The sequence below is a fragment of the Sabethes cyaneus genome, chromosome 1 (assembly GCF_943734655.1).
Source record: "Sabethes cyaneus chromosome 1, idSabCyanKW18_F2, whole genome shotgun sequence".
Classification (NCBI taxonomy): Eukaryota; Metazoa; Arthropoda; class Insecta; order Diptera; family Culicidae; genus Sabethes; species Sabethes cyaneus.
The window spans coordinates 15,680,799-15,969,156 of record NC_071353.1 but is presented as its reverse complement, the minus strand read 5'-3'; the positions used below and the strand labels follow the sequence as shown (position 1 = coordinate 15,969,156).

At 41.9% G+C, this 288,358-nt stretch overlaps 6 protein-coding genes across 9 annotated transcripts; 3 read left to right on the top strand and 3 right to left on the bottom strand.

Annotated features, from left to right (window-relative positions):
• Positions 1–28,319: 28,319 nt before the first annotated feature.
• LOC128745278 (E3 ubiquitin-protein ligase RNFT1) lies at positions 28,320–54,580 on the bottom strand. The gene is made up of 5 exons (XM_053842311.1): positions 54,355–54,580; positions 52,129–53,862; positions 51,848–52,063; positions 28,882–29,191; positions 28,320–28,825 (listed from the first exon to the last, which is right to left on the bottom strand). Exons 2-4 carry the CDS (start codon positions 53,740–53,742, stop codon positions 28,958–28,960), a joined length of 2,064 nt encoding a protein of 687 aa, XP_053698286.1. The 5' UTR covers positions 53,743–53,862; positions 54,355–54,580; the 3' UTR covers positions 28,320–28,825; positions 28,882–28,957.
• On the bottom strand, positions 33,158–34,018 carry LOC128745280 (uncharacterized). Its single transcript, XM_053842313.1, has 2 exons — positions 33,984–34,018; positions 33,158–33,907 (listed from the first exon to the last, which is right to left on the bottom strand). The coding sequence occupies exons 1-2, from the start codon at positions 33,995–33,997 to the stop codon at positions 33,349–33,351; spliced, it is 573 nt and encodes a 190-aa protein (XP_053698288.1). The 5' UTR covers positions 33,998–34,018; the 3' UTR covers positions 33,158–33,348.
• Positions 54,581–62,470: 7,890 nt separating the features above from the next.
• Positions 62,471–63,803, top strand: LOC128732417 (serine protease 7-like). Its single transcript, XM_053825664.1, has 2 exons — positions 62,471–62,739; positions 62,793–63,803. Exons 1-2 carry the CDS (start codon positions 62,471–62,473, stop codon positions 63,445–63,447), a joined length of 924 nt encoding a protein of 307 aa, XP_053681639.1. The 3' UTR covers positions 63,448–63,803.
• Positions 63,804–64,519: 716 nt separating this feature from the next.
• LOC128732482 (serine protease grass-like) lies at positions 64,520–74,111 on the top strand. Its single transcript, XM_053825739.1, has 4 exons — positions 64,520–64,622; positions 64,680–64,914; positions 64,987–65,168; positions 73,559–74,111. Exons 1-4 carry the CDS (start codon positions 64,544–64,546, stop codon positions 73,948–73,950), a joined length of 888 nt encoding a protein of 295 aa, XP_053681714.1. The 5' UTR covers positions 64,520–64,543; the 3' UTR covers positions 73,951–74,111.
• A 29,949-nt stretch (positions 74,112–104,060) lies between these two features.
• LOC128745431 (transcriptional activator cubitus interruptus) lies at positions 104,061–256,641 on the top strand. The gene is made up of 7 exons (XM_053842507.1): positions 104,061–104,368; positions 235,985–236,373; positions 247,160–247,635; positions 247,703–248,290; positions 253,724–253,888; positions 253,956–254,396; positions 254,452–256,641. The coding sequence occupies exons 1-7, from the start codon at positions 104,061–104,063 to the stop codon at positions 256,639–256,641; spliced, it is 4,557 nt and encodes a 1,518-aa protein (XP_053698482.1).
• A 7,394-nt stretch (positions 256,642–264,035) lies between these two features.
• Positions 264,036–287,146, bottom strand: LOC128734211 (sodium-independent sulfate anion transporter-like). 4 transcript variants are annotated; one of them, XM_053828276.1, is made up of 6 exons: positions 287,109–287,146; positions 286,284–286,876; positions 266,295–266,437; positions 265,675–266,109; positions 265,255–265,614; positions 264,036–265,194 (listed from the first exon to the last, which is right to left on the bottom strand). In XM_053828276.1, the coding sequence occupies exons 3-6, from the start codon at positions 266,386–266,388 to the stop codon at positions 264,227–264,229; spliced, it is 1,857 nt and encodes a 618-aa protein (XP_053684251.1). In that variant the 5' UTR covers positions 266,389–266,437; positions 286,284–286,876; positions 287,109–287,146; the 3' UTR covers positions 264,036–264,226. The 4 variants fall into 4 exon arrangements, with proteins under 4 accessions (XP_053684251.1, XP_053684275.1, XP_053684266.1 ...); XM_053828300.1 differs by lacking the exon at positions 266,295–266,437 and having other exon boundaries at positions 287,109–287,144; XM_053828291.1 differs by lacking the exons at positions 286,284–286,876; positions 287,109–287,146 and adding an exon at positions 285,930–285,944.
• Between the last annotated feature and the right edge of the window lie 1,212 nt (positions 287,147–288,358).

Below are 288,358 nucleotides of genomic sequence, written 5' to 3'. Positions count from 1 at the left end.
ATTATGCGTGGAATTATGTATTTAGAAACTATTTTTATATTATTCGTAGCGTCGATAACAACTGTACGTAAGCATTAGAATTCAAATAGGAATCAACCAAGATTCATGGGTTTTCCCACGAAATTTTGGCAACTTTTCTCACCTGCAAAATGTGTGACTGAACAAGTGTGTTCAAAATCCAACTTTCAATGCAAAGAGCAATATCCACGATCAGATTTCACCGAAAAATGTGTACAGCGGGTCTTCGAGAGACGCAGTCTGGCAAGCAGGATGCATTTCAAAAAGCAAATGATTGCGCATCGTTTTACCAGTGGCACTTTGCAGGAACATTTTCTGAAATTTGACAGACTCGTTCGCGAATATCGAGCTACCGGTGCCGTTTTCGAGGAGCTTGATGTAATTTGTCACTTGTTGCTAACGGTTGAATCGGTATATTCGACTGTTGTTACGACAATAGAGACGCTGCCTGAAGAGAAGCTGCTGGACGAAGAAACAAAAAGGAAAGGTACAACGTCGTGTACGCCAAACAGTGAGGCCGCGTTTTCTGGTTCGAAGCAAATACAGAAGAAAAAGAAGAAGATTAAATGTTTCAAGTGTAAACAAAACGGTCATAAATTTGCTGATTGTCCGGTAAAAGCAAACGGTTTTGATAAGCGGAGTGATAATTTGAAAGCGCCCATTGCCGAACCGAATAGTGTAAGTTTTGTCGGAGTGAGCAAAACTGCGTCACGCAGACGGTCGCAGGAACTTCGTTGGTACATTGATTCCGGTTGCTCTGACCCTTTAGTGAATGATAAGGCATTATTCGAAGAACTGACCCCACTGAAGAATCCCGTAGATATTGCCATTGCGAAGGATAATGTGACGATTCGAGCGGAGTATTCTGGTACCGGCAAAGCGATTAGTATTGTTAACGGCAGACAAATCGAGTGCACGATAAACGAAGTACTATACGTACCAGATTTGCGGTGCAATCTTTTCTCGGTTATGCGTGTTGATGATGCTGGGATGACGGTAGTGTACGAAAACGGACATGTCGAAATTCGTCGCGGGACAGAGGTCGTCGCGTGTGGTTCGCGTGTCGGGAAGCTATATCAGCTAGATTTGTATTCCCAGAAAAATGCTGTGAAATCGATGTTGACAAGTGGTCGTGTGTCAAAAGACTTGAAATTGTGGCATAGACGCTTTGGTCACTTAAACGTGCGCAGTATTGACAAGTTGATTCTGAACGAGATGGTGACAGGTCTGAAACTGTCATGTACCGATGAAGGCAGTAGGGTAACCAACGTATTTTGGACCCCCTCAACAGCTGTACATAATTTGGACACTTACAGCAAAATCAAATGGAAGTGTCCAAATTATGTACAGCTGCTGAAGGGGTCCAAAATAGGTGGTTACCCTACCGTACGCGAGCCTTGCTTACTTGGAAAACAAACGCGTAACCCGTTTCCGATTCGAACACAAAAGCGGTCGTCGCGAGTGTTAGAACTGATTCATACAGACGTATGCGGTCCAGTTTCGCCCATTGGTGTTGGCGGTGCGAAATATTTCATTACTTTCGTGGATGATTGGAGCCACTTTGTGATGGTGTTCCTAATAAATACGAAAGATGAAGTGTTTGACTGTTTTCGAAATTACGAAGCGGTCGTTTCGGCAAAGTTCGGTCAGCGTATCAGTCGTTTACGGTGTGACAACGGTGGCGAATATCGAAGCGGGCAATTTCAGCAGTTCTTGAAGAAGAAAGGAATTGTGGTGGAGTGGACGGTTCCGTATACACCCGAGCAGAACGGGGTAAGCGAGCGGATGAACCGCACTCTCGTCGATAAAGCCAGAGCGATGCTGGAGGATTCCGGAATAAAGAAGTGTTTCTGGGGTTATGCTATTCAGCGCGCTGCATTCTTAGTAAACCGTACTCCAACGAGTGCTGTCGACAATTGTGAAACGCCGTATGAGAGATGGGAAGGACACAAGCCTGACTTGACTAAACTTCGAGTTTTTGGCTGCAACGTGTACGTTCACATTCCTAAGGAAAAACGAGGTAAGCTTAATTCTAAATCATAGAAAGGAATTTTTGTTGGATACGCCATCAATGGCTATCGGGTATGGAGCCCTAGCAAACAAAGAGAATTTCATGTTCGTGATGTCGTTTTTGTGGAAACCTCGTCTTCCGTCGATCAACAAGAGCATTTATCAACCGATGATTTTATCTCAATAGATGCTGTTGATAATGACGGTGCTGAAGTTGAGCAGGAGCATGAAAAGATGCACCATGGGCTGGTGACATCGGAGGATGAAGATTTCTCCAGTGTCTGTGGCAGTGACAACTCTCTCGAGGATGCTGGTACTGAGGCGAACGATGGCTCTGGGAATGTGAGAAGAGAACGCAGGGCACCTGCCTGGCATGGAGACTACGTGATGGACCATGCGGCCTATGCGTTGAATGTCACAAGCTTTGTGGAGAATCTTCCCAACACACTAGCTGAAGCTCGGAAGCGTCCGGTCTGGGATAAATGGCCAATAGCTATGGATGAAGATATGCAGTCGCTGATGAAAAATCAAACACGGGAGCTGACAAAGTTACCACAAGGACGGTCACCTGTTACGTGCAAGTGGGTGTTAAAGGTAAAGAGGGGAATGGACGGACAACCTGATCGTTATAAAGCTCGTTTGGTGGCCAGAGGCTTCAGCCAACGTTTCGGATTTGATTACGATGAAACTTATTCCCCGGTTACCAGATTGGACACTTTGCGTACAGTTTTAGCTTTGGCGAATGAAAAGAAGATGATTGTCCATCAGATGGACGTTCGAACAGCCTTCTTGAACGGTTCACTCACTGAAGAGATTTTCATGACGCAACCTGAAGGCTTCGAAAGCGGTAATAATCTTGTGTGTCGTTTAAAGAAATCCATATACGGATTGAAGCAGGCATCCAAAGCCTGGAACAACCGGTTTGACCACTTTGTTCAGAAGCGTTTGCACTTTCGACAAAGTTTGAACGATCAATGTCTTTATACACAGAGGACGAACGATGGAATTATTTTTATCGTTTTATACGTAGACGACATTATGATTGCGGGTTCAACATTGAAGATCGTTGAACGCTTGAAGAGTTTACTTTCACGTGAATTCGAGATGACGGATATCGGGGAAATTGGGTATTTTAATTTTTCCAAAAAAGTGGATTTTTTCACCTTATTTGATAGCTCGTCGTTTTCTGCATCTAACAGTTCTTTTTTTATTTCAACTAGGTCAATATTTAATGAAAAAATTAATAAAAATCAAAAATAGAATGATTTGCTGTTTGACAGATATCAACCAAGCTGATTGATTGAAATGATGTCAGAAATTCTCTCCCTCCCTTCTATCTTTCTGATAGAGCTTTTCATTTTGACCGAGCTTTTGACAGCTCCCGTATGAAACCTGTATCATCCGATGACCATAGTTTATCTATTCACTGTGTTGTCTGAGGTGAGCTGAGAAGAAAAGTGGGTTACTTTTCAGCTATCGTCTTATCCCAAAAAAAAATTTTAAATTAAAAAAATGCTATTTTTATTACATTCACTCGTCAAATTTGAAAAAGTCTTCATGTGACGATACAGTGACATCATATGTTACCATAATATGTGAAAATTTATATACCGCTAAAATACCCAATTAAGTGCATTCTCGGGATATCGATCGATTACGAAAGTGAGAAAGGAGTCCTGCGAATGGATCAGCGTAATTATCTTCAAGATGTTTTGAGACGGTTTAATATGCAAGATTGCAAGCCCTGTTCGACGCCAATGGAGAACAGGTTGAAGCTCATGAAGGGCGGGGAAGAGAAGCGCACTAAACAACCCTATCGCGAATTGATAGGTTGTCTGATGTACGCGTCCTTGATAACACGGCCAGATCTGGCGGCCAGTGTGAACTTCTTCAGTCAGTATCAAAGTTGTCCGACAGACGATCACTGGACACACTTGAAACGGATGCTGCGTTACATAAAAGGTTCTTTAGATCTGAGTCTTGCGTACCAACGAAATGCAGGGAAAGTTTTAAAGGTGTACACGGATGCCGACTGTTAGTGGCAGCGTGTTTAAAGTGTACGGATCAACGGTGTCGTGGATTACACTAAAAAAAAGGGTAGACAACCCCTCGCTACTTGATGTGCCAGCATTTGCGAATGCTACCTATATGCGTAGTTACGATCTCATACCTTTGCATACATTACATTGTATCACTTTGTTTACTCTGAAAGTTATTCTCGAACAATAAACCACGTCTCTTAAATTCGCTGTTTATTTTCCGTACGAGTGCATTTCACGATCCTAGACCCGTTTTAAAATTCTTACTATTAAATTCAATCACTCACTTCCAAATTTTTTTTTGAGTGAGCTGAGAAAATATAAAAAATACACAATAATTGTATGTGTGTATGTATGAAAGAGAGAGAGAGAGAGAAAAAAAAGAGACAAAGCGAGAGAGAGAGAGAGAGAGAGAGAGAGAGAGACAGAAAGAGGGGTATTTGTTGCATGTGGATAAGTAAGAGTGTTTGCAAGAGCATGATATTCAAATGCGCAAACATTACTGTTTTAGTAAAATGGTCATAACTTCTACAATTTTCAACCGATTGTTATCATTAACCCTCTGATTTCTTTGTTTTTGCTTGGTCTTTAAGATTCACTTGAAAATAAAAATTTTAAAATGCTTTAATCTTGTCTAGAATCTTTGATAAAGTTTAAATTATTCCAAAAAAATGCGTTCTATTTTGTTTTGTTATGAACAAACTCTCCAATATCTACAGTACTATTATTCTTACAGAAAAGTGAAGTTCAACTAATCGATAGTCCATTTTCTCCTCTTTAATATGAAGAAAAGAGATTTAAAATTGGTGCATTGTAGCCGAATAAATTTGTATTTATGTACAAGTACTTTCTTTATTTAAGCAAAATTTCAACTTTAGTGCATATCTCAAAAACTATTCTGCTTTAAATTTTTCTGACCTCATTTTCGGATTCAGCGGCCAATTTTACATGAAAAACTACCTTCAGCTCACTGAGTTCATAGGTTTAGGTTTAATCAGCTCCAGGCCGTGGTTTCCTCTGCTGTACGAAGAAGTCGTCTCCATTCTACTCGGTCCATGGCCGCAATTCGCCAGCCACGTAGTCTACGTAGGGTCCGCAGGTCGCCTTCCACTTGATCGATCCATCTTGCTCGCTGCGCGCCCCGCCGTCTCGTTCCAGTCGGATCGTTATTGAGAACTTTTTTAACCGGGCAGTCGTCCGACATCCTCACGACATGCCCAGCCCATCGCAGGCGACCGATTTTTGCAGTGGCAGCGATGGGTGGTTCCCTAAGCAGCTGATGCAATTCATGGTTCATTCGCCTCCTCCACGTTCCGTCTTCCATCTGCACTCCGCCGTAGATGGTGCGCAACACCTTCCGTTCGAAAACACTAAGGGCGCGTTGGTCCTCCACGAGCATAGTCCATGTCTCATGGCCGTAAAGGACTACCGGTCTAATCAGCGTCTTGTAGATTGTTAACTTCGTGCGGTGGCGAATTTTGTTCGATCGCAGCGTCCTACGGAGTCCAAAGTAGGCACGATTTCCTGCCATAATGCGTCTTTGTATTTCTCTGCTGGTGTCGTTGTCTGCGGTAACCAGTGAGCCCAGATACACGAACTCTTCTACCACCTCGATTTCATCACCGTCTAAATGAATTCGGGGAGGGAGGTCAGCATTCACTTCTTTAGAACCTCTTCCTTTCATGTATTTTGTTTTCGATACATTAATGACAAGTCCTATCCGTTTGGCTTCAGCTTTCAGTCCGATGTACGTTTCCGCCATCCTCTCAAAGGTACGTGTAATGATGTCAACGTCGTCAGCGAAACCAAGAAGCTGGACGGACTTCGTGAATATCGTGCCACTCGTGTCTATACCCGCTCTTCTTATCACACCCTCCAAAGCGATGTTAAACAGCAAACATGAAAGCCCATCTCCTTGCCGTAACCCTCTTCGAGATCCAAAGGGACTCGAGACTGCCCCTGATACTCGAACAACACACATTACTCGATCCATCGTCGCCTTGACCAATCGCGTTAGTTTATCCGGAAATCCGTAGTAGTGCATAATCTGCCATAGCTGATCTCGATCGATCGTGTCGTACGCCGATTTGAAGTCGATGAATAAATGATGCGTGGGCACGTTGTATTCGCGACATTTCTGCAACACTTGCCGAAGCGCGAAAATCTGGTCCGTGGTGGCACGGGCACCCATGAATCCCGCTTGATATTGCCCCACGAACTCCTTTGCAAATGGTGATAGTCGACGACATAAAAGTTGGGAGAGTACCTTGTAGGCGGCGTTCAACAGTGTGATTGCGCGGTAATTGCAACAATCCAACTTGTCGCCCTTTTTGTAGATCGGACACACGATGCCTTCCGTCCACTCCTCCGGTAGTAGCTCATCCTCCCAAATCTTGACAATGACCCAGTGCAGCGCTCTAGCCAGTGCGTCACCACCGTATTTCAGCAGCTCGCCGGGTAGCTGATCAGCCCCAGCCGCTTTATTGTTCTTCAGCCGACCGATCTCTTCTGCTACCTCCTGGAGGTCGGGGGCTGGTATTCTGTCGTCTTCTGCACGTGCTCCAAGATCTATTGCCATATCGTCACCTCCATGTTCAGCTACATCGCTGTTAAGGTGCTCGTCATAATACTGCTTCCACCTCTCGATCACCTCACGTTCGTTCGTGAGAAGATTACCGTCTGAGTCTCGACACATATCGGCCTGCGGCACATGGCCTTTGCGCGAGCGGTTTAACTTCTCGTAGAACCTCCGTTTATCGTTAGCACGGTACAGTTCTTCCATCGCCTCGCGATCCCGATCTTCCTGTTGGCGCTTTTTCCTCCGGAAGACTGAGTTTTGCCTGTTCCGTGCTTGTTTATATCGATCCACATTCGCCCTCGTACGGTATTGCAGCATCCTCGCACGTGCTGCATTCTTCTCCTGCACTAATTGCTCGCATTCGCCGTCGAACCAATCGTTTCTTCGGTTCGGATTCATTGTACCTAGTGCCGCTAGTGCAGTGCTACCGATGGCGGTCTTAATGCCTTTCCAACCATCTTCAAGAGTTGCTGCGCCAAGTTGCTCTTCCGTTGGTAGCGCTGCTTCCAGCTGCCGCGCGTATTCCTGGGCAACTCCGGTGACTCGTAGCTGCTCGATGTTGGGTCGCGGCGTACGACTTCGACGCGTGTTATGCACCGTCGAGAGTTTTGAGCGCATGCAAACTGCAACTAGGAAATGATCCGAATCTATATTCGCACTGCGGTAGGTGCGAACGTTTATAACATCAGAGAAGAATTTACCGTCGATTAGAATATGGTCAATTTGGTTTTCTATTCGTTGGTCTGGTGATCTCCAGGTGGCCTTGTGGATATCTTTGCGGGGGAAGAAGGTACTTCGGACTACCATTCCGCGGGAAGCTGCAAAATTTACGCATCGTTGGCCGTTGTCGTTCGTTGCGGCATGCAGGCTGTTTGGCCCGATTACCGGTCTATATATAGCTTCCCTTCCTACCTGCGCGTTCATGTCACCGATGACGATTTTCACGTCCCGTCGCGGACAGCCATCATACACCTGCTCCAGCTGCGCGTAGAACGCCTCCTTCTCGTCATCGGGTCTCCCTTCGTGTGGGCAATGCACATTGATGATACTGTAATTGAAGAAACGGCCCTTAATCCTCAACTTGCACATCCTTGCGTTGATCGGTTGCCAACCAATCACACGCTGGCGCATCTTTCCCAGTACTATAAAGCCGGTTCCCAGCTCGTTGGTGGTGCCACAGCTCTGGTAGAAAGTAGCCGCTCGATGCCCGCTTTTCCATACCTTCTGTCCTGTCCAGCAAAGTTCCTGCAGTGCTACGACTTCGAAGTTTCGGGGATGTAATTCATCATATATTATCCTATCGCAACCCGGGAAGCCGAGCGATTTGCAATTCCATGTCCCGAGTTTCCAATCGTAGTCCTTATTTCGTCGCGTGGGTCGACGCCGATTGTTCCGATCCCTATTTTCTTCTTCGTTGTTGGTAACTTTTAGTTTTCCAGGGCGGCTTGTTGGGCCTGCCCCTAACCCCCTGTCTCGCCGGAGGACCATCGTGCACAGCACTGTTTAGAGTCCCTGCTGGCATAAGGACGAGTATAATAATCAGCCGCCCCTAACATGGAGAACAGACGCTGTTTGAGCCGCACCTCCTTGGTGAACAGACGCTCGTGTTTGACGAAGCATTTCCTCTACCGCCATGCTATGGTTACCGCGCCAGTATTCGCGTCGCACCTCCTCACTTCGCTATTGTCAGATTGACAACATTGCCCAGGCTACGCCGCATTTGGTATCATATGACTCGTGGAGGCGTGAGGCGGGAGCTTGTGAGGACCAGAGCTGTGTTTGACGCTCCTTCCAGGTTGTCAACTCACCATTTGAAGCTCATAAATGCTGTTAACTAGTGTAATCACTAGTTTGCTCGTTCTCTGATCATAAAGCAATAACTGCGAGAATCTGTCTTCCCCACGTGCCACCGGTTGAGGATTTTGGTCAATACGCCCACAGCTCTTCACTCCAGAGAACATTGCTGACTTTCAATATCGCTGGCAATTCTGGACGCGCCAATGTCGAAACTACGCATCATGGATGACTTGGTGGTTAGAATGAAGTAATTTGCGGTTTCGTCACCAACGAGAATGACATTTGCTGAGGATCGCTTATGTAGGAGTGAGAGGGGAGCAAAGAGTGGAGGAGAGGGTCCGGGAGTTTGGAATTTGATGTTGTTGATATTACTCCTACTGCAAACAGCCTCAACGAGGGCCTCAGCGAATGTCAAAAAATCTTTATATGTGTGCGTGGTGGAATACTTCATATGCGAAGCCACAAATAAAAAAATTCTTCCGGTGGAAATCGAGCGAAACGCACAAGCGATTCCACAATCAGCAACAGCAGCTCTACAGTCAGCTGCGTGCAGCGTACGACGAATACTACCGTAACCCCGCAATACTTCCTACTATTAACCGTATTAAAGGAGAAATGCTTAAAGAAACTGACTAAAGAAGTGACAGGTAACTCATTTTCGTTTCGTCGAAACCAAGTGCGCATGAATCTCGATGAAACCTTCTGAATCTTTTGCTCGAAAACTTGCGAAGTATCAGTCGATCAACGCGGGAGAAATTAATGACTGCTAATGACCGGCAACAAATATCATCGTATCATCACGAAATCGAGCCGTGCTGCCTAACGAAAACACTAGGCAATCAAATTTGGATCGTACAGTTCATAAAATCGCCTAAATGTTGAACTCGAAAAAATATTGTTCGAACTTTTCCTAGCAACTTTGAACAGAGTCACGCACAACAATCATCGTTGAGCAAATCAGGTTTAATGATGACAGGAGGCCGCGAGTGACTGAGCTCCAGTGTCTTTTCTTTAGTCAGTTTCTTTAAAACAGGCTAGAGCGTGTTTGTGGGGATCTACTCGTCGCTTACGCAGATGACATCAGTGTTGTGTGCACTTCTATTCGAACAGCTGATGCGATGCGACAACTTTTTATGAATTTCAAAGGGGTGTCCGGTGCGAAATTAAACATGCGGAAAACAGTTGCCATTGATGTTGGACACATCGAAGGCATGCCATTGCTTATACCTTGGTTGAGGACAGAAAACCAAATAAAAATTCTTGGCGTTTTATATACCAATTCCATTCGGCTTATGACAACGCTAAATTGGGATTCGTTAGTGAGCAAGTTTGCACAACAAGTTTTTCTCCACTCTATGCGCACATTGACGCTGCATCAGAAAGTGATCCTGCTAAACACGTTCATCACTTCAAAAATCTGGTATGTGTCTGCAATATTATCTCCTTACACTGTACATGTAGGTAAACTGACAGCAACAATGGGCACCTTCCTCTGGCGGGGTTTACCAGCCCGTGTACCGATGCAGCAATTGGCGCGCAACTGGGAGAAGGGTGGATTAAAGCTCCAGCTTCCAGCACTCAAATGCAAATCCCTGCTGATTAATAGACACCTCCAAGAAATTGATAGTACTCCGTTTTACCAATCTTTATATGAGGACAGCAGATTAAATCCACCTGGTGACTGCCCATGCCTGAAAGTAGTTATCCAGAACTACAGTCGCTTGCCTGTTGAAATCCAGCAAAACCCAACAGCTGATCAAATCCACCGCTTCTTTGTGAATCAAACAGAGATCCCCAAAGTAGAGCGAAATGATCCCACAGCAAACTGGCCAAAAATATGGAGAAATATCTCGTCGAAAAAAATCAATTCTGTCGCCCGTAGCGGCCTGTTTCTGCTAATCAACAGAAAAACTGAACACAGACAACTAATGCACATCATCGGTAGAGCAGATAACAACAACTGTCTGCACTGTGGGTCGATAGTCGAGACTATTGAACATAAATATGCTGAATGTCCGCGCGTTGCAGCAGCCTGGGCATACTTCCGGCAAAGGAGTGCTCCAATCTTCAACGGATGGCGAACAATCGAATTCGCAGAGATTATGCAGCCAACCTTTCAGCACATAAGGACAAACAGCCGCAATATACTACTAATGATGATTATCAGTTACATAAGTTTCATAAATTTAAATCAGGGAACAATAAATATAAATGAACTAGATTTTCATATTACAATTGAAACTAATGGCACCATGTAAATAATTTTAACACAGACAAATAAAATGACATAAAAAAAAAATGATGCGATACAAAAAAAAAATCACTGGTTCATATCCAGTATAATATGAGTCGAAATAAGCAGTTTTAAATACTCACTACAATGAGGATGAGCACTAGCCCCGCTATATCGTCCTGTACTTTGCTGCGAAGTACAGGATACGACGACGAAAAAAAACAGAAGGTCAGGTTTCGATAACGGAATGTAGCACCTATGCTTTGTCTTTATAAAGAAGGTATTCATGTTTCAGTTCTTCGATGAACACCTCAATGGCGAAGTCGCAGAAGGAGGCGGAACGGAAATTAACCTAGGAGCGCCCATGGAAGATAGTGATGTCCTAGCACCTGATCTCCAAGAAGTCAAACGAGAAATCAGGCTGCTGAAGACCAATAAAGCCGCTGGGAAAGACCGCCTACCGGCAGAGCTTTATAAACATGGCGGAGAAACGCTAGCAAAGGCTCTACACTGGGTTATTTCGAGGATTTGGGAGGAGGAAAAGCTACCGGAGGAATGGATGGAAGGAGTGGTTTGTCCCATCTACAAAAAGGGTGATCGGCTAGACTGCTGCAACTATCGTGGTATAAGGCTGGTAAACGCTGCCTACAAGGTACTCTCCCAGATCCTGTTACGCCGGCTGTCACCGATAGCACAAGGTTTCGTAGGGAATTATCAGGCGGGTTTCATGGGGCTCGCGCAACTACGGACCAAATTTTTACTATCCGACAGATCTTGCAGAAATGTCGGGAGTACAACGTGCCCACGCATCACATCTTTATTGATTTCAAAGCAGCATACGATACAGTCGATCGAGACAAGCTATGGCAGATAATGCACGAATACGGTTTTCCGGACAAACTGACGCGACTGATCAGAGCTACATTGGATCGAGTGATGTGTTTCGTACGCATCTCTGGGACACTCTCGAGTCCCTTCGAGACGCGACGAGGGTTGAGACAAGGTGACGGTCTATCCTGCATGCTGTTCAACATTGCTCTTGAGGGGGTGATCCGACGAGCGGGCATCGAAACGAGAGGCACGATTTTTACCAAGAGTAGCCAACTTCTAGGCTTTGCGGATGACTTCGATATCATTGCCAGGAACTTTGCGACGGCGGAGGCAATCTACGCCAGACTGAAAGTGGAGTCTAGGAGAATTGGGCTAAAAATGAATGCGTCGAAGACCAAATACATGAAAGGAAGAGGCTCAAAGGAAACAAATGCGTGCCTCCCACGGACGGTAACCGTTGACGGCGACGAACTAGAAGTGATAGAGGAGTTCGTGTATTTGGGATCCGCGGGTGACCGCGGACAACAACACTAGTAAGGAGATCCAGCGGCGCATCCAAGCGGGAAATCGGGCCTACTTTGCCCTTCGTAAAACGCTACGATCAGGAAGTATACGCCGCCGCACGAAGCTAACAATGTACAAACCCATTATTAGACCGGTAGTTCTTTATGGACTTGAAGCCGTGACGCTGCTTACGGAGGACATATGCGCCCTTGCCGTGTTTGAGCGGAAAGTGCTGCGGACGATATTTGGCGGAGTACAAACTGAAAGCGGAGAGTGGCGGAGGCGTATGAATCACGAGCTACAGGCACTGCTTGGGGAGACTCCCATCGTACATCTAGCGAAAGTTAGCAGGCTACGGTGGGCCGGACACGTCGTAAGGATGCCGGACGACTGTGCGACGAAAATAGTCCTCTTCAACAACCCCACCGGCACCAGGAACAGGGGGGCCCTACGTGCACGATGGCTCGAGCAGGTCGAGAGCGATTTGCGACTTCTGAGACGACTAGGAAATTGGCGACGAGTGGCCCAAGACCGAGTTGAATGGAGACGAGTGCTTGAAACAGCACGAGCCACCCCGGCTCTATGCTGCTGAAGAAGAAGAAGAATTCATGTTTCAAATCTTTCATTCTAACGTTACAGTTTCAAGTATTTCTAATATAGTAAACAAAGCTTCATCTGCCACTGTTTTCTAGAGTAAGACAATCAAGCCATGTTTCGATTACAGAGCATATTTTTCCTTTTCAGGTTGGCTTTTTCGGTGACCCTGTTCTGCACGGAAGCCTTCATAGCGATCTTTGTGCTGGTGCTGCGTCGAAACCCGAAGATCGGTGGCGAGTTGGGCGGTCCGAAGAAGCCCAAATATATAACGGCCACGTTCTTCTTCTCGCTGTGGGTTATTTATCTGGTGATGAGCAGTTTAGAGGCGTACGGAGTCATCAAAGGATTCTAAGGAGACAAAGCGTCCTGCAGGACGAGCGGATAGAGGAGTGGAGAGCTACGCACGCGCGGGCAGCACATTGTCAACACCAAAAACAAAGTTGAACACACTAACATACACACATACACACACACACCTACTCAGTCGCAGCACCAACAATAGTATATTGATTCCATATATTTTCCTGTTTGCCGACGATTTTTTTTTTATTAACCTTGAGCTAGCCGTGCGAGAAGCCTATCGTAGATAGAAAAGCTAATGTGCCAGAGCTCCACAGACGACGGTTAACCAGAGTCCAAAAGTCAATCATTTCTTTAGATTAATTATATTTTAAAGAAGAAGAAAAAAAGAACAAACCGGTAGCCCTAAGGACGGATCACTTGTTATTTCCTAGAAGCGAGCGGCAACAAACTAGTTACTTAAATTCTGCAGGTTTTATCGAATGAAAAAAAAACCCCAAATAAAACATTAACTATATTGTACCATTTACTGCAAGTCGCTAGTAAATCACAAGACATTTTAGTTTACTCTGATAACTGTATTGTTGATAATTTGTAAGCGAACGTTATATTGAGAAAAGAAGAAAAAGAAAGCGGAAGCCGTCTTCCCGCCGAGGCGTGAATAACACAATAGAAAACGAAAAAAAAAACCAAACAAAATGAGAATGCCAAATTGTTAAGGATTATAACTATTTAAAGATGCATCTATTTAGAGTGTACAGTTAAGGTATTACTGTTTAACTAGGATATTAAAAAGAAGCGTACAGCAACAGTTCGACGAGCATGACATTATCTCTCTCACACTCACACTCACACACCATCAATCATCTAACATAACGGAACGAACGGAAAACGCGTGAAGAAGCGCGTTCCGCCGCCATTCGGTCCAGCAAACTGCTTTGGTATTAGGCTTTATAGGCATATGTGAAATCTAGTCAAATCTTGAATTGAAACAAACCCCAGTTTGATGTCCACATCCTTCCTTCTCGCTATCGACCTTCCTAGACTGTAAATAGCTTATCAAATAATGGTATCATAAATGTAAACTCTTTTTTTTTTGTTTCCTATTATCCAACGAGCAGTGTTGCCAAATTTGCACAATGCCATTCCGTTCCGCTCTGGTTGTTATGATTTTGGGGTGCCGCCGAATTCGGAAGCGTTTTCTTTGTTTTGCGGATAAAGACATATCCTACCTGTCAGGGGTGGACGCGTTATTGATAAACAATTATTGAAGATGACACCACTCAATCACACACTCGTAACATGTCAGAGACGGGGATCCAAATTTTCTAAACAAAACAGTCGAGATGTTCTCAGTAAAGTAGGCGTAGATATCGAAATCCGCAAAGGTGGCACATATCGGTTCTGCAAAAAAGCGTCCAAGTTCGAAACGATCCTTGCGGGAGTCTGTAGGGCGAGGACATTAATGCATTTTTGTCCATTTGTTTTACGAACGTCAACTGTTAAATATTGTAACCACAGCAAGACAAGTCGCTATTTTACAGTTTATTACAGGCCTTAGGGATGTTAGAGAAGAAGACGAACCTTCAAGGAGTTGAGTTGATTTGCTATACTTATTACTTCCATTTCGTACGCAAATCGAACTAGCACGTAAGAATCTTTCGTTTTAACAATTTTTGGGCATATCACATGAGTGTTGCAGGGAACTGACGAATGATATGAGGATTGATAAAATAGACAGAATAAAACGTCCACATCGCATGTTAACAAGAAATACATTTTACTTTTGTAGTTGAGTACAGCTAAAATGCAAAACCTCGAAATGTTTAACAGCTCCCAAAATGCTGCGTTTTGCTCTAAACTTCCCAGTAACCAATCCGTGTAATATTGAATTATTTTTTTAAAGAAATGCCATTGGTAGCTCTTGTCCTACCATCAACGAAACCAAAGTAAGTGTCAATAACATTGCCGTTTCTTATTCGAAACGTTGACTTTGATAAAATAAAAAAAGGAAATTCAATACCATAAGAAAGATAAACATTTGTTACACGGTGTTATATTGTAGTTGTTGACAGATGAAATGAAATGTAAAACCTGAATGAAAGAAGAAAAAAACACAATAATACAAGCTAGAAAAGGTGTTCTTAAACCAGTCATATTTACATAAACGATGAATAGAGATGGCAGATATCTATATTTTTACGAGAAACACACAAAACCAAATGCAGTCAAAACAGTAATAGAGCAACCACCTGGATGTAATGAAAAACCAAACAACAAATACATACTATTATCGCATAGTTTTCACCTAAAAGAGAAAGGTCTTAATGTTTCCTACCCTCGAATAGCTACATAATAATAAACATCGAAACCAAGTTTCGCAAAACTACCGACTAAATGGCCGCGTTCGTAAATTAATAGCTGTCATCTATGTAAGCCCCAGAAAATTCCTTCGTATCCTTGAAACTTTATATGGCCCTAGGCAAACAACTAACAAAAGCAACAAAAAAAAATGAAGAAACGCTGAACAAATTGCTGTTTCACCCAGTAACAATTTATTCAACCAATGTAGTAATCGTATAGAAATCGAATCGTCAGGTGTAAGACAAAACAAGTATGTAACAATCTTCCAGCTAGTAATTGAATGTAAAACGAAAATAAAGCAAAACCCAACTAAAAAAGCCGAGTGTGAATTCTGCATGCAGCGCCGGGCGAAAAGCAAACTACTGATCTAACCTTCCTCGATGTGTAGCAACTAACTTTTCTCCTAAACTATATCGAAAATAATACAAAAGCAAACCACTTTATCAAGATCAAGACGCAAAATTTTTCAGGCACTTTCGGTTAGCCTTTCCATTTTGGTTTCACTACTATTATGATGGTAAATTTACCACTTCTCTTTAATCGAAATTACCTAGGGACCTATAAATATATAATCCAACAAAAAAAAACAACCAAAACAAAGCGAAATTCTAAGCCTGCGCCTCTAATATTCGGCTAAACTACATATTCGAGCAAAGCAAAGACAGAAAATTATATCATCCTAACTAAGAAAAACAAAACAAAATAAAAACGCGGTAGCTTTTAAGTCACGCTCGTAGTTATTCTCTTTCTATTTCAAGACCACAATCGGCTATCGGTCACACCGAATTCCTTCCCGATTCCTATCAATCTATACCAATTTCTTGCTCAAAAAAAAACTAATGTTTGAAAAAACCTATTTAGAAAAAACAAAAGAACGTTGAAAGAGCTCAACCATTTACCCAACAACACCCGTAACAACAGCCCTATTATCTACATAACACATTAGTAAGAATGTTTCAGCTGTACCGGCCACTAACCGAACCAAAAAAACGCAATTGTACCAAGTGAAAAACGAACAAACAAACAAACAAACAAACAAACAAAACCAAAATAACGAAACTGCAACTGCACCCACTTGCCAACACAGACACACACACACTCAAACATAAACACACACACCCACACAGTTAGCAAACCATCTGCAGTGAATCGGCAGTAGACGATGGTTGAAAGGAAAATATTATAAATCTTCCCCGCGCAGAGAATGTGGAAAGGAAAACGGGAACATATGGTAGAAAAAAAAAAGTAAATAAACGATACTTAAAACACAAGCGACCGGATCGTTTGCCGTAATTCAATGTGTGATGATTCTCCAGCCTTGCAACCTAGTCGAGCCATCTAGCACGTTGGGCCCCTCTATTCCTGGTGCCGGTGGGATTCTTGAAGAGAACGAATTTCACTGCACAGTCGTCCGGCATCATTGCGACGTGGCCAGCCCACCGTAGTTTCCCAACTTTCGCTAGATGTACGATGGAAATCTCTCCAAGCAGTGCCTGTAGCTCGTGATTCATACGCCTCCGCCATCACTCTCCGCTCCGCCGTTTGTACTCCACCAAAAATAGTCCGCAACACCTTTCGTTCAAATACAGCTAGTGCGCGTTTGTCCTCCGTAAGCAAAGTTACTATCTCAAGTCCGTAGAGGATCCGGTAAAGTCCGATCCGTTGAGGTTGTTCCACGCTGCACTGATATGCTTATGCGCTCGATCGTTTTTCGGCCACTTCCCGTGGTCGGATCATTCCAAAATTAGTATTAAAATAAGCGGAAAAAACTGCAAATCAAAATCTGAAATAAAAAATTTATGACTGTTTCAAAAAATTTAGTCGTTTATGTCCGTTTAATGAGAAGTGTATCAAAAATGGAAGATTTGCTTTATTGCTGTTAATAAAAAGTAGCATTTTTCGCTTTGACGGCATATATTTATAGTATGTGAGGGTATTTTCAGCAGGCTTCTAAATTCAGCCTATTTGCCTCTTCTTTCGCCAATAAAAATACTCTGCCGATATACAATTTTAATATGTTATAACTATTTTCTCAATACAGTAAGTAATCTACTATTTTTAATTCAAAGCACATCAAAACCACCTGTTCTTCCACTAGAACATAGACCATAGGCCGAAAAAATAGATGCCATCGCTGAAAATACCCTCCCGCGCCCTAATATGCTTTTTTTAACGAGTAAAAACTCTTGGACCTTCAGAAAGCGATGAAAAGATGACTAAAATAAATAGAAAGAACAACGAAAAGACAAGAATAAAAAAAACACAACAATTTTGTTGTCTTGGCAACAAACAGGCGAGAGATGGTCAAAAGATAACAACGGCGGCAAAATGTCAAAACGAAAATATGCATCAGCTGCTTAGGGAACCACCCATCGCTTACACCGCAAAAATCGGTCGCCTGCAATGGGCTGGGCACGTCGTGAGGACGTCGGACGACAGCCCGGTTAAAAATCAGAGGGGTTGTGTACAAGACACGACCGCATATATAGGTGACGCAGGACTACGTAAGTCTCTTTGTAGTGATAGTGGCATGTATTCATGCTTGTAATCATTCGATTCTTCATGTATACATGCTATATGCAACATATATACATGCTACATGCGTTGTATGTAACATTTATCAAAGTAGTAACATTGCATACGTTAAATTCTCACAAGATTGTGCATTTGAAAACAATTTAACAAAATCAAGAACATAAACTATTACTTTCCTGCTATTAAAGATTGTTTTTATTATCCATGGTTTCACACGTTGAAGGGATTTTACCAATTCAATCCTATTTTATCAACAGCACATCTTTTCACTACACCTATAATGAAACGGCAAGCATGCGTATTCATACAGAGCCGTATTATAACCGAACACTACAGCTGTAGCACATTTTTCCAACACAGTTATCAAATTCGCCGAGGTTTAATCGTCACGCAGTAAAGAATTTGCGATCTGTTGGGACAACGAACTTGTGTCATTTTTTCTGGCACACTTCCCTAACACAGACATCAGATTGGACTATGTTTAATCGCGTTCGTAAGAAATCTGTTGGCACGAGGGGACTTTGTCACTCTCTCTGGCGTACTTCCCAAGCAAGGACATCAAATTGGTCTAGGTTTAATCGCGGTGTTAAGAAATCTTGTTGAAATGAGGAAACTTGGTCACTTGTTTTGGCTTACTTCCCAAGCACAGATATCAAATTGGTATAGGTTTAAATCATCGTAAAGAACCTTCCAACCAATCACGAAGCGAGAATTCTGGTAAAACATAGGTTCATTATTTTCAATTTTTCAATAGTTCAACATCAAGAATCCATACTTTTCTTCATTTGGGTCAATTTTAAAAAGATTTTCCGATCGATTGATGTAAGAATATTGAAAATGGATCGGAAAACCGCTGAGCTATTAGCGCTCAAAACCTTTCATTTTTCGTGACGCTCGCATTTTTCGAATGACACCCTATCTCAAAACTTGCCGTAAGACGTAGTCCTACGTCAAAAGTTCTCAATAACGATCCGACTGGAACGAGACGGCGGGGCGCGCAGCGAGCAAGATGGATCGATCAAGTAGAAGGCGACTTGCGGCCTTGGACCGATAAGAATGGAGACGACTTTTTCGGACAGCAAAGGAACCCACGGTCTGGAGCTGATTAACAAACGAAGCTTAGAGTGATCAGTTCCTCGAATGTAAACTTCTCAACAATTGGTCGGAGTAAGCACTTGGCACTTTTTACCACCGCTTCCCAAATAGCGCCCTGGTGGGGACTGGACGGCGAAATAAATTTCCATTATATACCAAGGTTACTGAAAAAGTGCTCAGCATCTTTGCCGTGTGACATCAAGGCTCAAGGCATTCTCTTAGCTGTCGATCAGCTCCAACCCGGTTGTTACCGTTACCAGACCAGATCTCGTTGCAGCATCCGCGTCGTGCAATCGTCCGTTTCAACGAACCCAAGAACGTAGCTGTTGTAAGGTCTCCTGCTGCTTCTAAGTGCACCAAGTGCTTACAAGGAAACATCACTATCGGTCACAGGCTTAGAGCTTAACCATTTACACCATAGTGTAGTCCTGTCGATCTAAAACTCCCCTGCACTGCTCGTATAGGTGTAGCCTATGGAACTTTTTTGAGAAAACTTAACTTGAAATTTGTATGGGCATCTGACTTAATGGAGGCGCATGGTACATTGTGAATATCCTGAACGTTTATGTAATAGATCAAAAAGAAAATGATATTGTTTGGAAAAGGATTATTTGATTACGCAACAAGCATTTCCAAAATGCTTTTTTTATCCACCTGGAAGTGATATTAAACTTTTCTCATACTGATAATACGTTAATTGCGGCACAAGTTATTCGTCTACGATACAGGACGGAATTCTTTCTCTATTTAACTAAATACGGTGGCATAATTTAGGCAAACTTTCAGAGATATTTACGATAATTTTGCTGCTAGATAACTGCAAAAAGCATTCTTCTTAACCTTTTCTTTGTTACGTATCATGTTGAATAGAACAACTGGAAATTATCCTAATTTGCTAATATACTCCAGCAAACCTGAATTGATGGGCAGCGGGATTGCCAAGCAATGGATAAGAAGCTGACTAGGCTTTGGGAACAATATTTTGATGTATTGTTGAATGGTCAACAAGGTAGAGCGATCCACATAAATAGGATAACGATTGAAGATGATGGAAAAGCTGTGGATCCACCAACTTTGGGCGAGGTTAGAAAAGCAGCGAGAGAGCTGAAAAACGGCAAAGCAGCTGTTTCGCAGACTGATGCCGTTGTAGGAAACCTTTGTTGGCGAATACCTGTGCGGAATTCGAGAGGGACGCTCCACGACGGACCAGATGTTCACCTTGTGATAAATCCTCTATAAATTCCGAGAATTCAACTTGCAGACTCACCATTTGTTTATAAACTTCAAGGCAGCGTACGGTTTAGTTGAACGCAATGAGCTGTGGCAAATTATGCTCGAACATGGTTTTCCAACAAAACTGATTAGGCTGAAACATTCTATTGTTGATGGTTCCAATCAAGCATCAGGATAGCGGGTGAAACATCGGACTCGTATGTGACGTAAGATGGTTTGAAGCTGATGATGGACTATAGAATTTGCTGTTCAACATTGTATAGGAAGGTGCTATTCGAAAGGTAGGCGTGTAGAAAAGCGGTACCATCATCACGAAATCTCATATGCTCCTAGCGTTTACGGACGACATCGGTATCATCGGTGTTAACCGAGGAACTTTGAAAACAGTGAACATGCGTCTTAAAGAGGAAGTTGCGCGGATAGGGCCTTTTATAAATTCTCCAAAACAAAGTATATGGTGGTCCGTGGGTGTTGTAACTGCGGTGGTTTTGAAGTGGTCGACGAATTGGCTTACCTTGGTACGTTAGTGACATCAATGTGAGTCGTTAAGTAAAAAGGCTGCCAACAGGCCTTCTACGGGTTACGTAGCCAGCTGAGGTCCCGTAGTCTGTAACTCTGTACAAAACTCGCGCCCTTTAAGACGCTAGTTCTCCCAGTGGTACCCTACGGCCACGAAGCGTGGAAATTTAAAAAAGCGACCGACGAGCTCTTGGCGTTTTTGAGTGTGAGATCCTGCGAACACTTCTTCCATATGAATTTGATAAACCAGCGCACAATTTGTCTTTATTTTTCAGGATACGCAACATGCAAAAACAATCTTGCACGAATTTTTGCTTTTTAAAATATTCTCATTGTGAGCTACACTATTGCTTCATTGAGGCGCTCCAACATCGGGATACAAAGGTGTTCTCAAATGTGAACTCCCTAGTATAAATTGTGCAAACAGCAGTATAACACAAACTGATTTATTACAAATACAACTCATGCTTTAAGTCAGAGATTATTTAAATTAATAAAATAACATGAAATTGCATAAAATAATAAATAAACCAATTGATTTCCCCCTGTTTAGCATAGCAGTTTCATTCAGAACACCAAACAAGCCTACCGCAATTAATGAGTAGAAAAGTTTAATAACACTTCCAGGTGAACGAAAAAGGGATTTTAGAAAAGCTTGTTGCATAATCTAATCATCCTTTTTCAAACAATAGCATTTTCATTTTGATCTGTTACATAAACGTTTCGGATATTCACCATGTACCATGCGCCTCCATTAAGTCAGATGCCCATACAAATTTCAAGTTAAGTTTTCTCAAAAAAGTTCCATAGGCTACACCTATACGAGCAGTGCAGTGGAGTTCTGGATCGACAAGACTACACTATGGTGTATATGGTTAAGCTCTAAGCCTGTGACCGATAGTGATGTTTCCTTGTTAGTTGATAAGCAGACAAAGCCAACGATATAACCCTTCATCGATCGCTCTCCTCGAGTGTTGCTGCCGCGTATCAGGATGGAACCGGCATAGTCCACTTCAACGTATGCGAACGGACGATATGCACGTAACACGTGCCGGTGAAAGACTTCCCATTAACTGCCGAGCAGTTTATGCTCTCACGCCACAACATTTGACACCGTTACGCCTTCTTCTTCTTTTAATTGGCCTAACGTCTAGCGACGAGGCATGCGCAGTATAATTTCTCCATCTATTTCGGTCCACAGCGACTGGTCTCCAGTTCCGCGAGTACTCCACCTGGTCCAACCATCTGGCTCGCTAAGCTCCTGCTAGTCTAGTTAGTGCCGGATTTGAGGCGAACACTATCTTTGCAGGGCAGTTGTCCGGCATTCTTGCAACATGCCCTGCGCATTGTATCAGTCCAGCTTCAACCACCTTCTGGATACTGGGTTTACCATAGAGCTGTGCGAGTTCATGGTTCATTTTCTGCCTCCATACTCCGTTCTCTTGTACACCGGCGAAGACCGTTCTTAGCACGCGTCGTTCGAAAACTCCGAGCACTCGCAGGTCCTCCTCGAGCATGGTCCATGTTTCAAGCCCGTAGAGAACAACCGGTCTAATAAGCGTCTTGTACAGGGTGCACTTTGTACGAGGACTTAGTCTGCACGACCGCAATTGCTTGTGAAGTACGGCTGCCGCTGATAATACTCCTCCGAATCACACGGCTGGTACCGTTGGCGCCGTTACCAAGAGTTATCGTTACCTCAAACTCATCGGCGTCGAACGTTACGCTACTGACCTCGATTCCGCTGGCCAGCATGTACTTTGTTTTAGACGTATTTACTTTTAACCCAATCTTTTCTGCTTCACGCTTTAGTCTGGTGTACTGTACAGCCACCGCCACAGATGTTCTGCCGATAACATCCATGTCATCGGCAAAGCAGACGAAGCGACTAGATTTGTTGAATATCATGCCCCACGTGTTGATATCCGCTCGGTTCATAACACCTTGAACAGCAGGCATGAAAGACCATCACCTTGACGAAGCCCTCTGTGTGATTCGAATGAACTTGACAATCCACCTGAAATCCGAACACAGCACTGTGTACCATCCATCGTAGATTTAATCAGTTTGATGAGCTTACTGGGGAAGCCCTTCTCGTCTATGATTTTCCATAGCTCTTTTCGGTTGATGGTATCATATGCGGCTTTGAAGTCAACGAACAAATCGTGCGTGGAAACTCTGTATTCACGGCCCTTTTAGAGGATTTACCGCAGTGTAACTATTTGATCCGTTGTAGATTGACCTTCGACGAAGCCGGCTTGATAAGTACCCACAAATCTGTTCGCAATTGGTGATAGTCGGCGGAAAATGATTTGGGACAGCACTTTATTGACGGCATTGAGAACGGTGATCGCTCGATAGTTCTCACAGTCCAACTTGTCGCCCTTTTTATAGATCGGGCAGATGACCCCATCTTTCCACTCCTCCGGCAGCTGTTCCGTATCCCAAATTCTAACAATTAGCCGGTGTATACAAACGGCCAGTTTTTCTGATCGCATTTTAATAAGCTCCGTTCCGATGTTATCTTTCCCAGCAGACTTGTTGTTCTTTAGCTGCATGATGGCCTCCTTAACTTCGCCTATCGTTGGGGCTGGCACTTCCTCCCCGTTTGTTGCACCGTCGAAATCGCTTTCCCCGCCGCCGTGGTTCTCCGCCTGGGCACCATTCAGGTGTTCGTCGAAGTGCTGCTTCCACCTATCGGTCCCCTCACGATCGTCCGTCAAAATACTGTCAGTCTTCTCCCGACACATTTCGGCTCGCGGCACAAAGCCTTTACGGGATCCGTTCAGTTTCTGGTAGAACTTTCGCGTTTCCTGAGAACGATGCAGCCGTTCCAACTCTGCATATTCCTGCTCTTACAGGTAGCGCTCTTTCTCCCGAAAGATTTGGTTTCGCTGCATCTTCTGCTGTTTGTGTCTTTCCATATCCTGACGTGTGGCACTGCGCATCTTGGCCGCCCGCACAGCGTTCTCCTCATCCATCACCCTCCTACATTCATCGTAAAACCACTCGTGCCGCTGATTCCGTGCCACATATACCCGATGATGGAGCTCTCCGCTACACTGCTGATGGCTGTTTTAATGGTGTTTCAACAGTCCTCGAAAGGGGCTTCTTCCAGCTCGTCCTCTTCCGGCAGCGCTGCTTCGAGTGAATGCGCGCAGTTTGTGGCGACATCTGGCTGCTTCAGCGGCGCGAGATCTAACCGTGGTTGATCTGTGATTCTGTCTGATTTGGAGACCTCCAACTGTACTTGTGTAGGACACCGTGCTGAAAGAAGGTACTACGTACGGCCATATGCTTGGTGCCGGGAAAGTCAATAGATGATCGTCAAAGTGGCAGCACTTGTGGTGAAAACATCTGACGCAAGGCGTGTTCAAATTCGTCGTCTTCTGCTTTCCCCCAACTCCACGTAACCGATTCCGATATCAGTTTACGAAGATTAGTCAAGTTAGCGCTCAGGTGTGGAATGTCCCTGCTCAGGTAATTTATCATACCGACGAAACGATGTACCTCTTTGCGATTCAGTGAAACGGGAAAATGTTGGATAGTGAAAATTTTTGATTCATCTGGCTGTAGACCATTGTCTGTTAGTACGTGACCGTAGAACTTTACCGACGATTGGCAAAGCTTCAGTTTCAATCTGTGTAGGTTAACGTTTTGTTCCGCGAGACGTTGGAACAGTTCCTGTAAGCACTTATTGTGATCTTCAAGAGCTTCCTTGAGAGTATCACAACTTCCAAATTCCAGCAGGTCATCTGCTAGGCATTCGACACCACTTAGACCTTGAATTACTTCTTGAAGCTTTATCTGAAAAATCTCCGAATGGCAAGCGCGTCCAACGAACGGTATTGTCCAAACGATGTCCAAAATGTGGTGAGTTTTCTACTGTTTTCGTCTAGTTCGACATGCCAAAAACCTTTTTTGGCATCCACGATGGAGAATACTTTTGCTTTACCTAGTTCAGGGAGTATTTCATCTAGCGTATTAAACTGAATGTTCGGTCACTTTAACGCTTTGTTGAGAGGGATTGGGTCAAGATAGATTCTGATGTTTTCTGATTCAGGGCCACCCTGCTGAACGATAACTATCTTGCTTACCCATTCGGTGTGCATTGTTTCTTTGACAATTATCCCATCATTCTCCAATGACTCTAGCTCTTTTTGGAGCTTATTCTGCATGGCGATTGGCGCACGGCGTGGAGACTGGATTGATGGAACAACATTAGAGTCTACTTCAAATGGCACTGTTCCAGCAAATTTACCATAACCGCGGAAAAGTTCGCTATACTTCTCAGATACTTTCCGTGCTTCGATTCTGTAAATTTTAAATAATTCTTCTGATGACAGGTTTGCATTAGCACTACCGAATACAACCGATTTGCAAAATTTTACGAAGCCTAACATTCGTAACGCTTTCGCTGAAAGCAGTGGGCGATGTTTTACATCTACGACTTGCAGAACTAATCGAAATCGTCGACCCTTTCTGCGACAAGGGATTTTTACCTGACCCAGCACGTTAATTGGAGAACCTCCGAAACTTTGAAGACGAAGTGTAGTGGGCTGTATTTCCACATTTTCAGATTCACTAAGTTTCTTCAACCAGTCCACACCGATCAAACTAGTGTTCGCACCAGTATGTCCCTCACATTGAACCTTTTTCTATTTCGGGGAAAATTTAAATCCGGTTCTACTAAAACACTTCCTCCTTTGTTAGAATTGTCACATATCTTCCCCATTTCGCATTCGGTGTCACTCTCATTGGAAGAAGTATCATTTTCAGTACCAGCACTTTGCTAAAATTTATCTTTTACTTCTTTCACCCTCTTCGCTCTGTGGTTTCTCGAGTTGTTACTAGCCCTGCACACTCGCTCAAAGTAATTTTTACCCGCATCGCTTTCCTAATGCAGGGCACGAACCTTTCGTAAAATCGTGATTGTCACCACAAAACGTGCGTATCGCTGAGCTTTCTTCCGTAGACGATTTTCTTTTTTTCGATTTTATTCACCTCCACATCTAATATTTCGGTAGAGTTCTGGTTCTGGTAGTGTGACATCCTCAATGCCCAACAACTTTGCTCGCAATTTTTTCCATTTATTCGCAATGTGCGCGAAACGGTGCTGCCATCTTCCCAAGTTTGTTCTATTTGTGAAGTCTGTGCACAGGTTTGTTAAAGAGTGAAAAAGATAGACAAAACTTTGCACCAAATCTTCACAAACTTTCCATATGGTAGTTCCATGAGAGTACAAGAGATCGATTTGTGCTTACATAGCAAATTGAGAGTAATGACATTGTAGGTAATCAAATCAGTCTCCAGTTGTCCGAGCTGTGCTATTTTAGCAAGATTCTCGAGTCGATACACTCGTTAGAGTTCTGAACGGCAGAGAAAAAGTCAATCCGGTCCACTATAATATTCCGTTTAGTAACCACTTTTCCGTCAATTCGAAATTAAAGTACTTACGCGCAGCTTCTCCAATCACTGATAATAAAAAACTGACCTTTTGCGAATTTTCCTCGATTGGCCACCAGTCCGTTCCGATAGCTTTCGCGTAATCTTTCCAGCTTTTTTGAAAGAATTCAAAATGCTCACGCGTGTCACCTTCTACAACTAGCGGCGATGGCTGCGGTACCTGGACAGTGGATGCGCTCGGTCTTTGCACTGCCGATTGAGCCTGAGTCTGCACTTGTGCGGCAGTCTGCTTGCTCGAAGCTTGCATGCCTTGGAGCAGCTGCGAAAACAAATTTGTCTGGTGCTCCAGAAATATTTCATACTGGTTTGGATCCATTTTAATGAGGCACTCCAAACTACTTTTTCACTTCGCGTCGAAAAACAAAATGGCGTCTAAAATTGCGCACTTAATGTTTTTTCAAAAATCACTACCGAAATTCCGTGTTTTCACAAGTTTGTTTTGCGATTCTTCAAATGACGCCGAATCAACTTCTTGAAGCACACGTGAACTTCTGATACCATGTTTTAGATTTTATAAAATGCGTTCTAACGATTAATACATAGCTATGTTTAAACGATCTAACGAACGATATCTATATAAGGTTGGTATAAAAATGGCTGACTTGAACGAGGGGCAAGCAAATATCATAACACGTTCGACGTTTATCAAGTAGTTCCGGAAGCAGGAGTGTCTCAATCGTTTGTAACGCGTGTTGATCGACAGATAGGGGTTAAGGGAGTGACAACGTTCTGTTTTGAGAATTTCTTGAGAACAGCCTTCAACAACAACAACAGCCAGATTTCAGACGTCGTAACGTAGCGTTTACCCAGGATATCTGATTCTGAACGGGCGTTGTTCTTTTTGGAACATGTCGATGGATAGTGTAGTTTAGAATATTAGAGAATATTGTAGCAATGCTGTTGTAGCAGTCGAGCAACTCCTTAGTAGGTAATTTAAGATAGAGATGACGAGTTTGTCACCGTACATGAAACCATTGCCTCGTCTGCCCAGGCAGACTTTGTCCCAAGTAAGTTGAAACCGCCCATAACGATTATCTCATCCACTGCAGACGCCATCGAAGCTGTTGTGTTATCTGAGTTCATCACCCTTAATCTGCGAGTCACGTGACTCAATACGACAATTGTCAAACGTCGTGACTCGCCATGGCGAGTCGAGTCACCTAGGTGACGACCGAGTCACCTAGGTAAGAAGCCCCTGTTACCTAAGTGACAAAGCGGGTCACCTGATTCGCGGCGACTCCAAATAGTCACGTCACTCGCCTCGCAGAATAAGGGTGCATATGAACATAACATCAAAATAATGGTCGCAGTGGTCAAATCTTCCGACAAAAAAAAACATAACATTGAAGACGACGGGATCGCGGGTTCGATCAGGAGGCTAATACAGTGCACACAAGAACAGCCTCCGATCTGAAAGCTTCACGGGTTCGACGGGCAACCAATTGTCATTTTAGATGATAGAGGCATTGATAGAGGTCACCTCCTGCAGTTTGTACGATTATCTCGTACAGGCTGTCGGCGCATGCGACCAGATAGTCGACATTTTTGATAAATTTAGAGCTGTCTGTGTTTAATTTCCCTTAAATCGTGGGAAATCGTTCAAAAAAATCTATCACTGCCATCACTGTCATTAATATTGAACCAAATGTAGCTTCATGAATTATGGCGCAACCCGTCATTCTCGTTCGCCCGTAGAACTATGATTTAAAACGTAATTTGAGAGTATACAATAGTTCCTGCAGAAATCTATTGAAACAGTATGCTACGTTCATGGTAGTCATAAGCAGTCTAAAGCCGGGTTCGTACCACTGTTTCGTCTCGAAACTTCCAAGTAGTCATCTCTCATCTGCTTCAAAACCATATTGGACCGCGAGTCGCCAATTTCAGGAACGTATCAGAAGTCGCAAGTCACTTTCGACCTGATTTAGTTGTCTCACACACTGGACTCCTCTTTCTCTGGGTTGTTGAAGAGAACCGTTTTCGGCGCATTTTCGTTCTGTATATAATCCTCCATGTCGCTACAATGTAACACCACGGCAAAATAAGCATTCACTGATAAAAGGTATGCGTAAGAATTCTCAATAACCGCTGGACACGTTCGAGAAAAATAGTCGCGTGTACGCTCTACAAACAAGTGACACAATCGATAGGGATTATCTTGAAAACAGGTCGGAACTGACTATCGCCTCGTTTTGCTAACAATGCTAAAACTATTAATATTCTTCCTTTAAATTGAAAAATAATATATCTGCTGTTGCTTAGTAATGCACTACTGCGTGCACTTATTCATTCGTCTGTTACTGACGAATGGCAAACCTAGTGTTAGTTTACTGATGACTTTCTGCATGTTAACACCGCATTTTCAAAGCACATATTAGACACCCATTCATCATTATTTTGTTTTGGTTTGCAAGATGGCTTCATATCAAATTCACTTCCGTAAGCACACACTCACTTTGCGTCCGACTGCTAAGAAAGGATATTGTAACATTTTATTATCATTAGACACAATGGGTGATGTTTCCACTTGATAGTTTAGGTGTTGGAATAGACTGCGGATAAACTGAGATGAATAAAAATAACTCTACGTACGTCAACTAAATATCTACTAAACGGTTTAGCTTAGGAAGTGAACCACTTTTATCAATATTTAAACACAGTAGAAGCAGCTTTGTGCTTCACCATTTTCACATCGTGTCCCGTGTTCTAAAATAATCGGTAATTATTATGCCGTCATCGAAGGAAATCAACAGAGCACTTGCCTTAGTTGTAACGGATCCCATCATTTTGCAAAATTTGGATTTCCTCAATAACTTAAAACAAGAATGCAAACTTCTTTTAGTACAGCTGTAGGAAAAACGTGGTTGCCCCGTCACGGTAGGACGGGTCGTCGACGATCTTGGCTCGACACAGCGGACACGTCTGCTCTCGATCGAACCACGTACCAACGCACAACTCGCAGAAAATGTGATTACACTCAAGCAGAACCGGTGAGTTGAAGCTGTCGTGACAGATTGGGCACTGGCCACCGCAGGCCTGAAGCTGTTCCTTCGATGGAATGGTGCCGTAACTCTGAAAAAGAAAACAAAATGCAATGAAAATGTGTGTGTTGTTGATTTACACTAACACTAAGCTAATTAACCATGAAAAGTCGCCCAATTTGACCGGACCACTCGAATGGCAGTGAAATCCAGACTAACTTCCCGGGTTGTTTCTGGTGCTCGTCATCTGAACTGAGCGCCGATGCCACTAGCGACGGCGGAGGAGACGATCGTTCGCCCGCGAACGATTCGTTGGAACCAGTCGCCATTCTGTGAGACTAAAGGAGCTGAGGATCGCTGACCAGCAGCTACCACTGCACTGAACTTCAACAGCGAAGTACCGTAGTGGCTCACGTTGAAAAGCAGCGCAGAATGTGACGGCATAGAGCCACACAGCCCTCGGATACGCCAATCTTTTTGCCTTTCTACTATATAAATATATAGTATAAAGGTATAGAAATCACTTGGAAAACCGGAAATGGAAAGAAGGTCCTGCGGGCTGAATGTTATATACCATTCGACTCAGTTTCGAAAACTGATCATTTTCTGTGTGTGTGTATGTATGTGTGTGTGTGTGTGTGTGTGTGTGTGTGTGTGTATGTAACGCTTTTAATCTCACTCACTTTTCTCGGAGATGGCTGGACCGATTTTATTGTTCTTAGTGTCAAATGAAAGGTCTAGGTGTCCCATTGGTCGCTATTGAATTTCATTTTGATCGGACTTTTAGTTCAAAAGTTATGTATAAAAGTACGAAAAATATGGGACTTCATTATCTCATAGATCCCTTAACCGATTTGAACAAAATTGATTGCATATGAAAGAGGAGCCTTACAAACCCTTAACTTCCAAATTTCATGATGATTGGACTTGTAGTTTGAAAGTTACATAAAGAAATGTGAAAAAATAGTGTTTAAAACATATTTTTGTAACATTTAAGAATTAATTCAATGAAAAACATCACACATTTTATTATTATTTGAAAATTACTGCTGAGATCTATCAAACGAAACCGAGTTATTTAAAATCGGACGGTTCATTCAAAAGTTATTCAAACTTTAACACTTAAGCACCGTATATTAAACCGTTAAAACGTCTGAAATCAAAACGTATCAATCAAATGTTGATTGTATTCAATGTGTGCGATGTATGTATGTATGTATGTATGTATGTGTGTATGTATGTATGTATGTATGTATGTATGTATGTATGTATGTATGTATGTATGTATGTATGTATGTATGTATGTATGTATGTATGTATGTATGTATGTATGTATGTATGTATGTATGTATGTATGTATGTATGTATGTATGTATGTATGTATGTATGTATGTATGTATGTATGTATGTATGTATGTATGTATGTATGTATGTATGTATGTATGTATGTATGTATGTATGTATGTATGTATGTATGTATGTATGTATGTATGTATGTATGTATGTATGTATGTATGTATGTATGTATGTATGTATGTATGTATGTATGTATGTATGTATGTATGTATGTATGTATGTATGTATGTATGTATGTATGTATGTATGTATGTATGTATGTATGTATGTATGTATGTATGTATGTATGTGTATGTGATGACAATTTGCAATGAAATTCAAGAAAAGTGAGAAACATGTCAAAAGTCAGAAATTTTTGAAGCCTCTTAGTAGAAAACGAACTCTGAAATAAAAGAAAAGAAAAAAACTTTTACTGACTAAATTCCACTATTTAATATTTATTCGCGACAGATACGTATATGCTTTGAAAAAAGACATTGATGAAGCCTGCATGTTGTAGGCGAACTACGTATCTGTCTCAAATAAATATTAAATAGCGGGATTCAATTGCAAAGTTTTTTCTTTTCTTTGATTTTAGATTTCAATTGTCATTTTCTTCACTTGCTGTTACTCACAATTGCACGCAAAGCAAAAAGCGGAGAAAAGCAGTTAATTTAAGTATATAAGTATAGTGTTGTATAGGATCAAAATACTAGTGAGTTGATTTTTCCAAATAAATTTATACAAATTTCATACAAATTTTGCGCATCAATATATGCTCTTTTCAATCCATAGATACTAGAGCTTAGAAATGTTATATGAAAAATAGAAAGTAAACGTTGCACGGTAGTAACTTTGTACGATTTGTTTTCGTTAGTGACATTTTAAAGGACAGATGTCTTATGTCATGTATCATGTTTTAATTAATAAATCAAAAATGACCAGCACTGGAAATCATATCGATCATATTTCTCATTCTCAAGCATGTTTATGGTGCAGTTTTTGCACTATTTTTCGACCTCATCTTGTTTTCCTAACCCTCTAACATTGTAAAACCGATGCGATCAGGCTAATGACTATCTTTTCATGAAAGTACATTCAAAAGAAGCTCAAGTTTTGATTTTCATGCAAAAATAATTATCTGAAGGAGCGCCAGCTAAGAAAAAGTCCAATTTCTCTTTTTATATCTAATGCTCTATTCAGTTATTTTTTCTAATTCAGATATATTGCAAAATTGAAGCCAAGCAAACTAATAGTAAAATTTTGAGATTAATCATTTTGTTGTAGATATCCTTTTTCTTCAAAAACGAAGTAAAATAATAATTTTTCTGAACTCTTGTTTTTCAAAGATGCTAACTTTTGAACGCATGGTATTAATATCAAAATATAAAAAAAAAATCTACCCTTTGGGCTAAAACCACTCTAAAAAAAATATCAAAAAATATGCTATGAACGCATATTTCATATTGTCAGTTCAAAACAAGTTTCGTATGTGGCTCTGAAACCCAAAAGTTAAGGCCGACCGATTATAAAACTAAATAAGGTGTTCATCAAATAACATAAATGACGCTTACAAGTATTTACGCACCCAAGGAAAGAAAATATAATTATTCTACGCAATACGTTGTGAATTTTACTGGCAAATAAGGATTTTGAGGAATACGGAACAGATATTTAAAAATATAGTCAAGTTAATTATAGATGTTCCTGAGAAATTAAATAATGATTATTGTGGCAGTAGAAAGGCTAGGTCACGCCGTTAGGTGGATTAATTCGGGTTTTTTTGTGTGCTTGCACTATGCGGCCGATGCGATCATCTGTTGCTATTGCAACAACGGTTTACCTATTAATGTTAAATATTTACTGCCAACATCACGCTGTGCGAACCGTCCACACTCCACATGCGGGGAATGCAGTTGCGAGCGAAGAAGGCAGCCCATTATTTTCACTTTCATTGTTTGCGTTTTTGGTAGCCAGCCACATGGGCATGAAAAATACGTGCAATTAGCGGGGATGATCAGATTTAAATTTTTAAACTAATTTTTAATTTTAGAGCTGCACTTGTTGTAGGTATTAGAGATAAATTCCGGTTTTGAGACTATTTTTAATTACAAATATATATATATATTTTTAATTTTATCAAAATTGATTAACAGCTTTTTGAGCAATCCACCATCCGATGTAATCTGAATTAGATATACGAAACCATGAGAATGTGATATTAGGCTTGGAGTGAAGCGATTGATCGTCATTGGTTTCCATTAACCGCGCTTGTTTGGTCGTCTATTTTGGGGTACGAAAGGATAACCTTGTTGTGTGAATGTGAAACAGTACGAATTAGCTGCACTTACAGCATATATTTCGGCGATCGTGATCAACATCAAGTTACAGTTGAGAAGCTTGTGATGTGTGGTGGAGCCAGCTTTGGATTGACGTTGTGGTACCATCGTGTAGTGCAATAGTGGACTTTCGAAACGGACGGACGGACGGACGGACGGACGGACGCATCCAACGCTAAAACCGGTGATGACGGAGTTGCATCAATCGTGTGCAAAGCTTTTGCACATCTTAGCAAAATTCATCACAATATGAAAACCGCTGACCTTGAGTTAATATACATGAAACGTAGATTGCTAAATGTTTAATGCAAATAGTAAATACAAAAGAACGATTCACCAAGGATTGGAAACTTCAACAAATTTCAAATAAGTTTTCGCAAGTTTACGAATTTATGTGATGATGGCAGTTAATATTGTAATGATGTTCATATCACTCGTAAGTTGCGACGAAGCCCTTCACTTTTACCTGACTTGTATCGAGTTACTTCTATGAGGTATGGAATAATAAAATATGTAACAAAAAAGAATATCACACATATTTTCATAGGTATACTGCTAAAAACTAATTTCCGAATTATTCTTCCTCGTAGAAATCTAACCATTCTTCGACCAGTGGTTCATCTTCTTCATTCGGATCATAATCTACCAGGATATCCTCGATTTCATTGTCATCCCAGCCAGCATCGTCTAAAACGGCTTCCTCTTCTAGCCGGACATCTTCAGATTCATTGTCATCTTCCCAGTTAACATCCCAGTTAGCATCGTCTAGCAGATCATCTGCTTCGGGTTCACTGATATCCCAGTTAGCATCGTCTGGAACGCCCCCGCTATCTGACCCTTCGTAACTTCCTGTATCACCTTCTTCCAAACAGTCTGAGTCATATTCCATATAATCTTCATCTTCAACACTTGAAGCAGTAAACGAATCGTCGAACTGATTTTCTTCATCCGAATAGTCCACTTCCGCTCTCGTGGCATTCAGCGGCATCCCTTCCGTCGTGACGATTCTGCAAATGGGGCAACGATTTCTTACAGATAACCATCGGTTGATGCAGTCGGCATGGAAACGGTGTGCGCATTGCTGCAAACGCAGCGCACTAGGTGGCATCGCTTCCAAACAGATAGCGCATTCGCTATAGGAACGCAAAAGGAAACATTTTGTCGATCACTTGTGGATAAGCAATTCAGGAAACAATTATTAAAAATTACCCAGTCGATTCCATGTTTTATATTCACGAAAATAAATTTAAAAAATCCGAACAAAAACAACAAACACAACACATATGTTGACGCTGCTGAAATACCCAATAAAAATTTTGACAGATGTTGTTAAACGGACATACACTGATAAAAATAGACACGGCGTTGCCAAGGAAACTGATACGTGAATTTAAAGAATTTAATGTGTAAATCTCGACCAACATGTCAAAAGGTCCATCAATGTGCAAGTGAGAGATTCTCTTTGCGTCTCCTCTCTTGTGCTTATTACGGCGGCATAAATGCATTTCAACACGATTTTTCTCAAGCATTAGCTGACCAATAACGCCAGCAACCGTTTCATGCCCAATAGACGCATTCAAGTGCATTTATGCCGCCGTAATAAGTGCACGAGAGTAGACTAGAGTGACTATATACAGAGTGGCGACAAGTCATCCCAAATGTATGCAATGCGGTTTTTTTCAAGGCTTTTCTTTCTCTTTCCTGCATACGCGTTGGATAGGTCGTCTGCTCGATTGGAATGACACTGACAGATAATTATCATTCCAATTTTGACATTGTCGCCACTCTGTATATAGTCACTCTAGAGTAGACTAGTGTCCAGATTTTTGACGTAGGACTACGTCTTTCAGGAAGGTAGCTGGTATAGGGGGTAATTCCAAAATATCTTTCTCGAAAAGTGGTCAGGTTTTGAACGCTAATAGCTTAGTGGTTTACCGATCGATTTCCAATATTCTTACACCAATCGAGTAAAAAATCTTCTAAGAATTGGCCCAAATGAAAAAAAGTAATCCATCTCGATGTTGAACTATTGAAAAATTGAAAATAATGAACCTATGTTTTACCAGAACTCTAGCTTCGTGATTGGTTGTTGGAAATGACGTCATCAAAGTGGAAATGCGTTTTCACGCTTCAGCTTATAATAGACCAAATCATCATACCGTCAATTGACAGATACTGGCGCCCTTGTTTACATTTTGGAAAACTTTCCTTTCCGCTTATAGCGAATGTAGCGTGTTTTTGAACATTTTACAGGCATAATGGCTTTTTGTAATCAAGTAGGCAATCGTATGCTTGGTTACGCAGTTATAGCAACATAAGCTTGTTAATTTTTCATAACAGTTAGTTACACATTTGCTCTTGTTCAATACAGACTAGTTTCATTAGTTCTCTTGTTTTATTCCTGAAACGTCCATTTACAATAGGTTATGGGCACGATCAAGGATTCGGCGCTTGGAATTGCTCAGTTCAGCGGAGGTCCAGGTTTCCATAACTGGAGTTTCCGAGTCCGGATGTTCCTGGATGCAGCAGGAGTTATGAATACGCTTACTGAAGATCCCCCGTTGGTGGCCGAAGAAAGGCAGAAATTCGGTGAAGCGGACAGGAAAGCCAAATCGTTATTGATTAGTTTCCTTGGAGACGACTGTCTGGAGATTATAGATCATTACACGGGAGCTCCTAACCACACTTTTTCGACAGCACTTGGTGGTTTGTTTACATGGTGTTAAAGTTTGAATTGAATTTTCTATCTTTGTCCGGCAGATAATGATCAAGAATTATAGTTTTTATTTATGAGAAAGCACCTTACATGCATTTTAAAGCAACTGATGCAGTAATCCTTCACGAAATTTTAAATCGAAACTGCTGGATGTAACAAAAAACATGTAAACAAACCACCAAGTGGTGTCATTTGACGGCAAAATGACGTCATCGCAAAATGATCTATTCGTGAAAAATCTACTGCAAAGCAAATGTGGCAAGCTCTGGAAAATTGCTTTGCGAAGAAGTCCCTTGTAACTCAAAACTTGGTCCGGAAGCAGCTTGGAAGGCTGAAGATGAACGAAGGTGAATCGATGCGGAACCATCTAGTAATCTTTGAAGGTTTGATTCGACAACTAGCAGTGGCAGGTGCTCAACTAGCGGAAGCTGACCTGATTGTGATGTTGTTCGGAACCCTTCCGGAATGTTATGATCCATTAATTACGGCGCTGGAAAATCGCAGCGATGACGAGTTAACGGTGGACCTGGTCAAACAAAAGCTCTTGGCAGAGGAGGTAAAGCTGCTTGACAGACAGAAAGATTCGTCGGAAAAATCAACAGCATTCGTTGGTGAAAAAGGTAGAGGTAAACCTAAATTTTTCAACGGCAAGTGCCACAAATGCGGCCGAAAAGGGCACATGAAAAAGGATTGTCGGCAAAAAGGTATCATGGAAGCTAACGTCGCTACAGGCAGCAAAGCAGTTAGTTTCATGATCAAACGCAAAGAAGCAACAGGGCCGCGTAGTGAAAAAATTGATTTTCAAGCTGGATTCTGGATCAAGTGACCATTTAGTCAATGATGCCAGTGTGTTCTCGTCGTCGTCAACCTTGTGCAAACCAATTGTTATCCAAGTTGCAAAGGATGGTGAAACTCTAATAGCGAAAACGAAGGGTGTAATTGATGGCTGTAGTAATGAGCAAGTTCCAGTAAATATCAACGAAGTGCTTTATATTCCCGAGTTACGAGATAACTTGATGTCAGTCAAACGGTTGACTAAGGCAGGGATTTCCGTGCTGTTTGCTGGGAAGCAGGCTTTTCTTCGTAAAAATGATCAGATTATTGCGACGGCAGAGCTGAGAAACAGTTTGTACGAGTTGGAAATTAGCATTGATTCGCCAACTGTATATTTATGCGAAGCGGAAACAAGTGAATTGTGGCATCGACGAATGGGACATCCCAGTGATCAAGCAATGTCACTATTAGTACAACATGATATGGTTACTGGTATCAATGTAAAGCCGAAACCAATTGGTTTCTGTGATCCTTGTGTGCAAGGCAAACAATGCCGTGAACCCTTCAACGGAACTAGACAGCGTGCAACTAGACCGTTGGAAAGGATTCACTCGGATGTACGTGGTCCCATTGATCCCGCGGCGTGGGACGGTTCGAGATACGTTCTATCGTTCATAGATGATTACACCCATTTTTCGGTAATCTATCTCTTGCGTAAGAAGTCTCAAGTGTTCGAGAAACTTCGTGAATTCGAAGCTATGGCGAAGGCGGCTACATGTAGTACCATTTCAAAACTGACGGTGGACCAAGGTAGAGAATACGGTTCAAACGAACAGAAGCAGTGGTTCAAGTCAAAAGGAATCCAAGTCGAGTCAACGGTTGCATACACACCTCAACAAAACGGTGTTGCTGAGCGTTTTAATAGGACGCTTATAGAAAAAGTTCGGGCAATGTTGTTGGACTCTCAGGTTCCAAAGCATATGTGGACAGAAGCTGCTCTTACTGGTGTTTATTTGCTGAACCGAAGCCCGACGACCAGTCTGTCGTGTAAGATGACTCCTGCGGAACTCTGGTTTGGTGTTAAACCGAATTTGAAAAGGCTACGTATTTTCGGTTGCAAAGCTTTTACGTGGGTTCCAAACCAAATGAGGAAGAAATTAGATGCAAAGAGTGTAGAAGTTGTCATGATGGGTTACGCACCAAACGGTTACCGACTGTGGGACAGGACGCGCAAAAAGGTCATCGTAGCTCGTGATGTGAAATTCAACGAAAGCTGTTTTCCGTATGCCATTGAATCAGATGTCCGGCAAACTCCCTTAGTTGTACCGTACCAGTTTGAACAAGAGGGGGAAAAAGAAGCTGATGTTCAACGTGCTACAGAAGCAGACGAAGACGATGAAAACTTCCATAATGCAAGCGAGAATCTTGATGTCAACGTTGATGAAGAACGCGATAGTCCAGGATCATCAGCGCTCCCTTCACAATCAGAACATCACGAGTCTCAAGGACAAACGTTGATGAGGCGCAGTGAACGGGAGCGCACTCTTCCTGGTAAGTTTTTGGATTACTTCGTTGGTTACGGAGCAACTTCTGGCAGTGACTTTCCCACAGATATCCCACAAAGCTTCAACGACATTTCTGGACGTGATGATTGTGAAGACTGGCTACAGGCAGTGCAGAGCGAACTCGAATCTCTTAAGGCGAATGACGTGTGGCAGCTAACGACGTGTCCGGCTGGAGTGAAACCACTTAAATCGAAATGGGTATTTCGTTTAAAGGAGGACGAGAATGGTCGAGCAGTGCGGTACAAAGCACGGTTAGTAGCAAAGGGCTACCTACAGAAGGCAGGAACAGATTTCCAGGAGACCTACGCGCCGGTTGCTAGATTGGCCACTATCCGGGTTGTACTAGCGGTTGGAGTTCACCACCAATTTCATTTTCATCAAATGGATGTGCGCACAGCTTTCTTGCACGGTCAGCTCAAGGAAACAATCTACATGGAGATCCCGGACGGTGTGTCTAAGAAGCCTGGACAAACTTGGAAATTGAACAAGTCGCTATACGGATTAAAACAATCTCCACGTTGTTGGAATGAGCGATTCAACGAAGAACTTTTAAAGTTGGGTTTCTCAAGATCTAAGAATGATTATTATCTGTACACAAAATTAGACGATAACGATGAACTCTTCCTGATAATTTATGTCGATGATCTGTTGATTGCGGGTCGTAACTTGATCTCCATCAAGAGTTTGAAGAGTAAGTTGACCGAGGTTTTCGAAATGTCTGACTGTGGCGAACTGCGTCATTTCTTAGGAATCAAAGTCGATTACAATTATGAGACCGGTATTATGAAGCTATCGCAAAAGGCAAGCATTGATCGACTGATGAGAAATTTCCAGATGAGTGACTGCAATTCTGTTAAAACCCCGATGGAGAAAGGTTTGTCACTGGATCAGTCAGGACCGAATACAGCGGAACCATACCGTGAACTGCTGGGATCTTTGATATATCTCATGCTGTGCGTAAGACCTGATATTTGTTTTCCAGTTGGATATCTTGGACGATTCCAGCAGAATAGAGATGGTCGGGTAGCGGAAAATTTACCCGAAACCCGCACCCGTACCCGTACCCGCCGGGTACGGGTCGGGTTCGGGTATTGAAAAAAAATAATTTGCGGGTTCGGGTCGGGTACGGGTTTGGTTTTGAAACCGGGTACGGGTCGGGTCGGGTCTATTGACCTCGTTTAACACTAAAGATTGTCGGGTATCCGGACCCGTACCCGTGCCCGACGGGTTGCGGTCGGGTTCGGGTATCAAAAAAAATAAACTTGCGGGTTCGGGTCGGGCACGGGTTTTTATTTTTTTTCCTAATCGGGTACGGGTCGGGTTCGGGTATTCAAATTTTCATACCCGACCATCTCTACAGCAGAACCCTACAGTACAACATTGGAAGGCGCTGAAACGTGTTGTTAGGTATCTTCAAGGTACTAGGGATCTAGTTTTGCAATATACAAGGAGAGACATTAGTAAGCCATTAGTCGGATATGCAGATGCAGATTGGGCATCCGATGTAAGCGATCGAAAATCGATTAGCGGATATCTGTTTAAGGTCTTCGAATGTACCGTGGATTGGAGCAGTAAGAAGCAATCAACTGTAGCCACATCATCAAGTGAGGCTGAGTATGTGGCACTTAGCATGGCATCATCAGAATCAATCTGGCTTCAAGGCATCCTGAAGGATTTGAATATTACAAGCTCACCGGTTACTATTTATGAGGATAACAGAGGCTCCATACATATGGCAAAGAACATGGAATCTAAGCGAACACGACATATCGATATAAAACATCATTTCATTCGTGATAACGTTGCTTCAGGACTATTGAAAATAGAGCCAATAAACACCGAGGACCAAATCGCAGACATCTTTACGAAGGCACTGGATTACAATCGTTTCAAGATTCTTCGTACCAGTCTAGGATTAACCGATTGAGAGGGGGTGTAATCAAGTAGGCAATCGTATGCTTGGTTACGCAGTTATAGCAACATAAGCTTGTTAATTTTTCATAACAGTTAGTTACACATTTGCTCTTGTTCAATACAGACTAGTTTCATTAGTTCTCTTGTTTTATTCCTGAAACGTCCATTTACAATACTTTTAAATTTAGTCCTAATGCCCTTTAAACTCGGCTTAAACAACAAATTTGCCGTTTAAACAGCTGAAACTTTTTTGAACTCTGCGATCTGTTTGTAAACAAGGGCGCCAGTATCTGCCAGATGACGTCACCTTGATTTGGTCTATTGGGTATTTTAGCGGTATTTAAATTCTCGCATATTATGATAAGATATGATGTCACTGTAAAGTCACATGAAGATTTTTCCAAAATTTGACGAGTAAAAGTAATAAAAAAAGCATTTTTCTCATTTAAAAATTTTTTTTGGGATTAGACGATAGCTTATATTGCTCTTTGCATTGAAAGTTGGATTTTGAACACACTTGTTCAGTCACACATTTTGTAGGTGAGAAATGTTGCCAAAATTTCGTGGAAAAAAACATGAATCTTGGTTGATTCCTATTTGAATTCTAATGCTTACGTAGAGTTGTTATCGACGCTAAGAATAATATAAAAATAGTTTCTAAATACGTAATTCCACGCATAATTCATAACTTGAACAAATATGCAGCATATATGAAATAAATGAAAAATTAAATACTATTTGCTTCTCCTACAACTGGTACTGGCGCCACTGCTAAATCAAATGTCAGCTCAGATGGGAGAGTTGTAATGATGGGAAATGCCGATCAAAATCTATAACGATTATTCGCAATGACGGCACCGCACGACCTCTTTTCTACTTACAGAACTGCCCGTAGCTGAATGCGTGAAAATTATTTCCGACATATTTCTGTCTTTTGGACTCTTTAAAAAATCGCTATTCTGCTACACGCATACTCGAAACTAATGTAGGTGTCTCCACTGCGGCGCCGTCATAGCGAATTGATCAGGGGGCTGATATGACGTCACATTTTCGTTGCTCACATGAAAAAGGCGGCAAACGCAAAGCGATTTCGCAAAACGAATTTAACTAACCATTTTCACAGTTTCATGTATTTCGCATTAATTGCCTGCCTGGCATTGGCTATGTGATGCTAAAACCTTGGCTAAAATCAAACTATAACTAACAAAATTTAACAATTTACACATCCGACTCGGCTGTCAGCTTGAGCCCATCTATGAAGCTGTCAGCTTGGGCCCGCTCTATGTTGGCTACGTTTTTTTTGTACAGGTTGGTATTGGAAGCGTCATTCCCGTGGAATTGATAAAGTTTTGACGTAGGACTACGTCTTACGGCAAGTTTTGAGATAGGGTGTCATTCCAAAAAATCGAAAAATGCGAGCGTCACGAAAAATGAAAGGTTTTGAGCGCTAATAGCTCAGCGGTTTTCCGATCGATTTTCAATATCCTTACACCAATCGATCGGAAAATCTTCTAAGAATTGACTCAAATGAAGAAAAGTATGGATTCTTAATGTTGAACTATTGAAAAATTGAAAATAATGAGCCTATGTTTTACCAGAATTCTCGCTTCGTGATTGGTTGGAAGATTCTTTACGATGATCTAAACCTATACCAATTTGATATCTGTGCTTGGGAAGTAAGCCAAAACAAGTGACCAAGTTTCCTTATTTCAACAAGAATTCTTAACACCGCGGTTAAACCTAGACCATTTTGACGTCCTTGCTTGGGAAGTATGCCAGATAGAGTGACAAAGCCCCCTCGTGCCAACAAATTTCTTACGAACGCGATTAAACCTAGTCCAATTTGATGTCTGTGTTAGGAAAGTGTGCCAGAAAAAGTGACACAAGTTCATTGTCCCAACAGATCGCAAATTCTTTACTGCGAGACGATTAAACCTTGGCGAATTTGATATCTGTGTTGGAAAAATGTGCTACAGCTGTAATGTTCGGTTATAATACGACTCTGTATGAAGGTGAAATTAGTCGTCATCAATTCTGCCAATTTCAAAAGCAGTTTTTTTTTGTTTGAAACAAAATTTCGGTTTATGAAAATATATTCGCTATGTTCAGATTGGCAAGAAGAATGCGGTATATACATTTTTATAAACACAATCCCGCTTTTGGGCCGAAAAACTGCTTCCGAAATTGGGCTTTCCGACGAAAAGTCAATGACTGCTAGTTTCCCGTGAATACGCATGCTTACCGTTTCATTAGAAATGTATTGAAAAGATGTGCTGTTGATAAAATAGGATTGAATTGGTGAAATCCCATCAACGTGGGGAACCATGGGTAATAAAAACAATCTTTAATGTCAGTAAGGTAGCAGGAAAGCAATAAATTGTGTTCTTGATTTTGTTAAATTGTTTTCAAATGCACAATTTTTTGAGAATTGAACGTATGCAATGTTACTACTTTGATAAATGTTACATACAACGCATGTAGCATGTATATATGTTGCATATAGCATGTATACATGAAGAATCGAATGATTACAAGCATGAATACATGCTACTATCATTATAAAGAGACTTACGTAGTCCTGCGTCACCTATATATGCGGTCGTGTCTTGTACACAACCCCTCTGATTTTTTCTTATCGCTAATAATTAATAACGATAATATGAAAGCAAAAATACGTAAGAAATAGAACAAAAATGTTAAAATAATAACAAGCCAAGAAGATTTCACTTTAAACCTAGAGTGACTATATACAGAGTGGCGACATGTCATCCCAAAAGTATGCAATGCTCTAGCAATGCTTATTTTCTTTCTCTTTCCTGCATGCGCGTTGGATTGGTCTTCTGCTCGATTGGAATGACACTGACAGATAATTATTAGAGTGACTATATACAGAGTGGCGACAATGTCAAAATTGGAATGATAATTATCTGTCAGTGTCATTCCAATCGAGCAGACGACCTATCCAACGCGTATGCAAGAAAGAGAAAGAAAAACCTTGGAAAAACCGCATTGCATACATTTGGGATGACTTGTCGCCACTCTGTATATAGTCACTCTAATAATTATCATTCCAATTTTGACATTGTCGCCACTCTATATATAGTCACTCTATTTAAACCCTCCAATTTTCGATATTCTTCCGTGACGATAAAATTTGATGGTATTCTCGATATAAGATTACTAGCGATATTATCAGTAGCACACTTTTCATCACAGTTTTGAAGGTTGCACTTTATAACTGTGCAGTCCAATTGAGTGTGAAGAGCGCAATAATTTCAGCGGGGTGGTGTGGCTGTCAAACTGCATACATTGTACATTACCCACTGATTGGTTTTGGTACTTTTGGTTCTGGTGCCTACTTAGGCTGTGAACCATTTCGCGAAATTTTCAACTTTTTGGTTAAAATTTGACAGTTCGATGGTTTTCCGAAAATAACCCTGCTCGGGAGCATGGTTAGTTTTAACCAGGGGTGTGAAATTGTCAAAATTTTGCGGACTCGACATCCATGGACGGCGACAACTTGGAACCAGCCAGTATACCGAAAATAACAGCTAATATTAGTTAAATTATAGCTAAAAGGCTGTGCTTAACTGCTTTCTAATTAGTTTCAGTAGTGTTAAAATGAATAAACCTTTAAGTAGGCACCAGAACCAAAAGTACCAAAACCAATGAGTGGGACATGGACAATGTATGTAGTTTGACAGCCACACCACCCCGCTGTCCTTTCTACGTGAAAAATCCAGCGGGGACACAGAATTATATGTGGCATCCCTGATGCAGAGTTTTCAAAAAGATTGTTCGCATATTACGAACACAATTTATAGCGGCCATCATTATAGCGCGTAAAAAGCTGGATAGAGCATATATTTCGGTCAAATTTTTCATCCTTTTCAAAATACAAGCACGCATTTTGAAAATATTCTAGCATTTAAGCCAGCGAAATGTATTTCGTACTTTAGTGACAAAGGAATGTAATTTTATGTTTAAAGGTCTTTTGTCGCTCTCATTTTCAGCACTAACACACACATCAGTGAAAAATTTTAGAAAATCTATGTGGTTTCCACTTTGATTGAGCTTGAGCGTGTATATTTAGTATCGTCGTAAAAATCGGAAGAGAGGAGACACGAAGAGAATCTTTCATTGTCACATAGGTCTATTTGAAAAATTACCCGAGAAATAGTTTCTTATACTTATCAGTATTTTAATTATCTAATCAGCTATATAGCTATAAAGAAGGATTTCTGTCTGTCTGTCCGTATGTTCCTTATAGAATCAAAAACTACTGAACCAATCAGCGTGAAAATTTGCATGTAGAGGTTTTTGGGGCCAGGAAAGGTTTTAGTGATGGTTAGAGACCCCTCCCCCCACAAATGAAACACAAATTTCCGCATAACTCGAGAACTAATCAAACAAATAGAACAAAATTTGGCATGTGGGTGTTTTTGGTGACAAGAATTTATTCTATGGTAAATTGGGACCCCTCCCCACTTTAGAAAGGGAATTATTACTCCTCTCCCCATTAAGCGGGGGGGCTTCCATACAAATGAAATACAAATTTCCTCATAACTCGAGAACTAATCAAGCAAATGGAACCAAATTTGGCATGTGAAGGTTTTCGAGGGCAAGAATATTTTCTATGGTGAATTAGGACCCCTCCCAACTTTAAGAGGGGGGGCTCCTATACAAACGATATTCGAATTTCCTCATAACTCGAGAACTAATTAAACAAATGGAACCCAATTTGGCACGTGGGTGTTTTTGGAGACAAACAATTTTTCTATGATGAATTGGGACCCCTCCCTACTTTGGGAGGGTGGGCTCCCATACAAATGAAATACAAATTTCCTCATAACTCGAGAACTAATCAACCAAATGGAACCATATTTGGCATGTGGGTGTTTTTGGAGGCAACCATTTTTCCTATGATGAATTAGGACCCCTTACCTTTTTAGGAGGGGGGGCTCCCATACAAACGGAATACAAATTTCCTCATAACTCGAGAACTAATCAAGCAAATAGAACCAAATTTGGCATGTTGAGGTTTTTGGAGGCAAAAATATTTTCTATGGTGAATTAGGACCCCTCCCCACTTTAAGAGGGGGGCTTCTACACAAATGAAATACAAATTTCCTCATAATTCGAGAACTGATCAAGCAAATGGAACATAATTTGGCATGTGGGTGTTTTTGGAGGCAACCATTTTTCCTATGATGAATTGGGACCCCTTACCTTTTTAAGAGGGGGAGCTCCCATACAAAGGTAATACAAATTTCCTAATAATTTGAGTACTAATCAAGCAAATGAAACCAAATATGGCATGTGGGAGATTTTTGAGTCTTGAATTTATTTTATGATAGAGACCTCTCATCCCTGTGGTAGGGGGATATGGACTCTCATACAAAAACAGAAATTTTTGCGAAACTCAAAAACTAATCGAACGAATCGAGAAGTTTGAGACTCTTCCATAAAACATTAGTCAATAACAAGACCACAAAAACTATCTATAGTAACACTAGATCATTCAGGACGAGACGACCACGAGTGTTGCAGGTGACCCGCCGTCGGAAGCGCCGCCCACTTTGGGGAGGCAACTCCCAGCAGAAATCACTACTGTCTAGGTTTATCTGTTTTCCTAGGTATACCTGGGTTTCCTGGAACGAGCGACAGCGAGTAAGGAGAGGATCGCGAAATGGTACTTTCCACAAAAAAGTTTTCCGTGAAATGGTACATTCCGCTTAAGGTTTTTCGCAGTGATATTCAGCGAAATGTTGTACAATCATGGCGAATATTACTATCCGCTTTCTGGCTATGCAGGAAAAATTGCAACTTTGCATATTAAACTACCCATTCCAGGTAACTAATAAGCATTAACATAAGCAGCAAATCAGCGTATCTGGCATATTATACTGCACGTTGTTGTATATTAGCTTTTTGACTGCATAACTGTTGTAAATTGGCATCCAAAATTGTATTCAAATTCTTCGTGTCGATAATTAGCTGTAAATTAGCATTGTCAGCACTATAAGAAGGTTATCAGTAAAGTAGCTGTATACAGGCATACCTCGATATAAGACAGCCTCGTTATAAAACAACCTCGATATAAGACAATTCGATATAAGACAATTTTGTCTTATATCGAAACAAATCCCTTTGACATAGCTGGTAACGATACCAGAGCTGATTTTCCATTCTGAAATCGGTGCCATGAAGATGTTCATTATTTCAAAATAACCCCAAAAGTAGTTAAAAACTAATAGTTCAAACAATAATAAATAGTTCAAAAACCGTAAACACATAACACAGAGCAAATCTGGCGACCGCTAATGCATTTTTTTTTTGGAAAAAAAAACATGTTTCGATATAAGACAATTTCGATATAAGACAACTTTTAGAAATTATAAGTTGTCTTATATCGAGGTATACCTGTATTTTGCCAAAATAGCATTTAAGGCGACTTAAATGCTTATTGGCCTACATTTGAATAGCATTGGTGATGCTTATTGGTTACCTGGGATGCTTTCATAGTAACGTAACTGCCAAAATGAATCATCTAAAGTTGAACTTCTCAGAAACTTGCAAAACTCGAGATTGTGACAAAGATCATCCGAGATTCATGATTTATGTACAACACAAGTTAATATGTGGCAATACGAAATTTGTCGGGTCAGCTAGTAAATCTATAAAAACTAATGGCTATAGCAGAAAGCATTATTTTCGAAGATTTATTTCCATATTAATCGTATGGGTAACATATACGTATTAATGACAACGCTTGTAACAAAAAGAAATGGAACAAAACTGATATACTCCTTAAAGTTAATCTGAATCGTAATCGTAATAGTAATCCCAATCATAACCTCCCGAAAATACTGACCATTGGTCTTCCAGTGTGTCGTATTCGTATCCGAGAAAAAGTTCATCTTCGATTTCACCAACATCCCAGTTATCATTTAGAATGTCCTCAGTCTCGCAATGTTCGCAGTAGGCTTCTCCGTCAATCGCAGCATCGCCAACTTCGTCATATTCATAGTCATTAACTTCATCTCCATGATCTTCATCTTCAAAAAAATCTTCGTTTACAATACTAAACAGTTCTGTGAACTGATTTTCAATTTCTTCATCATCAATCACTTCTGCTTCCACGATATCTTCCATATCTTCCAACCAGATAGCAACCAAGTCGCTGTTAGGACAGGAGACGCAAAAGAAAATATTTTGTCAATTTCGATAAACTGTGTCAGTAAACAATGGTTAAGGTTTACCTAGTTGATGCCATATTTTAAAACAGGAACAGGACTCGGAAAAATCGAAAAAATAATAAATTTGAAAAGCACAACAAAAAATGATTAAACGATGTACGTACTGCAAACAGCGCAAACAAAAATTAGAGCACTCCACTAGCCAGCCACTACAATCTCTATGCTCAGACAGATTCAGCGATAGCTTAAAGCTCAGATATTTTACTTTTACTAGAACATTCGGAACATTGCAAGGCTGCCATCTTTTATAATATTTGGTGTGTAATTTAAAGCCTTACAAAGGTCAAGTTTGGACTACACTCTTAAACGAGTTTTACCTGTAAATAGGTTGAATTTAACTAAAACTTATAATAAAAATACTCAAATTTACAGACTGTGGTGAAACATACAGACACAAACCGGCGAATGCAGAGTCGAAAATGTAGAGCCAAAAAGAATACAGCCGGAATTGAGTAATAGAAATAGAGGTTTCCTTCGCCGAAAATACCATCCAATGACCTACTATATCGACTTTACTCAAAATTCCGCTAGTGTTCCAACTTAAATTCTAAGTAGTCAAACCAAAAAGTGGTTAGGAGAAACACAAGTGTGTTATTTGACCCAGCGAATAATGATTCAATAATCGGTAGCAAGTAGCCTAATTTGGTTACATTGTCGACACAAAACTTGAATTTGTACAGTTTACGGGCATTCAGCATAGTCCGTCAGCACCAACGGCAACATATCAGGTATCAACATCTTTGGCTCGAGCAGCACGTTCCTCACAATCATGTGGAAGATTTGTGCCTTGTCCATCTTGCCCGTGTCATCATTTACCTGATGAGGACGGGAAGGAAAACAGGAGGAATAGGAAGGGGTGGATGAGGAATTTGGACAAACACATACATACCGAGATTTTTGTACCCCCGAGGGGATACTGCAATCCTTGGTAGTTAACTTATCAATAGTACACCCCCTGGGGGGTACACTCATGATAAATAAGAGCTTATAGCTCAAAACCGCTTTCGGTAAGAAACATCAAAATGTCTCGTAATTTTAGTTTCCTAAAATCCGATTCATTTAAGACGTAGGATCCAAAGATCCTATGACGCAATTGTGCTTCTGCAGGACAGTTGCAAATTACGTGATATGGTGTACCGTAGTCGGATTTACATAAATTACAACGAAACGATTCAGCTCGCTGAATCGTAGCCATGTGATAATTTAGTCTGCAGTGACCAGTCAGTGATCTGACAAGAATACTGCAATTTACCTTTGAGTGTTGCAAAAGAAATTTCGCAACCTTCTCACAAGGCTTAACAATGAAACTTTTCGTTTGACGACAAGTTTCAAGATTTTCCCAATAACGTTCATGTTCAGATGAAAACCAAGATCGAATCTTCTATTTTATCCAACATGCCGCAATTGGTAAAGCAGGTTGCGGTCCGAAACCCGACTTTTCTGCTCCAGATCTTGCTAGTTCATCAGCCCGTTCATTTCCGGTTATACCAGAATGGCCAGGAACCCAAACCAGATGAACGGTATTTAGAATGCTTAGTTCTTCTAATTAGGTGTGGCAGGTGATGACTGTTTTAGATTTAGAATTAGCCGTACAAAGGGCTTTTATAGCGGCTTGACTGTCAGAACAGAAGTAGATCATCTTGCCTATCAGTTCTTTCTGAAGTGCAAACTGAGCTCCGCACATAATTGCAAAGATTTCAGCTTGAAAAACGGTGCAGTAACTACCCAACGAATAGGATTCCTCCAATTCCAGCTCCTCACGGCAGTAAACACCAGCACCCGCGGTTCTTCGTACAAGGAACCATCGGTATAACAGACCACATAGTCGGAAATTTTCCTTTCCATGTAGTCTGACATCCACTCCTCTCTAGGAGGAAAGTCACTTGAGAAAGTCCTATACGGGAAAGTACGCATGAGCGTTACATCGCTAAGAGCAAGGGCAAACTTGTCCTCAGCAACAATTTGCGACCACAATCGAGTATGACCAGTGGAACCGTCCACAGACTCCCAAAGGCCAATCACGTGTAGTCGATAAGCACATCCTCTTGCTTCAGGTAGAAGTGTAGAGGTTTAATATTGAAAATAGCTTCTAGGGCGGCGGTAGGAGTTGTAATAAATTCACCAGACATTGCCATTAAACACATCCTTTGAAAATGATTTAGCTTTGTCTGGACAGTCACAACTTCTCTCTGCCACCATACAAGACAATCATACGCCAGTATTGGTCTGACAACGACCGTGTACAACCAGTTTATGTATTTGGGTTTAAGCCCCCAAGAGTTGCCAATTGCTCCTCTACATTTCCCAAAGGCCATGCACGCTTTTTTAATTCGGAAATCAATATTTGTGGACCAGTCAAGGTTGGAGTTGAGAATCAACCCCACGTACTTCACCTCGTTCACAACATCAACATTCGAATCGTAAAAGCGCGGAGCGCTAGCTCCATTGGTATTTCTACGCCTTGAAAATAAGACGATAGATGTTTTGATCGGATTTACCGAAAGTGCAGTTTCTCGGCACCACGTTTCCACGACGCGTAGTGTTTGCTGCATCAAGTCAAATAATGTGCTTATGCACTTTCCAACTATTAGGATGAGATAGTCATCCGCAAAACCATATGACGGATAGCCTAGACCATTGAGTTTCCTCAGTAGGTCATCCGCCACAAGGTTCCATAAAAGAGGCGAGAGAACGTCACCTTGTGGACATCCACAAACACTTTGCTTCCAAATGCTTGCTTGTCGTAAGGACGAAAAAAGTAATCGGTTATTAAGCATTTGTTCTATCCACTTTATGATTATTGAAGGCACATTATGATAACGAGCAGCCTCCAAAATGGAAGCGAAAGATACGTTATCAAACGCGCCTTCAATATCCAAAAAAGTTCCTAAGCAAGATTACTTTTGTGAAAAAGCAACCTCAATTTTATCCACCACATCATGTAATAAAGTGGTTGTAACTTGCCACTTTGATAAGCATGTTGGGCTGAATGAACAGGAACTTCCACTAAGCTTGTTTCGCGGATGTGGTGATCAACAATCCGCTCAAGTGATTTAAGCAAGAAAGACGTTAGACTGATTGGTCTAAAACTTTTTGCTTGCTCGTATGTCGCGCGTCCACCTTTAGGAATAAACTTAATGGTTATTTCACGCCATTGAGTTGGGATGTACCCAATAGCAATACTACACAAACATCCTTCTCAGAATGTGTTTGAGGTACTTGAATCCTTTATGCAGTAGAATAGGGTATATTCCATCTGTTCCAGGAGATTTGTATGGAGAGAAGCTGTTCACGGCCCACTCAATCGCTTCAGTTGTGACAAGTCTCCGAGCAAAAGCCCATGAGTCTAAGCCAACTAAAACGATTGCTGGATCGTTTCGAACTTCAGCTTCCACACAGCCTGGAAAGTAACTATTAAAGAGACATTCCAGGATTTCATTGTCATTCGAACAGTATTCGCCCTTCGAACTTCGAATGTTATTAACCTGATAATCTTTCGATTTTGACAGTATTTTATTAAGTCGACTTGCCTCGCCGAAACTGGAAACGTTGCTGCAGAACCTGTACCAGCTCGTGCGTGCTGAAGATCATAGAGCCTTTGCATAGGCTTTCCGGGTCTGCTTGAAAGGCTCCACGCCATCCCTACGACGTCTATTCCAGGCTCTCCTGCATCGTTTCTTTAGTTCCGCGAGATGAGAGTTCCACCATGGTGTTCCTCTAGTCGTTTTAAAAGTTTTTAGTGTTCAGGCTACTTAAAAAGCTTCCGCAATAAAAGATGTTGTAACATCTACAGCCACATCCAAGTCGATCGATGACTCAATCGTCGGTTCGAATCCTTGAAATTTCGTCGCCAGTTCCTCCTCAAAGAGTTCCCAGTCGGAAAATCTCGGATTGCGAAATGTTGCAGCGTTCAAGGAGACACCCAAATGATCAAAATATATAAAGCAATGATCAGATATAGGTGTCTCATTTGAAACATGCCATTGTGCCAACTCATGACTGATCCTGTTAGAGCAGAGTGTTACATCTAACACTTCCTCTCTACCAGCTCGTATGAAACTTGGACAATTGCCAATGTTGAGTATTCCAAGGTTGGTACTACTCAAATATTCCATGAAATCAGAGCCTCTCAGATTGATATCCGAGCTGCCCCAAATGATGTGATGGGCATTGGCATCACTGCCTACAATGAGCGGAAGCCCATTAGATTGGCAGTATCTCACCACATTTCTGAAATCGTCGCTGGGAGACGGCTCATCATGTGGTCAGTATGCAGAACAGTAGACATAGCGCCTATGGACATCATCCACGACGAGTTCTACTGTGACTGCACAAATATCTCGAGTAGTCAACTCAAAGATAAGGCATGCACTTATTGACCTATGCAACAATATGCATGCCCTGGGCATCAAACGAATTTTCTCTGTCTGCGTACGACAACCAACGGAACGGAACGTCAGTAATGGTCGCTGATGTGTCATATCAGCACGGGTTCACGGTAATACCAATTTCTTGCGAATCGGTTGAGAAATAATGTGAACTTCTTTTGTTACATTTTCTTTTTCTATTCTTCTAAAGTGCACCCCAATGTAGGGAATCATTTATCAAAAATTAAATTTGTATGAGACGTTCAGACACGTGTCATTGATTTCTGGAATTTCGAAAGCAAAGTACTCAAAATAATAAATATGTTTATGAAACAGTTATCACTTCATTCCTTCCGTTCATCAAAACACAATCAACATGTTTTCATGAACATAAACACTGCATTTGAAGTCCCAGGAATCAATAAGGCGTCAATAACACAACTTTTCAAAAATAAAATAAAAACTAGTGCAAACTCACCGTCTTTTGGAGCAACTTGATGACAGACCACTTGCAGAACTTGATCCGATCGAGCAGATCCGAAGATTTGGCGACCATGTAAACAGCCGACAGGATAACACCGACGATCTTCTCCGAACCCGAATAGGACTCGAACAGAAAGATTAGCCACGGTTGAATCGGTGCCGCAGAACGGTACAGTTGAGAGAGCGCCTCGGTCATCAGGTAGATTTTACCCTGTTCAATGGCAAAACAAACGGTCACTATGAAATTAAACAATTCGAACAGATTGCCCAACATACCCGGCTCTTGTACTCAATCACGCTGGGTGGCATCAGGGTAACTACAATCTTTACGATGATGGTTAACAGTTTCAGTACCAAATCGGACATGCACACGGAGAAAAGTAGCGACTTGAGACTCAGCGGTTCGGACAGATCCGGCATAAACATGATGCTGAGGAAAATATTCTTGCGCTCGAGCAGGAAGCCGACCACAACGAGCGCCAGTACTATAAAGATCAGCTCACGGAGCAGAACCATTATCCGCTTCTGAGCCTGTTTGGAGATTTCCTGCCGCACCACCCAGTTGGCGTGGGAAAAGGTCATTAGCAAGGCTAGGAAATGAATGATTCCGTCAAGATGATCGTAGCACAATTTGGTAATCAGAATAAACATCAACGGAATGTAGCGAGCAAATGTGTCAATCATGACGCGCGCTTCTGGAATTTGATTCAGGGCTTCATGAACAGTCGTTTCGTCTGATGGTTGATTATTGGAACTGATACTGTTGCTGCGCGTCCCATTGTTAGGATTCGGATTGGTGGGTGTCGTTGGTTGCTGAAGTGGTTCAGTTAGTGGAATACCGCTGCCACTAGCAATAGCTCCAAGAGAAGATGGTTGGTTTTGTTGTTGGCCAGATTGAACTGGCTGTTGTGTGAGAAGCTGATGATGCACAGTGGACAGAGGCTGGTGATTGTGAAAGTGATGGTGATGATGGTGATAGTTAAAATTTGGCATCATCGTCGGTCGTCCCACGTTGTTGGCATCTTCATCGCCAGAGTTCGGCTGGATCCAAGAGTTCGGTCTAATGCTGCTCGCAACCGATGAAGACGTTGAGATAGGATATATCTCATTGTTGGAAGACCGAAGAGACGGTCCTGTCATATTGTCCACATCTATAACGACATCGCTGGGGTTTCCTACGCCGTGATTCACCGGCGGAGTACTGCTGCCTGGCATATGGGAAACAGAGCGACCCGATTGGGCAAAAAGGTTGCGGCGTTCAGCCGAGAATAAATTGTTTGGATTGCGCGCTTGCTGCATAAAGGCAAAAATATCAGTTAGCAGGTTATTGCTTAAGTTTACTGCGACTCGCCCGCCTGTATTATCGTTGCTTACTCGCCGATCAGTTCCACTGCCAGCCGAAAGCATTCTGGCGAACGGAACTCGACCATTGAATGTGTTCCGAAAGCCAACATTATTGTTATTAGCATTTGCCATATTGCCTTCGTTGGAATTGACGGAAGTTTGTCTTTCGACAACAATCGAAAACTGAGGCTGGTGCACTGTGGCTAGTACCGTTTGTCCCTCTGGACCGTGGCTGCCAAGGCAAACGTTGCTACTACTAGCTGCTGTTGTCGGAGCTGTAAGATTATCAATAATAGTGACCGTAATTGCTGGAATGTTACTGATTGTGCTGCTGGTATCTTCTTCTGATGCTAAAGGAGGTCTACCACCCTCGTCGATGGTCAACGTACTGGAAGTGGTCTCTATAATTGCAGGAGAGTCTACGCTTGTGGGCGAGGATACTTCCGGTTTTACTGGAGATGCTGAAGGTATCTGCTGTTCTACTGATGGTTCTGCGGTCCTCGAGCTCAATTGCTGCTGTTCCGTTTCGGGTTTGGTATCGGACATCTTACGTTAATATTTCCCCAGGAATTTTTAACGTTCAAACAGCACTGCTACTAAGCATTGTTAACAAGCGTTGATGGTTTATGGATGCAGTCTCGACAGTATTACCATTCCGTGAAAATTCTAATGGAAATGACAGCGGAAACGACAATATGTTAGTATTTCTTTTCTATGCAGGTATGAAGCACTTTCCCTCCCACCACAAAACCTATTCCTGTTTCTCAACAATAAATATTAAAATATATCTGTTTGAATGCTATAGTGAGAGTGGCAAAACAAATGACATCATGACGAAAGCAGTCAAAACATGATCAATTTCAAACAATCAAAAAGATCGAAAAGCAAAATACAAGTCGAATACCTATAGATCGAGAATCTAGGTAAACAAATAAACACCAGATAAGCCAGACAAACATTGTTTTTAATATTCTCTCAGGCCTAAACGAAACTGGCTGACAATGAGCATTAAATTTCCGTGTTGATTAACATATCTGCAGCACAGCTAGCTCCGTAGCTAGTCGAGATCTGCTTTCCGAAGGCTGCGTCATACCTCTTCGTCATCAACATTATCCCCGCACTTGCAGTCTTGCACCCCTCATAATCAGACAAACTTACCTTATGTATTAGTGATTAACCTTCCTGTCTAGATTATTCGTTAGCGAAAGTTTCCACGAAAATAAAAGCAGCAAACAAAACCACACTACCTGAATGTAGTACCAGTACGAAACAAAAATCGAAACTAATTTTCAGCTAACACTGCTAAAATTCACCAAAATTCAAGTTTTTTCCAAAAAATTTGTCACCATTGTCGAACTTCGTCTTTTTTCCACTACTTTGACACTTCTGCTATGATGACTGGACCAACCAGTGCTGTAAAAATTACAGTTTTGTTTAAATGAACAAAGTGAACAGATTGTTACACATGTTAAAATTTTTAGAACGAAAAATATTGCGGTTTGAATACAAAAGAAAAATAAAATTATAAAATAACCTCGTATAGTTGTCTAATTTAAGATAGCGCGGATATGGTATATAAATGATTATTATGAGCAGTATTTTAACGAAAACAACTACCATTACGAAAATGCTGGCATCGCTGATTGCAGAAAGTGCAAGTCAATGAGGTTTAAAAAGGTGTGGCAGATGAAGACATTTGATGGTATTAGTAGCGAAAAAACAGAAAACGACGTCAAACTACAAAAACAAACCGCGTCGGACAATGGGGTTTGTTTTTGGAGTTTGACGTCACGCTTCATCGTGATTGGTCGATTTACGATTTCACCCACACCATGATGAAATTTCTTCACTGCACTAACACCACTTAACCAACTTTGCCACACCTGTATATATTACATTGAGTGCAAGTGACAACTGCCAATGTGAGAATGCAATGGTGCGTAGGAAAATCGAGTAAAACTCTACACAAAAAGTATGGCACTTTTCTACACTGGGTTTGTATAACAATTCCCAGAAAAAATTTTCAAGACTTTTTCGTTCAGATAAGATTTCGTATTTCTGGCTTTAGTTTTCAAAAGGTCGCATAATCAACCCTTTTGCATGCATTATGCGACCTTCTGAAAACTAAAGCCAGATTTCTCAGTTGCAATCGAGATATACAAACCAAATTGTTTGTTGGGGTGTGTCTGGTCACCTAAATTTCTTTTCCCAGTTCCGTGAACGCAGGTTGGTAATTCCGATCAGCCCTCAATTCCGGTAACTAAAGTAACCGAATTTTCGAAGATTGAATCAAAAACCATAGTTAATGAGAACCCTCATGATCAAAGCTTGCCCTTGAATTTTGAGTTTTAATTCAATCTTTTGAAAATCGTTACTTTGGTTAAGTGATCGGAATTAGGAACAAATGTAAGATCATATGCACGATCATATGACTTTCTGCCAAAACCCGCTTTCACGAAAATAGTTTCCCCGAATGAAGTTTTTTTTCTGAAAACTGTTTTTACAAATGGGTCATTCCACGTCAAGTGTCCGAGTCAATTGTCACTTCTCGGATTTTCACCAAACTCGGCCACATAGTTCTTTTTGGGTCAAGAAGCAAAAATCTCAAGTTTGGTGCCGATTGGTCTTTCCCTCGATTTTTGGAAACCCTCCCTTTCATTAGAAAAAGCATCATTTTCGTGAAATTCGTTTATTTTCTTTTGCTTATATCTTTGTAAATATTCAATTTAGAAAAAAAAACTCTTTTCTACATTTTCATGGTAAATCATCTGAGGAATCCGAAAAAGATATTAGTTTTTTGCGGTAGTGCTGCCAAATACTTTTATTTTTGATCTGAAAACTAAATTTGTATTTTTCTCTCAATGAGTACAATTTAATGTCAAAAATTTCAACACCATCGTGTTTCTCAGACTTTTTTACATAAAAATCACTCAAACCCACGAGCGTTTTGAAACAAACAATACCCAATTTCTCATTTAAACTGTAAACAAAATGAAACTTCCTAGCAATAAGCAAATAACAAAATAAGCAAAATTAATCTGGTATTGCCCGTTTCTTTGGTAACAAAACGCGCTGCTCACTTTTTTGATAGCTTGAAATCGTCGCAGAAAGAATCTGCTTGGCTGTATGTAAGTTATAAGTATATATTATGCTTGTCTAGCACGTAAGCTATTGATTTACTTGACAAAATAAACGATGTTTGCCCCCGCGACGATTCTAGCGACGGTTTCGCCCGCGACGGTTATAATTCATCGCGTACGAAAGGGTGGGAAATTGATAATATAATCACAGAGAACAGACTACCAGGTAATTGACAAAAAGTGTGTAAAGGGTTTTTATGTAATCTACAAGTAATCCTTCAATAGAGCACCCCTCGAGCAGTAAGTGGCAAACTAAATCTTGATGTCGCTGCCGTCGCTGCTATGTAACTCCAGCACAAAGAAATATTGATAAAGGTTCATGGATATTTTTTGATGCGTTTGGCAAACTATTTCTGGAGGGCGCTACCGACAGATTTTACACACAAAAAATCGATTACTACCTTCGAGCCTGTTAATCTGTTCTCTGTGCTGATTCTATGTTGAAAATGCATCTTTTTCATTAAAATACATTATTTAGCCTTGAAAATGTCCGGAAGTTTCAGATAGACGAGTTTAAACATACTTTCTCTAACAATTCAGTTAAAATTACGCATGCCTCAGATATTCAAAACGCCATATCTCCCAAACTACCAATATTATTTTTTATAGTTAAGTGATTCTTATGTAGAATTTTCTGGCGAACATTTTGAGCATATTTGAAGACAGAATTAACAAAAGGGCGATTTTCCTATGATGGTCCAGCAAAAAATAACTCTCACTCGTTTTGTTTACATTTGCGACATTCGCCCTTTTGTCAATTACCTGGTAGTCTGTTCTCTGTGGAATCAGCATATCCAGCTTTTTACGCGCTATAATGGTGGCCGCTATAAATTGTGTTCGTAATATGCGAACAATCTTTTTGACAACTCTGCATACATCAAATCTGACACTCTTCTCTTGCAACACTACCGTGCTCTTTCTTTCGTTTACGTCAAAGAAGGAAAGCAAAACTGTGCGAAATGTAAACAAAACTATTGCCTTCCTTCTTTTGCGTAAACGAAAGAAAGAGCAACACTGCCGTACATGAGAAGAGTGCCCAGTTTTGATGTATGCAGAGTTGTCAAAAAGATTGTTCACATATTACGAACGCAATTTATAGCGTCCGCCATTATAGCGCGTAAAAAGCTGGATAATTTTTGTTGTTATGGATACTTTTGTATATATTTAAATAAAAGTAACAAATTCGTACAAATTTGTATAGTTTTATTATTTAAGTGTGCTAGTTATTTGAGCAATATAATAATGCATTGTTATGTCGACTAATGTTGTATTTCACTCCCGTGATTATTCGAAAGTTCGAAGAAATTTCGAAACTTGAAAATGGCTTTATTAACACTTCATTGCACTGTGGGGAAAACTGGTTTAAAAACGTACGAAATTCAGAAATGATCTGCCAACTGATGAAATATAATAAGTAATCTTATGTAAAATTTTCTGGCGAAACGCATGGTGCCAACCCCTTTCTTAATTTTCATCGTAAAGTACCAATTTTTGCTGATTTTCGCCTATTCTTAACAATATTTTAATTTAATGTACTTTATCAGACAAGACTTAAAAAAACAGAATCTAAAAACCAAATTATATTACGCAAAGAAGTTCGTAGAATCGAGGAGGATCATTCCAAGTTTTATTTTCTCAAAATCTTGTCTGGTGTAGTCCAATAAGTTTAAATATTGCTAAAAATAGACGAAAATTAGCAAAACTCGATACTTTCCCGTAGCAATTAGGAAAGAGGCGGGCACCATGAGATTCGCCGGAAAATTTTACATAAGATCACTTATATTTCAGCAGTTGGCAGATCATTTCTGAATTTCGTTCGTTTTTAAACCAGTTTTCCCCACAGTGCAATGAAGTGTTAATAAAGCCATTTTTAAGTTTCGAAATTACTTCGAACTTTCGAATAATCTCAGCAGTGAAATACCACATTAGTCGACATAGCAATGGAATATTGCTCAAATAACTAGCACACTTAAATAACTATCAAAATTTGTATGAATGTGTTACTTTTATTTAAATACTAGCAGACCCGACAAACTTCGTATTGCTACAAATTAACCTGTATTGTACATAAATCATGAATCTCGGATGATCTTTGTCACAATCTCGAGTTTTGCAAGTTTCTGAGGAGTTCAACCTTAGATGATTCATTGTGGCAGTTACGTAACTATGAAAGCATCCCAGGTAACCAATAAGCATCACCAATGCTATTCAAATGTAGGCCAATAAGCATTTAAGTCGCCTTAAATGCTATTTTGGCAAAATATACAGCTACTTTACTGATAACCTTCTTATAGTGCTAACAATGCTAATTCACAGCTAATTACCGACACGAAGAATTTGAATACAATTTTGGATGTCAATTTACAACACCTATGCAGTCAAAAAGCTTTGTATATTAGTGCAGTATAAAAAGCCAGATACACTGATTTGCTGCTTATGTTAATGCTTATTAGTTACCAGGAATGGGTAGTTTATTATACAAATTTGCAATTTTTCCTCACAGTAAAGAAAACACAGTAGAAAACACTTCCCTGTCCCCTCATTGCATAGCCAGAAAGCGGAAGTAATATTCGCCATGATTGTACAACATTTCGCCGAATATCATTTTGCGAAAAACCTTAAGCGGAATGTACCATTTCACGGAAAACTTTTTTGTGGAAAGTACCATTTCGCGATCCTCTCCTTACTCGCTATCGCTCATTCCAGGAAACCCAGGTAGACCTAGGAAAACAAATAAACCTAGACAGTTGTGATTTCTGCGGGGAATTGCCTCCCCCCAGTGGGCGGTGCTTCCGACGGCGGGTCGCCGGCAACACTCGCGGCCGTCTCGTTTTGAATGATCTAGTGTTAGTATAGATAGTTTTTGTGGTCTGGTTATTGACTAATGTTTTATGGAAGAGTCTCGAATTTCTCGAGTTCGATTAGTTTTTGAGTTTCGCAAAAATTTCTGTTTTATTTGTATGAGAGTCCATATCCCCCTACCACAGGGGTGAGAGGTCTCTAACTATCATAAAATAAATTCAAGACTCCAAAATCTCCCACATGCCAAATTTGGTTTCATTTGCTTGATTAGTTCTCAAGTTATAAGGAAATTTGAATATCATTTGTATGGGAGCCCCCCCTTCCTAAACAGGGGAGGGGTCTTAATTCATCATGGAAAAAAATTCTGCCCCCTAAAAGCCCCACATGCCAAATTTGGTTCCATTTGTTTGATTAGTTCTAGAGTTATGAGGAAATTTGTATTTCATTTGTATAGGAACCCCCCTCTTAAAGTGGGGAGGGGTCCTAATTCACCATAGAAAATATTCTTGTCCTCGAAAACTTTCACATGCCAAATTTTGTTCCATTTGCTTGCTTAGTTCTCGAGTTTTGAGGAAATTTGTATTTCATTTGTATAGGATCCCCCCCTCCTAAAGTGGGGAGGGACCCCAATTCATCATAGAAAAAAATTTTGTCTCCAAAAACACCCACATGCTAAATTTAGTTCGATTTGCTTGATTAGTTCTCAAGTTATGAGGAATTTGTATTTCGTTTGTGTAGGACCCCCGCCCTCCTAAAGTGGGGAGGGGTCCCAATTCATCATAGAAAAACATTTTATCTCCAAAAACACCCACATGCCAAATTTGGTTCCGTTTGCTTGAGTAGTTCTCGAGTTATGCCGAAATTTGTGTTTCATTTATATGGGAGCCCCCCCTCTTAGTGGGGGGAGGGGTCTCTAACCATCATAAGAACCTTTCTTGGCCCCAAAAACCTCTACATGCAAATATTCACGCCGATTGGTTCAGTAGTTTTCGATTCTATAAGGAACATCCCGACAGAAATCTATTTTTATATATAAGATTCATTCGTCTGTTAGTCAAAAATTTCACTGCAGCAATTTTACTTTTCTACAGGAGTTTTCCACCACCGTGGAAAATTTTGAGCAAAACTTTTTCCAACTGGTATTTTTGCTAAGTGGCTGAGAATTTTTTTTGCCATTTCATAAAACAAATTGTTGAAAAGTTATAAACTTTTGAAACAAGTGATGTCCGAGAAAACTGGAAAATTTGATTTGAAGTTTCCTGGGAAAATAAAAAATCGCAAATTTAAAATGATTTTCGTTAAAAAGAACATAAACTGTGCTCGCATGCAAAATTTCAGGAAATTCTGAGAACCTTTGTATGATAATTTTGAAAAATGCTCATAATTGCTAATCAAAGTAGAATTGAATGGAAAACATTTTATTGCTACTTCTAAAGTTACAGCTGTTTGTATCGAACGTGTCCTGAGTGCATAAAAACTTAAATGTGTTTTTATCGAAATCATATTTTTAACTTTGGAACGCTATTATTTCACAAACAACTCGCTAGTATTTTCTATAAAGCGAATTTTTGAATTTTAGAGGCGGTGAAAGACAATTTTTCAATTAAAAACTGCCTTTTATGTCTGAAAGTGCACCATCTTGGAATGCGTTTAAATTTTCGAAGTCAATGGTGCCGCATTTTTAATTTTTTTGAAATGATCCGTTTCAAGGAGCCGGATAGCGTTTAGAAGTTATAGAAGGTTCCACACATTCAAAGTTTTGCCTCTGACATTTATCTCTTTTTTTAAATTTGGTAAATTTTGCATCCGGATTATTTCGGACTTCCGGACCGGAATCGGAGCGGAACCGGAACAGAGCTAAATCGGACCGGAACGAAATCGGACCTAAAAAATTCGTTCCGACTTTTTACCGGGCCGGAACCCGAACTTCAATTTTCGTTCCGATGTCGAACAATAAGTAGACTGTAAACGGGCAGATCTACCTCAAGGAGTGTCCAAAGAAGCATCGGCTTCCTCTGTCGAAACAACTCGAGGGCCCTACGATCTTCTGGCCGGATATACCTTCCTGCCAATATTCAAAGGATGTATTGGAGTGGTACGAAGCCACTTTCGTACCAAAGGACATGAACGCCTCCAACGCACCGGAACTAAGGCCCATCGAAAAATATTAGGCTATTATGAAGCAGGCACTACGGAAGCATCCCAAGAAGGTCAAGTCTGTGGAAGACATGTAGAAAAATTGGATTTCCGTACAGATGAAGCTAGGCTAGGTTGTACAAAACTTTTTGGGTGGAGCTAAGCGTAAGGTGCGAGCAATACGGTGATGGTATTGAAGTTGAATAAAACAAATTTGCAAAAGCTTACTAATGGGTTATATTTTGTTGTCTGAAAGTATGAAAAGAATCGGTCAATTAGGTAGTTTTCTACAGCGATTCTTTCGTGGTGCAATTTGATGTGGAACTCCCTTTATTTTCCTGCTGTTTTGGATTCTTGTTAAATCACTAAATCGTATGCGAAGGCCCACAATAGGGAAAGTATTTATTATTTGATAAACAGATCTCAAATGATGCAGTGTACTTGTACTTCCGATAGTTGTCGTTTCCTAATATTCGCTTTTTAGGATGAAATTATGGTGCAATAAATATTGTTGCCTGGGAGAATACCCAACTATTGAAACTGTGACAATTTCAGGAAGGAAATAACTCTTTCTAAGGTGCAAATAGCTGTCATTGACTTATTTTGGGGTAGTTTTTATACTCAAAACAATAATTCTGTTCATGAAAATGTGTTCATTCTGTACACATTCTCTTGAAATTATTATTTTGAGCATAAAGCCTGCTATTGAATTTCAAATACAAAACCTTAACTTATTGTAAAAGTTTCATAGTTTAACAGAAATAAAAATGTTACCTAATAAGTAACTGATATGAGAATACAAACAAACCTCATGCGTATAAACTAAATGCCAATATATTTTTGATCGCCATTTTTCATTTCATATAGGCTCCGCCCTTTTTACCTCCCCATGCGCATTCAAAGAGAACATCGCTGCTGATTGAAGATTCCACGCATGTTTCTTCGTCCATCATCCATTGTTCTCTTTCCCCTCTCAATTGAAATTTATGCATAAATGCCTAATGCGCCTGTAAGGCTGCTTTATCAATAACGTAGATGCTGCTCTACATTTTGCATACAAGCGTTCAAATTGAACACAAGTACAGAGCCTGTTTAAGGTAATCGCTTCTTATCAAACGACTCAGTACGCGCAATGCAAAATTCAAAATTAATCAGTAGAAGATGCGCCTTTTGAGCATCTAGTTGGAATCTTCACAATGAAGCTAGCGTACGTGTTTGCAACAGTTTTCTCCGTTACGCTGGGTGCCGCAGCTAGTCGCGTATTTAATGCAGACAATTGTGGGCCCAATTCTTACGGTGACATCGTCCGAAGGCCTTCGATTGGGCGGCTACGCGAATTCCCTTGGTTGGTACGGTTGGGCTATCGCAGAGATGATGTAACTGAATTCCATTTCCAAGGGACGCTAATTCATCCCTATTATGTGGTGACCACCGTGTTTGCAGCGAACTATAATCGGCATTCTCTGTAAGTTTGTTTTCTTATTCTAGTTACTGTTGTTATAAGACAATCCCTCACAGGGAGCTGGTACGTCTCGGAGAGTATCACACGGGTACGGATGAGGACTGCCAGGAGATTGACGACGACGACGTTTGTGCTCCGACGGTACAAGACATCGCTATTGAACAAATTATCAAACATCCGAATAACAATGATCCTGGACTGGCCAACGACATAGCACTGATTAAATTGCGAAAACCAGCCAATGTGAGCTCGGAATTCGTACGACCCATTTGCGTTCCCGTCGAAAAGGATTTCCCACTTTCAGAAAATGCTCTGCTCTATATCAGCGCATGGTGTGGTAGTAAAGCAGTCGGAATATCGGCTGTACCTTTGCAGTATCGGATGCAAATGTTGGACTCATCGAATTGTGCATCAAAACTTTCACCTCTGTTGAACATCAAACTTCATGAATCTCAGTTTTGTGCCGTCCTGGATTTGGACCAGAAGACCAAGGACAAACACAAACAGATAAGCCTGCGGGGAAGTACGGGAGCACCACTGCAAATGCTAGGCAAAGATGGACGCTTCTATCAGATAGGAATGTCATCGATTGGTGTGAGAAACGCTGCCCTGGACACACCGTATGTGTTCGTGAATTTTCTGCATTTGGCCGACTGGCTCGAGCAAACGGTATCGGCCGAAGAGCAAAATCGGCTCAACATAAGAGTTTAGCTTGAACGAAATGCCCGTTGAAGATCGATGTGGACTGGACGGGGACATGGAGCAGGTGATAATGAAGGAAGGACAAACGTCATCGAACGCACGGACAGACAACCGAGTAGCAGAAAACAAATCATCGAAACAGGTTTCGTGGAAATAACTTGATACCTGAACTGGCAAATAATGACGTCAAAATATATTTGTGGATGAAGCGAAATATAATGGAAATAATTGGATCGATCTAGGGGTGTATCGCCGATGACACGATTGTGACTTGGGTCTGCCTTAATGAAGTACGAACGTTATTGAAACGGGCTTTAAGAATAGTTGTGCTTACGTGATGCCATGCAATTGAGAACATGCTTTCGAACAAGTCTTACACTGAGAAAAATTTTCGTATAGTTTCTATGTGTTTCAAACGTAGATTTTTTCCAAGTGTCAAGTAAATGAACTTTATGTGCCAAACAGTTACCATTTATGTGGTTTTAAAATTTATCTTTAAATTTTGCACATACTATTCATATGCATATAATTTTCATGTGTACTTCTAGGCGGATTGTGTTTATATATGGCACATAATAATGGCGATTTTCATTACCAATTTTGGTCCTAAACGCCAACATAAGATTGTAATAAAACCCAAATTGTTATTTGGTTTGGTCGGCGTCTAAATTTTTGGTTCCTCGACTACCAATTATATAAGCTATACATTCATTTTATTGTGTATTAAACAGTACTACATATAATACGCCATTAAACAAAAATAATTAAGCAGATGATGCCCAAACTAAAGACACAACTGCTGGGCAAATCTCTAGCAAACTTTTTACCCCGCAATGGCCATGGGAAATTCCTGTTTACTTCGAAATCCGCGATCCCTTCCCGCCGCGAATAATGGCATGTGCTAAATGAGGGAAAAAATAGGCCGGCCGCACTATGCAATCAAATGGCCCAAACGGTTTACGAATCGCGGCTGAAAATGGGAAATACCAATTGACACAGCGGACCAAGAGGCCAGCTAGCTGATAAGACCGAGAATAATCAATTGTAGCTCTCGTTGCTCTCAGTTCTGAGCAGTCGATCGAAACGAGTGGAAGTTGACGAAAGGATGGCTAGTGCAAAAATAAACATTTTAAGCTTTCTGCTACTGCTGTTGTGTGTGATGGTATCCTTTAGCTGGGCACAAAGTAAGTTTGTCGACCTCCGGTCAGAGACAGGTATTTTACTTCTAGTCTTTGTTGCAGTGTTTCATTTTCCGGACAAAGCACAGCTAGAGCTAAGTGACGTATTGAACAAGGAATGCGGTTGTACCGACTACAGTGACCGCGATCGTCCCCCGGAAGGACGGCTGCAGGAATCGCCTTGGCTGGCGTTGTTCTACTATCCGGATGAAACCGTTCACTTCTGCCACGGAACGCTGATCACTCCGGCTCACATTCTTACAACAGCCGTCTGTGCTAGCAATGTCGTAGTGAATAGGTAAATGTATCAGATTTCCCGGTTGAAGGTCGCGTATTGATAACGCTTCGGGGGTTTGTTTTGCATCAACAGCACGGACGTTATACTGGGGGAATATGATTTTAGCGTCGAGCAGGATTGCGAAGGTGTTAAATGTGCAGATCCTGTGCAAAAACGGCTGGCACAGAAGATACTCATTCACGAAGGCTTTGACCAGGAGACGTTCGAAAACGATATTGCTGTTGTCGTAATTCGAGAGGTGATGATCAGTGAATGTAAGTAGAGGAAAATTCTAAAATGTTACGAACATGCATTTTTGCTGCAGTGTGCAGTCCCCCTTTGTCCATCGTATTGTATTGTTCCAGTATGCAACCCTAAATTTGATTCAATTTTAATACTTTTTACATTTATTTATACTTCTATTCTGATGCAGATCAGTGTATTTTATTCAAGTTTACCTCAATTCGACAGTCTAGATTTCATTTGAACTCATTTTTCCTTGTTTTTTTTCTAAATGGGCTATTTTATATCAGTTTTTTATTATCTCCATACCACGAAATTGTATTTCCCTTTATTTTTGGCCAAATTGACCACTAGCATGCCTAGACTTAAACAAAAGACGGGGCACCCGAACTTTCCGAAGAATGTTTTGGCCTGAAAAAATCAAGTAATCGTAGGATGGCAAACCTATTATTGTCTATCACAAAAATACCAGCCGATTAGATTGAAAACTTTGCACTTTCGAATGCAGTGGGATTTAAAATCAAAGTTGAAATTGAACTGCAAACTAGTTTTGAAAGTGGATTTAAAATTATACTGCAATTTGGAATAACTCTGGAACTGGAAGTTTTACTCGGAATTAAAGATGAAAGATTAGACTTAATACGGAATTTAAAATGTTTAGTTATTGGAAATTAGACTTGACAATTTATTAGAAATTTGAAATGAATAAGACTTGACGTTGGACTTAACATTAGATTTTAAATTAAAGTTAAAATTTGACAAGAAATTGGATTTGAAATTAAGCTCGAAATATAACTTGAAATTCGACATAAAATGGGTTTAACTTGGACTTAAAATTGAACTTGACGTTAGACTAATTTGAAGCACTTTGAAGTTGAAGTTTGGTTCCAAACTATACATGAAACTTGACACGAAGTTTTACTTAAAATCAGTATTTACCTCTTTTCTGTTTGTTTTTTTTTCTATTTTCTAGTCCCGTTTTTCCACTTTTGTCTATTTTTCTCCTTTCCTGTACTATTATCTCGGTTTTCGCTCTCACTTTTGTTCTTTTTCCTTCCGCTTTTATATCGTTTTTCTTAGTTTTTCTGTCTCGTGTTTCCTATTTCTGTGTTCTCTTTTTCTTCCTGTTTTCCTCTCACTTGTCGCTCCTTTTTTGTTATTTACGTTTCCGTCCTTTCTTTTCTTTTCTTTTTTACTTTACTTTCGTTTCTAGTTTCCTTCTTCTTTTTCGTCAGACAGACTAACTGTTCCGTTTTTCTTCTTTTTGAAACCTTGTTTTTCCTTCTTTTCTGCCTCGTTTTATTATTAGTTCCCTTTTTCCTTTTGCTTGCCAAGTAAGTATAACATCTGCTTTTTTTATCTCCTCCTCATCTGTACCTTTTTTCGTTTTTTGACCAAACTTTTTTCTCCTTTTTCCTCATTTGCCCCCTCATTTTTTTCCTTTTTCTGACCACCACCCCTTCCTTTTTACTCCTTCTCTGTTCCGTTTCATTTCTTTCCCTGTCCCATTGTTCACTTTTTTCAGTCTTAATTTTCTTGTTTTTACTATTTTCAATCCCATTTTTCGTTTTCGTGGTTCGTTCTTCTTATTATGAATATGAATATGAATATGAATATGAATATGAATATGAATATGAATATGAATATGAATATGAATATGAATATGAATATGAATATGAATATGAATATGAATATGAATATGAATATGAATATGAATATGAATATGAATATGAATATGAATATGAATATGAATATGAATATGAATATGAATATGAATATGAATATGAATATGAATATGAATATGAATATGAATATGAATATGAATATGAATATGAATATGAATATGAATATGAATATGAATATGAATATGAATATGAATATGAATATGAATATGAATATGAATATGAATATGAATATGAATATGAATATGAATATGAATATGAATATGAATATGAATATGAATATGAATATGAATATGAATATGAATATGAATATGAATATGAATATGAATATGAATATGAATATGAATATGAATATGAATATGAATATGAATATGAATATGAATATGAATATGAATATGAATATGAATATGAATATGAATATGAATATGAATATGAATATGAATATGAATATGAATATGAATATGAATATGAATATGAATATGAATATGAATATGAATATGAATATGAATATGAATATGAATATGAATATGAATATATGGTACTACCACCTGCCTTAGCAGAACATCCGTTCATAACAATGAGCCTATCATGTCAAAAAGAGTTGAACATATTCAACGATTGGTCATGCTTCCCAGCTCTTGTATGAAGGGCCAAAAGGGAGTTGGTCGATAAGCAACATCACTTACACGTACCAGGGGGTTAGAGAATCTCCTTCCAAGGGCTAAGTCGCCTGAGTCAATCGTTGAATAAACCGTCTTAATGCAGAATGACTTCAGCAGGTGGGGAGAAGAGCCCCCTCATTATCCACGATGTGTTCTTAATCGGGCCAAGATTAACCCTAGAACGTTGACTGTTTCACTCTCCCTAGGCCCACCACTTCAAACAAGTGCTCTGATAGTCCCTCCCTCTTTCCGATTCTAGTTTTTTTATGAAATGTGGTATATATGAGTAAAAATAGAACAATCTCACCAGCAGTCCCTGGAATGGAATAGAGTTGCGTCCTTTTGGTTTCCATAAGTGCTTCTAATAATTTATTTAATTTTTTCTTCTGGTATCCAATATCCATGTGCAGTATTAACACTCGTATTGGCCAAAGTTTTCACTATGTAGCAGGAGCTGCTTCATAAGCTAAAACGAAAAAAATAATTGAAATAACTTATTTTTTGCTTACCTATTAACAAGGTCGTGTGGCTCCGCCGTCTGCCCAAAACCTCGATTTTCAGATCAGGCAGCCGGGAACCACCCAGTATCGCACCTCCTAGCTTGGCTACTCAATAGAGCATTACCAGGTATGGCCACGAGGAGACGCTAGGTAGGGGCTTGGGAAAGCTAGAGCTATATTGGACGCTCCTCATTTGCCTTCCCCATTTCATACCCCGTTCTTCTTCTTATTATGTTCTACTTTAACTCATTTTCTATCTTCCTTTTCCTGTTCCTTAACCCGTTTGGCTTCCGCTTTCATTTCCATTTCTACATTTTTCTGCTCCGGTATTTTCTCCTTCCATGTTCCTGCTTTTCTCTGTTGCTTGTTTCTTCTATCGTATGTTTTTTACTCCCCCGATATTCTTTTTTTTTGGGTTGCTATATTTTACTATCTGTTCTGTCTCCACTTTCTTGCGTCGTTTACCCTTCTTTTGTTTTTTTTCTTTTTCTGTTGCATCTTCCCACTAGTTGTTTATTTTCCCATCATTTCTCTCTCGATTTTCATTTTTTCTACCCGCTTTCTCTGTTCTGTTCTACTTTTCCTGACCCCTTTTCTCTTCTTTTTCTCATTTCTGTTCCGTTTTTTGTATTTTGTTCTTCATTTTCGGGCGATTTCACTCGTTTTTTGTTATTTACCGTTTTCCGTCTTTTCTCTTCCGGTTTAACGTTTTTCGTTTCTAATATTTCATTTATTCTTTTTCGGTCCCATTTTCCGTTTCTTGACCCAACTTTAACATCCCGTTTCTTTTTCGTTTTCCTAGTTCCCTCTATCGGGTTTCTCTTTCGCTATTCTTCTTTCCCAGTTGTTTTCTCAAATTCCGTCATTCCGTCCGTCTTGTTTCGTTTTCATTTATTTTCTCTCCCGATTTCCTAGCTTGTTTGTCACGTTTTCTTTCTTTGTTTTCTCCCTCGTTTTTTCTTTTCTGTCCCATGTTTCCTCTTTCCCTGTTCCGGTTTTTGCTGTTCCATTTTTCGCCATTTCAGTCATGATTTTCTTCTCGTTTTTTATTTTCTTGTTCAGTTCTACTTATTATGAGCTACTTTTCTGTTTTTCTTTTTCTGTTTAACCCGTTTGGCTTCCGTTTTCATTTTTTCCTCCTTTTTCTTTTCTTTCTGTTTTATTTCTCCATATTCCTCCGTATACCACCTATACAGCTTTTTCTCTGTCCTCATGTTCGTTTTTGTTTTCTTGGTTTTCTTTGTTTTTTCTTTCTTTTCTTTTATTTTTCTGTTCAGTCATCCCTTTTTGTCTTGTTTTGTTCTCGTTTGTTCTGTTCTCCCGGTTTCTTCTGGTATTTCCTGTTTCTTTGTTCCCTTTTTTGTCCCGTCTTCCCTCCCATTCTGTCACGTTTCTTTCGGTTTTCATACCAGTTTTTTTCTCTTTGATGTTTCGTTTATCATTTTCTTATTCCCTCCCTATTTTTCCCTTTGGTTTGCTATATTTTCCTATCTACCGCGCCTTCACTTTCTTGCCACGTTTTCCCGTTGTTTTCTTTCTAGTTTTCCTATCTTCGCTGTCATGTTTTCTTTTCCAGCCCCGTCTTCCCACTATTTGTCTCATTTTCCTTTCTCCCAATTTTTGCTTTTTTTACCCGCTTCTCTTTCTCTGTTCCGTTTTTTTTTGTCCCATTGTCCTCTTTTCTGTTCTCTTTCTCGTATTTTTTATTCATTTTCAGGCCCGTATTTCCTTTTTCCCTCTTTTTTGTATCATTTTTAGTCATGTCATTTTATCCCTTTTTACATTTTCGTCTGCTCCGTTGTTCCACTTATGTTATGCTTCTCTGCTTTTTCCATCATTTCTGTTTATTTATCTTCTGTTTATCTCTTTTTTCTTCCGTTTCCATTCTTTCTGTCTAGTTAATCTTTATTTTTTCTCGTTTTTTTATTATTTTTCCTTCTTTTCTATCGTTTTTCTTCCTTTTTCTTCGGCCTCCTTTTTATTACCTCGTATTCTCTGTTTTTTTGCTTTGATTATAGTCACTTTAACCAGCTTGGGTCATTCGTGACTTCTGCGGGGTTGGGATTCGAACCCGGGTCTTCGGCGTGAGAGGCGTGAATACTAACCATTACGTCGGGACTGACCCCACGTGTTCTCTGTTTTTCTTTTCTCTGCTCTTCCCTTTTGCTTCTTTTCCTCCTTTTTTCTATTTTTATGTCAAGTTTTCTCTCAATTTTGCTTTCGGTTTTCTTTTCGGTCACGTTTTTTCTTTCGGTTTTCTTTTATACATGTCTATTTTTTTTCTTTTTCTCTCTCGCATGTTTTCTATCCCGTTTGTTTTCCCCTGTGCTCCTCTTTTCCGTTGTATATTATATATAGCATTTGTATCATCGATAATTACCACATTGCTTGGCGATTTTTTCCGCAGAGTATTAATGGACAAGACGTCTCACGACCAGGGCTTGAAAAGGGATCGCAAGTTGAATGTGACTGCCGTGAATGCAAACTTTCCGCATTCAAACTCCGCTTTTTGAACGATCATTTGACTGTTTTTTGAATCCAGTCAATCTGCCGCTTGCGCTGCTACCGTCTTACAATTCCTGCGGCATCTCAGCAAAAGCAAACAGTCGATCTCCGGTTTTGCTTTGCGCTTTGAGAATATAAACTGCAAACTGACTGGAAGCACGGTGACGTATTTTTTCGTTTCTCTTTTTGTCTCCAAATCGTCTGCTCACAGTAATAGTTTGTCACCCGGACGTCGGTCCGACGCAAGCAAAATGTTCGTTTGTATTGCACGGAGTCCGACCGACTTCCTCCATGCACATGTAGTGGTTATTTTTTTTTTGTAGTATTGTATATACGATAGCGCGGTTGCTTTTCGTTAGCGTGGTGACTACCAGTCATTTGACTGTTTTGCAGTCATTCGCTGCTCCAAACGGTAAAGGCAACTTGATCGAAACGAAAATGTTAAAAAGGTATAGAACGCATTCGTTCTACTGCGTGCAATCGGCGGTTGACTGAGCAAACTGCCAGTTGTGTTATGCATAGCGTTCGTATTCCACCACTAAACGGACGGTGTGAACTTGAATGCGCGTTAGTGTGACTGCGGTAGAAAAAAAGGATCGGTCGAAGCCCTGCTCACGACAACGCCTGCATTTAATTCTTCCATTTAATTCGATGCGCTAGTCTACAGTTACACGGAAAACCCTTTTTAATCATAGTTCAAAGCTATTTCGAATTACACTATCATGTGTGAATTTGAAGTCAATAAACAATTGATGCGAGGGGGCTGGGAATTCGCGCTGCTCCTAGAGGATCTGCTATAAAATAAAGATTTGGTCCGTTGTAGACCGACCAAAAGCTGGCTTCTTAACTTCCCTCGAAACTATCGGTTAGTGACAATAGTCGTTGGAAGACGACCTGGGAGAGCACTTTGTAGGCGGTATTCTCACAATGCAACTTGCAGATACCGCAGATAACTACATCTTTCAATTCCTCCGGTAGATGTTGGATTTCATACTTTTGATGGTTGCTTCAATTTCATCCAGTGATGGCGCATCAAGTTGACGTGATTAATGCGACGAACTATAAGCGTTATGCGTTGCTGGTCTTGCTGACATTCAAAACTCGAAAGAGTTGTTCAAAATGTTCAGTCCATCGCTTAAATAAGCTGTTCCGTACGATCAGTCAGTATAACTGACCCGCTCTGTCCTTTAGTGCCATCTTAGTATCCATCCAGGCACCACTAAGGCGGCAAGGAATATCGTACAACATATCGCCGGTTTCTCCTTCGTTGGATAGAGAGTTAATCCAGGCTCTATTGTCCTGCCTATAAACCCCTTTAACAGCCCTTTCCGGTTCGGCATATTGTTGACGGACAGCTGTATTCCCTTACTAACACAGCAGGATTCCTGTTTTTAGAATCTAGCGGGTTCCTATTTCATAGTGCAGCCGACTCGCTTACCGAGTTATAGGTATCCCGAGGAATCAACTCTTGGATTTTCATATGAGAATCCTCGCTCTATAAACAAGGCATTCTGTGCGAATGCTCTGCAGAATTCCTCCACACGATTCCAATGCGAGGAATCCCAGAGACTCTGTGCGCTCCTTATTGGCTCGTCCGAGTTAACCACTCTGATTCGCGCTCGCTCAATGCTGGCTTTCACCTCTCTCCGCTCATCGAGTATCCACCAAGTTTCATCCGAAATTCACTCCATCCTGCCGCTGCGCACTTTGCCGAGGGTTTCGTCGCTAGACTTGATTCTGGTCCATTGCTCGTCGATGGCTCCACCCTTTTATCCTCGGGACTCTCCAATTAGCGGACATTGTAACGACACCCAGCTTTTTGTTCCCGTCGCTAGACACGTGGCACACAACGCGCATGCGTGTCTCAACGATAACAAGGTGATGGTCGTTTTCATCAAGAAGGCTCCTTCTCCACTTTCGGCTGATGCAGTTTTGGTCAATTAGGTTTACTGTTCGGCCATCGTAGGAAACTCACGTGACTTTATGTGCTGGTCCATCGGGGAAGAGCAATGCACCAATGACATGACCATGAATGTGGACTATAATGTTTAAATTCCCGAGCACTACAAGGACTTGGGCAAAGCTTTCAAACTCCCTTACGAAAAAGGAAGTCCGCTTTCCCTGTTAGCACGCGACCAACCGAGGGTGGTTACCCGATCATCCCGTTGCGTTGGTTACTCACCTCACAGGAGGTTTCCGAACGAGGGTCACTCGATTTGTTTACATGTTGGACTTCGGCCCTATTGAATTGTTGGTCCTCAAATCTCTATGCAACTTACTTGACTTTTTATGTTTTATATCAATTGCAGGCTAATAAACTCAATTAGGTTGCAATTAATATCGATTTATTCAACAACTTTTTCGCGATTAGCATTTTGTGACCGAACGTGAGAATGACATTTACAGTGTTGCTAGAATAGCGGCAACAAAAGATAAACGGATTGCTTGCCAGTTAGAAACTATTATTCATTACATTTTATTGATGAGAACTGTTGAACGCATGGTCGGAGTGTTATTATATTGGTACCAACAAGACAAATAACCTGTTTCTGAGCATATTTGTTAAATCCGCGATTTAAATAAATATCATTTGTGGCTGTGAAATTCGAAAAACTAAAACCGTCTGGCGGCGATCTACCCGTTACAAGGATAAAAACATAAGAAACAAACAATTAATAATATTTTTAGAGCGCCATAGAGGCGCTGGTTCAAAGGTACAAGTACCAGCGAACCACATGCCCTGGCGGGTGTTGTGGGTTCGAATCCGGTTATAATCTCAGATTACAGCTTGGTTCGACTCATGCACCTTCCAGCATTGGACAAAAGGTGGGAGTCAAAATGACTACTTGTCAAGCATAGCTTTCAATACCCCCCTTCCTTTACGCTCTTCCCCTCCTTCACCAAAAAAAATTTTCATTTCTTTCCCCTTCCGTCCCTTTATCAATTGTAGAACCATCGTTTCAAAAAATAAAAAATAAAATATTAATATATATGTGTGACCACATTTCAAGGTCAAGACTAAAAAAAACTTGAGATTAGTCTAAACAATTAATATTTATTGGTACCATTTCAGCCATCAAGCCCATCTGTTTGCCGCTGATCAAGTTCGAAATCGGATCAGTCAATCAACCGAACGTTTACAACACCCTCTGGACGACATTGCCGCGTCCACAGCAGCACTGGATGCACTATGTCGAACTGAACGAGTGTCGGCAGCTGATCGGTGACAAAATTAACCTGAACGATGGCCAAATCTGCGCTAGAAGCTTCAACAATCGCTCCATCGAACTAGCCGGAGGTGCTGGTTCGGCACTTGAGGTCGAGTATCATCACCGAATGTACCAGGTGGCGATGCTATCGATCGGTATTGTCGACTCCAAACCGGGTACACCCTATATCTATGTTGACATACCGAAGTACGTTAAGTGGATCCACGACACGGTGAAGAACAACCTTCGAGAATAGTTCGCATCAGAAACACAAAAATATCATTGAACGAAATATATGTGTGGTAGGAAATCTTCCAATAAAACATATCTGAAGCTTAAATATAGGTTTTTCAAAAACAAAGTTAAAAGTATAACTGAAAATATAGTCAATAAAAATATCGAATTTAAATAAAAATAACAAAGGTAAAAACGCTTTACCTGACTTTGCAAAGTGATTATCAAGCATTTGTAGACGGGAACCAATCCATCCTGTTTTTGCTCCTTCCGGCAATTCATATGGCGCGACGATGATTAACAAAAGCACCGCCACAAGCCGATTTATTAAAACACACATTAGCAGTAGGTATGATTCTACGTTTCATCCTTCGGGTGGGTGTGCGGTGGTCAAATAAAGACCCAAAAAAAGCATTTCTTTTTTTTCTTCTGTAAGCATGTTTCTCATTTAATTCCAACGACGACGACGACGTCGTCGTCCTAGCACAGTATCACTACGCTGCTGCTGCTGCCATTTTTGCCTATTTTGATTGAGCGATGATGAGCGTTATAATAGTAACAAAGTTCAAAATAATAACAGTTATTATCGATCGTCGGCTCAGCTCAACCGGTCGGCCGGTTTTTTTTTTCTTCTCAACTTCGTATATCATCGCCTTTCCGAATCATCCGAAAAGTTGAAACGGCGAGGTCGTGCGGGAAACTTTAATCACAGTATCAATTAATAACAGAACTCGACCCATTGAGCCAATCGAACTCGGTGCTCGCCTCGCCGGCCGCGGCGAAGCACCCGAATGCTGAGGTCTTTCATTTTCTAGACCCTAATTTCGGGTTGGAGTCCCCGGGAAAGCGCGCGTGCTTCCTTATTGCCACACGGGGATTCTTTGCCTTTCGTTATGCGATGATAACAATAATTTAAGATCAAAGGCTTTTGTTGTCGGCAAGTGTTGCCATACCTGCCGATTGTGTTGATATCTGTCCCGGTTGGCAGCGCTGAACGCTAGTCAATTTCGCTCCGGGCCAGATTCGGGAGGCAACTATGAGTACCGACAATAAACCCGCTAGTTATTGATAGCTTAATCTTCCTATGCTTTCTGCCTCCTCCGGTTCGCTGCTTGCTTCACCACAGTCCCAATCACGTCCGCTTGCCGGCAGCTTCAGAAGAGGTCGGCCAACTACAACTACGGTTCATGATTTGTAGCTGCTACGGCAGAGAATAGCCAGGTTGATTGGTTAATTAGAAGGCTCTGTTTTTCTCCACTTTCTGGTGAGCGTGAATCGCACAGCATGATCGAGCATAGTTAAGGGTCCATCACTGCAGCACTACTGACTGAAGCTGCCAGCAGCCCGTCGTGATGGCCCGTAGATGGTGGCATAACATTGATGATCATCATGATGATGATGATGATGATGATATGCTCTAGCTAATAAATGCATAGCGCTGAACCATTTCTGAAGGCATGTTGCCTTCGTTATCCAAGTGCCGAATTTAGCGAGAAATATGGTTTGTGGCAGTGTGGAGCACGATTGGCGGTTCGATTTCGCATGATCAGTGGGTTGCACGGATCGAGATGATTACAGACGGCCATATCACCGGTGTAAACTGTAGTTTGCGTTTCATTTTCAGGTCGACCGGGCAGCCTTATCGGAAAAAGGCGGGCGCAGTTTCCGTACGTTATGCTTCCGCTTGTGAGGCACAATTCGCGCTACATCTTTGAATCGTTTTATTTATCAGTCCGAGTTCATCCGGAACGAGTTTTTACTATATCCATTTGAAATAGGATGTTATTTGTAAAAGGGCGCATGCAAACAGAGCTGTGAAATTTTCAAATACACGCAGCCCAGCAAGCATTTTATCTATCTATAGGTCTGTTGCTGCTTCGTCGTAATTGTCTAATCCCGTCCTATCCAACACAAATTATGACAAATATCAGCATTTTTACGACACACAATGCAAAACTAGTTATTCCCTAATATTTTAGTTTGTTGTCTATCGTACGCGATCAATAAAAGTGGGCTGAGATCTATTTAAATGCTTTTTAACATTAAAGAAGTCCTACCAGCCAAATTTCCTACGTTTTTTCGTGCGATGAAAGAGGAAATGTCAACTAATAGTTTTAATTTTCGTCATTCATAAATGAAAATAACTCACGCAAGGCATTGTCGTTATTCTACAGCCAGCAAAACTTGCCTGACCTGCAGAAATTTTGCAGAATAACATTTGTCATGCCGTCCTACACAAATACATGCGTGTTAGCTTCGTAAACATTGTTGTGATTTTTAGTTCGGACGATGGAAAATTTTGATGGACGAATCGCTTTTCAGTGATTTCAAAATTCACGGATCGGAAGGTAAGTGTGTTTTTGTCAAATCAGCACAAGAACTTTTGGAGTATTCATTAAATCCATCCAACAAATGATGAAAATTAGAATAGCTTTACTTACTACGACGGTAATTAGAAATAAACCCTATATAAAAGTGAGCGTATGTTTGTATGTTTGTATGTATGTTCCACCATAACTCCAGAACGCCTTGACCAATCTCCACCCTTGGCACACATGTTCCTTGAAATGATGGACAAGAAAAGGAGGGGGCGTTAGTTCATAACAGGGCGGGGGGGAAGATCATAACTCCGAAACACCTGGACGGTTCGTCACCAAACTTGGCACACGTGTTCCTTGGCATAAGGGAATCGGCTCTGGGTAGTTGCCAAACGGGAGGATCCCAAATAAGGGGGAGGGAGAGATCTACATAGATAAAAGGGGTTGCGTTTCTCTTGCATTTAAACCTATTGCAGTTGTGCAACTGACTTTGAAAAAAGATGGGGGTTCCACCGAGGAGGAATATATGGTACTAAATAAACCTTTGTTTTGTTTCCATTATAGCGATTTTCATTGAGCAAACCGATGCATAATTAGCTACGTGACAGAGGGAGGAGCTGACTGGGAAGGAACCGACATATAGGGGGACGAGGAACGTAAGCATGAATGTATGTTCCGCCATCGCTCCGGAACTCCTGGACTGTTCTTCATCAAACGTGGTTTGTCAAACACATGTTTTTTGGCATAAAGGAATCAGCAACAGGGGGTTGACATTTTGACAAAGAAGGGTGACGGTCTCTTACAAGGGGAGAGAAAGGTTCAAATGGGTAAAGGGGTGATCTTGCATTTGGAACGATAGCAGCTGTAAAAATTGTTTTATTTCTGAAAGGGGGAGCAGGGTGGCCATTAAAAAGAAGAAAGTTTAAAAATCAGAGGGGTTGTGCACAAGACACGACCGCATATATAGGTGACGCAGGACTACGTAAGTCTCTTTGTAGTGATAGTAGCATTCATGCTTGTAATCATTCGATTCTTCATGTATACATGCTATATGCAACATATATACATGCTACATGCGTTGTATGTAACATTTATCAGAGTAGTAACATTGCATACGTTCAATTCTAAAAGATTGTGCATTTGAAAACAATTTAACAAAATCAAGAACACAAACTATTGCTTTCCTGCTACCTTACTGAAATTAAAGATTGTTTTTATTACCTATGGTTCCCTACGTTGAAAGGATTTTACCAATTCAATCCTATTTTATCAACAGCACATCTTTTCACTACACTTCTAATGAAACGGCAAGCATGCGTATTCGTACAGAGTCGTATTATAACCGTACACTACAGCTGTAGTTCATTTTTCCAACACAGATATAAAATTCGGCTAGGTAATCGTCTCGCAGTAAAGAATTTGCGATCTGTTGGGACAACGAACTTGTTTCATTTTTTCTGGCGCACTTCCCTAACACAGACATCAAATTGGACTAGGTTTAATCGCGTTCGTAAGAAATCTGTTGGCACGAGAGGGCTTTGTCACTCTCTCTGGCGTACTTCCCAAGCAAGGACATCAAAATGGTCTAGGTTTAACCGCGGTGGTAAGAAATCTTATTGAAATGAGGGAACTTTGTCACTTGTTTTGGCTTACTTCCCAAGCACAGATATCAAATTGGTATAGGTTTGGATCATCGTAAAGGATCTTACAACCAATCACGAAGCGAGAATTCTGGTAAAACATAGGTTCATTATTTTCAATTTTACAATAGTTCAGCATCAAGAATCCATAATTTTCTTCATTTGGGTCAATTCTTGAAAGATTTTCCGATCGATTGCTGTAAGAATATTGAAAATCGATCGGAAAACCGCTGAGCTATTAGCGCTCAAAACCTTTCATTTTTCGTGACGCTCGCATTTTTCGATTTTTTGGAATGACACCCTATCTCAAAACTTGCCGTAAGACGTAGTCCTACGTCAAAACGTAAAAAGGGCTTTGTGTCGATTTATAGGAATTACCGAAAAGAAGACAGATTTACAAGTGGTTGGTAGACTACGTGAGAGCTTCGATGTACAAGTGCAGTGTCTTGTTATTCAGCAAGAAAGTTCTACTGTTCTTGGTGAAGAAGAATGGTAGACTGGATGACATTACGAAACTTCAATGTGCGACCAATAATATATTGTTTAGTTCAATCATTGAGTGGGACTCTAACCCACACTCTCTCGGTTTGCGTCCAAGTGTTTTGACAATTAAACTATCAGTACACGACACCCTATCTATTTATATAAGAGGCTTATGTCTGTACCGAAAACCAGGACTCTGACAGGACGTCATAAGAGGTTTATCGGAAACTAAAACAGGCCCCTGACAGGAAGACATGTTTTATAGCAATGGGTTGTATTCTCAGTCACCTCAGTCACTGGTTGACTGCTGGACTGCTCCATTGCATAACTGGCTGACTAGACTGCTCAATTTCATTGGTCGACTGAACTGCTCAAATGAACTGCTCGAGTTAACTACTCGACTCGACTACTTGACACATGACCCGATTGCTCGACTTACTACTCGATACTACTACTACTCGACTGCTCGACTCAACTGCTTGACTTAACTGTTCGATTCGACGCTCGACTCAACTGCTCGATTCAACTGGTTGATTGCCCTGCTTGACTGGACTTCTCGACGCAGCTGCTCAACCCAATTGCTCGATTTAACTGCTCGACCTGACAGCTTGACTCAACTGACGACTGGACAGCTTGATTCAACAGCTCGACTAGACTGCTCTACTTAGCCACTTGACCCGACTGCTCGACTCGACTGCTTGACCTAACTGTTTGATTCGACAGCTCGACTTGATTACTCAACTCAACTGCTAGATTAAACTGTTCGACTGGACGCCCGATTTAACTACTCGGCTTTACTGCTCGACTGAACTGCTGAACTCAGCTGTTCGACTTAACTGCTCGACTGAACCGTTTGATCCGACTGCTTGACTAAACTGTTCGATTCGAATGCCCGACTGGGCTACTTCATTCAACTGCTCGGCTCAACTGGTCGACTAGACTGCTTGACTGAACAGCTTGATTCAAATGCTCGACTCAGTAGCTCGATTAAATTGTTCGACTGGTGACCGGTCGATGCAACTGCTCTATTCACATGCTCGACTCGACTGCTCGACTGAACTGCTCGAGTCAACTGTTCGACTTAACTGCTCGACTGAACCGCTAGAGCCGACCGCTCGACTAGACTGCTTGACTAAATTGTTCGATTCGAGTGCTCGACTCAACTGCTCGACTCAACTGCTCGACTCAACTGCTCGACTCAACTGCTCGACTGGACTACTCGACTCAACTCCTCGACTGGACTGCTCGATTCAACTGCTCGACTCTACTGCTCGATTCAACTGCTCGACCCAACTGATTGACTCGATTGCTTGACTCGATTGCTTGATTCGACTACTCGACTCGCCTGCTCTACTCGATTGCTTGTCGCGATATCATATGGTCGGTGTTAAATCAGACCTGAGGCTGTGAACCATTTCACGAAATTTTTAACTTTTTGGTTAAAATTTGACAGTACGATGGTTTTTCGAAAATAACCCTGCTCGGGAGCATGGTTAGTTTTAACCAAGTTCTGAGAGCCAACGAGATATGCCACAGGTGAGGAAAGAGCTTCGATGTGTTTCACTGATTTTTCCTTGAATTTTTTTCACCAATGTATGGATGTTTAACATATAACAAATTTGTTTGTTCAACCCGAAATGAAATGAGATAAATCTATCAAATAGGAGCAAATGAACACCAAAAATTCATCCAATTCCAACCTGGACTGAACAACTAAATTCGCTGAAACATATCTTCATCCTCACCTTATATATGCTCTCATTGAGTAAAACAACTGTCAATCTGTCAAATATGAAATGGTTCACATTCTGAACTGATTTTACTCACTCGAGGAGAAATAACCATCGAATTGTCAAATTTTAACTAAAAAGTTAAAAATTTCGCGAAATGGTTCACAGCCTAAGCAACATTTCACTCTAATCAGACTACATAAATGTTGCAAACAGCCATGTTCGCGGCAGACAATGGACGGTTCAGAGCCACTCACACAAAAGAGCCATTTTGCCCACATATAGAATCAGCACAGTGGAGATAATATTTTTATTCATATGAGGCCATTACTTTATTTTATAAAGTTTTTGCCCTTCCGGTGCTGGACCACTGAAGGGGGGGACGATAAAAAAACAAAGAGATTTTTTTATTCGAGCAAAAAAATGTGTTTTAAAAATTTTTGCTTAAACCTTAATCGTGCCAATCAAATCAATTCTTTCCTTTCACATACACGTTATTATTTTCCATGCAAAATCCTACAAAAAAGAAGACAAAAATGATGGAAAAAATGTTCTGCCAATTTTCAAAAATTCCATTGTTCGAAATTCAACTTCTGTTTCGTGTTAAAAGCGTTAACTCCACTCGTACACTCATATTTCGAGTGCAATTGATTTTATAAAAAAAATGACGAATATCATGCACATTATTTTTTTGCCCTCCGATTTTTCAAGCCAATTTCCAAGGGGCATAATATAAGCAGTAAATCAATCGTTTATTAGCATTTCTGGCGTTTTATACTGCAGGTTGCTGTTTATCAGCCTTTCGACTGCATAACTGTTGTAAATTTGCATCCACAATTCTATTTAAATTCTTCTTGTCGGTAACTAGCTGCAAATAAGCATTGTCGGCACTATAAGAGCGCTAGCAGTAATGTAGCCGCATATTTTGCCAAAATAGCATTTAAGTAGCATTGAAGGCAACTCAAATGCTTATTGGCTTGCATTTAAATTGCAATACAAAGATTAAACATCGTCGCAAATACTGGCCAATGGAATTTATCCACAGTTTTCTGAATTCTGAACAGACTTATATTTTTTATATTTTCCCAATTTTAAGATTCGGGCTCGACTAGTATTGGATAATCTCACATCTAGTTTCGATCATTCCAGTTTAACCATTCGTACGCAGTCTATCTTCTCAGTGTTAGAAGCAAAAGAAGCAATCATAAAAAATAATTACCGTCGGCGGGTGGAGTGTATGGTGTGTGCGTACGAATGACCAGACTGGAATGATCGAAACTAGATGTGAAATTATCTAATATAGGGACGAGGATGAAAACCTGGTCACAAATGGGCGCGAGATGTTCGACAGATGGAAGCAGTTCTTCGATGAGCATCTCAGTGATGAGATAACAGAAGGAGAGGCAACGGAAGTTAACCTAGGACTGCCTACAAACGACAATAGCATACCGGCTCCAGATCTCGAAGAGATCCGACGAGAATCGGTCAGCTGAAGAATAATAGAGCCGCCGGAAAGGACCGACTTCAGGGCAGAACTTTACAAAATGGTCAAGAACCGCAAGCAACGGTACTTCACTGGATAATTTCAAGGATTTGGGATGAAGAGAAACCACCGGAGGAGTGGATGGAAAGTGTAGTTTGTTCCATCTACCAAAAGGGGGAGCGACTAGATTGTTGCAATTACCGCAGCATTACGCTGGTCAACGCTGCCTATCAAGGTGCTCTACCAGATTTTGTAACATCGTCTTTTCCCAATAGCAAGACAATTCGTAGGGCAGTTTAACGTGCCCACGCATCATATTTTCGCACATTTCCGGGCAACATGCGATACTGTCGAACACGAACGCCTCCCACGCACAGTGACCATTGACGGCGATGAAGGGGAAGTGGTTGATAAGTTCGTAGATATGTGATCTCTGGTCTAACTTACTTATTCAGCCGAGAGCCGGGGTAGCTCTTGCCGTATCAAGAATTCCTCTCCATTGTACTCGGTCCTGGGCTACTCGTAGCCAATTCGTTGCGCGTCTCGACACACGCAAATCGGCTTCAACCTGGTCGAGCCATCTAGCACGTTGAGCCCCTCTATTCCTGGTGCCGGTGGGGTTCTTGAAGAGAACGGATTTCACTACACAGTCGTCCGGCATCCTTGCTACGTGGCCGGCCCACCGTAGTCTCCCAACTTTCGCCAGGTGTACGATGGGAATCTCTCCAAGCAGTGCATGTAGCTTGTGATTCATATGTCTTCGCCACTCTCCGCTTTCCGTCTGTATTCCTCCAAAAAACGTCCGCAACACGTTTCGTTCGAAAACGGCAAGTGCACGTATGTCTTCCGTAAAAAAAGTTACTGTCTCAAGTCCGTAGAGGACTACCGGTCTAATTAGCGTTTTGTACATCGTCAGCTTTGTGCGGCGGCGTAGGCTCCTTGATCGAAACGTCTTGCGAAGGGAGAAGTAGGCTCGATTTCCAGCTTGAATGCGTCGTTGGATCTCCTTACTCGTATTATTGTCGGCGGTGACCAGAGATCCCAAATATACGAACTCATCAACCACTTCCAGTTCATCGCCGTCAATAGTCACTGTCCGTGGGAGGCAAACTTTACTTTCTCGGGAGCCTCATCCTACCATATATTAGGTTTTCAACGCATTAATTTGTAACCCTATCCTCCTAGCCTCCGTTTTTAGTCTGGCGTAGATTACCTCCGCCGTCCCACGGTTTCTAGTAATGATGTCGAGGTCGTCTGCAAAGGCTAGGAGTTGGCTACTCTTACTGAAGATCGTTCCCCTCGTTTCGATGCCCGCTCGCCGGATCACACCTTCAATAGCGATATTGAATAACATACAGGACAGTCCATGCCCTTGCCGTAACCCTCTGCGCGATTCGAAAGGGCTTCAGAGTGTCCCCGAAACGCGCACGTAGCACATCCTGATCTCTGGCCACCGCCGACAATATTACGAGTAAGGATATTCAAGCTGGAATTTGTGCCTACTTTTCCGTTCCTAGGACGCTGTCGATATACAAAACACTAGAGACAGTAACTTGGCTTACAGTAACTTAGGTAGGCCACGTCGCAAGAATGCCGGACGACTGTGTAGTGAAATTCGTTCTCTTCAAGAACCCCTCAGGCAGCAGGAATAGAAGGGCCCAACGTGCTAGATGACTCGACGCGGTTGAAACCGACCTACGTTACGTGTATCAAGACGCTTAACGAATTGGCGACGAGTACTCCAGGACCGAGTACAGTGAAAAGCAATTCTTGATACGGCAAAAGTCACCCCGGCTCTCTGCTGGTAGAAGAAGGAGAACGTAATAGATCTCAGAAAAATTGTATAATATACTATACATAATTTACGTTAGACAGCTGTGTTATCCCAGTGCTACAGTTATTTCGTCATTACTTTACTGAATAAGATCGTTCATTGATGATAATCAACTCGCATATATTATGCTAATATAACCAATCTCGACCGACAATCTCTTACACTTCAACGGTCAAGCTACACACGATTGAATTAACAATTGTAGAAAAAACCTAGGAAGCAAAATCACCGAAACATCTCACATGTCAGTGGATGCTAAAATTGACGCAAAAACTGCCTCTTACTGTGAGCTGTTACGTTATAATGCATAATGAGCACCGGAAATCAGAAAAAAAGAACTTCATTTCTGGTTCCATCTAAGGTTTTGTATATTACTTGTCTATTTTAGCACGTACCTACCTCTTGAATGGCAAGAGAGCCACAAGATTTGTTTAGCAAATTCGGTCGAATTCGGTCAAATAGGATTTAGCGCGTCAGCTACCATCATTGCGGGTACTAATTACGTTCGTAATGCGCATTTAGCGCATGAAGCCGCAAGCTTCTCCCCCCCCCCCCCCCCCCCCCCCCGCAGAACGGGAAGCAAGACACGTGCCTTTTGCTGCCGAAATTGCCGTTTCACTGGTTCGTTTTCTTGTCTGTCCGCCACCCGGGGCCCGGGGATTGGTGGCGATTCCTCCCCGTTCGGAAGAGGTAAGGCAACTACGTTTTCGACTGAGGCTTTTATTATGAATTCCAGTCACGGTGCAGCAATGGATCATTTCGACCATAAAATTTCGACCATTATCTGGTCCACAAAACGCAATCAATAGCCCTTTGATTGTTTTGATTTGCAAAATAACAGCAAATTCTCAGAAAGGGGCAGAAAAGCTCTAAATAAAATTGATGCCCTGAAAGCGCAGTGTCGTGAAACTTACAATTATCGGAATAGTGATTTGATCATCCAAAAGCATTCTGTTTTGATTTAAGCTACTTTGACAAAAATGCTGTTTTTTGAGTGCGTAACACGAGTATGATTTACATTTACTTTAGGTTGTCAAGGTAACATATTGAGGTTTTATACAATCCAAAAATCTTCCTTAGCAACGAAAGGGGACTCTTCAGAGAGCTTCGAAAACTAATAAGAAACTGTAACGGACTCACGGATTCGTTAAAAAAAATACCTGGCACGACAGCGCTGCCCTTTAGGTCCGGCAGTATCCCGGCAGTCATTATATCAATCAATTGCTGAGTCGTTTTTAAATTAAACTGCTTGCGTGAAAGCAACTCTTTAAATTTCCGTCGAATTTGGTCCCATAAAAATTACTCTCGTATTTTGGTGTATCGCTTTAAGTGCTATGAATAAAAATCGAAAATAACTGTTTCGTGAACGGAGAACTCGTGCTTTCCAGACCACCTGCAGTATGGCAGCAGTCGAAACATGTGAGTAAAAAAAACGACAGTCGCTTAATAAACTGCAGAGTAATTAACAATAAATGTATTATGTTTATACGCATAATCAATAACGGAATTCGGTTGATGGGTCAAGCAGATAACAAGTAATAAGAATATTTCGTGCTACTCATTTCCCAAATGATGAAATAATGAGTGGAAAGAACAAAAACGTTATTCACTTCTCAGCTGCTGCAATCACAATCGAACCACACTTGCATTAGCAACTAGAATCGCAAAAATTCGCTGTGATAATTTATCTTTCACTCAACCCAACCGGTAATTACCGCCCGAACCGAACTTAAGCTTTCCCGCGCAAGAAAAGCTTAAACCTACCCAGCGAATTTATTCAAATTAGCTGCCTCCCGTTCGACAGGGCCATCGATTTCCGCAGCCAAAAAATACAGTTTCGCGAACGATCACAATTTATCGTCCGGCGAGAGGATTGCAGATGAAAACAAGTTTATTTTCGACTGCCGTTAATATTGCTCCGAAAGCTGGGCTGTTATCTTGCACCGACCGCAGCGCTGTTCCGTTTTTGGCCCCTACCCTGCACAAATCGCGAACAGCTCGGGCTATTAACCCGAGGCCGCACGTCCGTCTGCCCGTGTACCCTTCGGGAAGAGCGATCCATTCGGCGTTCATGCTAATTAACACTCATTAAATCGAGAATAAAATCGCGTATGAGCAAGAAAGGCAGAGAATGCGATTTTGGAATAAAGGCAGAATTTGCGGTTGTTAAATTAATTAGTCAATTTACCGGGTGCCGAAAAAGGGAAATAATTGCGAGAAGAGCGATCGAGTTTGCATTGATTTTGGGTGCCACTCGCATGGGCTAGGTTAGGCTAGGTGGGCGATCAAGTAAGTCGGTAAAGTAGATCCGTCGAACGTTTCGATCGTCCGCTGGGGAACGTAAGTAACACGTTGACAAATGCTTTGGCACTGGTTATTTCTCGCATTAGCCTGCGCAAATAGAGCTATTAAAATACCAGACGCAGACCGTAACGACGACGTTTCGTCCTGTGCTTCGGCGCTTTGGTCGACCAAGTTTTACCGTACGGATAGAGTTGTTTCCGCGCTGCAGAGTATGCTGACATATATCCGTACCCCCACATGTGGTTCTCTAGATGATTGTTCTGTATCGACATACTTAACAGGGAAACACTCCGTGACACATTACTGCTATTGTAATGTTCAAGCTTTGTGTGGATATACGTGAGGTTTTGTCAATAAATTTATGACACATTACAATTCGTTACGCGCAACAACTCTTCTCGCAATTTGAACCACAGAAGACGTTCGTACGTACATACGTCGTTCGCGGCAAGCGATACTGGTTTCATCTGGGCAGACACTATTGGCTGCAAATTGAGTCGGAATAAAGCACACTTGAATGGTACAACAAATTGTGTAATAAATATATGCGACGTTCATAATATATTTCCATACTAGAGACTGAAAGGGAATTGTAAATTGCATATTTCAATCCGTAAAAACCCTCGCACGAGAGTGTAAAATTCGATTCGTCCCAAACTAAATCGGTTCCATCACTTGTTGGCATTATCGTTCACCCAGGCCTGAGATACATTGCTATACTAGACAGAAAACATCTCAAAAATTAAATCTCAAGAAACATTTAAGCGCTGATTAAACATTTTAGTAGCCATTATTATCCAGCCATAGCTGAATATGCATCGAATAAAATTTATGTAAACAATTGAACAATACTTATACAGCCGAAATTGAAGAACTCTGTGCGCCTTGTTTCCAAACGCCTTATTTGATAGTTGTAGACGATTGGACTGGCGATGCGGTGGAAAGGCTTCTTGACTTGACATTTCGGGATCAGTTTTCATCCAACTCCAAGCAGCGGGGCGATATCGTTAAAAAACAGCACAAACGGTAGAGGTCCCATGTTGCTGCCTTGAGGCACACCCGACAAATGAGTAAACCGGGAAGAGAAACAGGAGTTAAGCTGTACACGCACAAGGCACAACTCTGCCGCATAAATAGAAGCTGAGCCATTCTGTGAAATTCTGAGATGCGCCAAGTCGCGAGATTTTGTGCAGTAATATTTTATGGTCAATACGAACGAACGCTGCTTTTAGATCAGTGTAGATTACGTCGATTTGCGCTTTTTGCTCCATGTGGGAAATACAGGTAGACGTAAAATTCATAAGGTTCGTGCTTACGGATCGATCAGGCGTAAATCCGTGTTGTTCGGTGGATATATAGCATTTTGTTCTAGCAACGATAAAATTACTCACTACTATTTCAAATAATTTCGATCCAGCAGAAAGATTCGTAATGCCCCGATAATTGCAAACATTCCGGCGGTCCCTACTTTTAAAAACAGGAAACATGTTAACGTTAAATAAAATTATACGTGAAAAAGAAAATAATACATATTTCTCAAGTTGATGTCAGAAATACGCCAATTCACATTGAACAGAGTACATATTCGCCCCGCCCCTTCCACTATTACGTGGGAGTCATTTGCTATAAATAAGCGTGCGCACCGCAAGAGAGCTCATTCGAATGTCTGATGCCTGGGCACCACTGTAATGATTAGATAATCCGTTCGCAATAGGCGGTATCCAGAGAGCACCGCCGATTGATACGAGTAGAAGCGCAAGCGGCACACCTGTCGCTCCAACTGCATCTACGCTGGACGCACCGATGAACGGCCCGTCGCCAATAAAAGCAGAGGAAGGAAAGGGAGACATGCTACCAAGAGTGGTAACGGCGTTTCATCAGCTCGATGCCATTATCGAGTTCGTGGCAGCTCGCAGCACCCTAGCGAAGGACCTGAAACAAAGTCGGCTCATGCTTCGGGGCACCATGCGTGCTGCAACGAAGGAGCACAGTGTACTCGAAGCGCGAGTAAAAGCGGCAGAGAAAAAGACCGAGAAGGCGTTTGAATCTGGGTCTGCACAACGGGTGCCTTCCCGTCAATGACTGACCACATTGTGACCCTCGCGACTACGGAGCAGTTCAACGACAACAAGGTAGCCACCAAACGTGCACGGCAGTCCCCAGGGGAAGAAACCCCCATGGGTCCGAAAAAGCGCCTGATCGCAAGCCAACCAAAGAACCCACTGAGGGTAACGAGACGCGGTTAGCGTCCGACAATCAGTGGGAATTAGTCAAAAGAAGAAGGCAAGGAAGACCGAGCTCCACCGAAAGTGGTCAGAAAAAAGAGGAGCAAAGGCGATGCCCTTATCCTCAAAACTGAGGGGCCGAAATATTCGGAAGTTTTAAAGGCCTTGAGAAAGGACGATCAGAAGAAGAGTCATGACGCGGATGTGCGGAGTATCCGCTGCTCTCGCACAGGCGACATGATCCTTGAGCTTAAAAAGAATGCCACTGAGAAGGGTTCTGCCTGCAAAGTGCTGGCTTAAAAGGTCCTCGGTGATAGCGTGCAGATCCGCACACTAGCGCCCGAGATGACTCTCTAGTTTAAAAACCTGGACGAGATCACTGAAGCGGGCGAACTATCGCGGTTCCGCGGCTCTAGGTACAGAACATTCCTTTGACGTAACTGCCTAACAGGAGCATATATGTTCAACTGCTCCAGCAGCGAAGGACAGTCCACGCGATTGGATAGAAGCTTCGCAGCGAAGACAGCTTGGGCAATTCGTCGCCTCAACTCCAAAGGTTGAATACCACGAAGTCGGCAGCGATCTTCGTATGATGGCAGGTTCAGCGGGTCACTCCAAGGCAAATGGCAAAGCGTATAGCGGATAAATTTCTTCTGTACCGTTTCTATTCTGTTGCACCAGTTGGCGTGAAATGGGCACCAAACAACGGAATTAGTTTCTAGGATTGATTTCACAAGAGAGCAATAGAGCGATTTAAGGCAGAGAGGATCACGAAACTCATCGATAATTTTGAAAATAAATCCTAGTTGGCGGTTAGTTCTTGAGATGATACTTCCATAGTGGTTCCTGAATGTTAGCTCGTTGTCTAGCAGCACTCCCTGGTCTTTGACACATTGCACACGGAGGAGGCAGTGTCCCGAAATAGTGTAGTTATGTTCGATTGGCGAACGCTTTCGGTGAAACGATATTATGTTGCACTTGTCTATGCTTAATGTTAGACAATTTGTTGCACACCAGTTCACAAAAGCATTCAGGTATGCCTGTAGTTCCACGCAGTCGCTTTGGCACGTGATAACTCTAAAGACTCTAAGACCGGTGGTTGTGGCGGGTGACTTCAACGCTTGAACGGTAGAGTGAGAAAGCCGTCGTACGAACCATAGGGGTCGGATTCAGCTTGAGGCTCTGGAAAAACCCAGCATAGACCTGGCCAACATCGGCACCATAAGTACCTTCAGTAGGAATGGTGCAGAGTCTATCATCGGCGTTCGGCAGTCCTGATCTGATAGGAGACTGGAGAGTAGATAATGGCTACACTCACAGTGACCATCAGGCGGTCCGCTATGGGGTCGGTTAGATAACGAGGCGGTACGCGGCGGGTAGTGCCAACAAACCAACCGCTCGTGGATGAAAGATATCATACTTCGATTCCGAAGTATTTGTGGAAGCGATCCGAAGAAAGTGCGGTGATCACGATATGCTCGATCCGAACGCTGATCATTTGGTTGGGGTACCGTCGCGAGCATGTGACACCACCATGCCTAGGAAAAACCGACCTAGGTATGGTAAGCCACCGGTTTACTAGTGGACAGAAGAAATTGCGGAACTCCGCGGAGCGTGCTTTCGTGCGAGAACAATTATGCAAAGAGCTCATTCGGACGAAGGCAGGACAGATTGTCCTGTGAACCCGTGGGGTGATATCTACAGGGTCGTAATGGCAAAGACCAATGGCGTGATGGCGCCCGCAGAGCGACCATCAGACATGCTGGAGCGGATCATCGAGGGCCTCTTTCCGCGCCAAGACCCAAGGTCATGGACTCAGGCCGCTAAGTCGTCCCACGGCCGACGTTCCAGTATCTTAGACCATAGCGTAGGATGGTCGTCCTCCATGCCGAACATCCAAATTAACTAGCTAGTTTTAGAGTGACTACTAGCAAGTAGTAGGCGCTAGTGAACAATTTAATATATATTGCCGCCTGAAGCAAGGTATTGTCATTGAAAAACTGGCTATCTTCAATGATCCACTGCTCAGGATTTCTAATAAATTTATCAGAAAATTTAACAAAACAGGCAAAAAGTACAAATCCAGCTTCATTTCCCGGAAAACCGGCTTTTTTGCAGGATCGATCGGCCACCGGCTTTGCAAGTGGAAAACCGGCCAATTGGCAACCCTATAAATGAAACAAGTCGTGTGTGAAGCGAAGGCCAGAGAGAATCAGTTTCGATTATTTGTTTCGACGGTGTTATACCTTATTACGAACTTCTAAAATCAAAATAAATTGATGTGTGAAGAATGACTGAAAAACTAAAGTTATTGTAGTCTTTTTCTAAAACATTTTTCGATGGATGTCACATTTGCCTAAACCCCATCCCGCCCCCCCCATCTGTCTCAGTGTGTCACAAAATTGACATCCCACTCCCCCCCATAAACTGTGGACGTCATTATTGAACGGTCCCTAAACAGAGTGGATCACGTTAATGACCTTGGCGTTATTCTTGACAGAAGGCTGACATTCGACAGGCACCGCACGACGATCGTTCTAAAGCGAGTAGACAATTAGGGTTCATCGCTAGAATAGGACGGGACTTCAAGGATCCTCATTGCCTGAAAGCCTTGTACTGCTCTCTTGTACGCCCGATACTGGAAAAGGTATGTGTGATTTGGACCCCGCACTAGCTCGATTGGAACTTGCGGATTGAGCGTGTGTAGGGAAGATTCGTTCGTTGGGCTTTGAGGGATCTACCCTGGCGAGATTATGCCAACGTTCCTTCTTATCCGGATCGTTGCCGCTTAATTGGTTTAGACACCGCCGCAAATTACAACAGGCCTTACTCGTGGCGAATGACGAATTTCGGTAATATCGAACCAACAGCATTTTGTGTGAGAATTTTTTATAGTGTTGAACATCTCTTCGAATTTGACGAGCATATGAGATATTAAAAAATCATTTTATAAAATAAATCTAATGTCATTTTAAAGCTATAATAAGATATGATACCACAATCAGTTATTAAACTTATTTCACTACCAATGTTCTACAGGGTGGTCAATAAGTTCGAATACACTTAAGAAATGTGTTTAAAAAATGAAAATACAAGGTTTTCTTTTCTGAGTCAATTTTTATTGAAGCAGTATTCACGGGCTTGGGTATAATAATTGATTCGCAAAATACTAATTCGAAAGTCAAAAGCAATCTATAGTAGAGAAAGCAGCAAAGTTTACAAGAATAATGACACAAACTTTCAACAAAACAATGGAAAATAAAAAGGATAATTTTTTTGTCGTACATAAAGCGAATGAATAACATAACATAAAGGAGATTCGGAAATTCCATAATATTCGAACAATTTCAAATTCCTTCTAACCTCTACTGATATAACAACGAATAAAATCTCGTCATGTTAAACACCTAAACCATTGGAGAAAATCGTATCCAATTAAAGTTATAATCAATTCCAGCTATTCCATTTCGACTCCCACTAATTAAGTTCTTGTTCAACTCAGTTGGGTACTTCATGGCAGGTATTCAAAAACGAGTTCTGATACATCGCCTGTTGTCAAACTTCCCGTGAACTGGACTGTGGTCCCACAGGGCGTATGCGTGAATTCTTCCGGGACGGAAATGGGTCTCACAATTTTCAACTCTCAAAAGGCCCTGTTGTGTGGAGCAATCTGCCGTAGTCCGTGGCAAAAGTGCAGGTTAGAAAAACAGACAACAAACCCGGGATTATCCGCATCATCATACAGTGGTGATCTTCATTGGAAGCCGCACCATGAACCTATTAATTCCCACGAATAGGTGAAGTGCGATCGCGATCATCATCTCGTCGGTCGAGCGAAGGGGTTCGGAACGACCGGACTAATTAAAGGAAGCCACGGCATCGCAGAACGGTGATAGTGTTCGTGTGCATGGGAGATGCGGTAGCAAAGGCGGCAGGCAAGACCAGAACCGAGCGAGCGCAAAACCAAGGAGAAAACAACGGACCGAAGAAATCCCAAAACAAGAGCTTAAATAAGTGATTAAATGATCGCGATGCACACACGACGATGCTGAAAGAAACCAACAACTTCGTCGTTGAGGACCTAATAGTTTGGTTCGGGTGTCCGTGGGAGGGAGGCTCGAGGCCGGACGGAACGACCGAAACCAGCTTGGGGTAGATGCTAAGAAGACACCACCACCACGATGATGATCATCACCATCGCCAGCAATAGCAGGCATCGGAATCCGAAAACGGATTGCGTGTAGTGAGTCATTAAAAAGATACCTCTTAATTTTCTTCTCTCGCGCAGCAGAGTTAACATATTAGGACCTGACTCTTGTGACTCCGACTTCCCCGCCGGTCGGTGAGCTCTCCTGCTGATCAAAGCAAACCCCCGACAGACGGGCAAAACTAGCTCAACTAGTTTGATCGAATTGCGACGCATCTTCTGCAGGAACGTTCAACATTCTACTCACACACGCGTCTCAACCCACACCAATTTCCCGTCAACGAACCAAAAACTGTGCATGTGTCGCGTCGTGAGGAACCGGATTTCTTGTTGATTATCATGTTTATGTTTTTATTTGTTAATTTAGCGAATAATTTCTGTGGAAAAAGAGAGCCAAGAACGTTCTACGCGAACCTTTCAAACGAAAGTGATCCTCGAAATCGGAGCGATCGTCGCAACAAACAGAGAAAGAGCGCTTCGCGCTTCGCATGTGTGCGTCTCGTCTCCGCTAGTTTGAGCTCATCAGACTTAAGGGAGATGGAGAGATAGAGAGAGCGAGTTCGCTCTTTCTCTCATTGTACGATTCGTGTAGAAAGTCTCTTTTGGATCTTTGCATTAAGTTGTAAGACTGGCTGAAGCAGAGGCTGTCAATTCGATTACACGCTACCAAACTTCGGTTAAGCGGGATGCGATGCTTCTGTCAGTATTTGTATGTTTATTTATTTATTGTTCCCTTTTTTCATTTAAGAAACGTACGAAACAAGTAAGGCAAAGGAGAGCTCGTAACACAGAAACCGATGAAGAAATAAAGACAAAAAGAGATAATGTTGTTGCGCATAGGATGACAGGACTTCAATTGGACTGTAATACTGGAGTGCAATTGATGTAAAAGTTACTGTGGCGTAATTACTGCGCCGGTACCTAACAAGGATGGGCGAATTTTCAAGGTAATCGTACTTCTATGAAAATAAACGAGATTTACTCTGCGGTCAATAGTAAATTTGTCTGGTTTTCCATATAAATCCGTGAAAATTTTCGTTCAGTTTAAGCAAAATGAGAATTTCACACAACGTTAGTTCTTAACGATTTCATAAAAAACTTGTCAAGTTATTTCCAGGCTTTTCAGGCATTATTTGTGGATTTTTTTTAACTTAAACCCAAAAATGTATTGAAAAGAATAAATTAAGAAAATAACCCTTTACTAAGCGTAGGAATCCTCTATCTCTATCGTAAAAAATTATATTGAAAATCGTACGTAGCTAATTTGCAGTAAAATTGATGGTTCCTGCGTAGGTCCTCCTGCGGTTCAATGATTACAAATTCGAAGCAATTTTTAAAAGCAAATTACGGGAGCCCCTGTGGGAACCCTTCTTTCCACCCGTGGAAATTTGACTTGAAACTAAATTAGAATTCGGACTTTAATTTGAATTCGAACTTGAAGTTGCATTAAGATTGGACTCACGGCATAGCTTAGAATCGCGGCTAACACTTTATCCCATGCGAACAACGTCACGAGATGCAGTGTCTGGCTTGCAAGTAGCAAGCACCTGTACTGTTTCGTCGTCCCGGTCAGAAAACTAGTTAGATTTAACTTCTTTGTTGGTAGTTAACTGCGATAAACGGGGAGCGGTACAAAAGGTACTGACTCGTAAAGGTTACACACCGAAAACTGACAAGTATAGGGACGAGGGAGGAAATCTAATCACAAACGAGCGCGAGGTGGTCGACAGGTGGAAGCAGTTCTTCAATAACCAGTTCAATAACGAAGTTGCAGACGGAGGCGGAACGGAAGTTAATCTAGGAGTGTCCATAAAAGATTGTAATGTCCCAGCATCTGATCGTGTTTCTGAAGACCAACAAAACCACTGGACAACCAGCAGAGCTTGATAAACTTGGCCGAGAAACGCTGACAACGGCTTTACACTGGGTTATTTCCAATATTTTGGAGGAGGAACCGAAAGGGTAGGCTGGTTGGGTCGACGGCTGAAACCATCACGGTGTTTCGCTGGTAAACGTCGCCTACAAAGTATTCTGCCAGATCCTGTTACGCCCGCTGTCACCGATAGCACAAGGTTTCGTAGGGAATTAATCTCGGAAGTGCAACGTGCCCACGCATCACATCTTTGTTGATTTCAAAGCAGCATATGATAGAGTCGACCGAGGCCAGCTATGACAGATAATGCACTAACTCGGTTTTCCGGTTAAACTGACGCGACTGATAATGTGAAGACGAAAAGAAAGAGCGTGAAATCGGGCCTACGAAGCTGGCAATGTACAAAATCCTCAAAAGACCGATAGTTGTTTATGGACTTGAAGCCGTGAATCTGCTCACAGAGGAAATACGCCCCCTTCGTTCGAGCGAAAGGGCCTGTGGATGATATTTGGCGGACCAGAAACTGAAAGCAGAGAGTGGCGGCTCGCCGGTACCTGGAGCAGGAGGCTCAACGTGCAAGATGCCTCGACCAGGTTGAAAGTGATTTGCGACGTCGGAGACGACGACTAGGAAATTGGCGACGGGTGGCCTAAGGTTGAATAGAATGGAGACTGTTTTAAACAGCACCAGCCATGGTTAACTTCAGTTTCAGCAGTTTTCAATTCAATTAACATCTATTTATATAAATGTTTGTGGTAGATGTTGAAGAACTTTTTGAACCGTATAGATCAGGTACACACCCAAGTAACAATGGGGGTTTTATTGTACTCTTATGATAGTTTTAATGACCAATTTTGGTCTTAAATACCATTATAAGAGTGTAATAAAACCCAAATTGTTACTTGGACAGTTAGGTATACAGTTAAGTTCAGAAGCCTAGAATATTTGCTTCTCCTCTTCATTCTAATGCAGCACTAAATTTAAAAAAATTTAGATCGATATTTTTAGTAATGTTTAAGCTGAGCGTAATATTGCCTCATAAACAGATGATAGTATGCTTATAGAGATAGACCAACGGATAAAATGGTAACATCTGAACTGCGTGTAAGTTTGATTCTACAATTCAGCTTCAAAGAATTCTACGAAACTGTAAAATTTAAAACTGAACTGTCGAAAGAAACAAAACATAAAAATGAAAAATTAAAATAAATTAAAAACAACGTGAAAATGTACTACCAAAATGTATATGTTTCAGTTTTAGAGCTGTACAATTTTTTTTAAGAAATAAAGTTGCAAAAATGCAATGGAGACACATGGTGTTTTATTGTTACCTGCCAATGAAACAAAGATTTCTGGCAAAGACGAGGCTAAGAAATATTCGCTTCTTTATGATCTTCTTAAACAGCAGTGCCCCGAATAAGGTGGTTTCGATTAAAAACGTTTCCAATAATGACGGTCTCGAGTGATTCCATTAAAAGGCGGTCGAACGTCCTTATTGGATTCTACGCAGCACATGGGAATTGGAATAACTCGTGATCCTGACCGTATAGAAGGTTAGTAGCTTCAAAAAAGTTGTTCACTAGATCAACGGATTTTCATTGGATTATACTATTTCGGGATTGCCTCACAACGTAGATGTAATATTCTCAAATAGGCTGTATCTTGCGCTGCTGACAATCAAGAAAGTTGCGATCCTCGGGAAGATTACTCAAATGACTGCCACCTTCAAGATGGTATGTAAAATAGTGCAGAATTGACTCAACTGACGGCGCTAGAGTACCTTAACTCATGATCTTGGTAATACAAGAAGTCGCTCTCTTGAAAAGGTTGTTTAAGTGACAGTGGTGATTTAGTTAGTTGGAAAATTAGTTAATATTTTGCTCGTTATTCAACACAATACTGGACGCTTGCAAAAATTCTCTGCAAACTGCAACGCTAGCGGTCGATGAAATTCTCTAGAATTTTTTTCACTACTCGCATTAAACTTGCAACAGACATGAAAAATTTACTGCAACATGAGAATTCTGAATTACTAAAAGTAACATTACGTATACCGTTAACTTCGCATTATTAATGCTGTGTGACATATTAATGCCTATGTTGTTGCCAGTTTCGATTTAAAAAAAAATGATACGATAAAAATGCATCAATTTCCTATGATTATATAATTTTTTGTGAATCGTTTAGAATATTTAGAAAGTAACTGGAAATGTGTTCACGTGACTAAGACCAACTGAATAAATGAGTTGGTAGGATTTCTCTGGCCATTTAGTAAGTAGCATTAATAGATGGTAGATTAGCACGATGGATTTTTTTGCAGGCAGTGAATGTTACTAGAGAGAAAAATTGAGCGTTGAGCGTTCAGTAGCGCAAGAAACAGCTTGCATAAAAATATTACATATACACTAGCGCCACGTAGTGAGACAATTCCGAAATACTACAAGCCAAGGAAAAGCTCTTGATCTGCTGAACAACTTTGTCGAAGACACCAACGTTCTATACGATCAAGTTCACGAGCTATTCCATATTGGAACCAATAAATTCAATTCCCATATGCCATGTAGACTCCATTAAGAACGTTTCCATTAAGGTGGTCTCTATTAGCGTTCTTATTGGCGGAATCGCTGTATTATATTGCTGCTAAAAACAACATTCTCGCAACGCAAAGGAGGAACTGTAGCCATTTCTATATCAGACCTATCTATTTCATTGCAGCTAAACACAAAATATAATGCGTCAGCATTGCATTCTCGAAACGTTAGTATTTTGGAAACGATTGTACAACATTTCGATTTTAGTAACAAAGCAAAGTCATGGGTATAACCGTCTTTAGATATTATGTTTCTTTATCGAAAAACTTCGCAGCTGGTTATTAGAGTACAATCGGTTATTAGGGTAACAAAAGTATTCGTTTTTGGCAACAAAAAATATTTCACCTCGATTCTTTTCGACTTAAACATCAATCAGTTTTCGCATACGAGTTCAAAATGACGCCAAAATGGTTCACATTTTTTGCTAAAAAGCTCTTCAAAATGTTTTTAATTAAAATTGAATAAGTGGTACAATGTAAGTAATTTTTAACGATAGAAAGGTTGGCAAACATTACTGATTTTGGAACCACCGTAACTCAGAAAGGGCCCTCCCAAACACCAAACAAAAATTCGTGTCTTAAATTTTCCGAAAAGAAACATATACACAAAATTTGAACAAAATCCGCGCATCTTTAACGAAAAACACTCCATCAAGAAGACTGGCAACTCTGCCAAAAGTCCAGAGACAGTAACAGCAATGCTATCTGCCGAGTTAAAGATAAACTAGCACATACTAGTGTGTGTGTATATTAAAAAATGGATGCACACAAACACGTACGCAATACATTGCCACGCTCGGACACATCTTTTCTCACCAACCGCTTCACCTTTTGTCGGGACGGGTGCGAAAAACTATGCGATCCCGATCAAGTCAATGATTATTTTTTCATGAAAGTAAACTCAAATGACACGTCAAAGCCGCCCTCCTCGGCAGAACATCAGGCAGCTAGATAACCCACAAGCTGCCGAGAACTACGCGCGAGTACTGAATGAGGCACTGCCTTCTTCCGAGGAGTTAGGTGCTTCAAACCTCGAAGACGGTTGGGGCAGAATACGCTCGGCCATCGGAGAGGCCGCTACCGCGGCACTAGGTATTGAGCCTCGGAGTACACAAAATGATTGGTTTGATGGGGAATGCCAACAAGCGGTGGAGGAGAAAAAAAACGCTTGGAAAAATTATCTAAGTATTGCCACTAGAGAGAACCTGGCCAAGTACCGACGAGCTAGGAACCAGTTGACCACGATCCTGAGGAGAAAAAAGCGCCAAAAGAAGGACAGAGATCGTGAAGAATTAGAACAACTATTCCGAGCTAATGACACGCGCAAGTTTTATGAGAAGGTGAACCAAACTCGGAAGGGCTACACACCGAAACCTGACATGTGTAGGGACGAGGGAGGGAATCTAATTACAAACGAGCGCGAGGTGGTCGACAGGTGGAAGCAGTTCTTCGATGAATACCTCAATGGCGAAGTCGCAGAAGGAGGCGGAACGGAAATTAACCTAGGAGCGCCCATGGAAGATAGTGATGTCCTAGCACCTGATCTCCAAGAAGTCAAACGAGAAATCAGGTTGCTGAAGACCAATAAAGCCGCTGGGAAGGACCGCCTACCGGCAGAGCTTTATAAACATGGCGGGGAAACGCTAGCAAAGGCTCTACACTGGGTTATTTCGAGGATTTGGGAGGAGGAAAAGCTACCGGAGGAATGGATGGAAGGAGTGGTTTGTCCCATCTACAAAAAGGGTGCTCGGCTAGACTGCTGCAACTATCGTGGTATTACGCTGGTAAACGCCGCCTACAAGGTACTCTCCCAGATCCTGTTACGCCGGCTGTCACCGATAGCACAAGGTTTCGTAGGGAATTATCAGGCGGGTTTCATGGGGGCTCGCGCAACTGCGGACCAAATGTTTACTATCCGACAGATCTTGCAGAAATGTCGGGAGTACAACGTGCCCACGCATCACATCTTTATCGATTTCAAAGCAGCATACGATACAGTCGATCGAGACAAGCTATGGCAGATAATGCCCGAATACGGTTTTCCGGACAAACTGACGCGACTGATCAGAGCTACATTGGATCGAGTGATGTGTTTCGTACGCATCTCTGGGACACTCTCGAGTCCCTTCGAGACGCGACGAGGGTTGAGACAAGGTGACGGTCTATCCTGCATGCTGTTCAACATCGCTCTTGAGGGGGTGATCCGACGAACGGGCATTGAAACGAGAGGCACGATTTTTACCAAGAGTAGCCAACTTCTAGGCTTTGCAGATGACTTCGATATCATAGCCAGGAACTTTGCGACGGCGGAGGCAATCTACGCCAGACTGAAAGCGGAGTCTAGGAGAATTGGGCTAAAAATAAATGCGTCGAAGACCAAATACATGAAAGGAAGAGGCTCAAAGGAAACAAATGCGCGCCTCCCACGGACGGTAACCGTTGACGGCGACGAACTAGAAGTGGTAGAAGAGTTCGTGTATTTGGGATCGCTGGTGACCGCGGACAACAACACTAGTAAGGAGATCCAGCGGCGCATGCAAGCGGGAAATCGGGCCTACTTTGCCCTTCGTAAAACGCTACGATCAGGAAGCATACGCCGCCGCACGAAGCTAACAATGTACAAAACCATTATTAGACCGGTAGTTCTTTATGGACTTGAAGCCGTGACGCTGCTTACGGAGGACATACGCGCCCTTGCCGTGTTTGAGCGGAAAGTGCTGCGGACGATATTTGGCGGAGTACAAAACTGAAAGCGGAGAGTGGCGGAGGCGTATGAATCACGAGCTACAGGCACTGCTTGGGGAGACTCCCATCGTACATCTAGCGAAAGTTAGCAGGCTACGGTGGGCCGGACACGTCGTAAGGATGCCGGACGACAATGCGACGAAAACGGTCCTCTTCAACAACCCCACCGGCACCAGGAACAGGGGGGCCCAACGTGCACGATGGCTCGACCAGGTCGAAAGCGATTTGCGACTTCTGAGACGACTAGGAAATTGGCGACGAGTGGCCCAAGACCGAGTTGAATGGAGACGAGTGCTTGAAACAGCACGAGCCACCCCGGCTCTATGCTGCTGAAGAAGAAGAAGAAACTCAAATGAAGCTAAAGTTTTAATTTTCATGCGAAAATAATTATCTGGAAGAGCACTAGGTAAGAAATAGTCCAATTTCCCTTCTTCGTTTTTCATGCCTAACGCTCTACCCAAATATTTTCTCAATTCCGATTACAAAATTGAAATGTGTGAGTAATTTGAAGTCAATCATTGTGTTCTAGATGTCCTTTTTCTCCCGGAGTTCGAAAGATAATATTCACGCAATATATTTTTTCGAGCTGTGTTTGAATGATGATAACTCTTGAATGCATGGTCAGAATGTTCTGATATTAATATCAAGATGTCAAGAAATCTGTTCTGAATAAATTTTTCGTAATGTATATTCAAAACTAATTTTGTATACAAAATTCCAATTTCTAACCAAAAGGTTATCTACAGACGATATTGGCATAGCCCGATTTTGGCGACAAAAGCATTGGTTTTTGCAACACGAAGTATTTCGCTTCCAAAAATATGTTAAAACAACAATCACTTTCTGCATACATGTTCAAACCCAATAAGTAGGGGAATGTCCCCGGTTATGAAACAGGTTTTGTTTTTTGGTCGTAGCTTTTGAATGAATTATTTAAGTTCGGATCTTTTTAAAGTATTAGAAAGATTGAAGACTTACGAATGTTTTTGCTAGAGACAGCATATATTTTTTGCTTGAAACAAAAAAGCTTTAGCGAAATTGGGAGACCTAGAATTTTTTGACCAGAAAAAGTACTTCGAAAAATCCATAAAAGAAAATAAAAATAAAGAAATATAAAATGAAAATAAAATATTACATTCATTTATTAACGGAAAACACCTTAAATGCAAAGTAATTTATCAGTCTCTTAATTTGATCATCCAAATCTAAGTTGTAATCAATGCATGTAAAAACAGGAAGTTCGAGATCTCAAATATGCAGAATTTCTCTATCATGTGCCTGAAAAGTATGTTGAAAATGTTTGTTATCATTAAAGTATTGAATACTCGTTTTTCTGAACCTTTCATAACCGAAGAACTTCATTGTTTCAGAAACGGGGCGAACGCGAGTTTGTAAAAATTTATATGGTATTTTGATTGTTGTTTGCTCAAAAGGTAGAGTACAATGAGACTAGACGTTGGTAGTAATTTGGTAGTGCTAGTTTGATAAACACATCAAAAATCTCTTCTAAAGGAGGGAGGGGTCTGAAGAACCTTTCCCGGCCCCAAAAAACCCCACATACAAATTTCAATACGGTTCAGGATTTTCCGAGTCTGTAAGCCACATACTGACATACAGACAGAAATTTATTTTTATATACATAGATTTTCCGTTTTCCTAACGTTCCTCTACTTTTCTTACTGTAGAACCTCAAATTAGAGAAACCAAAAGAATTAAGAAATAGAGGTTAACGGGCAACTTCTCGTCATTTCCGCGCGTGGAGACCATTACCAATAGCAGTGTTGGGCACCGCTAATTCGCTAATTCGCTAACCGACCAATCGAGAAACGCTAGTTGTACTTTATAATTTATACTCAGACTAGCCGAATTGTTGCTGGGCCATGATTCCAAATGAAGTGCCGCTGTTTATTTTAAAATTAATAAACTGTAAAGCATTTTATCCATTATAATAGGTTTTGATCTTAGGTAAATTAAGAAAAGCCATGTAATAAATGTAAATTACAAATAATTTGTACAGCGATAGATTAAAATGCAAGTTATTGCGATATGTTTAAAAATAAACAGTAACTGTTAATTTGCAGTTTGCGATTAGTGATTAGCGAAATTTCCACGATTATCGAGCAAATTGTATCGGTTAGCGAATTAGCGAATTAGCGGTGCCCAACACTGACCAATAGATTTCTCGAGCTTTTTAACATAAGAAGTAATTTTTTATGACTTAAAAACAGCGCCAACAAAAAACTTCGATTTTTTGTGCAGTCCTTAATATTTCTGGAGATACATGCCACAATTTAAAAAAATACAGTAATGTTCCGATTTTGTCAACCCCCGATTTTATCAGCTTTTCATCCCGATTTTGTCAGCCTATAAATTTTGTTTAATTTTTGTGCTTTTAAACATAATTTATAAAACTTTTCAGCCTGCTTGAAACTATCTAATTCTCTGGGGAGAGTTTTTGAATAAAATGATACCTTCTTGCGAGTAATTCGGGGTCAAAATTAGGGTATTTTTACAGTAAAAGTTCTATAGTTCCTAAACAAGCACAGATAGAGGTATACTATATTCAGCAATGTTGAGTATTTTTACTATTTGTACAACTTTGTAAAAGAGGAAAAAGTCATACAACAACTACAAAAACAGCTAAAATAGAAAAACTGATATTAGTGATTTTACATTTATGAGAAGTAGGATTTTTCCATCTTTTCTGTAGAGATAGAAGGTTACTGTCTTCAGCAAAAATTCTTGTAATAATATGCTGTAAAACTTTGCAGAACACATCAATGTGTTATATTGAAAATGAAGAAAGATAAATTTTTTATTGCACTCTTAGGGTGATTAATCAAAATTTGAATTCCGTTGGGCGATAGAACGTTCAATTTTAGGAAACTCTTCCAAAGGTTCCATAATCATAAAACCAAGTTTTCCCGCTCAAAGCGAATGCGCACCAAAAAAGGTTCTTTACCAGTGTGCTGTGTCCGGTTCATTGAGCTTTCGATTGACCAATTGAGGGTTAAAATTTAAATTTTAGTAGAAGTCTTCGATATTGCAAGGTCTTAAGTCTTGAATTTTGAAAAAAAATTCGAAAATAAAATTTCCCGATTTTTTCAGCCCAAAATTCAACATGGGGCTGACAAAATCGGAACATTACTATATATTGAAATTTTTAATACTAAACTATCATGAAAACGAAAAAATCTTCCTTTCCATATGCAAATCAAATTCCCTGCCATTCCATTGTTCCACCAAAACCAAATTCGTTTCCCGTGATTTTATTCAATTTAAAAACATATGATCAATAGGGTGACAACTGAATCTACTAAACCTCATGACATTATTTTCTGAAGTCAAACAATAATCGATGCTTTGCTTTTCGCTGTGAAATTGTACAACGAAAATTGAAGCTTCAAAGCACGACCCAGCAAACGAGTGAGACCGCAAGCACAAGAAAACAGGCATCTTTCATTCTGCTCCTACTGCACCTTCCATCATACGTAAGTTCCATGCATTTTCTCTCTACTCTTTCCTTCCTTCATTCCAGTTTCCTTTTTACACGCAACTTCGTTTGCCATCATGATTCTCTTTCTCGGCCATGATCGGCCTGGTCGGTCGTCTATAGCACACGATCGCCTTCGCTCTCTACCGCCGTTCACCCACACCACCGCGCGGATTTTCGAGCGACGATTCTCTCTTTCCTTTCCTCGCGCGCCAACCAACCAGCCGTCGTGTGCAGCGCTCCTTGTCAGTCTTTCCCTACGGAGACGGACCCGTAACCAAAGCAAAGCGGCGATCGCGATCGTGCACGCATATGCTTTTGACACGCGAGAGAAGATCACTTCATTATTTCGCTCGCTAGCTCCTGCTCAGCGCTCTCGTGTGCGCCTTATGCTCATTGGGATCGGTTTGTGTGTTTAACCGGTCCAAATTGCCGTGGAATCCCGTCTGACATAGGGCAGTCCGATACGCTAACCGCAGTCTGTGCGGAGAAGCCTCGAACGAGAGCACGTAGAAGAATTTTTCCGACGCCTCCCTCTTTGTTTTCAACTCGCTGAAGGACTTGGCTATCAATATACATGGTATCAATGAAATCGGCAGTCAATGGACCGAAATAGTTCAATTAGCAATAGGGCGCCGTCGTTGCAGTCGTTGTTCGTAATTGGCAGTAATTGATTTGATTGGTCTACTGACTAGAGGAATTCAGTGAATGTCTGTTGTGGCGATCGCAGTTAATACAGAACATCGTGAGCGTATTTTACCGACGGCAAATTGTGTCTGTTAAAGTAGAAGATTACTCTAGAGTTGAGGTGCATTTTTCGGATAGGAAGCACGAAAGTGAAGTTGCACGGTGTTAGAATATCGACAGTGTTTAGAATTGTGTAAGTGGCAATGAGGATCATTGCGTACAAAACGGAGTGTTTGTGACCATTGCTTCCGTCCGATCGAAAGAAAGAAATATCGGAAAGAGAGGAGAACGAAGAGGATTCTTTTTTCCTAGAAATGAATGGATATACTACCTGACCCACGGGTTGTACATTCCCTCGAGAAAATATACGACAGCACCCCGGTGGGTGAGCTCTGCTGTTAAACCCAAGAAAAAAAAAGACTGAAATCGACAGGAAGATGGATAAGTGACATGCAAGTTTAGAATTCAGTGCATTATCGGTGTGTGTGTTTGAATTATTCAGAGTGAAATTCGGAAAGCTATGCCGGAGAAAGAGACTTTCCACGAGCACATGCAGGTGCATCCGTTTCACCATTCGGGCCATCCGTTGGCCGCGGCCGCTCACCATCATCCCGGGTTGGCCGCGTCGCATGGACTGGCTGCCGCGGCGGCTGCGGCTGCCAACGGGGCCAATCCGGCCAGTGGCTACAGCCCGTTGCAGATCCCGTCGGCGTTCGTAGCATTCCACTCGCAGCTTCCCTCGATGGAACAACGGTCGGTTCACGACGGTCGTTACGGACTATGGGATCCAGCCGCACCGCCTGCCTACCATCATACAGCACCGCACGGGTAAGTTCGAACATGTGTTTAGCACATTTTTTATGAACTTCATAAAAGCGAATTTTACGAGGGCGCGAAACGGACACTTGAATGACTCGTAAGTAACAACTATCTGTCCGGCTGGATGAAAGCGTATTTCTTCGTCGTTCAGTTTACGAGCCAATGGGAGTGATTGCCGAACGGCGCAGAAGCTCTGTAAGGTACCTATAACTACTAGTCAGACGCAGTGATGTAGAAATAGAACACCAGCCATATTCACTTGTTTCTCATGGCCAGAAGGAATTTCTAGTGTCGATAGAATCGAAGTTGGTAGCCAGCGCACAATTTATAAAACAAAAGATCGAGTCCATTATGTCATAAAACGAACGGCGTATTTCGAAAGAAACGCATTTTCTGCCGTTTGTGTCGATGTTTTATATCGCAACGAGATTTATTTCAGCACACTAAACGTTCCCAGCTCGAAGCCGCAGAGGTAATCACTCCTTAATTACTTCTCGACCTATGCTATGCTCGAATTGAACCACATTAATGAACAAAATAAACTAATATAATCAAATATTTACTTCTTCTCTCTATGGCTGGCTGTGGGAATCTTGCAAAATTGTTTCCCGCACTGCACTATTGATGTTCTGAAGAAACCGAACCGATTTTGCTTTTCACTGCCTCGCTGCAATCACTAATGATTGCCAATGTTTGCAATGAAAAAGTACAATTCTGATTGATTGATACCATCCTGAGAATAACGACGACGAGACAAAAAAAACATCTACACAATAATCAGTTTCCGGCCTGTGCCTGTCAATTCTTTCCTAACTAAATCCACTCTGATTATGACTTAATTTGGCTGATTTAATTTAATTTAGTGCTCAAGGCGATAAACGATAGATATTGGCAGGCGCTAATAAAAATATTTTTTTCTGCATTTAAATGATTCCAAACTAGCTCGGAATATAAAAAAAAACACTGACACACCGGATTACACTCATGCGCTGCAAAGTCGCCATGCAGGGGTAACGTTATTCAATCGCACTCGCGATCGTTATCCGTCAAAATTGAGATACAAATTGCGAAATCTTTTTTTAACGGGTCATTAAAGACCGATTCACAACATTACTACGTTCGTAGGTAGCATTTGAAGGCCCCATTTAGAGGTGCAATTAGCAAATACCATCCGCTAATCGGAATGTAAACATAGTGAAATTATTCTATTTTGTACAACACATAACACGATATTTGCATAAGGAATCAAAGTTTCGCAAAAAAAGGCTGCAATAGTCCGCCGCAGCAATGAGAAACACTTCAAAATAGTGCAAAAAAGCTAATCATTTCAATGCACTAAGTTCGTATCAAATAGGATCATAAACCATTTATGCTATCGCGCAATGCCGACGGATTGCTCGCCCGAGAAGAAAGCTGCAACAAACAGAGAGAAAAAAAACAACTTACCAACATCGTAGCTATACTCTACTATGCTCCTATGATACTTTTATGTTGATATTAGATTGCACTATGAAATAATGGATTGGTATGAAAACAAAACGAAAGCAATATCCATCTGTTGTTGGTACCCCTTCTAATGACTTCTGAGCCATATTTTGAGCTATAATTTTTCTTTTGTTACTTGAACGGTTCGACTTTTGCGGTACGCAAGAAATTGTTATTTTTTAAGCTAAACAAAGTTAAAAAGTATTGATGGCAATTACAATCTACCTTAACGTTAGTATATCTATTCCAACGATCGAATAATTTTTTTCCAAATGCCTGTGATAATTTTTCGGATGCAAAATCATGTTTAGTATTCTAGTTTTGTTGCACTGTTGTTGTATATGTTCATTGCCAAAACCAACTTCAAATTACTTGTTAACCAAAGAATTAATTTGGCAGATCAATAAATTCATATAGCGTACAATCAACGATCATATAGCGTACAAATTTTACTTCGTACGCTGGTAAATTAATGATTTTAACCAGCCTGTACCATTGAAACGTATTTTTAAACTAAATAAACCTCAAAAGAACAAAGTTGACTTCTTATTCGAACCGAATATCAGGCAATCGGTGCAAAATTAATTTTAAATTTAAAAGGAATATTATTTTGCCCCTTTTTAAACTTTCGCATTTTGAGGATTCTGATTAATCAACATGTTTTAACTTGTCATTCTTGATGTTGGTGTTTCCCATTGGATTAATGTTTTTTTGCTTCTTGTTTTCTGATCGAACTAATTTTGGCTGCAAATTGTCAACGCAACAATTTGAAAGGGTCTAGAGATGCTTCGTCGTAATTGCCTAATCCTGTTCTATCCAACAGAAGCTTTTACAAATATATACGAGTTTTATGACACACACACTTAAAAAAAGTGCCGAAGTCAGCAAAATTTTGCCGAGATTTGGACAGCCGAGTGTTCGGTAAAATTTTTTATGATGCCAAACGTTAGTAAAGATCCGTAAACGTCGAATTGCAAAACTGAAATTTTTACCGAACGCTCGGCTGTCCAAATCTCGGCAAATTTTGCTGAGTTTTTTAAGTGTGCACAATATAAAATTAGTTATTCCCTAATAATTAGTTAGTTGGCTATTAAGCGCGATGTTCAAAAGTGAGCTGAGACCTGTTTAATCCTTCATCTGTACACTGGGGTCATTTTGACCCCAAGCTACTTTGAGAAGCTATAACTTTTTTATTTTTAAATGAATTAGTCTACTTCTTTCGCGCTTAGGTGTGTCTATCGGAGATCTTTTATTATAGAAGTTAGGCTTATGCAAATTTGAAAAAAAGTTTATGTCCTGGTCTCAAAATATTGCTAAAGGGGGGGGGGCAAGAAAAAAATAATAACATCAAACCTTCAATACCTAAACAAAAGAGAAGAAACCAGCGTATATTTTTCCATATTATTAAAAATTTAATAAAGATATTTTGTACAGTACTTAAATTTTAGTTCAAACCGAACCATACTTCGATATTTTTCGACCAAGCACATAAAGTAAGGATCCTGGTAGAGATGAACCAGTTTGATCAAAGTGTGAAAATGGCAGTTTAGGTCCCAACCACCAGACATGTTTCAAGCAAACAAATCTCTGAAACTACTCACGTTTGAAACCGCTTATTTCTTGATCAAACTTTTAGTCATGAATATCAGGCCATTCATTTCTCTGTTGATGCTTGTTCTCCAACAATAACGTGTTCACCTTTCATATTAAGGATGCAAACTGTTTCGTAAATTTCAAATTGCGAACAGTTCAGTCACATCCTTCCTGCATGCATCCAATTCATGGTAAAGAATTGTATCTCTGTGTTTTACGTTCCCAACATCCAAAATTAGGGTACGTACTTGGATACTTTACCGAATAAAACGACCAATTTGGAGCTCCTCAAGCACCAATAGCTGATATTCCGGAGAGTCTAATTTGTCGTGTTTCTATCTTATCTAGTATCTATGACGCCAACTGCAATTGGGAATTTCTCCGTCAACAGCGGTACAGAATTTCACTCATATATAGTTTGATTGATTTTTACCTCAATCTAATTCGGTTCTTTTAAAACAAGTTGAATTAAAATGGAACGATCGAACGAACGAACGCAAAATAGTCGCCTGTGACTTGCAATAGGAACCATAAAGGTTAGTTGGTGAAAGAAAGTTGATCAATACTAACGGGATAATTGCTTTAACTTTGCACATATTGGATAATTTATAGATGTAAACTCGTTGAACTGTAAAAAATTTGCTTTTCACTAAAGAATGCAACATAATAATATAACACTTTATTTTTTTGCCCCTTCACATTTCGGAAATTTTTGAAGGGGGGGGGCGACATAAACTTTTTTTCAAATTTGTATAAGCCTTATTCGATCAAAAAGTTTCGAAAACTTACGTTGTCTGAACATTGGGGTCAATTTGACCCCAAAATTAAAACTGCTATATCTCAGCGAAAACTTGACGGATTTTCGAATTTTTAGATGTTTCAGAAAGGTAATTTTATGGACTAAATGATAAAATTATGAATGGCGACTGGGCAGGGAAGACCTTTTACAAGGAGAGGTTTTAGTAAAGAAAAGTTGGAAAAATCGGATTTTTTCAGATCTGTCACGTTTATATCACGAAATCCTTACCACCTAGAGCGATGGTTCCTTCTACAAAAATATACGCAAACACGAGATCTTCAAAGTTACATGTGGCATTTAACAGGATTACAGGTGGTAAGAATTTCGTGATATAAACGTGACAAATATGAAAAAATCCAATTTTCCGACTTTTCTTTACTAAAGCCCCTCCTTGTTAGAGGTCTCCTACCCTAAGTCGCAATTCACAATTTTATCATTTAGTCCATTAAATTACATTTCTAAAACATCTTAAAATTTGGAAATCCGTCAAGTTTTGGCTGAAATATAGCAGTTTGAATTTTGGGGTCAAATTGACCCCAATGTACAGACAATGTAAGTATTTTTTTAGTATTTTTTATTTTAAGGTTAAATGTTTTTTCAACTAAAGAATTCTTAGCAGCCAAATTTCCTACCTTTTTTCGTACGACAAAAAAAAGTCAATTGTCCATACAGCAGAGGCAGAATTTTCACTTGAACAACATAACAAAAAAAACCCTGAAATTACCATTTGGTATCAGTGCTTCAAGTGTTATGCTTTTTGGTTCGGACGAAGGAAAATTTTGATGGACGGAATTAAAAACGGAACGACGAATTTAAGAAAGAAAGTTAGTTGCGTAATTTCTATGAGGCCATTGCAAATCATTTTTAAAGTTTTTGTCTCCCCGACACGGTTGTCACCTAGATGACTCGACTCGCCGTGGCGAGTTCCAGTAGAACCTTCTGATGACTGCTATAAAATGCTACCTTCTGACCAAGTGACGCAATCTTCAGTAGTTTTTTATAACCTTTTGAAGAGTCAGGCCATAAGCTCAAGGTTTCACTCTGTTGAAAGCAGTAATAAAACGGATTATGCTTTTCGCTGCTTGACAGAATAAATTTTTAACAGTTTCCGTAGTTGTGCAGCATATGCGCATCAAATTTCATCGTGTATATTGAAATAAGTGGCTCAAATTAATGCACTATCATAATCTTGCAATTTTTAAAAACTAGTTTAAATAAAATAAATATATTTGATTGGATAGCCAATCTTATTTTCTAACAAAATCATTCTAGTTGTATTTTATGGCATAAAAACCGACTAATAATAACTTTCTTTGTGCAGCTCACAGTTTGCTTTGATGAATTCTTGTTTAACAACTTGTTTGGTTCTTGTTTGGTTCGAAAACAGACACTGAGCAAGCCTGCAAGTCGTAGGCGAAATACGTATCTGTGAATCGAATGAATATACATAGTAGAATTAAATTGGATTAGTTTTCTTGTTATTTAATTCCAGCGGCCGCATGGCTGCGAATACAAAAATGGTTTCGGTGTTGAACACCTATATACTTCATAACAGCAGCAATAAATCTGTTTGGTGTGGGCAGTCCCATATTAGTGGCCATTATAAAACTAACAGATTTGTTGCGGTTTGACAAGTAACCGCAATAAGATCAACTTTACAGATGCAAACTTACATGGTAAGGTAGATGCTCCAGTAATGGAGGGATTATGTCGGGGGATAGTGTGCAAAGACAATTTGAACGCTCAATTTATCAGTTTCTAGTTGAACTACATGATAATATGGTGCACCATAATGTTGGCTTTAAATACATAGCAAAATTATACTATTCTGCTGGTTGATATATCTAAAATATTGCTTTTCCTGACATTAGAAAGTGCTCCTAAAGTAGTGGTACTGTTCCTTTAATAGTGGAAAATTTGCCTACAATAGTGGAATGCTGTTTACCGCCTTAGTAACGCTTGCAGTGAGCATGGCAGCAGGTGGATAATAGCGTAGGCTTGTTAAAATGCTATGGATTGTTACGAAATTCTTAAGGAAATGTACTTTATTGGTCTGCTGAAAAGGAATTTGTAATTTTAGCTTCAACATCTTAAATTTTAACTGTGTATCTTAGATAAAACTTTTAACAAATATATATTTAATAATAGAAAACTGAAATTATCTCGAAATCCGCCAAAATTATGATATATTTCGCGTATCCACCACTATTGGTACTACCACAACTACCGGAGCATCTACCCTACATACCGTCTACTGCGAAATTTATTTATTTTACAAGTGCTATAAATCGCGTCATATTGGAAGTCACAACACAAATTCATCATTTCTTCTCCAAGTCCAAAACATGAACTATGCTCAAAGTTGCTATTTGTTAGCTTATATGATGCCCTAATTGTGTACAAAAACTAAATGAAAAAAATGATTTCATGTTAATGAACTGCACAGAACTAAGCACATCGCTTTTTCCTACTCTTAAAGTGAAATGTCTTTCCGGTCGTATAAAAACAAGCAAAACAATTATATAATTGATTAAACTTCACTAAACAATAGGTAAACGGCTCTTCTTTAAAATGGCATTGACTAAAAATTTTTATGTAAACAAACAAATACGTTAGAGCTGTCAAAAGTGTTATGCACAAAAGTGTTGCAAGTAACCATCGCGTTGCAAGTACTGTCGTTGTAAGTAGTCTTGATATTACGCAACGCCATGATAAAACCAGAGGTGATGATTAATACAGCAATAAAATCTTTATAAAATTTAAATAAAACCAAGCAGCTTTAGAATTGTTTCTTGGAAAGCATAGCGTCCCATGCTTCCTTCTCTGTTGGATGTATTCAGGTCAGACGAATGTGCCAGCCATAGCATAATATCAATTTTGTTATCTTCAAATCATTTGTTGGTCGATCGAACAGTATGTTTAGGGTCATCAACGTGCATAAATTTCCATTTAAACAGCATTTCCCATTCCGCGTGTACCAGCATTGCAGTTTCTAAGAGCTCAGCGTAGAGTTATTGGTCCATTATTGATTTTATCCAGAAAATTGGACCAACCCCGTAACAGGAAAAACATCCACCGACCATGGCATTTCCTCCTCCGTGCTTAAATGTTATTATTGTGTACTGAGGTTTGAAAGCAGAGCTCATAGGACGACGAACCCAGCATATTCCATCGGATCCAACCAAATTCAGTTCGCCTCGCGGATGCCGTTACTGCTGTAGTGATAGATGGTGATACTTTCGAAGTGGTCGACGAATTTGTATACACTTTTTACCCTCTCGACTGTCAGTTTGGTAATTTTTACTATACTTTCTCTGGTCTCTCTGTTACGGAAATTGGAAATGGCTTTTTTCATTCGCTCCAACGTTTCGAATATTTATTTTAGTCTTTTTCAAGGATAGCTACAACTTCTTTTGTTTAGATTGTATCCACATAATTAGTATAATGAGTTCAAACAGAACCGGCTGGAGCATTTTTCTGGCGGATGAAACTTCAAATACCTCAAGTGATATCTGCAACCTATACGCTCCTCGGGTATATTCTCAACAGAGACTGCTAATTTAACTCTAATCGAGCATACCATCCGCGACGTTCCCGCCGTGTGTGTTGAACGTTGGAGAATCAGTTTTTCGAACGAAGTCATTCTTGCTCCATTGAAGAAGTTGAAGTCAGTCAGCAAGAGCAGATGGAATCCTGTCGATTGTACTGAAATAGTGTGCAAATGCCTTGTGTGGTCCAATAAACTTAATTTTCAACCAGCCATCATCTCAGACGATATTCAATTGCGCGTCGGAAAAAAAATCTTTAAAAAGGCGATAAGCGAAACATAGCACACTATCATGGAATCACGTCCCTCTGCGCAGGCTACAAGCTGTTCGAAATCTTAGTTGGTGGCATCCTATTACGGGAGGCCAAAACATATATTTCATCGGATCAACAAACTTAACACAGTTTACTTTGCATTGCGTTAGAGGTATGGAAGGAGTAGCCCATGCTGATATTACCTATATCGATTTAAAGGCAGCATTCGATCGCGTTGATCACTCTATTTTATTTTATTTGAAATTAAAGCACCTTGGGGCCTCGTTCAATATGGTAGAATTGTGGGCCGAACTCTATCTTTAAAAACAGGAAGTCATGAATCGCAATGTTTCACAAACTACTCAAGCGTCCCTCATGGGAGTAACCTGGGGCCATTATTTTTTAACGACGGCTGCAGTGTTATATTCTGTTATACAACCAGGCCCATTTCTTACCCTTGCCGACCTATCCTATTTCTAACAATGCAATGGAGCCTCATGGTGTTTAAGTTATAATGGGTATTTCTGGCCAAGAAAGCGATATTCAAACAATCTCACTTTTCGTTAAACGTTGTTTTTATAGTAAAAATGAGTTGGTAATAGCAACAGAGCGATCATTGCGAGCTTCCACGTGGGACGACCCGCGCAGAGCCTGTGTGTTAGAGTCCTAATCTTTTCGGGGGTCGCGTGCAAAACTCATCAGCAGCCGCACGGACGGAAGGCACACCGCGCGAGAGCTGTGAAATTTTACACCCTGAATTTTTTTTTTTCTTTCTTTTAACTCTTCACTCATGGACAATTTCGTCACCGGTTGCGGTGCGCAGCTATTAATATTTTGTTGGCTTTGGCCAACGTATGTGTCTCATTGCTGCTGCTGCTGCTGCTGCTACTTTTTGACAGGAGCAATTTTCAGGTCGATGGTGTTAAATTTAGCTGGCCGTGATTGAATGGAGATGACAGTTTCGGTTATTTTATTTTTTCCCTTTCTTTGTCACAGCCTGGTCTGGCCCGCTGCGGCGCGGTGAGTGACGCCATAGTGAAGAATGAAATTTATACCGCCGCCGCCAGGACGGTTTCCTTCGATGGAAAGCCGGTGATTGTGTTCTCGTTTTGTGGTTTTTTGTTAATGGATCCAGTTTGCCACGCTGCGAACAAATTACCTTTGTTAATGCACAAACAATTGCACAAACAGCTAATGCGATGCTGTTTTCAAAGATTTTAATTCTACTTTCCTGTCAAAACAATCTAAATCAGACGAACTATTATTCTCACCTCGATGTCACCAGTTAACCTCCCTCGATGGCAAAGGCAGATTTCCCATCGGGAAGCACTGTATGGTTCCCAAAGAATTCCACCACTCTCCGACGACGGTAGCCTTCCCGACTACTGGTACTAGTTCGCCGTCACCTCTAACAACGTTTATGTTGAAAAGGTTTATGAGCCCTGATCCCTATATAAATTCACCGTCTAGGTAAGCGATGTGTGAATTTTCCTCTCCTGGCTATAAATTACCTTCCATATGCGCACATGCAAGACCGGCCTGTCCCTCAAAAGACAAAGCAAAAAGCCCTGGAGAGGACAGTCTGTAGTAGCAGTCGCAAACCAAACCGAAAATAGAGGGAGCTATCGGTATGACATTAGCATAAAACAACAACGTCTTCGCCATCGTCAAACCCCTTGGCCTAGCTCCAGACTCCAGCCAGACTACCGTTCTGAAGTCTGAACCGTGCCCACCGCGACCGGAGACGACACGATGGTTCACAAGTCTTTTTCAGAGTATGTGCTGCTTTTCTCGGAATTATGAAATTAAACCTTTGCCAGTTTCTACCGATGAGAGCGCTCATGCATAACTCGTCCTGGCTTGTTGATTTCGAGACCCTTCGGCACAGCCGAAGATTCTTCCTCCGCACCGTGCAACCAGTGCCGTTTCCCAGTGTTTTATATTATCATAAATCAACATGTTCTTTTAAATCTTAATTAACAGAATAAGAACATTACACAGCATAATTTCTTCCCGTTTTCTCCAAAGGCGGGTGGTGGAAACTCGGTAGTTTTTCCCTTTGCGTTCGTTTCGGCAACTGTTGCGAGCGGACGTATTTTAATGACTGTTTTTACAGGCAGCGACTCATCGTTTCGAAACGTCAGTCTCGTTAAACTGCCAATTCGGGCAACTAAAACAAAACTCGTCAAATGTCAATTGCTAATTTGTCAATATCCCGATTCTCGCGTGTTTTGCTTCGGCTTTCACTAGTGTAAACAGTGCATAATTGATCTGACTGACTGACTCTGACTGGTGCAACGTGTTTTCCCTGTGATCTCTGCGTCACACATCAAGTGTGAACATACGCACATCTGCTTAGCAGAGTAGGCCTTTTGTTATTGCTTCTGAATTTCCTTCAATATCCCAAAGCAAACAGCGAGTTTTGCATTCTTTCTTTTCGTTGTGACATACTTCCGGCCTGCCTGTCACTGCCGGTCATAATATGCCTTTACTCAAACACAGAATCCCAGTGAGTTTTGACAGTTGTTTGTTTGTTTATGTTGATCTCAATAGAAGAAATAGGAACTGCAAAAGATCGTATAAGTCAGTCGATATATTAGCAGGCATTTTTCTGGCCGACGACCAGAGCAATTTTCACGGACAATTAACCATGGTCAGCTCGGCGGTTCGCATTAAAAAGTTCCCCGCTCTTTCCGAGTGCGCAAACCATCCTGAGCAGCTGAATAAAATTCATAAATTAATTAATTACTCGCCTTTGTGGTTTTACACACTTCTGGCGAACGAACCGCGCACGGTTTAGCCTCATCAGCACCGTTTTGTCGGCACTAAGTGACCGCACTGTTCCGAGGTTATGCTCGGGTTGACTTCTCTCTTCCACCACCGTTGCGTTGTTACCGCCGCCCGTCGTTCGACGAAGTTGTCCGGTTGTCGTTATGTTATGTCCATCGGGTTTTTCGGGTGCCAGATTTTCCATCTCCGAAATCTGATATTTTCACCGAGTGAGTGGGCAACGGTTGAAGACCGTTTTTGCGGTGCGGTTCTGCGGCGGAAAATCGAACACGCTGCAGTCAGACCCATTGACCGGAACGGAAGGCACAGAGGGGCCGGTGCCTGCGGTATAGAAGAAGTTGGGCGAAGGGAGCGGAAAAGTGATGATTGCTTTTTTTGGGTCTTTGGTCTTGTTTTTTTTTTGTTCGCTTTAAGGGGTTGGACGGATCCAATTTTGAAACATTAAACCGTTCAAAATGTTCTTCGCAGTTAACTCGGTAGCTCAAATTCAACATTGGAATGATACGGGCGAAAATTATTGATAAAATCTCATGAGGGGCGTTGATAATTCCAATTTTCTAGACAGAAGATCTTCATTTCGCCGGTGCTTCTGTTTGGCATTGCAACACTATGCCGAAGCTCCATAATTATGACGTTCTTCGTAATAACCCTTCGCATATAATAACCCTTACGTCGGTTGTTCTTATAACCAACCGCAAAATGACACCAGCTCATCCGCAGCCAGTTTCAATTTCCCCAAAGTGCCATGTGAACGAAACTAATAAATTCATAATTGAATATCATTAAACGCATTTCAACACAAGAACTGTGCGTTTTTATGGTTCCTCTTGCCGGACAGCCTGACTGTATAGGCTGCATTCAGGTTGCAACCTGCCTGCGCTTTTTGCACACACAAAACACGCTCACACACTGCATCCTTTATCCACGAACAATCATCAGCCAGGTTTTTTTACGACAGTCGTTTCTCGGTTTAATCATCATTTGCGGATTATTATCCCCGATTCTACTCGCCCTCTTCGCACTGCCGCGAGCCATTCAAATAAAAATTATGCCGAATTTTCTGCGCCACCCTTCCGCCAGTTCCCACGCGCGTCTCGCGAAGCATATTGCGAAACCTGCACCCAAAGAAGGTACGTGCGCAAATTGCAGCGGTAATATGCACAACAAGCTCACTTTTATGTGTCTCGGAAAAAATGATATCCATACTCGCTCTCTGCCTCGTTGCCCCCAGATGCCTTTTCTTACGACGCGGAGGAGTCATTGAAATCATAAAAACTGTCTATTTATTTATATACATATGAACATCTCGTGCACGCCAAGAGGAGCCTGTTCTGCTCTCCTTTCTTCGGCTGCTGCACGCTACAACGCAACCAATAGAATGCGGCACCTCACCAAGTTCGAGCTATTCACGGTAAGCGTGCATATATAATAAAACGCACATTCACATATTTAATTAGATTTTATTAATGTTGCCGTTCGAGTCCAACTGTTTGCTCCCGATTTGCGTCTAATAACCGTTTCTCGGGATGCAAGTTCAAGCTTCTCCTCTCCTGCCGGCTCCATTGTTTGTTTGGTTCCGAGACCAAGCAACGAGTTTGCATTTCGCACGCATGCATTTCTGTTTAAAGGGTATTACGATCAAAATTTGGTCGACTTAAACCGTACCTAACAGCTTGAACACCTCTCGTTTGATTGGTGTGTGGTACAGGTGGTACAATGATGCCTCGTTACCCGATCTTGGGCCTCTCGTTGCCAATTTCCCAGTCGTCTCAGCAGTCGCAAATCACTTTCGACCTGGTCGAGCAATCTTGCACGTTGAGCCCCCGAGTTCCTGGTGCTGGCGGGATTGTTTGAAGAATCCTGTTTTCGTCGTACTGTCGTCCGGCATTATTACGACGTGTCCGGCCGACCGTAGTCTACGGAAATTCACCAGATGTACGATGGAAATCTCTCTAAGCAGGGCCTGTAGGCCGCTTTCAGTTTGTTCTTCGACAAATAACGTCCGTACCCGTACTTTCCGCTCGAACACGACAATGGCGCGGTTGTCCTCCGTGAGCAGCGATACGGCTTCAAATCCATAACCAACTACCGGTCTAATAATAGTTTTACACATTAACAGCTTTGTACAGCGGCGTTTGCTTCCTGATCGATTTTCCGCTTGAATGTGCTGGTGGATCTCCTTACTAGTGTTGTTGTCTGCGATCATCAACGACCACATCTACCACTTCTAGTTCGTCGCCGTCAACGGTTACCGTCCGTGGGAAGGCCGCGTTTGTTTTCTTTGATCCTCTGTCTCTCATGTATTTGGTCTTTGACGCATTTATTTTAGGCCCAATCATCCTAGACTCTGCTTTCAGTCTGGTGTAGATTACATCCGCCGTCGCAAAGCTCTTGGTGCTATGATATCAAAGTCATCTGCAAAGCCTAGGAGTTGGCTACCCTTGGTTTTGATGCCCGTACGTCGGATCACCCCCTCAAGAGCGATGTTGAAGGATAAGCCATCACCTTGTCTCGAGAGTGGCCCCGAGACGCACAAGAAACACATCACTCGATCCGATGTAGATCTGATCGGATCAGTAGCGTCTGTTTATCCAAAAAACCGTGTTCGTGCATTATCTGCCATGGCTGATCTATAATGCCTATATTTTGATTTAAACCTTTGCTCTTCAATTATCAAAATGGCATCCAAGCAAGAACAGCAATGTATCAAAGTTTCACTCGTGCATCGCGAAAATCCGAACTACTCGAACGTTTAGTTAGTGAAATCGTTAAAAGTGACGAAAACAACTGTCCCCAACGTAATAAAAGTATTTGGGAAACGTTTGTCGACAACCAAAAAAGCGAAGCGTGGGGTATGAACATCTTTATGAATTGACTCTTTTTTATCAACAGACATCGCAGCCGGTTGTTAAAGGTTGCAGGACCAATATGTGGCTGGTGCAACGATTCTACTGACTCTAGCAGCAGCACCCAGTCGACATTCGAACATACAACGACTGGCTTGCTAGACCAGCATCAAATTTCGAAGCTAACTGGGCAATTAGTCGACAACCAGGAAGCCTGAATTAGGGAAAATCAACAACCAGAAGTTGGAACGACAACTAAAAGATCAGCACTCTCAAACGCACTCCTAACCTTTCCGTCCGAGATGTTGCAAACAAGCTGAGATTGGCCGGATTGTAAAAATGTAAGAAGATAGTGGCTATCACAGAGCAACCATCACAAAAAAGACAGCTAAATATGAGCGGAAACACGGCGATACTGACAAAGTTCGTTGGCGTCGTGATGGACGGTGAAATCTACGTCAATAATGACTTTAAACAGCTTCCTGGGTAAGCGTTTTGTACGGCAGCCGCCAGGGAAAAGGTGACAGACATTTTCAAGCATATGTATAATTGTCACAATTCACTAAAAATGTCCAGTTTGGCCGACTATCTATACCTGAGGCTTGAAAAACTGCTTTTTCACTGCAACCGCGACCATCAACTAAGAAATTTAGCTATATGAGTGTCTGGAACAACGTCTGCTTCGTTTCTGAAGCAACAGTATTCTTCCGTGTTGTTTTGGTCGGATTTAACATCTTGCCATAATGGAACCAAAGGCCATGGAGTGGGATGCCACCAACAATGTACCCAGCGACGCCGACTTAAGGAATATTGGGACATCGCTAAACGGAACCTGAAGAAGACTCAAAAAGTAGAAGGGTTTTTGCCATAGGACACAAATGTAGGCTTGGCGTAGGACTACGAATGTATACAATTACAAGGACAGTCCCTCCCCTTAATGTGATACTATATTAGAGACCTTTCTATAGATTTCGCATAAAATTTTTTAATATTATCAGGTCGAAATGTATGCTATAATTCGATACATCTACAACAATCTATGAATTCCAGGCTTTAAATATTTTTAATGATGGAACAAAATTCACCCTGCGTCAAATCTGGGTTCATGGCTCAAGACATATGGTTTCCCAAGTATTACCTAATTTTGCTAGATATTATGCATGCTCTGTGTTGGCATATTGTCCGGCAAGTTTTAAATCAAGCTGCAGTCGCCACGCATTTCCATTGACTAGTTTTGAAATAGCGATACAGATCTGCATAGCTCCAACGCTTTGCACAGTCAACATTCAAGAAATTAACACAGAGCTACATGTTAATTAACGAATAAGATTCGCACTACTGGTTGAAAAAGTTAACACGAAAAATATGCCCAACTGAATCTGATCTTAAATCTAAAAAAATCCAAATTAATTTGTGGGTATTAAAAACACATCAACGAACTAACTTCTCCTTCTGCCTTTCAACAAAGGAAAAAATAAACGTTTTATCGTTTAACCCAACGGAGGAGAAAAGATATCAAACTCGCTGTTTACAGCCCAGTAGTAGCAAGGAAATAGCCTTCAGTTGATGTTTTTCGTTGCATTGGTCAAAACGATCGTGGCGAAAGTGTGCATAAGGAAAGAATTTAATAAAAATCAAGAATAAAACTGCTTTATTACCAACCCTTCCCCCACGTTAAAGACATTTTACCAATTCGATCCTTTTTATCAGCAGCACATCTTTGCCGCAACACAATACATTCTCTGTTCGCTCCTCTTCCAATGAGATGGCAAACATGAGCATCTTGCCAGAGCAAGTTATAAGAGTGGTACTTGCTTGAGGTGCAAATGAAGCCTCTCTCTACCGCTTGCCCATACTATTCCAGCTAGCACTGTAAGCAAAAAGCGGCGAATGCCTGTCATTTCTATACTGTGACATTTTCTGCGACTGGTCACAGTGCAAATAGTGATGTTTGCTTATTATCACGTACGTATTCGAGCTAGTTTCGACGCATCAAGAGATAGGCTCTCTCGATACAGAAACAATACGAAGCGACGGTATTCTGACGGAGATTCTGACATGGCACTGCATACTGACAAATGTATAGAAAAAATGTAACCGTTTCGGTCCCTACTTGAAACTTGTTGTTAACTAGAATCCAAATTACAGAATAACATCCTACGGTAAGACGTAGCCTTGTGTCAAAAACTGTTGGCAGCGAAAAACAGTTAAAGGTAAATTGCCATTTTGCGGCCAACAAAGTGCACGAGGTGGCAAATACAGAACGTAATAGCTGGAAATAAACGAAAGGCCCGTAGCTCGAATTTGGTTAAGCTGCTCAGTATTTTTTTTTTCTGTGTTTTTTACTAAGTAAATTTCAAAAAGAAAAATAAGTGTTAAATAGTTAACTATCAAATTTGATTGACTTACACGCATTCTTGTTTGATCAAATTTTGATCGTAACATCCTTTAGTACCAAACTCTAGCAATGTAACTCTATGGATGACATCATTCGAACAGTGAGTTAAGTTAACTCCCGGGCACAATTTTTGCTGAAGTTCAAAGCAATCCCCATCGCAGCTTTAGATCTAAAATTGGACATTTTACTGTGAAATCTTCAGTCATTTTTTGCTGGATTTCTCAACTTACCAAGCACGGATGATAAAACTGTATACAGATTGATTACTTTATTATTTCCACTAATGCTTTATTTTCTTAAGGTGAATTTTCTTCCAATCTTTTGGTAGAGATCATTAATGCAATGGAAAAGAGCAAACGGATCGAAAGTGAGATTTCCAATTTGGCATTTCTCTACTTTCGATAACGATAGTCCGCGGCAACCCTAAATATGCTGAAACGTGCTTGAACTGGCCGCCCAGGTCTGTTGTATTGTTTCGATGTTTTGATTTAGTTCGCAGTTGCAAGCAGCGAAACTTTCCTTCTCCGATCGAATTTCTATCAGAATTGAAATCAGTTGTAGGAACACGGAATGTGAAACAGGTTAAACACGGTAGACCAGTACAAATTAGCGCGGTTCATATCAAAAAGTGTTCAGATTAAAAACGGTCAAACGAACGGGAGTCCATGGTAATCGTTTTTGACAATAGATCATTTCATGATGCTGTCACGACACCACAGGGTGGTTTGTTTATATAAATTTTGTTAAGTTCAGCGGTTTCGATTAGAACTTTCGTTAAAGATGACTGTGTCCATTGTTTTACAATGCATGTAAAGCGCTTTTCCTTCAATCAAAACTAAACAATTTGATCATTATCTGTCGGCTAAAAATAGAAATTTCAATTCAATCCTCTCTGACACCATGTAAACAAACCATCAAGTACTGTCAAAAGAGTGAGGCTAGCAACTCCCGTGTAATGGTCTATATAAAATATCTCGCCTAGCACAAATATGGTAAAAACTCGGATAGAATTACTTAAATTAGACTTGGATTTCCCAAGCACAACAGCCGTAAACAATAAAAATATGTCGAAAGTTCTATATCGTCCATTCCCTCCAATAAGTTATCGTATAAAAATGCTATCAAAACTTTGACGTTATTCTCAAAACTACTTACTAGGTAAATTATGGATAAAAATTTTCTTCTGTAGCAACCACCGCATGTTCTAACGTTTTTGAGGTTATGAAAAATTTTCGTTGTAACAGGAATAGCAACAACCAACGTTGCAACGATTTGGACGGATAAACTTACTGGTACCTTTTAAATGAAGCGAAACTAAAAGCAGTATCACCGCAAAGGCATATCGTATGTCAAACGGACCGGTTAGGTTTCGGGTATGAACCTTCGAAAAAAAAATTATTAATCGATGTCAACACGTAGAATTAATTACTTTACGCTGCAGGATGACAGTTTTGAGGGAGCGGCCTTGCTGCAGACAACCGGCTAGCGTGCTAGTGATTAGTTGATTTCACAGCTATGATGTGAGTAGAACCTGTAACCGTAGTTCAGAGGACTGCCGTACTTCAGAAGGACGACCGAGGCGAACAGAGGGTGGAAAAGAAAACAAACATATCCTGGGGTGAGAGTTCTTCGTAAAAACTGCTGGAGGCTTCTAGGACAAGCATCCCAAAGCAAGAAAAAAAGATAAATGCATAGAACTATCACTTTTGACTGCTTTCACTAGGTTCTTTTCGGTTAATGGCTGACCAAAAGAGAAACTCAAAAATAAGGATACCAACAGCGGGAGGCTGCCACTTCCTAACGTTCAATTCGAGAAACAAAATAAAATCTCATGTGGCGAACAAGTGCGTGCGTCTGGCAGTGCTGCCCGGGATTAATCTCGGGGCAGTGTCGAATTTCCAAACAGTTCTTGTTTTGCTCAATAGGCTTGAATCCAGAAAATTATCACGTTTTTCTTCGCCCTGATAAAAGAATAGTCCCTCATGTGAATTCGATCAAATATCCGCTATCAAATTCAGTAGCGCTTTCTCTACCTGTGAGCTGTGACTGCAAATGAAGACTGATGGAAGCGCGTTCGAGCGCTCTCGGGTTTCATCGATTTACGTTTTTGTTTTCCTTCTACAAATCACTTGCGCTGACAGGTTCACATGTCAATAAATCCTCGGCCGGGCCAGGGCCTACGCAATCCGGCGGCACTCATTCATTGCGTTTTTTTTTTCATTCGTGCACATGTTTTACTTGCGCGGGTCTCGGTCGTCTCATTTTCCACTAATGTCTGGTTAATGAGGGTGTCATTTTCATGCTCGCTCTATTCGGGGGTAATTGGAAGAGCTTTAGAACTACCGGTTCGTAATGCCGTCGGTGGTTTTCCATTTCGATTAGGATAACGACAGCAAATTAAGTTGTTGACATGGCTACATGAGATGCGTTGACCTGTAAATAGGTTAGGTTTAGTTAAAAATACTCACAATGCACTTGCTTAAAGTATACTTACCTTCACATGTCACAGACAATGATTCAATTATTGATAGCAAGTACCAATTGGGAGCTGCAATTGGTTAAATTTTCTGCTCCAAATCTGAGTTTGTACTCTTTAAAGGCATTCTGAGCGGTTATAACCAACTAATTTATAGGTTAACACATTTAAGAGTGTACCCAATTGAACATGTGTCAACCAACAACCATGCGTCCTCACTGATGAGTATCTCAATGCGTCGGAACGGAACATCGAATATTGGATTTTCCAGTTAGAAGAGCCTGCAATCAATGGAAGAACGTCAAAGTTTCTTCTAATAAAATCTAAAAATATTCACGAAAAAATAACTAACCTTTCATTGCTTCAAATTTGGTCCCCAGGGCGAAACTCTTGTTGTTGGTCAGTGCAATCAAAAACTAATTCCATTTCAGCATTTTTCGTTTCGTACACGCACACACTGAAACGAAAAAAAAACGTTTGCCGATTCCATCAATTACTGTCAAATTCTTTTGGCCCAGTATTCTGTACGTCGGAAGAAGTCGGTTCGATACGGGAAGCTCAGGGAACAGCGAGGGATGCCAATAAAACCGTCCGAAAGGGAAACAACTTTATTGCACACGCCGACCGGGGGGACCGCACAGGATCCAATAAAACGTAACCACCGCGAACAAAACGTAGCTTCCAATAAAATAATTACCATCACTTTGTACATTTCACCAGCCTGGTTTGGCATGGCTGATGGTCGGACTCGCTGGCTGGCTGAATGGCTGGCGATTCGGGTGCGAGAATTGGCACGGTCCCGGACCCGGATAACCGCCATATTTTCCTTCGGCTGGTCAAAAAGCACTTGTAAACACAAAAGCAGCGGACTGCCGTGGTCTGGCCGGGTGCACGCACGTAAACGCGTGTAAGTACAAAGCAGACTACGGGCAGAAATCAACCTGGATGGTTATAATGTCGTTAACCTTTCCATCAATCTTTAGTGCCGAGGCATTCCATCACTCTCAACCGAGTTTCAGTTTTTTTCCTTCCAGTTTTCTCTCTCTCGCTCTCGCTCTATCTCTCTCGCTTTCAGCAATTGCATCCACTTTTCTTCAACGGGGTTGATTTAAATTCAAAATCCCAATTAAAATAATTGAGCCATCATTTCGCGCCATAATGATTACACGCGAAGGATGATAAAAAAAATCGCACAGTCCGCTTGTGCTTGACAACGGTACTCGAACCCATTAATCGGAGTCCCTCTCTGCTCGAACCAGCATCAGAAAACGGCAGTCGATAAAGTAGTCTGCCCGGGGAGAAGTGCCGAATTACGAGACGCGACATACGCGTTCGCGAACACGAAAAATTATAATTAAGTCATTAAGTTCAGCTTTATGCTGTCTCTCGAGATTGTTATTCTTTCCTCTTTTTCTTCTCTTTCTGCTTCTTTTTTTTTTGCAAGGCAAATCAAGAGTCTACTAAACTGGAAGGACTCGCAGCAAACAAGGGGAAAACCCTTCAGGGCGTACAAGAGCAAAAATCATATCTTGTGAGATCTCGCCAAATGCTTGGCACTTTTTTGCGACGCATTGCTTTTGCGCTTTTTGCCCGTTCGTTCCCGTTTTCACCGTTTGTGCTGGCTGCTGCTCGGCGGCCATCATTGTTTTGTTTGTCGAGGGCCGATTGCCTGCTGATTCCTCTCCTTTTTTGCACCCATCGCGGGGAGCCTGAGTGGAGCAACCCAACAGCCTCTTATTCTTCTTGTGTTTCCTCACACACTGACTCCTCTGACTAAGAGCTGTGTGTGTCTTTCTCGCAGGAAATCAAACTCGCTGGCTGGCTGTGAAGATGGTAATGATGAAGAGCTGCTGCCCCATGATTGAGATTGGGCCCACTCTTGAGCCTTTTATATCGATTTTATAATTTAATTGAAATGTTCAATCTTGTAGGAAGATAATTAACGTTTTTATCGTGTGCAGCTGGCCGGTGTGTGGACTGCTTCAAACAGGGTGACTTGGTGGTTTTCTGCTGCTGATCGGCTGCCCTGCGACCGGTAGTTGTCAAGATGGTGTGAAAGATTTACGCTGTCGTCGGAGTGGTTTCGGTTAATTGAGGTTATGTTTTCCCTCGAGCGTGTGTTTACTCGGTCACACTAGATACAACGTTTTTTACTTTAACGCACAAGCTGCTTGGATTGAAAAATCAAAGTGTTAAAAACAATAGCTAATATGCAGGCTTAAATTGAATTATCTCAGCGCAGTCAGCGCAGATTTAGCGGGTTGCTTAGCATGAATCGATTTGTCGGGGGGAAATACACTTTTTCCCAGTGGCAGCAGCTAAGTAGTGGTGAAAAACGCGAGGGGTCCGATTTCGACAGGGACAGGAAGTCGACCTAGCCGAACCTGACTTCGGAAGAGGAGACATAAAAAGTAATGGGATGACAAATAGATTAAATTAGATTAGATTTATGTGTTTTTCTTTTTCACATCTACTGATTTGGACGAACGAACTTCCTTTGGAGTCGGGGAAGATTTATTTCGGCACCGCTTTCCGGTCGTCGATTATTTGTGGTGAGAAGCAGGAACGTTTGAATAACATTAGGTATGAAATTATACAGAAAATACACCTCTGCAGCGTTTTAAAATACGGAGTCTGTCAGATTTTACGGATGCAGCAGACACCATTGAGCAATTTATCGGCTCAAATTAGCATGATGCAATGATGCTAAATTTACAACCTGTTAACGCGAATCGAAAAGGTATGTAAACCATATCCACTAGGGACTAGCGCGGCGGAACAGCTGCAGCAGAGTGTACACATACACGAACACAACGCCACAAAAAGTGTACTCAAACAATCCATTAAAGTAAATGAGAAGTCCAACACTCGTCACTGAATTAGCTGTCCAAATGCGTGTCCATAGGGGCCAATTGAGTGTGACCATTATTCGCAGCCGCAAATTAAGCTGACACTAACCTCGTTTCGAGCGTGTAGGGTATATCGATGGAATAATTATCTGCTTCGCATAAACAAAGCAGCACCAGCAGAAGCACAGGAAGGGACGAGGGAGGTGAAACGAGCACAGCCATGTATGCAAATGAAGCCTTAAGCATCACGAACCGAGCAGAGCCTGCTATTATCTGCGTGATGTGACATTTGCACAGTCCATATTTTTGAGTATGTATCTTCAACTTTTGTGCACATTCTGCTCTTGAGGCTGTTGTTTTTTTTTGGAATGGTCAGTCGTGACTTGAAGAAAAAAACAGGACCAGCTAGTTTGCGTTCAAGAAAACAACATAATTTCAGCCTTCCAAGAACAATTAAATCAATGAGTCTTCCACTTTCCACCGGTTCGGTTGCTGGCTGGAATAGAAAACATGATTGAGCACACACAGCATACTTGGACACAAAAGGACAAATATCTTGATGGATTGCCTACTGCAGAAAGCTCCAACCAACCAAGCTTGCTGTCGGTTTTTTTTCTACCTCCGCATCGTGACTTTTCGACTTTTGGCTTGCTTCGTCGCTTACGCCCTTTGCAGCGAAACAGGAGCGCATGTTCTTCTATAGTCTTATCGCATTTAAAAGTTACCGAAGTCTATCGGCAATCTGTTTCCTTTTTTGCCTTTTTTGGGTTTTACTCAAAAGAAAAAAAAATGTAAACGTGTTAATTTTCGAACTATCAAATGTTTTTTTGTTTGTGTGTTTCCACCGGTCCATTCTCCAGCAGCGGAATGTAGCCATTCATGGGAAGAGAACAAAATAGCCTCAGTCCGGGTCCAATAGGTGACGAGATTTTGGCCCGAATAACCGAATAGGTGCAATAAAAGGTCGTTTCTATGTTTCCCCCTTCTGTGTGCGAGTCATAAATTCTATCCCCTTCGGGTCTCCGATTTCGGCGAAGTCAAGCCAACAATAATGGTGACCTTTCCGTAAACCAAACTGACGGACGGCCGGGCGGCAAAATGTAACTGAAAGTAAAGTTAAATGTACAATATTATCATTCGAAAGGGAACAAAAGATATGACAGAACCCTCACGGCAATTACGGATCGGATTACCGCTGATTCGGATACATATCTAATGGTGATAAATTTCATTATAGTAATCACTGTCAGTGCTTTTTGGACGTGTTTAATTAAAAATGGGATAATCACAGATGTGTCTGCATATTTTTCGTTTAGAGTGTATTCAAATGTCAACACACCTTGCAAGTTTGTTTTATGATAAGCCGGTTTTTGAAAATTTTTCGATCGTGTGATGCTTTAAAGTAGCTGAAGTCTCCCGAAATATACGAAAGATTCATCTTTTGTACCTTCAAACGATACAAGGAAACCGGTTCTTGAAAAATACTCTCTAAGGTTGGTCGTAACTCCCTAAGTTTGGTCGAATTCGCCGGAAACCGTACCAGTCTGGACGTTAGTTGACCAAGGAACTGGGAATTTTGCAGTCATGTCATGAAGAATACAAAAACAACGGGTGTACGGTTTGACTGACATGCAGAAGGTTGCAAGAGTCGAAAGATTGTGAACTTCTGTGTTTTCCCGACGAAAAAATGTTTCCAGAGTGCTAGCATGGGAATGTTTCTCTAAAAATTTGAAGGTTCCGTTGCCGTTAATTGAACCTGGTGTTAAAAAGGACACTAAATATTACATTGATAATATTTTGAAGAACCATTTGCTTCCCATCGTCAAAAACTCAGCAAAAATGCACCATACTGCTTCCAACAATATTCTGCGCCGTCTCACCAGGCGAAAAGCTACACAAGCCTCTTCGCCTGATGTTAATTCCCTCGATTTCTGTTCATGTGGTTACATTCTAGGCAATCTAGTCAGTATCAAAGGATTGACTGTGTAAAAAAGAATCGGTAAACAGTTCGGAATATGTAGAAAATTACCTAATTGGCCGATCCGTTTCAAACTCTCAGACAATAAAATGTGTTAGTAAGCTTTTGGCATATTTATTGAATTCAACTTCAATGCCATAACCGTATGCTCGCACCTTACGCTTAACTCCACTCATAAGGTTATGTACAACATCTGGTTGCAGCTTCTTCTTTACGGAAACCCACTTTTTCTTCATGTGTTCCTCAGATTTGACCTCCTAGGGATGCTTCCGTAGTGCCTGCTTCATAATAGCCCAGTGTTTTTCGATGGGCGGTGAAGAACAGTAGCCTCGGAAGCTGCCAGAAGTCCGCCTTGACGTAGGTCTCATCATCCATGATAAGACATTGAGGCTTCGTCAGCATTTGGGTGTACAGTTTCCGGGCACGTAACTTTCCCACCATTTTTTGCCGTATGACACGATTTGGAGTCTTCTGCACTTTGTCGCGTACGCAGTCCCTCCCGTTCCTTGGCTCTCTCTGAACGAAAGACTTGGACAAATTCCACTTTTTGACCACATCCCTCACCGAAGCATTGGGATTCTCCTGAAACGCTTCCACAGCACGCTTGTGATCCTGATCACTAATAGAACATTCATTCTGATCGCATTTCTCCTTCCGTTCGATGCTCAGAGTTTCGTAGTAACGTTTAACCACACGACTCACAGTAGAGTGCACGATTCCGAGATGTTTTCCGATTGTCCGATGTTCCGATAAGATAGTTGAGGATTTTCCAGCTGCTCGCGCAAAATCAATTCACAATGTTCCCTTTCGCCTAATGCCATTTTTCCAATTTTCCTCAAACTGGTACCGATAAAAATACTTGTAAATAATCAAATTTTCAAGAGAAAATACCCAATGGGTAGTTTTCTACAGCGTTTCTTCCGTGGTGCCTATTTGATGTGGCCTTTAGTTTTTAGGGAAATCATAACACTTCCTACATTTGACTACAGCGCCTTAACAAAACAGAATTCAAACAACTAATGTAAGGGACAATTGCTGAGTTTATTATTATCAATAATATTGTAGAAGAAAATCGTTTGTCATTTGTATTTATGGTGCTAAGGGGGTCGCAATCCCGTTGATAGCCAAATGAGCGCTCTTTTTGCTACCAACGGGGTAGCCGCTCCATAGTTTCTTCAACAATATTGTAGATAATAATTAACTCTACAATTGCCCTTTACACTTCCTTTTTCGAATTCTGTTTCGCTAAGGCGCTGTATTTAAATGAGGCATTTACTGAGCAAAAACCGAAAATGAAGCCTGCTCCTAACTTGTTTGACGTTCATAAATGTGAAAGTAAGCTAAATAGCGATAATTTAAAACGTAAATTTTGTTAAACATATATCCAAAGCATGTTATTGATCGGTCGGAACATCATGCTAATTTGAGTACGTATTTCTCAGCTTTCTTGCGCAGCATACAATATAATTACCCTGCGCAAACATCGACAAATGACATCTTGGTAAATAATCGACAATGAAGGGAATGGAAAAAATGTGATAAAAACAGGAAAATACCGCGCACCTCGAGCACGCTGTGCTCGTCGTGTTTTATTGTAACAACAATATTGAAGTTTTCTCAACCATCATATCCAGAGTTGATAGAGACCGTGCTAGGCCTCCGGCCTTAAACGTGGACTATACTTATTTTACTGGATGTCTCTTGTAAACGGTAAATAACATGTCTTTTAAATAACATTCTTAATTATCTGTTGAAAGTATTACTACTAATCAAGTCATTATTTTTTCTGAAAAGCATCAATAAAAGTTCGTTACTATCCCATAAAAATTATCAATTTTTGATCCACTTATGCATGCTTGAAATTGAAAAGATCAAGCAACATGTTTAATTTAAAAAGCTTAAGCTAGTTGTTTTGCAGTCGTCATGCCTTTATCTGGTGCATCTGATTAAAGTTTATAAAATAAAAAAATCTGGGTGAAAACGTTAGAATCAAAAGGATCGCAGCACTAGCCCAACAAATTGTCCTGTACATGAGCAGTTGTTTGCAAAACCTGTCGAACAAAAAAATATCTCTCGATCTGGCGAGGCTCTAGTTCCTTTGTTGAGAATCATTCTAACTCATAGCATCTTCTTATTCGACAGCTTAGAGCAGGACTAGCTCGAGCCGTATAAAGAACTCGTCTTGAATCCACTCGGTTGTGGATCACTCGTCGCCAATTCTTCGTCCTCGCAAGTCAGTTTCAACCTAGTAAATCAGCTAACACATCAGGTCTCTTTATTTCTAGTGTCGATGAGCTCCTTAAGGAGTATCAATTGCCCATACACTATCGTCTGGCATCCTGGCGACGCACGTGGCTGACCGCTGACCCACGGCAAACGCCCAACTTTCACGAAGTACTCCTTGAAATGAACCCTGGACGATAATCGCATAGAACCGTTAAGGCCCACCCGAAAAAAAAAATTAGATTAAATTTTGTAGTAGAAACAGTTACTAAAACCAATGCAAAAACGACGAAACACTCATTGCAAACCACGTGTTAAACAACCAGTTCACGATAAAACCTGTAGAAAGTGCTCTACACATTTCAGATATAACATTACAGGATTGAATTGGTTCAAAAGACTTACAGTTTATTTGAACAATTCTATTTATAGGATATGTTTATAACTGGTGGAACTTGTTAACACTGGCACTAGTACACCTACTACAATTGAAATTTGACAAATTGTATTGTTCTTTTCTATCATTAATAGTAGTCCAATTTATACGTTCAACATATTAGATATTCAATATAATGCACTTACGCCCTTTAAACTTTCGAACTAGACCTACCAGCAACTGTAAAGATCATATCATGTTGTATCTGAAATGTGTAGAGCACTTTCTACAGGTTTTTTCGTGAACTGATGGTTTAACACGTGGTTTGCAATTTTACGTGATTTTACTACAAATTGAGATTGACTAATTGAATAGATTGATTTTGATTAAATAACTAATTTTTAAAAATTGCAAAATTTCGATGGTGGGCTGATTTTATCCACCAATTCCAATATGCACGATAAACATTTAATGCGCATTTGCTGCACAACGGCGGAAACTGCTAAAAATTCTTTTTTTTTCTATAACATATTTTATTATGGTCGCTATAAACCAAATCGATCAGGATGATTTGACAGTAAAACATTAGCTTTTCTGTTCGCTCATGGATAAATATTTTCAAGTTAACAAATTTAGCTGACTGATTTAGCTTTTTACTTGAGCAAATTTTATGCTTTGCATAACAAAGCGAAGAGATTTATCAGGCTCTGGTGGTGGCTGCGAAGCAGCGAAAAGCATAAATGGTTTTATTGCTGCTTTTAGCAGAGCGTGGTAGAACTGCTTGAGCTTATAACCTGATTCTTAAAGTGGTTACAAAAACGTTTTGAAGAGTGGGCTGCTTGGTCGGAAGGCAGTTTTATAGCGGGCATCAGTGATTCTAGTTGAGCTGAAAGTTTTATTAGCGGTTTTATGAAATTGATCATGAAAACCACTAAAGGAACGTAATAAAACTTCAATTGCTACTTGCGTAATCTGCTTGATTTACGAGTTGCATACTTTTAACACAAACTTAGGCCATTGCAAATTATTTTTAAAGTCCCGTTTGTCACCCCTTTGAAATTGGCATGCAAAATCGGGGGGCAAAAAAATAATTTGTCGGATATAAATCAATTTTTTTTTATAAAATCAATTTTATGTGGGCCTAAAAAACTTGCAAAATGAGTATTAAAACTTATAACACGGAACAGAAATAGAAATTTCGAACAACGAAATTTCCGAAAATCGGCAAAACAAAATTTCATTCGATTTTGTCTTTCTTTTTGTATTATTTTTGCATGGAAAATAATAACGTATATAAAAAGCAAGAATAGATTCAGTTTTCACGTGTAAACTTGAAGTAAAAGTCTTTTTGTTTTTTTCTCTGTTGCACCTAACGCCGGCCTATCAAAATTTAGTGCGTTTTGTCCACGAATTTAGGTGTTTTGTCCCATGTAATAGTTTTGACTCTTGATTAAAATCATTAAAGTGACAAAAAATACCAGTTTTTAATTAAATTTCACCAAAAATATGTGTAAAAATTCATTCGACCCGCAGGATCTTCTTTACATTTCCGGTTTTTCGAGTGATTCCTATACCTTTATACTATATATTTATATAGTAGAAAGGCAAAAGGTAACACTTGAGGGTGCGATTTGTTTCGCTTTCCCCTTTATAATGCCAACCAGAGGTGGGCACCGCTAATCAGCTAACCGCTAACATTTTAGCTAGCGAGTAGCACGTTCGCTAAGTTTTGAATGTGCTAGCGCTTCTACTAGCTTCCGATAAATATAAGTACTACTAAATAAACTACCAGCCAGTAATTTTTGGAAATAATATTTGGAAATAGTACAACTGGCCTTGAATGAAATATATTTGCTCGCATCGCGAACAGCAGCGAGCAATTTTATCAATTTGCAAGAAATCGCACTCTTATTTTCGTTATTATTTTCAAAAATTAGCGGCTAGTAGTTTATTTTGTGGCACTTTAACTTTTCGGAAGCTAATGAAAGCGCTAACACATTCAAAACCTAGCAAACGCACTACTCGCTGGCTAAAAGGTTAGCGGTTAGCTGATTAGCGGTGCCCACCTCTGATGCCAACTTTTACTAAACACCGAGACAAAGAATATTTATTGGTCCCGGACCACGGAGTAAAGCACAATTTTTAGAAATTCTTGATCCATTGAAGTTTCTGCTGAGAAATTACAGGAAAATGAATTAAAATACATAGATAAAATATTGTCAACATTGGAAAACACATACCAAATCGTAACCGGCCTTCCGTCGGCTGTAGGCATGATTTGCTGATAGCAAGTAAAACACATTCGCACTGCATGAAAAATTCAACAATCAATTCAAGTTTCCAGCTAATCGCGACTATCGCGTCATGTCAGCGAGCTCGCGCGCGTACGAAATAGTCATTTTTCACTGTCCAAAAAATGTCCGATTCGAGGACTGCGGCAGCAGTCACGGTCAACTCAGAAAAAAGCGGTCAAGTCTTTCGCCTGTTGAACGTATCGACAACTACGTTGCACTCACGCTTATTATATTGGTGATAGAGACGTTCAATGCAAACACACAATACATGTGACGCCGCACATTTTGACATTGATTGACTCGTTATCTGTTGTCTTTTCTCTATGTGTTTTATTGCGAAAGTATAGCAGAGCTACTTCGCGAAGCCTTCTTTGTCGCATAGTGTATCGTTTTAATTATTAGATACTAGCATTTCAATCGATTTGTTTTCGATCTGTCGACAAAAATAGGTCGGCCTGACTTATGGCGAGTCCGGAGTTAACTGAAAGGCAGCAATGAGTTGCGTTGACCAGTGAGTACAGCACAGCTGAAGCGAATTGTTCAAAGACTTGATTAAATATTTGTCCAATCTCATCACCTCACCGTCGACTTCGTCAAAAAGCGGACGGTAGAGATAATGAGAAAAAAGCAGAATGAGCAAAGAATATGTAAATATTTTTATACCTATGTATGGCATCCATCAATAGAGCTGAATAATGCGATGAACGCATTTTTGCTGGTTAAAGGAAACACAATTGCTAAAACGTGTCAACAACATTTCGCAGCGTGAATGCTCCCACGGCCATCTTTGTTTTTCAACCAAAGAACTAAAGTGACAGAGTTAAATGCGATGTTTTACTATTTAACTAACTATGTTTGTTCTAAAATATTGAGTTAGAATCTTTTGTCACGCAAAAAACAAACACAGCAACCACTCGTTGAATAGAGAACCATTTTAGCTGTCAAAGTTTATGCGAATGTAAATAACCGACTCGTTCGTCAGCTGCGCTGCAACTAAACGGTAACAAGGGAAAAAGCAAAAAAAATATGTTTCTCTATGATTCTGCCTCTGCACCTAACCAGCAGCTAAATCAAACACCATAAAATAAACACATAATTATTATTTGTCTTAGCATTCTGATACTTTACCTCCGGTTTGAAAAAGTTTCTCGCCTGAACGCCTGAAGCTCTCCGTCAGATCCATTCAGAGACACCCGTTCTACTTTTATTTGCAAACCAAATATTTGAATTTCAGTTGTACGATTTTCAAACCTCAAACATCATTCCTCTGCCCCCGCTCTACCTACTCTACCGTGTTCACTCTTATATATGACCATCAAGTTGTTGACAGAGCGCATTATGTGCATTTAGCGGGCTCATTTGCTGCTGAGCAAATTTAAACCATTCATTGAGCGTTCGATGCCCTTCTTTTCCGATTATCTGGTGGCGGAAGATAAACCTATTTTGGGTGCGGAATGCTACAGAAACTGGAGCTACTCTTTTAATCCATAATGAATGGCCTAATAAGGTTTTGCACGGGCGAGCATAGCCTCACTTCTTTGACGTCTATCAGTGGTTTGTTTACATGGACTTGGAACATGGGTTAACATGTTGAAACTGAATATTGCTAAAACCCTTAACGGCAAGTCAAAAAAAAGCACAAAAACTGCCATTCCGAGTAGTTTGGAGGGCGACACGGCTGGATAATACGCTTTTAAAACGTTAAACTCCAATTTATGCATATCGCGTTCGCCTAACAAATAGTGAACAAACCACCAGTGGATGTCAAATGGGCGAATTGCGTTCATTCCGGTTCATTCGTGACGTCACCTTGCAAAACCTTATTTACTGGTCGGTGAAGCAGGTAAAACAGTTCTGTACCGAGAGTGGGGGTGGGGGAGAGAGTAATTTTTGGTCATACTGATTTGAGCTGAAACACAAAAATATGGAAATGGTTTGCTCCAATCACAGACAAACAGACATAACTCTTGGAAGAAAAATCTACAAAAATTATCGTCACGCACGTTTTGCCTGAACACTAGCACCATCTATGATCGACGTTGCTACTTATTAACTCACAACAGGAGTGTTCCTCGAACCAGCATGTATTTTTATGGGGCATTCCCCTACTTTCGCTGCAAAGCGCTGCTGCCAAAGAAAATTAATTTAAGCGATTGATTATTTTTTGTAAAGTTGGTAAAAATCAGTGAAATCGTAAAATTTAACCTGAAATTTTTGGAAAACTGTACAAAATCGATTTAATTTTCTCTGTTTTGTGCAATTTGTACATTTGTATCAGTTTTACCGAAATATCGAACCAAGATCCGGGATGAACGAAAACATTTAACATGTTAATCGAAAATAATTGACTAACGGAAGTTGACTAATGGCTAACCCGCTTCTAATCTGAATGCTCACCATTTGACTCAGATAATTAGCTTCCAATGCCAAAACGCGACCAGCAATGACAGTGCACGTCAAAAAAAATGAAATGAAAAGCAGCAGGAAAAAAACTAATCTCGTGTTTTTTTTTCAACACTCAAATTGTTGCACCTTGGAATGCCGACGACAGGAAGCGCATCGTCGTGATGTGGCAAATTTTGCCACCAACCACCACCGAACCAATTTCTTATCGCCTGCGCAATCCGGCCGGCCAAACCGGTGCGGTGCGGTGGTGATCTGAGCAACTATGTATCCACGTATAGAATGTAGCTTGCCACGAACTAACGAAGAAGGCGCGCATTGAATCAGAACGGAGCGAAAAATCAGACTCATGCTGAAAATCAATCAATCAAATCAATAGCCCCGGACTGGCAGTGGCTTCTTACGGGGCCAGAAACCCGGGGGGCGGAGGGAGGCTGCAACGGGAAACGGGTGCGGCGATATACATTTTATCCTGCGCTCTCAACTAACTGAACGCGGGCCTGTCAGCGGTGAAAATCATTTATATTGTAATTATATTAGGTGAAATTACTATTTTCACATCGCACGGGCTGAGGAGGATGCTGCTGCTGTTGCTCCTGCCGCTGCTACAGTTGGGTGTGATTTGATTATCGCAGCGTGATGAGCAAGTTTTATTTTTTGTTTGGGACTCGAATCAATCCATGATTTAATCTTTTCTTTCCCCGCGTTGAACCAATAATTAATGGTGAAGCGATGAAGATATCAACGCCACCCAGCTGAGGGACTTATTTAGTGATTTGTTTTCACTACATGTGTTGAAGAACTTTGCTGAACAATTTTGCGAATATTTTTGGAATCAAACTTGCGATCAGGAATATATTTAGTAGTGATCAACAAGGCAATTAATAAAGTAAATAAATGGCCACACGCACCTTTTCGCACCTGTCAGTGAAAGTAATAACAGAGCACTTAGAATCATGAATAGCAATGGTCCTAAGTGACTGCCTTGTGGTACTCCTGAGTGAACAGTAAACGAACGAGATTTGTAGCCACGAATTTTTACAAATTGTACTCTATACTTGAGATAAGATTTTAACCAGTTGTACAACGAGCCACGAATGCCGAAATCTTTAACAGCCTCCAAGATACTATTAATGTCGACTGCATCAAATGGTGTGCTCATATCTGTATATATGCAATCCACATGAAATCCTTTTGAAATGTGATCTGTAACTGTAGAGCTGAATTCACAGAGTGTTACAAACCTTTTTTCTTCAGGAATCCATGTTGCACAGGAGAAATACGGTTAACTACATTGTCGTAAAGGTGACTGTAAACTAACGACTCGAAAAGCTTCGGAATAGCTGATTGGATAGCAAATCTACGATAATTTTCCACATCGTCTCTAGCCCCTTTCTAATGTATTGGAGTGATGTGCGGGATTTTCAGGTTCTCGGAAAATGGCCAGTAGCTAATGACACATTGAACAAGCGCGCAAGAGGCACCACAAATTCTAGACGGAACTCTTTCAGGATTCTATTTGTCAGCATATCCGGTCCTGCAGACTTATTGACATCGAGCTCACGAATACCGTTTTCTACACACGTATTGGATAATTGGTATGGTACATCGTCAGTATTAACGGGAAATCCGCGCAAGCGTGCCAGTTGCCGCAGTAAAAACACTTTCGAAAAACTTCGTTAATTGTTCAGTTGATGATGGAAGATCAGTAGATGTGACACCCCTGTAACTAACACAATCCGGAACGCCAGGACTCTTTCTTCTACTGTTCTGTCTCTTTTCAAACGAAACTGAATGTCTGCGATATAAACCTGATATGATTCCCGTAGAGATGGTCGGGTATAAAAATTTGAATACCCGAACCCGACCCGTACCCGATTAAGAAAAAAATTGAAAACCCGTACCCGACCCGAACCCGCAAGTTTTTTATTTTTGTTACCCGAACCCGACCGCTACCAGTCGGGTACGGGATGGGCCCTGGTACCCGACCATCTTTAGTGTTAAATGTGGTCAATAGAGATACCCGACCCGACCCGTACCCGGTTTCAAAAACAAAAATTAAGAACCCGCACCCGACCCGAACCCGCAAATTATTTTTTTTTTAATACCCGAACCCGGCGGGTACGGGTGCGGGTTTCGGGCAAATTTTCCGCTACCCGACCATCTCTAGATTCCCGATGGGCAGCCTTAAACATTCTCATTCGTAAACAACAGCGGAAAGATGACGAAAATATGATAAACAAAATGACGAAACAGTAACATAACATAAAAATAAAATGAAAACATAAAAATAAATTGCTAAGCAACGTTTAGAAAGCATCAAACAGACGATAAAATATTCCAAAAAGACGACGAAAACATGACAAAACATGACTTGACGAGGTCAGAGAGACGACAAAATAAAGACAAAAAGACAAGAAAAAGTAGTCCGATTAGTAGCACAAGTAACAATTGTAAAACCGCTTGGTTTTATTCCAATTTTATAAAGATTTTAGTGCGGTATGAGTCATTTCCTCTGGTTTTGTTTTATCACGGTGTTGAGCAATACTAAGATGATACAAGTCAAAAACTACTCGTAGCTAGCTATACAACCATAATAAAACTGTTAATAAAACAAATTTATTGTGTTTGCTTATATTACCACGATAAAACCTGTTGACTGACACATATCTTATAAACTATAAGTGTGGCGTAGCAATACAATATGGTGCCTAATTGGTATTTAAATTGTAAGTTCCATGTAGAGATGGTCGGGTATGAAAATTTGAATACCCGAACCCGACCCGTACCCGATTTAGAAAAAAATTAAAAACCACGGCGGGTACGGGTACGGGTGCGGGTTTCGGGCAAATTTTCCGCTACCCGACCATCTCTAGTTCCATAGGGCTATTAATATGGTATGGCACCCTGACCAAACAGATTTATTGCTGGTATTATGAAGAATACATAAATTCAACAAAGAAACAATATTTTTTGCGAGGCCATATTGCCGTTTGCTTGCATTTTTTTGGTCGCGAAACAGCAATTCATCAAAACAAACTGTGAGATCGGTTTTCATGTCAGAATGCAACTAGTATGCAACTTGTTTAAATAATTGGTTCTCGAAAATTGCAAAATTTTGATGGCGCACGATAGGCACAATAAACTTCAATGCGCATATGCTGCACAACTTCGGAAAATGCTGAAAATTGCCGGTTGCCGTCAAACAGCGAAAAGCAAAATCGGTTTTATTGCTGCTTTCAACAGAGCGTAATAAATCTACTTGAGCTTATGGCCTGACCCATCAAGAGGTTATAAAAACCTTCTGAATAGTGGACTTCTTGGTCGAAAGAAAGTTTTATAGCGGAAGGCTCTAGTGGATGTCATAGTTTTATTAGCGGTTTTATGGAATTGATCTTGAAACCCACTAGAGAAACGTAAGAAAACTTAAATTTCCGCTTGGGAGTAGTCGAATCGTACTTTGACAACCATTAGAAGGTTATTTATATTATTATTATTATGTAAGTAAATAAATAAAAAGCCACAAACAGACTGATTTGTTTTGCCACAAACAGGTTGATTTTAAAAAGCTGGTAATTTAAAAAACTAAACTATGAGATCTAAAACATCAGTCAAGAGCACTCGAGCAATCATTCAGCATTGCAATTCTTGAATGAATTGTTTTGAAGGGCAGAAAACTGAGAAGGACAAACACTGTCAGCGGTTCAGTAGTCATGTCCATGGACTGACAGGTAAAAGAATAACACAGGGATAAAACTGTATGCGCTGAATGCGTTTTATTTTCGCTGGTTCCAATAGCTTGATGATTTACCGAGCGAACACAAAGTTTGAAAGTCGTGTTTTACACAAGCGGCATTTTATTACGACGAGTTGTTTTTGACGTAGGACTACGTCTTTGTTTACTATATTGGGACTGGGTAGCACTTTGTGAAAACGAAAAAAGAAGTTTTAGGTTCTGTTTTTCGGCTATGTAGTCTGTAGTTAGCAGTCAAAACGATGTTTTGCTTCTATATAGAATATAGATGGGATATAGAAGCAAAACATCGTTTTGACTGCTAACTACAGACTACATAGCCGAAAAACAGAACCTGAAAATTGCATATTACAGTCGGAAAGCATACGTTAAAGTACGAAAAAAGAAGTGTAACGTTTGAATGAAAGATTTCAAATGCTAATAACTACTAAACTACTGAACGAAACTGAACAATTTATATGTCGTTGGATAGATAAAATAACCTGTAATTTTTAGGGGGGTAAAAGAACAATTTTAAGGGGGGCGTAAGAGGGGGAGCTCCTATACAAATGAAACACAAATTTCCTCAAAACTCTAGAACTAAACAAGCAAATGGAACCAAATTTGGAATGAAGGGGTTTCAGAAGGCAAGAATTTTTTCTATGGTAAATTGAGATCCCTCCCCTCTTTAGGAGAGGGAGCCCCCATACAACTAATATTCAAATACTCGAGAACTATTCGAGCACGTGGAACCAAAATTGGCTTGTGGGGGTTTTTGGAGGTAAGATGTTTTTCTATGGTGTACTGAGACCCCTTTTTCTTCTAAGAAGGGGGGCTCCCATACAAATGAAATACAAATTTCCTCATAACTTTAGAACTAATCAAGCAAATGGCATCAAATTTGGCGAGTAGGGTTTTTTGGAGGCATGAATTTATTTTGAATTTATTTATTTTATGATGCTTTGAGACCCCTCACCTCTGTGGTAGGAGGATAATTCATTGCCATTTCAACCGTTATGATGCACACAAGTGATTTTTAAAAGAAATTTCTATGTCTCAAAGGTTGCAGGCGTTGTACTTACCAACCCTCGTCCACGTACATACTTTCAAAGCCACCATTGCATTAAATGAAGAATTAAATCTGAATATTTCGCTCTTTTCTTTTAAACATTCACTTGAACAATGGCAGTCACATATTCTTATAAACATACTTATGCCAGAAATTGCAGTTTACATTAGTCTTTGATCTGATGATCTGATATAGTCCTACGTCACCCTTTCGTACAACCCTTAGGGCTGTATACCTTACACGCGACACTGAAATTCTACTTATGTATATGATCGTTTTTCAGCCACTTCCCGTGGTCAGATCATTACAAAATCATTATCAAAATAAACGGAAAAGTCTGCAGTATCGAAATTTTAAATAAAAAATTAAGAATTTTCAAAATTTTGAGACAGTTATGTCCATTAGTCAATTGAAGCATTATTCATGTTCTAAAAAAGTTTGTGTTTGATAGAATTCTCGAAAGATATACAGTCAAGCACGATTGCAAATAGCGTTTCGAAAGGTTCATGTGTAAAAATTCATACAGATTTAGGCGTCAGCGTCAACTTGGCAGTTAACCCATGAAAATTCTGTGAAAATAACGCTGACGTTTGCGTTTATGTACAATTCTGTTTGGCCTCGAATTCGGTACGTCGCCTCACATCTAGATGACAGCGAATCCGTGGTATTTTCCACGAAACACAGCGTTTATGCTGTTGTAATCTAGATTCATTATAACGGAGCTAACTGGAATGTGCGCTCAAAACGCCTAAATGTACCTTTAACGCTAGATGCAACTGCGTTAGTGATGCTAGTCTTGACTGAAATCTGGCATGATCGCTTTGGATGTTTGTTTACTTCACGCTGGGGTTTCAACCAGGGCACTGACATCTGTACATGAATATTGCCATGTTTATAACACCCACTTTTTTTCGGGCCCACAGCAAATCCTGTCCGGATAAAAGAGTATGCGTGAGGTGCTCACACCAACTGTAGTTTAGGTGCACATATATTAGTTTCAGCTTTGTGTAAAACATTTAGGGAGCGAACTGTTATTCTTGCTACGAAACCATGACGTCCTGTCAGGGGCCTGGTTTTGGTGACAGACAAAATTAGGCGCTTACAGTATTGCCTCACGACTGTGCCTCAGTAAGGCTGTACGAGAACTCACGAAATGGCGTCTGTACCGAAATCGAACAAAACTTGGCGAAATTTACTTTACCTACCATAAACACTAAGGTAAATTTTGCTTTTCAAGTAGAACTTACGACTATACACAGTCATGACGTACACTATTTTGGAAAGTGAGAAAGTGTCTGATACGAAGAATAATGAATTGAAAAATTTTGAAAAATTATTCTTGAATCGTAATAGTCAACAGACCTGTAAAAAAAGAATGATTTCCTTCTCTTCGAAGGCATGTTGAAAGTTTCATTCATATTGGAAAGGGTCGTTTTTTAGCCGAATTCACCTGAAAAAGCTCTCTCTGTCTAGATCGATTTTGATGTCCAGCCAAATCGCAACAACAAACAGAGCATAGATGTTCACGAAGGTGGAAAACGACGCCACGCCACGCATGCGCGAAGTGATAATTGGATTGTGATTCGCCGAGTCGCGCGGTTAGTGCTTTTTTATTATCTTATTTTTTAGTGTCGTTGCCTAGATTTACGGCTCTATCGACTGTGATTGCCAAATAATAAAAAAACACACAACCAGAGCTAGGTTTTCCCTCCGGGCGCGGGCGCGGGGGTACGATAAATAATTAATAGTTTTCACGGCGAGAGCAAAAATTAATAACAGACCCCGTTTCGGGACAGTGACAGTACGCTCTCGGTGTGAAGCGTATCTGACAGCTCATTTCCGCATACGGCCCGGCCGTACGGTCCGGTCGCTTCGCTTCCACGATTGGCCTTGGCTTAGGGATGCTCGATCAGGTCACTCAAAATATCGGCTAAGCCCTACTTCAGATTAGGTACCACCTTTGTTCGCCGCAAATTGAACATATTTTCAACAATCCGCATAGGGCTCATGAGGCTAGATTAAGCTGTTAATTTATTGCAATGTTACGTGTTCACGGTACGTCAGTCATGCTTTTTTGTTTTTGTTGTTGTTGTTATTATTATTATGAGGATCGTTACTGCTCAGATCAGGTATGTCATGGAAGTATGAAATCGAGAAAAAAAACACATTTAAAGTGTTTCAAGCAAAACTCAAAACTAGAGAGCAGAATTTTTTTTAACTGAAAAGAAAGAAAAAATCGTCTGTCTGCCGGTTTGCTTCCAACGAACAGGGCAGAGAATAACAAAGACATTACAATTTCAAATTCCCGTCTTCTGCTTCCTTTGGTTTTCTTCTATTCCCGATTGTTTCCAAGATCTGGACCTGCTGCTGATGCTGCTGCTGCTGCTTCTGCCGTCGACCGACGGAGATCGGAACAAAACGAAGCTAGAATAATAAATTTCATCTCAATCGAAGAAAAGATGCACCAAACAGCGCCCAAATGGACACGAAGCTAATGTCGAACAGGTTCTGTTCCTTCATCATGCGTACCGTGATGATTGTGTTAAATTGGGAACGTGTTACCTGTGCATTTCACCCTGCTGCTTGCTTGCGTTGCTTTGCTTTGCTAGACTGGGAACAAGCAATAAGTGGCGTGTGATGTGTCAACCTTGAGCGTTTCCAGGCATCGTAGCAGCCTGTTTTGTCCTCCGGTGCGCAGACATACCAGAAGAAAAATGGAACCGATAATCTTTATTTATAGGGCCGCCGTCTCCCGAATTTCTCGCTTTCTATTGTCCCTTTACCGACGGAGACTAATCAATTCTTCCTGGCAGCTAGCTAACGAGTTAACGAGGTCTCGATATGGGGTACCCGACGGGGGAAATGACCCGTTTTTATTGGGCATACGCGGATCTGGAACAAATTTGATCCGAAACTATTTTTATGGTCTGCTCAATAAACATATTAATCGTCCGGGCCCAATCTGCGACGACAGAAGGGAGAAAAAAAAAGCAACAACACAAGCGCTAAGAATAAACCGCGAGACCATATGCAGTTTTATTGAGCTACAACGTGCGCGCACATATTTTATTACATTTTATACGAACACGATATGTTTTCGCGATCCGGTACAATATTATTGAAATATCACAACTTTTATGGCCAAGGGAACGTCGCGGCTTCACGATCTCGAAATGGGCTTGTAACAATATTTTCGTACCCGTACAGAGTACGGACTGCCGACGCCGCGCGCCGTCCAGATTGTGTGCCGGCCGTTGCTACAAACATACATACAGGTCCAGGTTTTGGATCGGTGTGTAATTAAATAAACATTTCTATTCCAACCCACTTCCTCTAGTGCCCCCTAACCTCCCCTTCGAACCAGCAGGAGCTCGTATTGCAAATCATCGAACATGCTCATGTTCGGCTCAGTCGGAAAACCCTCGTACCAATAGCTCACGACAACGTTATGCTCCGCATGTGATCATGACTCAACGGCGAGTCAATATGCTACAGTGCCCGCAAGGCGTACACTTCTATTGACAGTCGACATGCGCTACGTGAGCACATACAACTGGTTTTTCTGGAGCGTCGATTTGCAGGCTGTTTGATTGACACCTACGCGCCGCACGAGCGGCTTCTCCTTAAAAGATTTCTAGACCATATGCGTTCACTTTTCCAACCAGTCCACAGCCAAGTGGAGCCCCCACGCGAATCGGCCCAATAATCAACTCTACTTCCACAACCCTCTAAGGCTGAGCTCAGACTCACCGACGACGCGACGATATCATCTGCTTCAGAACCGGGCAGTTGATTCAAAAGTAGAAGACACGCAAATTAGCGACTGTCGAGAGTTGCTACCGAACAAAACAGAAGCTCAATCAACTGGCATCCTAATGAAAATGCCGAAGCAAATATGGAATTCCTCAATATATCTCAATCGCCATTTCATGCCAATTGCGCGCACCCAGGCAGTTCAGACTCAACCCAAACCGCCGAGCCGCTCGCCGTCCCACGGACCTTCCTGCTTCCAACCCCAACAAACGGCTGCTAAGAAAGCCTCCACAGGGCAGCCGCGTGCATTGTTATGCTCGTTTCCGAGATTGAGATATTCTTTCCGCGAAGGGACTGCGCCTCCTTCGATCACGCGAGCCTCTTTTGGAGCTGCTGCTGCAGTGCACTCTGCATTGGCCGTCTCTCTTTGGCCCTTTCGCGACGGGACGGCTGCTCGCACCGTCAGCCATGCAGTCTCTTCCGATATGGTGTGTGCGCAGTCGCGTTATTGGCAGGCAGAGGCCGTGTTTTTCGAGGCTATACATGCGGAACGGCGGCAGCAGCAGCAGCAGCAGCCGCCGCAACCGAAGAATACAGCATCACAGAAGACCGGAAAGCGTGCAAAAAGTCAGCCATTTTCTTGGCGATTTTTCTTTGACCACATCGCATCGCCGACCACTATCCTCCCCCCGCGTTAGTTCGGAACCGCCCGGCCCACCACCGGATTCACCGCAACAACGTCAGTCAACCAGTGCAGCAGCAGCAGCAGCTATTCACTTACTGCAACTGCATGCAGTTCGAATCGTGATGCTCTCGCTAAACTCAAAACTCGCTCCATTTGGCATCGTTACTGGTCGTTCCGTGGTTGGTGCGGTCTTTTGCGAATTGTTGGCTTCGATTTGATACGGTAAATGGTGATTTTGGTTCGAGTAGTGATTGCTTCTTCACACGCCGATAGAAGACTGAATAATTAGCATAAAATAGCACTTTCCAATACAGTCATCGGTCGCAAGAGTTGAAAAAACAACAGCAAAGAACACATCTTTTCATCTAAACGAGAGTGGATTATAACAAAAATGGAACTAAAATGAGGTCGCCACAGGCGTCTTCTGAAACATTTACGAAAAAAAAATTTAATCAAAACTTTGTGATTGTTTTGTGCTCAAAACAAACATTCACAACAGTTTCAGAGCAATTTCAAGAAAATTTCTGAGCAGTTTTAGAGGCTTCTGATCAATTGGACAAAAGTTTCAGAACAGTTGTTATGAGAAGTTTTTGAGCAGTTTCAGAGAAATCTCAAGACAGCGTTTGTTTCACAGCAGTTTGAAAGTAGAAGAGGTCACTAAACAGTTTAAGAACCGTGTAGACCATGGAATAGTGTTAGCCAAAATGGAGCTACTAGGTGTTTCGACGGACGACACCTGCTGGTCTAGATCATACTCGACTAATCGAAGTTTGTGTGTCAAAGTGGGATCTACCGTTTCCTACTGCTTCTCCAATCATTCTGGAGTTCCGCAAGGCAGCAACCTGGGCCCACTTCTTTTCTCCATTTGTATTAATGACGTTTCATATTTGCTACCGCTTGGCTGTCGATTGTTTTATGCTAACGATACGAAAATCTTTAAAGTCATCACGTACCAAAGCGATTGTGTGGACCTACAGGAATACCTGAATGTTGAATACTTTTGTTGACTGGTGTTGGTGTCCGCAAACTGCTTAACGTTAAGTATTCACAAGTGCAACATAATTTTATTCTATCGAAAGTGTGTGCCAATTGAGTATAACTACATTATTTCCGGCCACAGCCTCGTCCGGGTACAATGTGTAAAAGATCTTGGAGTCTTGCTAGATAACGAACTGACATTCAGAAACCACTATGACAGCATCATATCCCGGGCTAACCGCCAACTTGGATTCATTTTTAAAATCGCTTTATTGCTCCCTTGTCGCTCGAAACGAATTCCATTGTGTGGTGCCCATTTCATGCGAATTGGATCAATAGAATCGAAATGGTGCAGAAAAAGTTCATGCGCTACGCGCTTCGTCATCTGCCCTGGAAAGATCCGTTGAACCTGCCGTCGTATGAAGATCACTGCCGACTTCTTGGTATCCTGCCTCTGGAATCCAGATGACGCATTGCCCAAGTGATTTTTTGCCGCGAAGTTATTATACAACCACGTCGATTGTCCGTCGCTATTACAACAGCTGAACATATATGCTCCGATCAGACCGTTACGTCAACGAAGTTTCTTGCTCTTGGAACCGCGGAACCGTTTACTAGGTGCTCATGAGCCATTTAGATTTATGTGTCATCGGTTCGATGAAATGTCTTATATGTTTGACTTCAATGTGCCAATCAACGTTTTCCGTGATCGTCTAGTTAATGTTTTTAGTAGAAGTTAGAATTATCTTATTCATTAAGACTGTGAGTCAGATGAATTTTTATAATACAAATAAACAAATAAGAATAGTTTCAAGGCAGCTTCGAAAAAGTTTCAGAAAAGTTTCCATCCTGTTTCTCAGTAGTTTTAGAGAATTTAAAAAAAAAAATCTGCGCAAATTCACGAGATTTTTATTACCATCCCAGAGCGGTTTCTAAGCAGTTTCGAGTTACTTTTCGGGAAGTTTTTGAACAATTTCTCAGTAGTTTCAGAGCAATCCCAAGACAGTTTCTGAGCAGTTTCCGAATAGTTTCATTCAAATTTTAGTGCAGTTTCAGAGCTGTAGCAAAATAGTTCCTGAAAAGTTTTGGGATGGTTTCAGAGCAGCGTCGAATAAGTTTCAGACAGCAATTTCAGAATAGTTTCTAAGTAGTTTCAAACAATTTTCATAGTATTTCCACAGCAGTTATTGAGAACTGTTGGTGCTGTTTCAGAACAACTTCTGAGCGTTTTTTAACTGTCTCGGAGCAGCTTCAGACTAGTATTAGAACGATTTCAAGGTCTTTCGGAGTTTCACGACAATTTTACAGTAGCTTCAAATTATTGTTAGAGCAGTTTCTGCAAACGGTTTCAGAGCGGCTGAAAAGTAGTTTCTCAGCGGTTGCTATTCAGTTTTAGCAGTTCCAGATAAGTTTCGGAGAAGTTTCAGAGATGTTTTAGAATAATTGCAGAACGCTTTTGGAGAACTTTGCTTTTTGACCAGTTTTAAAGAAGTTGCAGAGAAGTTTCAGGACACTTTTAGGCGGCTTCTTTATGGAGCAATTTCCTGGTAGCTTCAGATTCCTTCCAGAGCAGTTTCAAAATGGTTTCAGAATAGTTTCTGAGTTTATTCTGAACTGCTTCTAAGCAATTTTAAACCAGGTGTAGAACACATTCAGAATAGCTTCTGACCAGTTACAGGTTAGTCTAAAAAAATTTGGGCAGTTTCTGGATAGTTTGATAGCTATTTTGGGGTGCAGTTTACGAGCAATTTTAGATACATTATGGAGCAGTTTTTAGCAGGTCTGATTTCTCAGCATCTCTCGACCGCCTTCCTTAAGCCACCGAAATTAGATGTGCCAGGTGGAATAAACTCAACTGCCATTATCCCATTTTCAGTACACGGGCTCTCTAAGGAACGCTGCAAATGCTGTAAATTGAAGAGTTGTAAAATTAAATGTAACATGAAGTCAACTAGTTTTTGTGAAGATAAACATATTGAGGTGATTTCTATGGACAAACAATTTACCCCTGGAAAATCTGTCTACCCTATTCTGAAAGAACTTTTTCGTTTTAATAAATTGCTGAAAATATTTATGTGAAAATCATGCTTGTCAAGAACAGAATAACACAGTCTCTTTTTGCTGTTATTGCAGGGAGAAATTTCTTCATTACTGAATTCAAGGCAGAAACACAAGCATTTTTAAGCATTTCTTTCAACACAAAATGATGTCTTTTATCACATAAGTATTTGAGATTTTGAGTCTCAATGATGACGCAAAGCAAACAGAAATTAAACAAAAATACAAGTCAAAATCATATTGTTCAAAAACATTTGCGCAATTTTACTATTCACGAAAGAACAAAACTTTCCATCAGAGGAAATGGCGGACAATGCCAGCGTGCTGTAAAGCGATTACAATATTTCGAGATCGACCCTTTCTGGATTTATTTCATCAAATTTCTATACCCGCGGTGAGAAACTAAACTACGAAAACCGTAGTCTGCATTCGGCATTGTGCTACCGCAAAAAGAGTCATTGGTGCACTTTATGGAAACTGAATGTAAGTGTTCTTTACAATTGAATAATGGAAATTTTATATTTATGTAGAGCCGGGTTGATTCTTACCGTATACTGTACTCGGTTCTGGGCTACTCGTCGCCAAATCGTTGAGCGTCTCGACATACGTAAGTTGGCTCTAACCTTGTCAAGCCATCTAGCACGTTGGGCTCCTCTATTCCTGGTGCCATGTCGGTGGGCTTCTTAAAGAGGACGGATTTCACTACACAGTCGTCCAGCATCCTTGTGATGTGGCCGGGGCACCGTAGTCTCCCAACTTTCGCCAGGTGTACGATGGAAATCTCTGCAAGTAGTGCCTGCAACTCGTGGTTCATACGTCAACGCCGATCTCTGCTTTCCGTTTGTACTACGCCAAAAAGTAGATCGCAACACATTTCGTCCAAATAGGCAAGTGCACGAATGTCCTTCATAAACAAAGTTACTGTCTTAAGTTCGTAGAGGCACCGGTCGGATTGGCGATTTGTACATCGTTAGCTTTGTGTGGCGGCGGCGGCTTCTTGACCGAAGCGTCTTGCGTAGGAAAAAGTAGGCCCGATTTCCAGCTGTCGGCGGTGACCAGTTCAACGCCGTCAATAGTCACTGTCCATTGGAGGCGAATGTTGTTTTCTCTGGAGCCTCTACCTACCATATATTTGGTTTTTGGCGTATTGATTTCTAACTCAATCCTTTTAGCTTCCGTTTTTAGTTCGCGTAGATTACCGCCGCCGTCCCAAGGTAATCTCTAGTAATGATGGTGACTTGATTAGCCGCGTCAATTCGCCGCTTTATCTACCATAGCTGTCCACGGTTGACTGTATTGTATGCTGCCCTCAAATCTACGAAAATATGATGTGTAAGTACATTTCTGGAACACACAGAGGATTTTTGCTTGCAGAATCCCTACGATTCCTATTTCATAGTAAAGGGCATTCCCTTACCGAGTTATAGAAATCCTAAGAAGTTATCTGTTGGATTCTCACACAAGAATTCTGGTTCCATAAGCCCGCTATTCTGTACGAATCTTATGCAGAATTCCCCCACACGATTTAAATGCGAGGATTCCGTGTTCGAATCTTTTGGTTCATTCGGAAAGTTTCATGTAAAGTTGAAGAATTTCAACAAATACAGAAAATTTTCAACCAATCATGTTCCACTATTTTCGATAAAAAAAACCGATGCTACAATTACAATTACACTTCTCAGATGGGTGTGAGAATAAATAACAACGTTTACACTGCTTTCTAGTCTTACCATTGCCATTTTATTAAACAGCTATAAAGCATAAAGCTTGTTGCTTGGCAAAGAAGCTAAGTCTGTCAGTCAGCTTCGTTAACTTGCCAATATATTGCCGCGAGAAGAAAAGTGAAAGTTTTACTGTCAGATCGTCCAGATCGATTTGGTTTATTGCGACCATAATAAAATATCCGACTGAATAAATAATAAATTTTCAGCACTTTCCGTAGTTGTGCAGCATATGCGCATGAAATTTTATCGTGGATATTTGTAGGTGGGTAACATCAACGCGCCACCAGAATTTTGTAATTTTTGAAAACTAGTTGTTTAAACAAAATAAAAATACCCAATTAGTCAATCTCAATTACTTGTAAAATCATTCTAGGTGCTTCTTGTGACATAAAAGCTGATTAGTAAAAACTTTTTTATCTGCAACTCACACTTGGCTGTGATGTTTTTTTTTGCTTGCGGGTAAAAAAAACTGAAATATTGCAAAAGGATGCCCCCGCATAAAAAATGTTTTTAGTGCTGAACTCCAAAGCAAAGCAAAGCCATGGGTATAAACGTCCTGTTGAGAACTTGACCCTTCTTTATCGTCAGACAAGGTGCAACGATCCTACTGACTCTATCTAGCAGCACCGCCTAGCCGAGAATCGAACATACGACGACTGGCTTGTTAGACCAGCCCCGTACCTCAAAACCAACTAAGCGGCTAAACTCCAATATGCTTCCAAATAGCATCAATAAATCTGTTTGGTCAGGGTGTTGCCATGTGTTGGGTGTTGGTATTGTCAAACCATTGCCAAATTATTGCGGTTTGACAATTTGCAATAAAATTAAGTTTAAGATGTGCCGTAGCCACCTAATTTTATTTTGTATGCTGGACCAGCGAAAAGAACCCTCACTCGGTTTGTTAACAAGTCGGACTTGAGCGCTAGGGAAATGTTGCTCGTCTATTACTAAATTTAACAAGCAAACACAACAAAGTAAGGATCTCCTCTTTCCAACAGGCCCAAAATTTGCGTAAAATTGGCATATTTTTTGTCTAGATTTTTTAGAAGAAAAAAATACGATTCTCCCCGTCCCAGCCGGCCAAAATTTTGTGCAGTTTTGTCCAACTTTTCGTGGTCCTACGTGGATGATACGGTTGTGGCTCGGATACAACCTTTTATTTTGTTGCGTAGAACTACGTCTTACCGGACGGTAAGGGTATAAAATCAGAATCTAGAAACGTAAAAGTGATCAGTTTTGAACACACATAATTCCTTCATTTCTTGCCTGATTAACAAGATTTTCACATTAAATTGACTCGCAAGAGTGTAAAGATCGCGTTTTATTGCTAAATAGTGAAAATTTATAATAAGCGTGAAAGTGTAAACTCTCCATAGATTTGGGAAGTTTCTATGGAGTTTCTCTCCATAGATTTGGAGAGTTTCTTCTCCGTCGACGATTTCTCAACTTTCCAAACACAGATGACCCCTCCGTCGTTCTTTTTTCGAGAAGGTGCCTTTCAGAGGCAGCAAACTCAGGGATAAAGAAGCAAGCCAGACAGAAGGTATTCGAACGGGGACGGAACAGGTTTGGACAGCATCAATATGATGAGCTTGGTTTTTTAGCATTGCCACTGTAGGCAAATGAACGCGTACTGAATAAACTTTGTATCCCAAATTATATGATAAACCCAAATGGTATGCTGTATTTGATCTGAATATCTAGTCCAAAAAAAATTTTATGCAAATTTAGGAATTTACGTAGTTTTTTATGCACTTTTCGAAATTTACACGGCTATGATTTTCGATTTTGTCTCTTTCACGTAAAACCGACTTGAGTGTACAACAAATTTATGTCATCTGTGGAGTCAACATCCTCAAGTTATCCCATCGCTTACCGTCGTTCGGTACAAACAGAGATAACAACAAAAAAACACCCACAGGTGATTTTGATTCGATTTTCGAATATTCTTCCCGTCGTAATTGCTTAATCCCGAACATAATAACTGAGAGCGATTCGGGAGGAGCCGCTCCAAGCCGACCCAAAAACCGGACACAACAGAAGTTTCCCATCTTTCCAATTACGGCGACCTCTGAAGCACCCGCATGCTTCAGCATCAGCATCAGCAGGGATTGGATTTCGATTTGTGCCGGATCGGATTGAATTGATTATTTTCCTTCGCGGCAAGCCCGCGAAGACCTCGTCCCGAAAGCTGAAATGAATTGCTGATGATGTAGAAACTGACGATGATGATGATGATGATGACGATCGGGTTGATGAGAAGTTATTATCTTCCTGTCCTTGCATTACGTTCTACCTCTGCCAGCTGACTAGGAATGAAATTGATCAAGCACGATCGGATCGCCGTTCTGCCCTGCCGAAAAATGCATTTGCTTACTGGCTTGGCTAGTAATTCATGGGCTCGCGCTGAAACCCGGACAAAGGCGAGCGTGGTAAATTTCTCTAAGCATGAAATTGCTCCCAGATGAGCTACCGTGGCACCACTGGAGTCAATTTTGATTTCTTAAGTCGGTTCTTGTTTACCTTTTCGGTGCGGTCGGACCTCTTGTGCAGTTCAGGCAGAATCAATCAATGTTCGACCGACGGCTAACCGTCAAAAATGGTTGCTTAGGGAGGGTCGGTCAAGCTAAGTAGGCTGATGTGTGCCCCACTACAGACAATAGATGGCATTGTCTTGCGAGCGGTTGCGTTCTCCGGAATCATTGGGAATTTGTAGAAAAAATTAGACATCTAGCGCGACGTCTCATCACGGGAAGAAATAGCATTTCACGTTCCATCAAATTTACTAACCAGCTAGTCAAACATCAACACGTTGACCCCAAAGGTAAGGGCGAGAGAGCAGGTGTACCGGCCGAGTGCACGAGGGCTGTTTGCACATGTAGTTATCGACGACTGACCAATGCTCTTGCCAGCTAATTCCTCCTTCCATGGCTGACACAATTTGTTTAATTTATGCTGAGACATGCTTCGAAACACCGTACTTTTTTCTCCCTTCTTACACGGGAGCTCAGGGAGAAGAGGAAAACAGTTCTAAATAACTTAATTTCAAGCACACACTAAAGCAGGTACTGCCTCCGGGCAGAAGTGCGAAGCAACACGCAAAACTAACTGAATTTGAACTAGCAATTCATAATATTTCTTCGACTAATTATTCTTTTCCACGAGATGTTTACCAAAGTCATAAACATCCCGATCAATCACGGTAATTAAAAGCTGAACAGTAGCTTCTTTTTGCGTTCAACCTCTGTGTGGAGTGAAGAAATGTCACTTTCAGCAGCCGCCACGTTATAAGTGTATAAGTGATGTAGTAATCGAAGGCGGCTGCGGCGGCTGATTACTCCATTTGTAAAATTCCGTCTGTCACGGTGTAGAAAAAAAACAACTGCAAACGATTGCTCCAAAATAAAGCAATTAGTTTTTATGCGTTCCTGTCTCCCAGAGCCGGAGACAACGACGGACCTTAAATTGCTGTAATCTGAGCGGTCTCCCGCACCGAGACCGTCAGTGGGACACTGGAATTCTAAGCAAATATTTACTCGCTTCCAGGGAACTAGCCAACGGGAGTAATGAGCGTCCGTCGCCGCTTCGGATTCTTCCGCCCGTTCGTTCACATCTCGCGCTCGTGGGCTCGAAATTAAAAACCCTTGGGCGTTTTTGAGTGAGTGGTCTCTAATTACCGTGACCAGGGCGACGAGACGACGAGATATCATGTGGTTTGCTGGCATAGCGGTGATTGCGCGCTTTGCACTCGCGTTCGAAGTCACCGTGTGGTTGTTGATGGTTCTTCTCGCTTTTCTCAAGAGGCCATCCTCAAGATTTATGACATCTTGTTTTTTCCATCGCCGCCGCCGCTGCCGCCACCACGGACTGTCCTCACGAGCAGCACCCGCGGACCGGATGGTTAGCATTACTGGGTTTTAGATCGGATGGACACTCTGGAACTCGGCGGCCGGTGCCCCTTGAGAGTTGCCGGAATCTTCTGCGGCATCGTTCCTCCTGATATATTTATTCTATCCGCGGCTCGTCATGGATCGTTTTTTTACTTCTCTGACTCGCGTCAAGATTTTAAACGTTCTCATCTGTGTCGTTGATTGAACTCCGTATGTCTTTTTGGGCGAGGAAGGGAGTACTTGGGCCAGTGCCACGAGAGGGTGAAGGCCATCTCAGTCTCTTCGAGAGGGCAATTCTCGTATGCGTTATTTTGCTTTGTCTACACTCTTCTCTAAGATTCTCCTGTCTTCTGCGTGGACGTATTTTTGCTGCCCGACTGTTGTCCCAAGGAAAAAAAAGAAGGAAACAAAAGAGAGAAAAAAATATGATCGAGTGGACGATTTCCCCTTGGTCAGCGAGGGGCCACCGAAAAAAAAAGTTTTAGCTGAAGAGTTGATCCATTGAATGGTTGAATTTTCAAGTGGACGAACACTCGAGAAAATCATTCGGTTCGAATAATAATATTTATAGAAATTATGATAATTGCAATTCAACAGCTTTTTTTCTAAGGCCACTCTCGTCTGGATCTTCTCAGAAAAGAAGCTGAAAGACTGCGAGTGAGGAAAAAGTTGTGAATTGAATCTCGCCCCGTGAAATGTATGTGCGAGTGAAGAAAAAAAAGTATGACGGACCCCTCTCGACAATAGTGCTCAAGTAGGTAAAGCCCCAAAAGATAATAGAGACCTCGAGAGATCTGCTCGCGGTGATTACTTCATCATGCACACTTCGGTCGTGTGGGCTGCTAACTTTTGACAGCTTCAAACCCAAACGAGCCTGTTTCGTGAAACATTCCACCGGCTCCCCACTCACCGTTCTCCAAACCCGTCCACCCTTTGGCACCTCGTGCCACAGGCTATTCAAATATTATAAATTAATGCAATTAATTTTACACTCTATCCTATCTAGCCGTAGAAACAAAATTCCTCCAAAACTAATCTAACCAATAAGCCATAACGACCAATCATCCATTTGGTCCTGCTTCGATCCCCACGAAAGCGTACGGCCTTTATCTATGCGTCAATTTCTCTTTCTCTCTCTGTCGGGTGGAAGGCCTCTTCCTGCGCGCTAATATATTCCAGCCAGGGACCAAATATCTATTCGACAAACTAGTCACCATAAAAAGATATTTTTGACGACATTTATTACCCCTCGTCACCCGTTCCTGTCGGCTGCCGAGTTGCCGCGCGAACGCAAACGCAAACGATCCCCGGGAATCTCAGCCCATTGAAACCGAGCCCTGGCCTGGGCCTGGGATTGGAGAGTGTGTGATTTGTATGTAAATGCGGAAAACTAGTCGCCCCTTAGTGATTTCCAGCTGTCACCGCAGGTAATTTTTTCCCTCTGTTTTCCGAACGGTCAAGCCCGAACGTTCCCACCTGGGAGCCGAGGCCAGCTCTCCCCGGCCAAGTGATAAAGTGCGGTTCTTTATTGAACCGTTCCCGCTATTCGATCGAAAAAGTGTCGTTTCCTTGCGCTTAGGCTGAGCTCGAACTGGACTGGACTGGCCTATAGAGACGTTCGATTCGATTCCAAGCGAGCCGAACCGAACTGAACCGAACCGAATGCCAATGTAGGAGATAAAGAGTCGTCTCCTCGGGATCTGGCGGGTTCGGTAATTTGTTCCATAATTTATGGGGTTTAATGTTTTATGTTTTATGAGGAATTTTGTTTCGGTGATCATGGACCGGACTGAACCACGACGGAAGCTTATAGGTTGTTAGGTTGAGCTATTTTGGTCGAGAAAAAGAAGTGAATAAATCATGGTTTAGAACAAGCGTCAAATTTGTTTGAAGATTAGCTAGAAACAATACAATTATCGAATGCTGTGCTGATACATATTTGTATAAAAGTTTTTTTAGAATCGAATCAAATCTGATGCTGATAAAGTATGTCAAATTCTTGTTCAAAATGAAAGCCTCCACAACCCAGTGTTCACGAACAGTGAATCACTCTCCATCTGCAGATCACTTGCTGTGTCGTACAACAAAGCAGCGGAAATGTCCTTCCCGAGTGAGCAGGACACACTACATCTGTATAATTACGCTTGTTTCGGAGGAAATTGTTCAACATGTTTGTTCTTCTTTGGCGCCGAATCCCTAGCCTAACCTTAAGCCAAAAGGGATAGTTTTTGCTGTTCAGCAGATACGCCATTTGACAGCAAACGGCATTCTGCGACCTCTTTTTTGATCATCATTGTTCCCTGCCCGGGCCGGGCGACGTTTAAAAGGCAGCAGCATTCCAAGAATGAACAAAAAGATAAGAACCAAAAAAACACAGAAGATCTTTCTCACTTTGAAGGCCATTCTGGTGCTGTTTGAAATAGTATTATTGTCCGTGTGTGTTATGTATGTATCATCAAGATACATGATGGTGTCGATTGAACCATTTCGGTCGGCTTAACTTCAATCACGCTGCAGCCAGCAGAGCCTGGCTGGTGGCTGCCTCTCTGATGGCCGAAGCCGATCAAGCGGGAACGTGAAAAACAGCGCAAAATGGCCGCCGTCAAAAACAAATCCAATAACGTCAAACAAGCAGAATCGAACATCCTCTCTTAATTAAGCAATTTGTATGTATTTCATCGTGGTGGTGTCAAAGAATGTTAATTAGCATATTCCGTTCCTTTGCTCGCACTGACAACTGCTGATCGAGCCGAGGTCTTCTCTATCCTTCCGCTACTACCGTCTTCACCCGGTTGATGATGATGGTAGCGCTGCGTTTCGGGGTGCTGCACACCGCGGCGTTTATCTGCTAATGGTGGTCAGAAAAAAAAGTGTTGTAAAAAGCGATCCGCGAAATTACATTTGCCATTTGAATAGAAATTTTTGGGGCTGTTTATATACAGGTTCTTAAGTAACTCGGTGCAAATATTTCATGAGATGATAGAGGACCACTTTTGACAAAAAAAAACCTTTCCACCCTTCTCAATCATTACAGAGTTATAAAAGATTTTAGGTTTTCGGTTCTGTTTACCTTAAATTAGCTCTAGTACAAAAGGTATGCCTACTAGCTCAATACTGTTGCTTTCATTCGAAAGCTGAGAAAATTCTGTAGTGAAAATTGTCCTTGAACTTCCTACTTCATGAAATTTAGTAACCTTCCAGAAGCAAAAAGCGTTAAAATAAGTGTTTCTCAAAGCGTTTTCTCCTAAAAAAGCGTAATTTAGCTAATTGAAGTTGAGCGTATGTTTTAGGGTGTTGAATTAGTATCGGAAAACTGTATGAATTCATGCACTGCGCATAGCACACTAGATCACCGCGTGCGATGGACTCGATCTGACGCGATAGAAATCAACAACGAAATAGTCTCCTCAGCTTTCTCATTTCTGACGTTTCTGAAAACAAATGCAGCATCAAAATGTATTCTCCGGAAGAACTCGTGGACATTCACCTTTGCTATGACGTCGCTAATTGTTAAGCAACGACAGTCCGGCAGGAGTATAATTGTAGATTTTCCGACCGTCGAATATTTTAATTCAGGAACTTTTACTACAACGCTTCGTCGCTTCCGAGAAGGAACGCTGTTCTTAACCAGGCTTCCAGGAGCGCAACATCAGCAAGGGGCGTCTGCGATTAGCCATTAAATTTCGCGGATTATGAAAAATGATCCCAAGACAAGCATAAGCCAAGTTGCGTCACAGTCCCATGTCATATTGCAAGGTAAACCTGACAAATGCATTCTTTCCACACTGCAGGTTCCAGAGCTGCTGCCTGCGGATAAACCTAAGCGGCTTAAGGTTTGCAGAATTATGCAAGCAAGAGTAAAGGCGAACCTTCAATTTATGAATAACATTGTTATTGATGTTGTGGTATCGAAAATATCAACACTAAAACATTATGGTAGACGGAAAACTAAGTAACAGAAACACTTTTATCATGCAACTAAACTTTATTACGTCCACCTCCAATAACGGAACAATACGAAATGATCTTTCATGTCCTATCGAGTGGGTTACAATAAATCTTTCCTACACATACATGCAGAACAATTTTGGCACGTATCAATTTGACAAGTAAGGCAGTGCGCCCAAAATAACGGAAATATGCGTAACGGAACATGAGTGAAACGGAATAGGGTGCATAAACATATGACATAACGTAACCTTAATCATACTACAACGTTGTTGTTTTTCATACATGTCAGACCGTGTCCGTCGCACGCAGTGATCTAGTGTGCTATGCGTGATGTATGAATTCGTGCAGTTTTCACCCAAGTAACATTTTTGCTGTATAATAGCTTATCAAGCACTTGTTCCACGGGAATTAGCTGTGCAATAGTTTAATAAGCTATTATACAACAAAAATGATACTTGGGCAGATACTAATTCAACACCCAAAACCAGTGTTGCGAAGCCCGCACTCGTGTGGTCTAATTTTCTCACACACGCGTACTCATTCTAACAAACATGCGGGCATGAGCATCCCTTCAAAACTACGGCTCTTATTTCATCATGCAGTGCAACGAGTTTTTGCGCGTATGTGTTTAGCTAACAGCTACAGTTGTCGCTCGTCGTTCGTCATTGCAGCCCGATCTGCTGATGCCGATTACACGTGACGGCTCGTGCTCCCGCCCGTGAGTAGAATCGAGGGCGAAGATGAAGAAGAAGGAAAAGTAATGCAAAATTTGTATCCCAGTGCGCCACCAGCCTCACGGGCATTTGATTCGCCGAGAGTTTTTTACCTCGCGATTAAGTCATGTAAGAAGACGATATGAAGATGAGCGTGCGCGAGTGTGTGGGTAATAAAATATCTCGCACAGCACTGGCGGCTGTTTCTTTTACGCCTGCGTGTGCGGCGTAGGTGTTAAATGCTATTTTTCTCATACTCTTTCGCGTGTGAGCAGGCATGGTTGACTTCTCGCTCGATTCGCAACATTGCCCAAAACGGTACGTCTAAAATTAAATTGCAACAAAACTATAAAAGATAACCATTTCACACCGACAAACGAATTGTAAAACAATACCAGAGTTTCAAATTGGTAGATAAAGGCCACCAACTTCAGATTTCGGATTTTTTTCGTCAAATGTGGTGCTCTATCACTCCCTGGAATATTTACACTAAGACACCTAAAACCTTGAATATAAAAGTGAACTTATTGTTTTTATTGTTAGAGTTCGTCACCGTGAATTTTATATCTCACTTTAGTTGATTTTTTTGGTGAAAATAAACACTATGATGCTTTCAGCAGACGTTTCGACTTACTATCCTTCAGTCATTGACTACGCATTAAACATGAGTAAGAATAGATGTTTAATGCGTAGTCAATGACTGAAGGATAGTAAGTCGAAACGTCCGCTGAAAGCATCATAGTGTTTATTTTCACCGAAAAAATCAACTAAAGTGAGATATAAAGTGAACTTATGTTTGTATGTCCCGACATGACTCCAACCCGTTCTGACCGTTCTGCACCAAATTTGGCACACAGGTTTGTTGACACAAGGGTATCAGCTCTTGGAGGTTGACAAAAGAGGGGGATGGTTCTTAACAAGGAGGAGCGGCATAACGGCAGAACGCCCTGATCGTTCTCCACCAAATTTGGCACACATATTTCTCGACATAAGAGAATCAGCAATTGGCGATTCACAACGGTAGGAACGGTAGTTACTAAGAAGGAAGCGAGTGGCATAACTCCAAAACGTCTTGCCCGTTCTGCATCAAACTTCTTTTAAGGACCTTTTAAACAGATTTATTCATTCAAGTCCTAGCATTCATCAGAACTTATTAGAAAGAGATTATCAACGTAAACAAAATGGCGTTTATTGCATCCGAAGTACAGCTTAGTTGTTCTGTAAACATGACTAAGATCGATTTTTAAAACAACTATAACTTTTGAGGATACAAACAGATACAGTCAATTGACACTTGCTTCAGGTTTTTTGATGTACTTTTAAGTAGGAGTTGTTTGATCTGCCATTGGGAAATATTTAGGCTCAAAAAAGTACTATTTTTCACCAAAAAAGCTCAAAATCTCCGAAACTTTAGAAAACAACATATAATAATGTTCTACAGAAACGTTGATTCTAGCAAGATAAACAACTTACTAGAACACTAGGAACACGAAAAAATGACCAGAATAAGTCAGGGTTTAAAAACTGTTTTAAAGGGTTTGCCCGCGAATAACGCTTCATAGATAATTTCCATGAAGAGATACAAGTATGGTGTCTTTGACAAAGTTGTTTGTAATAATATTTACTACAACTTTGCCGAAAGCACCAAACCTGTATCTCAAATGTACAAGAAGATAAATTTCGTATCTCACTTTTAAGCGAATTAATCACCCAAAGATTTCTCTCGCAAGAAGGGGCTTGTTATGCCATGAAATGTTCCTAAAGACTCTACATGCGAAAAACTTCACGTTTCGGCGCAATATCACACCATCACGTATTTCGCTGTTTGGACCACTGTGCAGTGGTCTTAAAGCAAAAATACGTGCGCATTAGAGTTTTGAGTGGAAAAACTTGATTTTAGATTAATGGAACCTTCGGAAGAGTTTCTTAAAATTAAAAGATCTTTCGTTTGGTGGAGTTCAATTTTAATCCCCCTAAAAGTGAAATAAAATTTTTATTTTTTTTCAGTTTCAATTTAGCACATTAATGTGTTCTGTGAAGTTTTAGAGCATATTATTATAAGAAATTTTGCTGAAGACAGTAACCTTCTATCTCTTCAGCAAACATAGAAAAATTCTATTTCTTATAAATAATCAATTATTAAAATCAGTTTTTCTATTCTAACTCTTTTCGTAGTTGTTGTATGACTCTAGTCTACAGAGTTGTACAAATAGTAAAAATACACAACTTTGCTGAATATTTTATAGCGCTATCTTTGCTAGTTTAGGGACTGTGGAATTTTTAAGCCAAAAATACCCCAACTTTGACCTGTTTTTACATTTCAAGTAAACGATCCTTAAGCAGAAAGCCAGAGGTCAAACTGTCACCTGATACTTTATTGGAGTATGAGCTTTGTTTCGTTTTCCCTATAGGGATTTTCAAAGGGCAAACATAATAATTGGTGAGCATAATTGGCTACGTGACAGAAGGGGCCAACCGGGGGTACGAGAAACATGAGTATGAATGTATGTTCCGCCATAACTCCGGGACGCCTGGACGGTTTTTCATCAAACTTGACACATATGTTTTTTGATATAGAAGAATCAGCACAGGTGTGTTGACAAAGGGGAAAGATGGTCTCTTATAAGGAGGAAGAAAGGTTCAAATGGGTAAAGGGAAGCGTTTCTCTTGCATTTGGAACGATAGCAGTTGTATAAGTGACTGAACGACGAGACGAAAAGGGAGAATAGGGTGGCCATTAAGAAGGGGACTGTTCAAAAACGTAAAAAACGCTTTATCTCGCATTATAGGGATTATCGACAATAGACAGATTTTACCAGTGGCTGGGGGACAATAGTAAGGGGAGAGCTGACAAAGGGAATAGCCACATTCAAATGAAGAAAATTAAGTCTCAATAAGAGATGTACAAGTGGGTGAGAGACAATGAGATCCCCAATAAGATCGGGCAATCAGCTAGTTGAATATAATTGCAGCAATCAACCCCGAGGGTTACATGAGCTATTTTAGATAGTCCTTTTAACTAAAATTTTCACCTACTAAATTGAGTGGGCTACTGCTCAAAGGAATGAAATGGCTATCTGATCACACATTTACTAGAAAAGTTAAGGTTTTAATCGCAAAAATATCGTAGCATAAATTAACTCGAAATCATTTTTAATGGATGTAAAACTTGAAGGGAAGTAGCTTCAAAAACTGAATCACTCCAGCAGAACAGGATGATTCCCCGGCGAGGAAAGCTCATGTAACGATCCATTTGGTGCGTCAAAATAGCTAGTTAGTGGCTTTTTTCGCGTAATTCAATACGCATTCCTGCCAGATAATAATATATCTATAAGCAGGTGTAGAGCAGCATCAAGAAAACCTGCAGAATATGTAATAATTTGCATGATAATCATATAGTGAGGAATGTGCCGTGTGTATTTTGACTGAAAATACTGTAATTGCATCCCCATTCGGAATGGTTTGTTTAAACACACGTCATTAAAAAGTCTTGAAGGCATACCTGTGACACCACAACCTTAACGAACCATTTCCTTGTAGCTTTTTAGTGTGCAAAACAAAAAGCTTAGAATGGAGCGATTTCGAATGTATGTATCTTGAACCATTTCATCAATCGAAACACCAATTCTTCATCTTACCAGTGTCGCCAGTTACTACTCCTTTCACATTCAAAGAATAACTTAACATTTAACATTTAGGTCCAAAATATAAGTAGGCTGAAAAACTTCCGTTCCGTTTCCTAGATGCAATTAAATAGTTCAACAACCACAAAAAAGTTTTATAACCAGAAAACTACCGTTTTTATAGCAAACTTATGACGCTCCTACACCATATAACGAAATTGAATTTTGGCCAACCGAAGGCGAAAAAGTCCCTCATGTGTGACGATGCGCACACACTGCACACACCGCCTCGGGAGGATCAACCACCTTCTCTTGTAGTCGGTGTTTTAGCTCCTAGCGACAATCGAATCAGCGCTTGTTTTATACTATCTATATTTTTATTCTTTGATTTACTGCCCCTCGTTTGTGCGGCTGGCTGCGCGGATCCGTCCCGGCATGCAGGTTCCTCCAGTTTGCGTGCCAGCCGCCACACAATCGGTCGTGCTAAATTTATTTGATTTGGATTAGTGCCTCATAAAAATGGGCGAGGAAGACACACTGCAGGCCACAGGCCACCGGCCTGAAGAACCCGCGAGAGTGTGGCTCGTTATGATATTAGCTGTTTCCACACACCGGTTTCGGGCTTGTTAGTTGAAAAATGACTCATATCGATAATTCTTCTCTCGGAAATGGAATGAAGTCGTTACCAAGTGCCAATTAAACCCCGGACTACCAAATCAAACCGGTTTCAAATCGTATCACGCAGAGACACATTCACACACACATACGTCTAACGGTGACCATTTCAGAACTCATAATCATTTGATCCTAATCACACTGACTGGATGTAGACCGCTCTCGGGGGTAACGAGACAATCCGGTCGCGAGCTGTCAAATGACCTCTCCACAAGCCCACAAGCGTGGATTATCACATGCTCAGACTCAGGCCCGAAGGGAAACCAGTTTTCCCGCGCATCACCTTCAACTGCGGCAGGGCTGTGTGTTTTCGGGAAATGCCGTGGGGACACGTTGGCGATAGTGATCTTGACTCTACACTAAAGGTTTTTGAGTATGGAAATTACATAAACGCGTCTAAAAAAAAACAATATTATGTAAAAAATATCATTAACCAACTAATATTGACTTAATACTTAACACTTTAGAAATTATAGAACGAAGATTAAGAGGCGAACCAGCCGCAGGCTGAAAACCTCTCTAATATAGAATTAAAAAAAAAGAACGAAGATTACCAGTTAAGTTTTCTAACCATTGACTTCAAAAATAATTTCAACTAAATTTTTAAAAGCGTCAATATTCTTGTACTGACAATGACCGAAAAGTAATCTGCTTTTCAACTATCCAATGTTGTTCCATTCCATTCAAGCATGCTTTGTTTTATATTTCCTGAGTTGTCACTAACTCCATCAGGGAAGAAGTTCTTGAAGTTTAGGGAAGAACATTATGCAGCTCAAAAATCTCTGAAAAAATACAGAACGGGCATGTATCAGATGAAATAACGTTATCTGTTCTGAGTCAAATTTTATTTGAATATGTTGCAAATGACTTGATACAGGAATACTATAGAGATCCTCGAAAAACAAATTGGGAACGTTACAGGTCGGAACTTGGGGGTGTGAGAGCGAGATAACTTCAGGAGAAATAAACTGTTATCAGGAGCTTGAAAAGGGTTCACAAGTCCTAATAGACAAAGCTAAACAAGCCTACCATTCGAGTTGTCCGGAAAACAGTCATTCTACAAATAGGGATGTTTCATGGTGGAACCATAGGCTAGAGAAATTCAGGAAAAGGGCCAGAAAATTATTTAATCACGCCAAAACCACACCAAATTGGTCCAAATATAAAGAGGTCTTGACTGAATACAATAAAGAGATCAGAAGAACCTAGGGATTGCAGGTTTCAATTGTGAAAACATCGAAAGTGACCCGGTTGTTAGTAGACTTCAGAAGGTTCTCTCAAAATCTCATTCTAATGGTTTGGGATTTCTCAAAAAATAGTGATAGTTCAGACCCTAACCGTGAATCAATTGATAAGTGTGCTGAGACTAGGCCAAACGAAAGATCACCGGAAAGATCAGAAAGATCCAATATAGAGGATGAAAGTCTGGCCAACAAAATTTTCGCACACCCAAGAGTAGAATGGACAATTGATTCATTTGCCCCATTCAAATCTCCAGGAGTTGATGAAATTTTGCCATATTTCTTCAAAAAGCAAGAACGTATTAGTTCCTGCTCTAGCAAAGTTATACAAAGCTAATCTTTTGCTGAAATATATTTCTACAGTATGGCGACAGACCAAAGGGGTGTTTATACCAAAAGCAAACAAAAAAGACAAATCTTCACCGAAATTATTTAGACCAATTAGCTTGTCATCCATATTCCTGAAAGTAATCAAAAAGCTAATTGATGAATATGTTAAAGATGTGATACTCTGTAAGAAACCTCTAAGTAACAATCAATTCGCGTATCGAAGTGGCATGTCAACAGTTACTGTTCTCCATTCTATCGTAAGTAAAATAAAAAGAAACTTTTGAAGCCAAAGAAGGCTTACTAGTAGCATTTCTGGATATAGAGGGAACATTTGATAATGTCAACTATATCTCAATGGAAAATGCAATGAAAAGACATAGTTTTGTTTAAACTGCTAGGTTGAGTGGATTATTGAAATACTGTCGAAACGAGAGAAAGTTTCCAATCATAGCGAATCTTCATTAAAAGTTATAGCTGTTAAGGGTTGTCCACAAGGGGAAGTTATAGTTTTAGTTTTAGTTGGAACGAGAAGTCAACCATGCCTACTCACACGCGAAAGATATAGCATAGCAAGAAACATAGCATTCAACGCTTTCGCCGCACACGCAGGCGTAAAAGAAACAGCTGCCGTTGCTGTATGCAGACATTCTGCTACCCACACACTCGCGCACGCACATTCTCACATCGTCTGCCTGCATAGCTTATTCCCAAGTCGAAAAATTCGTGGAGAATCAGCTGCCCGTGAGGCTGGTAGCGTACTGGAATACAAATTTTGCATTATTATTTGTTCTTCTTCTTCATCTTCGCCTTCGATTCTACTCACGGGCGGGAGTACATCCCGTCGAGAGTAATCGGTTTCAGCAGATCGGACTGCAACGACGAACGACGAGCGACGACTGTAGCAAAAACTCGTTGCACTGCATGAACAAATAAGAGCAGGAGTTTTAAAGGGATGCTTATGCCGGCGCGTTCGTTAGAATGAGTATGCGTGTGTGAGAAAATTAGACCACACGAGTGTGGGCTTCGCAACACTTCGGTTGGTGGTAGATGACCTTTTGAAAAACCTGGAACTGCTAGGCTTTGAACTGATTGGTTTTGCGGATGACGTCGTCCTTATAATCCGTTGCAAATTTGATACAACAGTCTCAGAACGATCGCAAACAGCATTAAGTTGCACCCTTTCATGGTGCAAAAAGAAGGACTGAATTTAAACCCTAGTAAGACCGAGTGAGGGCTGCCCTTACCGGTCCTGGACTGAATAGGTCAGTGGCAATGGGCAAATGGCCAACGGTCTTTCAAGCCGAAATATATGCCGTTCTAGAATGTACTTCGATCTGCTTGAAGAGAAAACATAGGTATGCAAATCTATGTATTTTCTCAGACAGCCAAGCAGCTCTGAAAGCTCTAAAATCTGTTGCTTGCACTTCTTAATTAGTCTGGGACTGTGTAAAACTGCTTCAACAACTATCTACACACAGCAGGGTAAACCTCTTTTGGGTTTGGCTATGGAATTTATAGGCCCCGAACCGTTTTGTGGGATATCCAATAGTACCTGTAAGATGGAACTGAAAAAATGGGAAGAAAATCAGGTCATATTAAACTGGAATAATACTCTATCAGCCCGTCATGCAAAACGGTTTATTAAGCCAAATACCTCAATCACGCAAAAGCTATTGAATCTTTCAAAGAAAGATTTGAGTACTTTTAGCTGAGTTACTGGTCATTGTCCAAGTAAATATCATCTAAAGGTAATAGGAAAGCTTAATGCTGATAAATGTCGTTTCTGCAATCTTGAGTGTAAAAGTGCTCATCATATGCTGTGCGAATGCACGGCATTATTCAATAAAAGGCGCAAATTTCTTGATAAAGGACTGTTGGAGACTTTGAAAATATGGGCTAGTTCTCCTTAGAAAGTAGTACAATTTATTCTCAACATACTACCATGTTGGGATGATGCCTTCAATTAAAATAACACTTACTAAACGACATAGTAGTTGTTCATAAGTAAAGACCTACAGCCAAAGAAGACACACCACAATAGATCAAAGAACTGGTCGCAGTGGTCCAAGGTCCCTAATAAGGAAAGAAGAAGACCCGAAAATTCTGCTTATAGGGTGCTCTCCCGTATCTTGTTCTGTAGGCGGAGACCGCTAGCGGAGTCCTTCGTCGGCGAGTTACCCTCGTCAGTTACTAGACAAGTTCCGGGAGCACACCTTGCAGACTCTTTATCTGTTTGTAGACTTTAAAGCGGCGTACGATTCAGTCAAACGAATTGAGCTGTGGCAGACGAAGGCTAGAACATGGTTTACCGACCAAACTAGTTACGCTGATTCGTGCGACGCTGGGTGGGTCAAAATCATGTGTCAGGATTGCCGGTGAGACTTCAGCCGCTTTCGTGACGTTGGACTAAACTTAAGTAAGAGGATGCACTCTCTAACTTGCTAATTAACATTTCCCTGGAAGGTGCAAAACAAAGAGTGAACGTGGAAAGGAATGGGACTATCGTCACGGTTTTGCGGATGTCGACGTTATCATCGGAATCAACCGTAAAGTAGTGGAAGAGGCCTTTAGGCCTATTAAACGGTAAGCAGCAAGATTGGGACTAACCATTAACACCGTCAAAACGAAGTACATGGTTGCCGAAGGGAAACGTGGGAATCCAAACGGTGTTGGTATGGTACCAAGGTAGAGTTGGATGGGGGACGTTATGATGTAATGAAGGAAATCATATACTTTAGTAAGCTCGTGTGACATGTGACAACGATGTAAGCCGCGAAGTAAAACGCGGAAATGCAGTCGCGAATGAGGTTTCCTACGGATTACCTAGCCAGCTGAAATCTTGTAGTTTGCAAATTCGCACAAAACTGGCGCTCTACAGTGTTTGCGTTTTTTTAGAGTAAAATTCTGCGATGTGTGGCAAAATGGAAAATGGAGTGTGGCTCAGACGCATGAATCACGAGCTTTACCAAGTATGCTGATATAGTGAAGGTAGTGCAATGTGGCAGGCTGCGGTGCGCTGAGCACGTGGTCAGAATGTCCGACGAAAGAGTAGTCAAAACTATTTTCAGCAAAGAATCAGAAAGAGGACGTAGACTTCGGAGCAAACCTCGCACCCGATGGATGTGCAATGTTGAAGACGATACACGTTCTGCTGGTGTTCGAAGGGATTGGAGAACGGTAGTCCAGGACCGACAGTACTTGAGGACCATAATTCGTTCGGTGCAAGATCGATAGCAGACCGTCGCCACTAAAGTAAAGTGTGTAAGGGTCGATACGTAAAAGATTTTGCGATAGAGTGGAGCAAAAATATTGGAAATCGGTTTATAAATCGCTGCGTTATTAGCGCTCAAAACCTAACCACTTTTCGTTACGTAACGTTCAGCCATGGACATTCATTGTCACTGTTATTTTGATAATTTTATTAGTCCAAAGCAACTCAACAGATTCACATTATACAAATGCCTACTGTTACGTTCAAAACTAAACGTTAAAATTAACACATTATCCTTTCCATCCAACCCTTAGTAAATTGATTTCTGTGTTCTAAAATAAAAACATTCCCTTTTGCTTTTAAAAACCAGATTACGAACCATTTTCGGTTCTACCCTTTGAAGAGTAACTACCATTAACACATAAACGCACAGAACCGAGCAGAAAAACCGGGAGCTTTCTAACTGCTACGGCACCTACCGAGCCGCCGCCGCCGTCGTCGTCGCCGCCGGCTGCTGCCACTTCTCAAAGGTATAGATTTATGACTTTATCAGCTCTCTCAGCGCTCAACCTATACCTATCTTCTAATGTGGAGCCATCGGAGCGATAAAAACACCTTAATTAAAAGTGTCGTAAACATTATCGCGATGATGCCAGACGACGACGGTCGATCCTTTCAACCAAAAAGAGAAAAAAAAACCGGCCTAATTGATTCCATCCCGGGGCCTGAGTCATCTCACCGAAAGCAGCACCAGCACCAGATTTAAGAAGTGTCAAAAGTCTAAACTTTATTGCTGGATGCTTTTTAAGTTCTCGAATGAACTTCCTGCGGAGCCCGTTATTGAAGTCCATCGTTTGTGAAAATACCCTTTTTTTGTTCAATATTTTGCACAGTCATCAATCTTTTAACGACTGTTAATCAGATTAGCCGGACTGTTGGCCATATTTTTGATCGACTCGCAGTTGCGTTTGTTGGTTATGTTTCGTAACTCCACACCTCCACCCTCTCCATTACTCAAGTTGACGTTTCAGCAACGCAAACAGCATGTTAAACATATTCCAGTTGCTACGGCCGAGAATACATACACACACACAACCGAGAAAAGTGTGGAGAACAGTCTCTGTCAGGGCGGAATTTTGATTTAATCAATCAAAAGTCCGCATTTTGGTCATCTTTTGTTGACGCAGAGAACTGGCCCCACCTGGCCAGCACCAAATGCTACGATACGAACAATCATCATTAGCAGCACACGCGGCAACGAACGGTATTTGACAGTTCATACTCTTTGACAGCGGCGGCGGCGGGGACGGCGGCTGCATTCGTTGGACCAACTGGTTGGCGACAGCCAGCTCGTAAAAAGGGTAAAGACTTAATAAATCTAAGCGAATACAAATATTGTCGGCGTAATGATTATGCTGCGCTGCGTTGAGAAGCATAACTAGTCTTGGGCCCATATGAAAACACCGCGTGGTGAGTACCAAGCGAGACAATTAGTCATGTAGGCCGCACGGCTGCGCTGGTGCAGTGCACACATTGGAGCTATACGGAACGGAGGCCAAACGTTCGAAAGGCGAGCCGCCGTATGTCGATGATAGATGAATGGTCAGGAAGAAAACATATTAGTATTATAAATAAAGCTCAACTGCCGCGGCGTGGAGTGTGCGCATATGGGCAATCGCTGCCACTCCATTTATATATCTTGCTTCCCGCGGCCATAGGAGTAGATATTTTTCCATTTACCGATCGAAATCAGAAGCGAAGCGTAGTCAGTAAATCAAAAAAGTCGTTACCAATTTGACATTCGCGATCAAATATGTAAACTGTTTAGCCGTTTAGTTTAGTCATCAGGTAGGCCGAGCGCAGCTGTTGACATTTGCTCGATCAAAGTAGCAGCTCATCCCAAGTTCAGATCTCTCGGAAGAAATGGAACAAACGAACGAAGTAAGACAAACGGAATCACACCATTTCACTTTGCTGCGCTAGACCCTTCCGCTGGCAAATCTGTCAAATAAATCAATTTGATTATCATGATCATGGTTATGACTATGGTTTTCATTTCATCTCCGCTCTGACGTTTAACAGCCACTGTGATGCGGCGGCTTTAATTTATTTGTTTACACACTCGCTCATTCAGAAGCGGCTGTGTCATAATCTCTTACGCTGATCAGCAACCAACAACCAACAACAGTCCCCGCGCCCGACATGCCACCTGTGCACTCCGACTCCGACAGAGAAGCTCAACCGTCGCGGTCGCCACCGTCGTCGCCGCATTGCCACCCCAACGAGAGGCAACGTTGTGTGCGATAATTATATGGTGTGAAAATATGAAAATTAGTATGAAATTAAATTGTTCACTTGAACGCGATAGTAGCTACCATCAAACCGCCATGCGGCCGCCGCCGCCACTGCGCGAACAGGCAATTGGCACCAAGCAGAGGGCGAGCAGTTAATATAAACTGCTACAGTTTAGCACGCCAGTGGAAGCTAGCGGAGCGCTAGCTTTACGGAATTAATGGCGGCGGCTGAGGCGGCGTTTTTGCTACCGGATTTTCATTCTCCTTCTACGTTCGGGCAATCGTAGAAATAAATGTACGTCATTATACGATTTATTTATTTTTATTCATTCATTCATCAGTCCAGCTTACGCGGTGTTTCTGTGTGCTTACTCTTCTTCCCCTTTTCGTTTACTGCCTTTCTCCGCTTCAAGTCACTGTAGTATTGTGCATTTAGCGGCCAAAACAAAAATGACATTTTAACCAACGTTGTGGTGGATTAATCGGATTTGTCGTCGCGTCGGGTGAGACTTTAGTCAAGCCGCCCGTTCTTCAATTCCACTCTACATTGAAAGTATTGAAAGTCTCTTTCCACCTCCTTTATTACCCACCCAGGCAGGGTTGAATTAACACAAAAATTCAACATTCTAATTGCTGCGCTTACTATAGTAAATAATCTTTTTTTATGATAATGATAAATTTTTCTCTTTCCTTTTTGTCTGTTTCAGGTAAGTGTCTTCTCCTGTACTATGTACGTTCGACTAAAGCAACAAAAGCAACAGGGCCGTTGGGTACGTAACGTACGCCTGGCGGCGGAGGAATGAAGCGGTGATTACTCATCCGAGTGCACAAAACCGTCCTTCAGGCTTCAAGCTTCAGCTTCGGTACGGAAAGTTTCGCAACTAGCGTTCGTTACAAAATGATTGAATGGGACGAGACACAAGTCTTGACCGATCTTCGCGTGGTTCGTTTATTAAGACATTTATTCAAGCCCTGGTGAAAGCCCGCGGTTCATCAGGAAGAAAGCACAACAGACGCGCGCGCTTGGCTTGCGTTGCGCTGCGGTTCAAATCTAATGGATAACGATGACGACGACGACGACGATCGAGGTGAGAGATTTATTACCACTAATCATTGGTCCCTAGACCTGGAAGGAGAAAGCGGGAAAGCGAGTGCGGGGGACAGGAAAACAGCAGATGCTCAGCGTGAGATTGATTGGATTTTCGACACGCCCAAGAACCTGCTGTTCACGAGCAAACTATTCAATTCAAAGATCAATTTTGTTGCAACTTCGCTTTCTAGTTGAAAACTAAATCAATCTTTATTGATGATTGACACTTGATAAGAGCTGAGGTCATAAAAACACGCGAACAACTTCTTCTGGATTTATTGCCTTCGAAAACTCGTTCAAATGTACCACATTCTACGCGACGCGCGTTGGCGACTTGTTGAGGTTATGTTTTTAGTGCTTCTTCGCGGGTTGTGTTTTTTATGGAGTGAAGAATGAGATGCTGAATAGATTTGCGTTTTTTTTTGCTCCGTCTCTGGCGACAACTTTTTAGCACACACTGACGATGGTAGACAAACATGTTTAACATCGTTACAGTGTTGCTAGATTGAAAGTCGTTCGACCGAACAAAACATTCGCTTTTGATTATAATGAAGCGCGACGTGGTTCACTCGTAATATTTTTTTTGTCTGTTCTGCTAATTAAGACATTATATTTGTGAATATATCTTTGCAAACTGGCGGGACGAGAAGGAGGGCAAAGCGAACACAAACCGAGACTGATCGAAAGATGAACCACGACCGGAGAGGCGCACAAGGAGTAAGATAATCACTTTTTACCGTTTTCTTTGGTGGTTATTTCTCGCCTCTCGACTTTTTCGAGCCTATTTGTATTCTCGGCCCGGACGAACCTGCTCGTAAGGTTCGATCCCTTGTGGTCTTCCCGGGGAGTGAATATGTTCACGATATTTATGTTCGCAGTACCTCTACACACACGCGCCGTACTGCATACTTGCTTTGCCTGTATGCACGAACACAAACGTACAGCAAATAAATGAACATGTCCCAAGCCACCCCCTGCAGACTGCGAAATTCCAGCAGGGATGCACCGCTAGACCGTTTCATAAACTTCTCCGACCAACAGTGTGACACCCCTGAGTCTCTTCGGGCGGCCGGCGAAGGTCGCCGATGCAAATCTTCCGCCACAAGCGGCGAGATTGCGTGCAACGAATTATAATGTGTCATAAATTTATTAAGAAAACCGAGAACTATACACCGTCTGTTATGTCTTCGTTTTAGAGGACGCTACATCAACGTCTCCGACGAAGGCAACCAGCGCAGACCGAAGAGGTTATGTTTTACGAGATTTCTGCACGATCATCACGACGATCAAGTGACGAACGAAAAATTGCTCTATTCGGAAATAATCCGCGAGCCGTCTTGGTGGTATTATGAAGTGTTTTACGACCACATTTTTCGATGTACGTCGTCGTTGTTGTTGTTGTTGTTGTCGTTGCACGGCACGCTGTGCCGTATTATAAATTTCCATTGTTGAAACACCGCTTATGGAAGACCTCTGGCGGCGGGCTTTTGGTCCGAGAGTGCCAGTTTATGGCATTTTAAGAACCGAATATTAAGCAGTCCGAATAAGCTCGAGATTACGAATTATCAGCGTCGCTTTGAAGGAATTATACAGCGGTTCACCTTTTTTTTCCTTCCGAGCCGTCGAGATTTATGTGCGGCAACGAAATTCGCACGCTTGGCCCGAGGTGGGATGGCAAGGACCCAATCTTCGCCTGCATATCTAATTCAGATCAGTCATGTGTGCAGCATATTTCCACCGATGATCCCATGCCCATTCGCAGAAGGCTTTGGTTCTTTGCACTTTTGGGCCGCCTATCGGTGGGTGCAAGAAGGTTGAGATCTTATTTAAAAGTCTGCGGTGTGGTTTTCGAGGAAGGTTCGAGAATATTTTTGCCACCAATCAATGACATGATTAATGATTCACTTTCGGCGCGTAGACCTGCATCAGTGTGCCGCCAGAAGACACACAAACACCGGCCGATTGGAAGCCGTCAGGTTGATCATTCATCCAAGCGGCGAAACATGAAAGAGAAACAGAGGGCAACCCCCCGAAAATCGGCAGGCAAATCATCTCTTCTATACCTCTCGTTGGTTGATTTTTTTTTCCAGTCTGTCGATCTGTTCTTTTTATTCTTCCGTTTCGCATTCTCTTCTCGATAACGAAGTCCAGAATTGTGTGAGAAGCTTGTTATTATTTCGCTTGGCTGATGACTTAATCAAATCGAAGATAATTATGCGTTATTAGTGTTCGACAGGGTTCAGGTTTTGAGACACCGACGGTCCTTTTGAGAGGTTAAAAAATAGCAGCATACCACCGGCTGTCAAAGTTTGAAGCTGAAAATATGTAAATTGGCATACTCAGCTCAAGCTGGAACTATGCCAAAACCTGCAGCCGCAAATCCATATCACTTTCCGGTAGAGATCACACCTCCTAACGATCTGTCAATCAACGATCGCGCCACCGCGAACCCGAAGGTAGAGGAAATCCAATCACAAAGAGGCAACACAGCTTTTTATACCGTACCGCGCACACGGCTCCGTTCCGTACAGTGATCGATCGATCAAACCGAGCAATACAAGCGCAGGGATATGTCAATCGCAATCGTGATCCGTTAATGAGGAGCAATCAGCAGCAACGACGACAACGACCGGTTTCGCAGGCACAGGCACAGCACACGCTCAACGCTGTACAGTACAACTCAATCCGCAACGCGCGCGGCGACTGTCCGTTTCGGTGGTAAAGCCCCCTAACATCGGAGAGTTCCTCCGCCGCTTCGACAACTGGCTGGCAAACTATCGGCAGTAATCGATCAATTAGGTTCACATTTACTTCAATTACTCTTACCCTGCACATGGTCGGGTGTATGTATAGGTGTATTTGGATGCGATTGCAAGCTCGAGCAATCAAAGCTCATGCAAAATGACCCCTTGCAAAACGACCGACCGACGCGACGGTACGGTGGTCGAACGGAACGAACGGTTGTGTTCCTTGCCTGCGAGTTCGCTCCCAAGTTCGTGCGTGAGTCGTGGTTGCTGCTGTTGCTGCCACAGATCTCCGACACAGATGATTTTCAACGAAGGTGAATTTCATGGTTATTGTGCTCGTTGTTCGTTGCTGATAAAGGGTGTCGAGTCGGGTATCAATGGGTACAGGGCAGGAAAAGAGCCGAACAGCGAGTTAGGTGAAATAAAAGAGCGAAGCTTTGGGTGTAGACGTCTTTAAAACTTGACGCTTCTTTATCGACAGACTCCGCAGCCAGTTGTTGTTAGAATAGAGGGCAATTACGGGCATAGTGCCAGTGTTGCAAAACCCACACACGTGTGGTCTAATTTTCTCACACACGCGGAGTCATCCTAGCGAACGCGCCGGCGTAAGCGTTCCTTTCGGACTCTCGCTCGTACTTATTCATGCATTGCGACGAATTTTTGCGAGTGTGTGTTTAGCTAACAGCTACGGTCGTCACTCTCGTTCTTCGTTGCTGCCCGAGCTGCTGATACCGATTTCTTGCGGGCGCAAAACGCGTGCGGGCAAAACCTGTGCGCCTCTATGCCTCAGGGGCAGCAGATTGCTCAGGAGTTATTTGACTCGAGAATAAGCTATGCAGGAGAGGATGTGCGTGCGCGAGTGTGCAGGTAGCAAAATGTCTGCACACAGCAACGTTGGCTGCTTGTTTCATGCTTGTGTGTGTGGCGTAAGCGTTGAATGCTGTGTTTCTCATACTCACTCGCGTGCGAGCAGGCAACGTTGACTTCTCTTGCTATTGACTTGACTTGCTATTCACGAACCAAGCTTCGTGTGAGGTTTTGGAAAATCGAGTTCTTCTTCAGGAGTCGTTCATTTAAACGCTCTTTCCTGTGAGCTGGTTCATTTGAACGGCTCGTGAGCTGTTCGCCCATCCTAAAGTGCAACGGTCCTACTGACTCTAGCAGCAACCACTAGCCGATATTGCGGTAGTTAAAGAGAACTGTTTTCATCGCACCGCCCACTGTAGCCTGCCGACTTTCGCCAGATGTACGGTTGGAAACTCTCCAAGTAGTACCTCTGTGGTTCAAATGATAATTACTACCGGCGAGCCACACGGCGTAGGTTCGAATCCGGTTGTAATGCTCCGATTGCAGCTTGGTTTCTATCCATGATGGAATCACCCAACTTTGCGGTACACAACTTTTTAAGCGTTGCTTTATATGACAGTATCGATTGGGATGCAACCTTGCATGAGCATATTTTAAATTAGATAATTGACCACCACGTTCTTAAAAAAACGATAACGCATAGAGCCGCATCTGCCTTGGATAAAAGCTTCGTTACGTCGCCTTTAAAAATTGCTTTGAGGAGGTGCTTAAGGTATAAGACCCAATCACTGCAAAACCGCTATCCGGCTCTCAACCAGCGCTACAAAAGGTTTAATCGGTAGTGCTTGTGCAAATACTTAAACAACGTTCAGTGTAAACTGAAACGCAACCCCAAGTCGTTTTGGTAATTTGTAAGTGCTCAACGGAAACGGAATTCCACAAGGTAGTCACCTCGGACCGTTGGTTTTTCTTATTTATTTTACCGACGTCAACATGGTGCTCAAAGGTTCTCGGCTCGCGTTTGCCGACAACTTAAAACTCTATTCTCAAAATTCAATGATTTATTGGACACTCATGCACTTCAGGACAGTGGCGACTTGTGGGTGTTTGGCTTACCTGCCCAACCAACATAAAATACAAATCACCTTTAATAGTACTGCTTTTGAATAGCAGAAACAAGGTCAACGGAACCATTTTCTCAATTTACTCGAACCACAAAACCAGTGAGTTTCGTAGCATTGGACGTTGAAATGACGGTGCGTTTTTTCCCTTCAATTTGTACAACATCAATTTGTCAATTTTTCACAACATCAATTTTTCTTCCATATTCCGTGAGCAAATGGTTATTTCAAAATATAAATAACCAGCTAAACCCACAGCGTGGGTTTTTACCCACCCAAGAACAGTTCACAACTTCAATGACCCTCCCTTACCTAATTGCCCGCAAGCTTCCCCTTCACGTCCTACCTCCTTTGAGGTACTATAAACACCTTTGTTTCATTACCTTCTACTACCGTCCGATCCGTCGATTGCAACAAAAAGTACCAATTAAACTAGCGTTATAAAAATTAATTAAATGACAGACTTCATTAAAGGCCAAGGCAAAACACGAGGTTGGTCTATAAACCGAATTTTTTTGTTCTCTATGAACCTACTGAACCAAAGTCAAAAACAACAAGCTTACTGCCATGCATGCACATGATGGAACATAGACTTATAACTTTGCAGAACACCACAAGCAATATGTGGTAGTAAATAGTAAGTTGTTCAATGGTATCACTGAGCCCGCAAATGCGGTCTATTTTCATATCGAGTAAAAGTTGTTTCACATTCTTTTTAATTCCTTCATTGATACTGAATTAGCATCAGGAACAATGTGTTGGTATGCTTGTTCAATGAGATCGCTGAACAAACGCTCTCATCGTGTTGAACTCAGCAGTTTCGTAGTTTAAAAAAAAGTTGAATCGAAACGCAAGCCATAGGAATATGTAACAGCAAGTTGTTCGGTGAAATTGCTGAACCAGCTATTGCGAAACTCCATACCGTGTTTGCAACAATGAAATCACGATATTTATTGCTTGAAATCGCTGCCTTACTTCGGTCCAATTTTGAACACTGCGCAGGTGCATGGATCCCGTCTTACCAAAACGGATCATGGAATACGGGGCGGTGCACCGGAGGGTTACCATGGAACGATAGTCATTCCATCACCATCATTCAATAACCCGCTTCGACTACCAAGCTACGAACAGCGCTGCATATTAATCAACCTGGATACCCTGCAAATACGTCGGGATGTAATAAGAGCTGTCTTCATATCAGATGTTTTGACGTCCCGAACCGACTGCCCTTGGACCCTAGAGAGACGCGACATCTTAGCTCGGCCTCGCCTAACACGGAACAATTCCTTCCTGCAAGGATGGTTCGATCAATTTGACTCAATTTTGATTCACTTGACAGTTTTTTTTGTATGCCAGAAGGGCATTGGGTTAAAAGGCCGCTGCGACAATCTTAATGATCATCTTTTGTGGCAGGCCTCGATTGCTGTACACAGTTTACGATGGAGTTGAGCGGGTTAGTTGTAATCCTGTGCCCCAATTCGGTACTACATGGTCTATAAAGCCAATGACTATTTTCGGACTTAGGTTCCATACCTGATATAGAGTAAGAAGGAAACTTTCGAAGATGTTGTACCTTGATAATGGAAGATCATCGCAATTGCAGAGCAGATGCGCTGAACTTTCAGGTTCAGAGTTACAAAAGCGGCCCTTGCCGATATTCTTTAAACGATAAAGAGCGCTTCCCTTCAACTAAATGCCTCTTCGGCTGGTCCGCGAAAACTAAACAATGTTTACATTTTTCCACTCGACCAGCAAACAATCGTAGTGCCATAGTAACCGCAGAAACCGCTCCTGCATTGAGTGTCAAAACCGAACTGTGCCTTTCAGAAAGTTATACCCATCAGCCGCCATTATCACTCGTGAAAACCTCTTTAGCCAAAGTTTAGAAGCTATCAACTCAAAGACGGTAACTTGCTTCTAGCGTGAACTGCCTGGTGCAAGCAAATCTTGGGAGCTTTTGATTGAATGGTTGGTTCAAATGCCTCATTCCCCAATATACACAGCATGATCTGCACAATTTGCCCTTTAGGTACGACACTGGTGTGAACAAGCCAAGCATTGCATGTTCGAATCTCGACTGGGAGTGGCTTTAAGAGTCAATAGGATCGATGGACTTGTCCCGTAATTGTCCTTTGCTTGTTTCTGCTCACCCTTCGGCACACAGTCAGAGACACAGATGAGAAACAGGAATGAACTTCTTCTAGCGCATTATTCAGATCCTGTTCCTCCTCTATTATATTCTCCGCCCTGTACGTTTCTTTGTTTACCCGCAGAGAGAGGCTGCTCGGTAAGAAATGGTCCACTGCATCAATGACCGGCTTACTGCAGCAAGGGTAAATTACTGTGGAGAACGTCCTGGTACTCCACAGGCTCCGTTGCGGCCGAGTATTTATAGATCCCCCTCCACCATTCATCCCTCGGCACGGGTCGCGTCACACCTTGGATTAAGGATTTATCCATTCAATTCATCAATACGTAATAGCCATGAATAACAGCTATTAAAACCATCTTCATTTTAGGGACTTTGGACCCTCTGCTATGCTTTCTCAGTAGCTTCAGGTTCGTTCGAACATGCCTCTACAGAGATCTGTCATTTGCAGGCGAAGTTAGATGCGATAGTTCCGTTCCTTTCCACGTTTGCTCTGAGTATTACATCTGACAATATGCTGGCAAGGCAATCGTGAATAGCAGGTTAGAGAGTGCATCCCCTTGCTTCAGACCATCGAACGTCATGAAAGCGGCTGAGGCCTTATGCGCACAAATCAGCGTAATTAGCGTCGTCGGAAAACCATGTTCTAGCATTATCTGTCACAGCTCGTTTCGTTTAACTAAATCGTACACTGCCTTAAAGTTCACAAACATATGATACGTTTTCGAAAACCAGCTTGGTACTCCGCTAACGGTCTCAAGGCCCAAACAGAATGCTGCGTCCATTTGACAGTAAACTCAAGGGAAGACTGTCAGAATAACGCTGACGAACGCGTTGACGCAGCATTCAGGTTTGGGCCTTCGATCTACAGAAGTATACGTACAGTATACGTATGTAAAGTATTAAAACGTATATAAAGTATTACACATAGGTGTTTATAGTGGCTCCAGGGCGAAACTAGACGTAAAGGGAAAAGAGCGGAAAATTAGGTAAGGGAATGTCATTAAAGCAACGCTTACTAAGTTTGTATAACGTTCCTTTTGACTCAAGCTGGGGAATCCGCGGATTGAATCAAGCTATAATGGGAACCGATCAAACCGGATTCAAACCCAATTTTTCCCTCAGTATGCCTTCTATATGACTTGTTAAATCAGTAGGGTAAGGGATCTAGTTTTCGACCCTGTGCTAGTTTTCGCACTACTGCTAAAACATTCATCAAATAGATTCCTAAGAAAAAGGTAGAGCAACGCTATTATTTAGGATATTGTCAAGGTTGTTATTTTGCTAGAAATTTTGCAATACCCCACCAAAATTTGCGTCCGTACGTCCAAATAATCAAGTTTTTTAAACTGGGACTGGAGTTCGAGTGTTTTCTTTTCGTCTAGTGAAAACAGATACGGAATCAAAATTTCCATAAATTGTGTATATTGAGTCACTGAATTCATGCAATATGTTTTTATACAAAGAAAAGGCAATATTTCTGTCCAATTTTCTTTTGTTGCAGTGCATATTGGTTTTTTATGATGTAATTAGAGACGTTTAAAAAAGTACGAAAATTGAAACGCGAAACTGTTTGTGTTCTAGATTTCGACCGGTCGAAACAGCCTTCTGTATGCTTTCAAAGACGCTTGTTTCATTTTTCAACCCATCGTTCAAAAGCCATGGAAGTCTAAAAAGTATCCAGACCCGAAAGTAATTGTATGATTTCAGGCGTTTTCCGGGATTGCGTTTCATACATTTTGCATATATTCATTTAAAGGAGAAGGGTAATTGAAATAGCCTACAAAAAAGGTTTACGGTTTAGTTTTAAAAAAATAATACCAATGTGATATTACAGAAATGTTGCAGTTATTTTTTTTGCATTAAATTCATCAATTTAAACAACCCTCGACTTTGAAAATACATTACTTTGTACTTGGGTCGAATATTAGAACACGCAAGGGTCGAAAACTACAACAAGGGGTCGAAAATTAGCCCAATGGAATATTGAATTGAAACGAGAAAATGAGTGAAAAATAAACATCGTACACTTATTTCCTTTTAAATGTTAATTGATAATACATCCTTTTATACTATTCTATCATATTTTCGAAAAAATAGCGCTATTTGGACGATATATTGCATTTTGTTAGCCATGCGTTGGTTTCATAGGTCGAATTATAGTGCCCTTACCCTACTCAATAGAAAAAAGTTTCAACCGTAATAAAAAATATATGTATATTAAATGAAAACTCAAATAATTTTCACAATCATGTTAAAAATACTCGAATTAAATTGCATCCAAACTCGACTTGTCCGGGTGCACCCGGCTTCATTCCAGAGCGCCTCGTCTGGTTCGATTGTCTGTGGTACAGCCAAGCGGTTGCCCTGACGATACGTCAGGGACCTTTGTAAATAATAAAGGCAAATAAATATATTAACTCCAAAGTCTTACGCGATCGATGATCTTGTGCGCACGTCGTCGTCCATATTTCCAGCCCAGTGGGTCCCGGCGTTGGTAGGGTCCCGGCGAGTGTGTGCGAATGAGAGATAAAGCGCGAGGGTAGCTCGCTGCAACTGCGCGATATCACTCCATTAAAGCCCCCTGGGACCTGGCACTCTCGGGTTCGGTTCGATTACGGGAGTGTGCGCGTGTGGTGTGGCCGAGTGTATAGTAGGGCTCCGAAGACATAGCCGCCGCTGTTACCTCCTTCCCTCTCCAGTCGACCAACCATCGTTTGACGACGAACGACGACGACGACGAACGAGAGTGCACCGATGTTTTCCCTTGATATCCGCGTTCCGCCCGCCTGCCGGGATCCTTTTCGGAACGATCAGGGCATCGAACAACGTGTGATCTTGCAGTTTGCCGCGATCGGCATTGCAAGTCCCGGGCATGGGGGCCCGTACAGAATTATCTGATTTATTATTATTGCGATTTATATGATCATTTTCATTTATTTATTTATTTAGTTTTATTCGCGATTCCTTTGCTCCGTTCGTTGTACGCGATTGCATGGCCCTTATTATTGCTATTATTTTTCCACCTTGGCGACCCAGTGAAGGGGATAGCCATCTCATCTGCGGCACCACTAGCCACCTTCAATGTATTATTTATTTGTAACTTAATTGAATTTAATAAAATTTTCTTCCTCGGTCACCTCCCGTCTGGCTTTTGAACTGTTTGTCTTGCCTCATTTTGCTACGAGCAGTAGTAGAGCAGAGTAGCAGCGACAGACGATAGAAATCTCTGCACTCCATTGTCGTGTGACACGATTTGACATTTGACGTTTCAGCCGCCGTCAGCGGCCATATTTGAAATCGTATGTATACGTACACACGACGAGTTGAAATTCTGTGACGGTCGTTTTTCGTTTTCGGCAGACAATGCCGTCACTGTGCGCCAGCAGTGCGTAACGACAGCCACAAGGATATTTCGGTGTGAAATTTACGACTTGCGGATCTGCGTCACATAGTCGGGAAATGGCGCTGAACCGAGCCAAAAGAGATGCACTTTGCTGCAAGAACAAAGAGTTTGTTTTGCCGGTTTGCCCCCACTGCTGCTTCCATCAAGCAAAGGTTTACTTTTGACGTGATATTTTAAGCCTATTAAATGGAAACGATACTATCAGAAATAAGATGACATTCACTCTGGCTTGAATAGAAGTTCAATTTTTATTTCTTCGCCTTTCTGCGGCGAGTCGTAAAAATCTCCATTCGCTGTCAGAACGGAAAGGAGAGCACTGACTGAAGGCGGTTGTATATACATTTATTTTAATCCTATCCAATATGTGGTACTGCGGGGAAAGACATCTGAGTGGAGCCCGCAAAGAGCCGCTCACAGGACAAGAACATTCCCGGTCGTCGTCTTTCTGCCCCATTAAAGCCGCAGTGAAGGCAAGACCAACAACGTTCGACCTGTTTACTACGGATGGACGAAGGGAATTGAGATGAATAAATTAATGAAATCATGAATCGAGCATGCCAAAGGCATTGAAAGATTAATACTGGAACGGGTTAGTACAAATGGAATCGTGAAGCACCGAGGATAACACCGAGGCTGTGTTGAGTAACTAGACTCGAAGATCTACGATCCTAGCTCAAGCAAAGCAAACTGTCAATATGACAGCCAACGAGCGGATAGCTTTTCAACAACCGTTACAAGATTACTCATCGACAGCCGCCGCAGATTGGCGAGCAGAAGAGCTCGAAAACAAAAGAGTAAGCTCTTAACTCAAAACCAGTAGCTGAAAATCCATAAAAAGTTTCCTTCTAAAAACTACTTCAAACTCTCCTTAAACTCACCTCGCAAGCACCTGCCTCCAGTAACCGTACGGAACCGTAGAGTACGCAAGCAAGTGCGAGATCAACTTATCACGAAACAAAAAATAACTTCATTAGAGGCAATTACTGACTGTTTTGCCTTTTCTCCCCTTGCGTTGAGCCTGTTGTGGTCGCTGCGCTGCTACTGTTTCCAAAATTGACGATTTTTCTCCGGTTTTTCCCAGACTTGTCATCACACACGAGCAGCACGACTCCCCGCTTGTGTGTGAGCATTTCCGGCCCAATCCGTTGTGGTGGCAGCAACCGACGACGACCCGACCGTCAGATCTTGATCGTTTTGCTCTTCCGTCTCAAGATTTAATCGATGGCTGTTGAAGCTACCGCCGCGAACTTGCTGCTTGCTGCTCTTCCTACCTAATGGAGTTTGAACCCAACAAAAAAAAGAACCCGACACACGGGAAATGAAAGACATATTTTCCAATTTGCTGTGCTCTGGCTCATTCGAGTCCGGGAGTCAGTGCTGCGCTTTCTTTCTTCAGATATTTGTTTCTTGACGACTGTTTTGTTTGTTTACAAATATACACGCACTACTGCTGCAAGCTGGTTTGTTTACGTGGCGCTGGCTGCCTTCCAACTCGGGAAGAGCTAAATGGAGGGGAGAAACGAACCATTAGGAAGGTGATGCACTACGGACAGGTTATGCGATGCACCGAAAACAGGCTCCCGAGCTGCATAGGTTGGAGTTTTGTAAACTCCCCATCAGTAGATTATTCAAATATTATCCATTTTTAGCTAGTCCTAGCTGTGACGAGTGCGAAAAAAAAAATTCTGGATTTTGTTGGAAAGTCATAGTTGATCACGACTAAAGTCGTGGTAGTTGATGATAAACGTATGGCTACTTCGATTAGCACCTTCGTCCCGGCTCCCGGGTAACTTGATGCGCTCTGGTTCGCTGCCAACCTTAAGTTGCGGTTTCGATGCAGAAGCAGCAGGCAATTAATGCCCCACTTTCTACCGGTGTACCGAATGATTGGCTCATTAATTTTAAAACCGCAAATTTAGAAGGTGTAGTTATCCGTCGGAATGCGAAGCCACAAGTCAATTTTTACCCAAAACTTAATGAGCGCAAATTAGCATGAAACGAACCGATCTGCACTCGCTGTGCCCTTTCGAAATATGTAATGCAAGGTTTTCGTTTCGAATCACGTTTAAAAAACGATAACTTATTTCCCTGGCAGTCCGTCCTCGGCCGTTTGGGAATGTTGGCAATAATTTCCGAATGTTATATTTCTCGGTTTTCGAGCGGTTGTTCGTCTGCCTGCGAGAGAGGACACCACACCGAATGGAACATTAATTAGGGCGAAAGTTTGCCCCCTTGTCCCTGTAATTACTGGCTGAGAAAGAACTCAATTTCGAGGTCCCCCGGAAAGGGTAATTATTGCTTGTGAAAACGGACAGCTCTCCCACTTTATGCACTTGTAAGGTGCCGATCCGAATGAAGCACCCGTTCAGTTCAATACAGGGTGCATTTGTGAAGTTGACCTTTCTCTCGGTTGGCTGCAGAAAAAAAAACGTGAGCAATGCAGCTAATGACTCCGCCGCAGGCCAACTGCACTCTGATTGCGGCGGAACGCGCGAAGCACAGCGTCCGCATTTCGACACCGTCGTTTGATCACTGGCGGAAGAGAAAGGTTCGTTTAGAATGATGTGAAAGACGATTCTAAAAAGAAAATATATGTTAAAAAATTATGAACAAATTATAGCCCTCCACGCAGTATAATATCATCTCATTTTCATCATCAATTACCTCCCATTCCCATTAATAATAATATATTCCAATCGCGTCTTTCTCCGGCATTGCTTACACACACGCGTCTCCCCCTGGAAAAGATTTGGTGTTTTTGCTCTCGTCCGTACCTAATTTCGAGCACGACGAGAAGCATTTTTCAGCAGCTCGCCGGCGATCATCGTCCAAGAGTTCAATAAACACATTTCAACTCCTATGTAAATTTTACCGCGTCCGCTCTGTCTACCACCGTTGGGTGTCGGATTCCCGAACAAAAAAGGACAGCAACATTACCGGCCCGACTCTAGCGTAAGCCAATTCTCTTCAAAAGCTAAGCAAAATTGATACATTTCTAGCATAAATTTGACAGTTCTTTTTTTGCACAAAACGACAATCCTCTATGTTTTCGATTCCAGCCGGATTCTAGAGTGCAGAAGAAAAAAATCCCGGATCAAGCCAGGCTTTTGTTTTGATGGCCTTTTTCTGCTCGGGGCGCACTCCCAGTGCGAACGAGTAGAGCTGGTAAAACACAAAAAATTAAGTTGTCATGAAGTGAACGGAAAAAAAAGGTCGTAAAATATAAAATTTTATTCCCTCCGGACGACGCGACGGGCAGAGTGAACGTGAACGTAAACGTGCGGAGGCAGAATAAAAGCATTTTCGTCTCTCGACGACGACGGACGACGACGACGACAACGCCACAAAGACCGATGGCGCAAACAGTACCGATCGACGGCGGCGGCGGCGGCGGCCCGGGTTCGAGTCGCATCTGGGAAATCGCAGCTTTTTTCGCCTTCGCTGCTTGGCCGGGCACCTCATCGACAAGCGTATCATAATTCACCGACTCTACCACTTACTTAATCGCACGATTCTGTCTTCGACCGCCGGCTGCTCCCTGAACCATCCAGCAGCCACCGGAATGCATCCTGGCACATACCATTCCCAGGAACACAACCGCGACCGGAGGTGAGCCAAACGAAATCGTGTTTCACGATCGTCGACCAACGACCGAAAAAAATGAGTTTAAATATTGTACTTCCAATCATTTTACCGAAATAAAAGCGGGCTCTTCGGAGCCAACCGCGGAAATGAACGTAATTTATTGGCTCGATCCTTCCGCAGTATTTTCGGACGGCTAGACGATCTAGCGGAGAAGGTCTCCGATCCCGTCCGGGCGAGCGTGATTGGGAAACGATAAAATTGTTGCTTCACGATTTAATAACTTCATTTTCGGCATTGTTTTGCCATAAAACTCCGGTCCAAACCGGAGGCTGCAGACAGACCGGCCAATTCGTGTCTCAGGTCTCAGTATCTTATTCGAGCTTCGAAAGTCTGACTGTGGAAAATGACACCCAAAGGGGGACAAAATCGGATCCATTTTGCAATTCACCTTCACATTCCAATCACAGAAGCCGGCAGCCATTGCTGCCGTAATACGCCAGTGCGGAATACGGTTGGGACCCGACGAGGGAAACGCGAGTAGCGAGCGAGTAGCATCGAGAAGCGACAAATATAGCATCGGGCACGGCATGACGCTTTCTCCCCGGGCGGAATCGATCACTTCCAACTGATTGGAGTTAACCCGATGCAATCGTTCAAATCGGGCCAGAAATAATTCATTCTCCTCTATGTAGGTAGGTAGAGTGTGTTAACTGGATTACCTTTTTTCCCTCTGCGTGGTCGACCTAAGCGGTGCCTGCCTAATCAGCGGACATCGACGAACCTCATCAACCGGTGCGGCTTTCCCGTGAATAGAGCTGTACAGTTCCTTTTTTGTGCTGCCCCAAGGTTTTACCACACTGCCAAAGAGCACAGTCGGAGGAGAAGATGGATTCCTTCTTAAGTCAAGTTGGCACGGTGCTACGGAGAAGAAAGATTGATTGTGGCATGCTCGGCGGAGCGCGATGGACCAGGGAGGAAAAAAGTGCTTGATCGATTGTCTCGAATAGTTGGAATAACGTATGCCAAATTAATAATTTATCGATCGTTTACTCCATCTCTGTCCGTCTCTCTGTCTCTCCCTCCTGACAGCCACATCGTGTGTTTCGCTTCTATTCGGAGGGGACGAGTTCATTATGATCTGGGCGGAAGACCGGCCGAACCACGGTAGACAATGTTGGCGTAAATGCCATGAGAATCTCCCCGATCTTTTATTACGTCTTTCCCGAGAAGATCAGACAGAAAGAAAGGAGGTGAAAATCAGACTACAATGGACGATACGATCGATGGATCGCGGAGGACTCCACCGATTGGAAGCCGGACTATGTCAACCTTTGACAGATTCCGTGTGTAACGGTGCAGAGGCACAACCTCCGCTCCGGTGTGAAGACAAAATGTAAAATTAACTTTATTTTTTTCCGTGAGCTCTTTCTACTACTAGGAAGTTTCGCCCCTCTGCTGTCTTCGTTGAACAGAAGCGATCAATTATAATTCCTGGACAGCCGCAATCTTGGGGCGAGTAATGGGCAGTGACGGCCGGGCATGATCATCTATTATTATTATTCGTTAGAAGTGCAAGGTATGAACAGAGGACCCCACTCTAACATCGCTTCGCGATGCTAATGAAGTTGTTAAAGCAAACAGCTTTTTAACATACGAGCAAAATATTTATCATAGAAAGACAACCAATAAATAATCAGAGCCTTTACAATCTAGTACCGTATTCTTTCGAAATCTGTCTTAATCCACGTGAATGTTCCAAATTTATCCCAAAAACTACGGCAAACCCGAAATGATTGTTGAACCTCGTTCGAATATATCATAGGAATCACTTTACATACTTTGGATTTAATAAAATGACCCTACAACGCTACAGGGTCCGGCACACGAAGTATAACCAACTTCAGATCGTTACCGCTGCTGGCTATAAATGACTGTTGAGAGTATTATTTCCAGTAAATTCAAACGTTGGGTGGCAACTCGACACGAAAACCAAAATTCCCTGATTTTTCCAAATGTGTTTAATAAAATTCCAGGTTTCATATTATTGAAATTTTCTCGTCCAACTTACTCACTTCCATCTGTGCTTTTACGTATCATCTTTTAGAGCAGTAGTTGTTGTTCCTCCGCATTTTTGTTGTTACGAAATTCGTTGTTTTCAATTGCTTTCGATTCAAGAAACTTTAAAATGTTGCAATGACTTAAACTTTCACGATGAAGTGGTTTTACCCCGCTTTTCACCATTAGCAAATTTTATACCTGATGAAGTGGCCTCAATTTCTCTTCGAGCTACATCCCCATTTGCCAGTCACCAATGTTAGCTAAAGTTTAATGGAAAAGTTTTGTGTCTAAAATACTAGGTACAAAGAGTTTAATCGAGAAAAATTTTGGAGGAATTCATATTCTCAATATGATCTTTACAGATACCCGAGGGTGCTTGCCCGGTGCTACCCTACGAATACTAAAAATTTTGGGGAACGGCCCCGAATATGGAAAACGCATTTTCTCCGCATGCCAACCATCCTGCTGGACTTATCAAGAACAACTCTCGTATATTTTCTCCATAATCCAACCTACCGAAGCAGGAAAATTTCTCCACCTACTCTATTTCCCTAGGCAAGTTCTCCAATCGCTTTCTACCATTCTGCCGACCGGCAAATTGCACTCCGTGCGTGAATTCCTTATCCTTTCGTTTTTCCCGACCAAGTTTATTCGCAAGCTCATGCCCAAGCGTCGCTCGCACTCTCATCTTCTCGCAGCACCGAACTCTTTCAATTTCAATTTCGCCGCGCGCCCGTGGTAAACTGACCCACGCATTCTTAAAAATGTTTTTGTGACTTTATACCACCGTTGGCCATTTTACGTGTTCGATGAGGTTTTGGGGTCTGTCCTGGGCAGCGAGTGACGTCAAAAGTCACATTTCCCTGCGCTGCCACTCGCATTTACTTCGATGTTCTACGAATCGAGTCATATGCCGTCCAGACAAAGGTCCGTCCTAAGACTCCAATGCCATTCGATTCGAGTTAAGTAACGCTGAACGAAGCGCGAGTAGCAGCAAATCAAAATTTGCCGTATCACTTCACATTCCAAGCGACACTGTGAGTTTTATTGTACTCTTATGGCGGTTTTCATGACCAATTTTGGTCTTAAATGCCATCATAATAGTGTAATAAAACCCAAATTGTTACTTAAGATTCCTCGCAGAATGAGGCCTTTTACAAATCGCGGAACTAATTATCGATGATCCAATCTATCGCTCTCTCTCTCTGGTTTTGTTCAAAATTCCCTGACAATTTCCGGTTTTTCCAGGTAGTTGCCATCCGATCTTATTGCGGTTGCTTGCCAAACTGCAATAAGGCGATATTCATTTAGTACGTCACGCAAATTTTAAAAGTTAACCCCCCCTTTGTCACATTTTATCACACCTATCCTGAAAAAGTACGTCACCTCCGGGCACCCCCCCCCCCCCCCTCTTTCTTCACAAAACAAAAATTTAAATATACCTTCCAAACTTTTTATTTCAGGTTATCAATTCAATCAATTCAATATTCCATGAATGAGTGAATGAAAAATGAACTTTAACAAATAAAAAACCTTTGTTATGTAGTATAACAAAGGTAAAAAAGGATTTTTTTGAGTTTAATCGTCATCGATCCCAGGATCTTGAAGATGATCTGCGATTGCTACGATCGGATACGCTTCAGCCGACGCTGATGCGTCGTCAATTAATGTTTCGCGCATGTTCACGTCATTTTCATCCATCCACTCAAATTTGTCTGATCCGGTAGGAAAAATCAAGACTTCCTGCTGACGCCACGTGACGTCCTGTTTGTGTATTCTTTGCGATCATTCAACATTACCTGAGATGCGAAATATAGTCCGCAATAACTCTGACATAAACTCTGTCCTTCAGTCCTTCAGATTTTGAATCAGGGAGGTATATTATACGGAAGAACCATAAAACCAGTCTTGGACTTCGATATGATTTTATGTGTTCATCGATTAAAGTCAGCACGAATATCGAGGGGAAACATTGCCCTTAGTCTCCCGTAGCTTCGTAGGACGACTGCTATTGGCAGTGGTAAAAATCTTTTCGGTAGGACCATGCTCAAGGAGCTCCTCAGTGAGGTACAGCATGTTCCGTAAAGCCTTAATGGAGAGTTCATATTAGAAGAATAAAAACTGTAACTATTTATGTTAAAATACATCAGTACGTTAATTTTACAGAAGCCTTCAATTCAGCTTTTTACGAGCCACAATGGCGAACGGCATAATCCTTGCTCGTAATATTTGAACAGTATTTTTGACATTTCAGTAATACATCGCACGTCTCCTTTGCGCACGTTCCCTTGGTTTTACCGTGAACGTGCGAAAAACAAAACAAAGCTGGATAGTTGTATCTTAAAATGAAAGCCAAATTAGAATTCCCCAAATGAATTTTCCATTTGAACATTTTTCCTTTGTGACGTCACATAACTTCATACGCCCCCTACCACCTTAGTCACAATTCATCACGATCTTGTCAACTCATATGCGTGACGTACTTTATGGATGGCCCCTAAATGTGTTAGTCTTATAGTGTGATTAATATGGTAACACCCTGACCAAACAGATTTACCAAACTGTCGTTATGAAAAATATTAGAATTCAACACCGAAATCATTTTTTTACGAGGCCATATTACCGTTTTCCAGCATTTTTTTTTCGCCAAACAATTCATCTAAGCAAACTACGGGTTGCAGAAAGGTATTACAGTTGACCCCCGTTCGTTTGAACGATTCCTCATGCAAACTAACGGGGTTACTTTTTAATTTGAACAACTGGCCACCCTAAATATGCTGAAACTCGTATGAACTGGCCGCCCTGCTCTTTGTTATTGTTTTGATGGTTCGATTTAGTAGGCAATTGCAAGCAGCGAATATTTCATTCTCCGAACGGATTTCAATCAAAATCGTTGAGAAAACGGAATATGAAACAGAATAAACACGCTAGGTCAGTACAAACAAATCGTGTTTATGTGCATTGTGTGCATAAGCAAATGTGGTCATGTTGAGAATGACATTTGAACCATTTTTAATTTGCATGTTGTGCAAACCAACAGGGTTCAAATTAAAAAGTGTTCAGATTAAAAACGGTCAAACGAACAGGAGTCCACGGTATTAATCGGTTTTCATGTCAGAATGCAACTAGAATTATTTTACAAAAAACTTAGAGTGACTAATCGAACAACTGGTTTTCAAAAATTGTAAAATTTCTATGAAGCATTAATATTAGCCACTTATCATTCTAATACGCACGATAAAATTTAATGCGCATCTGCTGCACAACTACAGAAACTGCTTAAAATGTATTATTTATTATTTTGGATATTTTATTATGGCCGCTGTAAACGCAATCCATCAGGATGATCTGACGGTACAACTTTAACTGTTCTGCTCACGGCTGTATATTTTCAAGTGAATAAAGCTGTGAGGGTGATTCAGCTTTTTACGCAGCAAGCTTTATGCTTAAGATAGCTTGGTCGAACCAAGTGAAAAGCTTCATTAAATTATGGCGGCTGCCCGCAAGTAGCGAAAAGCATAATTGGTTTTATTGCCGCTTTCAGCAGAGCGCAATAATGCGAAACTTCGATGTCGGGCCAAAAATATATTGCGTAGTTCAATTACTGAGTTGAACTCTAACCCACACTCTTTCGTACTGGTGTGTGCGTACGAATGTTTAGTCTGGAATGATCGAAAACTAGATATGAGATTATCCAAAATAGGGTATCGTATACTGATAGTTTAATTGTCAAAACATTTGGGCGCAAATTGTAAGAAATTGGACTTCCGAAAAAACGGCAAACGATTTCTCTTCCGTACCGTACATTAAACCTAGTGTCGGAAGTAGTGCGCTGTATAGCACGTCGAGAACTCCTTGTAAACATACTTTGATCACCGAAATCGTGCCCGACGTATCTCCCAATGATGCGCTGAATTTCTCTGCTCGAAAGCATTGCGTGAATCTAGTTCATTGTAGTGCGGGCAATTCCATTCTGAAGAAAAGCCGTAATAATTGAAACGCAAGACGTGTAACCGAAAGTTGCTTCAATATCAAGGAAAGCACAAAGTAACGTCTCCTGATATTAAAGTGATTTCTCAATTAACGTCACTACTTTAGCCAATTCTCCGTGATATGTCACAAAGTGAAAAGGGCTCGGAAAAGGTTGAAGAGCTCGGATTTTATATCGTCGTCCACTTTCTGTAAAAAAAGATGGGTAAGGTATCCGGACCTGTAGTTTTTACAGGTTCAAAAAAGCTAAGTGCCCATTTGATTGAAGTCGACGTAAACAATCGGCGTGCATGCTAAACCGAGTTGTTTGTCACATTATGTAACAACCAATGGGTCGAAGTAGAGAAGCCTATTTCCATCGATTTTGACGTAGGACTACGTCTTTGTTTACTGGGACTGGGTAGCACTTTGTGAAAACGAAAATAGAAGTGTAACGTTTGAATGAAAGATTTCAAATGCTAATAACTACTAAACTACTGAACGAAACTGAACAATTTATATGTCGTTGAATAAATAAAATAACCAGCAATTTTATGGGGGGATGGTAAGAAAGAAATTTTGAGGAGGGGCTCCTATACAAATGAAACACAAATTTTCTCAAAACTCGAGAACTAATCAAGCAAATGGAACCAAATTTGGCATGTGGGGGTTCCAGAAGGCAGATTTTTTTTCTGCTGTGTACTGAGACCTCTTCTTCTTCTAAGCGAGGGGGGGACTCCCGTACAAATGGAATACAAATTTCCTCAAAACTCTTGAACTAATCAAGCAAATGGAACCAAATTTGGAATGTATGAGTTTCAGAAGGCAAGATTTTTTTCCATGGTGAATTGAGAAGGGGAGGTCCCATACAAATATTATACAAATTCCCTCATAACTCGAGAACCAATCAAGCAAATGGAACCAAATTTGTCATGTGATGGTTTTAGAAGGCAGGAATTTTTTCTATAGTATAATGAGACCCATCCATCTTTTAACAGGGGGGGGGGAATTTTTTCTATGGTGGATTAGAACCTTTGCTTTCTTTAAGAAGGGGAGTTCCCATACAAATGAAATACAAATTTCTTCATAACTCGAGAAATAATCAAACAAATTGAATCTGAATATTTCGCTCTTCTCTTTTAAACATTCACTTAAACAACGGCACTCACAGATTCTTATAAACATGCATATGCGAGAAATGCAATTTACATTAGTCTTTGATCTGATGATCTGATATATCCTACGTCACCCTTACGTACAACCCTTAGGGCTGTATACCTTGTAGTTTTTTCTTAACATTTTACACTCTGCATTTAAATAAAAAAGGAAGGACAATCATGGTCTCATGGATATCATGCAAATATTTCTGAACAGACAATTGTGTTGTAATAGAGTTAGAAATTGTTCACTAGAATTTGTAACATTGTTCTCTAGTCATCACCAAGCGCGAGACCCTATGCGACCGCACGGGTTTGCCATCCTCTTGAGGGAACAATATATAACCTTCTCATGAGTGGGCCTCTTGGTCGGTAGGAAGTTTTATAACGGTCATCGGGAAGTTCTAGTGGAGCTCGTAGTTTTAATAGCGGTTTTATAAAATTAGTCATGAAAACCACTAGAGGAACGCAATAGAACTTCAATGTCCGCGATGTGGAATATAGGAAGAAAGGCTTTGTTTCTCTTCCGTTAAAGGAATTTTCAGAGAGCAAACAGATGCATAGTTGCTACACTCAAAATATTCTGCACATAACTAATGGTAAATTTCCATATGAAATTCTAGATGATTATCATGTGCCGCATATAAACACAATCCGCCTAGAAATACACATAGAAATTATACGGGTATGAATAGTATGTGCAATTATACACATAAAAAATATACGCATATGAATAGTACGTGCAAAAGTTTCGCGTACCCATAAATTATAACTGTGTGGCATATAAAGTTCATTGACTAGGCACATTGCAAAAATCTATGGGTGGGACACATAGAAACTATACGAAACGTTTTCTCAGTGTAGTTGGTCACATGACAGAAGGAGGAGCTGACTGGGAGGGAGCCGACAGTGGGGAAGGGGAACGAGGAACGTGAGTATAAATGTATGTTCCGGCATAACTCCGGAAACTTGGCACACACGTTCTTTGACATAAAAGAATCAGCCCGAGGGGGTTGGCACAATGTGATAAGGGAGGAGGTCCAAACAAGGAAAATGGGTTGCATTTAGAGTCTAAATTTTAGACCAATTGCAGTTGCGCAATTATCTGAGCCAAGAAGACGGGAGGGGGCGGGGTTATGGAAGACGAGTCGACCAATGAGGTACATGTGGCAAAAAGACTTTGTTTCCCTTCCGTTATAGGGATTTTCAGAGAGCAAACAAATACATAATTTTTTACGTGACAGAAGAGAGAGGGGAGGTTGGAGGAAGCAAATAAGACGCAGGCGTCGAGGAACGTAAGTATCAATGTATGTCCCGCCATAACTCCGGAACGCCCGGGGGTGCGTTTCTTTTGCATTTGGAACGATAGAAGTTGTACAAGTATCTGGATGATAAGAGGGGATTTATGTAGGGGGGAATAATTGACAGTAATTGACAAGGGCGAGGTGCAAAAACGTAAAAAACCCGAATAAAAATTTACATTACATTTTGTAGTAGAAACAATGCGTCTACAACAGTTTTTATTGGGAACTTTGAAACTTATGGTAAATTTATTGTAAAAGTGTCTCAAATTCAAATTTTATTCATATTTTTGTTTCTTATTTTAAGCAGTAGAAATTTTGTTATTTCGTTTGAAAAAATCACCATAAAAGAACGTTAACTTTTACTGTAAATGAAAATTTTTGTTCGCGAAAAAAACGCGTTTTTTTATTGTTAAGATACTTAACAACCCATCATTTTTATGGTACTCTTAAAACCATGAAAGTTATGGTGGACTACAATAAGTTTGATGGTTTGGTTATCTTTTCTGACGATTAGTTTAATTGTTTTTACTGTATTTTGTATCCTACTGTTATAATAATTTTTATCTTCGTGCTATCGTTATTTTTTTTCGGGAAGCTTTGTTTCGCTTTATCGAGATTATCGAAAGGAAGATAGATTTACTAGGGGACAAGGTGGCTAAGGGACAACAGTGGGGTGGGGAACTGATAATGGGAGCAAACACATTCAAATGAAGAAAAAGGGTTTTGTTTCTAGCATTAAGAAAATTTTCGTTGCGCAACAGATGGAAAAAGGGGCTCGAGTAAGATCGGGCACTCAGCTAGTTGGTGATAAATTGCGTTAGGAAACTCCGTGTGATCCACAAAAAACACTGAATTCGATGAGCAGTTGAATTTTGTTGGATTTCGAAAGGTAAATGAGACGCGTTCAAAACGTGGAAACAAAACCAGCACAGTCACTGAACAGTTTTGATACCATTTCTGTTTTACATGTCTGTATTAATAGATTATGATGAGTCGAGATACCTGTCCAAAGAAAAGCTTTTATAAATCTCGTTTTAGCAACGCATGCACCTAAAACCACGAACACACTTTCTGTTTACCCAATTGCTAAGGAACAATGCTTCTGTTACAATAGTAGCCCTACAAGTTTTAATGTTCGAACAACTATAGATGATTCTTTGTCCTATTATAATGTTTTCATCGAATGATTTGATCAATAATAAGCGCTTCCAAGTAGCAGTTTGAGTTTTATTGCACTCTTGTTGCCAATCTCCTGTTGATATAAAATCCGGAGCATTGTTTTTAAGCTACGATTGGGGCGTTTCTGCCTTGAGTGCTAATGCTGTTGCCGGTGCTGAAAAGTGGAAGGCTTGCTAGATAACATTGTTTGGTGAAGAAATTTCACATTGGCTGCCTTCCAATGTTCAAATTATATACTTTGGTCGATCTTTTCACTCCTTATTTCTGTAAAAATGTATCTCGGTTACTACCCCATCGTGGGTCACTCCCCACCAAATCATTATAGATGCGAATTACTAGCCGTTTTTGACTCCGCAACAGCGAAAAACTTTGATTCTTCGTCTGAAACATAAAGAATATCACCAATCACTGAACTCCGGGGGATAAAACTGAACACACCTGCACGTTTATGAAGCAGCAAATAGAGTTGAATCGTTACTACGAGAGCAAACCGATGTAATATTGAATGGGCTAGACATTTGACTTTTAAATTAACATCTCCGTAGAGAAGCAACGAACTACAGCCCCGCGAAGTAATCGTTTGAGGAAACAAGCAGTAGCAATAAGAGCACCTTAAGTTATACATACATTGTAATGAAAGAGGACGACAGCTTCAAACCACCAGTCAGTGAGCCAACAAAAGTAAACCTTACGTTCCTACACACAGTTTGTTTTGTGCGTTTGCATGAATTTCCTCTCTCTCTCTCTGCTCAGAGTGCGAAGAAGAAACAGAAGAATTCAACCGAAAAAAAAAATAAAATCTCAGACAGCTAAAAGAGGCAAATGAAAAAGCGAGAGAGATGAATATCTCAATTTTCAATTCTCAACAACTTATTTAAATTGATTAACTCGTATATGCAAATTAAATTTATTCGAGAGCGCATTTATTATTTTAGCTTATTTCGCTGACCGCATCCGTGCCGCCGCGCCTCACTCCACCTGCTTGCTTGCTTGCTTTGCCAGGTTAATGCTTTTTTCACCTACTCTCACCTCAGCACAGATTGAGGCTGGGAGCGTTCATTGCACGCTGGGACTTTTAAACTTATTAAAAGGAATAATGTATCAAAGCCTTCTAGATGCTGGGTCAAGCTTGTTGTTTTTTTATTATTATTTCTTTTTCCTGCTTCACTCAGAATCGCTCAGCTTGTTTTGGTTGCGGCCGCCAGTCAGTGGTACCTACTTCCCAGCATCATTTTGCATTAATGCGGATTTGAAGTTTCCTTCGAAGTGGATACACCCACTCTTGCTCAGCCGCGGACACAAACTGGATCCAGTCCAGTGAACTGGATCCAGGCTCCGTGGACAATCACGAATCAGAGCACAACAGCGAAGGTTATTACACGACGGCTATACTTGTAATATCGGCCCGCGTGTTCATCGGCGACCCGATTCCAGACTTCCCACAGGGTAGAAAGATTGGCCGTAATTGATATATTAGCTGCGAGTTGGCAAACGGCTTGAGCCTGCTTAAATATTCATGGTGTTAATTAACCACACAATACCCCAGAGAACAGAAGCAGACATAGAGGGAACCAAATGCAGCAAGGTAGAATAAACGGGAGATAAAATTTTGAACACAAATCTTCACTCACGACGACCACGCTGATGTTCCCGCTCAACAAGTCCGTACCGTAGGTAGGTAGGTAGGTACTGACCGTAGCCGTACCGTGGTGGCCGAGAGGGACTGTGCTGCGCTGCTGTTTTGGTCAATGAAGCGAAAATTGAACCGAAGAGTGCTGGTGCTGCTGCTGCTGCTGCTGCTGCTGATGATGATGATGATGATGAGTGCGCGCAGATTAAATTACCTTTTGCGCCGAACTAACCGGGTCCCCTCCGTCGTCCTGCACATGCTTCTCAACCCCACCCAACAGCTGTGGAATGTTCGCTGAAGCGGCGAACGGACGGCCGGCCGGACGGACGGACGAACGGACCGGACCCATCGTTTTGTATTTTGTAAAATCTTTTAATTTTCGCCAGCTAGCTAACCACACCGGAACAATTAGCATAATTATTCAATCTAAAGTAAAGTTTCAGAGATATTTACCTCGTTTCTTTGTTGCTGGATCGATGCCTTTTTACGGCACTTACGCCTTACGGTGTATTGTGGACATCAGTTGGTGTGTCTTTCTTGTGTTGTCCTAATTATCGGACCGCAGGGAATTTTGATGTATAAGACTACGTCTTTGTTTACTATACTTAAGGTATAATCTGTAAATGAAAAAAAATAAAACTAGTCATGTAATAGTGGTTTTTTCCTACTACCGTGGACCCCCGTTCGTTTGGACGTTTCGAATCTGCACACTTTTTAATTTGAACCCCGCTAATTTGCCACGGAAAGCTGTGATCGCTTGGCAGCTGGCATTAAAAATACCGACTCACAGTGGGAACTGGAAACAGGCGATCAAAAGTCTGTCCTCGCTTTTCCTGACGTTTTTGATCTTAGGTGTCTTCGGAAGTTTCTTAAAAAAGTATTCTGCATCTGATGTTATTTTCATACAATTAGATAATAAGGGGTAACAAATTTGAAAAAATTAACTTTTTATAGGAACTAGATAGCATGTTCAAATGTTCGGCAAAGTTGTAGAACTTTGAATTTCATGAAACTTTGCCGAAGATATTAAGTATCTGTATGATATGGTTTGCGAGATATAATTGACTTTCAGTCGTGACCCCCGTAAAATCAGTTTATTAAACTTTTTGCACACAAAAACTCATCTAACAGGTTTGACATGTTCCACAAACTTTTTGACACTATCAAAATACGTATCTGTCTAGAAGGTGTAAATATCGTATGTTGCTTTATTTGCCTTAAAAATTGATTTGAAACATAAATTTTACCGTTTTTACAAGTAATTTTTTCCGTAAATCAGCACCTACTGGCAGCTTCAAACGGTGCTAACCTTAGCTGCCAGTAAGTGCTTATTTACGGAAAGAAATACTTGTAAAAACGGTAAAATTTATGTTTAAAATCAATTTTTAAAGCAAGTAAAGCGACATACGATATTTACACCTTTTAGAAACGTATTACGTATTACGTACACCGATCTTCATAACTTGGAAGATTTAGGTGATCATTCCAAGGTAGAAGTCGTAGAGCGAAATGCACAAATTTACGTTGAATAGCCTCAATCCGTTGAACGCTATTTTGATAGTACGGTGCCCATACATTTAAAGCATACTCTTCTACAGATCGCCCTAAAGAACAGTTCAAAATTTTTAAACATGGAATGCTCGTAAACTGTTTAGTGACTCTGAATAAGAAACCAAGATTTTTGGAAGCTTTAGAACAGATAAAAGCTATGTGATTCTTAAATGTCAATTTTGAATCTAATAAAACTCCTAAGTCTTTGACAACGTTTTCCTGCATAAGAACAATGTCCGAGATTTTATAATCAAATGATACGACTGATCGTTTGCGTGTAAAGAAGATACAAGAGCACTTTGAAGCATTTAACACCATTCTGATATTGCACCAATCAGCAAAGATCTCCAACTGCGATTGTAAAAATTGGGTGTCCAAGATATTCTTAATTATGGAGAATAGTTTGAAATCATCGGCATACGATAATTTCATGCGTTTAAGGGTAAGATGAATGTCATTAAGGTACAGCAGCAAAATGTAAGGACCTAGATGACATCCCTGTGGCACACCAGATGTGACAGAAAAGGGCAGAGAAATAGTATTTTCAATTTTAACGGACATAGTCCTACCGGTAAGGTATGATTCAAACCAGTTGAGGATATTGCCGCTTAATCCAAGCCGCTGAAGTTTCGAGACGGCAATCTGATGATTTATTTTGTCGAAATCCGTATAGATTGCGTCGACCTGAAGATGTTTTTGCATTGAGCGTGCAATGAAGGATGTGTAGGAAATCAGGTTAGTACAGGTTGACCGTTTGGATACGAAACCGTACTGACTTTTATCAATGTAGCTAGAGAAATTATAAGTAAGAAATTTCAGAACAACCAGCTCGAAAAGCTTTGCAATGGCACAGAGTGATACTATTTCACGATAGTTTGAAACGATTTGTTTTGGATCTTTTTTATAGACTGGAAAGACATATGAAATTTTCCATGCGGTAGGGAAAATCCATGCGGATATGTTGAAAATGCGGACCAGTCGAGTACAAAGAGCCAAACCACACTTCTTCAGTATGATTGAAGGAATCCCGTCAGGACCAGGATTTGTTGAGCTATTCAGTTTCAAGCACGCATTGAGTACATTTTGAGTCGTTAAAGTTAGAAATGACCCAACAGTTGCCATACACGGAACGTTGCGCACAGCATTCTAGACTTGTTGGTCGTCGAGGGTTTCACTAGCGAAAACAGCACTAAACTTTTTGCGGAAAAGCTCACATATGTCGTGAGTAGTTGTTGCTTCAACACTTCCAAGATTCATAATAGTGGGTAAGTCGTTTTCATTTTGTTGCTGGTTAATGTAGTGCCAGAATTTTTTTTGGATTATTGCGAAGGTTCAGTTGAATTTTTTACTCGGTTGTGGGCTACCACTCTCCAATTCTTTGGACGCCGCGTACTCTCCACCTGGTCTAACCATCTCGCTCGCTGCGCTCCTGGTCGACTTGTTCCTATCGGATTTGGAGCGAACACCATCTTTACAGGGTAGTTGTTCGGCATTCTTGCAACATGCCCGGCCCATCGTATCAGCCCGTCCAGCTTTAGCCACCTTTTGAATAAATATTTTCTCGATACTTTTGCTATCAACAACAAGCTACACATGTCCTACATTCATAGGCTTTGCCTTGATAGTAAACTTTGTTTACATTTTCCTTCAGCCCGCCTTCCCGCAGTGCATCAAATCGCTAATAAAAAACAAAGCTATGTTTAAAACAATCCGTTATAGCCCATACTCACACCCGCAACAAAACAACAAAGCTCCGCCCCCTCGGGCTCGACTACTACCTATATTCAGTGTAATCTTTCAATTTCACGCCGCATTGCGTATGACCGCAAATTAGAACATGCATAACATAGCTCGGCAAGTGAGTGAGCAAGCATAAAACCTAAAGTGTAAATCGCAACAACAGAGATGGCTGTTTTTACCAGCTAGCGCGGAGGGGCCATAAAACGGTAATTTAGACATAATTGCCCGACACTGCCGTCGGCCGGCCGAGGGTGGTTATCGGTGATTAACCGGGAAGGTAATTATGTAATTAGCCTACAAAAGCCGAACACGACCTTGTCTTGGAGCTTTATGACTTTATATGCAGCTCCGGACACAGGAACATAATGCAGTTTTACCTCTCCGATGCACCTGACCGGATGAAACCACCGATCTGGCAGCACTACTATTCAGATGTGCAAATATTCGAGAAACATTCCGCAGCTATGCCACGTTACGCAGCGATCACCGTCAACAGCGTGAATTCGTTTGCATGATTTGATGCTTTCGTGCTCGCTTATGTTAAATGAGCCGATCAGTGGCTTTCCTAGCACTCTTGTTGACGCTTCCCTTCATTAGCATGCTCGGGTCCCGGTGAATCTTGATTGGCCGACGACTACACGACTGATTTAATGAATGCTTTATGTTATTACATTGTTGTGAAATTGTCCGTTTTGCCCCCGCCTCCGTTTAACTAATAACAGTAGTAGAACCTGGTTTAATGATAGGTCTCTGAATGTGCATCTAATTGGCCTCCTCTGTACCATCCAGAGTCGAGGTGAAATGGGTGCGCGAAAAAAGGTGCCTTAATTGTTGTACCATCAACAGGTTAGCCTAACAACCGTGGTGAGACAGGTGTCATACACTACTTGTAGCGCGCCACCCCACCCGCGTAGGTAGGCCAGAGATCTGGGGGGTGAAAATTTATGACCAGAAATATCCCCGCCTGCAGGTGCAATGTTTTGTTGGAATTTTAAAGTACTGAACATAATTAGTTTAGCTCTAATGTTGCAGAACACGTACAGTAATCTATGTGGATGTCGAACGATGTCGGTCGAATACCTAATTATGTGAAATTTCGTGGCATTGAATGCAAGGAACACAAAGAAAAATGCCTGAGAACCCAGCAATAGCGATTATCGCTACGGGAATTATGAGCTTGCAAAATATTCATCCTTAGCAAATCCACGCATGTAGAATGTTTACAGCGATAACCTTTAGTGTTGACGGATTCGACATCATGTTCTTATCGCTCGAGCACTATAGGCAGGCGGCGGCTAATTGCAGCTATGCTACAGCCGCCCCACTGCTATGAATCAGCTGAGGTGTACTTCGTGTTGAATATTTCATAAAAATTTATGACATTTAGCATTTGTTGCAATAACAAAAATATTAAGACAAAGTACAAAATAAAGCGAAATACCTCAATTGCGGGTTCCTGTCATTTAAATGGGGCCATTTTTTTATCGTTCCTTCGTTTCGTGACAAACGATTAAACGTTTGGACAGTCGAATCCTTAAGACCGTTCTCTTCAAGCTTTCTTGAAATAAACTACTACTTCAGGGTACATTATGACGCCTCTTCTCCCAACCAAAACTCCCGCACCTTTGGCCTCACCCTCGTCATCAAATTTTGAGCAGTGGTAACGACAAGGTCGTCAGAGTCCATTTATGGCAGTCAGCATGGCACCGAATCACCCTTCCCTTCCCTTCTTCAGTGTATCAAAATACTCCTATAGACTCGGGAAACCATCACAAAAAAATAGAATTAGTTCAACTAACCTGCTAATCGTAATAAGATCTTGCAACTCGAAGCACCAAACATTGCATTTTATAGTTTCTATTACTTTTTTTATTACTAAATACTGAGATTTCTGTCCAATTAAAATTCATCACTATATTTTCACTTTTTCACCGTCGATTTTTCATTAATTTTTTTCGGCCGTTCCAGTCGTCACATCACCTGCAAAACTTGACTTGAGACACAAAAAACTTTAATTTACCACCCAAACAGTTATTTGCTGAGATATAATGATTTTGCCCAAACTGTTCACTTGAATTGATTTGAAAAACTTTACTTCGTTTTGATTGCAATCCCGAATCCGCGACCGTCGTTGTTGTACGTTACCAAGGAAACGGGTGTATGTGGAGTGATGCTATATTTACGTTGAGCATGAAATTGACCAATAATTTTCGCTATTAAATTAACGTATAAAATTCACTGATAATAACACTCGTCGTAAACAGCATTTTATGTAATAGAATTACTGTCGGATCTCGTTCAACAGCAAAAATAGATACGCCATTCTACATTTCATAATTGTTCATAACAGATTATTACCTACTATCAACTCTGTTCTCGTCGTGAAAGTACTGACATCACTAAAAACGCAACTGGACTCTGACGACCTTCACCTTAAGCTGGAATCACACGGACCGTCAGCGAGCATCATCGGCAACGTATCGTAACGGAACGTCAGTGATGGTCGCATGCATTTTCAATGCGCGCATTCACACGCGTCCGGAACGTCATGGCACTCGGGTCAATGCGTCAATGCGCTCATTGAAAATGCTTGCGACCATCACTGACGTTCGATTACGATACGTTGCCGTTGATGTTCGCAGACGGTCAGTGTGATATTCTAGCTTTATGCTCTTTTAGAACGAAAACTACTGCAGGAACCCGGCGAAAATAGCGCACAGAGGATTTGGGCACAAATAAGCCAAATTAATCAATCCCCTCCAAGCACTAAGCACTGCTGTCCTCCCAGATATTTCTTACACAACGTAACTCTTCATTCGAAGTTTTTTATTTACGCAATTCATTCAAAGGGGAAATAGAAGTCGTCAGTCAAAAGACCTGGTTTGCCAAAAAAAAAGTATTGGATCCTGTGGAAATTTGCGATGGATCGGCTATTGAAAGAATTCACCAAAAATTAAACGGGAAAAGCAAGCGCAGGAAAACAAAAATTCTTAGAAAAATAATAAGGGTAAATATCACCTCTGTCCTTCTCGCTTCACTTTCTCTCACTTCACTTTCACTCTCTTCCTTCACTGTCCCTAATTTCACTCTTCTCTCTCTCTCTCTCTCTCTCTCTCTCTCTCTCTCTTACACACACACACACATTATGTCTCTTAAAACGTTATGCATTATCACCGTAAAAAACTGTTCATATGCTGTCACGCTGAACTGAATACACTGAAATCGCTCTTTACGCGGTTTGTTTTTTATGCGACTATTTTTAAGCAAATGTTGGAATTTACGCGGTTTTCTTAAGGCGAATTTCGGAATTTACTCGTTTTTTACGCGAATTTCGGAATTTACGCGGATGTGCTCAAATTAACGCGGTTTTTTAACGTGAATTTCGGAATTTACGCGTTTTTTACGCGAATTTCGGAATTTACGCGGTTTTTTACGCGATTTTGATTTACGCAGAACGTATCATTCGCGTAAAAAGCGACTTGAGTGTATATTTATTTTGTTAAAACGAAGTTTTCGAAAATTGCAAAATTTTAATGGCGCATTGATTTTATCCGTCTATTACTATCAATATGCACAATAAAATTTAATGCGCATATGCTGCAAACCGACCATCACTGCTGAAAATTTATTAATTATTTAATGAGATATTTTATTATGGTCGCTATAAACCAATAGATTAGGAAGATGTGACAGTAAAACTTCAACTTGTTTACTCACAGACGTATTATCAAGTTAACAAAGCTGGCGAACTACCTAAGGTTTTTACCACAGATACAGCTTGCTTTAAAACTTTGTAGCGAAAAACTTAGTTAAATTATGGTAGCTTTCTAGTAGCAAAAAGCATAATCGGTTATATTGCTGCTTTCAGCGGAGCGTGTTACGACTACTTCAGCTTATGACCTGATTCTTATAGAGGTTGTAAGATCGTTCTGAAGAGTGGATCATTTGGTCGGAAGGCCAAATACCGGTTATCAGAAAATTCTGGTGGAGCTCATAGTTTTATTAGAGGTTTTATGAAATCATGAAAACCACTAGTGGAGGGTAATAAAACTTAAAATTGTTACTTAGAATGTTAGTATCGGACCTTTGTGAAACGTCCGTTATCCGAAAGTTTTTACTAATAACGTTGAAGCAGCTTGCAGCCGCGGAGTGACTACCTTTGTTAAATATAGTGCCGCTCCTTCAAGATCTATATCCTCCAACCGGCACTTTTCATGGTCGTGGTCAACTGGTTTATCCTCGATGATGATCTTGATATCCCGTAGTGAACATCCGTCGTAGTTGCGCGTAGAACGCGTGCTAGTACTGCATATTGAAGATACTGTAATTTTTTTACTGTTTTACTTGACTTTAACTCTGTCGCGGTCCAACGTAATTAATCTTTTTATTAAAGGTGGAGGAGCGTTTAGTGAGGAAGAATGGCAGACTGAATGATATTGCGAAACTTCAACGTGAGGTCAAACAGATATTGCGTAGTTCAATTACTGAGTGGGATACTATCCTACTAGCACAGTTGTTAGAAAACAGTTGTAACAAGCGAAATACGGCTAATTCCAATTGTAAATAAGTTAGTGCAACTTGAATTGCTAAAGGTGTGCTACTTGGGTAACCCACACTCTTTCGGTCTGCGCCCAAATGTTTTGACAATTAAACTATTAGTACGCGACACCCTATATTAGAATATCTCACATCTAGTTTCGATCATTCCAGAAAGGGCAATCATATAAAAATAATTACCGTCGGCGGTTGGAGCGTATGGTGTGTTCGTACGATTGGTTAGACTGGAATGATCGAAACTAAATGTAAGATTATCTAATATAGGGTGTAGCGTACTGATAGTTTAATTGTCAAAACATTTGGGCACAAATCGAAAGAGTGTGAGTTAGAGTCCCACTCAGTAATTGAACTACGCAATATATGTTTAGTCTCACATCGAAGTTTCGCAGTTTCATCCAGTCTACCATTCTTCCTCACCAAACGCTCCCCCATCTTTGATGCTGTAATGTAATTGGAGAAATGTAAAAGCCTTTTATTTTGGAAAGGGAGGAAGTGTCTGATGCGAAGAATGATTCTTCGAGTTGATTGGAAAATTGCGGCATAGATTAAAAATATATTGGATTATGCAATTGGAGGTGGGGCTCGCACCCATGCACTTTTGGTTGGTCCCTGAATGTTTTACACGCTGAAATACTGCCGCCCGTTATATATAATTTAGTGAGTAACACATTCGGGTAACAACCGAAAGAGCGTAGGTGCGAGCTCAAACCGCACAACTCAATTTTTGATCTATATCGAAATTTTCCAGTCAATTCCATTATCATTCTTCGCATAAAACAATTCCATCCCTTACAAAATTATTTACGTCCTGACTAAGTATAGAGTCATATACCAGTAGATAAAAACACAAAAAGGGCCTTTTATCCTGAACAGACGCATCCTATCCTTGATCGCTTTCAATTTCATCACGTAATCCTGCATTCTGCCCGACACTACAGAGTCCGTTCAAAACTCATTGTCAGCTCCGCCGCTCTGGCAAAACTGGGCCTTCCCGCCACGGATCTTCCACATCTTCTCGCCTTTGCAACAGATCTCTTGTAGTGCCACGATGCCGTTCTTTCGGGGTTCTAGCGGCTCGAGGAGCACCCTATCGCCTGTCGTTACCTTTGTTAATGCCAAATTTTCCAAATTTCTTGGTTGTTCGTAGTCGTTGTATTTAAATAGATTGCCTTACTAGATCCACGCTATATGGAATTAAACGCTTCGCATTTTTCAATTGCGGATTTCTTTTTTAAAAAATCTTTTCTTTGTCGGACTATGTTTTGCTTTCAAAACTCAAAAAACATAAAAGTGTACTCCAAACGTCTGCCAACAAAACAACCAGGTTTGTTTCAATGCGTTGTTTAGTCCTCGAGTTATCATCATAATGACGATCCGAAAACCGTGGGGCGACTGTACCGCGCCGAAAAAAGTTGGAAAGTTCGAAAGCGTCGTACCACCGTTTTTTTCGTGCCTTGTTTTGGCAACTCGTCGCCAATCGGCCGACGGAAGTGGAGCATCGGATGACCAGCCAGCAAGCAAGCTTGCTGTTCTTGCTTTATGTCGGATTTTTGTTTTCATTCTTGCTCTCCTTTTCGTGACATTCGGATAAACAAATCAAAACAATTATGCTTCCAATTACAAAACATTCATTATGCGTCACACTCAGTTCGTCTCTATTTCGCATCCAACGAGAGGTTCATTTCGTAAACTAAACCTGTCGCGGAAATCAAGCCTGCGAAAATTTATGTTTTCATTATTTATATCTTCGCTTACCGCGCAGAGGAATCCCCAAAGTAGTAGGCTCAATTTTCGCGCGAATGTTTCTCAATTTTTCGTTGTTATTCTCGCTCGGCTTCATTTCTTAATAATCGCGTCAACTGCGTTTCTGGTCCCAGCCCAGCCCAGCCGGTACAACCAGTCGAAATTAGATGCCCTGGGCATCCTCCTGATTGCTGCTGAATGAGCGTGTGTGTGTGAGTGGGTCTGTTCACAAAATTAACTGCTACTGGGTTGTGCCTTCTCCAATTTTATCTGCGGCTGGTGAAATTTTACACGCAAACAAACGACGATCTCCGGACCGATCTCAGTGAGGATGCACCGTCAGCAACGTTACCAGGGGTTGACATACATGTAGTCAAATTCGAAATTTTAAATATAAAATTTTGCCTCGAAGAAATAGGTGATATTACTGCGCGCGGCTTGCCGGAAAACCACGGGTCCTGATCTGATTATTATTTGTTATTATGCAAACAGCTCCGATCCTGGCGGTCATGTGGCTACCGATGTAACCCCGTCTGGTTGTTCATCTGTATATGCAATATACAAACAAAGCTAAATTTATAAGAAAATAACCGAACGATGTTTCGATAATATCGTGTATTATATTTCTTCTTTACAATGAATACGCGAGAAAGAGGATCGAATGCAGCCGGCCACGGCGGGCCCTGGCTGATTCGATATAATTTCTCATTCTAGCCGTTCAATTTTGAGAGCCGCGGTTATTCATGGGAATACCTAAGAAGGCCGCAAGCTGTTTACCTTAGATGCCGAAGAAGCGCAGTCGAAAACCTTCCCAAACGCGATGGGGCAGATGGTTTTTGGCTGGAACCTGGGACGGTCGTCGTCGGTCCCTACTGGCGATTTTCCTGGCAAACTGACCTTCCCATGGGTTTGCAATTCGATGCACGATACACGTTACAGTCGTACACGAGTTTAAGAAATATTATCATGACTTCGAAAGCCACAGTCCGGGCAGTCTGTAACAGTGCTGTAGCACTGCTGCCACAGGAACGGTGGTTAAAAGGGATGAAAAATAATAAAGTAATTACACATCTACTAGCCGGTCCAGGATCCAGGTAGCAGCAAGCAGTTGGTTTACGGCATAGCTTCTCGATTGTCGATGCGATTTGGTGTACCATTTTACTTTTAAAAAGCAAACATTTAAACAAATCATTTTTAAATCAACAGATTACACTCCGGTCTTTTTTTTTTTTGCACGGTTTGTTTTCCAAGAACGGGGTCATTCACAAATTACGCAACACATCTGGAGGAGGACCAAGTGCGTTACGTAACTTGTGAGGAGGTGATCCAATTTTCGAGCCAATGTTCGAATGAAGTGAACTGGAGACCTACTAAGTCGTGCGGCAATTGTCAAAACAACCAGCAATCAGAAGGAGCTATATATCCGAAGACGACGGCTGCGCTAAAATATCCCACTTGAGCGCTTTATTTTTTTATTACTTTTGCGACATGAGGCCGAGCATTGTCATGCAGTAGAATAATTCTATCATGTCTTTTTGCGTCGTATAGAAATTTTTAATTCTCAGTCATTATCCGATCTCAAAAAAACCTATTCTATTCTATTAGCCTTTGTATTAGCTGCTTGCAAGTGAGTAATCTTCTTCCATCATCTCTCGGTTTCAGTTCATACGGGACTCAGTTATCTTATCTTTGAGAAGAATTCTCCTAACCCTGGCTCCTCCCTGGCTCACTGGTTATTGTGTCAATAACGAAAGTCTAAATTTAAACAAATCTAAAAATCCATTCATTTTTTGTGCTACTGTACTGTAGAATTTACAGACACAAAATTTATTATTTTCCTGTAAGTGGTACTTTTCAATCAAGGCTTCGAAAGACGTGCGCCACTGTGCGACGCACAGTGGTCCAAAAGGGCGAAAAGTGGGACTTTTTTCTTAGTGCGTCTTTTGCTTTCATTTTACCATTGATGGTCTTCAGCAATTTTGTTGAATATCCCCCTTAATATAAAAGTTTAAAAGCTAGTCATCACTTACTATAATAAAAATAAAAAAATAACTTTTTTGTGTTAAGAAATATAATCATAGTTTCTTCGGCAAAGTTGTAAATAACAAGGTGTGACAAAAAGAAAATTTTAACATACTTTGCAAGCGACCTAGTGTACGTTATTAGTCGCACCTAGTACATAATAAAAACACATTTGACATCTTCCCCACACCCCCAAAATTTCAAGTTAGGCCATTGCAAATCATTTTTAGGCTGTGAACCATTTCGCGAAATTTTTAACTTTTTGGTTAAAATTTGACAGTTCGATGGTTATTTTTTCTTGAGTGGTTAAAATCAGTTCAGAATGTGAACCATTTCATATTTGACGGATTGATAGTTTTTTTGCTCAATGAGAGCATATAAGGTGAGGATGAAAATATTGTTTTTTCTGTCCGAGTTAAAATCGGAGGAATTTTTGATGTTCATTTGCTTTTATTTGATAGATAAAATTCATCTCATTTCAACCCGGGTTGTTTGAACAAATTTATAATGCGATAAGCATCCATACCAATGTAAAAAAATCTAACGAAAAATCAGTGAAACTTGTCGAAGCTCTCTTCCTCACCTGTGCATATCTCATTGGCTCACAGAACTTGGTTAAAACTAACCATGCTCCCGAGCAGGGTTATTTTCGGAAAACCATCGAACTGTCAAATTTTAACCAAAAAGTAAAAAATTTCGCGAAATGGTTCACAGCCTTAAAGTTTTTGTCGCCCACCCCTTGGAAATTGGCTTGAAAAATCGGTGGGCAACAAAATAATTTGTAGGACATGAATTGAATTTTTTTTTATAAAATTAATTGTCTGTGGGCTCTACAGCCTGAAAAAACTCGAAAAATGAGTGTACGAGTTGAGTCAACGCATCTAGCACGAAATAGAAATGGAAATTCACACAGTTGAATTTTCGAAAATCGGCCAAAAAAGTTTTCCTTCCTTTTTGTTTTTTTTTTATAGATTTTTGCATGAAAAATAACAACGTATATATTAAAAGCAAGAATAGATTTGGTTTTCACGTTTAAGCTTTAAGTAAAAATGCTTAAAATTCATTTTTTTTTCTCGATTAAAAAATTCTCTTTGTTTTTTTCGCCCCCCCCCCCCCTCCAGTGGCCCAAGACCGGAGGGACAAAAACTTTTTAACATATTTGTAACGGCCTTATTGCAAAAAAACTGTTTGGCTAATTTTGGACGGGTGTCCACGTACAATCATGAATAAAAAATGATTTTTTTCTCACTTTAGGGGTCCTTAAAGTGACCTTAGCAATAACCCACATTGTCCAGCTCAACACCACTTGTTTTATATTCAATCGTGAAGCGTTAGTCAAAATTTGCTTTTCAAATATATCACTCACCTAATATTACAACTGACCATCTTGCACACGTTTCCTATCTAGATACCTAATTACCTAGTTGTAAGATTAAGGGGAAACCGAAAGTGGCTCAAAGATGGCTGGATAAATGGCTACCATTCGAAGCATGTATTGTTTTGCGCCTTAAAAATGCATCTGTATTGGCAGAGCACGCTTTCGCCACGTAATCAGTGCTTCCAGCGCTGTTATAATGTCCTAAAATTTGTAATTCAATTTATCGATCTGCTATGTCTCATTAAACGCTCAGCAAAACATAATTGCTAATGGAAAATAAATTTAATTGATCATATAGATCATTAAGTGTTCATAAAACGTATAATCTGGAATTAGTTAATAGATATTTGGTTGCGCACATATTTCGTTGAACTAGCGATTTCGGAAAAAGCAGCAACACAGTATCAAACTTTCGTCACATCAATGAGCTTTTAAAGAGCTTTCAACTTTCGCCGCATCGATGAGCTTAGAGTGAAATAAACAAACAAAACGCAAACGCAGGAACCAAAAACGCAATCCGATGCAAGCGGATTAATTAAGCATCCTAGTGATCCTACGCATTATTCAGTTGCTGCTGTTAATTTTGATTGAATCGGAATGCCTTGATAAAGAAAACAAACCCTTTTTCGGGATGTTTGTAGTCAGTGCGGTTGGCTGCGGATCAGCTGTTTATGTTTGCAAGCTCCACTATTTGACATATATTACCAATACTAATGCAATATTCAAATAAACGTTTAGGTTTTTAACGAACACATGAGATGTACAGTACAGTGTTTGTCGCACTAACACAATAACGTTAGCCACTTTCGGTTCCGCCTTAAGCGGGCGATGTTAGAAAGTATATACAGTATCCTGAAAAGCCGCCTTTTGATCCGAGGGTCCTAAGGCTAAATCAACACCAACAACACGACCGGCTGCTGGAGGACGTCGAGGGTCTCGGCGGCATTCCCTACTTCGAAAACGACCGCTAGATGGCAACCAGAGTCACAACGGAACCCGCTGTAGAACGCTAAGGGCCCCGGCGGCACCCCCTTCTTTATCAATGAACCGGGATAGCACCGATGATGGTCCCAATCCCAACTGTAATGACCGACAGTAAAAGACTGAGAGTCACAGGCAGCAGCGCTTCGTAACATAAGAACGGATACTGGAGCACGTTGAGAGTATCGACGGACCAACTTGCTTCAATGACGTCCACTGGAGGAGGTCGAGAGTCTTAGAAGCGATCCCTACTTCAACGAAGTCTGGGTAAAAACGGCGAGAGTCCCTTTGGGGCTCCCAACAGCGCCGACCGACCGCAAAAGGACTTTAAGATTCCCGGCAGCGCTTCGTAGCATATGAACGACCACTGGATAGATGCAAACGAGAGTCCCAGCGGCTCCGCTTCGTCGACAACGACCGCTGTAGGATATTAAGAAAACTGGTGCCGCCCTTACTTCGACAATAACTGCTGGAGAACATTGTAGATTCTAACGGCGCCCTTTACTTCAACTGAGATCGCTCAAGGACGATGAGGATCGCGGCAGCGCCGCAGTTTTAACAAAAATTACTTAAGAAAAGGACCGTTAAAGGACTTTAAGAGACCAAACAGCGCTTCGTAGCAGATAAACGGCTGATCGAGAACGTCGAGAGTCCCGGTGGCGCTTGAAATAATATAGCAAAATGAAAATTGTATTGACATACTTTATTCATCCAAAACTTCAATTAATTTATGAATTTCGACAAAGTCTCATTTTTTGCAACACCTACAGTGGTCGTCGTCGAAGGGGAGCCGCTGGGACTCTCGATGGCATCCATCCAGCGGTCGTTCATATGCTACGAAGCGCTGCCGGGACTCTCAAAGTCCTTTTGAAGTCGCTCGATACAGTTGGGAGGCCCAAAGGGACTCTCGCCGTTCTTGACCAGACGTTCTTGACCAGTAGGTGTCGCCTCTAAGACCCTCGACCTCCTCCAGCGAACATCATTGAAGCAGGTTATTCCGCCTAGACTCTCAACGTCCTCCAGCAACCGTTTCAATGCTACGAAGTGCTGCTGTGACTCCCAAAGTCTTTTACGGTCGGTCATTACAGTTGGGATTGGGACTATCACCGGTGCTCTCTTGGTTCATTGATAAAGAATGGGGTGCCGCCGGGGACCTTAGCGTCCTACAGCGGTCGTTTTCGAATCAGCGAGAATCGGCAGTTCAGTTGTGACTCTCGTTGTCATCCAGCGGTCGTTGTCGAAGGGAGGGAGGGAATACCGCCGATACCCTCGACGTCCTCCACCAGCCGTTCGTGTTGTTGGTGTTGATTTAGCCCTAGGACCCTCGGATCAAAAGGCGGTTTTTCAGAATACTGTATATACTTTCTAATATCGCCCGCTAAATCTTACAACTAGGTAATTAGGTATCTAGATAGGATACGTGTGTAAGATGCTCAGTTGTAATATTCTTTGAAAATTCTTTAAAAATAAATTTTTCATACTTAGTTTTTGTCAGTTGCATTTTACAAGAGTACATTGTTCTAGGTAATTATTGAAGCGCTCAAAACACACACTTTTGCAGAAGACCACAAATCTCTTGGACCTTAACTTGCTTAGTAATCACATATTCAAACTTTAAATTTACATAACTTCACGAGCCTATGTAGTAAAATGGGGCAAGTGGATTTATGAAATCAGGGCTTCACCTTAAAGCTTAGGTCGAGTACTATAAACTTGTATATGTGCCGTTTGTCCCCAGCCACCCAAATAAGAGTACGGCAAGTATACGTTTTATGTTTTGCGCGTTCGCTACAGGCTCGATACACGTCCACTTTTCGGTGTTAGTAGATAGACACATGGTTTCTTCGATAAAGTTAAAGCAACCATGACGGCAAACAACTTTGCTACAGAAATGACACTTCTATTTCTATCGAGTGTAGAGCTATGGCGCATTTTCTTTGGAAATTCTTTAAAGATAAGTTTTTCATACTTGGCTTATGTTGGTTGCACTTTACAAGAATATATAGTTCTAGGCAATTATTGATGGACTCAAAACATACGTTTTTGCAGAAGCTTGCAAATCACTAGAAGTTTTCCCTACAAAGTTATCGCCTATTTAAGCTTTATTTTTCCTCAGCTTCACGAGCGAAAAGCGATAACTTAGTAACGAAAGGTCCCAGAGATTTGAGTGTGTTTTGAGTCCTTCAATAATCCCCTAGAGTTCTATATTCCTGTAGAACGCAACCAACGTAAGCTAAGTATGAATAACTTATTTTTAAACAATTAAAAAAAATCCCTATAGCACTGCACTCGATAAAGATAGAAATATCATTACTTTAGCAAAGTTGTTTGCCTTTATATTTTCTATAACTTTGCCGAAGAAACCATGTGTTTATCTACTAACACTGAAAAGTGGACGTGTATCGAGCCTATAGCGTACGCGAAACACATAAAACGTATGCTTGTCGTACTTTCATTTGGGTGGTTGGGGACGAGCGGCACCTATACAAGTTTATAGTGCTCGACCTAAGCTTTAAGATGAAGCACTGATGTCATAAATCCACTTGCCCCATTTTAACCCATAGGCTCGTGAAGATATAGAAATTTTAAGCTTGAATATTCGATAGCTTAGCAAGTTAAGATCCAACAGATTTGCGGTTTTTTTGCAAAAACGTATGTTTTAAGTGCTTCAATAATTGCATAGAACAATGTACTCTTGTAAAATGCAACTAACAAAAGCTAAGTATGAAAAACTAATTTTTAAAGAAGTTTCAAAGAATATGCTCTATAGTTCAGCACTGGATAAAGATAGAAATTTTATTTCTTCCTTAAAGTTGCTTGTTTTTATATTATTTATAATTTTGCCGAAGAAACTATGTCTATATTTCCCAACAGAAAAAAGATATTTTTTTATTTTTATTATAGTAAGCGATGACTAACTTTTGACACTTTTATATTAGGGGGGATATTCAAACGAACATAAGTGCTGAAGACCAAAAACGATCAAATGAAACCAAAAGACACTAGGAAACTATTGGACCACTGTGCGCCGGTGGTGAGGGAATTGCAATGTATCCTGGTTTGCTACACTCAACAAAATCGACACGTCGCATCCACCTGAAAAATCATGTAAACTTTTGTACAGCAACTTACGTGAACTTCATGTACTAGTTAATGGGAAAATTGATAAAATTTACTGGGATCGCACGTAAACTGGTTAGTATGAGTGCGAGTTACCAACAATTCACGTGAATGTTACATGAAAAGTGTGATGGATGAGAATTACCTATGTTTTCACGTAAACTTGACGTGCTGATTTTTTTGAGTGTACTCTTTTGTGCAATTTATGCTGAACTCCATTACCAGAGCTCAGCTGTTTGCCTGCTCCATGCCAACACTGCACTGAACATATCGCTGGCTGGCGCTGCCTGCTCTGCCCCACCTTTTGTTCATGCATCACATCATCAATGATTTATAAAGACGATTTGTTGTTTGCTTACACCGAAAACAATTAGCTCGATCGGACAAGTCATGCAGCGCTATTTTGCACTGTTTGCTTTATTCGCACTGCAGCCGCTACACAACGATTCCGCGGCATGGTTTGTAAGTATACAATACGAATGAGCGAGCGAGCGAGCGCAAGGCTGGAATGCAAACTTTATTAATTTATTGCAGATAGTCATAGTAGGCGATGTGAAGTATCACTCCCCACAGGACGCATATATTCACGCTTGCTTAACTCTGCCGGTCCGGGTCAATTGGGCCGGGATGCGGTGAAGAACTGACGCTTGAGATCGAATAAATTTCAACGCTAGTCAGAAAAGCAGTTGTACACACATTCCATACGAACGATAAATCGTCTGTACGGGGCGGCAGCCAAGTGCGTTTCCATGTTGGTAACCATTGTCTAAGCCAGTTCCATCGCGTTGACACCCAATTGCTTCGCTACTTCCAAGCACATACTGTTCTATCACTGCATCGTAGCTCCTCAATGCGCAAAAAGTACACATTCTCCGGTGTGTTCGGAAACCACGGCGCGGTGAGGCTGGTTATTTTAGCATAACCCGGCTGCGAAGCCATAGTTGCTGCGGCTAACCAAGGTAGTCTCTCGGTCAACCTTCCGCACAAGCACGTGCCTGCTCAACCCACCATGTCGACCCAAGACAATGACGATAACTAAAATGTAGTAACAAGTAAATTAAACACATTAACTAATAATATCGCAAAGAGAAGACAAAAAATGAACGTCGATGCGTCGGTACGTGGCCACCGGAGCCCCCCGTGCTGTGATCTAGCCGGGAGAAGGGAGTCAGGAAGCAATTTGTAAAACATACATACTAGGCGAAATCTCATCACCTTGCACTAGCAGGTCCGCTTTGTTCCTTCTCTTCTCTGTTTTGCACATTTTTTTTTTTGCTGATCACGAGTAAGTCATCGCTTCTGCTCACCAACGAGGGGTATAATGGTACATGAATAGATTTGTAATGTCGTACTCACGAGGGTCTCGTTTCCCACCAGTTATTAATTATTTATAAAGTCTCCTTTTTCATATCCCATGGTGCGGTGACCACGTTTGATATTTACACCTACGGTTCAGTAGGGGGTGCCGTGTTTGACACTTGCACTCTGGCCGACGAGCCACCGCGTTCCAACGACGCCCACTCGTCAGCGGTGGAATCTGATCCGTCCGCGCTTGGTCGATTGATTTAAGAGGATTTGACGCGAACGATATCCCGCTTCGACTCAGATCTCGGACCCAGACGTATAACTTCGTTTTTTATGACATCTTTATCAGCTTGTTTTCGGTAGATTTTTTCACCCTCATCGGAACGCCAACCGATCTCGACACGAACTCAATCGCACCACTCAATCGCAAGTCATAAAACGCTACCCGCTACATCACATCGCGGTGTCCTGTCTGTCATTTCGGCAACCGTCGAAACCAGCTTTAATTACAGGGGCTTGCACGCACACACCGGCGCGCAGCAGTTGGAAAAGAAGACATTATTTCATCATCGTCATCATTGTGGATCTTTCGTTGTTCCTTCCTCATCCCACAAGTCAATCATTTCCGAACCGTGATTGTTCCAAACCAAAGCAAACCGGGTAAAAGAATAAGAGAATGAGAGAAAGAAAGATAGAAAGAGAGTGCGCCAAACAGCCAGTTGTCCGATGGGAGGACTCGCTCATTATTTACATTCTCATCAATCCACTTATCTTCATCTCTCTTGCAGCGAGCTGCTCTTTCAACAACGCCAGTGATGATCGCGTATCCATGTGATCCAATTATTTCCACCCTGCTGTCATGGTTCTGTCCGGCCGACACTGGTGCGGTGGTGGTGGTGGGAAACTTGTTTCTCAGCTCCACCGTCATCGGCCGATCGATCGGTCGATCGATCGATCCGTCGATCGTCGTCGCTGGAACAGGTTTAATCTGCGTGGAATCGGAAATCATGTCGCGAGACTAATGGATGATGTGATTTCATACCCGCTTTTTTCGGTAGAGTTCGAGCTAATTAGTGATTGCTTTTCCCGTCTAAATGATGGCTGATGGGACTTCCTTTTCATACAAAACGACACTCGGAGGTCGGAGATGTCCGATTCTCTAGTAGGTACCAGGGAGGTCGTTTCTTCATAGAATCGAACATTGGCTGGATAAAGTTCGAGAGTCCCGAGAATGTAGAATCTTTCATTTACAGTTACAGTTAGCCTTTTGGAACTCCGTCCTCCAATCCAACCAAACACCTGCTGTTCGAACATCCTCGTCGATCGTTCACCTCCAACGGATGCGGATTTCGCTTCGGAGTCGTAGGTCTCTATTGGTTTCTCTGCTGATTATTGCTTTTACTTGACGCTCATCCGACTTCCTTCCTTGCTACCTAGCTAGCCACCCAGAGTTTGCCATGTGTTACAAGTTTTATAGCCGATCCGTTCAAAAATAAAATGAAGGATGAAGACCCCATGTTACTTCCTTGGGGAACTTCATATTTACTAATAAACGAACTGAAGTTTTTGGAGCGTCTTAGTAGAATATGAAATCTGGAATTGACATTCGGTCCCCGGAAGACCGAATTATTTTCAACTTTTTGAGGTAGTCATTCTACGTCTTACGGCAAGATTTGAGATGAGGTGTCATTCCAAAAAATCAAAAAATGCAAGCGTCACGAAAAAATGAAAGTTTTTAAACGCTAATAGCGTTATCATGAATGAATTTTGATAATTTGAATACCAATCGATTCATAATAGATTTAGCAGTCATGTTGTGTTTATTACAAATTTCATTTTCAATCACTAAATAGTGAAAATTCACGAAAACTTTCAAGGTCAAATTTCCCTATACATTTGCTTTGTGATTGCCTTGTTTCAAAGGCAGGGACGACAGTTAAGCACACCGTTTGTTTGATGTGATTTCCTTTTACAAAAAAAAGTAACAAAATCCTCCTGTCCCGATAGGTCGAAGATTCTTTACGACGTTTAAGCCTATACCAATTTGATATCTGTGCTTGGGAAGTAGACCAGAGTGCAATACCACCCCTTTTCTTCAACCGATTTTTTCGTTTCTACATTTAACCTAGTCGAATTTGATTCGGGACATCAATTAGTAAGCAATTTTGCTAAAGTGTAAGACCACCTCTTTTCTTCAACCGATTTTATCGTTTAAACATTAAACCTAGTCCAATTTGATGTCCTGAAAGTGAAGTCATAGAAAAGTGAGCGGTCACGCTTAACTTTTACCAGATTGCATCCATATACTGCGAGAATTTGCCTGAAACTAGTATCTTGTACGGAAACAGGGTTGACATGACGCAATAATTCTCGATACGAGGAAAACCAGCGACTGTCTTATCCGAAAATAGTGTTTGAGCGAATCATCTGCTGCTTTACGTCAGTTAGCTTTCAATTGCATTTCAGTCAAATATGCAAAAAGCTGTAAAATACAGTATGGAAAGGAACTAGTAAGATGAAGACGACGTTTGAGAGAAGCAAATAAATAGATAGATTATTTTTGTTTCAACTAGTGTATTCTTCACATCCTCTGAAGACGTTCCGTGGGAAGTAGCTGACTGCAATATTGCTGCATCAGGCTTGCGGACCAAATCGTCGCTTTAAGGACAAGACAGTTTTTTTTCTGTCCTGAATCCGCCAAAACACGGATGCAACCCCCTACTGCACTGGTTGAGTGCTTGCTGTTGACGGACTTGCGGACCAAAATCGTTCTTTTAAGGGACCATAGTTAAATTGCTATCCGCAAGGGCCGGAACAAAACATTCGTTTTCCGGATGGTTTTGCGGTTTGAGCGGTATCATTCCTGTTTCGTTCCTGTTCAAGACACGTTTGATACATACCGCTACATGGCTAGAAAGTCATTTTGTTTTACCCTGGGAAGTCTGGCACGGCACCGACAAACACAACAAAATGCCGATGAAATGATAACCAAAATACGAAGAAAAAAAATTAAGAGATGGCGTACAGACGGCGTAAGGACGACGGAAATGCGAAGAAAATGTCGAAAAAGTGATGAAAAAATGACGAAAATACGACGAAGACTACGACAAAGCAACGGTAAGACGCCAAAACAGCGACAAAAAAAAGAAACACATCACGAAAAGACGAGTAAACATGCGAAAAGGTCGAAGAAAAGAAGAAGATAAAACAAAAAAAGAAGACAAAATGATAACAAAGACGCCAAAACCGCAATAAAATAAAAAAGTCAAAAATAAAAGACGAACGGACGACGAATAGATGACAAAAATACAAGAAAACGTCGCCAAAAATACGACAAAAGATGAAGAATATAAAGAAAAGACAACAAAGAAACAAAGGCGGAGAAAAGCCGTCGAGAGGACATCAACAAGTTGACGAAAAGACGAGGGAAAGATCAAGAAAAAATTATGACAAGTAGGCGAAGAGACGACGGACAACAAAAATACGTTGCAAAAACAAAAAAAAAGTGACAAAAATGGCAAACAAATCACTAAAAAGCGACGAAAATATTATAAATTTTAGATTACGCAAAAAGGACGACAATGCGACGATAAAAAAGACGGCAAAACAGCGTCGAGAAATGTCAAAAAAGACTACAAATGATAATGTTAAAATCTCAAATGTCAAAATGATAATAAAAAGATACCATCAAGAGCAATCAGAACGCCCCAAAAGATGATCAAAAAAGCACAGTAAATCGCTGAGAAGAGACAAATAGACGATGTAAAGGTGCCAGGAAGGCAGGCGTTAAAAAGAACGAAAAAAAGACTAACAGACGTTAAAAAGACAATAAAAACAATTAATAAAAAAGACGATTATAGACAAAATGCCAAAAAAATAAATGACGAACAATGAAAGACGAAAACAACGAAATATCAAGACGAGAAATCATGCGAAAAGTCGCTGAAAAGAACAAGAAAAAACGAAGAAAATATGGCAAAATGAATAATGAAAAGACACCAGAACCGCAACAAAACAGTTAGAAAAATGCGAAAAACAGTGGGCAAAAAACGACGAATAAACGAAGAATACAAGATAAAAGGATCAGGAAATAACTCCCAAAATACGACGAAGGACGACGAATACACAAACAAGGCAACAAAAAAACAAAGGGTGTTGAGTGAAAACAATAAAATGACGAAAAAACGAATGAAAGGACACAAAAAAGTTACGACAAGTAGGTGAAAAGACGAAAGATAACAAAAATACGATGAAAAGATACGCAAAAATGACAAATAGGTGACAAAAAAGTCAATAAAATACGACGAAAAGAATATAAGTTGATGCTAAGAAGGCGACAAGTCCTGCGATAAAAAACTACAAATGACAATAAAAAGACGCTATCAAGAGCATCCAAAACACCACAAAAGATGATAAAAAATAACAGTAATAAGTGTGAAGAACTGTGAAAGATCAAGAACGAAAATCGATGATAAGCGTCCTTGAATAATTTAAGCCAAATCGCACTAAACTGATTTGTTTGAAAAAAGTGTTAATTTCCTTCAGAAAACTTTCAAATGAAGTATAAATCACAGACGAACAGACGAGACACTCGCATCAATTCCACCGTCCATTCAAAAACTATTTATTTTTCAAAAAAGCATATTTCACAACATGGCCACACGCGGCGCTCGAGTGTTGCTTCGAGTTTACAAAACCGTACAAATGTAAAAACCCTACAGTGTAAAACCCTATACAAATAGAATCTGCTCCGCAACATGCATAACAGCGGGTGCTAGTGTGCAAGCAAAATGTGTAGAACGATGGTTTTCAAAGGATTTTCCTCTATGTGTTATGTTAGTTCGTCAGTGTTCGTAAGGGTTACCCTCTAACGAGCAACATCGTATAAACGATGCGATCAAGTTAACAGCTATTTATTCCATAAAATTACATTCAAATAAACCACTAATGTTCGAATGTTCATGCAGGAATAATTATCTGTAGGAGCGCTGGGTACGAAATAATCCAATTTCTAGAAAAAGCGGAGACTTTTTTATACAACATATAAAAATCCCAAGAATTTTTGTCATTCAAATACAATTTTTTTAAGAAACAAAGTGGCTAGAATGCAATGTAGACGCATAGTGTTTTGTTTTTCCTGTTAAAAAATGGGCATAAAATCGAGTAATCATTGTAAATTATTACGTACGCATAAGGTTGTTTTACTATTTTAAAAATACATCAAACATCCCTTTTGAAATGTTACAGTTTTTTCAAAGTATTTGACGCAGACAATTATTCTTCATTCATTTTAAATTATGCCTTCCGTTGGTTATCTACAATATAATCTTGGAAACCAAATTTAGTGATGATTGTTAACGCACAGCTTGCGCTCATTAGTACAATTTGAAAACTCTTGCTGCCGCCATCCTGCACAGAGCATTATCAGCTGAAACCAAATGACAACTGGCCCATCGTGTCTGCAAACAAAACTCAACTTCCATTCAGAAGCAGACGTATCCCAAGGTTTCCTTCGGGCCAATCTTCTCGGGAACTGCAAATCCCAATGTACAAAACAATGGACAACAAAAGCCACACAGTGCATCCGGTCTGATGGCACGCAATGACTTCAATTTAGCACAGGTAGAAACATGCAATCCTTTTTCACCCGAATGCCCTTCCGCTTCCAACTACCCCCGGTCATCCGAGGCTGAATAAACTAAACATCCACCGGTGCGTTGATGATTATGAAGCGGCAAAAGAGCAAAGAATTCGCTGCCAGAGTTTGCCGGGTTTGCTCTAAGATGCCCGGGTGAACCACGCTATTATGCATGTTCGCTCCGTCGCGTCGGTCGGCCGCGGCGAACAAACCCTTTTCATGAGTCGCTCATACCTGAAGAAGCCTCGGTTTCGTCGGACAGAGTTTTCCCACCTTCCTGCGCGTATGCGAAATCGAATGTGGCCGTGGTCCCCTAGTACGGTGCATCACACAATCAATATGCAGAGGATTCCAGGGAAAACCGCTTCTCCTGAACAAACAAGCCACAACCGGCCGGAGCTCTCGAATACTGATAAAAGTCACGCATTCGATTTTCACAGCCGCACACCCGTCGACGTCGTCGTTGCGCTCGCTCGCTGGACCATTCGTTCAGACCACCTCATTATTCGTGGCTTTGCTCTAAGTGCTCGTCTCGTTTTCCTCTGTACTTTGGTCTTTTTTTATTACTCCCAGCGGCAGTTGGCCAAAGTCCAACATTGAGATAATGGCTTAATTTAGATATTTATATTTCTGCAGCATCGGAGTCCTACGTTTCTGACATTCTGCTCGCAAAGCTGCCCGAAACCGAGACAAGGAATACTGAGAAGATGCAAAAAGGGTAGAAAAATGTATAATTTCTGATTTAATCAGTTTCGAAAGGGCATATCATATACGCTTCGGTTTGCTCTTGGTGGCCTTTTCGCATCGCACCGTAGAATGATCGCGGAAATCAATGCTCGAAAGGGATCGTACAAAGTTGATGATCTGATCTCGACTGGACTGACTGGTGATATAACGAAAAACAAACCTATTAACATTCCATTGAGTATCCATCCAGTAAAAGGTAATAAATTAATTTTTCCCTCTTAGATTGTCCTTATCTTTTGTTGGTTTGCCCATGTTTCAATGGATTTCCGGTTTACCGAGGTACCATCAGCAAACAAAAGCACTGGCAGAAGCCTAAACAAGTAACAACACAAGTGCACAAGTGCATCCGTAGAAAAAAAAACTGCTTGTGAGAGGCCTCAAAATCGCTCTCAGTGCTCTTACTCTTACTCTCTCTCTCTCTCTCGCCTTCAAACACTCTTACACCACACTCTTTCTTTCTCACTCTCTTTCGATCAGGGAGCCAAAACAAGATCGTTTCAGCAGTAAACTCGACAGTTTTGTGCCGATCGTGTTTTCGACTGTGGCGTTGTGAATGCGGACACTTTTACAAACGAAACGCGACGACCAGTCAGTCAGTTTACAACGTGATGTTTTGTTTTGCTTTCGGTGGTCATTGTTGTTGTTGTTGTTGTTAAACTTTTTGTGAGAATTCTGTGTGTCACGATCAGTACGGCATTTTTACAAGTAAGTTTTCGCAGAGCACGGTCAGCAGAAGAAAAAGGCACATCAAATCGGTTATTGCAAATTTCTCTCCGTCCAAACGGGAAGAAGCTTTTATTACCTTGGTGCAGCGAATTGTGGATTTTTCTGTTTACGCTGATAAATCGGCGAGTGCGGGAAAATATAAGAATTAAGATTTTGTGCTCCGTTGTGATCGCGGCAATAAACCGTGAGCGTATAGAGGCGTGATCGGTTTGAGGCTTGAATTGGTGGGCGTGGTTCGAACCAATCATGTCCGCGTCACGGTGGGGGGCTTCAATTAAAACGGCCAGCAGTAGAGACCGTGGTGTGGTGGAACCATCGAAGCAGTGATTTTTATCACGCTCAATCGAACGCCTCTCGCGTCGATCCACCAGAACAAAGTCATGCGCGATTATCTACACCCTTCGCGCTGTCTCCCGAAGGTTGACGAAGGAGATCGGCTCCCTCGTTGCAGACTCGCCGAGTCCTCCTCTTGGTCAGCGCTGCGCTGAGGAAGACAAGAGGGAAAACACGCCGATCATAATTTTCTCGTTTTTATGCCTCGAAGCAAATTGTTTACTTTTCTCCTCTTTTGTTATTTTCTTCCTCATATTTAATCTTCGTGGCTGCCACAGTGCAACTCAATCCAGCCTCGAAACCCTTCCGGCCAGTGTTCCTCGCTTGCTGCCGATGCGGCTGGTCCTTCTCCGCGCGAGGTGCTTCGTCCCAGAGCGGTTGCGAAGTATATTATTTCGCTTCTTTCTATTTATGAAATGTTATTTCTCAATTATTCGCAATCGCTTTTTATCCTGTACTCTCCTTGTTGCCGGTGCTGAACCAGGAGGGAAGAAAAACAATCCCATCATAATAGATAATTTGCTTATCAAATAAAGCAATCATCCTTTGTAAGAATGGACCAGCATCATCGCAGCATGCTACGATCATGGTGCAAACAAAGAAGATTCCCTCTTTCATTCGCTCGTTGATGATGCCAAACAATGACGCTCCGGGACGGTACAATACCGGGCTATGGGTTCACGCAAATTTCACTCCTTCACTTCGGAGGTTTGGACCACCCGATTGGTGCACATGCTAGGGGTTCCTACCACTGCTGCTGTTGCTGCTGCAAATGGATGCCTCTCTGACGGTTCATTTTCTGCCAACTCGCTGAAAGGAAATACCTGCCACACGTTCTCCGTTGCACTCACGATTTTGACAGCTGAACATGAATCTGATCAGCCACAGCCCCCTCAGACGCAGAGGGGTGGATTTCTTTCAAACGCAAAATTTACACTCTCGGGTAACAAACGATTACAAATGAGCTGGCAACGGTGACTGTTGTAGAGCTGCCGGACAAGGTAGGGTACTCTGAAGGTGAGACTGCTTAAAAGAACACCTAAATATTGGGCGCATTGCGATGAGAAAACAAAGTAGGCGTCATTTGTGATTTTTCTGAAACCTCTTCATTTGTTCTTCAGCTCAAAGTCATCACTGGAACAATGGTCAAGCAACAACTCATCCATTTGTAATTTATTTTATTGAGACTGGCACACAAAAATAGGCTTTGTGTTGTGATATCTGAACAGAAGTGTTGAGCCATACTTCAAAAGTATCTCCATCTATCACCACCGCAGTTCCAACACTCGAAGGGCTATCACATTTTCTACCAGCCTCCACATATACTTCGTTTTAGCAGAACTTATGATAAGCCTTATGCACAGGTCTACAGTTAATATCGATATCACCCGCGTACCCTAGGAGCATGTAAGATTTCGTAATGATGGTACCGCTTCTCTGCACTCCTGCCCTTCGAATAGCACCTTCCAGTGCAATGTTGAACAGCAAATTCGATAGTCCGTCACCTTACCTCAAACCTTCCAACGTCAGAAACGAGTCTGATGTCTCACCAGCTATCCTGACGCTTGATTTATTTTTTTTTTTTTTTTTTTAACGAGTAGGGAAATCTGCTATCAGACACCTGAGAAGACAGCTCAGGGAGTGGGGTTTGGTATCCCGTGAAGATCGTGAAGATCCAGACCCACTAAAACCCTACTCGAGTCTCCAGCCTCAATCCCCCCTGGAACCACCTTATCGGTATTACTTCAGGGAGGGGCTATTGTGCTTAACGCACGCTCTTAGATAACTACTGGACTATGGTAGTTAGGCTGTTTATTCGCCGTTGATCGGCTTTCCAGCGGTTTTGTAGCTCAAGTACGATCTGGGTAGCAGCCGCATTGACCGCACCCCAGACGTCCGAGCTAGAACACATCCTTTGGACTAAGTTATCCGGAGTAGTGTCCTGTCCGCTAACTGCCATCATGTTGCTTCTGACGCCCTCGAAACGAGGGCATATGAAGAAAACATGTTCTGCAGTTTCCTCAACGTCCGCGCATTCGGGACACTCGGGGGACTCCGCATGCCCAAATTTGTGCAGATACTGTCTAAAACAACCATGCCCTGACAGAATCTGTGTCAGGTGGAAGTTGACTTCGCCATGACGCCTGTTGACCCATCCGGATAGTTCCGGGATAAGTCTATGTGTCCACCGGCCTTTTGTGGAATCAGACCATGCCCGCTGCCATGTGATCATCGAGGCCGATCTTGTGGTACTCCGTATGCCTCTAGTTCCACGTTGGTTGAAGCACTCTACGTCCTCGCTGATGATGATACCAATAGGCATCATACCCGCTAAGACGCAGATTGCGTCATGTGAAACTGTGCGATACGCACTCGCCACTCTTAAACACATGAGACGATAGGTGCTTTCCAGCTTGGCTAGATAGCTTTTGGTACCTAACGCCGATGACCACACCGGCCCGCCATACCTGAGTATGGACTGGACCACGTTGGCTAAAAGCCTTCGCTTGCTGCCATATACCGCAGAGCTATTAGACATCATACGAGACAATGCCGAAATAGCTGTGGAAGCCTTCTTGCAGGCATAGTCGACGTGGCTCCCGAACTTGAGCTTGTCGTCGACCATGACTCCAAGGAGTTTTAAGAACCGCGTTGACGAAATAGTGCAGTCCCCGACACTGATATTTGCTTGCTGCACCGACTTGCGGTTGTTAACCACGATAACCTCCGTTTTATGATGCGCTAGGTCCAGTTTCCTGGATCGCATCCAATCTTCAACAATGCTTATAGAGTGGGCAGCCGTCAACTCAACCTCTCTGATAGATTCACCGTAGACTTCCAAGGTAATATCGTCCGCAAAGCCGACAATCGCCACCCCTACCGGAAACTTTAGCTTCAACACCTCGTCATACATGACGTTCCACAACACCGGGCCCAGTATGGAACCTTGCGGAACCCCTGAGGTGATTGGAACGCATTTCTGACCCTCCTCCGTGTTGTAGCATAGCACACGATTCTGGAAATAATTTTCCAGAATTCTGTACAGCGACACCGGCACTTGGACGTTCCGAAGCGAGCTGGCTATGGAGTCCCAGCTAGCGCTATTAAACGCATTTCTCACGTCGAGCGTGACAACTGCGCAATAACGAATACCTGTCCTCTTGGGCTGGATTGCCACCTCGGCTGTCTTAGTGACAGACAAGATGGCATCCACCGTAGATTTGCCTTTTCGGAAGCCGAATTGGTTCCTTGACAGACCGTTTGTACCCTCCGTGTACTGTACGAGTCTGTTAAGGATAACCCTCTCCAGCACCTTGCCGGCAGTATCGAGTAGACAGATCGGCCTATATGACGAGGGGACACCCGGAGGTTTTCCCGGCTTCGGCAATAGGACCAGGTTCTGTCGCTTCCATCTGTCCGGGAAGTGGCCAGCTTCCAGGCATCTATTCATTACTGCCCCGAATAATTCGGGAGCCTCTAAAATAGCCGCTTTAATGGCCATATTCGGGATACCGTTTGGCCCCGGTGCCTTGCTCACCTTTAGGGATTTAGCGATATCAATGAGTTCCTCGTTCGTAACCGTCACTTCCTCCCCGACCTCCAAACCGCCGTCGCCCACGTTACTTTGGATGTTCGGCTGGGAGGCCGACCATCCTACGCTATGGTCTGAGATACTGGAACGTCGGCCGTGGGACGACTCAGCGGCCTGGGGCCAGGGCCTTGGCTCGTGGCGCGGAAAGAGGCCCTCGATGATCCGCTCCAGCATCTCTGGCGATTGCTCAGCGGGCGCCATCACACCCTTGGTCTTTGCCATTACGACTCTGTAGGCATCACCCCACGGGTTCGCATTGGCACTAGCACATAACCTTTCAAAGCAGTCTCGTTTACTAGCTTTTATCCCGCTCTTAAGCGCTGCGCGTGCAGCAACAAGTGCTACTCGACATTCAGCCCTGCTTTCATCCGAACGAGCTCTTTGCATAATTCTCCTCGCACGAAAGCACGCTCCGCGGAGTTCCGCAATTTCATCTGTCCACCAGTAAGCCGGTGACCTACCATACCTAGGACGACCTTTCCTAGGCATGGTAGCGTCACATGCTCGCGACAGTACCTCAACCAAATGATCAGCGTTCGGATCGGGCATACCGCGATCACCGCACTCTCTCCGGATCGCTTCCACAAATACTTCGGGATCGAAGTATGATGTCTTCCATCCACGGGTGGTTGGAGTGTTGGCCCTACTCGCCGCCTGCCGCCTCGTTATCTGACCGACACCATAGCGGACCGCCTGGTGGTCACTGTGAGTGTAGCCATTATCTACCCGCCAGTCTCCTATCAGACCAGGACTGCCGAAAGTCACGTCGATGATAGACTCCGCACCGTTCCTACTGAAGGTACTTGTGTTGCCGACGTTGGCCAGATCTACATTGAGCTTTGCCAGAGCTTCAAGCAGAATCCGACCCCTATGGTTCGTGCGACGACTTCCCCACTCTACCGCCCAAGCGTTGAAGTCGCCCGCCACAACCACCGGCCTTAAACCAGTCAGCACAACTGATACTCGGTCTACCATCCGCGTAAACTGCTCGATAGACCAACTCGGCGGAGCATAACAACTGCAGTAGAACACTCCACCCACTTTGGCAACCGCAAATCCCTCGTCTGCAGTTGACACAACCTCCTGAACCGGGAACCTGCTTGTTGTCCATATAGCCGCCGTCGCAGACCTATCCGAGACCCAGTTGCCGTTTCCGGCAGGGACGCGATATGGATCCGAGACTATGGCAATGTCCATTGCTGACTCAGAAACTGCTTGGTGTAACAGCTGCTGAGCTGTGCTGCAGTGGTTCAGGTTGAGTTGTGTCACTTGCACTATGAACGTGGCTTAGTCGCCGGCACACCGGCCGGGCACCTTGGACCTCCCGTTACGTGCTTTGCGTCCCGTTTACCGGTACAGATCAGGCACTTAGGAGGCTCCGCGCAGTCCTTTGCTTTATGGCCAGCACTGCCACATCTCCTGCACAACTGGCTCCTATCTGGCCCCTTGCAGTTCCAGGCTTTATGTCCGTGCTCGAAACACCGGAAGCAAGCTTCCGACTGCTTGGACACGCTCAGTGGGCATACCGACCACCCCACTTTTAGCCTAGCAGCTTTCAGGGCTTTGTTTCCATCAATCAGCGGAAGTCGTATGGTGGCTACCTGGGTCCCGGTCGGACCCTTGCGTAGGCGAACCGCCTCGGTTGCCACCACCACTCCACTTTGCTCTTTGAGAGCTTGTACGACCTCACGCACTTCGGTGATCTCGTCCAGGTTCTTAAGCTGGAGAGTCACTTCTGGTGTGAGAGCACGTACCTTCACTCCGTCCCCGAGCACTCCTTCCGCTATGGGCTTGTATGCGGAACTCTTCTTTGTGGCGTCCTTCTTTAACTCGAGGATCATATCGCCCGTGCGTGAGCGGCGGATGCTCCGTACGTCCGCGCCCAGATCCTTGAGTAGAGCGTCTCCTCTCATGGCCTTCAGAACCTCCGAGTATTTCGACCCGTCGGTTTTCAGGATAAGAGCGTCGCCCTTCTTCGCTCGCTTTCTTGCCGGTTTAGGTGGAGCAGTTTTTTTACTGGAGCCTCCTCCGCCTTTTCTCTTGGCCCTAACCTCGGTCCACGGGCCACCTGTCTTGGAGCTTCCCGCTGGTTCATCGGTTAGCTCTGCCAACCCGCTAGCCTGAGGGCTTTTACCGATCAGGCGTTTTTTCGGTCCGCCAGGGGTGCTATCCCCCGGGGACTGTCTCGGGCGCTTGGCGGATGCCTTACCGCTGCTGGTAGCGCTTTCCGTAGCCTCCTGGGCCGCGTTACGACACTCCGTCAACGGGCAAGCGTCCGTTTGTACTGCCTTCGACGCCTTCACGGTCACCTTCTTAGCCTCTCCTGCACGCGCCACGAGGTCGTTGTGCGTTTTGGTCGCTGCATTCAAGGTTCTCCGAAGCATGAGCAAGCTCTGCTTCAGGTCCTTGGAGAAATTGCCGCGACCTGACGTAAACTCGATTATTACCTCGAGCTGCTGTGACGCTGCTACCACTTTAGGTACAGCGTCTCTATTTTTCTCCATCGCCCTGATAAGCGCTGGGCCGTTCATCGCTGTGTCCGGCGTGGTAGGCATACCGCTGCCTTTGCCACCCACACTAGCGCTCCTAGTTGCATCCTTCTCCACCCTTGGTGGAGAACGCTGGATGCCTCCTCTAGCGAACGGGTTTTCCACCGTATCCACACTTGTTGTATTTTTGATTTTGTCTTCCATAAGAATCCCACGAGTTGAGGGGAAAGAAAAGTCCGCCACATCAGAGCCCCTCATGATGCGGTAAGGGCTGATTACTGTGGAGGGCGCTCTGGTACTCCACAGGCTCCGTTTGAGGCTGAGTATTTATAGAACCCCCCCCCACCATTCATCCCTCGGCACGGGTCGCATGACACCTTGGATTAGGGGTTTATCCATTCATGTTTTTACTTTTAGCCATGGATAATAGCTATTAAAACCATCCTCCTTTGGGGGCTTTGGACCCTCTGCTCAGGTTCTCGGTATTTTCAGGTTCATCGAACATGCTTCTACCGAGATCCGTCATTTGCAGGCGGAGAGTTTACACTCAGCCTTCGCATGAGTGCCCCCTTCTCTGTCCGCATACGACCCTAGTTTCCACCGGTTGTCCGATTTCCACTAAGGAGCGTATCCCGGATGGTACCACGAGGAGGTAGAGATAGGAGTTGCTAAATAAGAGGCTGTGGAACTTCGTGATAGTTCTGGAGCGCATTATTCAACCATTTACCATCCTGACGCTTGATTTCGAACCATCCATCCGCCACAGTTCATTTCGTTCAACACAATCGTACGCCGCCTTGAAGTCTAGCAAGTCTGCCGGTCTGAATTCCCGGATTTTATCGAGGATTTGTCGTAAGGTGAACATTTGGTCCGTCGTGGACCGTCTCTCTCGAAAATCGCACAGGTATTCGCCGGCAAAGGTTTCCAGCAACGGCCTTAGTCTGAGAATCAGGATGCGGGATAGAATTTTGTGTGCAGAATTGAGGAGAGTGCCACCTCGGTAATTGCTGCGTTCGAGTCGATGGCCCATTTTTGTAAATAAGGCATATGCGAGCTTTGTTATCCTTTCGTTACTCGCGCCAGTTCGATTTATAGGCATACTAAAACCTAACATAATTCACTCGAATATTAATGCCACTTGGTGAAAAACTTATGAAACCAAGGTTAGTCAAGAGAGGTTTTTTGATGTTCAAATTTGTTTTTCACCCCCGCTGGGTTACCCTGGATGATCACCGAAATTTTCAAAGCGGAAAATGTTGAAAATATAAACAATGTCGATGGTTGCTAACCAATCGTTCCGCGCACTTCGGTTCTACAAACTGTGAAAACTAGATCACCTATTTTAACGCACCTTGAATGAAACTTTGAAAACAGTAAATTTCTTCATTGCTGGAATCCCGAGATATAGTTAAGAGATAAAGTTAACTCGGGTTCACAGGCGTTGTACAAAATACAACAGCGCGAGTAACAGAGAGTTATATAACAAAATTATTAGCTGTACCCTTATGCGGGGCTACTCCACAATCGCGTGTTTGTCTGGCATTCGTTGTTTGTCGCAACTCCAGCTAGGAACTCACAGAAACAGGTTGTGTCTGTTCTTTTACGCTTCCTTCAAGTAAGGATTCTCCAGTAATTTTAGTCCTAGACTTTTAAAAAAACTGAAAGTGTTTTAGCGCCAGGCTACAAGAAGACTTTATCAATAACGATGATATAATTTTGACGGTTTCATCATAAATAGTTTCACGTTAACACAGTTTGTAAATCGTCCAAACATTACAACATTTAAGAAATTTTCGTTAAAAATATGGTCGTCATATAGCACAAGTTGAAAAGTGATTTCTCTTTACTCGATATTTGGTCACTTACTAGGCTACGCACAGGTCGCAGTGATGAGAATGTTATTGTTGTTTCGGCCATTGTCGAAAATGACGATAATATTTGCATTCCACGCCGTTCTCAAGAGCTGTGAATCTTAATCCACATGCATCCATGTAAGATGGCCTTAGCATAAAACCCAAAGCCTGATGATTATCGACAAACAGCGTAATATCTGGCCTCGGTTAATTTAAGACTTTCTTCTTGTAATTATTCTCTTTGAACAGTTTGTCTTTCCGCTCATGCATTGCGAAATCTCCATACAATTCTTTTTAATATGTTGAACTTATTTTTTTATGTCGTTAATTGAAGCTCTCATGCACAGCAAGGAGACATTAGGATTGTTTATATTTTAATGCACACGTCGGATTTCCTCTGCCACCGGACGTTCAAGGCTAAGATGTCGGAATCAAACCTGACTTGGTTACCATTTGGTGCCATTTGATCCTCGAATAATATCTTCAAGAATGATGCCGAACAATATACATACATCAGCTTATCCCCAACCGAAGTTCTTTGTAGTCCACAAAACGTACTCGGAAAATGGTTCAAGTCTGAAGTTTATTTCTACGCATTCTAATGTAACATGTGAATTTAAAGTGCTGATTTAAGGTACTTCCAAAACATAGCTTCCAAACCACAGAAAATCCCAAATTGCTACCCTGCGGTACACCCCATTTATACGTAATCGAAGATGACACTGTATAACCAAAATAACGAGCACCTTTCGCTTGCAACCCAGTACGAATTCCGAGAATTGATAACTCTGTCCTGTGTCCTCGCTTAGGTATTCAGGTATTCTAAGCAAATTCTATGCCAGCATATCATAATATCAATATCATAATAAAGTGTGTCCCACATCAAATTGCACCACGGAAAAAACACAGTAGAAAATTTCCTAATTGACCGATCCTTTTCAAACTTTCAAACAATAAAACAATCTTCAGAGAAAATGTGTATTTTAGCATACTGAATAACTTTGTAAAAAATTTGAAAGCAATAAAAAAATTGTGTGCAAAGTTATTGAGCATAATTGAGCATAAATGCTCTTTTTTGGATCCGCTCAATATTTCGCAACCGGTAAGAGATAGATAGTTGCTATATTCAGCAAAATTGCTTATTTTAGCATGTTCTACAACTTTTTGAAGAAATTTTTTTTATGAAATTTAAAAAAAACATAAGTTCGTATCACCCTAATAGGTGAATTCACGGTCACCCTAATAGTGCAGAAAGATGCGCTATATTTTATTATTGAACTTCTCCGAAGACATCACCCTTGAAAAATTACGCATTTTTTACCCAATTGCTAATGTCCGCGTTTTTTCAAAATTTGACCACTGTGCAACTGTGTGGATTAAGTGGATCTGCATGAATATTTGAATATTTTTGTAGACTGGTGTGCAGCAAACTTCTTAACATTAAGTATTGACATGTACAACATAAGTTCTTTTTTATCGAAAGCGTTTGCCAATCGAATATAACTACAGTATTGCCAGCCACAATCTCCTCCGTGTACAGTGCATCAAACATCTTGGAGTCCTGTTATCATCATATCCAGGGCTAACCGCTAACTGGGCTTTATTTTTAAAATCGCTGATGAATTTCGCGATCCTTAATTTGTGTATTTGTTTATTTGTAGAAAAAATCATCGGACACTAAATGGTCTCCATGATATAAACACATATGACAGTAAATACATACAATAGTACAATTACAAATTTATCGTCTACGAGAGTGTAGTCGTTGAAAATTATTAGGCGTCATGTTGAAATCGAACCAACCATAGCGTTCGTTGAACCGCATTGCCATAAATCGGATACATCGGATCGTACAGTCCCTAGTTTGAATTCCGTCCCTGCAGGTGCAGGAAATACCTAGTTCTGAGGGGTCGTTCAGGAGCATACAGATTCAGTTGACTCAGAAGAACGTGGCTGTCAATATCTCCTAATAGCAATCTAGCCAGGAACGTGGCTTGAGCGTTAGCACGTCTTCTTTAAAGAGTCTACAAGTTAAGCAAACGGCAGCGTTCCTCATATGGCGGAAGGTTTCTGGGATCGCACCATAGAAGATTGCGCAAAGCATACCGTAGAAATTTTTTCGGAACTGCTTCGATTCTAATGATCCAAATTTGTTGATATAATGTCTGGAGATAATGTCGTTGTAGTGTATACGGAAGGTTAGTGTGCTACCAAGGACGACACCAAGATCACGAATGTGATAGACGCGTTGTAACAAATGTCCTGCCATGTTGTAGCCTAAAACTATAGGCTTATTTTTACGATGAAAGGAGATGGTAAAGCACTTTGAGATGCTGACGGTAAGCATGTTATTCGAGCACCAATCTTCAAATTTGTTCACCAGGTGTTGCAGTTCAATGCAATCGGAGTCCATTTTAATTACTTCAAAAAATTTTACATCGTAGGCATAAAAATATTGATAGCCAGGTGGCAGAAGAGCTGATAGTTCGTGTATAAAAAGAGAAAAGAGCAAGGGTCCAAGGTTACTCCCCTGTGGTACGCCCGAGATGTTTTTGAACGAGTCGGAAAACTCTGATCCGATCTTCACTCTCAGCCTACGGTGTGTTAGGTACGAATATAGCCACTTGCAGAACGGTGCGGAAACTCCCAGTTTCTCCAGCCTAACAAGGAGGATGCCGTGATCCGCCCAATCAAACGCAGCTTTCAGGTCCGTGTACACTGCATCAATTTGCACCCCTTCAACGAGACCAAATCGACGAAAAAACCATGCTGGTCTGAGGAAACGTAGTGTTAACAGCTAGCGAACAAAGCGTCGTACACGATTATCTCGAGCACTTTAGAACTTGAGCATAACGATGTAATCCCTCGATAGTTTTGAACGTAGCGCTTATCACCCTTCTTGTGCACAGGGAACATTACTGATTCTTTCCATAGAGTAGGGGACTTACACAGCTGGATTGATGCATTGAACAAGTGAGAGAGGTCAAGCGAGAACAGTAGAACACTTTTTCAGGATGCAAGATGGGATACCGTCAGATCCGGCCACTAACGAATATTTTAATTTTCCGATGGCAGTTTTCACAATCTCCTCCGTTACACGAAAGATGTTGGGGTTGATGACTTCGTTAGGTGTGTTTCTAACAGCGTAAGCAATTTGTTCTGAAGAAGCAGGAGCACGATTAAAAGCCGATCGACGGAGATGCGCGTTTCCCCATGGAGGCTTGCGAGCGGGTCGGCGTATGGGAACGAAATCGGTGATCAAACCGTCCAAAGTGCGAATGAATAGCTCAACAGCCGTGTCAACATCAGGATACAGTAATCGGCCGCCACGGTAACCGAGCAAAGTTGTATGGCTGGATCATTGGCAAGTATCACATCTAACAAGCGATTATTCCTGTTAAACACTGGATTAATTTGCGTCAGGCCGTGGAAACAGAGACCGTCTAAAAGCGCGGTACAAGCTGCGGAAGCGTTAGAGCGTTGGTAGTCGATGCTAGGACAACCGTTTACAGGAACATTCCAAACTAAACTGGACTGGTTGTAATCACCTAACAGCAGCGCTAGGTCACTCAACGCTAGACGGGAATACACACTACTAAGTGAGTCGATATGTTCGCTGATGCTCATGGCGTCGTCCTTACGGTAGGGGGGTAAATAGATTACACCAATGCAATGCTCAGAGAAAGATCGGCTACTAGGACTTTCGCTCATAGCTGCTCAAGTGTTTCGTAGATCGGGGAAGGATCGGTGGAGCAACTCAGCTTATTAGAGATCGCGATCAACACACCACCGCCGCCACGGGACTTTCTGCTGTTTTGCTGGTTACGATCGCATCTAAAGACGGAGAATACGTTCCCAAATAACTGTTGGGAATGAATCTTCTCGTCAACCTAGGTTTCCGTTAATACAATTATATAGAAGTTCGACTCAGTTACAGCAATATAAAAGTCGTCGATTTTGGTTCGAAGTCCGCGCACGTTCTGGTAATAAATCAGCACTGGAGGATTCGAGTTCAGCTGCGGGTCTGACACAGAGCTGGAAACCGGGACGGCGTCATTGAAGGAATTGTTATAGGAATTGTTATAGGAATTGTTGCACTTGCCTTGTGTGGAATTTTGGGAGCCCCGTTCCGTACACCCACACGCAGGCCCGGGACGACTGTTATTCGCTGGCAGGAATAACTCGACTGCGGTGGGAGGCCGGGGGCTACCATAATACTGTAATCATTACTTCTCGGTACAGCATAGTGCTGAAAAAAAACATCCGCTACGCGCATGCCACTCCAGGACCTCTGTTCCGTTATGGCAGAATGCCAAACCCGGCCAAAACAACACGAAACGTGTTTATTCAAGAAAGGCAGCGGACATTTTTCCAGACACTCGTTCGCGTGGAGTCGCTGACTTCTAACAAGTCGACAGTCTGGCTTGTTTCTTTTGGTTCAATGCACGATTGTAGATAATAGTCCCAGCTTGTTTGCAACATTTCGTACATAAACGTTAAGGCTTACTCTTTTTATCATCTCTGCGGTATTCACCTTTCGATTTCCGCCCAATCCATGGTTCGTTTTGATAATTAAAGAGCAAATGTCAGTATCGAAATAGAGGCATCATTCTGTACGTATTATCTTACAAAATAAGAGGCGTTCAGGTTTTTGAAATGCATGATTAAAAGAAATGCGTTAGATCAAGCTGACCAGATTTTGACCGCAGAACACTTTACAATCTTAGATAATAAAAACCAGTCCTCGAACTCACTATGTAAAATTGAAAAACTCTCAATAATTCTTAAAAGGGATAAACTGTCTACATTGATTATACCCAAGCGAAAAAGAATTGTAAGTAGTTTCCGTAAATATAATAAGAAACATGTTGGTTTAAGATTTCATCCAAAAATCTGTATAATGTCCACTTCCCATAGAAGAGCCATACTAAAGCTCTAATTTATTTAAGCAATCTGTCAGCATCCAATAAACAATTAACCCGGCAAACGATTAGCAGGTTTCATTTTTTTTCTCCAATTTTCAGCTGACAACAAAGTTGCTTTTCTAGCGAACACTTACGTTGCGTTGTACCTATGGTTTCCCATGGTCGCCCCGACAAATCAAGCCGAAATGAAACCCAGTGGCGTGCCAATTAGTGTACATTTCCATTTTCGTTGCCCTATTTCGGCAATTAATTAACATGTTTAATGAATTACGTTTAGCACTTCCCCGCCCGAGGCGAGTAAACCATTGTGTCTGTGCCACACTGTGTCGTGTGGACGATTTCCGATCTCGTTCGAACCAGCCGAACGGCATTCCTAGAAGAAACAATTCACACCGAGCTGCTAAACAATAACTTTAGCTGTTAATGGTGAATTTTCCTTTCAGGGCTCACCTACACACAGCTTTTCGAGCGGTCCCGTGGGTTCCACCGATATAGCATATTATGTGTACGTCGACAGCAACCTTACGAACAGTTGTCCAACACATGCGCATGCCGTGAATCTATCATCGCCGCACGATCTCAACATCGTCATTGCTTCTCGCCAGCCAGCCAGCCAGTATGTGGGACGAACTCAATATTTACAATCTGTTTGTTTTGCTAATATCGATATTATTATAGCATATATTTATACAGTTTTAGTTTCGCTCCTAAATAAACACATTCAACCGCTTCAGCTTTTGATGGTGAGATCGCTGTCTTCTGCACGATTAAGACATACTCTTCCAAGCGGTTCATCCCGTCCGTGTGTCAGATCAGCTGTGTCCGTCCGTCATCATGCGAGATCGTGCAACTCTGCCGGTCCATCCATCCGTACCGTACGATCCGTCCGTACTTGAGCGCCCCCTGGATCATGGGAGATTGACGAGTGCGTTGAGATATTTACTTTTAATCCAATTTGTTGATACAGCAAGCATTTTTACTATACTCGCACACGGGGCGACCAAATATTGAATCATTCAATTACCAGTCTAAATTGACTCGCCCAGACAAACGTCAATATTTGGACGCAAAATTTTTGGGTCCCGTGCAGATATTTCCCGTGACATTTGTGGGAGATCGATTGGCTTCGCCGCCGGGCCGGCTTCGACCTTTCACTTGCAACCCAGTTTGCGAATCAAGCGAATTCCGAGAGTTCGTTTGCCCAATTGATGACTCTGTTCTGTTCGCTTCGCTTTCATTATGTGTTCGATGCTGTTTGATCTCTATCATTTCAATTGAAAGCCGTGCCACGTCCGCGGCCGATTCTCAGGAATTCTGCTCCGCTTGATTTGAATATGCGTTGCGGTGCGCCCGCGCGCCCGGGACAGCATAACAAAACAATATGTTATTATCTGATCACCGGGGATGAAATATTAAAATGTCGAAAATTGCTCGCTCGCTCGCTTTAGCCTACTCTCGATCGCAATCGTTTAACATTCTTGTTGCGCCACAAATAAACATGAGGCTGCCTCCGCAGCCATACACACGCCGGTGCCGTTGCCAGTGCCGGTGCGATATTTGCGCGATGATTTATGCGTTTTGTTCTAAAAAAGCGATTCCATCGGCGTGACTTCATAAGTGAAAACACAGCCCGCGCTCGGTCGTGGTCGCGCGCAGTTTTGCATCTCGCAACGTCGCAACAAACGCACACCAGCAGCATTGACCGACCGCGATCACGTGTGCTCCCGAGGTACCGTCGTTTCTTCCAATCCCAACTACTTTACCACCGAAAAGCAATTGTTAATTAATTTTTCCCGCTTTGATGTTGTGCGGCAGGCAAACCGGCTTTCTCGGTGAAGCGTACACACACACAGCCCGGCCCGGCTACCGGGAGCAGAGCAAGTTAAACCGAGCGATATTTGATTGAAATATCGATTCGGCTACTTCCGGCTCACGGCGGCTAGCGCTTTAATCTCAATCGGTCCGGCACCTGGATGACGAAAAAGTTCGTGCACAGTTTGCGTTTGAAATCCAAAGCCCGTGTAAATGTTTGATCTTACGTTGGTCCCTTTGATCCGCGCCATCTTAGTATTTGCTGATGCTGACTACCATTGCCGTACCTAACGATGCATGAGCCTTGACAGACTCATTTCGCAAACGACTTTCCGTTGACTACCGACCGGCAGGCAGGGGGAAAAAATCGTTTCGCGACCACATCACCGAGACAAAAAAGCCATCAAAGGATTATTTATTGGTTTGGGTATCGGGTTACGCTTTACTCTAAAACATTTTTAACACGCGGCCTCTCCCGATCTGTTTTTCTTATTTATTTATTTATTTTTTTCCTTTGCGGTCCATGGTTAGCGAACAAGAAGCTTCTGATTAGCATATCTTCTTGCTTCTCGATGCCCGATCCCGGGCTCGATCAAGCGAAACTTCGCAGTCCCAAAGTGTGTAACATAATATTTTAATTTGATTTTTTTTTTGCTTTTTCTTCTCCTGCAGGCTGTCTAACAATGCAAATTTCGCTGAGTTGCAATTTTTAAGCGCCCGCCGAGCTGCCGTTGCCGCAGCCGTGGCCAGCGCAGAGGCCGCCGCCGGCACAGCGCTACCACCGCACCCAGCGACGGTGATCCCGAACACCGTTTCCCCTCCTGCCACGTCCGGCGGTCCAGCCGAAGAACGCAGCAACGCCACGAACGGCGGCGGAAACTCTAGCCCCGGATTGCCGACTACCAATGGTGGCAGTCCACCGGGGCCGGGACAGTCTGCTGGACAGACCACCCTTCCCTCGGTACCGGTGCCACATCCCAGCGATTTTCATCCAGCCTACAGGATACCCGGCTACATGGAACACCTCTACTCGCTGCAGCACGCGTCGGCCTCGTTGCATGGTAAGTGTTTGCTTTGCGATCCAGTTTCTGCCGTTTGTTCACTTTCAGATCCTGCCCGGGGAATGGGAGATTTTGTTTTGGCTACGCGTGACGATCGTTACCGACCGGGCCGGGCATCGCAAGCCGGGCCTTCGAGCTGCGTCAGCATCTTTGAGTTCAAAGCAACCGAGTACCGCGGAAAGTGAAGGATCGTATTTTTTCAGCGGACCGGGCAGTAAACAATTGATTCTATTTTTTTTTTTGATGCGGTATCGGATACTAACTGGAAACCCGACTGTTTGGTTCTAATTAGAGAGAATTGTGCTAGCGTGTTTTAGTTCCTAAGAAAGTAGTGAATCCTTGGTATTCCGATATTCTGAAAGCATCATATTCACAACTGATGATAACTGTTTCACCGCGGAAACAATGAAATCTACCTGGATCGTTGGATTTTAAAATCATTATTGTCAAAACTAGCCGTTAAAATAGTTGTGAAAACTAACCTTAACGCCGTCACTGAACAATTTGCCTGGATCTCTCTATGAAAATTTCTCTCTATCTGGTCCTATCGTAGTGAAAAAATTTCTAAAAAAAATTGCCGATTTCCAAAGATCCATAGTTGAGTATTCACTGTACCATTAGAAAACATTTTCCCGTCGGCAAGCCGCGCCTTAACTTGATAGCAAAAATGGATAGCAAACGTCCTAGTGACTGCAAGTTTTTGTGCTGGTTGCTTACTAGTCGCAGGTTTCTGTAAATGGTTCTTAACGACAAGGTCGTCAGATTCCATTTATGGCAGTCAGCATGGCACCGAATATCATCCTTCCCTCCCTTTCTTCAGTGTAGCAACATGCTCCCATAGACTCGGGAAACCATCACAAAAATATAAAATTAGTTCAACTAACCTGCTAGCCGTAATAAGATCTTGCAACTCGAAGCACTAAAAATTGCATTCTATACGTTTTATTACTTTTTCGGTCATTAATTACACTAAATACTAAGATTAGTGACCAATTAATATTCATCACTATATTTCATTTTTTCGCTGTCGGTTTTTCATTAATTTTTTTCAGCCGTTTCAGTCGTCAAATCACTCGTGAAACTTAACTTGAGGCACAAAAAACTTTAATTTACCACCCGAACAGTTATTTAGAGAGATATTATAATCATTTCGCCCAATTTGTTCATTTGAATTGATAGGAAAAGCTTCACTTCGTTTCGATTGCAATTCCGAATTCGATTATTCGTTGTTCGTTTACTTTTGAGAACGTTTGTGATAACAACGAACACTCAAACAAGTGGCTTGCATCATACCTGAGTAATCGTTCCCTCACTGTGAAGGTCGGCAGCACATAGGGTGTGCCTCAAGGAAGCAATCTCGGACCACTGCTATTCTCTATATTTTTCAACGATGTTTGTTTTGTCGTACCACCGAACTCAATTTCCAGCTTGAATGCGCCTTTGGATCTGCTTACTAGCGTTGTTGGCCGTGGTCACCAGCTACACGAACTTCCAAGTACACGAACTCATCTACTGCTTCTAGTTCGCCACCGTGCACAATGGTCCAAACAGCGAAATACTATGAAGTTATGTGACGTCACATGAAAAAAATCAAATGGAAAATTTATTCGGAAAATTAAGACACAACTATTGAAGGCTTCTATAACATTAACGTACTGATGGATTTTAAAACAAATAGTGAAATTTTATGAATGAAAACTTTTTTTTAACATAGATGTGTGTGTGAACAGGACTCATTTATTCTTCTATGTAGTATGAACTCTCCATTAAGGTTTTATAGAATATGCAATACACCGCTGAAAAGCTGCTTGAGTACCGTCCTGCCTAAAAGATTTTTGCAACCGCAAATAGCAGTCGCACAAAGTTCCTAGGGGCTACTGGGTGCTACCGGAGACCCATGGCAATGTTTTCCCTTGATATTCGTGCTGAACTCAATCGATGAACATAAACTCATACCGAAGTTCCACGGCTGCTTTTAAGGTTTTTTGGTATAATCTATACTGCCCCTCACTCAAAAGCTCTCTGAAGGATAGAGTTTCTGCCACTTGCGGAATAAATTTCGCATCTGAGGTAGTGTTGAATGATTTGAATGAATTGAATGAATACACAAAATGACAAAATCCGTCGGAAAAGTTCTTCCAAGGCGTGTTGCTGCAAGACGTCAGCAGGAAGTCCTGATTCTTTCAACTAGATCAGACGAATTTGAGTGGATGGATGTATAAAGGACGTGGATATGCGCGAAACATTAATCGACGACACATCAGCGACTTCTGAAGCGTATCCGATCGCAGCAATTGGAAATCATCTTCAAAATCCGTGAATCAATGACTTATAAACTCGAAAATTTTCCTTTTTTTATTTGCTGAAATTCATTTGACAGCTTTAAATTAAAACGTTGGAATTATTGTTTAATTTTTTTGTTGTGAAGGGCGAGGGGGGATGCCGTGACGTGACGTGACGTACTTTCTTAGGGGAGTCACGAATGTGTGACAAAGGGGGGCTTGATTTTGGTCAAAATTTGCGTGACCTACTAAATGGATGTCGCCAAAGAATTTTATCAAAAAACAATACACTTTTCAATTGATTTTTTTCCGGGGTTTCTGCAGAGTGCTGTTGGTGGAAGTTTTGTGCAAAAAGGTGCGCTATATTTTATTACTAAACTTCTTCAAAGACACTAGCATTTTAAAATTATGCGTTTTTTGTGTAAATACTAATAATAGCATTTTTCTGAAATGGCAGCAGTGTGCAACGGTTACCATCCGCGGGAGGCACGCGTTTGTCTCCTTTGAGCCTCTTCCTTTCATATATTTGGTCTGTGGCGCAATTTTGGGCCAATATTGCCAGAATCCGCTTTCAGTCTGGCGCCTTCGCAAAATTTCTGGATATGATGTCAAATTCATCTGCACAAGCTATGAGTTGTCTATTTTTGCTGAAGATTGCGCCACTCATTTCGATGCCCGTTCGTCGGACCACCCCCTCAAGAGCGATGTTGAGTAGCATGCAGAATAAGTCGTTTCTCTTGCCGCGTCTTGAAGGGGCTCGAGAGTGTCCCCGAGATATGCACGAAACACATCACTCAATCCAATCCAGCAATCAATCAATCAAAATCTATCGCGTCTGTTTGTCCGGAAAACCTTGTTCGTGCATTATCTGCCATAGCTGGTTTTGATCGACTGTATGATCTGTACTGTAGTCTATGACTATAGTCAATAAAGATGTGATGCACGTGAGCACGTTGTACTCCGTATAATTCCCTACGAAGCCTTGTGCTATCGGTGACAGCCGGGATAACAGGATCTGAGATAGTACATTGTAGGCGACGTTTACTAACGTAATGTCGCGATACTTGCAGCCAATGTTGCAAACCGAGTGAGAAGCAAACGATGCCGACCCGTATGCGAGCGAGTGTGAAAAGCACAGCATCCAACGCTTACTCCACTGCATGGGCGTAGCGATGGGGGGGCGACTTTTCATTTTCTTTACACTTTCAAGCTTAAAATTTCACAGCCAGCTGTGTAGAACACTAGAGGTGGGCGGTGTGAGTTGTGTGAGCGGCTCTGAACCGTTCATTTGCTGCTGCGAACCGATTCAAATGAACGGCTCGCGGTTCACGGTTAATTACGGTTCGGTAAATTACGATTCACAAACCCAATTTCGTGTCACCTTTGGGTAAGTTTGAAGAATCGTAGTTCTTCTTGAAGAGCCGTTCATTTGAACGCTCTTTTTGTGAACTGGTTTATTTAAACTGTGCGTGAGCGAACGGCCCATCCCTAAGAACACAGGAGTGTGTACGGGGCATGTTGTACGATCTTTCTCCGTGAGCTCCGGGGTACGACACTGGTCTAACAAGCCAGTCTTTGTAGGTTCGAATCTCGACTGGGATTTTTACACTAGTACCGTAGTTTTCCTGTACTCTAATAAGCGGCTGCGAAGTCTGTCGATAAAGAAGGGTCAAGTTTTCAAGGACGTTTATACCGGCGGCATTGCTTTGCTCATGCACCATCGCTACTCTTCGCTTTTAGTTTGTACTCCGTCAAATATCGTCAGCAAAGTCGCGCAAGCCTTCTGTGAGCATAGTCTATCGGTCTAATTGGGGGTTTGTACATTGTCAGACTCATACGGTAGCTTATACCTCTTAATCGAGGCGTTTTGCGAAGAGCAAAGTCCTGCTTGAATATGCCGCTGGATGTCGTTGTGCGGGGCTACCTGCGATCCCACAATTACGAACTCATCTGCCACTTCTGGATCGTCGCCGTCAACGATTACCAACCGCGAAAAAGACACGTTCGTCTCATTTGAGCATCTACCATTCAGGTATTTGGTCTTTGAACGCGTTTATTATAAGCCCATTTCTCTGAGCCTACGCTTTCAGTTTAGCGTAGATGGCCTTCGCCGTGGGAAATTTTCTAGCCTTAATATTAAAGTCACCAGCATAGCCAAGAAGTTTGCTTCCTTCACTGAAAATTAAACCTCTCGTTTCGATATCTGCTCGTCGGATCACCCTAAAAGCGATGTTGTAAATCATGCAGAATAAGTCTTCGGCAGTACCCTCGCCGCGGATAGAAGAGACTCGATTCTATGGACGCTAAGAATCTCTCCCAGCCGTGATTCGAACATAAACGTACGTCAATGCTAACCAGAAGACCAAAATTTTAACATTTATCTTCTATTATTCCAATTTGATTTTTTTGTCTAATGAAGAACGCTCAATTTCAACCAAAATAGCTTTTAACTGAAAATAATTCCCCATTTCCTGAATAAACTCTTTACGGTTAGGCTATGTAAGATTTTTTCTTGTAAACAGCCACCCCCCCCCCCCCCCCAAGGATCACTTCTGGCTACGCCCGTGCCACTGACGCAAGCATACGACAAACAACCCCAGTTGCTGTGTGGATACAATCTGCTACCGACCACACTTGCGACCACACAACCTCGTAGGGTCGTTCTGCGCAGCCCGCTCATGAAACCAACAGCTCGTGAGCTGTCAATAGCCCCCGAGCGTGAACAGGATATACGGCTGCAGATTTTGTTTTACTTCATCTTACGCCGTCGCTCCACAAGCGGGTATCAGTGTGGGCCATCGTGAGCATTCGGTATTACCTACGACGACTATGGCTGATAACTAATTACACACTCTTAAAAACTCGTCATCTTGTTTACCTCGTTTTCATATAAGACTTCAGTTTCGAGTATGTTCTTAAAATTTTGATATAATCGGATGTGACAAAGGGGTAGTTGCTTTTTTCTGCGAACTCATTTTACGTTCAGGACATCAATTTGGTCTAGCTTCATTGTTCAAATAATAAAATTGATTGAAGGCAAAGGGTGGGCTTACACTTTCACAAAATTGTTCACTTTCAGGACATCAACTGCGTGTAGGTTTAATCGAATCAAATATTTTTTTACGTATTGGACGGGAAGACCTCATCACTTTTTTCCTAATGTCGAGGTAGTTGAATTTGCCAGTGTAAAGTGTAAACTTTCTGTGGCAGGTCAGAGAAGCAAAATCATTACTTAATCAGCTCCAGGTCGTGGTTTCCTCTGCTGTACGAAGAAGTCGTCTTCATTCCGCTCGGTCCATGGCAGCAATTCGCCAGCCACGTAGTCTGCGTAGGGTCCGCAGGTTGCCTTCCACTTGATCGATCCATCTTGCACGCTGCGCGCCCCGCCGTCTCGTTCCAGTCGGATCGGTATTGAGAACTTTTTTAACCGGGCTGCCGTCCGACATCCTCACGACATGCCCAGCCCATCGCAGGCGACCGATTTTTGCGGTGTGAGCGATGTGTGATTCCCTAAGCAGCTGATGCAATTCATGGTTCGTTCGCCTCTTCCACGTTCCGTCTTCCATCTGCACTCCACCGTAGATGGTGCGCAACACCTTCCGTTCGAAAACACTAAGGGCGCGTTGGTCCTCCACGAGCATAGTCATGTCTCATGGCCGTAAAGGACTACCGGTCTTATCAGCGTCTTGTAGATTGTTAACTTCGTGCGGTGGCGAATTTTGTTCGATCGAAGCGTCCTACGGAGTCCAAAGTAGGCACGATTTCCTGCCATAATGCGTCTTTTTATTTCTCTGCTGGTGTCGTTGTCTGCGGTAACCAGTGAGCCCAGATACACGGACTCTTCTGCCACCGCGATTTCATCACCGTCTAAATGAATCCGAGGGGGGGAGGTCAGCATTCACTTCTCTAGACCCTCTTCCTTTCCTGTATTTTGTTTTCGATACATTAATGACAAGTCCAATCCGTTTGGCTTCAGCTTTCAGTCCGATGTACGATTCCGCAATCCTCTCAAAGGTACGTATAATGATGTCAACGTCGTCAGCGAAACCAAGAAGCCGGACGGACTTCGTGAAAATCGTGCCACTCGTGTCTATCTCCGCTCTTCTTATCACACCCTCCAAAGCGATGTTGAACAGCAAACATGAAAGCCCATCACCTTGCCGTAACCCTCTTCGAGATCCAAAGGGACTCGAGACTGCCCCTGATACTCGAACAACACACATTACTCGATCCATCGTCGCCTTGACCAATCGCGTTAGTTTATCCGGAAATCCGTAGTAGTGCATAATCTGCCATAGCTGATCTCGATCGATTTGAAGTCGGTGAATAAATGATGCGTGGGCACGTTGTATTCGCGACATTTCTGCAACACATGCCGAAGCGCGAAAATCTAATCCGTGGTGGCACGGGCACCCATGAATCCCGCTTGATATTGCCCCACGAACTCCTTTGCAAATGGTGATAAAAATTGAGAGAGTACCTTGTAGGCGGCGTTCAACAGTGTGATTGCGCGGTATTTATAACAATCCAACTTGTCGCCCTTTTTGTACTGAAGTTTTTGGAGCGTCTTAGTAGAATACGAAACCTAAAAATAAAAAATAAGGAAACTTATCCAATTTCATTCTACTATGTGTATTTTATTCACGACAGATTCGTATTTCGCCTACGACTTGCAGGCTTCCTCAGTGTCTGTTTTCGAACAGTTTCCGTCTGTGTTCGAAAACAGACACTGAGGAAGCCTGCAAGTCGTAGGCGAAATACGTATCTGTCATGAATAAAATACACATAGTAGAATTAAATTGGAAGAGTTTTCTTATTTTTTATTTTTAGCCCTTTTTGTAGATCGGACACACAATGCCTTCCGTCCACTCCTCCGGTAGTAGCTCCTCCTCCCAAATCTTGACAATGACCCAGTGCAGCGCTCTAGCCAGTGCGTCACCACAGTATTTCAGCAACTCGCCGGGAGCACTAATTACTCGCATTCGCCGTCGAACCAATCGTTTTTTCGGTTTGGATTCATTGTACCTAGTGCCGCTAGAGCAGTACTACCGATGGCGATGCCTTTTCAACCTTTCCTTCTCCATCTTCTAGAGATGCTGCGCCAAGTTGCTCTTCCGTTGGTAGCGCTGCTTCCAGCTGCCGCGCGTATTCCTAGGCAATTCCGGTGTCTCGTAGCTAGTCGTTGTTGAGTCGCGTCGTACGACTTCGACGCGTGTTATACACCGTCGAGACTTTTGAGCGCATGCAGACTGCAACTAGGAAATGGTCCGAATCTATATTCGCACTGCGGTAGGTGCGAACGTTTATAACATCAGAGAAGAATTTACCGTCGATTAGTATATGGTCAATTTGGTTTTCTATTCGTTGGTCTGGTGATTTTCAGGTGGCCTTGTGGATATCTTTGCGGGGGAAGAAGGTACTTCGGACTACCATACCGCGGGAAGCCGACAAAAACATCCAGACCGGGGATCTGCTTGACGTCCGCTTTAATGTACGTTTCGTCGTCCATTGCGATGCATTTCAGCTGCGGTGCAGCTTCCTGGCGCGGGAGTATCTTGTTTATCGGTTCATTTGGGCCCTTCCTTACTTTGAAGACATCAAATCCAACCCACTTCCTTGTTTCCTGGACGTACAAGACGGAAAATTGACCTTCTTGGCCACGTCCCGAAACCGAATCGAAAGGTTCGGATTGTACTTGAAGTAGTTTCTCACCTTCCTTGCCTTCACGGGATCGGTCGTCTTCGCTTTTCTTCTGCTGCCAGCTCGCCGCTGGGTCGTTTGGATCTCCTTGAACGATTTTATCACTCGGTACAATGGTCGAATGGTTGATTCCCATCTGTTTCGCGATACACCTGTGGGACTGACCGGGATTTTCCGCGACCACACAAACATTTCAGCTTCTGCTCTGCTCCTATTTCCATCATATTTCCCTTACGCACAATTTTTGAGGCCAGTGAACTCCTTTACGATTGTTTTCGACAAAAATATAAATAGAAGTGGAAGAAAAAAGAAAAGTTTAGAAAATTGGACTCTTGCTTAAGAAAGATGATTCTTAATTGATGATTTGACCAATAATTAGACTAAAAGGTGCTTAATAAAACATAACGACAAAAGCCTGAAAAATCATAATGACAAATTGGTTCCCTTTTCGATGCAGCACAACTTCTCTTAGGATCTTAGGTACTAAACTGCAAAATCGCTAACCAGATAGCCAGGACTCTCCTGTTCTGCTTGCTCCGATTTTACTTATTTGGCTTGAAACGGTACAGGCAAGCAAAATTTGGAAAGGTTTTGTGTGGGACACCAGCAATTCAAATCATTCCTCGGCTTAGAGAATCCGATATTTCTTCGAACCTTCTGTATACTACAGAATATATGTTACAAGCCTTGTTAGTTCGGCTTCATTCTAGAATTTTACTGGACCAAACTTGCACACGACAATGCTAGTTGCGCTGGGGTTTCATGTGGTTTCATTACAGATATCTTTTGTTTTTACGGCGTACTTCTGCATCATCGTTGGTACACAAAAACCGCTATATATTATAATTGCAATAATTATCTATTATTGTTACAATTATCTCTACAAATGTTTACCAACATTTTCTATTATTTAACATAAATTCCAACACCCAAATTCCGAACATGATCGAGACTGATTTATTCCCTGCACTGAAAGGCAACACCCCGATCGGGCAGAGACAGACAAACAAACAAACATCTAAACAAAACGACCGAACAAAAGCAATTAAATTACCAATAGCAACACCTAATCAAGCACGATTTTTGACAGCTCCAACCGGGGTCCGGTGTGGCGTTTGACATCGCTGCACCCCCGCGTAAACAAACAATAAATCACACACCCATCAGTTTTCGAGTTTTCGTGCGTCTTGCGCGATGCAATAGCAATGCTACTGCCTGCGGGGCGGAGGCAGGAAAAAGCTAGTAAACGATCTCCGCACTAGCTCTGCTGGCTGTGCCATGACACATTGTACTAAGCGAAAGACGACTAAATATGTTATTCCATTAACCTGGACCCGCGGGACGCCTTCCGGCGTCGACAAGCTGCTGCTGCTAGCGCACGCTTCTTGGGGTTCGGTTGGGAAGGCGGAATTCGAAACGACAACGCGTACCGCAAGCAAATGGGCCACATTAGCTTAGAACCGGAGTTATAAATAAGGCGATGCGGTAATTTCGAACCGTCTTAGTTAGTAGCGGCTAGTTGCAGTTACTGCCATTACTAGCAAACAGATGACGAAGACAACTTCCGTTGGATATTAAATTGAATGGAGAAGTAGGTGCACGGAACGAACCCTCGATCGGCCCTTGCTTGCTCGGTTGGGAAAGAGGTAGATGGGCTGGGCATACGGTACTGTGCTGGTGCATTCAAATTATATTCTGTGAAGCTCATAAAAAAACCGATCGAACGAAAACGAGAAGCCGGAGCGTGCGTATGACAAGAATCCAAAAACAATACTGTAGCAGACAAGAAGGAAAAACCGGAGACCTAGTGCGAACGAATGTGCGACTATTTATAATTTAATCACGTCCGATGCTAGTTAAACACACAGAACCCAGAGTTGGCCAACTGCATCATCATCATCATCGGCAGGTGAAGACACGTTCGCTTCCACGAAATGGAGAAATAGCTTCATTTTCACTTCAATTTAGGCAACTTTTGCACCAACTTGGTTGACTTGCGGTTGCGGCAATTATTTATAGCCAATTCGCGACAACTGCCTTGTGACAGGGCGAAAATGAAATATAGATGTCACTCATTTGTTTTAATAGCCGACGACCGTGGCCCCCGCGGAAGAAACCGACACAGCCGATTTTATTGGCACTTTATGCGGACTACGTGTGTCCAATTAATTTACGCAAAATCATCACCATAATGTTGCCGGTTGTGCTGGAATTGCGTTGGCAAATGGCAATATCGATAGAGGAGCGAGTCACATGCGGGCTTCAACTTACGCGAAGCGCATAAGAGATTGACCAAATCGCATTATAAACGCAGTCATAAACTCGTAAATTAAATTTATGTGTGGATATATATGAAAAATAAGAGCGGCGGCACGGTCGGCCCGGCCAAAAGATGGGATGACGAACGGCGAACCGAGTGTATTAATCAAGGTCTTACATGACTGCAATTTATACGTGACAGCTCACGGCGCTCGTGGTATGTTTTACTGCTGCAGCGCGCTTACTGCAGGGGCCAGACCAGAACTGAGTCTTCAAAACTGCTTTGCCTGCTGCACTCCGCTACGAGCTGACAGCCGCTGGACAGCATTTTGTTTTTCTTTTTTTTTTCGACCCGAACCGTCCGCACTAACTTTCGTCACGCGATTTGGCAGTGACCGTGACGATGATATGCGAAGTGGAATTCAATGATAGTGTTTATTTGACGAGCGGACGATTATGTTTCGAATGTGGAGAAAATTGTCCCTTTTAACAGTGGGTTTATTTCAAAAAATTTCGTAACTAATGTCAGCCATTTTATTTCGCAGGTCTTGGTCTCACGTCGGAGTATCTCAACGCACGCAATGCCATCGCGGATTTGCATCCGGCGAGCTCGCTGGCCAGTGCCGATTTCCACTTCAGCATCGATGCGGCCAGCCGGCTCAACAGTCCGCGGCCAGGAAGCATACGGGCCAGCGTTAGCCGCAAACGTGCCTTATCCTCATCGCCATACTCGGATTCATTCGACATCAGCTCGATGATACGTTACTCGCCGAACTCGCTAGCATCGCTTGTAAATGCATCCCGCAGTAGCAGTGCCAGCGGTTCTTACGGCCACCTTTCGGCCAGCGCACTTGGACCGGCCCTTGGAGTACACAGTGCAATGCCTCCTCATCTACAACATTTGCTGAGGAGCAGTGGCTTTTTGCATTCACTTCCAGGTCATCACGCGCCACCAGCCAGTATGTTCTCACTGCCACCGCATCATCCACTGCACCCGGGACATTCCCTAACGAAGCCTCAAGTAAGTCTTTGCCTATCAGCGCACTTCAGTTTCAAATACTAATTCGAAATATCCTTCTAAATTTCAGCAAATTACCGATCTGTCCAGCAAGAAGCAAGAACAGCCGAGCTCCACAAATCATGTGACTCGGGTCGAGGCGGACAGTGCCAGCAACGCCGGCCAGAAGAAGTCTCGCATCAAACGGGAACCGTCGCATCACATCCCAATGCACAAAGGCAGTCCACCGAACGGGTCGGCAATGATCACATCCAACCACCAGCTCAGTCCGACCTCCACTCAGGGTATGACGAATGGAACGACAACCTCGACAGCGGCCACATCCACCACGCACAACGGAGCGCACGGGCTGAATCTCAGTCCGATGCACGTGATGGACAGCCACGGTATGGGCGGTTCCAAGGTCGATTCAACGGATCCGAAAGACGAGCCCGGCGACTTCATCGAAACCAACTGCCACTGGCGGGACTGCTCGCTGGAGTTCAACACTCAGGACGAACTGGTGAAGCACATCAACAACGATCACATCCACGCGAACAAGAAGTCCTTCGTGTGCCGCTGGGACGATTGCTCGCGGGACGAAAAACCCTTCAAGGCTCAGTACATGCTGGTGGTTCACATGCGAAGACACACCGGGGAGAAGCCGCACAAGTGCACGGTAAGTGAGCTATATGTCGCTAACAAACTTCCTAAGGTATTCGGATTGTTCGACCCTTCAAATGGAAAGGTATTATTATATGGTACAATTGCATTGTGGTGAACCACTGGAGTATTTTTTTCCCGTGTTGGGGACTTACCACCGCGACCATTATTTTGATCTATTGTGGTGTGTCCTCTTTTAATTGATGCCATGTCGTATCAGTGAGCTATCAAAGTTTGATGAGTCACCTCAACTACTGTCGGCATTTATCCCAATTAGGTGATACATTTCGTATGAAATTTATCATCTGATTAGGAGCAGCATTGCAAATATCACAGGGCTGAGTCAGCCCCTTATCACAATATCTACCTACGTCGTTTATGATATAGTGCAACACAGTCGCACAACAAATGTTCAGAGCTTTCAATCTCATGATTGCAAAAGCGACAGTTAGCTTCATTAAGTTTACCGATCAGTTTCAGGTGGTACTTATAAGGACAATGTCCTGTTATCAAACCGGTGTATGTGCTCAAGTCGGATTTTGAAAAGTTTAATAGTTTTTGTGATTGAAGAGCATTTGGCTCTATAAAACGTTTTGATTGCCAGACATTCGAGGTAATATTCCAGTTAGACTGTACCTTTAGTTTTTCCAATTTCCTAAGTTCCATTTTAAGGGCACATGAAGGTAGTCCGAAACAGGGTTCGGGTCCTATGAACTGCATGGATGACCCCTTGTTTGCCAATTGATCAGCAGTTTCGTTCCAGTTGATTCCACAGTGACCAGGAACCCAATAGAGGTTGACCATATTGCGACAGGAAAGTTTTTCCAACAGTTTTATACATTCCCACACTAGTTTAGAAGTGTGAGTTTTTGATTTTAAAGCATTCAATGCTGCTTGACTATCCGAGAAAATACAGATATTTGCATTTTTATAGTTTCTTTTTATGCAGATTGATACACACTCTAGTGTTGCAAATATTTCTGCTTGAAATAAAGTGGGATGTTTTCCCATTGACACTGAAACGTTAATCCCTGGGCTTGTTATACCAGCACCTGCAATGTTATTTTATGTTGATCCGTCTGTGTAGAACACCAGTGAACCTGAGCGAAAATTAGGTTCTCTGGCATTCCAATCAGAGCGAATAAAATCAAAAACACGAAATTTGTGATCGAAGTAGTTACGCTTAGGCATATGGTCTTCATTCATTAATATTAAGGGATTTATGGAAAACTCTTTGAGAATACTCAAGTGTCCAACGAGATCACCATCGAGGAACCTCATGGATCGCTTGAGCCTTAGAGTACTTTTCACAGCATCCAATTGGATGAATTGATGTAGAGGAAGAAGATTAAGTAGAGCTTCTAAAGCTTTAGAGGGAGTGCTACTTATAGCTCCTGTTACGGAGATGGTAGCAAGCCTTTGTAACTTGTTCAACTTAATTTGAGCCGTTTTCTGTTTTGTTTTCGGCCACCAGATAAGCGATGCATAAGTGATTCTGGGTTTAACTATTGCTGAGTATATCCAGTAAATCATATTTGGTTTAAGACCCCATTTTTTACCGAATGTTCTTTTACAGACCCAAAAGACATTTATTGCTTTACTTGTTTGCTGTTCGATAAGCGTGTTCCAACAAAGTTGTTTATCTAAGGTAACGCCCAAATACTTGACATCTGTAGATAGAGACAGCTTAACGTCTCCTAGTTTGAAATCAGTGAAGCACACTTTGCGTCTTTTAGTAAATGCCACAATTGTTGTTTTCGTAGGATTTATGCTTAATCCCTCGCTTTTGCACCATGATAATGTGAAGTTTAATGCACTCAGAGATGATAGTATCGTACTTTCTGCGGACTATGATAACAATATCATCCGCAAATCCGATTGTTTCAAATCCTTTATGCGTCAGTTTAACGAGAAGATCATCAACTACTAGAGACCACAAAAGAGGAGATAGGACACCCCCTTGACGACAGCCTTTGACAGCTATTACTTTTACTTCTGTGTCTCCAAGATTAGCTGATATTTCTCTGTTTGATAGCATTTCCACAACCCAATCGATTATACTTACATTGAAGCCACGATCTCTCATGGCATTCTTCATCGATAGGAAAGATGCATTATCAAAAGCGCCTTCAATATCAAGAAATGACGCTAAGAGAATTTCTTTGGTAGCGAAAGATTTTTCAATTTTTGTTACAAGAGTGTGAAGAGCTGTTATCGTTGATTTGCCTGCTTGATAAGCAAATTGCTCTTTGGGTAGTGGATTTTTAGGAAGTATTTCAGATTTAACGTACTCATCGATCAGTTTTTCCATTAATTTCAAGAAATTTGACGAGAGACTAATTGGTCTGAATGATTTGGGATAGGACTTTTTTTTTATTAGCTTTTGGTATAAATATTGCCCTGACTTTCCTTCAAATTTTTGGAATAAATCCCAATACAAAACTTGACCTAAATAATTTTTCTAAAGCGGGAATTATTACCGGTTTGCACTTTTGAATAAGTGCCGGAAAAATTCCATCTGGACCGGGTGATCTGAGATGATCTTTCGAGAGAACTTTTTGAAGTCTTGCAGTCTCAGGAGCGCTTTCTATGTTTTCACACATATGCTTCCAATCTCTTCGCTTGGATCTTTTCATTTCTCTGCTGTAATTACTCCGTGCCTCTTTGTACTCAGACCAGTTTGACGTTGTTTTAGCACGATGAAACCGCTTCCGTGCTTTCCTGCGTAGTTTCCTCCCTAACTTATCATTCCACCATGAGACATCTCTATTAGTCGTACGCTGTTTTAGAGGACAGCTGGCAGTATAAGCTTGATTAATATTTGTTATTAGATAATTAGTACCATTTTCCAACTCTGGGATGGTATCTATATCACTTAAGATGGGTTTATATTGATTCATATTAGAGATATATAGATCCCAATTTATTTTTCAGGCATCTCTATAGGTTTCCTTGACTAGCTGCAATTTCAAACAAAATTTGTCTATGATCAGATAGAGATTTCATCTGATACACGCCAGTTTACCACACGATCGGAAAGTATAGAACTACAGAGTGTAAGATCCAAAACCTCTTCCCTTATCGCATTAACAAAAGTGGGAGAAATTCACTTAATACATATATCTATGGCATGTTTAGAAATGAAATCAAATAAGGACTCACCCCTCTTGTTGATTCCTGAGCTGCTCCATATTGTGTGATGAGCATTTGCATCACATACGATAATGAAAACTCAATTTTGGCTTCTGCAATAGTTGACGAACGCTGCAACTTTTGGAGGAGGTACATCTTCAACATCACCAGGAAAATAAGCAGATACCACGTAAAGCATCATTTTTCCTCTCGTTGTTGGCACCTCTAATGAAACTGCAGCAATATCCCTATTAATAAATTCAGTAATTGGTGTTATTTTCACATTAGTATTGACCAAGATGGCGACACAAGATTGTGTAGACATTCCTAGGATCCTGCTGTTATAAGTCCAGGGCTCGTGTAGAAGAGCTACGTCCAATTGACCTTTGATGAATGTTTTACTAAGTATAGCTGAAGCTACCTTTGCGTGGTGAAGATTTTCTTGAATGAATTTTATGCTTTATCCGGCCATTCTATGCGCCTTTTGTATTTGTGTTTACTTACATAGGCATATCTAACTGCCTTCCTTCAGACTGCGGTGGATGAATAAGACGTTTATCTTTATCCACTTTAGATACGAAATTGGAGGTGGGCGCTGCAGAATTTCCATTTTTCCTTCCTCCGCTAACTCCTAAAGAACACTCATTTGCATCGTGAGAGCAACCCTCAACATTTGCAGTAGCATTGCGGCCGGACCTGTCGTCCCTTATACCAGTAGCTACTGTGCAGCGTTCCGTTGGACTGTTCTGTGCTGCCCTTAACCGTCCTATCGTTTGAATGCTCTTTAATTTGACCATGATTAGCCTTTTTCCTTATGTAAGCAACCCCAAATTTGTAGTCAACTGTAAAGTTACACTTTTCCAATGTATTCATGGAAACATTATCAACCGTCAAGATCAGTTCAACGTGATGTTGTTTAATCGTGAAACGCTTAAGGATTTTCCAAGAGTCGACTATTAATTCTTCATTTTGGCTTTCTACAAATGCAAGGATATCTTCATTTGTATCCTCTACACTACGTGGAAAGAATCCCACTAGAATTTCAGGCTTGGGTATATCTGTTTCATCCACTGCTATTAGGCAAGCTTCCTCCCATGGCTTGATGCTACGAATTGTCGCCTTTACCCAGTTCACAGTGTCTTGGTTTTCGCAGGCGATGATCGTATGCCCTTGTCTGAGTGAACAGTTGCCGAACTTTGGTTTTATTTTCTCTTTTCTTTGCTCAGCTACTTTTGTTAAGATTGCCTTTTGGGTAGCAACTAATTGTTGGGTAGTTAGTTCGACGTTTGGAAAGCCGTTAGATTCCAATCTTGGTAGAATTCAGGATGTCCTTATAAGATGGCTTTCTGGAGACATTGTCTGGCCTTTTCGGGGTCGAGGATTCTCCTACATTCCTGTTCCTTGCAGCCTCCAGTTTAGACTGCACCGAGAATTTTACTTGAGTAGTATTTGCTCTTTCAATGTGACGTGCAATTCTTTTGGGTAGATTAGTATCACTGGAGTTAGACTCACTGAGCTATGCATTTCTGCGACGCTTGTTTGGATCAGGACACGGGACTCTAAAAGGCTTTTCAGCCAGCAATCGAGCCTCGTTATGACTATGGCCATGAGCCACCAGATACCTATACTTTTTTTACCAGCTCCGTTGAGCCGATTTAATTTTTTATCGTTATTGTCCATCGACCACTGGAGTTCCAAAACTGCTTTGAACTTTTAATTATTTTATACGGAATTACATGTCAGAGTGACAGACGAATCAGTCTGAAAATTTGGAACAAACAACCAAAATTAAAAGCAAAAAAAGGAATTATTGGTCAAAATTACAAATCGATACTAGCCTTCGAGCAAAACCTACTAGTCAGATACGATTTGTGGATTATAATTACATTAATAAGAGCACACTTTGCATTGTAGGAAAAAAATTTATTTCCATTCAAGCTAGCTAGCCTTCTTCCCAATATTTGTTAGAAAACGCAAATAAAATGATGACCTTAATTTACTGACAGCGGTTAAAGTCATTTCTGCATCAAATCGGAGCCGTTTCGGTTGCATCTAAAGCTTCACTGTTTCATTGGTGAATGACGGTTTGCAATAGAAGATGACACTAGGCCGTATGAATAAAACATATAGAGCAAATGCTCCCATACGATTTAAACGGGAAAAGCAAAGTAAACTGTTTTATTCATACGGCCTACTGTCAAACCAAGCTATTCAGTTTACCATTTTTCCTCGTTTGAATAGAATGTTAGAGCTTATTCAAATTATTCCGAATTTCCGAAGAATTCTAAAACTAAAAACGTTCAACTTCCTTCCACAGTTCGAAGGTTGCTGCAAGGCGTACTCTCGGTTGGAGAACCTGAAGACTCACCTGCGATCACATACCGGCGAAAAACCGTACACCTGCGAGTATCCAGGCTGCAGTAAGGCATTCAGCAATGCTTCCGATCGCGCCAAGCATCAGAATCGCACGCACAGCAATGAGGTATGTATCGGGAAGATGGAAAAGAAACGAAACCAGTGTTACCAAGATGCTTTTCTTTTATTTGCAGAAACCCTATGTGTGCAAGGCACCCGGCTGCACCAAGCGATACACGGACCCAAGCTCCCTGCGGAAGCACGTTAAGACAGTTCACGGGGCGGAGTTCTACGCCAACAAGAAGCACAAGGGTAATGGTCACCACGGAGGCAGTGGTGGCGGTCACGGCAGTGGCGGTGACGGTGGAGACGATGGCGAAGGATCGAATCATATGTACGACGGAAGCCCGCGTAGTGAGGATATGCAGAGCGGCAAAACTACGAGCATGAGCAGTCCCAGCATCAAGTCGGAATCCGATGCTCATTCTCCAGGACAGCCACCCGTCAACAGTCCGATGTCGATATCCGCCCTCACCGCTGGTTTGGTGGATGATTACGATGGCAGCAGTATGCAGCTGGGCAGTTTGGCAGCGATTGACGACCCAGCATGGCCATACGTTGATGAAGATCTTGAAGTAAGGTTATTCTATTCACTCCATCTACCTTAATACTAATCCTCTTCATTCGTAGGTTGCCGATTTGCCTTACGTCCTGCGAGAAATGGTCGACATGGGAGGTCCAACGTCGGCAGCAACAGCTGGATCGAGATCGAATGCTCCGCGGAATCGCTTCAAGAACCGCATCAACAACAAAGGCTCGCTAATGAGCAACATGCTGTCCAATATTCCAGAGATCAACAACTACCGAAACTTCGGTTTGGGTGAACTAAATAAACGGATCACCGATCTCAAGATGGAACCGGGAACAACACCACCTCCACAACCGTCTCCGATCTCCAAAAACTGTCAGACTGATTTGGGTGGCCTCAGACCACCCTCGGGTCCCGCACCATCCTGCACGAATGCGATGATGACGAATGCCTACCTTAACCCTGGTCAAATTCGCCGGGACAGCAACAACAGTACAACTAGCAGCTCCTACTATAGCATGCGATCGGCAGATATTAGCCGGAGAAGTAGTCAGGCCTCACAGCAAAGCTCGATCTCGACGATGCGTCCAACGAGCTATTACAACTCATCATTCTATGATCCAATTTCCCCGGGAAGTTCCAGGCGATCCAGCTCGATGTCAACGGCAACAAACGGTGGCCAAAGTTTACCACCGCCTCCGTCGTCACACCTGATCTCAACGCACCTGCAACGGTTCAACCAAGCGTCGATGGGCAACCCGTCAGCTGGATCTTCCCGTCACTCTATTCCGAACAATATGAGTGGCGGAAATTACTACCACCAGCAGCAACTACTGGGTCAGGTAGATCGAAGAATGTCCGAGCCAGTGCCAGTAAATCAACAAACTTCACAAGCAATGGGTGCTCACTTTGGCACGGGATTCAATGGTCCTCCACGGCCAGGTTCCGCCGTACCCAAAACCAGTACAGTTACATCCGCAGCAGTAAACAAAATTCCCCCAGCACCAGCATCGGGAAAGTTACATCCCAACCAGGAAGTCGTTCTGGATGAGGTTGAAGAGGGCGAAATGGTAGAAAACAAACTGGTCATTCCAGACGAGATGCTACAATATCTCAATCAGGTTGCAGACCAGGAGAGCAAAGCTACGGTTCCTCAAGGCATGTCGACGCCAAACTCAACAGCCACCGACGCAGCAGGTCCATCAGGATGGAAACCTAACAGCAGTTCGCCTCCGGCGTACTCCGCCACTACAAAACCGGCTTCCTTCACTCAACCACAATCCAATCTGAACAACGTATTGATGAGTCCTCAATCACAGTACAGCAACGACGACTGCAGTTTGATGAGTAATGTGATGTCACCGCAAACCCCACAGCATCAGATGATGTCTCCAATGGAGAGTACTCCGGCACCGTTGACGCCACAACAACCCACACCAGTTCAATGCCAACTGCAGAACTTCAATCGACAGGGTACAAACGGTGCATTCCCGCAAAACCAGCAGCCATTGCCGTTGCGACAAATCGCTTGCTCCAATCTGATAGGATACTTCCACCGAACGGACCAGAGCGCCCACCATTGCTGTCTAGCAATGATGATGCAAGGCTCGTTGCACATTAACCCAACACCTGGCAGCGGCGCTGCCACCAACCCTCAACAGTACAAAAATCCCTTCAGCAATCACTTCAATTCGAACTTTTCCACCACTTCAGAACAACAACAGCCACAATCCACTCCTCCTACAACCACGACGCAACCAGCCCATCCAGTAGACGTCGAAATCCAATGCGGCGACATCAGTCAATCGCAAATGTCCCCGGCGGTTGCACCGTTAGCGCCGGCTGCTACTCCTTCATCCTCCAGTCCTCGCCAGGGTACCGCCCACCAACCGGCTGTCAAACCCATGGAAAGTAGCCTTCAAACGCCACCACTTCCGTCAACTCCCACCGGCTTTGGGACAGCAGCTGCAGCTGTCAGTACTGCCGCCGCCATTGCCACCGGCGTCGGACCAGCCGCTGCCACCGGAGTAACGCCGACGGCCGGTACACAGTCGGCAATGGGTTCCGACACCTACCAGCGTACGCTCGAATATGTACAAAACTGCCAGAACTGGGTCGAATCCGCCGCCGACATGGTCAGTAGCAGCACTCATCCGACGGGAACCGCCGGTGCCGCTGGCACAGGTGGTGCTAGCGCTCCTCCGGCATCCTCCAATCTGGTGATCAACGACATGAGCACCTCGCTCAGCTCGTACTTCGAAGAGGATCGCTACCTGCAGATGATTCAGTGAACGGCACACGGTCGTCGTTAACAGTTGTTTTGTTTTCTAAGTTCTTTTTAGTTTCTTTTTTTGTTGGAATAGGCGATAAATTGCTTGTTTAGGTTCTAGTTTTCCCGACTCATTGATTGAGAGACTTACTTTGTTCATAAGTTGTGTAAACAGTGACTTGTAGTGATAGTTTTATTTTTATTCGATTCATCGTGTAATGAATGTACTCAGTGATCATGCATAGCGAAATGAAAGTTTTGATTTCATTCTATTCGTGTAGGAAAATTCTAGCTTGTAAGCGTTCAGCGATCAGTGTAGTTGTATAAGATCAGCGAAAGCATTTCCTAGCGTTATAAGGTTTAATCCCTCCTCTGTGAAACAAAGACGATAGATTTCTTTCCTTTTTATTGTGCCTACCTTAATCGTTTTTATCGTGTCTTCCCGTAGAATCCTACGTAGTTCTAATGAAAAATTTATACCACCCCGGTAATCTTAATTAATAATAAACCGACTCGTTTGTTCGGCTGAAAACAGTTGAAAATGGCGGAGGCTCTAAGTGCGGAGAGCCTCGAATACATCGGAGCTTAAAGATAAGTGTCGATAACTCGTGTAAAGTTTAGTTTTTTTTTTGTTTTTGTGCATCTTCCGCACGAAAACGTCTCGATTATTAGATTTAAATGGAAAACTAAAGCAATCGGCAAATAAATTAACGGTTTTATTGTAATGAATAAAAATAGCTATTCGTTTTTTTGTGTTATCCGAACCCAGCCAGCCACTTCAATCTGTGGGCTTTAAGTAGTTTTGATAAGAATTCTGAATAGGAATCTACGGCTATCTGTTACTTTCCTATAGTCGTTAAGGGTACCACCGAACCAGGAACGGTAACAATCGTTTCTGCAGGCATTCTTCACGGTATATTTCCTTGTTAACCGTTCCCGTAGTGATGTAACTTTTGCTTTTGACTTTTTGACTGCTTAAAGTCTTCTAGGACATACGTTTCATCGTCCATTATAACTCATGGAAACTTCGTCATTCGCGATAAAGCTTACGAGCGCGTGTTTTGGCCGTCGTATTTTGCTTATCATTACGATTTGGCACAGTCCTCATCTTGAAGGACTTCATGCCTTGTCGTTGCTTTGAATGTTGGCACGAATGTGCACGTGTGCACGAATGTTGGCGACATTTTTATTTTACGAGCAATGGTACGTACAGAAATATCTGGGCTCCTCCGTAATATATGTTTTACCTTCGCATCCGTGTGGTGGTTCCTCAGATCCGTTTTTGTTCTACTTTCATTCTTCCTAGCTGTTGTCAAGCAAGTATCAAACGATTTTAAAACACTGTGAACAGTGCTTGGAGGCAATCCAAGCTTTTTGGCAAGTTTTCTTATTGAGAGATCCGGATTTTCATTGCGACCGCACACAATTGCTTTTCGCACCTGCTCTTCTTTCAACGCCAGTTTACGCTGAGCGCTTATAATAATAAACAAGTGTTATGTTTTCAGAAAGAACAGACATACGTCTACCACTCTGCAAAATATTTTACTCATTGTTAATGTATTTCCGAAGCTGTGTGTGTTTAGGGGTGTCCAAATTTTGTCGCGAACAAGCCTTACTTATAAAATTCACTGATAATAAAATTCATTGTAAACAACATTTTATGTGATAGAATTACTGTCGGATCTAGTTCAGCAAAAATAAATTCGCGATTCTACGTTTCATAATTGTTATTAACAGATTATTACTTACTACCAGCAACCCTATTCTCAACAAAACGATTGTGGCAACAAGTACTGAAATCAGTAAAAAAGTAACTGAACTCTGACGACCTTCACCAGCAGCACTTTCAAATATTTCCTTGAACGGCATACTGTCGATCGGCAGGATCATAACAAGCGCCTTTGCGGTACTAAGGATCGGCAGCTGCATTTGAAGGTGTTGAGCACAATCAGAGGAAAAATCCAGGGCTGCCGGATAACGGTATCCAAGAAATGCAATTTCAGATAAAGCATCATCAAAAGGATTCGTCTGCGAACAGGATATATCTTTCCGGAACAGTCAGCAACCGAACTGGACACTGGAGCAGTATCTGGTGGCCAGAAGACATGTCCAGAAGTTGTACAATGAAATTCTTACGAAGTTCGAAACATACATCCTCGTTGACGACGAAACATACATGAAGATAGATTACGGGTAGGGTGATCATACGTACTGATTTACCAGGACATGTCCTGTTTTCGCATGCGTTGCCCTGGTGTCCTGATTTACAGTGAAAAATCCGGATTTTCAAAATGAAATCCTGCTTTACTGAAGAAATTGAAAAATAAATGATTTTTAAGTCCTGTTTTTGTATGATTTCGTCAGTCCCTCAAGTGCACGAAATGTATCTTAGCTTGGCTTACAAGCTAGGATCGGGATTTACCTTGATAAGTGATGTGATTGTACATGCGACGAAGAGGAAAATAAAGAGCTTGGAAAAATTAAGGAGAACTTGACCAAGTATCGACGAGCATAGAGTGAGCTGACCATGATTCTTAGAAGAAAAAAAGCGTCAAGAGCAGGACAGGGACCATGAAGAACTAGAATAACTAGTCAGGCTAACGAGATGCGCAAATTCTATGAGAAAATGAACCAAACTTGTAAAGGATACATTCCGAACCTGACATGAGTGAGGACGAGGAGGGAAAACTGATCACAAAAGAGCGCGAGGTGGTCGACAGGTGGAAGCAGCCAACGAGTAGCTCATTGGCGATATAAGTGAAACAAGCCAAATGGAAGTTAACCAGGGAGTACGCAGAAAGGTACGATTCCTGACAACATTCCACAATTATAAAAAAATCCCAGCTATGGCTTTTCATTGGATAATTTTCAAGATTTGGGAGGAGGAGAATCTGCTGGAGGAGTAGATGGAAAGTATGGTTTGTGCCGTTCACAAAGAGAACGATCGGTTCGATTAACACGGTATTACGCGGCTCTCCCAGATCACCCAATAGCAAGAGAATTCGTAGGGCAATATCAGGCGGGCTTCTTGGGAACTCGTACTACTATCCAATCAAATTTTCACGCTCAGACAATTCCTTCCGGTACCTCGGGGGTACAATATGCCCACGTATCCTATTTGCGTAGATGTCAAGGCAGCATACGACGCAGTTGATCGCAACAAGCTATGACAGTTGGTGCACAAGAAAGATTAGCCGGACAAACTAACACGGCTGTGAGCGAGTGATGTTCTACGCGCGTGTTTCGGTAGCATTCTCGAGTTTTATCGAAAAGTTCGATGGACAGTCCCGTATGCCATTTAAAATCGCTATTAAAGGTGTGAGCAGGCGTCAAAACAAGAGGAACAATCTTCAGCGAAAGTATCCAACTGCGAGCAGACGACCTTGACATCATTACTAGAAATCTTGGGACGGCGGAGGCAATCTATGCCGATCAAAAATGGAATGTGGTACACCTTGTGAAAGTCGGGAGGCTACGGTCTGGATATCTGGATAGCTCAACCAGATAGACACCCCTATTCTGTATTTCGAACGAATCTTTATTTCGTTCGACTTGTTACGAACGAGATGTTTTGCCCATTTGACTTTGCTGGCGGAAATTTCGTTCGAAAACAGTTTCGTTCGAAAAACCAATCCGTTCGAAATATAGAATAACGGTGAGAAGCTGACTTGCGAGTGTCGAGATGCTCGACGAATTAGCGACGGGTAGCCTACGATGAGTACAATGGAAACAAGTTCTTGTTCTAACAAGTTCTACCAGTTGGCTCACAGAAACTCACCATAGCATTCATACAAGAAAGCATTTCGCTCTACAACTGTGTTTAATTTGGTTATCTGCATGGTTGTAATAATAGTACATCATCACGATGGGGAGGCTCCGTAGCCGCGAGGTTACCGAGTCTGCTTTGACAAGCCACCACTCGCTTGTAGATTCAAATATTAGTAGGATTAGGCCATTCGATGTCAAGTGACTTTGGGGGGGGGGGGGTTTGCACAATGTGACAGGCTGCGATGGGCTGTGCACGTGGTCAAAATGTCCGATGGTCGAAGAGGCAGACCTCGCTGCCGATGGATGTGTGCTGTCGAGGACGATGCAAATTTAGCTGGTATTCGAGGGCATGGAGAACAGCAGTCCAGGACCGACAGTAATGGAAGACCATAATCCATTTGGCGTCAACTAGCGAGGAGGCAAAGCTTTTATTTTATTGTAAGTGGCTTACTTACTTACTTACTTATGTGTCCATGTCCGCCGGTCCGGCAGAACAAAGGGATGAAATCAGAGATCTCCACTGCTGACAGTTACCTACCATGGCTTTTACTTGTCGCCAGGACAGGTTCTCGTCTACAGCCCGGATGGCTAAGCTGCGTCGCCACTGGGTCTACCTCTTCTACGCTGTCCTTGTGGGTTGTGGATTCCAGTCGAGTGCTTCTCTGCAGACCTCATTTGCTCCTTTCCTCAAGGTGTGTCCGATCCACTTCCACCTACGTTTATGAATTTCTGTAGCTATTGGCCGTTGATGACACCGACGATGGTTAATGGTTGGATAATGCGTAAAACAGACCCCATTGTGGTTCCTAGCCCTTTATCTTGCAACTCCTACCCCTGCCTCCACGTGGTACCAGCCGGAATACGAGCAATCTTAGCGGAGAACGGGTAACCAGCCCCGGTGGAAACTAAGGTCATATACCAACAGGGGAGGAGGAGCAGTGTGTCTCGATACTGCAAGATGACAGCCCCATCACGAGACTCGGTAGCGAAAGCCCTAGTACGGCTACCTATCTAAACCTAAAAAAAACTAACAAGAGTGAATAAATATCTTCTCGGAACATTCCGCATGGACCAAGGCGATGAAATAAGGACATGCGGAGGACATAAGGAGCGACCAACGAGCTGGGAACGGGCTTCGTAGTGTTGGGGAAAATGCAGGATCGCGTAATGGACTGGAAAGCGATCAACGAGAGGATGTGCGTGTTGAGGATAAAAGGCCGTTTCTTCAACTACACCATCATAAACGTGCATTGCCCACACGAAGGTAAACCCGACGACGAGAAGGAAGGGTTCTATGCGCAGCTGGAGGCAACGTTCGACGGGACATCAAGTTCGTCATCGGGGATATGAACGCCCAATCGGCAGGAAAGCAATGTATAGACCGATGTACGGGCCCCATAGCCTGCACACTGACACGAACGATAACGGCCAGCGATGCATCAACTTTGCGGCTTCCCGAAGCTTGATGATCAAAAGCGCCTTCTTTCCCCACTAAAGTATCCACAAGGCCACCTGGAGATCACCTGACCAACCAACTTCGAACCAAATCGACCATATTCTCATCGAGGGCCGGTTTTTCTCGAACATCACCAAGGTACGCACCCTGCGGAGTGCGGATATTGACTCGGACCACTACCTAGTAGCAGTATATGTGCGCTCAAAACTATCGACGGTTTATACCTCGCAACAAAATTGCCCTCCTCGGCTAAATATTTAGCAACTAGACAACCCACGAACTGCCGAAAACTACCCGCACGTCCTGGATGAAGCTCTGCCTTCCTCTGTGGAACTAGATGCTTCGAACCTCGAAATCGAAAGGAGTATGCTACGCTCGGCCGTCAACGAGGCCGCAACCGCGGTGCTGGGTGTGGAAACCTCGAGTGCACGAAATGATTGGTTCGACGGGGAATGCCAAGAAGCGATAGAGAGGAAAAAAAAGAGCTTGGGAAAACTATCTGAGCATATCCACGAGAGTGAATTTGGCCAAGTATCGACGAGCGAGGAATGAGTTGACCACGATCCTGAGGAGGAAAAAGCGCCAGAAGGAGGACAGAGATCGTGAGGAGCTAGAACAACTATTCCGGGCTAATGACACCCGCAAGTTTTACGAGAAGGTGAACCAAACTCGCAAGGCCCACACACAAAACCTGACATGTGTAGGGACGAGGGAGGGAATCTAATCACAAACGAACGCGAGGTGATCGACAGGTGGAAGCAGTTCTTCGATGAGCACCTCAACGGCGATATAGCAGCAGGAGACGCGATGGAAGTTAACCTCGGAGTACCTACAAACGACAACAGCGTACCGGCTCCTGATCTCGAAGAGATCCGACGAGAAATCGGTCTGCTGAAGAATAATAGAGCCGCCGGAAAGGACCGACTCCCGGCTGAACTCTTAACAAATGGCCAAGAACCGCTAGCAACGACACTTTACTCGTTGATTTCAAGGATTTGGGAAGAAGAGAAACTACCGGAGGAGTGGATGGAAAACGTAGTCTATCCCATCTATAAAAAGGGCGACCGGCTAGACTACTGTAACTACCGCGGCATTACGCTGCTCAACGTCGCCTACAAGGTGCTCTCCCAGATTTTGTTGCGTCGTCTATCCCCAATAGCAAGAGATTTGCTAGGGCAGTATCAGGCGGGCTTTATGGGGGCCCATGCTACTACGGATCAACACTCTCAAGTCCTTTCGAATCGCGCACAGGATTACGGCAAGAGGATGGACTGTCCTGTATGTTATTCAATATCGCTATTGATGGTGTGATCCGGCGAGCGGGCATCGAAACGAGAGGAACGATCTTCAGCAAGAGTAGCCAACTCCTAGCTTTTGCAGAGGACCTCGACATCATTACTAGAAACCGTGGGATGGCGGAGGCAATCCACGCCAAACTAAAAACGGAAGATAGGGTTACAAATTAATGCGATGAAAACCAAATATATGGTAGGAAGAGGCTCCCAAGAAAGTAACGTTTGCCTCCCACGGACAGTGATTATTGACGGCGATGAACTGGAAGTGGTTGATGGTATAAAATCTAGCAGATAAGTACCGGTTTTGTTAACATCACTGCTTCTCCATAGTATATGTGGAGGTCGTTTGCGTCACATCCCACGGTGAATTGTATATTCCTTCTTTTACAATATGTAATAGAATCACTTACTTCTTTGGGCGGAGCATCCTCTTGTTCCACAGGAAAATAAGCACAGGCAGCGACAATTTCTGTTTTTCCTCCTATTGTAGTTATTTCCATTTGAGTTGTAACTATCTCTCTTTTGATGAATTGCGTCATTGGGATGAAATTGATGCTAGCACCTATCAGAACAGCTGCAGGCCGTGTTGCGTAGCCACCAAGTCATCAAATATACACTTACCAATATGTGAATGTATTCCTGAAATTCTATTATTGTAATTTTATTTGGTGAATCTGCGACAGAGTACCCCAGTCACTGCTCTCGTATAATGCAGGTTCACTCGCATAAACTTTAGGGTTTTAGGGTGCAAGCCTTACAAGCCACATCCGTGAAATATACTAGCACAGCAAGCAGCTTTTACGCAACTAGTCCCCAAATTCGGAGTTGGAGTTTATGGAAGCACTCAATGTGCATTCAATTGATTTACAGCAGTCACCATTGACCATAGGGATGAAATCCGTCATCCAAATAACTTTGCTTCTATAATTTGACTGATAGAAATGTATTTCTACTAATCACACGATAAAATCTGTGATCAGGTGATATGTATAAATAAAAACTTTCGTCTTCCTCTGCATCTCTCGTACATTGTAGCTTACGTAATCTTATAAATCTAGAATAACAACAGGCTCTTTTCAACAATCACATCAAGCCTCGACTCCATTGCTTAGTGACCAGCACTTGACAATCTCGACCAGTGAATCTCCACGTATAAAAAGCGGTACAAAAAGTTTCGCGTCCAACCGAAAGGCGGTATGCTGAGCCAAACGTTGCCAGTTCCAAAAGTAGACCGCCTTTTCCTGAACCCGTAGGTCCTCGATGATACCGGCAAGAATTTTCGCCACCGTAGAGTCAATGAAGCTGACAGCAGATCCCTCGATTACCACCAGATCGACAGGATTCTGCTGAGCTAGCTTCAGCACCCGATATTTAAGATATTCCGCCGACGAATAAATCAGGCTCTGATCTGGACTAACTACCAGTAGATCGCAGTTGTTCACCCTTTCGATTCGGTGAACGATTTTCGGACGAGACGTTAGGTAGAGCACAAAACATAGATTGATACCGATACCGATAACCATACCGTATTCTAATCCGATCAAAAGGCAAGCAATGAGCGTCGCGAAGAACGGAATGATATCGATCTTTTTCGTACGCCAGATTTCGGCTGCCGCATGAAACTCCACCATAAAGAACATAGCCGCAATAATCACAGCAGCAAGAGTGGCTTTCGGAATATAGTAGAAAGTATTGGCCAATAAGCCTAGTGCCAAAAGCACTACAATACCGGTTGTTACGCCACCAGCAGGGGTTCTAACTCCACTGCTGTTGTTGACAGCCGATCGCGTGAAAGAGCCCGTCACTGGCATCGATGAGAAAAACGAACCGGCTACGTTGCAAAGTCCCACCGCGATCATCTCCTGGGTGGCATCTATTGTCTTACCTTTGGAAAAAGCTTTGGCAATCGCGACACACTCCAGAATGGCAATCAGTGATAGAGCTAGCACCGAGGTACCCAACTCGGAGACCATATCCGTGAAGGTATACGTTTGATTGTTAACCACCGTCGAGAACGGAGGCAGTTGAAATGGTGGAAGACCGGATGTTACGTTACCTAAAAGATACAGTCAGGTTAGGTGTATATTAACTTCCTTACTATTCAGAGATATTTTACCGGTCAACAGGAAAGGTACCACACCCTCTGTACTTAAACCATATGCCAGTAGAGAGCCACCGATGACCACAATAGCATTGCGAGACAGTGACAGGTACTTGCCAGCTATTTTCCAACGACCCTCGAGATTTTTGAGCCGCATCATCAACATGAGTATTACGATCGTGCCGATTCCCAGAATAGAATCCCATAGTCGGGTGAGGTGAATGTTTTCAACAACGTTTATCCATGATTCCAGAAACTCGTTGGATTTTCCCGGAAGTCCCAGTAACGATTTTACCTGCCCACTGGCTATAGTGATAGCGGCTGCCGAGGTAAAGCCAGCCGTTACTGGCATGGAAATGAACTGCACTAAGAAACCTGCAAAATAGAGGGGATTAATTTTTGTATTCGGTCAACCGATTCACTAACATATCATACCTAAGTTCAAAAGCCCCAGCACTAATACAATACAGCCGGCTAAGAACGCCGACAGGATAGCGAACGCTGGTCCCAGGTTGGACACATGAACTTGCACCATCAGCGACATGATTGCCGTCGGACCAATCGTAATGTCCTTACAAGTTCCAAACAAAAAATACACGAAACAGCCCATAAAAGCCGAATACAACCCGTATTGTGGTTCAAGATTAGCCACGACGGCGTAGGCTATTCCCTGTGGAATCACAGTCAACCCGACGGTTAGCCCGGCCACGATGTCCTCCACGAAGTACTGCCTGGAATAGTCGGGCAACCACCGAAGGATGGGTAATCGTTTTTTCAACAACTTTTTACTGCAACATCCATTTCGAATACTGCCGAGTAGGAGCGGCACGACCGGTGGGAATCGTTCCGCGTAATCGTCTTCCACATCATCTGAAATGATAACAAAATGGTAATGTGATAGAACTAAAATTGAATGCAAAGACCGGCCGTGGGGAGTCAAGGTCAATCGATAGTCCCGTATAGTCCATTGTCATGTGCTGCCGTGCTCGATTATTCCGAACACGTACGTACGCTCAAGTACCGTTGTTTAATTTACAAACAACAACCATTCATACCGTTTTTGCCCGCGGCGCTTTGTTTCGTCGCTTCCAGCGCCAAAACTTGAATGCTTCCATCCGGAACCACGCCAGCCGGAAGATTAGGTGTCATTACGGAGTAAAATAACTGACGACTGTCGAAGCCAGCGGTAGAATCGGGACTGAAACAATAAAAATAAGCGCACAGATCAACACACCGAATTATCTGTGATCAATAGTGTGAGCAAGCGGTGGTGAACGTACTTCACCTCAGTGGACGGTTCGGTTCGGATGGTTTGAAACAGTATGGAACGCACTTATGTACGAGGCGAGTTGTGATAATGTGACGAGAAAGTGTCCCAAGAATTTAATAACTGGTAATAACTACTTCAGAAGGGTAATCCCCTTGATTATGATGGAAAAATAAAAATTAACATTTGAAGTTTAGTGCGGAATTAGACATGTTCAACGGGTGGCCTAGAATAAAAATGGCACATCTTTGAGTATTTTTCAAAATTATCGTACAAAATGGATCGAAAGGTTTCAGAATTTCAGGAATACTTTTTGTGAGGGCACAATTTATGAACTTATTTGAATAAAAGCATAATTGCACCAAACGTCTTTTATTTTCTCAGAAAATTTCAATGAAAATTATCCGATTTATTCGGACCATGTTCTAATTCTTTTGGCATAATTCAAGCGGCCATAACACGAGTGATTCTAGTGTTTAGGAACATATAAACGTGACCTATAGAGTAGGGCGGGGCATAAGTGCGATGTTTGAAGTTGTCATCAATTTTCGCGAGATATAAAGAAGAACAACAACAAAATATATTTTATAGTGATGCAGCTACTCAATGTCTTTACATTCAACTATAAATCATCTGGAATAATAGTGTTATTGAAAATAAATTCTTCATTCTTCTGAACAAGTGCCGATTCGCACTTTTACCCCACTAGCGGGGTAAAAGTTCGATTACCGCGGGGCAAAAGTGCGAAGCTCGAATCCATGAAATTAGCACAGCAGTACACACTTAAACGATTCGGTAAAATTTACCGAAATCTAAACAGCTGAACGTTCGGTAAAATTTTTTATTGCACCAAACATTACTAATGATCTGTAAACGTCGATTGGCACCATCGAAATTTTTACCGAACGTTCAGCTGTTTAGAATTCGGTAAAATTTTACCGAATTCGGTGCTTTTTGTTAAGTGTGTAGCTAATAAAACCATATTACAGTTCCCCCACAATTATGGACCATTTAAGCAGAAGTATGATTTTAAAACAATCAATTGTAGCGCATACTATTATTTACAAGCAGTTTATAAACGTTTTTAGTTACAGAAATATGTAATATTTCAGTTGATTCAGTTCTTAAACCCATTTAGTGCAAGTTTTCCACGGAAATTAAGCTTATATTATGACTGATCAAATACACAATTATGGATCACTTTTGGAAGCGGTCACAATTATGAAACAATTTTCATCATATTATGGATCAAAATAACAATACACTTTTTGCAGCGAATTGACTCAATGAAGTTTATTCAAATCATGTAATAACATAAAAATAACATGTTTCAAATCGTATGAAAGACCTTGTGTGGCTTTTGGTCTGTCTTTAGATGCCTGCCGTCCTTCTTCGAAGACACCTACCGATCAGCCTTTGGGAATGCTTTTCGCAATTTCACGACTGATTTTTTGTCCTGGAAAAAAAATCTTAGGCTCACCGGCTGCGTTGGCTCCGAAAAGACTAGTATAGGATGAAGCTTTCTTTTTTCCGAATTGTTCTTAACGATGTAGGTACAGTGGATCTCGGAAAAGTTAATCGATGCAAGAGTTTATTTTAATCGCTGCTATGATGCGACTCTGTATGAAACAGTGGAAAGGCGACAATAAACCGAAAAATGAAAAATATACATTAACAATTTTTCTAGAAAGTTAAGGAAAAAATTAACGTTTTAGATTGTTGCATTAGAGCTAACATTCGCTTAACTTTTGCGATGAACCTTTGCATATGTACCATCATAGCGTTTTACTACCTTACGTAGCTTTCCTGTCCTGCGTAATGCAGAAACAGCATTTTCCTAAAACTCAGATCTGTGCAGCTTTAGATTCTGCTTAAAAAACGTTTGTAATAGGTGCTAAACTGTTTGAATTTGAAAAAATTACTTTGGAATCAAAGTGATCCATAATTGTGAAAAATTACCTTGTTTTGGTCCCTATTATGGATCACTTTGAAAATTACTTATTTTTACAGGAAAACCATCCCCAATATTTCGCTGAATCGTTAAGAACTTAGCTTAATCTTCATGTGCGAGACATTTTTTGCTCGAAAATTGGTGATTATGTCACATAGCAACCTTATGAATGAGAAACGTACTGCTTATGCTGATTGAAAAAACGACAGACATTTTGATAGATTCTCGACAACAACTTTGTACACTCATTGAAAAAGCATCAATGTCGGGATTTAAAGGATGTTTTATGTGTTAAAAGCTAGTTAATAGGGTATATTTTGTTGTAAAAATGCTTCATACCTTCAAACAGTTTGTTTAACTGAGTTATTTCACTTGAAACACAAAAGTGATCCATAATTGTGGGTGATCCATAATTGTGGAGGGAGTGTATCGTCAATCTGCGGTATGTTTCGGTAAGGAATATTCTTAATTTACACCTTTCCTATTTTCCGCTGGTGTATTGCAGCCTCCGACAGATTGAAACTTTCCCAAACGTTTGTTTTATGTTTCATCAGCGGAAGAACATTGTTTTCCTTCGACCAACATCTGTAGAGCACAGTTTTCTGCAGATCTTCCATTTCTAGTATCTGTAATATAGTGCCAAAAGTTGTATATAAGCTATACATTTTTGCCCCGTCCGTGAATCGCACCTTAACTCCGCTAGGCGCTAGACGGGGTTTGATTAAATTATGGAAAAGCGAAATATATTTTGTAAACTCTTTTCACCGTATTTTCAAAACAGATATGCGAGTGATGTAAAACAGTGCTACAAATTTTCAACAAGTAATATCCTCCTGTTGATATCGTATTACCCGTATAACAAAAAATTATATCAAAACCGCCCTAAAATAACATTTGCACATAACTCAGCGCAACTATGCTTCGTAAGCAACCAAAGTTTACGTTAGATTCAAGCAGTCAAAGTAGTCACCCATTAATGCCAATGTAGTCAATTTACTCGAATCTGCACCGATAAATCATTAAATCGCATCCTTACTCTATAACAAAGATAAAAATGTAGTTTCAACCACATTTATGGTTGTTTTACGCGCAAACAGAAATTTCATTTCGTTTCAAACTGATATGTATGATTGAAAGGAAAATATTTACATCGAAAACTCAATTTGACAATACTTTACTTTTAATTCAAAACTGTTATTTTCTTGATACAAATAGAATTTCGTTTCGAAACAAAAATATTTTTAGGTTGTTAGGTATAAAAATTTCATTTGAAACAAACGAATTTTTTCGCTCCGTGAAACGAAACCTTTCCCCGAACAACCCCGTTGAGAATCGCGGCTCTAATGCTGACGGACGAACAGCGTCGCCCGCAGTACCTTACAAGTCGCAAGGACTTGCATAGTGTCGTCGTCCCGTCAGTAAAATGAGTTAGATTCTCGATCCATGAATCGAACTTTTACCCTGTCAATAAATCGAACTTTTGCCCCGCTAGGCGCTTGACGGGGTTTGATTAAATTATGGACAAGCAACATATATTTTGTAAATTCTTCTCACCGCAATTTCAAGAGAGATATCTGAGTGATGTAAAACGCTGCTACAATTTGTGAATAAGTAATATCCTCCTGTTGATATCGTATTTGCCGTACAACGAAATATTTCATCAAAACCGTTCTAAAATAACTTTTACCCATAACTCAGCAACTATGATTCGTAAACAACAAATGTTTATGATGGATTTAAGCTGTCAAAGTACTCACCCATCCATGCCAATGTAGTCAATTTATTTGGAATCCGCACTGATAAATCATTGAATCGCACTTTTACCCGCATCGTACTTTTACCCCTCCTTACTCTAAGTCATGAATTTTCAGGTAAAATTTCATGAGGGTTGGTGACCGACCGATTTTATTTTTATTTGTGTTAGAATATATAATGTATGTACCTAATAGTCATAGCAACCACTGTTGTTGTTTACTGGATTAAAATTTTCATTCTTGCTTAATAGACTAAGCCAAACTGATCTCACAAGTGGTTATGGACCCAGAACTGGCCATATCCGAAGAAAAAGATGTCCCAAGCAGAAAGAATTAGTAATGGACGTGTAGTGCAATGTAGTAGAAGTGGCGCAGGAGACGGAACCAGCAATGGACGAAGCGGTGCAGTTGGACGTATGAATGCAGTCGCTATGCCGGTCATTGAAAAGCTAAAGGGTCGTGAAAATTACACCACTTGGGCCTTCGCGATGAAAATGACGCTCATCCGAGAAGGATCTTGGTCCGCTGTAGTCCTGGCGGAAGGTCAAAATGTCGATGAGGAAGTGAGTAAGCGAGCATCCACCACGATTTGTTTGAGCCTCGAAACGACCGATTATAGTTTGGTCTTGGATGCGAAGGGTGCTAAGGAAGCCTGGGAAAAGTTACGTAATGCTTTCCAAGAAGACAATGCACAATGGGCAAAATCAAGCTCGTAATCCCAAGAATTAGAAGCCGCTGGTTTGGAATCCTACTAGATACCTATTCTTATGTAGAAAAATGCAGGAAATCAATTGGTGATGGTTTCATTTTGCGCAGACTTCGGGAAGTGGTCCATTTTGCCCTATTTTCCTCAAAAATCATGTTAAAAGCTAATTAAACAGTATAAAAACTTATTTACCGCCCGTGAACGAACTCAAATAGCTTACAAATATTGTCAAAAAACCAGAAGAATCAAATCCTAACCATTCCATACTATGCGAAATGCAGGTATAGTCCATTTTGCCCAATTCACCCCTAAAAACATAATAAAACCTAATTAGAGTGATTAAGGACTGTATCGAAAAGTCTTTAGCAACAACTATCTGTGAATAAAAATGAAATACGATTATTATTTCAATTTTTGTTTTCGGTTTATTTAATTTTTCTCGCATTCCTCCAGGCTTTGGGAAACTGCTCCTTCCCCCCTGAAGATCCTCTTCACAATCGACCAGTAACGTTCAATTTGCCGGAGCTCTGGACAATTTGGTGGATTGATGTTTTTCTCGACGAATTGGATATTATTGTCTGAAAGGCAATACATTACAGACTTAGCGCAATGTACAGATGCCAAATTCGGCCAAAAGAGAAGGGGAGACTGATACTGTTTGTAGAGGGGCCACAATATTTTTTACAATTATTCATCTTTGTAAATTTGAGCATTTATTGCACACTTTGTGGAAAAAATGCGCATCGCAGATCACATGTACAAATAGCTTACTATACTAAAACCTTCTGCCCAAATTTTTTCAGCGCAATCGTACTGTCGGTATTGTCCACCGCCTCGTCCGCCGATTTCTTGTAGAATTTCGGCTCTGGAAGCGCTTTTGAATCCTCTTTGACGTAAGTTTCGTCGTCCATATAGATGCACTTGTTGCCGTTGTCTATTATTATCCGTTTATAGTTACCGTGCTCTTATTTAGGTTCGAGATTGTTGCTCTCCGGATTTCTTAGATACCTTATGATTCTTGTATGTCTTGACGCACCTTGATGCACTGAATTATCGCAATGCTTGTTAAGTATTTTAGCCAAATAAGACGTTGTTACCAATCGTTGTCGTTTAATATGAGATATTACTTCAGAATTTGTCGGGGGCTAACTGGAACCAGGTTTTCTTCCGGACCAAGGCAGATCGTTCAAGGATAACTCTGCCTTATTTATCGATAATAGGTTCACGCTTGTGTGGTGCATTTTAAACCGTTTGCGATTTGGTTGATAGAAAACACCGTTTTCAGTGCACCAAAGTGTGCAGAATTTTTTTCTGATATCAAGATCAATCCAAGGCATAGCGAAAAGTAAAAAAATAATTGAAACAAATCGATTGCACAACTTTTTTAGATATTTAAACAAACTTTTGCTTGCACGTACATAAAAATTACTACACCCATTTTTGACATAAAAAATTTTTAAAAGTTGCTAATTACTTTTCGATACAGTCCTTAAAACTAATAAAACTTAAAACGGTCGATGGCCCTACCCGGAAATGCTTCATGTACTTACTGAACCAGCTAAGCTAGGAGGTGCGAACTAGAGCGCCTGTTTTCCAGGTGAGGGGCGGCTCACACAGCGTCTGTCTTGAAACGGACGGCTGAATATGAAATGCTGTATCCTGCAAGTTATACCTAAGACGGCAGACCCATCAGCAGGATGTAGGTATCGCGACCCCGGTGAGGTAGTATACCGAAAACTCAATTACCACGAACAAAGAAATTCAGGACGGAACAATCGGTATAGGACACGGCAAGGGACAAGGAAACGATTAAGGGATAACGATTTAAAACTTGGTACCTGGAATGTCCGAACTCTCCATGAACCGGCACGGGCTGGCTTGCTTGCTCGAGAGCTGCATCAAATCGGAGTGGAGATCGCTGCTATTCAGGAAGTTCGGTGGCCAAATTCCGGAGAAAGGGAGTTCCGTGCAGTAGACCCTATTGGAGGCACTTCTTTCAAGTACCACATCTACTACAGTGGCGGTAAGAAAGCAAAACATGGAGTCGGTTTCGTAGTGTTGGGAAAACAAAAGCAACGAGTTATCCGGTGGAGACCCGTAGATGACCGTATATGCGTGTTGAGGATTAAGGGCAAATTCTTCAACTATAGCCTAATCAACTTATACGCACGATTTACGACAGGTTTGAGAGGACCTATGGAGAGTACCCAAAACACGCCGTGAAACACATCATCGTAGATGCAAACGCGCAGATCGGGAGGGAGGAATTCTTCCGTTCAGTTATTGGAACACATAGCCTTCATCTGTCGACCAATGATAACGGTCTGAGGTTCATAAATTTTGCCGCGGCCAGAGAAATGGCCATCTGTAGCACCTACTTTCCCCGTTTGAATGTTCGGAAACACACCTGGCGGCATCCAAACGGAGACTCTAGCTCTTAGATCGATCATGTCTTGATTGACGGTCGACACTTTTCGGATGTTATCGATGTACGGTCTTTTCGTGGACCAAATATCGCCTCTGACCACTATCTCGTAGTGAGTAAGATTCGCGCAAGGCTGTCGAACACGGCGAAAGCTCGCACTGAGAGGACGTTGCGTTTCAATATCCAGCGGTTAACGGCAGACGGCGTAGCAGTGGAGTACGCTGGAGTGTAGTGGAGTGTAGTGGAGAAGGAGAAGATATAAATGGGCTGTGGAGGAACATCCATGGTGTCATCGAAACAATTGCGAGAGAGGTGGTAGGCACGACGCGTGGAAGACAGCGTAACAGCAGGTTTGTTGTTGAATGCCAGAGAGTGACAGATGAAAAAACCGGGCTAGGAGTCGCATGCTCACTGCGGCAACGCGTCAAAACAGAGAGGTACAGAGAGACTAGAGCTGCGGAAAAAAGAATCCATCGTCTAATGAAACGCGAGTATGAGGAGCACGTGCTCGCCGGCGCAGAGGAGCGATACGCCAGCAACGACACACGGAGTTTCTACAAAACGGTGAGAGGCAGGAATTTTGCCATGCCTGTGATGTGCAATGATAGTGCTGGCAACCTGCTTACCGACAAAACGGCGGTAGCAGCCAGATGGAAGGAGCACTTCCAGACACTGTTGAATGGTGAGGTAAATGCGGAGATCAGCAGGGACAGGATAGGAATTGTAAGTTATGGTCAAGCTGTGGAGCCACCAACACAGCAGGAAGTTAAAAAGGCAATCAGTGAGCTGAAAAACGGTAAAGCTGCTGGGAAGGACGGTATCCCTGCCGAGCTTCTAAAAGCGGGGAGCGAGCGGCTGTACGAAGCAATCCACCAGATCATTGTTAGGAAGAACAGATGCCAGAGGAGTGGTTGGATGGTTTCATTTGCCCAATTTTTAAAAAGGGGCATCGACTCGAGTGTAAAAACTATCGAGGAATTACATTGTTCAATTCTGCCTATAAGGTATCCTGTTCTGCAGACTGAGATCGTTAGCGGAGTCCTTCGTCGGCGAGTCCCAAGCTGGTTTTCGTGAGGGTCACTCCACGACGGATCAGATGTTTACCCTGCGTCAGTTGCGAGACAGGTTCCGGGAGTACAACTTGCACCATCTGTTTGTGGACTTTAAAGCGGCGTACGATTCAGTTAAACGAAATGAGCTGTGGCAGATAATGCTAGAACATAGTTTTCCGACGAAACTAATTACGCTAATTCGTGCGAAGCTGGACGGATCCAAATCATGCGTTAGAATAGCGGGTGAGACCTCAGCTGTTTTCGTGACGTTGGATGGACTGAAGCAAGGGGATGCACTCTCTAACCTGCTATTCAACATTGCCTTGGAAGGTGCATTACGAAGGGCAAACGTGGAAAGGAATGGAACTATCATCACGAAATCTCACATGCTTCTTGGTTTTGCGGATGACGTCGATATCATCGGAATCAACCGTAGAGCAGTGGAAGAGGCCTTCAGGCCCTTTAAAAGGGAAGGGACGAGATTGGGACTTACCATTAACACCATGTTATGGTCGGGCCATCACGATTTTACAGTTTTGGTAACTCATGATATCTATGATACAACCATTGTAAAACTTCTTACTGTGATAGCTGACTTTTCACAATATTGTGAGTTTCAATCGTGTGTTCAAAACACCCGTACTGAATTCAGTGACTAAATCTTACAAAAAAGTTTTCCAGGCACAATGAACTTTTCTTCAAGAAATGATTCATCAAATGCAATTATCGAGATAAATTTTGAAAATGTATGAAGTGTGTTGTGCTGCACACGAAGACTATTTATACAGCGCTATTTGTACAGGTCGGGCCATTTGAGTAGTCATGGTTGGGCCACCATAATTTTAAGCGCAGAAGCGCAATAATCACTAGAGAATGTCAGTCACGTAAAATGTGATGAAATAAAGCAAAATTAATGCGATAAAAACCTAGATTTTTGTTGTTTTTTCATTGTAGTTGTACACTTCAGAAAAGGCGATTGTAGCAATATTGATTTTACAAGCTCGCCAAAATTTCGCAATTAAATGCAATTAAAAATATGGTATTTGTAACTATATGAGCCGTTGTTCACGGAATTTATTCTTTTCATGTCTATATATAAAATTTCAATACGTATGTCTTAGATTTTCTACGGTGGCCCAACCTGTACAACATGGCCCGACTGTGACAACATTTTTTGTCTTCACGTAAATGCCTATAACTTTTTTATTTTTCAAGCAACCAGTTCAAAACTTTCCGGAAATATACCTTATTCTTAGATTTTTGCAACGATGTATTTAGATTTCAAAATTCCTTTTGAAACGCAAGTTGTTGGCGAATTCCAAAACGTGGCCTAACCACGACGACACTCCCCTACTTGGTGGCAAAATGGAAAATGGAGTGTGGCGCAGACGCATGAACCAAGTATACAAATGTGCTGATATAGTGAAGGTAGTGCAATGTTGCAGGCTGCGGTGGGCTGGACACGTGGCCAGAATGCCAGATGAAAGAGTAGCCAAAACTATTTTCAGCAGAGAACCAGGAAGAGGCCGTAGACTCCGAGGCAGACCCCACACCCGGTGGGTGTGTGCTGTCGAAAACGATGCACGTTCAGCTGGTGTTCGTGGGGATTGGAGAACGGCAGCCCAGGACCGACGGTACTGGAGGACCATAATTCGTTCGGCGCAGGATCGATAACGGACCGTTGCCACTTAAGTAAGTAAACAGTAAGGATTCGTGAATCAAGAACAGAGGTCACATCCGGTGAGCACGGCCAATAACGCCAGTATGACGTCAGTTGCAAAAGGCTTGGTTAAGCTTGTACTCAATGAAGGTTCGGTCGAAGTCCGGTTTTGCAGATTCCAGATTTGTCAGAAGGGTCTTACGATCAGATCAGATGGTTGTGAAGTGCGTGAAAAGACTGGAAATGTTATTGCAGCGGGAAAACAGGTAAATGATCTGTATATGTTAAATCGAGAACACGAGGACTCGCTGTTAACAATAAGTTTTAAAGTCAGGCTTAGACGGCTTGGACATCTCAATTCTCAAAGTTTACGAAATCTGACAAGAATGGCAGATGGTATCGAATTGACCAATTGTGAAATTCCGGAATGCATTACTTGCGTAGAAAGAAAGCATGTCTGAAACTCGTTTCCTTCCAGTAATTCCCGAACTGAAGGATTGCTAGATTTGGTGCACTCGGATTTAGTCGGTCCGGTGGAAATCCCTTCCCTAGGTGGAAGCCGATTTGTAATGACTTTTATTGATGATGCCAGCAGGAAAGTGTTTTTATATTTTTTGAAAACGAAAAACGAGGCATTTCAGGCATATATCAAGTCTACGGCCGAACGTCAGACAGGACGAAAGCTGAAAATTTTAAGAACCGATAACGAGACTGAATATGTGAACGCAGTTTTTCGAGACAGTTTCGAGAAGGATGGAGTACGCCATCAAAGGACATGCCCGTACACTCCAGAGCAGCATGGAGTAGCAGAGCGAATGAACCGTACGCCTATTGAGAAATGTATGTTGCATGTTAAACGATACGCGACTTCCGAAGCAATTTTGGGCCGAGGCAGTTTCAACAGCGGCGTATCTAGTGAACAGAAGTCCTACTACATCCTCGGAGATAATTCCAGAAGCAGCTCGCTGGCATTGGTTCATGCGCCGAAGCAAAAACGTAAAAAGTTTGATGTTAAATCCCAGAAAGCAATTTTCGTGGGATATGCTGATGATACCAAGGGTTATCGAGTCTATGCTCCGATTAAGCGTGATATCCGTGTCAGTCGTGACGTGGCGATGATGCAAGAAGGAGAACCCGCAAAATTTACTTGATATTGCGGACGCTGCAGAACAAGTGCAGTTCATGGTGCTGTATACAATCGAACAACCGCCAGGTTATTGTGATGAAGCTGACGATGAAGCAGACAGCGCACCAGTTTCATCGGGAAGTGACTGCAGTGATATTGAATACGAAGATGCAGACAACGAGCCTGCGCTCCCGTCGCAATCTAACAGACCAGCTAAACAGCAGCAAGGGTTGAGGCACCGCGACCGGGAGGCCCGATGTCCAGGCAAGTTTTCTGATTTTGTAACTTATAGTTCGTTTACTGGTGAAGCTGTTTCTCCACAGTTGTCGATTCAGCCGGAAATGCGGTCTGATGATCCCCAAAAACTACGACGAAGCTCTCAGTAGACCTGATCGCGAACAGTGAATAACAGCCATGCGAGCAGAAATCGACGCCTTAGAGGAGAACAATACGTGGGAGTTAACCAGTCTTCCAAAAGATAGGAAGTCCATTCGAAACAAAAGGGGATTTAAAACGAAGCGAGATCCGAATGGTAAGATCGAGCGATATAAGGCACACTTGGTCGTTAAGGGTTGTTCTCAGAGGCCGGGAATTGATTACGACGAAGTCTATTCTCCGGTTGTACGATATTCCACGATTCGTTACCTTTAGGCACTTGCAGTGAAGTATAATTTGGATATCGATCAACTGGACGCTGTGAGTGCGTTCCTTCAAGGAAAATTGAAAAACGAAATTATATATATGGATTTGCCGGAGGGATTTACAGGAAACTCAAAGCAGGCCTGTCGTTTGCAAAAAGCTTTGTATGGGCTAAAACAGTCTAGCCGTGTGTGGAACTGCGAATTAGATGGAGCCTCGAAAGAGTTTGGATTGGAACGTTCACAAGTGGATCACTGTTTATATTTTAAGCTGAACGGACAGAAGATGTTTTTCTTCACAATCTATGTGGACGATTTTTTGATATTTTCTAATGATTCTATGCTGAGGAACAAATTGAAAATTTTTCTCAGCAATCGCTTTCGGATGAAAGATCTCGGTGAAGCTACTTTTTGTCTTGGATTAAAAATCACAAGAGACCGTGCAAAGGGGAAGCTGTTTGTGGATCAAAAGCAATAGATCGAAAGCATTCTACGAAGGTTCAACATGGTGAACTGTAATTCGGTGTCCACACCAGCAGATGCGAGTGTAGGCAGAGTACATTGCACTCTCTCGTACCATCCAAGAAGCGCTTTGGTGGAGTTACCTTCAAACGCAGATTTTCGGTGCACAAGCTATTCCTGTGTGGTGTGATAACCAATCAGCTATAAGCATTGCGCGTAATCAAGGTTATAATCCGAGAACTAAACATTTAGAACTAAACAGTAACACTTTAAGAAACTATTAGGATGCATAGCTTAGGGAGGAGTGTTAGAATATATAATTTATGTACCTAATAGTCATAGTAACCACTGTTGTTTACTGGAATAAAATTTTCACTCTTGCTTAATAGACTAAACCAAACGGATCTCACAAGTATTTGTTTGAAGATTCTTAAACTTTACAATCAAAAACAAATTTATGATTTATGAGTTATGAGATCGTCCAGCCTATTTTTCTGTTCTTTTATACTTCAAAATTTTCACATAAACAGCCATCGTCACCGTAAGTGTAAAAAGTAAAATGTTGTGATCAGTGTTGACACATCGTGAAGTGTTGATCTATCCATAACTGGCTATTAACTCTTCCATTCTTCCTTTGCCTATAATGAATGCAATTAAAGATATATACTCACGAAATTGGGGGTTTAAAATTGTTTCATAGAACAGCTCTCAGGTTTCTGTCGATCTCGTGATCTGACTGCTATAAATTGTCACTTGTTAATTGGATTGCAAATAAAATCGGAATATCCACAAAACACAGATTAGCAGTATTTGAAAACGTCAGCAACCAATCGTTTACTATATTTGTACTAAATATTTGCATAGAACTGACGGGAGATAGCTATATTTAGAATTTTGCTTGTCATCATTGGCAACTTCCACAACTATCTCGTTTATAGGACCATTTTTCCCAGTAGAAACCGGCACAACTTTTGATCATAAGTAAAACTTAACGTCTTCGTCTATAAACACACATGACCTAGCCCGCCACAGTATCACATAACGATCGTTCCGTAATTAAAAAACACAGAGCACACTTCCGTTCGACTTCGGAAATCGTCACCCCTCGAACTGATGTAAATCAGCACTGAACTTGGAAACTTATACCCCCCACACTGGCAAGAAGAACCAATCGGAGAGTACAACAACAATAGCTTTTCGGGCCAGCACAATGAATGAAGCAAATCGCATCACTGCTTATGCCACCGGAATTCGCCGGACTGACTGACTGATAAGCATGGCGCGCCATTCATTGACGTGCTAGAGATTGAACTGGGTAGCTCTAACTAGCAGCTAGTTATTTTTCCTTTTTGACATACCAATGCGAAATCATAGGCTAGAAATGAGCAGGCGGAAATATTCCGCTCAGTTCAGTTGAGAATGTTTACGACTACGATATAGAACGACCAGGAGGCTCGCAAATGATTTGAGAAAACACACTGCAATCACCAATAAGTTATTTTTCAGTGCACAATGCCACAGAGGATAGACATCCCATAAGATAAGTTACAATATACTTATGAGTTTCTATCGAATCGTATTTGTATCCCCGGAATGTTGCCGTAAACGTATCAATCAAACCATCACCCTCAAACTATGTAGCAACTCAATCTATGATTTCAAATCCCTGGTTTTCGAATATAACTCAAAATTAGCAACAAGAATGGGAAAATACAAGTTTTTTTGTGTTGAATATTATGCTGGAAAGTTATGCCGGGTTATCTATTCCCTTTTACTAAATGTGAAAGAGTAAAGATAAAAATTTATATTTGCTACACTGGCGGTGAGTCTTCTAGCAGAATTTTCTCGTAAAAATGCGTCGGCTACTTCAGCTAAAAGCAAACATTATGAGAAAAATCTGCGAAAGAAGCAAAATCGGACACGATACTTTACGGTCTTTTACAGACCTGCGGTTCCAAGTTAGGATGGAAAGCGGTCATTTTACGGTATCTTCAAAAGATGCGCTTCTCAGAGGCCTGCGTATGCCAATCTCCCAAACCCATTCATGCCTACTTATAAGGGGCATGGTGGTATGGTTTGCTCCGGACAAAAGGGCTTAACTCTTTTGCAATTCCGCATGACGGATTAAACGCTTTGCTAAGTCATCCCCTTGGGGTTGCTAAGTTTCCTAACCTAGCTAAAAACTTTAGGCTCTTTTCGAAGACGACCTGCGAAGTCTGTCGTATAAAAACAGAAGGTCAAGCTTCGATAACGGAATGTAGCACCTAGGCTTTGCTTTTTTTTGTTTCTATAAGTAATAACGCAAATATGTAATTTTTTTTCAAAGGGAAAACCCTGAAATACCTCGCCGTTGTCAGCATAGAGCCGGAGTGCCTCGTGCTTTTTAAGCAGTTGTCTCCATTCAACTCATTCCACTCCATGGGCCACTCATCGCTGATTTCCCAGTAGTCACAAGTTGCTTTTGATCTGGTCGAGCAATCGAGCACGATGCCCAACCCACTGTAGCCTACTGACTTTAGCCTGATATACGATTGCAATCTTTCCAAGAAGTGTATGTTGTTCGTGATTCATAAAACGTTCCCGCCACTCTTCGCTTTCAGTTTGTACTCCGCCAAATATCATCCGCAGCATCTTCCGGTCAAACACGACACGGACGCGTATTTCCACTGTGAGCGACGTCACAGCTTTGAGTCTGTAAAGAACTACCGGTTAAATAAAGGTTTTGTACATTGTCAACTTTGTACAGCTTTTTACGATAAACAAAAGAGGGGAAACAACACGCTACATTCGTCATACTGCGCAGCATTAAATACATGCGTTGTCCCGTTTGAATTTTGTTTCAAAATTTGTTGTCTACCTCTATTGCTAATGTTTTGCTAATAAATTTCTGTAAGGTACTTCCTTTTTTCGAGGAAACTGAATGAAGATTCTCTGCCTCCGCAAGTTTTTTCATTAGAATTTTATTCGTTAACATTTGTTCTCGTTTAAGAGATGACATGATAAATTCTCTTCGCGTTCTAAAACTTAATTTTTTCTATAGTCAATTAGTTATGCCGAAAGAAATTGAGTACCATTGATTATGGAAAGATCTTCTTCAAAAAATAAAATGTATATGTAGTTTTCGATTATTAACTTTTACTGGTTTTACCGGTATTGCATTCATCATACCGATAAACCGGTTTTCGAAATACCCCCGGTATTGGCATCTCTATTCGGGAGTGCAGGTTTTCTTTTATTTAAATGTTTTTGTGACGTTTTTTTTGCCCATCCAAATTCTCCCATTCGTTCCTCCTGATCCCTTTTCCTTCTCCTAAGGTAGGTGATGATGAGAAGGCAAAAGCGGCGAGGCACAAATGTCCAAAATAAATATGAAGAACGTGCCACCCGGGCCAAAAAATTCTACAGCAAAGTTTCGTTAATTGGTGGTTCGTTAATTGGGCGGTTCGTTAATTGGGTGTTCGCTAATTGGGCTATGTGACAACTTGAATGTCAAAATTGTATGGAATTTTCGAGTTTAGAAATTTCTAACAACTGTCAGTCGGCCCAATTAGCGAATCAGCTAGAGTGCAGTCGTGGCCCAATTAACGAATTCAGGCTGTAGTACCTTCTGAAGATTGAAACCAATCGTTTTCATAAGTTAACTTAATCCAGTACCATTAACTACTTTAAAAAGAAATTTTGCACTTATTTACAACTTAAATCATTCTGCAACTCGAATTGAAAGCTTGCTATTCAATTTTGTAAAATTCAGAGTTGCGAAATGTGGCCAGAGATTACTTCAACTCGAACAACTTCGAACAACTTGTCCTGCCAGTTGGCTCAATGGGCAAGAAAAGCTAGCAGAAAATTAGTAACAAGGGATACTTAGCGTTGACAAACAGGAAAGGGGTTAACACCATGCGATTAGACTTTAAATAACTGTTTAAATTTCGTTTTCGTCTTCATCATTGTTAGTTATTCGAATTATTAAATTGTTTTAGATGAACCTCGTGTTTTGTCTTAACCTTTTAATAACGTCAAGCATTTAATTAATATTTTATAAGCGTAGTTTTACCGATCGACGAAGGGGACGGTAGAAGAAAGTAATAAAACGAAGGTGTTTACTGTTTATATTGTATTTCAGAGGAGACAAGACGTTCGCTCCAGTCCGCTGTTGTTCAAAGTTTCACCAATATCTGCGATTCACAATACCTGAAGGAAAAATTGGGTTCGAATCTGGTTACAAGTGACTCCCATTACTATCGACCTTTTCGCGTGCCTAATGGCGGCTAGTTAAAGCCCTATAAAGGTATACATTTATAGGGCTTTATGGCTTGTGGGTACAACTAACGAAAAAAATAACATGCTTTTGGCAACTCTGCTCACGTTATGTTGACATTTTCCCCTTGCAAAACTGTCAAGCGTACGTTAGCAAAGTTGCCAAAAGCGTTGAAATATTTTCCAAAAGTTGCGCCCACCATCCGCCATTAAACACGCGAAAAGGTTGATAGCTCGGTTTGATCCGCAGGTCCCCCCACCTGGGTAAAGAGAAACGGTACACAAACGTTGCTTCAATGACACTCCCTTACCTAATTTTTCCGCTTTTCCCTTTATCGTCTGTGTCTCCTATGAGATACTACAAACACCTTTGTTGCGTTAATTTCTTCTAACGTCTCCTTCGTTGATTCTAAAAACTATCGTTATAAAAAATACCAATAAATAACAATTTAATTTAAGTTAAGCAAAAGAAAATGTAACACTTTTCACTACAGGCAAATTTGTTATTTTATGACGCAAATAAAAAATGAAAGCAAATAGCTAGATAAAATTTTTAAACAGTCACAAATCAACGTTTTATTGATGGTAGTGAACGACAAAATCATGTTAATAGCTGATGGTGTCCACAGGTTGCCACTATAAATAATCAATCGTTTCTATACGTGCGACACCGCCCATCTGCCTTTTGAATTATCGCAATTCGCAAGGTCTAAAGGATTTTCCCTAAATTTTCTAGCAGAAATATTCCACGTAACGCTCTGATTACTGATTATGAGCATACCCCCAAAAAGCAAAAATAAATGTGCTGTGTCACTAAATACTTATTTATTCACTTAATGCAGTTATCAGCAGGAGCAGTAGGAGTATAACTTTCTAGCTAACAAACAGAGCTGATCGTATTTCAAACGAGTAAAATTGACAGTAGACATTCTAACAGACCACGCGCAGCGCACTAGCGCATTGATTAACTATCAACAATAACAACAACAAAACAACAAGTCGATCAATCGTTCGATAAAACGAGCGGTTTCATATTAAATTGACATTACGTTTCCTGTTAATAAAATTGATAATCCAGTGTGTAAATTGTAAGGAAAAAGGATTTAGCTCTGTGCCTAGGGGCATGAATGCTGAGGTGACGTAGAACCACACGTATAGATACAATTCAATAATGCTGGACATTTTTCAAATGTGCAACAATTCGCAAATTTATAATGTTTGATAGATGAAGTCGAGATCAAGTTTTCCAAAGGCCTTTGCCCTATGTATCATTTCTGTCAGTTTCTTAAATTTTGTAGTTCCATAAAGAGTTAAACCATCAAGTCACAACCACACGTGCTTGATGGTTGATGGTGATACTGCAATTCGAAAACTTTTGTGTGACTTGTAGCACCAAGTAACATTAGATAACTGGCAGGAAACTACTCACCAGTTGACCAACGATATACGTTATTATTGGTTTAACGAACTTGTTCAAAACATAAAATATTTGTCAGTAGCAACTTTTGTTTAAACAGTAAATAATAATCAATTAATCTGGGTTGTCGTTAACACTGATTCGCTCTTGTCAATTTTTTTCGAAAATAGTTGAAAGCACCATTTATTACGACAGATTCATGTGAAGTACGATTGTCTTCCAACTAACATGCGGAGTGCCAGCTAAAAATGATGCGGGTTGAAAGATTTTCAATTATAATTATCGTTCTCTGTACCCAGCAAGTTTTCTTGGCACCAGTGTTGCGAAGCCCCTACTCGTGTGGTCTAATTTCCGCATACATGCGTACTCATTCTGACGAATGTGCCGGCTTAAGCATCCCTTTCGGACCCTCGCTCTTATTTATTCATGCACTGCGAATGCTTTTGCTTTTTTATTTAGCTAACGGCAACGGTCGTCGCTCTCGTTCACCATTGCAACCCGAGCTGCTGATACTAATTACTCGCAAGGATTCGCACTCTTGCCCGTAAGTAGAATCGAGGGCGAAGATGAACAAGACAAGAAAAAGTAATGCAAAATATGTATCCCAGTGCGCAACTAGCCCTCATGAGCAGCTGGTTGCTTAAGAATTATTTGACTCGCGAGTAGGCTATGTAAAAAGACGATATGAGCACAGCCTCATGACGATCAGTTCGCGAGTGTGTAGGTAGCAGAATGTCTGCACACAGCAAAGACGGCTGTTTGTCTTACACTTGCGTGAGCGCTGTAAGCGTTGAATGCTATGCTTCTCATACTCTCTTGCGTGAGAGTAGACATCGTTAGCTTCTCGTTCGATCTGCAACATTGCTTGGCACTCTGCTTGTCAGTTATTTTTATACTTGACAGCAATACAACCGGCAGTATGTAAAGAATTCCATCGCTAGTCTTTGAGTGCAGTTCTCGATACTGAAAATTTCTGCATCATATGACATGCTAGAATATCTCGTCTACCACGTTTTCATGCTAGACCTCAGTTTCAAATATATTCTTACAGTATATCGATATATGAAGAAAACGGATGGTTGGGCTCTGTTGTTTAACGGTTTACCTTCAGAGCATCATGTTCGTCAAGATTGAATGTTCAAATGCAGAGGTAGGCACCGCTAATCAGCTAACCGCTTACTTTTTAGCCAGCGAGTAGTGCGTTCGATAGGTTTTAAATGTGCTAGCGCTTGCATTAGCTTTCGATAAGTTAAAGTGCCACTAAATAAACTAATAGCCATTAACTTTTGAAACCAATAACAAAAATACTTGCAAATTGACAAAATTGGTCGCGATGCGAATAAATATACTTCATACATGGCTAGTTGTATTATTTGCAAACAAAATGCAAACATAAACATTCTTTGCGCAAACTTACTGGTTCGGCCAACCACAACAAGTGTCCCTTTCAATTTCAAAATAATTAAATCACACAGCAGCTGCCGTTGTAATGTACATGTCCATAGTCGCCAATATTGAAACAGTGAAGCCTCACTGTTTCATCTGTACAGGACAGGGCCTCTCACGCGCTGGTACCACGGCTTAGGTTAAAAAGTCCTACACCATGTTATGGTTCACTTTTATCGTAAGGCTACTAAAAGCACCTAAAAGTATCTTTATTTATTCCTTGAAGTAATAGAAAAGTTCTAGTCTAATGCTCAATATTCCATCGAAAATTCGAAAATATCTTTTTGTATACTGCAAATTGCGGTAGTTCCAGCTTAAGTAAACGGTCCGAAACAAAATATTCGTTCGAAACACATTTACAATCTATCGAAAATATCATCAACTTTGCAAATATAACCTATCTTGATTATTTAAAGAACGATTAGAAACGAAACAGAACAGAACAGTGTTAACCTGAGAATACCAAACGAAGCGTAGCAATGGGATGATTACTTTGACGATATCTGCTAATTGTGTCGATTTTACTTACTGCAAAATAGTATACGGAATTTTGCCAGGAAGTACGTGAACCAAAAAATGGTTGGGAACCACTGATCTACGCAATTACATATGCAAGATAGAATCAATGGAAAATTCCGTGATACCTAATTGTCTAAACGCTTCATCTTCTTTGAAATATTAAAGATAGAAAAACAAAATCAATTGTTATCAATAGGTGTCAACCCAAGCACTCGGTACCCCGGGTACCCCCAACGAAGAACTTGCACTCAATTTTTTTTTTGCTCGTTTTTCCTTCAAGTCATGCTAGTATTGCTAGTTTCTTATCAGGCCATGCGTTAGCGTCATCGTTTGTCGTAATCGATAGAAAATAGGTAACTCCTACCTTCAATAGCCGGTGTCAATCCATTCTCGTCCTGGGGAAGATTCCGATACATTCTGTACGATTCTACATTTTGTTTGTCCATTTGATATTAAAAAAAATCACTTGTTCTAACTAACCGGTATCGGACTGAACGCGCGTTGCCACTTGCTCCACTGTGAAAGAACAACCTTTTTGGGGTTTCAATCGAAGACTCACTCACTAATCTTTCCTCGCTGTTGCACGTTTCACCCATATCACTAAACGGTTGGACTTGTTTACTTTTTATCAGTTGCATGCCAAGTGGGGTGCTTCACGGCGATTGTGCAAGTTATCTAAAGCCCACTTATTTATCACCGACAGACAGCAGCGTGCACTGAAACTATCGCCAAGCCGTTGTTGCTATAAACTATCACCAACTATCACACGGGCTAGCTAAGTAGTCACTACTATTTGTGTTCCAATTAAAAGGTGCAGTATATCTTAATCCGGCCTTTCTTGGTCTGAAAACGCTGCACTTTATTTTCTTTCAAGGAATTTTATCACCAATTTGCTATCCGTTTCACACTATTTTATGGTAGTAAACTCCAGCGAGAATTAACAACTGTTAGAAAAGGCTTAAAAAAATAGTAGTACATGAAACATTACATGAAATTTTCAGTATTTCCACGATATATATAAAAATATAAACAAAAACACCTGTACATGCACCAGATACATGTAATGAACTCATCAGTGAACTCAAAACAAACAAAATTGAAAGTTTATCTACAGTTTATCTACAAGGGCAGGTTTACCATTATAGGCCTCTTTAGGTGTTTGAAATCTTTTTCTTCACCACTATCTTACCCTTTTATTTCGTTATTATACCTATATATTTCAAAGAGATATAGTTCAAAACGACACATATTCGATAATAATTATTAACTTAATTAGTTTTAATTGTTAAAACTTTTATTTCAGCATTTTCTTATGAACATCACAATTTGTAAATAGAAATCGACGGAAACTAGAAGGAGTTCATTACCGGCAAACACACCTTATATGAACTGCCAACACTGGCATATGCATCATGATGCGTCAAGGCTGAGGTGAATATAAAATGACATTTTACACTGAAAATTATCTGTTTGCAACGTTACTTCTGCACAACTGAATTTCCACCAATAACTCATACCGCCAAAAAGATTGATATTTCTTCAAGGATAAGTCACTTAGAATACCTCAGCGGGGTGCTATCCGTATCTTAACGAACGGTGTTTGACAGTCCACTTAACGAAGGGCGCTATTTCAAAAAATGCAAGAAATAGCGCCCGTCTGACAGGTAGATTTGCTGCCAACCTTTGTCGAGATGTGCTGAGATGTTGGCAACAAAAACATGGCACCCATCGCAAGCCCCTGGAATACCTTATGCACCTTATTCGTCAGTATGGAAGCGATAGAACCTGGTGCTATTGCCGAAGCCGGGAAAACCTCCGGGTGTCATATAAGCCGATTTGTCTGCTCGATACACTCAATACTGCCGGCAAAGTGCTGGAGAGGGTTATCCATCCTTAACAGATTCGTAAAGTACACTGAGGGTACAAACGGTCTGTCAAGGAACCAATACGGCTTCCGAAAGGGCAAATCTACGGTGGATACCATTTTGTGTATCACTAAGACAGCCGAGGTGGCAATCCAGCGCAAGTGGAAGGGTATCCGCTATTGCGCAGTTGTCACACTTGACGTGATAAATGCTTTTAATAGCGCTAGCTGGGACTCCATAGCCACATCGCTTCGGAACGTCCAAGTGTCGGTGTCGCTGTACAGGACTCTGGAAAATTATTTCCAGAATCGTTCGGGCTGTACTACAACACGGAGGAGGGTCAGAAGTGCGTGCCAATCGCCGCAGGGGTTCGGCAAGGTTCCATACTGGGCGCGGTGTTGTGGAACGTTATGTATGACGAGGTGTTGAAGCTAAAGTTCCCGGTAAGGGTGGTGATTGTCGGCTTTGCGGACGACATCACCTTGGTTTGGTAGTCCACGGTAAATCTATCCGAGAGGTTGAGTTGACGGCTTCCCACTCTACAAGCATTGTTGAAGATGGGATGCGCTTTAGA

Coding starts and splice junctions, on each gene's coding strand:
- LOC128734211 (XM_053828276.1), bottom strand. CDS start 266,388: ATGACACCTAATCTTCCGGCTGGCGTGGTTCCGGATGGAAGCATTCAA. Junction 265,615..265,674: donor GCTGGGGCTTTTGAACTTAG/GTATGATATGTT, acceptor TCTATTTTGCAG/GTTTCTTAGTGCAGTTCATT. Junction 265,195..265,254: donor GGTACCTTTCCTGTTGACCG/GTAAAATATCTC, acceptor TGTATCTTTTAG/GTAACGTAACATCCGGTCTT.
- LOC128745278 (XM_053842311.1), bottom strand. CDS start 53,742: ATGTCCGATACCAAACCCGAAACGGAACAGCAGCAATTGAGCTCGAGG. Junction 52,064..52,128: donor TGATTGAGTACAAGAGCCGG/GTATGTTGGGCA, acceptor GCCATTGAACAG/GGTAAAATCTACCTGATGAC. Junction 29,192..51,847: donor TCAAGTTGCTCCAAAAGACG/GTGAGTTTGCAC, acceptor TTTCTTTTTCAG/AGTTACGGCACCATTCCATC.
- LOC128732482 (XM_053825739.1), top strand. CDS start 64,544: ATGGCTAGTGCAAAAATAAACATTTTAAGCTTTCTGCTACTGCTGTTG. Junction 64,623..64,679: donor ATCCTTTAGCTGGGCACAAA/GTAAGTTTGTCG, acceptor TCTTTGTTGCAG/TGTTTCATTTTCCGGACAAA. Junction 64,915..64,986: donor AGCAATGTCGTAGTGAATAG/GTAAATGTATCA, acceptor TTGCATCAACAG/CACGGACGTTATACTGGGGG.
- LOC128732417 (XM_053825664.1), top strand. CDS start 62,471: ATGAAGCTAGCGTACGTGTTTGCAACAGTTTTCTCCGTTACGCTGGGT. Junction 62,740..62,792: donor AACTATAATCGGCATTCTCT/GTAAGTTTGTTT, acceptor AATCCCTCACAG/GGAGCTGGTACGTCTCGGAG.
- LOC128745431 (XM_053842507.1), top strand. CDS start 104,061: ATGCCGGAGAAAGAGACTTTCCACGAGCACATGCAGGTGCATCCGTTT. Junction 236,374..247,159: donor CGCGTCGGCCTCGTTGCATG/GTAAGTGTTTGC, acceptor TTTATTTCGCAG/GTCTTGGTCTCACGTCGGAG. Junction 253,889..253,955: donor ATCGCACGCACAGCAATGAG/GTATGTATCGGG, acceptor TTTTATTTGCAG/AAACCCTATGTGTGCAAGGC.